This window comes from Homo sapiens, chromosome 8, assembly GCF_000001405.40.
Source record: "Homo sapiens chromosome 8, GRCh38.p14 Primary Assembly".
NCBI lineage: Eukaryota > Metazoa > Chordata > Mammalia > Primates > Hominidae > Homo > Homo sapiens.
In genome coordinates this window covers 10,667,316-10,893,436 of record NC_000008.11, presented here as the reverse complement: position 1 = coordinate 10,893,436, position 226,121 = coordinate 10,667,316, and the positions used below count along the sequence as shown (strand labels likewise).

At 46.0% G+C, this 226,121-nt stretch overlaps 3 protein-coding genes, 4 long non-coding RNA genes, 1 other non-coding gene and 1 pseudogene across 14 annotated transcripts, besides 22 other annotated features; 4 read left to right on the top strand and 5 right to left on the bottom strand.

Annotated features, from left to right (window-relative positions):
• Positions 1–10,778: 10,778 nt before the first annotated feature.
• On the top strand, positions 10,779–37,354 carry LOC112268022 (uncharacterized). The gene is made up of 2 exons (XR_002956694.2): positions 10,779–34,275; positions 36,175–37,354. It is a non-coding gene; the product is annotated as an uncharacterized LOC112268022 (long non-coding RNA).
• Positions 16,378–16,427: an enhancer, noted in NCBI's record as "active region_26997". NCBI's record gives its function as "activates an Ori minimal core promoter by ATAC-STARR-seq in GM12878 lymphoblastoid cells {active_cell/tissue: GM12878}" and the evidence as "EXISTENCE:reporter gene assay evidence [ECO:0000049][PMID:35858748]".
• On the bottom strand, positions 35,330–42,792 carry LOC101929248 (uncharacterized). Of its 5 annotated transcripts, none has more exons than XR_002956693.2 (4): positions 42,706–42,792; positions 37,134–37,221; positions 36,858–36,980; positions 35,330–36,379 (listed from the first exon to the last, which is right to left on the bottom strand). It is a non-coding gene; the product is annotated as an uncharacterized LOC101929248 (long non-coding RNA). The 5 variants fall into 5 exon arrangements; XR_007060823.1 differs by having other exon boundaries at positions 35,330–36,358; positions 42,706–42,790; XR_007060822.1 differs by adding an exon at positions 40,635–40,729 and having other exon boundaries at positions 35,330–37,221; positions 42,706–42,769.
• A 4,135-nt stretch (positions 42,793–46,927) lies between these two features.
• Positions 46,928–53,411, bottom strand: PINX1-DT (PINX1 divergent transcript). Its single transcript, NR_125432.1, has 3 exons — positions 53,361–53,411; positions 51,703–51,804; positions 46,928–47,219 (listed from the first exon to the last, which is right to left on the bottom strand). It is a non-coding gene; the product is annotated as a PINX1 divergent transcript (long non-coding RNA).
• Positions 53,289–53,458: a silencer, noted in NCBI's record as "silent region_18916". NCBI's record gives its function as "represses an Ori minimal core promoter by ATAC-STARR-seq in GM12878 lymphoblastoid cells {active_cell/tissue: GM12878}" and the evidence as "EXISTENCE:reporter gene assay evidence [ECO:0000049][PMID:35858748]".
• Positions 53,289–53,846: a biological region, named in NCBI's record as "H3K27ac hESC enhancer GRCh37_chr8:10697101-10697601".
• Positions 53,346–53,846: an enhancer, noted in NCBI's record as "H3K27ac hESC enhancer chr8:10697101-10697601 (GRCh37/hg19 assembly coordinates)". NCBI's record gives its function as "activates a minimal SCP1, AML or CMV promoter by ChIP-STARR-seq in naive H9 embryonic stem cells {active_cell/tissue: H9 hESC(naive)}" and the evidence as "EXISTENCE:reporter gene assay evidence [ECO:0000049][PMID:30033119]".
• Positions 53,562–128,476, top strand: PINX1 (PIN2 (TERF1) interacting telomerase inhibitor 1). Of its 2 annotated transcripts, NM_017884.6 has the most exons (7): positions 53,562–53,699; positions 58,662–58,771; positions 60,453–60,545; positions 61,694–61,772; positions 67,193–67,285; positions 73,168–73,244; positions 127,521–128,476. In NM_017884.6, the coding sequence occupies exons 1-7, from the start codon at positions 53,681–53,683 to the stop codon at positions 128,034–128,036; spliced, it is 987 nt and encodes a 328-aa protein (NP_060354.4). In that variant the 5' UTR covers positions 53,562–53,680; the 3' UTR covers positions 128,037–128,476. The 2 variants fall into 2 exon arrangements, with proteins under 2 accessions (NP_060354.4, NP_001271285.1); NM_001284356.2 differs by lacking the exon at positions 73,168–73,244.
• Positions 53,599–53,738: an enhancer, noted in NCBI's record as "active region_26996". NCBI's record gives its function as "activates an Ori minimal core promoter by ATAC-STARR-seq in GM12878 lymphoblastoid cells {active_cell/tissue: GM12878}" and the evidence as "EXISTENCE:reporter gene assay evidence [ECO:0000049][PMID:35858748]".
• MIR1322 (microRNA 1322) lies at positions 67,994–68,064 on the top strand. The gene has a single exon (NR_031711.1). It is a non-coding gene; the product is annotated as a microRNA 1322 (primary transcript).
• Positions 102,941–103,441: an enhancer, noted in NCBI's record as "H3K4me1 hESC enhancer chr8:10647506-10648006 (GRCh37/hg19 assembly coordinates)". NCBI's record gives its function as "activates a minimal SCP1, AML or CMV promoter by ChIP-STARR-seq in naive H9 embryonic stem cells {active_cell/tissue: H9 hESC(naive)}" and the evidence as "EXISTENCE:reporter gene assay evidence [ECO:0000049][PMID:30033119]".
• Positions 118,078–118,277: a silencer, noted in NCBI's record as "fragment chr8:10632670-10632869 (GRCh37/hg19 assembly coordinates)". NCBI's record gives its function as "represses an EF-1alpha promoter that drives an FKBP-Casp9 reporter gene in an ReSE screen in K562 erythroleukemia cells {active_cell/tissue: K562}" and the evidence as "EXISTENCE:reporter gene assay evidence [ECO:0000049][PMID:32094911]".
• On the bottom strand, positions 120,527–164,146 carry SOX7-AS1 (SOX7 antisense RNA 1). Its single transcript, NR_146188.1, has 3 exons — positions 163,807–164,146; positions 124,977–125,037; positions 120,527–122,921 (listed from the first exon to the last, which is right to left on the bottom strand). It is a non-coding gene; the product is annotated as an SOX7 antisense RNA 1 (long non-coding RNA).
• Positions 134,094–134,227: a silencer, noted in NCBI's record as "fragment chr8:10616720-10616853 (GRCh37/hg19 assembly coordinates)". NCBI's record gives its function as "represses an EF-1alpha promoter that drives an FKBP-Casp9 reporter gene in an ReSE screen in phorbol 12-myristate 13-acetate-treated (for megakaryocytic differentiation) K562 erythroleukemia cells {active_cell/tissue: K562(+PMA)}" and the evidence as "EXISTENCE:reporter gene assay evidence [ECO:0000049][PMID:32094911]".
• Positions 158,641–159,283: an enhancer, noted in NCBI's record as "H3K4me1 hESC enhancer chr8:10591664-10592306 (GRCh37/hg19 assembly coordinates)". NCBI's record gives its function as "activates a minimal SCP1, AML or CMV promoter by ChIP-STARR-seq in naive H9 embryonic stem cells {active_cell/tissue: H9 hESC(naive)}" and the evidence as "EXISTENCE:reporter gene assay evidence [ECO:0000049][PMID:30033119]".
• Positions 161,045–161,869: an enhancer, noted in NCBI's record as "H3K27ac-H3K4me1 hESC enhancer chr8:10589078-10589902 (GRCh37/hg19 assembly coordinates)". NCBI's record gives its function as "activates a minimal SCP1, AML or CMV promoter by ChIP-STARR-seq in primed H9 embryonic stem cells {active_cell/tissue: H9 hESC(primed)}" and the evidence as "EXISTENCE:reporter gene assay evidence [ECO:0000049][PMID:30033119]".
• Positions 162,718–162,857: a silencer, noted in NCBI's record as "silent region_18915". NCBI's record gives its function as "represses an Ori minimal core promoter by ATAC-STARR-seq in GM12878 lymphoblastoid cells {active_cell/tissue: GM12878}" and the evidence as "EXISTENCE:reporter gene assay evidence [ECO:0000049][PMID:35858748]".
• Positions 162,926–169,669, top strand: SOX7 (SRY-box transcription factor 7). Its single transcript, NM_031439.4, has 2 exons — positions 162,926–163,241; positions 166,771–169,669. The coding sequence occupies exons 1-2, from the start codon at positions 163,004–163,006 to the stop codon at positions 167,697–167,699; spliced, it is 1,167 nt and encodes a 388-aa protein (NP_113627.1). The 5' UTR covers positions 162,926–163,003; the 3' UTR covers positions 167,700–169,669.
• Positions 176,316–176,405: a silencer, noted in NCBI's record as "silent region_18914". NCBI's record gives its function as "represses an Ori minimal core promoter by ATAC-STARR-seq in GM12878 lymphoblastoid cells {active_cell/tissue: GM12878}" and the evidence as "EXISTENCE:reporter gene assay evidence [ECO:0000049][PMID:35858748]".
• Positions 176,656–177,861: an enhancer, noted in NCBI's record as "amplified fragment containing the chr8:10573085-10574291 (GRCh37) conserved CAGE region with expression in endothelial cells, salivary gland, pineal gland and aorta". NCBI's record gives its function as "drives transgene expression in the vasculature, dorsal vein and dorsal aorta {active_cell/tissue: dorsal aorta | dorsal vein | vasculature}" and the evidence as "EXISTENCE:transgenic organism evidence [ECO:0001131][PMID:24670763]".
• Positions 177,081–177,735: an enhancer, noted in NCBI's record as "H3K4me1 hESC enhancer chr8:10573212-10573866 (GRCh37/hg19 assembly coordinates)". NCBI's record gives its function as "activates a minimal SCP1, AML or CMV promoter by ChIP-STARR-seq in primed H9 embryonic stem cells {active_cell/tissue: H9 hESC(primed)}" and the evidence as "EXISTENCE:reporter gene assay evidence [ECO:0000049][PMID:30033119]".
• Positions 181,711–182,478: an enhancer, noted in NCBI's record as "H3K27ac-H3K4me1 hESC enhancer chr8:10568469-10569236 (GRCh37/hg19 assembly coordinates)". NCBI's record gives its function as "activates a minimal SCP1, AML or CMV promoter by ChIP-STARR-seq in primed H9 embryonic stem cells {active_cell/tissue: H9 hESC(primed)}" and the evidence as "EXISTENCE:reporter gene assay evidence [ECO:0000049][PMID:30033119]".
• Positions 182,136–182,235: an enhancer, noted in NCBI's record as "active region_26995". NCBI's record gives its function as "activates an Ori minimal core promoter by ATAC-STARR-seq in GM12878 lymphoblastoid cells {active_cell/tissue: GM12878}" and the evidence as "EXISTENCE:reporter gene assay evidence [ECO:0000049][PMID:35858748]".
• Positions 182,316–182,445: an enhancer, noted in NCBI's record as "active region_26994". NCBI's record gives its function as "activates an Ori minimal core promoter by ATAC-STARR-seq in GM12878 lymphoblastoid cells {active_cell/tissue: GM12878}" and the evidence as "EXISTENCE:reporter gene assay evidence [ECO:0000049][PMID:35858748]".
• Positions 182,479–183,246: an enhancer, noted in NCBI's record as "H3K27ac-H3K4me1 hESC enhancer chr8:10567701-10568468 (GRCh37/hg19 assembly coordinates)". NCBI's record gives its function as "activates a minimal SCP1, AML or CMV promoter by ChIP-STARR-seq in primed H9 embryonic stem cells {active_cell/tissue: H9 hESC(primed)}" and the evidence as "EXISTENCE:reporter gene assay evidence [ECO:0000049][PMID:30033119]".
• C8orf74 (chromosome 8 open reading frame 74) lies at positions 192,847–220,809 on the bottom strand. Of its 2 annotated transcripts, none has more exons than NM_001040032.2 (4): positions 220,724–220,809; positions 218,599–218,791; positions 195,432–195,838; positions 192,847–193,202 (listed from the first exon to the last, which is right to left on the bottom strand). In NM_001040032.2, the coding sequence occupies exons 1-4, from the start codon at positions 220,769–220,771 to the stop codon at positions 192,966–192,968; spliced, it is 885 nt and encodes a 294-aa protein (NP_001035121.2). In that variant the 5' UTR covers positions 220,772–220,809; the 3' UTR covers positions 192,847–192,965. The 2 variants fall into 2 exon arrangements, with proteins under 2 accessions (NP_001035121.2, XP_047277449.1); XM_047421493.1 differs by lacking the exon at positions 220,724–220,809 and adding an exon at positions 219,737–219,778 and having other exon boundaries at positions 218,599–218,854.
• Positions 206,750–206,868, bottom strand: RNA5SP252 (RNA, 5S ribosomal pseudogene 252; annotated as a pseudogene).
• Positions 213,137–213,674: an enhancer, noted in NCBI's record as "H3K4me1 hESC enhancer chr8:10537273-10537810 (GRCh37/hg19 assembly coordinates)". NCBI's record gives its function as "activates a minimal SCP1, AML or CMV promoter by ChIP-STARR-seq in primed H9 embryonic stem cells {active_cell/tissue: H9 hESC(primed)}" and the evidence as "EXISTENCE:reporter gene assay evidence [ECO:0000049][PMID:30033119]".
• Positions 213,675–214,214: an enhancer, noted in NCBI's record as "H3K4me1 hESC enhancer chr8:10536733-10537272 (GRCh37/hg19 assembly coordinates)". NCBI's record gives its function as "activates a minimal SCP1, AML or CMV promoter by ChIP-STARR-seq in primed H9 embryonic stem cells {active_cell/tissue: H9 hESC(primed)}" and the evidence as "EXISTENCE:reporter gene assay evidence [ECO:0000049][PMID:30033119]".
• Positions 214,231–214,730: an enhancer, noted in NCBI's record as "H3K4me1 hESC enhancer chr8:10536217-10536716 (GRCh37/hg19 assembly coordinates)". NCBI's record gives its function as "activates a minimal SCP1, AML or CMV promoter by ChIP-STARR-seq in primed H9 embryonic stem cells {active_cell/tissue: H9 hESC(primed)}" and the evidence as "EXISTENCE:reporter gene assay evidence [ECO:0000049][PMID:30033119]".
• Positions 214,731–215,232: an enhancer, noted in NCBI's record as "H3K4me1 hESC enhancer chr8:10535715-10536216 (GRCh37/hg19 assembly coordinates)". NCBI's record gives its function as "activates a minimal SCP1, AML or CMV promoter by ChIP-STARR-seq in naive H9 embryonic stem cells {active_cell/tissue: H9 hESC(naive)}" and the evidence as "EXISTENCE:reporter gene assay evidence [ECO:0000049][PMID:30033119]".
• Positions 220,810–226,121: the final 5,312 nt, after the last annotated feature.

The window sequence follows — 226,121 nt, the reverse complement described above, 5'->3', positions numbered from 1 at the left end:
AGCACCAAATTACATCATTTTCTCCATTCTTCTTCCAGTTTTATTCCCTCCCACTGCACAGTCATAGGGGCAGAAAAGAAGGTCTCTGATGTGGATCTGGTTTGAAGCTGCACTGGGTGGGCCACAGCCTTGCTTGTTCTTGCACATCTAAACCCCTTCGCAGTCTCCGCAAGCTAGATAGAGGAAACACCACCTTCCTTCTCCCATCTGGTCTGCTCCTTGCTCATGGGAGGGCTAGAACCAACCCCAAGCTTTGATGCCCCCAGACCTTAGCACAGGGTCCTCTCTCCATGATCCAGGGACAGAGCAAGAAGAGCAAGACAGTGTGCAGGCTCAGAGCCTTTGGCTTGGAGCAAAGGATATCAGCTCCCAGAAGAGAATGAGGCAGGCCATATTCTCATGCTCCTGGCTCGCTCGGATGAGCTGGGTTGGGGATGTCACCTAGCATTCGTTTGGCACAGATGGTAGCATTTTCTTTGCCAAGAAAAGTGGCTCCTTACTCAAAACGAGCCCTTCCAGGCCTTGTATGTGTGATGACAGCTGCTCTGGATGGTGGCTTCATGATTGAAGGAGGGGAATCTCCTTGTGTACCTTTAATTTGATTTTCTTACCAAGAAGATAAAATCTATTTTTTCTTTGCCAAACTGAAAAATATTAACACAATCAGATTTGGTTGGGGAGGTTGAGATTTAAATTTGGATACTGTAAAAAGAAGAGAGCTTATTGCAATTAATTTCACCAAAATCCATGTGATACTATCTTTGTTGACTAGGAAACCATCGGGGAAATCTGGAGGAGCTTAAAGGAGACCTGGGGAAGACCCTGCAGGAGTGAAATGGAAGGACCCAGAGGGGTGGGCTCACCCCAGGGGCTGGACCAGCCTTACAGGGAGCAGTTCTATTCATTTCTCTCTCAAATATTTATTCGTCACTAGACCCTGTTGGGCAGACCCGCTCATCAAGCACAACACAGTTACCCCTTAGGAAGTGAACATAAATCGATGTTGGTTCCTCTTATCAAGATCCGGCTGAGAACGAGATGAGCACAATGGGAAACTCTTTAAACTTCTGTCCCTTTCTCCTCAGCCCAAACTGCCCATTGTCGTAGAAGCAACATTCCATTCTCACCCACAGTTCAACCTCCAGAACATGGAAATGGCAGGGGCCAGCCAATCACAGGTTACAAACCCATGAGCTTGCAAGAGGACTTCCCCCGGCATCCTCAATCAATGTGCGTCTGTTCCAATTTCAAAACATGTAAAAAGGCAAAAAGGCAACTCTACCCTCCCAGAGATTTTTTTCTATCCCTCTTCACTGGGGAAAAAAAGGATGATGCTTGATCTGAATTCTTGCAGTGGCAACACAAGCCCCTTTCTCACCCATTCTTAGCTATTCTAAACATTTCACTTCTTGCTGAAACACTGCATCTTGTGCTGATGGCCAAATATCAGAAGACAAAGGTGCTGCCTTGATCCTGCTGCAGACTCCTTCCTTGGCTCGCCTGGTCCTGTCTGCCTTGTTCAGCTCTCCCTGGCACCATCTGCTCCTTACTCCTGTGGCTTTCCTTGCACTGGCTGGCAGGCCATGGCTGATATATCCTGGAGACAAAGGTCGTGAGTGCTATTAATGACAACTCCCGAGGGCAGCAGACGGACCACTGTGGGAGTTCCCCCTGCTCTTGGCCAACACCTTGTGTCAAGGGCTAAGAATAGACCACATCGGAAATGAGCAGGCAGGACCTAGGGACACCTGCCCCAGGCTGGCCCATCACATGCAGCACAGTGCGCAGGTCCCAGGAGGAGATGCTGCCCTTGTGAATCCCTAACACAAATCCTAGGACCCCAACTACTGCTAAAAATCATTCTCAAACCAATGAGGACAAAGAAATAATTTCCCTTTAGTATAGTGCCAATTGGTAACCCAGTGCACATCCCTCTATAAGCACATTTGGCCATCTGTCACGGCGGATACAGACAACCCATCATCTGTTAGATGAGCTCCCCTGGTCTGTTTGTCCATCTTCAACATAGCTCTGGGATCCTTGGGCTAGAGTGGGCCCGGGAGATTTGTTTTAGCTACAGACTTCCTAGGGGCTTTCCTTTAGACCCAGAAAGATCAGGAAATGTCACAGGCTGATTCACGGTCCCCACTGTGATCGTGGATAACTCACTTCACCTCTCGGTGCCTTGGTTTCTCCATCTGTAAAGTGGAGAGAAAGAAGGCCAACCTCTTTCTTCTCTCCTGCTCAGGGATGCTTGGAGGATTCGTCATTGTTGCCTATAGCAAAGCTGTCATATGAGAAAAAGTGGTGACCTCATTTCTTGGGAAATGGAACCACAGGAGGAGAGAGTGTTTTCCAGGGGCAGTGGCACCTGGAAGCCACAGGATGAACAGGGAGCACAGCGGGACAGGGAGGAGTCTCACATACCTGTAGTTCTTAGAGACTTCATAGCACTGTGAACCCAGGTCAGTGGTACCCTGGTCAGGTGACCCTTGGTCACCTATCTTGAGCTGGCCACTTGTAATTCTAACACCAAATCTCCTGATGTTAATTCTTCCTAAGGTATCAGAGAATATATGGAAGGATGCATTTGAACACTGATATTCATTGCGCTTTGGGCAGACAAGAGGAGTGAATGGAGAGTATTTAGAGACTGTTTTTAAGGTGGTTGCAAGCTCTTCAGGAAATCTCTCTCACCTTTGTTCTTCCTTACAATCTTTTTCAATCTTGATGCTCACCTCATCAAATGGACTCACCTCTTTCCCTCTCTGCAGAGTACAGAAAAAGAAAAACACCGAATCTTTTTCTTTTTAAACAATTGTTCCATCTGCCAAAATGTGGGTCCCAATGGTGGGTTTTCTTCCCTCCCTTGTGTGCTTTGAGCGGAACCTGCAGGCAAGGATTCAGAGACAAACAGGGCTGGAGAATAGCACTAATTTTTTTTTCTAAAACAAGGTATTTTTTTTCTTATAATTCGAATTGGAAATGTCACATTGAATTTCTTTTTCTTTCCTTTTTTTTTTCTTTTGACTATGGTTTGACTGTTATCAATTCAAATACCAAGATACACTCTGAGCAAGAACACAGACCTGTCCTGAGAGCCTCTGCTTTTCTTAGGACCTAACCTGGAGTGAGGGCAGGTGGGAGCCCAGGAGGCACTGGGGTTCCAGGGGGGCCAGCCGTGAGGCTGATTTTCTATCAGCTCCGAGAACCTTCTTGGAAAGAAAAATTCCAGAAGCTTCAACTGTTCTGCATCAGTCAACCTGGCTCTGGCCTTTTCCTTGGAGTTCAGGTGTATTTTGATATAGAAATTCTCACCAAGAAAAAAATGCCCCTCCTGGAACTGTCCCTAAATGAGATGGAGCTCGCATGAGCAGGTCTCGGTGGCTGCTGCCAACGCCTCCTGCTCATTCCTAGCGGAGCCCTGACCAGAACTCCTTTCCCTCCTGCTCTGACCCTGCTCTCTGAGGTTAATATTATTGTTTTGACAGCACAAGGGACGAGATCATAGTCTGGAATTCACGAATGACTTGTGCTTGACCGTGCATCTGACTGTTCTGTGGATAGGTCAAGTCCTGCTGGGATGGTTTATTTCCACAAGGTATTTCTGATAGTAACAAAAGGAGAGAATACATGAGACCTCATACCTGATTCTCCGTTCTCATCAGCACCCGCTTTTGACTGGGATGGATGGTGAATGAACTGTCCCAAATTTGAGAACAAGAACTTTGAAGATGGACACATGGAGCCACGGGGAACAACAGGACTCAGTAGATGGGTAGGAAGAATGGTGACGAAGAGGAAGGCTTCCAGAAGTATGCGGGAGGAGAACATTAGCGGCCATCTAGGCATTCCTTCCTATACTCTCTGGGGCAGAAATAGAAAAACGTATTCTTTTCAAACAGAGGAAATTGATTTTACGGAGTGACGTGCTTAAGCATTTTTTTTAAACAAAAGGCTCAGAGAAAATATCTAAAGAAAGGAGAGGCACATTCTCAAGAACAGATCATGTTATTGGAAGTAAAAAATCCAGGACTATCCTTCTACAGACCTAAGTCAAGTCACTCTTAGGGCCAATTTCTCTTTCTGTAAAATGGGAAGAATATGGTTGACCTACCTCACAGGGGTGTTGTGAGGATTAAGTAATCATGGCTGGTAAAGCGCTTTGAAGATAAAAGTATTATGGTGATCAGGCTTGCTTCCTGTTTAAAAATCTAAACACCAATTGAGCATCTACTGTGTGCAAGGTGCAGTGGAGGAAGGGAATATGATCCAGTTCCTCCACTCTCTTTTGATTAATGGATATATTTTAAAAGATTCCAAGAGGACAGAATAACAGAGTTGTCTCAATGTGGGTCAAGAAAGGAGTTCTCTTTCTGCCCCAGAAAAGCTACTCTCCTTTCCTTCTCAAATATTTAGACAAGAAGGAAGGGCTTTAAATTCTTTGGCTTCCATCAGAGAATGCTCCTGTGGGAAGCAAACAAATACTGGTTGTTCTGCTTCCTTTGTGGGAAAATGAAGGCAAATAGCAGTGAAAGTTCCTTGTGACCAGCACATATGGTTCTATTATTTCAGTTATTCCTTCTAGGCTCAGCTTCAGTTTTGCCATAGCCTTTTTCCTCTGTCTTCAGACCCAGAGAACAATTCACTTATGCTGTCCTGGAATAGCTGGGGATTTGGGGTTGATTGGTTTCCTTGGAGAGTCTGGTATACTGTTGTTTGCTGGAAAGTCTTGGCTTCCAAAGACAAGGGTCTTTACTCGAAAACAAATCAAAACATGCGACTGCCATTTTTTTTTTTATTTTTTTGGTGGGAGGAGTTTTCAATTTCTTAGCTGCCTCACATAAAGCAAAGCCTTTTAAAATGTCTCATTCATTTTTCCATGTGCAAAAAGTTCTTCCCTTCCCAAACATACTGAGTGAACCAAGTCTGGATTCTAAACTGTAGCACACGTCAAAGGATTCAGATGATGTGTACAGTGCCGTGCTGGAGGTTCACAAATTTCTACAAAGAGCCAAACTACCTACTGCACTAAGCAGGTTGGAATTCCAGCCCCAAATCGAAGCTTTCTGGAAATGCTCCCAGAGCCTTTTAGCTTTAGGAATGCCCTTTCAGTATTCCTAGGGCAGTCCCCCTGAATCCTCAGAAATCTTTCTGCCACAGAAGAACATCCTCAGAAGCCAGTGGGGGCTTCCTCTGTGTATTAGAACCAGAGAGAAGCCACTTGTTATTTTGAAAATCATTGTATGATGCCAGCCTTTAAGGAAAGAAGAGAGTTATTTTCTTTTCCTTTCAGAGGGAAGAAAGGACTGAGAGAAAGGGAAGGTGATTTGATTTGCTGTTTGGTTGCTAGAAGAGACGTGAGACTCAGAGGTCCATGGTGGCCTGTACCTTGGACATGGGACTGCGGAGGCCCGTGGTGAGTTTCCTTAGGCAGCTGAGGTAGTGCTGAGGTGCTACGCTCCTTTCTTTTCAACGAACCCTGGGCTCAAGGAAAGGGGGGCCTCAGTTTGGTGCTGCCAACTTGCCCAGATCATCCTCAGCGTCTCAGCCACGTCTCTGCCCCTCTCCAGCCTGTGTTCACGAGTGGCCCCCAACGTTGATTCCAAAAGGCCTGCCTTCTTCGAGGCCTATGCTTCCATGCACATTGCTTCAGGTCAGAGCTGTCTGTCCAAATGCAACCACTGCAGCCTTTTCACTTGCCTTGACACCACTGTTGCTGCATGCTTCCACCAAATATGCCCCCACCCCTGCAGGAGCTGTCATTTCACTCCCACTGAGAGGGCCTCCAGAATTGCCCTGGGCCTAGCCTGCCTAAAACCCAGGACAGGCTCTGCTTCTTCCTTTTTTTATATCCATGTGCCTTTAAAAGGCGTGGCCCTGGGTCCTAGTTGAGCCTTTACAGAAGTGGAGGGCTGGAGAGAACAGGTGATGTTACTTAGGCAGTTGGGACACTCACTGATAACCTGTGAAGCCAATGTGGGCCAGTAACTCAGAATGCTGTTTTCCCAGCGGCTGGGCTGTCTAGGGCATCCGCTCTTCAAAATAACAACAATCCCTGTGATGTGGTTGCTCACATCTCCCCCCTGCTAACCGCTAACCTCATGGCACCTGCTCATTATTGATGGCTTCGTTTGTGTTTGAAATTACATTGATTTTTTAAATGCCAGAGAGAGAGAGAGAGAGCTGAAAGCCACACGAACTCTGAGATGATCTGAGATTATGAAATTGCTGTGAGTTATGCAGAACAGAGGAGTGCATGACCATATAACTACATCCAAAGTTTATTGATCCATCGAGATACATAAATGTGCCGGTCTTGGGCATATTATTTGTATATATGCATATGTATCTTTTTCTTAAAGGGCTGAAACAGTTTGATGCAACAGAGTATTCTGATGTTTAGGGCTCTTGCCGGGCTTGAAATCGACCTAGTCTAGATGGCTTTTTCCTTTCTCCCAGGCACAGGGTCATAAAGAAACCCCTGAGCTGGTTTATGCCTTCATTTCCTCCGTAAGTGACAGAAAGCCAATAGCAGGGTTCTACGGGGTCTTGAGAGATTCTCTAGTTGCTACCAGTATTCTCAGCAGATTCACAGAACAACCTGGGATCCCCAGGAAGCAGCTTTCTAAACAACTCCCCAGAAGTTCTGGAATTTGAATCACACTGAGTACATCTGATCCATTAGCGCAGCAGTCCCCCCGTAGGGAAAGAGAGGGGAATGTGCTGTGGACAAGTAAGCCTGGACGTTACCGCTCTGAGACCGGCCAGTGGTAGATGATCTTTGGCTGCCAGGATCTCTGGCCAGTGACAACCAAACCTGCTCTGTCCAGCTCCCCTGCACCACCAATCTCTGCAGGCGAGTTGGAGGCTGGCCCCTTGAAGCCATGAGGACTTGGGGAAAGAGTCTCCTCTGCCTAAATATGAAGTCCTTCTGGCATCTCTAGTAGACAGGGGACACTGCAGGGAGTCCTGCTTTGCGGGAGGCAGAACGCATTTTTCGGCAGCTCTGGGTACCTCCCCACAGGAGCGGCAGCGTTGACAACTCTGGAGTCCTCCAGACAGACTTCAGCAGAAACCCAGGTGCCCACAGCGTGCAAAGCCACCCAGAGCCCCTTCTGCCCTCGGACAGAATTGGCATGACCTGGAGCGACACGATACTTGGTTATGTGGGAAAAGAGCGTTTCAGGTGAGCTGGAGGAAGCAGGTGCTCATGCAGCGGGGCACGCTGAACCCTAAGTTTCTTTCTGGAGCAGAGTGTGGTTCTAAGCCTCTTCTTCTGGCTGGAAGAGCAAGGGAGGCCACCTGCAGTGTTGGGATCCATGGTCTCTGGATGTTTCCGATCCAGGCAGGGGCTTCGTAAGAGTCCACCTGGAAGACCTGGTATCAGGTGTGAGGCAATCACAGGGTCTGTCCAAGCCTGAAGAAACCCTTTCAAGCCCAGATCCCCAGAGGTAGCTTTGGATCCCCTCCTCTAAACTGTCACACATGCACAGCCTGTGTTTCCTGACACTCAGGGTGTGGCGTGCGGCCAGTGGCTCCAGACGGTCATGCCAGCACCATCCGTCCCATCTCCTCCCCTCCATCTCTTCTCCCTTCCCCAGGCATGGTAGCCCCAGTAGTGAGGGCAGCAAATTGACTCTGCTTTCCCTACGATGGCCAAGTATATTCCAGCTTCCACAACCCCTTATCTCCAGCCCTGATCCCCGTTGTACACAGTTTTCATTATCTTTTTCCTTACATGGACTCATTTGTGACAAGACATGTTTTTAAGAAAAATTTTTGTCTTGTTTTTCTGGTGTAACAGAAAATTGGCTTTTTGGGGTAGGAAGAAAGAATTAGGAAAAAGACATGGGAAGAGGACAGTGCCATGCTGGAAGGGTTGATGATGCCACCCTGCCTTTGGCGTGGTGGTTTTCTTTTACTTTAAAAAAAAATACACATCTGTTGTAGAAAAAAAGTTGGGGGCTTGGGGAGTAGGGAAAGAAGGCAAGAAGGAAGCGAGGAAAGAGAGAGAGAAGGGGAAGAAAGAAAGGAGCCCCCTTGGGTGTCACTGTCATTTCCTGATGTCTGGGGCTGCCACGGTGGTTTGTTGTTTAAAGGAAATCCATTTTTCTCCCTGCAGCTGGGCTGAGCTTTCCAGCACTTTCCGGCTCTGTGTGTGCCTGAGAACGGGCCATGAGGTCCTGGCTCTGGCCTCACTGACTTCACCCCGCAGGGTCATTTTGGGCTTCTCTTGCGCCTGGTCACGGGCTCTCTCAACCCCTCCACCTGCCGCAGGGAGGCAGTCAGCAGAGGCTGGGAGACTGGAATCCAATCTCTCTTCTCATAACGACGGTGATTTTCATGGGCATTATTTTTGGGATTTGCTTAGCTTTTCTTGGATACTTTTCTCCCGAGAAGCTTTTCCATGTTCACTCCGTAAGGCTGAAGATGCTGCTAACTGATGCTCTCTAAAGCAAAACTAGTTGAACTTCTCAGGTAATTCAAAGCCTTGAGTACATACAATTTGTAATTTTCCCTAAAGGGCTAGCAAAATAGTCTCACTGCTCCTGTCCACCCTGAGCATTGGCTGTCTGACAAACATGTCTGTGTATGTATTTGCGGGTTTTCAGGAAGCAGAGTCATAAACATCATTACTTTTGAGATTCCAAATATTTCCCCCCACCACCATGCCGAAACTGTGCTTGAGCAAGCATCCATCTATACAAGGAAAGGTTGAGAACGTGGCATCTCCAAGCTAATGGCGGGTGCCCCTGTTCCTCTTCCACTTTCACTAGGACAGGAAGTTTGCTCACTGTGTGAAGTTTTAGTCACCATATGAAACTCACCTTTTCCAGCTGGGATTCCTTCCTTCTTCCCTTTGCCTCCATGTATCTAATCCTCACGGTTAGTTCTTACATCCTGAGAAGAGCCGAGTGAGTAGAATACAGCTTCCAAAGCTCATACCATGTTTTCCTTTACTCTGGAGTTTGCTGGTGTTAAAAATCATCTGTAGTGAACTATAGGCTAAGGAGAAAGCCTGTGAGCTGGACCTTCCTAGATGCAGGTTCATGACCACCTCCTGTTAACCAAAGTCTCGACCTAAAAGAATAGAAATGACTTGATTTCTAGCCCCCATCTCTCTGGGGAAGATCTCTGTGGAAGTGACTTAGCCAAAGTTTTGGGGGAGGGCTAGAAAGTACCTTGCCCTTGATCACCCTCAAACTACACAGGTATTGCTTATTGACACCCTGTGTGACAGGTCAGGGAGAGCCCTTATGCGTGTGATTGATGACACGCTATGTAATTAATGCACCCTTTGGATGGGGGAAGAAGTCCTTATTCTTAATTAATTGAACTGAGCACCTCATATGTGCAAAACATCGTCTTTGCCCATAGATAAAGCTGAGAGGGGAGGAAAGTACTGAATGAAAATTCCCAAGGTGTAAAGGCTAAGAGCAAAATCTTCACTTCCCACTCCTAGCAGCTCAGAATGCACATTGCCATTTCGACTTCACCTAGTACAGTTGCTGGACTGGTTCTTGGAGCACTAAGAACCTTAGATCAATGGAAAGGCAGAGGCATGGAAGCCAGCAAAATGGGCAGAGACCACTGTCCTAGAACCACAGGAAAAGACTCCCAGACACTCCCGTCTGTTATTGTAGGTGTGTGGTGGAAAATAGTCTAAGAGGAGATCCAGGGAAAGGGAGATGGTGGTGAGGTGGCTTTTCTGTTCCCATGAAGGGGCTAGGGAAGCCTCCTTGCAAATGGAGAACTCTTCTGGCAGAAGTCTTTTGTTTGGCCCTGTTTTCCACACAGCAAAAGTAGACTTGGGTAAATAATTCAGATTGTTGGAAGGTGATAGGAATCATTTATTTTCCTTATACTGAACTTGGGAGCATCACTTTTGGTATAGACAAGCATCAGAATTTGAAAACCTATTTTAGCTAAAACCTCCAGCTCAAGGAAGTAAGTATATCACAGAGGCTATTGGGTGGGACCCCACCCCACCCAATAAGCAGCCTCTTGTCATTGAGAGAAGCATTGGTCCAGGTTTGGGAAGAAAGGTCCCAGCACAGGGAGCCATTTTGATCCTGGCCCCAGGTCTCCCTATCTTGTCACCATCAGCTTGGACAGTGGAAAGTAAGTCTTGGGAGCCTGAAGTTCACACCAGCATGGCCAGTTGACCTCCCTTGTACAGCCCAGACCTAAAGTCAGGAAGGACAATGGCTGGAGAGAACGCTGTGCCCCTGTATCCCCCACACCATGTTCAGATCTTCCTGCCACAGATACAGATTCCCCATTCCCACGTGGGACGTGGCTCCCTGCCTGGAAGGAGAAACCTAGGCAGGAGTATTTCAAGGCCGGCAAGTATGCTAATAAAAATTAAAATGCCATTTAATATCCACTCTGCAGTCCTTCACTGCCTCCTCTCCTTTTCTGGTTCGTCAGTGGCACATTTAACTCTTGGTGCTCCAGATGGCCAATGACTTCCATTTTCTTGGCCAGACTATGAGGATGGAGTAATGTTGACTCAAAGTCAACATCCATGGTTCTCAGCTATGTGGACAGATGTGGACATCTGTCTGTCCTCATTAATCTAGACCTGGTGCTATTTGTGGCAAACTGTGCCTATGGATGTAATTTCCTTCATTTTCTTTCTTTCTTTTTTTTTTTTTTCGTAATGCATTGCAACTGAGTAATTATGCTAGAAAGACAGATTTCCATGTAGGACTTTCCTTAGCACACGACTTTTGTCCTTCTTTTTTTTTTTTTTTTTTTTTTTTTTTTTTTTACTGTTTTAGGAGAGCTGGGTTTTCAGTGTCTGAGACCCCTTATTTTTAAAAGAAAAAAAAAAGAAACTGTTTTTTCTTTTCTATTAGCCAAAAAGAAAATCGCATTAAAAAGAACAATGTCATGCTCTTTCTTCCCTCTCTCCCTGCTGAGTTGGAAGGGACAGATGCACATGGGCTGGGAGCTTTTGAATCAATTGCTCAAAAGACTTTTCTGTTCCCCCACCGTGGCGAGGTCAGGGCAGTGACAACAAACAATTTAACTTCTCGAACCTTGTGGTGCCTTTTCTCGTGGTGCTTCTCTGTTGTGTAACTCCACTCAAGGCGACCACTTGCAGCAAACAGCAACGCCAGCAAATGGTATTCTGTGCCAGTGCAGTAACAGACTTTAATGTATAAATATATACTTAGATATAGATATATCACCATAGTTATATAACTATATAATTGAGGTTCTGATGCAGCTTTGGTGGGAGTTGATCATTCCTCTACAAAAATATATACTACTCAACTGGAACTAATGGCTCTCTTGAGGGTACTGACATTTGGGAAAGGCACAACAGATGAGATGGGTTACTCTCCTGTGACAAGTTTTCTTCTTCCTTCTTGTGAAAGTTGCTGTCTCCGTAACACAGAATATTTGATAAGGGAGCAAAGTGCAGCTTCTTTTGAACTTCCTTTGGTGCTGATATATATTTCTTTTAATTCTTTGTTTGTTTTGCTTCCCCATTAGTGGCCAATAAGCTGCTTTCCCCAAAATCTTGACTCACCTATCAAAGGTGGCAGGGGACAGTTTGGGAATAAGAGGCTGGAAGTTGGGCATCCCTCACTTCGTGTCCTGACTCAGTTTCCCCTGTGACCTGCATACGTCCCACACATGGGTTCTCCATCTACAATGAGTATCATAATATTTACCTCATGGGGAAGAGTAACTTAAAAGGATTAACTGATGATACTGAATCACTAGATCATTATTAATTTGGAGACAGCAACTTGACATGTTAAGATTTTGTTTATATGTTGCTAAGACTTAAATCTTGGGGTTTTGTTTTGTTCGCCTCTTGTTTCTCCATCTCTGCTATGTTTTCTGTCCTGCCTTTGGCAATACCTTAAATATTCTGTAACTGATGGAGATTCACCTAGGGCGTTGGGTAGTGCTAATTTCTCCCAAGGGAACAACATCACTAATACTGTATAAGGTGCTAGAATCAAACCTCATTTTATATACTTTGGTTCTTAGAGAAAAACAAAACATGCAGAATTATTTCTGTGAAGCCTTACTATAGATTGCTATAGCCAATTGTTTATCCAAAAAGTGAGACAGAGAGAATAGAAAATGAAGATAAGATGCAGAGATTCTGTATAAAGTGTAACAAAAAGACCTTTGCTATTTCTTATATTAAGGTAAACTATCATATATATATATTTATATACATATATATATATATGTTTGAGGCAGATAGAATGGAAAAACGTACAGTGTGGTCATCTTTATTTTGTCAGTTAATTCACAACTTTTAGTATGTGTGCAAGAGAGGTTTAGAGTGGGGATGGGATAAGGGATGCCCAGTGTGATATGGGAAATCATTCATCTTTCTGTTCTGTTCCACATGTTAGTAGAAGGAGTAGGCTGAATGAGAGGAAAGGGGAATAAATCAAGACATAGATGTGCTTTTTAAATGTTCTGAGCATTGATGTTATGCTTTTGTGTTGTTTCTTCTTTATTCCAAGGTTTCTCTACAGTGCTGTAAAAATGTCCCCTGCCTAGGGCGCTAACCAATAACGTTTACCTCAAGAAAGCTTAAAAAAAAAAGAGGCAGTTTTTTTCCCATCTCTTAAAAAATAGTGTCCCTCTAACCAAAAGGTGAGGCATTTCCGCAGAAGTTCAGCAAGAGAAGAGAACCATTTCTGAGGCTTTCCTTCATGTCCCCATCCTTTTCTACCGCACCCCACCCCCTTTAGTTACTAATGAAAGAATCCAAGAGATTAGTTTTGACCAGAAGTGGGTTAGGATGTGATTAAAGTGTATTATTGGTGAATATAAACTTTGCCAGAACTAGCGGTGTGGGGTCCTTTCAAAGGATGGCTGTGTACTTCAGATGTTTCATGCTAGCATGTGTGTGTGTGTGTGTGTGTGTGTGTGTGTGTGTGTACTGTATATATGTTCCAGTGTGTGAAATGTCTGGTGGACAGAGAACAAAATACCGCAAGCAGACATGAACAGGAAAAGATATATATCAAATGCTATTTTATCAGATGATGCACTTGTTCACCTTGATGAGAAGCCACTGTTTCACAACTATGCAATCTTCCAGTTTTTCTCCCCACCCGTTCACCTTAGATTTCCAAACTGTTTTCCATAATCCTCACAGATTTTTTCCTTTGTACAAGAAACACAATATCCAATCCCTGGTTCAAGGTGAGCATGCTACAGTGATTCTTTTCCTAAATTTAAGAGCTAAAGAAAAAAGAATTTTCCTTTTCTTTAATTGGAAATGATTCAGTGTAACCTCGTTTGGTTCTGTAAGTGAACTGATGTGTATTTTCTGTTTCAGTTACATGTTTACAACTTGTTTTCATCCTCTTCTTGGTTCAAAATATTTATTTTCTTTACAGATTCTACTTTTTATATATGTTTTGGGGATGTGTTAACTTAAGGCAAGAAGAAAAATTTGGCTTAAGTGGAAAAATGAGCATGTGACCTCTGGGGCCGGGGGTGGGGAGATCATGTGTACCTGCAGCTGAATTAGTACTTACATCATGGTCCTGAGTCAAGACCATGGCAGGGAATCTGGTGGACTCTGGGGAGGACCTGACCTGGGTGTTTTTCTTTCCTTATTTGTGGTCATCTCTATGGAGTAACCTATACCCAGAGGATGGACTAGTATTTTCTGCCTTAGCTTTAGGCCAACTGTGCCCTTCCTAGCTACTCCACCCAGTGCCAAATCCCATGTCCCTTCTGTTGCACCACGGACTCCTAATACCTCTCCTCCCCTGCCAGCCACTGATGGCAACTTGCCCAAGTGGGGTTAATGCATCTGCTTTCATTTCGAAAGTTAGATATAAAGGGAATCTTTGAGAGCCCAGTGTCAAAAGTGCTCAGGAAATTGGCCCTAGACTGTGTGCCATTTGGAAACATTTTGAAACATACTCATAGCTGCAGTGAGGGCAGCGGGTTCTAGCACATTTACAAACTACCATCAAGCCAGTTCGGCTGAGCAAGACTTTGAGAGGTTTTTAAAAAATAGTTGAGAGAAAGATGATAGGTCACATGGTTACACAAAGCACAAACTTGGCAGGGGAAGCCCTGTACGCAGAAGGCAGCTTTGCAACTTCTCTGGTTGTCTGCACAAGTCTGAGTTTTGCACATGGTTTACAAGTCTTGCACAAGGTGGCCGAGCCATCCAAGACAATTTTTAAAAGAGAAATCCAGACACTGCCTAACTGCTCCAGCACAACATGCTTCCACTCGGCGGCAGGTGGGAGCTTAGATGAAATTCCTTTGGAGTGAAGAAGGAAGTCGGTCCTTTGATGAAGTGCATTGTCTCTAGTGGCCTCATTCCTTGCCTTCCCCAATCCTGCACATTCTCTTAGCTACTCAGGGGATCTGAACAAAGAGGTATTCATTTACTTTTGTCTTGTTCCATAGATCACATCTGCTGAGAACCATCCTGGGAATTTCTCACCCATTCTTTGGTCTTCTTTCTTATATATAATAGGAATAAAGGGTTCCTCTTCTCCTTGAAGTGAGTAGTTTGGAGACTTTCAGAGCTGTCCTGGGACCTGGCCCTGCATAACCAGACCCCAAGAAGCTTCCCCAAAGCTGACTTGTCTTTAAGGCTCAGAAAGTCTACAGGGGATCTGTTCCAGGACACCATGAAATTTCCCAACTCCTGGCCCTCTCTAAAAATCAGCTGTACATTTGGAGGAGTCTCTTGCAGGTTGCCAAGGTCTGGACCTGTGACCCCAGTCCCCTCTAGCCTGCCCCATTGGCACTCAGGCCTCTGGGTCTTCACTCACCTTGGGCAGAATGAAGAGTGGCCAAAGGTTGAAAGTGGTGGAGATCCCTCACTCCTTGCTTGCCCAGGGCCAAATCAGAGTGTCCAATACCCATTTGGGGGCTGTGACAACCTGCCGTTCTGGGAAGGGTCATGCCCACCTCTGCAGTCTGTGGCATTGTTGAGTTTCTGCCCAAATCTAGACCCAGGAAACCTGCCTGTTCGGAAGCCTGACAATTCATTCCCAGTGTAAACAGAGCCTTTGCTGGAAAAATCTTCCCTATCAGAGTGGATGAGTCCGACCCTGTGCTATGTGGGCTCTTGCCATCCACTGGACCCTGAGATCCTGAGTGGCCCATGGATGTACAGTCCTGAATGCCAGGCCAGAGAGGTCAGGGGCGGCCAAGAGCCCTGCAGGGCTGGCTGCTTCTGAAGAAGGAATCTGGTCAGAGATGTTGTGCTTCCCCTGATGGGAGTAGGAGACAGTTCCTTAGAGGAAAGAAGCATTTAGAATTACTGGGGTCTCAGGAATGTCACGTGTCAGAACCAGTCCAGTGTGGTCTGAGCGGGTGACATCAGTGATGCAGAGCAGAGCCCTTCTGGGGAGGATGAGAGGACCCAGATACTGCTCACAGTAACCAAGGGCCACAGATGTGTCAGGCTCTGTGCCCAATGCCTCCATACAAATCATCTCCTCTAAATCCTGAGGATCACCTGGTGAGGTGAGAAATCCCCCCTTTTACAAATGGGGAAACTGAGGCTCAGGGAGTCCTCACATTTGCACAGGGTCCCATGGTCAGTCAGGGGTTCAGCTGGGGGCAGACCTCAGTATCTCGGTTCGGCTTCATCCCTAGTGATCCTGCTCCTCTTCCAGGTGGACTCCACCTCATCCCCCTCCTCATGGCTCACAAACACCAGGGAGCTCACAGTGCCTGGTGTGGAATGTTTGGGACTAAATCCAGGAAGCCTGAGCATTGTTGTTTGCATTCAGTTGGCCCAAGAAACTAGGATAAGAGTGGGGAAAATTCAGGGACGATTAATGAAATACAGCGTCACATGGAAAATGATGCCTGCTTTCCAGAGGTCACCCTGAGCCCTACCCCTTCAGTTATGTTCTGGAGGAGATCCGTGGAACTGGAGCCCTCCCAGGTGCACTTTGAGTTGTCTGTTTGGGTTGTCCTGAGAACTTTAGTGTCTCCTATCTGTCTTGTTTTGTTTTTGTTCTCCATGACCTTGAGAGATGACTTTCAGATAAATGGATTATTTTCCTAAGGATATAGGGGGGATGAGAAGTCGGAGTTAGAACAAATTAAGAAATTTAAGCTTCACGGGGTCAGTTCTGAGGCAGTTTTTGCAGACAGTGACTGTGACTCAGCAGCGAGAAGGAGCAGTCCCGGAAGGACCCTGTGCTGGGCTAGGGAGAAGGCAGGCTGAGGTTGGGGGTGACCATGCCAGGGCCTGGGAACTGGCATCTGCTCCTGTCCTCACTGCTCTTGGGCTGGCCGTCGCCTTCCATGAGCCCCAATGTCCCAATCTCTAAAATGCAGGCATAAACTTGGTAACCTCTGTGATTGATCCAAGCCAGAAAGGTATGAAAAAAGTGAGCCAGGCAAATACATTTGATAAAGTGTCTTGAATGATGAATAGATACCTTCAGATTTGGGAACAGAAACCACTCTAGGACCCTAAGTCAACAAATGCAAATACCAACATCAAACTAGCAGGCTGAAGACGGTGATTTTCACTTCCATGTGAACCGGTTAAAAACAATAGAAATGAGAGAAGAGGCCGGGTGCAGTGGCTCACGCCTGTAATCCCAGCACTTTGGGATGCCAAGGCGGGAGGATCACCTGAGGTCAGAAGTTTGAGACCAGCCTGGTCAACATGGTGAAACCCTGTCTCTACTAAAAATACAAAAATTATCCAGGTGTGGTTACACCCACCTGTAATCCCAGCTACTCGGGAAGCTGAGGCAGGAGAATCGCTTGAACCTGGGAGGTGGAGGTTGCAGTGAGCAGAGATCGCACCACTGCACTCCAGCCTGGGTGACAGAGCAAGACTCCATCTCAAAAACAAAAACAAAAGAGAGAAATGAGAGAAGAGCATAAGGGAGAGGGTGATGGGGAGAAGAGCAGAAATGGACAGGAAGAAAGAGATTAGAGAGATTGGTGCGAGGGGAATGATAAGACTGCCATGTTCTTCCTCCACCAGCAGTCTCGTGTTTTATGTTTGTTTACAACAATTACATCAGCTTAATGGCTACCGAGCACCCTCTGAGTGAGGACATGCACACACACACACACACACACACACACACACACACACACACACAAGTTATTCTAATCCTGCCAATGTCCAGTGGTTACCCATGGGGAAAATCCCTCAGTCCTTGAGCATAGCTGGGGCTTCTTCAGAGCACAAGGAACAGTGGAATCTCAGAGTTTGAAGGAGACTCAGACACCACCTAATTTTTGCTCATCCACGCAGTCACTGACAAAAGGCTATCATACTTATTGTCACAGGCCTCCAAGGACAGAAGCTCCTTGCCTCCATTCATGATTGAGTACCACGTAATTGGATAGTCTTCCCTTAGAAGTGGCCTACTGCTCCCTGTTGTGATCCAGACTGGTTTCTTTTGCTTTGGGCTTCCAAGGGGACAAAGCCCCTGCCTCTGGATGAATGATCTCTGGGACACTTGGAAGTGCCCTTGGCCTTGTCTTGCCCAGAAACTTCCGAAGGCAAGAGTAGAAATTGTACCTCACCTTGTCTTTGCATCCTGAAGTTCAATGCTTAAGACAGACAGCAATCCTCCCACCAACCTCACAGCCCATCCACGCTGGAAGCAGCTGCTCATCTTTATTGTGTCCTGTTATTATACAGACTCAGATGAACTGTTTCTCATTCCTTTCCATTCATCAGGTCCAATGTTTTATGTTCAAAATTCAAATGTAAGTCTTCACTTGAAATGGATCGAGGAAGGCAGGAGGAGGCCCCTGGGTATTGCCTCCAAGGGGAATATGTATTTATAGGGTCTTCAAAGCCCTCAGAGCACTGCTGATACCATCCCCTCTTCCCCAAACCAATCCTCTTTTTGCATTTCCCAAAAACCCAATTCAACCTGGATCATGGCCTCCATGCAGCAGGAGCTCTGCTCGACATTGGGAAGACAAAGAGGAAAGACCGTCTCTTAAGGCACTCACAGTCCAGCAGGGAGACAAAGCACAAACCTATGGGCACTACAATCCGGCTTCTGGGAGGACAGGGTGGTTCTGCCCGGCAGAGCTGACTTAATGCCTCCCAAAGTTCACACGGCTTCTCATCAAGGGCCTCTCTCATCAGTTCCCTCTCCCAACCTACCATCATCCCCAAATGAACCAGGCATTACACTAGGACCCCCTCAGTCTTCCCCCTAACCTGGGCTGCAACTGTTCCCAGCTATTTCTCAACAGAGCAAATCCTGCCAAAAGTAGGATCATGTCCAGAGTAAAAATAACCACTAAACAATCCAATGAGCTTGATTCAGTTCAGCATTTAGCCCAACAGATGCCTCTGAGCCCTGTATCTTCCACATTTTCTCTAGAGTCTCTAGAGCCTTCTAGCCACGTCCAACAAACCCAAAAGTTACTGCTTGGTTTTCTTGCCCAAGTCCCTTAGGTCTCTTTTGGCCGCCTGTACTGATCTGAGCTGACCCTTCTTTGGTTGGTGGTTTCATGGCTCTGTTCTCCAAGTCACTGCCTCAGCAAACCAATGTCCATGTCTGCTTTCTTCTTACCCCATCTTCCTTCCATCCAGGACAGAAATATGAGGACAAAGAGGTCTCTGCAGTAGCTATCACTGCCTGACAGAGCATTTTATAGTAAAATTGCATTCACAGTTAAGATCAAGGCTGATGGAAGCCTTCTTGGTGGCCTGTTGAGCTCTCCATTGGAAGAGTTGTTCTTGGAAATGAGAAGGAGAAAGGGACCATCTCAATGTCCCCATCTGGTAGATCTTGCTTCAACCACTATGAGTGCAGATGACCCAAGAGAGGAAAAGCTGGGCCAGATCCATTACAGCTAAATTGATTTCCAGCCAGCAGGTGCCAAGGGCGCTCAAAGTGGTCCCTGACACAGTGGCTGTAGAATTGAGTTCTAACTCTAGGGAAGATGAAGAAACCCTGACTCCCTTACTATCGATGTTGGGCTGCTGAGCTCACAAGGTGCTCCAACCCCACCTGGCAAGAATACATAGAACAACCCTATGGGATGGGTTACTCCTATTTAGATAAATTAAAATTACTTCTTTTTTTCCTGGGCACAAAAAGCAAAAACAAAGACTTTCTTAATTTCACCAGGGTTTGCAATTGAACACATCTGATTCCCTGACTTAAAGAAATATATATGTATATTTTTCATTTTTGAGCAGGTATTTTTTTAATGGGGCTTATTTTTGGATTTGAGATCACTGGGCTTCTTGCCTTGTGAATCAATGCTTGCTGCTGTATTGCAAATGCATACATTGGTGACCGCAGTATTAAGCCAAATTTAAAATCTTAGTCTCCTCCATCTGTAAGTGTTATGTATCTACCTCATTATGATTTTTTTGGTTTCCTGTGCTTTCGTGTTGTGTACAATGTCAGAGGTGAAATGTAGATAAAAATATATATATATATAAATATATATTTTTTGCTTTGCAATAAAGTTCAAAGCTATAACACAGACTATTCCTGAAATATCATAGCCTTTTATTGTGCTCTATCTCCTTAGTTGTGAATTGTCTCGGGAAACTTTTTGCCTATTCACGAGAGTCAATATTGTTGTGTTTGTCATTTGATGAATTATTCTAATTATTTTAACTGTACTTTTTTGACACATTGAATAAGACACTAGGATTCTTGAACAACTCTTGGTTTCAAAGGTGCTTCATTTCTGTGGACTCAAGTGATCAAATGGAAGGGAAGTATCTCTGCAGACTTGAATCTTTCAGAAAAAATTATGGATCTCAATGCCATTGGGCTTTGGGTTTAGAACAAAAGGTTCGTGCGTAGGGGGAAAAAGGAAACATTGGTTTGGCTTTGACTTCTTGACGCTTTTGGTATTTATTGATGTCCAACCTTATTTCTTTTTAAAATTTCAATTTCTTGGCATGAAATTCGGTATTCATTGACTCCCTGGCATTCTTGTGTGATGTGGCTGCTTTTGACTTTTTGACTCCGCCATTTTCCCTAGGTTGATTTTATGTGTTGTGCTATTTGGTGGTGAACTATCCTGTGCCCAGCCCCCACCTCTTCTCTAAACGTTCTGGAACTCTGTTTCATACCACATGTTAAGAGGAACGGTGATTTGGAAACTTTTGTAGTCTACAAGCCAGCGATGCCATAAAGACTCAAGGTTTTCACAAGAATCTTGACCAGTTACAGTACAGATTCAAGGGATTGTGAATAGAAGGTGGATTGTTTGCAATGGATTCCCTTTATTTATGTGCTTGAACAGAATTGCTATCCTTTAGCTAAGCACATGTAGGTTGCGAACCCTAAATAATTTGTATGGTCCAACCACCCTTGTTTTTCTGTGTCTTTGGCCAAAATCTAAGGCTTTTCTTAAATTCCTTCAATATATTTTAAATGGTATAAAGAAAAGTCTATAAGTTAGAATAAAAGATCCTTAAAAATGATACTTCAACAAAACCCTTTAAGTATTTTATTATTCCCCAGTTCTAGGGCGCTACGGAAAAGTGATCATTGAAAGGGGGAATTATTTCCACAAATGGTGACATTGCCCATAAAATACATGCAATGCTATAGAAAAATGAATATTTCATAATATGTTTGTTTTTCTTTTTTGATTATCATAAATAATTGCTGGTATGTATTAGTAATGGACATTTTAACTTGTATTTGGGGAGGTTTGCTTTCTTTTTTAATGATGCTGAGTAAGCATTTAAAACAACCTGGCTAGGTTAGACTTTGCCTGTTCTTGACTATTTCTCTCTTTTTATGATATAAAGGTCTGTCTACGAATTGAAATGCAGATAAAACATGTACTGAAGGTAGAACACACTGATGTTGATTTGAAGGGAAAAATATAATGATAAATATATATATTTATATATATACACACACATAAGTAGGTGAGTGGGAATATATGATATATTCACACACAGGCAAACACACACGTGGGCACAATGACAGTATGCTTCCAAAGTTGGTTTTCTGATTCTGAGGAATTTGCCACCTCACTGAGCTTCCCAAGATTCCAAAATTTCCTTTGAAATAATTACATGTTTAAGAAAGAAATGTTTTGCTTGTTTTCTGTAGGTACTAGAAAACACAATTCTTATGATTCCCTATTCTTTCATATCCATTGTGACATATCCATTGTGCACTCAGAGGAGCCTGTTTTTAGGGAGACTTTGGGAGGATCCTTTCTTGTATTACCACCTTTCACCCCACCCAATGCCTTGAGAAAATTAGCTGCAGAGCCACCTACACCTGCTCATCTTGACTCTTGTCTTTCTGTTCATCTCAGTTCCCCAGTTTTTCCACAGGGGAGGCCTTGTTTCCTGGAGACCCTTCTGAAGTTTGAATACTGGAGTGAACTCTCTTTCCATGCTGGTTCTGGGCCCTCTCCACACCTGGTGCCGCCCTCCCTGGAATCCCAGCCCCATTGCTCCCCAGGGCACAGATAACGGGAATTTCAGAGTTAGTAGAAGGAATTTTTTGCTGCATCTGTGATCGAGGCATTTTAGATATACATGTTGGTAGCCCTAAGCATGAGGTTTAATCTATTTCTTATAGAGGAAGGGTTCACAATGGACCAAACTCTAAGGGTAACCCAAGGAGATGGCATAACAGGACTTCTGACCCAGACCAGCCAGTTTTGTTCTCATAGTGACCTTCTGCTCACTCATGAGCAAAACTCCCTTAGTTGATAGGGAATCCCTGATATGTCAGAGCCAGTATGGGAATAGGGAAAAAGAATTGAACTTCAATTCACTGTAAAAAGCATTTTCTTCTTTCCCTTTCCTTTTCTGTTTGTAGACCATATTTCTGCAGAGTGGGCTGGTCCTTGGGGCATGACCATTGTTGGGTTATTGTGGGGAGCTTTCTGCACTGCTGGGAGGAAGCTGTAGTTTTGTTTGCTTATTTTAAATCTCATCATTACACCTCTTTGTTGCCTGGAAAGGGAGAAGATGCTGTCCCCAGGATGTAATCATTCTAGATAGAGATGCTTTCAGTTCTGTTTATGGTTGCCAGTTGCTATTGAACTCCCAAGGAAATCTCCAGTTTGGAAACCATTTCTGACTGCCTATTTGGGTTCTTGGTTTTCTGCTTCTGGGCAAGAACAGCTTCTATGCTTTAGGAGCTTTGAAATCACTGGACCAGAGGAAGCAGATGTATTACAATGGGATGTGGCAGATTATGCAAGAATTTCTTTTACCCTAAACTCAAGGTGTTGTACAGCTCTGGTAGAGGATTTTTGACATTTCGTATGTTCTCAGGCCACTGGGTCTTCCCAGTGACCTTCCCTGCAAGGACAATGTGACAGATAATGAATCTATTTTACCCCAGTCGAGTTTCCTTGCCAGAACAGTATTCTCACTTCAAATTCAATTAATCATTTGATTATCAAATATTTATTGAACACTTACTCTACCAAGCAAAGGGCTAGTAACTTAGGGATATAAAGATGAAATAAACCTCAAGGCATGTAATACAAGATATGAGAAATGTACATTAAAAACCATACTGCAATGGAAAATGGAACCTAAGGAGAAGTGCAAGATGCTTTGGACATCCAGAACAGGAAGAGATACTTCCAAGTGAAGGTAGAAGGGAAGGCTTTGAAACGATGGCATTTGAGTTGAATTTTGAGGGATTCATAGCCTGCATGCAAATGAGTGAATCTGGCTGGCCATGCCCATAGTCATGATGAATCCTTCATTCGCTTACCATATTGATTTCTTTCTGATGAGAAAGCAACAGAATTTTCAGCAGCACATATTCAAGCCATGTGATGTCTTCCACTGTCTGTTAACATTCACCCAACCTTATTGAAAGAATAGCCCTTCAGCTGAAGCTAGGTTAAACCTTGGTTTCGAAATGTGATTCGGGGAATGGCTCTTCCTTGTGGATAACCACACTCCTTCTTCAAAGACTTCATGGACACCCCAAGAGTTGGACTTGCAGTTGCTCAGATGTACCCATGTGCATGCCTTGGCTCAAAGCTAAGCCCCTACAGCTTTGGTGTATCTAAAAACCACTCCTCTAGTCCTCCACATGTGGTGGAAGACAGGAGGAATGAGGCTTCAAGTGGTGATTTGCATGTCTCCATCTGCAAGGCACATCAGAAGAGTGGAAGCTGTCAGTGGACCACTTTACATGTGATTTCTGGAACCACTGAGTTTTTGAGGCCAAAGGGAAGGAACTTGAATGAAAAATGGAATTTCTTAAAGCCCAAAGCTGCCCAAGACACAGAAGATTCCAGTCTCTGATTCTTAATAGGGTTTTAGTTCAACCCTGGTCAGGCAAGCTTCTGGATATTTGAGGCCAGTGCAATCTCCTAGAATTGGTTGAGCCATGCAGAACTTGGCTGGCCCCAGGCCCTCACTGTAGCAGCCAAGGAGCTGGTTACTGTGGTCACAGCATTTCCTAATGAAGAATTGAGTCTTCAGGATGTGGGGTAAGTCCCAGTTTCTCCTATAGTTTGTGTAGTGGGTCCAGGTGTTTCCAGATACCATGAGAAAAGGAAGCCAAGACAGTTTTTTTTTTCCTGATCCTTTCCTCAATGGTCCCCAGTTCTCTCAGCACTACACACAGATTCTTCAACAGTTTGTGCACCTTGTTTCATCTTCTGAGACTTTAAGAACCACAGAAGCAAAACCATACAGACATTGAGACGAGAGATGCAAAGGCACAGAGAATTGAGACAAGCGGGAGGGCCTCCCCACAGACAGATCTGCTCCTGAAGCATTTAAAGTGTGGCCTGGCCTTTGACCTCAGATTTTCAGCATGTCTAAGTGGAAATGCAGGGGATGGCAGTTCTGAACCTTAGAACTTATTAATAGGACAAGCAGGCTTGGGATCCCAACTGGAACTCCCCAACTTCCTTCAGTCTTGTTCCTTATAATTATTCTCTCTTTAACTTCCATAAAATAACTCTACTGTTGCTGATCCATGGCCTGGAATCTTTTCATAATGGGTGGGATGGTGACCACCTGCATCCCTGGAGCTGATAGACAAACCATGTCAGCCAAGCATACATTCAGAAAAGTTGGACTTCTATTTTACACAAATCATTTTTAACTCCCAGCTTCAAGATATTAAATTTTAATCATTCCCTTTACCACCCACGATCTGGGGCTCTACCAAGCCTGACCACCATGCACCACAGGCTGACGGTGACCCCAGACTCTCACTGGACCCCATATTCCCCACACCCATGATGTCTGCTCAAGGGTGTGTTGCCCAAACCATCATTCATCTCAGATTTAACTCATATTTACTGAGCACTTGCTTCATGCCAATTTGCTAAGTGCTTTTCTATATATTTTCTTAGTTTATTTTACTTATTCCTTGTAATGACCTTTTTCAACTAGAGAAATATAACACATTAGTTTAATTTCCATGTGAGAAAAATGTGACCTAGGCACTTGAATGATTTGCTCAACTTGATTCAAAAGAAATAAAACCACGATGTGGGATCAAGTGTCTTGGCTGAAAGTCTTCTGGATTTTCCACCACACCTCTGCCTACACACTCCCTTGCTTGACTGATGGGACATTCTACCTTTCTTTTCTTCCTGCTGCCTCACTGAACTTTGAGAGGCCACCTCCCTGTGTGGTACATTTTATCTCAGCCTGCAGGAGCCAAGGCCGGTTTGACCTGTGTCTAAACAACCCATCTTGAGATGGCCCAAGAGCAGGGGCCCTTGAGGCATCAGCCTGAGACTGACATATGGAAAAGACATCTTTTTTTCCTCTGTTTCCAAAGATTTTTGCTGAAAATAATACATAAAATAGATCCTGTGAGAACCACTTTTAAAGCCAATTGGTGTTCTTCTGATCTTTCCCAGGAAGATCTTTTGGCAGAATCTCTCTATGTTGTAGAGAAGAAATCAGGGCATTGGGTGGCATCATTATATTTTGAAGCCCAAACTGCTCAAAAGGAACTGAACAGCAAATCTCTGCCTCTAGCTAAAATTGCTGCCTCCAACACCACTGACCTGAAGTACTGGGCTCTAGCTTGGCTTCAGGAAGCTTGCAAAGACCTCGGTGTTGCCCCATGTCAGCTGTCAAAACTGGCAGCCACCTCCCTGAGGTTAACGGAAGAGATTTCTTCCCTTGAGAACTAAGGTCTCAGTGAGATTCCTGGACTCACGCGCAGTCAATTCATTCTGTCCATTAGTCTTCTAACTTACGCACTCATTATTCATCTAGCAAAGATCCCAGACGTGTGACTAGACCCTGTCCATAAGTGATTCACAGTCTGGTAGGGAGCTAACCTCTGTACATCCAGGGCTGAAAAGTAAGATGAAATTAATGAATGCAGATAAAGCTCTCTCAAGTTCAAAGGAAAGGAAGGCATCTTAGCACCACCAAGCTCAAAGAAAGAGGAGATGACATGGGCATTAAGGACTGTTGAGCCTTCCTCATGAATGGCACATCCTGCGTTAAGGACATTAGGGAAGGTTATAAGGAAACAATTAAGATATATGCCCCCTTCTTTGCCTAAAAGTAACTCCCAGTGTGCACCAATATATTGGCTCCTTTGATAGCCATCATTAGAGGATGCTTCCTGCAATCATCTTCCTTCTTAATCAGTCACCAGGCGTACTTCTCAAACAGGAAAAAATGGCTTAACCACAGCAAGAAGAGACAAGGGGAGGGGAGAGTAAGGAAAAGATTCCTCTACTTTTGAGACGGATTGCTTTAGAAAGAAAGCAAAACGTAATCATGTTATCCTTGGTCTGGAAACTGAAGAAAGGGCCCCCTTACTGCGTCACCCCAAGGAAAGAAGAAGGACCTGAAACTCAACATCCCTATGCCTTTCTAGCTGTCATTCCTAGCCATTGTTTCTACATGTCCACAGACCCCATGCCTCCATCCTGAGCCTTTTGGACTTATAGAGTTTAGGTTAAGCAATATACTATGAATAGGCACATGGGTTACAGAGAACAAGAGAAAAGGATATTCTCTTAGGAAGAGCCAAGAGAGAAATGGGACACAACAGCATGACACAGCGGTCAACACAGGCCTTGGATCAGTTGACTAACCTTGAAAGGTTCCCTGTGAAATAAGAAGCTCCAGGTTAATACCACATTGCCCCTTTAGGCCAATAATGAATTCTGATCAATTCCACTTAAGAATCGTTCATTGTTTCTTTGTCACTGCTCTAACCTCATGGCAAATGCTGAGATATGTCTTGAGGTGATTTATCACAAGGGTTTCTGAATCATGATATATCACATTCATTGCATCCTTCACTTACCAGGCACCCATTTCCAAAATATTACATATTTATCTCCATTTTTAACACTACAGATTAGGTCAATGGTGAGTGCCTTTTTTTAAAAGTCCCTACTAATTAGCGGTGATGAGAAATAGTGTTGTTTATTTTTTAACCTTCAAGACGTAGCTATTGTTTCTTCCTCAATTTCCTAGTTCAGTTTGGCAAACTGGACCACTGAAAGTCCACTAGGCGTTTATCTAGTGATTTCTCTAAGCATGGCTGGGTGAGAGCAAGTTGAAAATGACGTCTGTCAGCAGAAATTCGAGAGTTAGGAAGCTATGCTGTTGCATCCCAGGACCACAGAGAACTGTCATCCAGCCCTACCTCCCCTCCAAGCAGGGTCACCCGTTTCTACATTCCATTGCAGCAGCTGGAGTCCTGGATTTGCCACTAACACACCCCACGTGCCCAAGCACAGTTTCATCTTCTGCAAAATGGTGACACTCCTTAAAGTTTCTTCCCATCCGAAAGTTCTGTTATCAATACCCACTCATCCAACAAATGGCAAGAAAATTTAGCTTCTCCTTAAATCCATGCTAATGTTTATGAGCATAAGAACCCAAGGAGATCCTCCTTACATAGAAGGCAAGCATCTAAATCAATTCAACTCTACTTTTATCTTGCATTAAAAGATGAAGCCAATACAAAAATTAGCTGGGTGTGGTGGTGCACGCCTGTAATCCCGGCTACTCAGGGGGCTGAGGCAGGAGAATCACTTGAACCCAGGAGGCAGAGGTTGGAGTGAGCTGAGATTGTGCCACTGCACTCCAGCCTGGGCGATAGAGCGAGACTCCATTTCAAAAAAAAAAAAATAAATAAAAAGATGAAGCCAACTGCTCACCCTAATAAATATACTCACAATATATATCTTGAAGGTTAAAAACAAAAACAAAAACCACATTGCTTCCTCTAATCCCCTTTTTGTTATTGATGTCAAGGAGTTGAAATGTACTGGGGTGCAGACCGGAGCATTAGCTTGTCAGGAGATGAGAATCAGCCATATGGGATATACAGAGATTATTGACCAAACAAAATAAAGCCAAGCAAAACACTGCAAATTCTCCTGTCCTTAGAACGCCACTTAGCAAACGACCGCCGCTCTAAGAAAATGCTTTGGGTATGGAAAAGTATCGAACTTTGAGGTTGTCCGGGGAAGGCTGTGATGCTTTTATCAGAGGTGAATAAGGTTTTCCAGCACAGTTCCTAAACGCCTGTGGGGCGCTTTCACATGCAGTATCTCATTTGATCTTCTCAACAACGCTGTGAGTAATAAAGTCACACCCAACATGCAAAAGAGAACACTAAAGTTCAGAGAGGTTAGCCCACCTGAGGTCACACTACTATAAAGGGGTTAGGGTCCAATTTCGAATCCCATGCTGCTGTCTGTGATGTCCAAAGCCCCTTCTTTTGAGAGTTGGAGGAGCAGCAGACCACCTACCTCCCCACCAAGGCCCTGGACTGACAATGCCTGTTCTCCACCATGCCTAGGAATCTCTTTCAGCCAGGGTGGCTCCCAACAAATGGTAAATAGAACCAGATGGTCCTAGGTACCAAGAGTAGGACATCATAGCCTTGTCCTGGGGCATTTTCGGGATTCTTTAAGCATATCTTTACCCTTAAAGCCACACTACACATCATCTCATTTCCTAATTTTATTCTGTCCACTTCCTTATGTAAATACATCTATGATCACAAATCCTCAAACATGGTTTCATCTACAAACTGCCAGGCCAGAGAAACACCATTTGGAAAGAGCTGATCTAGTAAAGCAGAGTTCTGGGGATTGATGTCAGAAGAACATCATGGTGTTTGCTAAGGCCATTCAGCCAAAGCAGCCTGCACCTCTTAAAAATCCTCCCTTTGAGGGAAGACCCATGGTCAGCGGCTCCTTAGTTGGCTTTGCAGAACCACTCCCTTAGGGGGGCTCAGAGCAATGAGCAGAGGGTACCACCTCTGAATCGCAGAGGACCAAGTGGTGGCTGTGTTTTGAGTCAGGGCTGGGTGAGGAGTACAGAGAAGGTTTCCAGGACAATTGCTTTACTATGATAGGTCATGGGTGGAAACTGAAGTCTGGGAAAGCTTAGTAAGAGATGGGATTCAGAAGGCAAGTAAGGTGGGATCTCCTCTGGCCCAAGAAATGAATAAGTGTGAGCACCTTACGCAAAAAGCAAAGGACAGGGGCACTGGTTCTGCCTGATTCTGTCACTCCTAAAACAAACCCCAATGTGCGTGCTGGAGGAGGCCATGTGCTGGACTGATCACAGCTGTCCACTTCTACCCATGAGAGTAGGAACCAGACTGGTGTGGACGCTGGTGGACACTGAGCCTGTAGGGTCAGGGGGATCATTTTTTCCTTATTGAGGAGTGTGGCAAAATGTTTAGAGGAAGTCCAAATTTCCTGCTATGGCCAGATTTTAACCAAATGATCGAGTGCTTCCTGAGCTCACACTAACATCTCACACTCTATTTCAAAGTAAGAAAAACTTCCTAATGTGGCAGAGGAATTTGCATTTCTTCCCTTTCTTGGGCCACGGGTGTGAGTAAAGGGTTCTCTTACCTGAATGCAGGTCACTAGTAGGAGGTAGGTGGATCAAACCACAGGCTACATCCCAGGGGAGACAAGAGAGAGTGCTGCCCACACCCTACACAGGGCTGGCCAGTCCCACTCCCCTACTGCCTCAACAGCAGCCTCTTTCTGTCTAAAACTGCCTCTCCAACTCACTTAACCTAGGAAGAGTTGCCCTGTGCAATTAGGAGGGACTTAGACTGGGGTAGAAGGGGCCAATCCAAATGGCTCAAAGAGCTGCTATCTTGGGTTTAGGCCCCAGGATAAGGCTAGAGAGGGGCCACATGAGGAAGGCCAAAGACCAACAGGGATGATGTGTGGCTTCCGTGGGCTTCTAGCTTGCGGTCCGTGCCAAAGGGCCATCATCCACCCTCGTCTTGGGCATGCAGGATTCCTGGAGGCATTCTGATGCATCCTGCCTTTCTCAACCTGTCCCAGACTAGTTCTTGCTACAAATTTCAGAAGAGGATTCTCCCTCAGTCTCCCTTGCCTCTCCTCCTGTCCTTTAGCATGAATGTGAAGACCATTGCCTGATTACTTCCTTTAGCCTCTCGCTGTCTGCCAGACACTTGCCCAAAGGTGAGGCTCTCGGTGAACAGCAACTCTTGTTCCCAGATGGCCTTTTGCGTTCTTGACTTTCCCTTTCTTCCCTTGCTGACCGTGAGACTCTGAGGCACAATGGCCTTGACAAGGGTCCCTCGTTTATCAGCTGAAGGCTCCTCCCCAGCCTGGCCTCCCAGCTCTCATTTTATTCCATTTTTCTTTCCTCGGGGTGACCCCATTATGTTTTCCTTTCATTCCATGGGGTGCTGCCTCTTCCTCTCGCAACAGCCTGGGATGGTGTGGGTGACTGGTGTTGAAGCACAAAGCAACATTGCCAAAGAGGATTATGGTAGGAAAAAATAATAATAATAAGTATAATGGGAAAAGCTCAGTGATGTGGGAAACTCCCTTCAGATCCTCCACTGGTCAGCCCCGGTTTTCCAGTCCTTTTCTTCTGAAATTTTAATACCATCTATTTGCTATGATTGTTTTTAATGGAAGAAGAACATCATGCTAATGAGTTGTGCAAAGGACATCATTCTTTTGTTACTATAATTTAAAGGGGTAAAGACTACAATGAACCGTGTTTATGTTCAGATATCCATTTGTTGTGCTGGGTTGATTTCAGACTGGTGCATTCTCACTTATCAGGGACCTCTGATTCTAGCAGAACAAAATCAGCTATTTACTCTAGTTACTGTAAGCAGACACATAACTTTTACTGTAATTTGAAAAACCTTGCACTGTAATGGTTTAAAAAAAAAAGCAAATCTTATTGAAACTGATTTTGTATTTTTGATTACATCTGAATTTTCACATTTTTGTATCTAACCGTGACCACGGTAGCGCTTCCATAGCTTGTGTTCAAGGTCTCGTTTTCTTTCCAGATTGAATTCCTAAGATTGTGTTGATGCCAGATGTTTAAGGGGCAGGACTGGGGCCTGGCTAGCAGAACCTGTCATGGGGGTTGTGTCTTTGGCCAGATCATGAGCTGGCAACAGGAAATCTTGCCTAGATGGAGCAAGCTGTTGTTGCGTTTCATTGCGTGAATTCCCACAGACAGTTCATATCTCCAACTAATTTAAGGCCAACAGTTTTTGGCCAAACCTTTGCCAAGGACTCTCTCAACTGAGCTGCCCCCCACCCCTGCATTACCCAGCTTCCTGGGTAAGGGAGGACATTTTTGAAAACAAAACTTGTGAAATTAATTTGTGCTTATGATTTTTTTCTTCTTGCTGGAAACATGCTGGGAAGCAGAGAGCATGATGTTATCGCTCTTTCTGCTTTTCCAAACCAATACACCTGTTGTACTCTTTTGTTTCTTAGTGAAGAAAATTCTAGACACAGACCTAAATATGAACTCTTTTCCTCCTGTATTTCAGATTAGCAATTCTCCCTATGTATTCCTAACTTGTTGAAGTGTTTTCCTTCTTAGCATTTCTTCTCACACTTTACTTTATTTTTTTTTACTGAACAACAACAACAAACCCACGAAGGAACAAATAATCTCTTTCTCTTTCTCTCTTTCTCTCTCTGATGTGTAATGTTGTGTTGTCCAGATTCTGTACAAAAATATGTATATGATGTATCTGATATTTGGCAGCCACTGGCTGTTACTTTAACCAATATAATTAACAAAATGCATAATGTTGGTGTTTGATTTTTTTTTTTACAAAACAAAAAAACAACCTAGTTAAGATGTTTGTGTATTTTTGCATGGTTAAAATGTACTTAGTGCATTGAGAAATGTCGTGGAGGCACTCAGTGAAAAGGCCGGTTTACTTTTTGATCTTAATGGTAATTGGTTGTTGACTAGACTAATCCCTATGATGTATGTCTTCTTTAAGTTAGCATATTTCTATTTATAACTTGTTTTAGTACTCAAGATTCAGCATAGCGTATCTATCTATCTCTATTGTATTTACTGTTCCTTAAAACCAGGTTGTGGAAGTTCACTTCGTCTGGCTCAAATGTCTCCATTGCCGATTTCTGTTGAAATGTGTTCCATTTAATTTGCTGTACAGTCCAGATCTGAAGCACCCCCAGGGCCCATGGACAAGGGCTGTCATCTCTCCTTCCGGAGGCCTATTCCTTTGAGCAGTACTGTGGTTTTTCCCTTGTCATGGAACATCTTTTTTTTTTTTTAACCTAGTTATATAAAGGAGGATAAAAGACAGGAAATTAAGCAGAAATATAAGAAGTATTTATATTTTATACAAATAGCGCATATAATATATTATAGAGTGATAGACAGGCCGACTTTAAATGTGAATTAAGCAAAAAGGCAATGAAAGATATTGAAGGACTCAGAGAGATCTTGGGTTTTCCTCCCAGGAGTGGCACCATTTCAATAGGAGAGCTGCAGAAAAATGGGCTGGCCTTCCTTGTGCCTCAGTTTCACTCTAGGTAAGATTAGGAAGGGCAGTGTTAGGTGAGAGAGGCATCTACATTTTCTTGGGCCTTCAGTGCATTTAAAGTAAAAGTGGATCTTCAACTGCTTAAGAGATTGGATCGCTGTATGTTTAGAGACAGTGCTCGCAGCATCCCCTCTCCCCCCTTGGACATCTGGACTTGCTCAGAGGAAATGCATGTCTTAAAAGGCGCAAACTATTCTGGTTCAAGATTACCCTGATTTTCTTCTTGCTGGGATCTCAAGTCATCTCTTCAGCCAGGTACTTCTGCACAGCTTTTGAAAGAAGGCAGATTTGGAAAGCAATATCTCTGGGAAATAGAGGTGAATCTCTGGCACAGGGTTCGTTTGTTCTCCCTAAAGGAGTCAGAATCATGGACTTCTTTTTTTCCCCTGGGCACACAGGACTTTGCCATTCTATATTTTTCCAACCCAGACTCAGAGAGACACATCTCCCCCACTCCCAATGCTAGGAACCAGCATACACAGAAGGTATTAGAAGCACCTAGACAGATTTTTCCAGAGTCTGTGTTTTGGCAGACATTTGCCTTTTGGCAGAATAGTGTACCTATCCACAGTGAGCCATTCCCCCCTCCGCAAATCTGGAGATACAGCCAGTCCTCTGAAGTCTTGGGCTTATTGGCTGTGCAGTGAAACGTTAATCCTGATGGCCAGCCAGGTGGAAACCAGGACTGTGGTGCCTCTGCCTCTCTGACTCTTCACAGTTAAGAGCTCAGAGTGCTTTACAAACATCTTGTTTCTCGTGGCCACTGCACACCTCCGTGATATGCCTGGCCATGGGCACTGATCATGTCACTGTCTGCTGCTGGTGGGCATCTTTCAAGATCTTTTGAAATTTTCATTAGGTTCTAATGCACTTTTTACTTTCCCTGAGTTGAGGTTGACCGCAAAAGGGCAGGATTCCACAAAGATGTGGCAGACACTACTGCTCTCCTGTTTGGCTCTTTCAGGGCAGAATCTAGATGGGGCATTGCGGACATGCTGACATTGGTCAGGAGTCCCAAGGAACTTGCTAGAAAATGTACTCACCATTCCCCAGGAACAAGGTTGGCCCTCTTTGGATGAAAGGCTGGCAGAGCCCTTCATGATCCTAGAATTCAGCCCCTACCTCATGTCTTTTCCAGACTGATATCAGTTCTCCAGGACCATAGACTACAAATGTCAGGAAGGTCTCAGAGCATGTGGAGTCCCATCTCCTCTCTGTACAGATGAGGAAACTGAAGCCCAGAGAGAGATGAAGTGATTTACCCAAAGAAACCCAGCTCAAAAGGAGCAGAGACCCCCTCAGACCCTGCTTCCTGATGCTCCTTTGTCCCCCTCCTTACTTATAACCAGCAGCTCAGAATCCTTTTAATTTGTGAAATTCAGATATCATTCCCAAACTCTCATGTTTGATAGAAGTCCCTAAGTTTCTTTTCCCAATGATTATGGTCAATGTGAACATCCCAACCCAGCCCCGTGTTAGCCAAGGGAAGAGGGTTTGGATTTAGGATGTGAAATGAGCTAATGTCTCATTAACCTATATTTTTGAGGGGTAAGGAAGAACAATGAAAATAAGGAACAGCAGAATCTAAACCTATAAACTGCCCTTACTAAATCTCCTGTGAGAACAGCTTTTTTCTAAAAAATCTCAGTGGTCCATCCATCCACCCAGTGACCCTACCTGTTGTTCAGCCATCCCAACTTTCCTGGACGTCTTCCATTCCAGAGGCATCTGATTTCTCCAGGAAGTCCCTTTTAGCAGAGCCCGTTTCAGGAAACCGTCAACTTTTTAATCCAAGCAGGTGTTCATAATGTTTGTTATGAATTCCTTTTATTGTACCTCTCTCTGCTTTTATCTCAATTGAGCCACCAGAAGCCAAAGCGTGTTTTCCTCATGCGAAATAGTAGACCAGGAACGTCTTGCGGTGTCATTCTTCTAAAAAATGGCTGTTGGCCTCCTGACCTCACCTTCCCCTTTATACGAGCCTGGAGGCACCTGGCTTAGCTGGTGCGTTTTCCTTTGGGAGGACTCTTTGAGGTTTGTCCCCCAAAGCTTACAAAGATATAGTCTAGAATGTGTTTTTATTTGAATTTTTGTGGTTTTATTTGAATTTTCAAAATAAACTCTGTAATTTGCTACTGAGGCCCTTGATTCTTTGTTATCCCTGAGAAGGGCCCAGTGAGTCCCTACTCCTTTCCCCAGCTTCCAGTTCCTAACAGTCTCTTTCTAATTAAATAGATCCTTTTTTTATTCCAATTAGATTATGGTGCTGTTTCTCAAAGAGACCAAGTCCCTGAGTTGAAGATCTTTAAAGGGCTTTATTCCTTTAAAAAGGTGCCATTCCAGCCCTTTCCAGCTCTCACCTCCCCACTCCCTTATAAGTGACACCGCCTTTCCCCACCAGGCCCTGACTCAGGCTCCAGAGAAGACTGACCATGACCCTGTGCCACGCCAGGGGCCCAGGCAGGACCTTTAGTGACCTTTCCTGGAGGTGGGTACTCTGTGAAGAGGTGAGCAGCTATAATAAGTGATTTGTCTTGCCAGAAGTTAGGGTGGGTTTGGGTTCTCCCTTTGAAACACGGGGGCTGAAGAGCACTCTCTGGTGTCTTTATGGGAGAAGAGAGCGTCCAGAGTTGGCCAACGCTGGGGGCAGTTATCTGCGCAGCCTGCCAGGTCTGCAAGAAAGGGGACTGCAGCCGTGACCCCTAAGTTAGGGCCATAGGTCCCAAAGCTAATTTGTTTGATATTAATAAAAATTATAATTATTATCTATTTTAAAATAGAGTGATAGGGTTGGAAACATGGTATTTCACGACTGCATTGTCCTAACAACTCTTTCTCACGTGGTTCTGGAATTCCTTCCCACCGTGTAGCTATTCTGGTAGTGCACGCATGTGCACCTGCTTTATGTCCTTGCAGTCCATATCAAACCTTCCTTTTTGTACGTTACTGTTTGTTTTCTAAACCTAGTCCATGTAATTCCTGTATTCGCCAATGTTCTTAAACATACCAACACAGGCACGGCCCATGGCTGCTGCCTGCAGACCAGCTCGTGGCTCAAAGCAACACACAGACCTGAGGCTGCTATCTTTACTGAGCTCTGTTCACACCCTAGAAGGGTGTCTGCAGCTCGGTGAAGCAATAAAGGGTGCTTGCCATTATTATTATGTTCCGAAGGCTAATAGGCAGGGTGTTTAAAAATAGCTGCCTGCCTTTCAATATGTAAGAGCAGAGTTGGAGAACATACATTGACGTAAGAATGCAAATCCAACCAAAATATCCGAATCCCTGCAGAAAGAGCACAGGGTTCCAGTAGTGATTCTGCAGTAACTCCCTGTGTGACTCTAGACCCTTAACCAGTGGCTCTGTCTGTAACGTGAGGGATTCCTCTAGATTACCTCTAAGGGGTCCTGTTTTGGGTTGTGGATAACTTAGAAAATATATTTAAACACATATCAAAGTCGAATTGTACGATAAAGTTCCACAGCCCTACGGACTGGTTTTGACAACGATCATTAAATCTTATGTTGTTCGTATCCTCACAGTTTGATTATCACATTCACTTTATTAATTTATTATTATAATTCTTAGATTCCTGGATAAAATGACACCCATTTTTCTTAGGATCAAAACAAGATGGCTTCCACCAGAGAAAGAAAGGCCAGGCACGGAACTGGTCCCCACGTGGCTGGCCATTACAACTGCTGCTTCTCCCTGCTCCCATCTCATCCCCACGAATGTCCCACTCATGGGTGGCCCTGAGTCATCGTAGAACAGTGTGTCCATGCCTCTGCTTCCTCAGGCCCCAGGCATCTCATGGAGAGTCCTTTCTAGACTGCCATCTCATGCCAGAGGGTGGAGGGATTTCCGCCTGGCTTACCACAGTTGTGTGTGGTTTGTTTGCTGGCATTCTTTAGCAGCAACTGCTTGAGAGCCAGTTCTTCAATTCTAGGCAGTCGATTCACCCAGCATCTTGCCAGAAGTTGGCTCAGAATAACAGGCAGCTCTCCATGCTCATCCTTCCCGTAGCATTTCAAGGTAACTGTCCATCTCCTTCACTCTAGAGCAAGAAGAAAGGAGAAGCCTCTTCTATCCATTCTGTTCTGTCTCCTGCACTTTGTCCTGTGAGTGGAGTCAAGTTAAAGGAGCTTCTTTCACTTCCCCAGAGACTCCACCAGGACCTCACATTCCCAAGGGCATTGTAGCTGCCATTCCATCTGTTCTAGGGAGAACATTCATGAACCCTGAAAGGCTGTCCTCTTCTCCAGCTGAGCATAGGTTTCGCTCGGGCGTACAGGCAGCAGACCTGGTTTTCCAGGACACGTGCCATTCAAGGCCATTGGGATGGGCTGAAAGGTTGATAGCAAAGGTCTTGATCTATCTTTTGCAGGAACCTTGGTGCTTCCATCTTCCACTTGCCAGTCGGGTGACCACAGAAAAGAGATTCTGGAGAGTAGAAACTTCGGTCAAGTTGCCCCAAGTCAGGGATGAGCCTTCTTTCCATGGAGCCTTCCAAAGGGCAAGCCGTCTGCTACTGTGTACTGTAAATTCAGAGCTTCAGGAGCTGAGGCCTCCTGTGCTTGGGGGAAAGGTAGCTGAGGAGAAAGGGACACCTTCTCACCTTTTGTTTACCTTTGATCTGGCTGAACTTAGCTGCCCTTAACTTCTAGTTTGCTTAAGTCCTTATTGCCTTAATAACCACCTAATAAGCAGTCAGAACCAGGAGAGAAGCCCCTCCCGTGGAATCCATTGCAAGCCTGTCCCCAGTCTCCCCACTGCTGCTATGCCTGAAAAGAGCCCCAGCCCCGTCTCCAAAGCCCAGGGTTCGCCTCTTGCTGAAAGAGCAACGTTCCCAGGCTGAGGACAAACCCAGGACTGCTCAGGCGGAGAGATCCCTGCCCCCACGTTCACCACTGACAACCCAACTCCATCCTCAGTCTCCGTGGCTTCAGATCTGGACTCCGCACCCTCCTCCACCTCCACCTCTCTTCCCAGAGACCCTCCCCACATCATGCTCAGTGCTGTTTCTGAAGACCATCTAGACTTTTGTGTTCTCTGGAACATTCTACTCACCTTCAGCTGCAGCACATTTCTTCAGCCTCTCCACCAAGCTCTTTAAAATGAAAGGCAGTTACTGTCTTCCCTTGGACAATAATGAATGTATCTACTGTATGTGCAGACCATGTCGAGAAGTGGCTGGGTTAAGAAAAAAGAGGGTTTTTGTAAAGCCTGTTTATTTTTTTAAGTCAGTTTTGAGCATTTCTATTTTACCACCCTTCACATGGTTTTGGGGAACCCAAATTGTATCAAGGTCTCATGCCAAAACAAGCCAAAAGTTGTTTTCTTTACCTTTTTCCTCCATGCACCATGATTTCAATGATTGTTTCAGTGTCATTTTAAATGTTTTCTTGTGACATGTACTGATGATAAAAGTCATCTTGACAAAAAAAAAAAAAAAAGATTTATACATGAATCAGAAAGTATTTATTTCAATTTTGTACCTTTCCATTTTAATACATTATAATGTATTGACTCAACGGAGATAATATAAACAGTTCATTTTAATAACACACGTGTGTGTGGCTTTTCCTTTATGCATGGTGGGGGAGGGGCAAATCATCGTGGAGTGGAAAATTCTGGCAGCTGAGGGGCATCCATTGTGAGCAGAGGGTGGCCTCTGGCTGCACCAAATGCTTTCTGCACCTGGAAGTTAGAATCAGCTGGCACTGAGAGAAGAGGTGTTAAAGGGAAATTGAGAAGGTAAGTGGGTGGTGACGTCTCCAGGCACCAGCTGCCTCTCCGACGGACACACACCTTCCACCAGGTAGGAAAAGCCATGCACAGAGCAGAGCTACCCACTCCCGGAGCCTAAATGCAGGCTGGCAATTGGAGGTTCAGAGAAGGGCCAGGTAGGGGAAACCCCAAAGAAGCTAAGACGAGAAGAAGGTGGAGAGAAAACTCAGTGCTGAAAATGAGGGTCTGGAGGTGGGGAGAGGCAGAAAAGTCCTGGGTTGTATTTTCTCAATGTAACATTTTTCCCCCTAATGCCTTTGCTAGAAATTCTGCAAATAAATCCTTGGGGCAAACTGGCTTCAGACCAAGCCCCATGGACATCCAGCAGAGGTTTCTTCTTGCCCCATTAGGAGTATTTCTCACTGCTCAATTAGGAGGAATACAGCATCGAATACAAGCATACTCATTCCAGACTCTCCCGGATCGTGCGTGGCAGGTGGGGATGGGGTGAGGCTGTGGCTGGTGCAGGGAAGAGCAGGGAGAGCCAGGAGGGAGGGAGGGCATGTCAAAAGCGACTGTATCCAGAGGGTTTGATTTAAACATTTTTCAAAACATATGTGGCAAACAGCGTGGTGAGTGTATCTCACGACGTTATTCTCCACTCTTCTCTGCATGCTTGGACCTGTTCCACTTTCAAAATGTGTCATTTTGGAAGGAAAGGGAGGAACAACTACTTGAAAGGAATACACGTCAGTATGAGCCCTTTCTCCTCAGCAGAAGGTTGCCCCAAAGTACCTCCTCTGAGGCGAGAGAAAGGAGAGAGGAGGAGAGACAGCTTTCATCAAATGGGGCACCCAGGACTCTAGGGGAGAGAAGGCACGTTCTCAACAAATGGCCCTTTGATCCATCTCCCTCAACGTCCCTGTTCTCTCCATTCCCTTTTCTCCTTCCCGATATTTTCAATTCCGAATCTTCTATACCCGCCTCCTGGGTACATCCCCTTCAGGGCAGGCACCCAGAGCTCAGGCTTGTCTTTGTCAGAAAAGGAATGCCATGGAGCATAGAAACACTGAGGGGCAAGTAGAGGGGCCTCTTTCGCTTCCTCCGTCACCCGCACCCCACCTTCAGTCTGTCCTGAGAACACGCGTGACTCCTGGGCAGGGGACTGTGACTAGATTATTTCAAGTCCTAATCCAAGATGTTAGAAAGGAATCAGTCACCAATTATACCAAATAAATGCCTCTTTGGGCCTAAGAAGGGGCCAGTTTGGGGACACGTCTACCAGGAAAGAAACAGAAAGCCCCCTCCCATCCACTCGTTTCCAAATCTCTTTTCCAAACCTCTTATTAAACTGATGAGGAATCTTCAGCTTGCAGAAGGTTCAGCTGTTTAGAGAGAATTTTGGTTCTGCGGAGAAGATATGGGAAGCTCCTACTGGTTAGTTTAAACTATTAATAGAATCCTTCCTAAATTGAATTCTCATCAAAGGCAATTAGAGAGGACTCTTTTGAATTCTGGCTCTTGGGGAATTTAGGTCTGGGATTTAAGATTCTGCCTCTGTGCCAGCATATAATTGTGCTCGTGAATCTGGACCCTGTCTTAGCCCGTCTGGGCTGCTGTCACAAAATACCATAGACTGGGGGGCTTATAAACAACAGAAACGTGTTTCTGACAGTTCCGGATGTGGGGAGGTCCAAGATAAAAGTGCTGCTGGATTCAGCCTCCTGTGAGGGCTTTCGAGTCACAGACGGTGCCCTCCAGCTGTGAAGAGGCTCTCTTGGGCCTTTTTCTAAGGGCACTAATCCCATTATAAGGAATCCACCCTCATGGATAATCACCTCCCAAAGGCCACACCTCCTAATCCCATCACCTTAGGGGCTGGGATTTCAATGCTTGAATTCTGAGGGTACATAAACCTTCAGATTATAGCCGACCCTCTTTTCTCTGTGGTAAATGGAGACACTTGGGCTTCCTTGATCCCTGGTAGTTGGGGTTGCTGGGGGACTATTGTGAGCAAACCCTGTCACTGAGTGAACTGCTGTCCAGTTAGCACTTGCTGGCGCGCGCACGCGAACACACACACACATCCACAGGGCTCCCCACTCACAGGTGGCCCACCCATCTGCCCCTGGGACTTTGGCCCCAGCCATCTCATCATGCACTATGGAGGCCCGTTTGGACACTCTTCTAAAGCCAAGGCAAATGGAAGTTGAGCTACCCCTTCCTTTGTGCCCTCTCTTCTTCCTCATCCTGCTTCCTGCTTCCTGCTGGCTCCCTCTCCTGCTTACTCTCTCCCAGGCGGCCTGATCTCCTCTGCACCCAGGTGGAAGCCCATTGATTTGAATGATGGTCCCTTCTCAGAACCTCATTGCCACAGGCAGGTTGCAATTGCCCCTGGGCGTCAGGGGTGTTTCACCTCATCATCCCCGCCCTAAACTCAGGGAGAGGGGCAAAGCATTCCATGTGGCCTGGGGCCTGCCTGACACCCCCTTGGCTGCTAGAACTCTTAAGATTAAGTCTCCTGTTGCTTCATTGTCTAGTGGCTGTCTTCATCCTCAAAAGATGTCTTCCGTCTGGTGCAGTGAGCTGGCATTTCTTTTTTTTTCTCAGAGTGGTGCTGGGGGCGCATGCACTCCTGTAAGTTCACACTCTTCTCCTAGCTTCCCAGACCCTCACTTTACATCCATCAAGGCCTTTGCCTACATTGCTTCAGGGAAAGACCCACCTTCCCTGCCCTCCCACACACAGGCACCATGATTGCAAAACTGTGAGGCAGGAATGGTTGTAGGAGAGAGGCAGGGAGGGCAAGGGAAGCCCCGGAGCCTTGGGCCACCATCACCTGGCTACAGGAGACACCTTGTCCTTCAGAGCTGCTGCTCAGATCCCCTCCACACCCCTCCACCAATGCTGGAGAGGGAGCACTGATCTAGCCCAATGTTAAGTTTCCAGAAGAGGCTGCAGCGTGCACGGGACACAGAAAGTGGGAGCTGGTCTCACAAATGAAGAAGGGAACAGGCTTCAGGGGCTCCTTCGACATGACGTCATACTTAGGAAAAATATACAGCACAAAGCAATATTTAAGGATTTTTATGTACTTTGAAAAAAACCCAACTCTACCTGAATTATACTCCCAGATGCAAACTCTCCCCATCCACCTCCTCCTGCACGGGAAATGTGGTCTCAGCATCTGGGGAGGAGCTTTCAAAACTGGCCTAGGAATATGGAAAATCCGATGGATCCTACCCTCTGCCTGGGAATAACACAGACACAGAAGCCAAGAGGAGGAAAGAGCACACTCGGAAAATGTTCTCTTTTCTGTTCGTTTTCTGGGAGTAGCTGGTCCTGTATAGGCCCCAATCAAGGGCCTAGAATCATAAAATACTGTTGGATAAGGTTAAGAAAACATATATGTTCCTTTGGGAAATCAGGCCCGATTACAGCCTAGACTCCCTTATTCTCCTACTTGGTGAGGGATGGTCCTGGATTTGCTGTTAATGTTTAGGTCTAATTATGGCTCCTCTCAGCGGAAAACATCCTCACTGTCAGCTGCGTTTTGGCTGGAGTGTGAATTTCCATGTGGGGCGAGCATTGCCCCTCCAAGGGTCACCTTCCCTGGAACCTCCGAGACCACCAATGTGGTCTTCCCTTCCGCGCGCTGTCCGTCCCCTCCCCGCGATCTGCTTCCCTTCCCCGCGCTGACCCTTCCCTTCCCCGCGCTCCCCTTCTCTTCCCCGTGCTGACCCTTCTCTTCCCTGCCCTCCCCTTCCCCTCCCTGCGCGGACCCTTCCCTTCCTCGCACTGACCCTTCCTTTCCCCGCCCTCTCCTTCCCTTCCCTCATGCTCCCCTTCCCTTCCCCGTGATCTCCTTCCCTTCCCCGCGCTCCCTTCCCTTCCCCGTGCTTCCTTTCCCTTCCCCGAGCTAACGCTTCCCTTCCCCGCGCTCCCTTTCCCTTCCCCTTCCCCGCGCTCCCCTTCCCTTCCTCGCGCTCCTGTCTTTTAACCCCACAAGCACGCGTGAGGTGAGCTGGATCTTCCCAAGTGCCCTCACTGAGCATCAGGCAAGAGTCACAGGTGACAAGTAACCACTAGACAAGGAAATACAAACAGCCGAGCCTCCAGGGACCTTCCCCCTGCCTGCCTTCTCCCGGCCTTCCCCCTGCCTGCCTTCTCCCGCGTGTTCTGAGCTATTTCCGCCCTGGGCCCAGTGGGTTGGCACAGCCGCCAGACACCGTGCCCAAATCCTCCATTTCTCAGCCTCTTCCCTCAATAGCTTGCCGGCTTTTCCAACTAGGCCAAGAGAGACGAATCCCACCAGGCCGTTTCCCTGCCCCTTTCTGTTGCCTCCCAGAACCCTAATTCTTCTTCCCCTCGTGACTGATGCCACAAATAGCCTCGCCTTTTAGGGGAGACCACAACTCCACAGGGGCAGCCATATACTTTGTTGTACCAAAATAATCAGTTATTCAAAGAGTTCCAGCTCTGGGATCAGAATGCCTGATTATTATTATAACAATTCCTGATTATTATTATTATTATTGGCTCTCACTATCTGTAAACTTGTTAATATCTCCATGCCTCAGTGTTCTCATCTTTAAATGGGGACAATAGTACCACCCCCCTCACAGGGATTTTGTGAAGAATAAATAAAATTACATATATATAAAACATGTCAAACAAAAACGGTTAAATAAAACTCCATAAGGTTAAATAACTGATAACTTAGCAATACCCACCCCTCCCCCCAACCCCGGGGCCAGCCCACCTGGGTTTCCTAATCTGCCTGGCACCTCTCCCTACCCACTGACTCCCGCCTCAGCCTTTACTCTGAAAACATCAGAGGAGAGTGCTCAGAATTATGCCAAAGGCAGTTCTTGTCCAAACAGAAAGCTCTCCCACGGCTTCTTGTTTCAAAGCTCAGCATTCATCCGGGCTTTGTTATATGGACAGGGGTCCTAGGCCCAGGGAGAAGGAAAGCTTAGGATGGAAACTATTTGGGATGTGGCCACGGTGCTCTGGGGGCTGACCCGGTTAAACACAGACTCATCATCACAACTGCCTGCTCCTTCCTTAACTTACAATCCACTTTCGTACGTTGTTCCCCGCCGCCCCCGCCCACCGCCTCCGCTCCATATTCTCTTTCTCTCCATGTTGCAGATACAGAAACGAAGCCTCACAGAGGCCGGGTTACCTCCTTCCCTGGGGAGTGGCAGAGTTGTGCCTGGCCTGCTGTGGGCCCCAGACTCAGGCTCTTCCGGCCACAGCCCCTGGCCAGCCTGCTGCCTCCCGCTCCCAAACTCAACACGCCCCCTCCTGGAAAGCAAAACAGGTACTCACTGACTGCAGTCGGCCCTACATGGAGAACTATATGGAGCTCTAGTTAACGGTGGATGGATGTGCCAGTCCTAGGAACAGCAAAGCAGGAGGAAGAGCTCCTGAGACAGAGAGGGCACTGAAGTGAGTGCTAATGGCAAGGCAGGCAGTGCAGCTTGCACAAAAGCTGGAAGGAAGTTCCCTGCTCAGAAGACCTACGGGGAGACATCAGAAAGGCAGGGTGGCTGAAATCATGAAAAAGCATGAGCCCTCGAAGGGAATGAGACTATAAGGAAAAGAGGAGAAGACCAAACAAGTTCAGGTGATAGCTAAGGCTACACATCTGCAGGAGAAATAATAGCAAAGGGAGGGAAAAGAAAATGCAGGGAATTACCGGGCATGGTGGCTCACGCCTGTAATCCCAGTACTCTGGGAAGCCGAGGCGGGCAGATCACCTGAAGTCAGGAGTTCGAGACCAGCCTGGCCAACATGGTGAAACCCCGTCTCTACTAAAAATACAACAATTAGCCGGGCATGGTGGTGTGCGCCTGTAATCCCAGCTACTCTGGAGGCTGAGACAGGAGAATCATTTGAACCCAAGAGGTGGAGGTTACAGTGAGCCAAGATCGCACCATGGCGCTCCAGCTTGGGTGACAGAGCGAGACTGTCTTAAAAAAAAAAAAAAAAAAAAAAGAAAGAAAGAAAAGAAAAATGCATGGAATGGCTGGGTGCAGTGGCTCACACCTGTAATTCCAGCACTTTAGAAGGCAGAGGCAGGAGGATTGCTTGAACCTAGGAATTCAAGATCAGCCAGGGCAATATAGTGAGACCATCTCCACAAAAAATAAATTTTTAAAAATTAGCCGGGCGTGGTGGTGCTAGCCTGTAGTCTCAGCTGCTCAGGAGGTTGAGGTGAGAGGATCACTTGAGCCCAGGAGTTCAAGCCTGCAGTAAGCTATGATCACACCACTGCAGTCCAGCCTGGGCAACCGAGTGAGATGCTGTCTTAAAAATTTTTTAAAAAATAAAAGAAAATGTAGGGCAAGCAGAATATGGCAATGAAAGGATTCAGGAAGGTCAGGCAGTGGCAGAGAATGAGTGCCATGAGGCTGGGAGAGATCTTTGGTATTGGAAGGGACCAGCACACTTTGGAAGGTGCCTATATCATGACATCTTCACTCTGTGAACACTATGGAAAAGTGAGGACTTTCCCACCCTCGGTCGCAAAAAACAGCGTTTTGTAAATCTCATCCTCCACTAGAAGTCAAATTTTGGAGTCAGGAGGCATCCCCGTCATCACTGGCTTTGGGTGCGCCACGTAGAGTTGGACTTCAAAGAATCATTTGCTCTGTGAAAAAGGAAGTGGCCCCAAGCAAGAGTTGACATCAGTGAATGAAGCTCTTCCCTTCACTGTACGTCACTGTTACCTGGACATGTGGTGTTTACCCTGATGTACGGTTTCTGGTAAACCAAACTGGAGTCCATGACCAGACTCCGGGCCTAAGTGAGGCTGCTTCTCTGCCTTGAGTCTAACTCCTTCCCCAGCTGGCTGATCTATAAGCCTGCCACGCTCGTACTCACAGAGAGGGAGAGAGGTGGAAAGCAAGATGGGCAAGGCTTCCCGGAGAGACAACTCTGGCTCAGCCCATTCCTTTTGCCATCACAGAGAAAGCCACATCTAAGTTTGTGGCTTGTGACTTTTGCCACCGACAGTGACTTTGACCACTAGAAAATGTGGTCCAATTGGTGTCTTGGAATCTGACCCCATCAGTTCAGTACATTGTTAATTGTCTAATGGAGGAGTAAGCTGGAGGGTAGCCCACAGAATATGTCTTCTTAACCCCACTCCAACTTCTCCCAAGCTACTAACAGACATAAAATGTGGAGTCATGGCAGAGCAGAGCTGCTGCAGACACACTATGTGCACCAGAAGCCAGGGCGTCTACAGAGGACCCAATGGTGGCCAACTGAGTGACACTTTCAACAGCTCCGCATTCACATAGTCATCCTATAGGGGTCAAGTGGTTTCCAAAATGCTGACAGATTTCTGTCATGGGTGCCTATAATGGGTTTCCAGCATGCCTTGGAGTGAGTAGATGAGTTGGAGTTGAATTTCCAGGCAAGACACTTATGTCCATTCCATGTGCGGACCACACTTTCCACAGTTGCATGCCCCTTTTCTCAAATTAATGAATAGAAGTATTTAAACTATTCTGATATCATAAAGAAGTAACATGTATTTTTATTATTTATAAGTTTTGATAATATAGAAATGCATACTGTAGAAAATAAAAGTCTTCTGTAATGTCTTTCCCCCCTCTGCTGAAAATATCAGTATTAACAATTTGGAATAGAGTCTCCCCCAATTTTTCCATGCATATAATAACCATATATGTATGTATATATAGACTATTATATATACCTTTTTTGTATTTAAAAGTGGGATTTTAAAAAATGGGGTGCTACAGTTTTGCAAATGGTTTTGACTTAATATCTCTTGCAACAAAGTTTTTTTAAAGGGACTATGTATAAATTAACACTGTATAAATAAAAGTGTCCTAAAAGACTTAGAGATATTTCCTTAAAGTAATGCCTGATGCAAGTATTTGTACTCTATGGTCATGGCCTCCTCTTTATCACCCCCCTCAACCAGCAATAACCCCCGGCTAGTGATGTAACAGGTCACGATTCTGAAGGGTTCTATGTCCAAAGAAACTCCCCCCCACCACCCAGGAGTCTCTCATTTGTTACCTACATGGTCATCAGTTGTGGACAGATCAAGACAGTGGCCTTGGTGTATAGTTAAAAACAAAACAAAATTGTGTGCACTGAAAACAGGCACATCATATACTGAGTTCCTTCTCCGTGCCAGCTGCTGTCCTGAGTGGTATATATCACTTCATTGAATAGCAATGCATGTATTGTCTTAGTCAGTTCAGGATGCTATAACAAGATACCAGAGACTGGGTAACACAGTCTTATAAACAACAGAAATTTATTTCTCACAGTTCTAGAGGCTGGGAAGTCCAAGATCAAGGTGCTGGCAGAATTGGTGTCTGGTGAGGGGCCACTTCTCACCATGTCCTCACAGGGTGGAAGGGACAAGACTCTCCAGGATCTCTTTTATAAGGGCATTAATCCCATTCATGTGGGCTCCACCCTAGTGAACTAATCACCTCTCAAGGTCCCACCTGCAAATACTCTCACATTGGGGGTTAAGATTTCAATATGTAAATTTTAAGGAGGAAACCAATGTTCCATCTATAGCATCTACAGTACCTTTGAGGTAGGTATCATTGCTATTCTTACATAAATGGGGAAAAGAAAGCATAGGAAATTTAGTAACCTGCCCAAGGTCAACAGCTGGTAAGTGGCAGAGGAAGACATACATAGAATATGAAGAATAAGAGATGGAGCAGATTAGGCACCAAGAGCTGCTTGTAATTCTCAAGGCAACTGGCAGTGGCCACTTGCAGTATCATGAGGCATCCCATGTGCTCACAGCAACCCCATGGATTAGCAGGTGAGGAATCAGAGAGGGGACATAATTGTAGGTGTCACAGCCAGATTTGAACCCTTAATTTTGGAAGTCATTCTGTTAATTACTGCAGCGAGGCAAATCATTATGGGAAGGACAGACTATACCCACAGAGCTCCACAGGCTGTGGAGTGCTTACCTGGAGGGCAGCAGAAGCTAGAAAGAAAGCTTTAGAAGGGGTCAGGGAGAGCCAACAGTGAGACTCGGGAAGCCTCCTTAGATCACTCCAGAATGTCCACCCATAACCACCGGGATAGAGCCCCTGCCTGACATGATGCTTTCTCACTTAGGACAGGAGTCTTTAGCCAGCAGTGCAAGTCTGGAGACCCTCTCAAATGGGTGACTAAATCGGTTACCATCCCTCTCTCCGTTCATCATCTTGACTCCCACCTCATCCCCATACCTTCCTTGTGCAGGTATCTGTCTCCCTGCCCTATCCCCACTGCCCTCTCCTCTGCCACCAGCTGCCCCTGAAAACATTTTAGAATATAAGAAACTAAAGTGTCACTATCTCACTCAAAGGTTAGGGAATGCTAGTTTAGGACAATAAAGAAAGCAGTTATCAGACAGTGAAGAAATCAGGTTTTTCTTTTGACATAATAATGCTAATTTGGATTCCTGGGTGTGATTTTTGATAGTTGGGATTTACAGGTGTTCACAGTACTTTTGTGACGGCCACAGCTTGACATCACACAATGTTGACAGGAAGTATGCACAGAGAAGGAATCTCAGGCCGGAATTGCTGCCAGGAAGCCAGAAGGCATCCCTGGACTGTGATTAATATAGCGTCTTCTTTTCTTCACACTGCTCTTGGCTAGAGTTTGTCTTCTTTGAACTTCTATAACATACAGAAACTGTAAGAGAAGGCAAGAAAAATGATTACAGGAGCCCTAGGGGATGAGAGCGCTGAGTTGGCATTAACTGGGCATAGGACTTTAACAAAAACATTATCACTGACAAATTCTTCTGACCCAGAGACACAAGCAACAGAAAGCTGAGTTTAAAGCACATTGCAGGGGCAACAACCTCACAAAATCTGAGACTTTCCCCCAGGGGATGGGTAAATAAACATGTTGTCAATCATCCATTTCCAGTGTGTTGGACTAAGTGGGCAGGCCTTTTACGACACGATGATAGGACTGTCAGAGAAAGTGAGAAGGTCTTAGGTAGGGGCTGCAGGAAAAACCCTCCATGGAGTGATGAGCCTTCTGTTCCTTGGGCAATAGCAACTGGATTGATACGTTTGGGGAGTGTATGCATAAGCATAGGAGAGGTCTTCCAAAACTTCATGGAAAGGTCATATTATGCATGGATTTCAATTTTTTTGCACCAAAATACACTTGTAATAACTTGTTATAACATGTTAGAACATGATCTAGTTTGAGGCACTAAGACATCAATTTGAAAGAGCCCCCTTTCAGAACAACATGAATTCTGCTAAAATTGAAGCAAGAACAAACACCAAATTTATGGTGAAGCTTGGGTGGAATGGTGAAATCACTGATGCTTTATAAAAAGTTTATGGGGACAATGCCCCAAAGAAATAAGCAGTTTACAAGCGGATAACTTACTTTAAGAAGGAATAAGATGATGTTAAAGATTACACCTATAGTGGTAGATCATCCACATTAATTTGCAAGGAAAAAACTAAGTTTGTTCATGCACTAATTGAAGAGGGCTAATGATTTACAGGAGAAACAATAGCCAAACCATAGATATCGCAATTGGTTCAGTGTATACAACTCTGACCGAAAAATTAGAGTTGAGCAATCTTTCCATTCAATGGGTGCCAAAACTATTGCACCCAGATCAGCTGCAGACAAGAGCAGAGCTTTCAGTGGAAATTCTAAACAAGTGGAATGAAGATCCTGAAGCACTTCTTCGGAGAAGTGAAACAGGAAATAAACCACAGCTTCACCAGTACAATCCTGAAGACAAATCACAACCAAAGCAATGGCTACCAATAAATGGAAATGGTCCAGTCAAAGAGAAAGTGGACTGGTCAAAAGCCAAGGTCACGGTGACGGTTTTTTGGGATGCTCACACACAAAAAGATGCCACAGGCTGCATCAGTTGTCTTTAGGAAAATTAGAGAAATAACCCAAAATGTTGGTGAGGGAAGGGTGCAGGAGAGACCTACGGCAAATATCAATGGCAGAATTAGCTTGAAATACATGGAAAAAAAAAATCTCTTCTTCTTTTACCCTGCCTCCCCCAATGTCTACAATATACACAAATCTACTAAAATTTAAGATGCTCTTTCAAATGTTTAGTTTTTTTTTTAAACAGCAGTCGTTCAGAGCACATGATATTTTATTTTTCTGCATCATGTCATTTCAGGTTTATCTGTCATCACTAAAGAAAAAAAAAAAACATTGATTCTGTAACTGCCTGATGGGTTTCTCTCGCAGGCTAACCAGATAGACCTGGTTTATCAAGACAGGGGAATTGCAATAGAAGGTTTAATACACATAGAGCTAGCTAAATGGGAGACTGGAGTTTTATTATTACTCAAATAAGCTGTCCCGAAAATTCAGAAACTGAAATTTTTATACAGTAGTTTGGCAGGCAGGAGGCTAGGGAATGGGGATTGCTGATTGGTTGGGTTGGAGACGAAATCATAGGTAGTCGAAGCTCTCCTCTTGCATGAGCCACTTCTTGGGTAGGGGCCACAAGACCAGACGAGCCACTTTACTGGCCTGGGTGGCTCCAGCGGATCCATCAGAATGCAGAATGTTATGGTCTATTATAAAACACCAATCTTAGGTTTTATAATAGTAATGTTATCTATAGGAGCAAATAGGTAGGTTAGCAGTCTTGTGGCCTCTGGCTGTATTATACCTGAGCCATGGTGGGGCTGTTTCAGGGAGGGGCTGTTATCATCCTTGTTTTAAAATTAAACTATTAACTAAATTCCTCCCAAAGTTAGTTCAGCCTACACCCAGGAATGAACAAGGGCAGCTTGGAGGTTAAAGGCAAGATGGAGTTGGTTAGGTCAGGTCTCTTTCATTGTCATAATTTTCTCACTGTTATAATTTTAGCAAAGGTGGTTTCAATTCAAAGGCAAAATTTGGTTTCTTGGCTTAAAACCTTTACAGTTCTAATTTGCCAGTTACAGACAGAATGATTCTACTTTTTAAATACTTGACTTTTGTAAGTACTCACAGCTAGTATACAAATTGTAGGTTATTTGAAATAGTCAGAGTATTAGCAATTTCTGCTTCCGGCCATGATGGAGTAAAGAAACTGGATTTACCCTTCCACCTTCACTACAAAGCTGGGAAAAATAGACAAAACAATGGTTTTGAGACATTGAGCAACAGGCAGTGAAAGACTGCAATCCTAACAATTTGGTAATAAAGGAGGTGAGCCCTTTGATAGCCCTCATTTCTGGCCTGAAGAGTTTCCAGGTTGCAGCATAGGGAGACGGAACTCAGACAGAACCTGGAGGTCTCACTGAGCTAAGGTGACAACAATCAAGGAAGCTAGGATTCTTGGGGCCGAGTGTCAGAGAGAAGAGAATTATACCAAGGGAAACTCCAGATATTTGCAGAAGCGTCCCCTCAAGTCTTCAAATGAAGATTGAGCAACACTTGCACTGGAGGAAACTACTGGGAAAGAACCACCAGAGACAAGAAGGCAGAAAAATCCCCAGAGCTCACACAGGGCCAAAAGCAACTTGCGTTTCCCCAGTGGAAATAATTTCTAAACACATGGAGCATCAAGCAGAGTCCTTGACAGGCTGCTGCTTTAACAATGGGACCAGATTATAACTAAACTTAAAGACTATTGTGGGCCCATCTAGCAAAACTTACACAAAAGGCTTGCAAAGGCCACATTTTCCCCAAAGGACTTAACTATCCCAGAACAAAATATTTGAAGGAATACAAAAGCCTTCAGCCCCCAATAAAGTAACACTCACAATGTCGGATGTAAAATAAAAAGGTTACCAGGTGTGAAAGATGCAGGAAAATATGACTCACATCAAGAAGAAAAATGTACCAAAAAAAAAAAAAAAAAGCATTAGGAAGATCAAACAACAACCCATAACCTTACCAACTAGATATGGTTTTCAGTGAAGAATTAGAGTATTACCTTTTAGACTTTAATTTAATATGTATTTTTTAATTACTGATATTAAATGAACTATGAATGATCAACTTGGTGTCCTAGAGATTTTTTCCCCTTTACGTATCTTGAGCACTTTCTCATGTGTATTTCACTTTTCTGCTTGTAAGAATCAACATTCACTTGGCTTACCTTATGTAATGGGAGGTATATTAGAAGTATGAAAAGGAAATAAGACTCTCAGCTAAATGAACCAAGGTAGGAAAAAAGACAAATAATCGGACCTCACAGGGAGTGAAGGACCAAGAGTGCAGCCAGGCTCTGCAAGCAAGTTCGCTGGGGCCCCAGGGCCTCTCCAGAGCCTCAGGAGAAGCTGTTAGTGAATGAGTGTTCCCTCTGATGCTCTGCCTTAGGGAGATCTAGCCCTTATTATCTCAGTCTTCCTTCTCTTCATACATCTTTTGGCTTCTTTTGTTGTACAGAATGGCTTCTGGCCTGGATCATTCAAATCCGTCCTACATGCCTGATTAGTGTTGCCTAGTCTAGAATTTCATATAAATGGAATCATATAGCATGTACTTCTTCCACTGAGCATCATGTTTTTGAAATTAATTCAGGGGCCAGCGAAATTTTTCTTAAAGGATCAGACAGTAAATATATTAGGTTTTGGGGGCCACACAGTCTCTCCCAACTGCTTAGTTCTGCTGGTGTGGCCAGAAAGCAGCCAAACAATAGATACATTAATGAGTGTTTATCTATTGTTTAGCTGCTTTCTGGCCACACTAGCAGAACTACGTACTTGGGAGAGCCAACTACCTGTGTAGAAAAAAAAAAAAAGAGAAACTACTTTACCCTTGAGTCCATTCATACCTTTGCTCATGTCATGGACTGTTATGCAAAGAAAGGTCTGTGGATCATTGGTATCCACATTTTTAGACCCTGTTATAAATGCAGAATCTGGCTCATGCCTGTAATCCTGAAACTTTGGGAGCTGAGGTGGGAGGATCACTTTAGCCCAGGAATTTGAGACCAGCCTGGGAAACATAGGGATATCCTGTCTCTACAAAAAATAAAAATAAAAAAATTTAGCTGGATGTTGTGGCACATGCCCGTAGTCATAGCTACCTAGGACACTCAGGTGGGAGGACTGCTTAAGTCAGAGAGGCAGAGGCTGCAGTAAGCCATGGTCACACTATTATGCTCCAGCACGGACAACATAGTGAGGCCCTGTCTCAAAAAAAAAAAAAAAAGGCAGAATCTCAGACTCACCCTAGGCCTGCTGAACCAGATGTGCATTTTAACATGATCTCTGGGTGACTGGCGTGCACAGTCATGTCTGTGAAGTATTGCCCAAGGGAGTCTGCTGAGACACTGAAGGACAAGATGGAATGGGTTACATTGGATCACCTTCTTTTAACAAGTGCAATTTCCACTCCAGCTGGCCAGTTAAAATACAAACAAGATTCTGTAATTTTTTTTAAATCCCAAACTTAATAATATTCTTTTTCAGTAGATGATCTCCATTAATATTTCATAGCCATATAGAATGCTGGGGTTGAAACAAAATAGGAAACCATCCTGCATTCACCAAAAGGCAGAGTCCCTTCTACAATATTCCTCTGTGGCCTCTAACTGAGCGTTTCCAGGAGACACCTCATTGTAACAGAAGATCCAACGATAACTAACCATTTACCACCTGAACCATGGCAACAGGCCATAAATGTCTGCTTCGATCTTCTTGACCATCTTAGAGACAAAATTACCTTTCTGAAATCATATACCAACACAGGAGGTGCTTGAAAAACTCTGATTTCCGACTAATTCAGTATTCTCCATTCTATATAACTACCTTCCACTCTCTCTGGCATAATCCAATAGATCTGCTAATTATCCTAAGATTTTTGTGATCCTGCCTTCCTGAGTCCAGTGCCCTACTTTTAACCTTGTTCCCTATGTCACAATGTCACAGCTTTCCTGCCTTGGCTGGGAAAATTCCATTCACTTGCCTCCCCTCACCCCCTCAGTATTCACTGATAGCTATAAGCATCCTTTTGTGTTTCTTCTAACTTTTATGAAACTAGGGTTTACCTTTTTCATCCAGATTCCTAGTTAAAGGGAGAATTTCATTGTAAACAAGAATCTAGTCCTTCAATTGCTTTTCTTGGCACCTGAGTGGTGCTCTTTTTACCTTCCTTTTATGTAGGAAAGGCTTCTGTGTGCACTGTCACCTGAAGTTTACTGGAGAGTCACTCACCCAAAAACATGTCTTTACCATACTTAAAAGTGTTATAGCTAAGAGCTTATTAGAACTCCCCTGGAGACAGGGATACTTGAATTAAATTTTGCAAACATCTATGGAGCCTTACCATACTCACATTATTTTGCGAGGTGCTGGTACGAATACAGAAATGGATATAATAAAGGCAACCTTCCAGTGTGTGCACTGTGGTGGAGAAAATAAATAAAACCTTTGCCTTGTTGAAGGCATCCCATTATTTAAAGAGGTAACATTTTCCCCACAACTATTTTGTGTGGGGTCCCACAAAAAAACCGATAGATAGCAGACCTATCTTCTGATATCTATCTACTATCTATCTATCATCTATCTATCTATCTATTTATCTATCATCCATTTGTTTATCTATCTCAGAAAGCAGAGGTAGGGTACGAGGAAGAGATGGGACATTACAATGCAAAGTCCTCCCCTCCAGCCAAGTTTTTCAAACTCCTTGTCCATACAACATCCATGACCCTAAGTTCAGCTCTTTACACATTTCTTTTCCCCGTGAGGCTGAGCTGCTTGAGGGCAGGTCACGTCTTTCCACTACCCTTCTTGCCGGCACCTAGGGCTTCCTGATGGAGACCCTACAGGTAATCCACGTGAGCTTATGCTCCGCGGCAGACACGCCCAGGCGGGCTTTACTCACATCAATAGCTTAGTACGCACACTCCCTCTAGCCAATGAGCGAATACGTACTCCTTTCTCCACCTCCCGCAGGGCGGCCACCGCCCCCTCAGTCCCTCTTTCTCCCGTCACCTCCCCAGGTTGCCCCGCCCTGCTCCGCCCCCTCGCCGCCGCGTGCTCGAGGAGCGAGTCGCGCGCTACTGACGTCACCAGCACGCGCCCCGTCCGCTGCAGTCCGCCGGCGAGGGAGTTACGCACGTCCTGATTCTCCTGGAGTCTCCAGCCCGCCCAGTGGCCGCAGTCACCCAGGTCCAGAGGCGGCGGTATCACAGGCTCTCCGACATGTCTATGCTGGCTGAACGTGAGTGTCGGAAGCGGAGGCCCGACCCAGGCGCGTTGGTGAAGATGCCGGGTGACGCGCACGGCAGCCCGGAGTGGCTGGGAGCTCGGGTTGCCGGCGCGCCTGGCGCATGGGATCGGGGGACCGGGGAGCCGAGCCCGGCTCTGATTGTCCTGCTCGCCGCAGAGCTCCCCGAAAGTTGGCCGCAGGTCTGCTAGTGAGAGAGACCGCAAGTGTCTCCCGGAGACGCCGTTCTCAGAATCACCCTGGGTCGCGTGCGAAGTGGGTCAGAACACCGGGTCCCGGGACTGGCCCCGCCGCCGCCCTTTGTGGGGTCCCGGACTGGTTGCTTCACCCACCCCGGACCTCAGCTTCCTGAGGTTAAAAAGAGAAGGTTGAGCAGAAGGATCACTTGAAACTGTAATCACATTGTCCAAGATGTCTTGGACCCAGAAAAAGAAAAAGCAAAGGAGTTAGAAGTCTCAAATATGGGACGTCAGCCACTTAGCGAGGGAGTGCAGGGCTAATGTGTAATTCTAAGTGAGACTGGCGTTTTTGACCTTGTTAGTTGGCCACAGCGCCCCGTCCTGCCTGTTTACCTTTGACATTTATCTTCACTTGGTGGAGTCGGTGAAACCCCTGTCTCTGTAGAGGCTGCTGAACTTCTGAATTGTACCTGTAGCGAAGGTCGCTTGCCGCCAGATGGCAGTCATGCTTTGATCCTGAAAAGCGGGTCCTGCTTGGCGAGTTGTACAGTGAGCAAAGAACAGAAACAGCTTATTTAACAGATCAAGCAGACCAGCACAGGGATTTTGTGAAATAAGTGCTGTTAGCACTCTCTTTTCTAAGAGGGTGGAGGACTTAGGAGCACAAAACGAAATGGGTCAGGCACCATCCCGATTTTACAGGGGCAGAAATTGACGTTCAAAGGAAAATAATTTGCCCCTAGTCATTGAGGTAGAAAATGGCAAAATTGATCCAGTTATCTCTGTATCTTTATGTTCTTGCCAGTAAGACCAGCGGAGACCCATAGAAATGAGTATGTTTTAGACTGAACCCGTCGGTTCTATTTTTTCACCAGTAAAAAATGAGGAGTCAGGGTTAGAGCCTAGATAGCTAAGATCTCTTCTGGTTTTCGTATTCTTTGATGTTTGCTTAATTCAGCATGCACTTGGCGACTTTGGCCCTAGTTCTGCTATTCATTTATGTCTGTTCCTTTGATCAGTGTTTGTGAGGCCACAAAATCTTCTCTTAATATTTTTATCCCTAGGTGGCCTTAAATCAGTGAGATGGTGAACATGAACATAGTTTGAAAAGTCTGAAGTATAGAGGTGTAAAATGCTATTTGTAGGCATCAGTAATTCAGATTACATGATTTCAAGAGAGTGTTTTCAGTTCTCCTCTTCCCAACGTTATTCCAAATTGTCAAATCCTTGTCATTATAATATGTAATATTTTTGTGTTTTCTTTTTCGTAATTTGCTAAATGGGTATAGCATCTTCTGTAATTAGATACTTAGGATTGGTGTTGTTAAGAAGAAAAACCTTAGACAAATTATACAGAGTTTGATTGAGCAAAGAATGATTCAAGAATTGGGCAGCCTTCAGAACTAGAACCGGTTCTAAGAACTCCAACCTGCTATGTGGTCAGGCAGTATTTATGGACAGTAAACGGAAGTGAGGTACAGCGACAACTTGGTTAGGGTTACCGCTCTGATTTGCCTTATTTGAATCAGATGGCTGCCTGTGATTGAAGCCTAGCTGCTGTAATGGATTGAGGCTCACTTATATGTTATAAGAGTATACTCCTACGGTAGGCTTTCGCTTCCTTTAAGTTCTAACGTAGGTTGCAGTTCCTTATGTAAGGACTCAAGTACGGAGGCCTCCTCAGGCCAAATTTAATTTAGTGTAACAATACTCTCCTTCTGATCAACCTCTGAATTTTGAGAGATTGTTTAAAACTTCTGCCTCTGGCTCTTGGGACTCAACACGCCCTTTAGAGTAAATGGGATCCTAGCATAAGTCATGTGGTATTGAGCTGTTGTGTGGATGGTTTTTATTGGATTTGCCCCAAAAGTATCCCGACAGACCCATTTACAGTTAGATCTCCACATAGGAGTACCTGCTAGAGGATGGTTAAATACTTCCCAAATAGTGATTCTGCAGATTCAGGGCATTCTACCTGAGGCCCAGCGCCATGCTGTAAACACTGCTGTTCCAGATCGTGTCAAGGGTCCCCAAGATCATCCCCAGATTCAATGATGTGCTGGGGGATTCAGGCACAGGACTCAGCATATAGTCGCACTCACTGCTAAGATTTATTACAGCAAAAGGATGTAGAGCAAAGCCGGCAAAAGGAAAAGATGCACGGGGCAAAGTCCAGGCTAAGCCAGGCGTCAAGCTTCCAGAGCCCTCCCCCAGGGAGTCACACATAACACGCTTAATTCCTCCAGTAGTGAGTTCTGAGAGCAAATATGGAATGTTGCCCACCAGGGAAGCTAGTGAGAGACTCGGTGCTAGGGATTTCCTGGGGCCTGGTCACATAGACACCCTCTACCTGGGAGGCACCAAAATTCCTGGCTCGCAGAAGGAAAGCAGGTGCTCAGCATAAACTGTATCATTTGCATAAACAGGCACAATGAGCCACTCTTACCAGTTCTGCGAATGGTGGGAACCCTTGAGTTCCCTGTTATGAACAGGCCTTTCAAAGGATAGCAGTCAGGCCTTCTGTGTTAGTGAACAAAGCTGAGATCTGAGCACAGAACAGACTGTGGCATGAGAATTACAAAGGACATGTAAAAGGTGATCCAATTGGAACAGCTCAGAGGCAGTCTTTTCCTTACCATGATTTTCCACACCTGGAAACTTGGGTGCCATTAGAGCTGGGAAATGTTCCAGGGAAGCAGGGTTCTGGTCAAGTGAAGTCTGGGAAGCATGGCAGGCCTGCTCTGGCCTCCTCTAAGAGGATCTGCACATTTGCATAGTAAAGTTTCCGGGAGATTCTTCCATATGAAATTTAGTTTAACCCAGTGTTACTCATTTTCAATGGGAAACTGCCACCCCCCGCCCCCCCAACATCCTTGTTTGGAAACACTGGTGTGATCCCATTGATTGAAGCTAACTGCCATTTTCCCAGGGGAGAGGAATTGACCTTGAATAGCTAATCTCTTGTGTAGGCATTATAGTTTGTTTTATATAAGTAGGTAATGTGAAGCGTGTGCAGTTCTTAACTGCAGAGCGTGAGCTTATTCTCAAAACTGTCTCCTTCGTACAAGCCCTAGTCAAAGACCCCTGGCAAGCACTGCATAGACACATGAACTCTGACACACTGATGCCAGCTTGCATATAGAATACTGGCTAACAGGCTTCTCTCTGGTGTGTTGTTCATTAGCAGACGCAGTGTTATGCTGAGTATTTGCCAAGATAAGTAAAGTGGTAATTTAGATGGAACATTTTTGGGTCACCTTTTTTTTTCTGCAAAACACTACAAATTCGAGCCCAACTTGTTTTGCTTTGTTAAGGGCCTTTTTTTCTGCCTGTGTATTTGTAAAGGATTTCCTATTTTTGCTGGAGTGTGCATAGTTATGGGCCTCTATTGATTTTATGTGTGCCACAGTGAGCCCCTTTGACAGGGGGTCATGTTATTTTTTAATTATGTGATGAGATGGGCAAGGTAGGAGGGGTTGTGTTGATGGTGAGACAATGTGCTTATATTGATGTGGCAGATAAATGATAATGACACCTCCAAATTTCTCATTTCGCCACAGTCTACTTTTCAGTTTGACATTCTTGTGCTTTGAACCTTTGGAGTTCTTTATTTTTGCCATAATTTTCCTTAAAACGACAGTGATAAACTGGAGTTCATAATGATCAGTAATTTATATGCATTAAAAAAAGTTGCTTTGATGAGATTCAAAGCAGTTCCCTTAATTCAGTTATACTCCTTCCTTCCTTTTTTCCTCTCCCTCTTCTTTCCTCCTTTCTTCCTCTTTCCATTCTTCATTTTTATCGTTTATTCCATTCACATATTTATTGAGTGCCTGCTGTGGGCACAGTGATTTTTTTACTTCTTGCAATGAAGCCTCAGAAAAAAGACATGAATATGAGCCCTAAGGAGATGATGGTCTAATGGGAAACCGGAAAGGCGGATATAAATAGCCCTAATACAGTGGATGTTAAGAAACAGATAAGTTATTCTAGAAGTTCAAAGAGGGGTCAGAGGGCTTCAGGGCATCTCAATGAGAGGGATGGGATTGTTATTATCTGTAGGTCACATGTGTGGAGGGTACAGTTGACTCTCCCCAAGAGCATAATGACTATTGTATGTTGTGAATTAAGAATATAAGCTTTGAAGTTAGTAGGACCAAGGTTGGTTTAAAGGATCTGGTTTTTGCTTGGGGATGTTCGGCAAATTTCTTTCTCTAAGCCTCAGATTTTCATATCTGCCAGTGACAATGGTACTATCCACACTCGTTGGGGTACTGTGAAAACTGAATATTATGTACAGCGTTTGGAGCAGGTCTCAGGTTGAATAATTGGCATTTACTATTTTAAGCGCATCCTTGGTATTGCATGTTCTTTTGTATGTAGTAACGCATGGCAATGGAAGCTGTAATGCTGCTGCTACTACTGCTGATGGTGATGAGGATGCTGGTGTCCACAGGTGCTTTCAGTTGTGCTGATGGCGGAGTATGGAAGGCCCAGCTCTAGTATATTGAGCATTTGCTTTGCCACATTATGAGGGAACATTTCAGTTTTAATCTTAAGAGGTCAACTTATATGTCTAGAATATACATTTATTAGGGAAATCAGGATAAATGATCCAGTCTAACATTCTGTTGAGTGTTGAATTAATTTCTGTATTGTAATGTATGTCATATTTTACATACATACATAAAATACACAAAGTTGTGCATGTGTATGTTTGTGTGGTATTTTCCGGGTATCATCTCCATTGCTGATGATAATGCTTTTTCATTTACAGGTCGGCGGAAGCAGAAGTGGGCTGTGGATCCTCAGAACACTGCCTGGAGTAATGACGATTCCAAGTTTGGCCAGCGGATGCTAGAGAAGATGGGGTGGTCTAAAGGAAAGGTATTTTGGAGAAAAGCGGAAAAAAATCTGAGCTATGAAAAGAGATTAGAAATTAGGGGAAAACTTCCTTCTTAGGAGACTGGAAGAAACTTATGCTTTGGATCAGTAAGTGATTTTGATCCCAAATCAAAAATTGTTGTGACCTTATGATGATAAATTAGGATTGGACATAAGTGTCAACTTTCTATCATTTAAGCTGCCATGCTTAGCATCTTTCATAGACATTGCAACTAGGCTACACGCTTTTTCCCTTTCCATTTATTCTTGACTCCAGTAGAGCCTCTGCTGATACCTCTACACTTAAATGGTTCTTGTTGAGGTCTTTAGCGATCTCTAAGTGCCAAATCAGTGGGCCGCTTGTTTTGTTCTCACATTACTTAACTCCTCAGCAGTGCTGGATGTAATTGACTACTCTCTCCTTGAAATACTTCTGTCTTGGCCTCCACAGTGCTATTGTCTCTTCTGCTCTTCTTTTCACCTCACTTGCCACTCCTAAATTTGTTGCTGTCTCTTCTTTCTATAGACTTTTGATTATTAGGGCTCCTTGAGGCTCAACCTCAGGCCCCTTTTTTGCACTTTGCTGCAGTGATCTCATTCATTCCCTTGCCACACTTTGAATTAGCTAAAGTCTGGGAACTGTCATTTTTCTATATTGAGTCCAGTTCTGTCCTCTGAGCTCTAGATTTGTAAATTCAATAGCCTACTTGATATTTCCACTTGAGTAAGCATTTCAAGGGTATCATTTCTATTATAAAACTCTTGATTCCCCCAAATATATTTTTCCCAGGTTTTCCCCATTTTTCATACATGGCACCGTCTGCCACTTACACAAGCCAGAAACCTGACAGTCATGCTTGATTCCTCCGCCCTCTTGCCTCCCGCAGCCCAGTCGTCGTTTTTCTCCAGCCTCCCGCAGCCCCAGTCGTCATTCTTCTCCAGCCTCCCGCACCCCAGTCGTCATTCTTCTCCAGCCTCCCGCACCCCAGTCGTCATTCTTCTCCAGCCTCCCGCACCCCAGTCGTCATTCTTCTCCAGCCTCCCGCACCCCAGTTGTCATTCTTCTCCAGCCTCCCGCACCCCAGTCGTCTCTTCTCCAGCCTCCCGCACCCCAGTCGTCTCTTCTCCATGCAGGGCAGAGCCCTGCTTCAGCCACTGTCATCACTTGAGCTCACTGACTGGTCAGACTCTCAGCTGCCTCCCTTCCTCCCTCCTTTTTCTCCTCTGGCCCATTTGCTGTACAGCAGCCAGAATGATCTTTTAAAATATGGAAATTAGATCATGTCATCCTTAAAAGACCAGTGGTTTTCCATTGTCTTTAAAATAAAATCCAAATTCCTCCCGTAGGTTATGTGAGATCTAGCCCCTCCGTCATCCTACTTCCTTCATTCCTTAATTTGCAGAAGCCACCCTGGGTGCCTCTGAGGTTTCCCAGTACACTGAGTTTTTTCCCACCTTCGGGTCTTTGCACTTGATCTTTCCTTACCTGGAAAATCTTACAGATGAGTGCTAATTGATGCAGAGGACTTAGAGTCCTCCCCCATGTTGCTTTGTGAAAGTATTTAATGGAGAGAATCATCAACTCAGAACACCTGCCGTAGGCATCTGTGAGTTTTGTAGCAGTGCTCTGCTTCTGAGTATCAGTGAGAGGAATGTTCTAACTCTCTGTGTTTAATCTCCACAGGGTTTAGGGGCTCAGGAGCAAGGAGCCACAGATCATATTAAAGTTCAAGTGAAAAATAACCACCTGGGACTCGGAGCTACCATCAATAATGAAGTGAGCAGCAGTGTGTGCCTCCTGGGTGTCTTTGCATAATTGGCTTCAGTCTTGTAAATCTGAAAGTTGATTGGTTCATCTGCTTCTGACCATTGGTGCAGCACTTCTTTTTATTCACGTTTCCTCTTGAACACTGACGCTTTGAATGCATGGCACTATAACTCAGAGTCAGTGGCCTACCGCGCTTTTTATTTTTAGTATCATTGTTCCCTTTTGGAAAGGATCTAAACTGAAAAGTTTTGTTTCTAAGTTTTTGCAGCCAACATAATCTGGTAGGGAATCTGGGAAATTACTTTAGGTAAATTGAATTACTTTGGTTAGTTCCGTATCTCTGAGTAGTGGATTGGCGGAGCTAAAATTTTTAGCCACTAAAGAAAGAGTTTATATAAAGTTGATTTCAAATGTAGTTGTTGAGGGATAGATAACACAGATATACTTATTTTCTTAGAAGAAGCATTGCCCAGTAAACCTATTTCATATTCCTTTACCTTAAGCATTCTTAAAAATTGCTAAGAATGTGAGTAAGGCAGATTCGTACACTGAAACCCTGCTTCCCACTGGTTTGGGAGATCTTCATTCTCTTATAAAAGCCAGGTTCATTTTTTTATAATAAACTTATTAGGTAACCACCTTACAAATGGGAACTCATCGATTCAGGGGACTTAAGGTTCTTCCTCCTCCCCTTCCTCAGAGTTTTGTAAAATTGGAGTTGATGCAAGTCATTAGAAGATTTTAATTCTACCAAGCAAAGAAGAGCATTTTTTTGTCCCGCATGGTTCTTGTCCTTTCAACTATGGAATTTCCCCTAGTGAGAAAAAAATAGTCATTTCATTATGTTTTACTTTAACATTTAGCACACAGGTTGCCTGTTGATTATTTACTATATATTGACTTGATCGATAAGTCATTCACATTTGAAATCAGGCCTTAAGCTTCCAGGAAGCCCCTTTTTAATATTGACCTGGATAAAGAGCATTTTAACTTTATATTATTTCTTGAATCCACTTAAATTTATCAAATAGTATTTTGATGGAACATTTAAAATTTCTTAATTAACCACTGGATTTCCTTGATTCCAAAATGTATCATCTCAGTCAGTGTAAGTAAACTACAGGCTTACCTCTCGTTCATTTCTTTGATATTTTCAGGACAACTGGATTGCCCATCAGGATGATTTTAACCAGCTTCTGGCCGAACTGAACACTTGCCATGGGCAGGAAACCACAGGTAGGGAAATCAGATGACATAAGTTCTCAATGCAAATATGTTTATCTACTTTTTGTTTTTTGCTTTTATTATTTTTAGTTGACACATAATTATACATATTTATTGAGTATAGTGTGATATGTCAATACCTGTGCACAATTTGTAATGTACACATGTGTTATGTTCATCAACGTAATTAGCATATATATCACTTCAGACATTTATTATTTGTGTTGGGAGCATTTAAAATCTGTTCTTCTAGCTATTTGAAAATATAAAATAAAATATTATTTATTATAGTCACCCTACAGTGCTATAGAACACTAGAGCTTTTTCCTCTTATGTAGTGGGACTTTTATATCCATTAGCCAATCTTTAGCTGTTCCTACATAGCTGTTTTCCTTACGCAGCTCTAATAACCACTATTCTGCTGTCTACTTTTATGAGCTCAACTCTTTTAGCTTTTCCATATGAACGAGAATATGTGATATTTATCTGTGCCTGGCTTATTTCACTTAATGTCCTCCAAACTCAACCATGTTGCCTCAAATGAAAAACTCTCATTCTTTCGTAAGGGTAAATAGTATTCCGTGGTGTGTATGCACCACATGTTTCCCAGTTCATGTGTTGGTGGACACTTAGGTTGATTCCATATCTTGGCTGTTGTGAATAGTGCTGCAGTGAACGTGGGTTTGCAGGTACCTCTGCAACATGCTGATTTCCTTTCCTTTGGGTAATGCCTGGGAGTGGATTGCTGGATCATATAGTAGTTCTATTTTTAACTTTTTGAGGAGCTGCCGTACTGTTTTCTGTAGTGGCTACATCAACAGTGCATAAGAGTTCCAATTTCTCCATATCCTAACCAGTAATTATCTTTTATAATTTTGATAATAGCCATCCTAATGGGTGTGAGATGATGTCTCATTGTGATTTGGATTTCCATTTCCCTAATGACTGATGTTAAGCATCTTTTCATCGCTTATTGGCCATTTTTATATCTTCTTTGAAGAAGTGTCTAAGTACTTTGCCCATTTTTTAATTGGATTTTGTTGTAATCTGCAAGCATTTTTATAAACATTCTTGTTTATGAACAGTCTATTCCTTGTGTGTCATGTGTGAATAATCAAAAGATATTTGGTAGATTGAAAGAATTTTGTGGAGTGAAATAATGAATTAGACTTGAGTTCAGCAAACATTTATTGAGCTGTGTGCTGGGTACTAGTTTAGGTGTGAGGATCTGCAGAGGTATAAGACACAGTCCTGCTTGGAGGTAGCTAGCAGAATATGCTGGTAATTACCTGGTAAAATCACAGCACACATCTAACCATAGGAAGGTTTATTGCAGTGACGTGTGTGGAAGTGAGCCCAACAGTGTGAAGGGAAAGGTGCTTTGTTGGTATTTTTTCTAACCAGATTGGACTTTTTGTTGGAATGTATAACTTGGACAGTTTTCCTTATCCATAGGATCATGATTTTGAAATAACCTAACAGTTCTGTGTGTGGTCCTAATATGAAGGGCAATAATTTATTAGCAGAAGAAAAAGATAAGGAAAATGTTTTCTGAAAATACTGAATGACTCATATTAGGAAATGCAGGATCTATGAAGTAGTAAAGTTCAAGGACACTATTCCTTACTAATTATACACAGAAAACATCTTGATATTTACGATCACAGTTGAACTCAGTAGAAACACAGATAAGAATGTAAGCTTGGCTGGGCACGGTGTAATACCAGCACTTTGGGAGGCTGAGGCGGGCGGATCACCTGAGGTCGGGAGTTTGAGACCAGCCTGACCAACATGGAGAAACCCTGTCTCTCCTAAAAATACAAAATTAGCTGGGCGTGGTGGCGTATGCCTGTAATCCCAGCTACTTGGAGGCTGAGGCAGGAGAATCGCTTGAACCTGGGAGGCGGAGTTTGTGGTGAGGCGAGATCACGCCATTGCACTCCAGCCTGGGCAACAAGAGTGAAACTCCATCTCCAAAAAAAAAAAGAATGTAAGAATGTAAGCATGAACATATAAGACTTGGAGATTAAATAGAATGCAGTGGTTTAGAGACAAACACCAGAGTTAGACTGCCTGGATTTTAATCCTGGTCTGACTTTTCATTTGTATGACATTCGGTAAATTGCTGAACATGGCTGTACCTCGATTTCCTCTTTGGTTAAATGGAAGCAGTAGTATCATCTTTGGAAGGTTGTTGTGAGGACTAAATGCATTATAACATCTAAGAAAAGCAAGCAGAGATACTCAGCACTGTAAGCCTCCTGATAGTGTGGCTGGCAAATCTAGAGCCATAAACCACGATTAAGGCCAGAAAATTTACTTTACTCTGAAGGATTTCATAAAGAATCTAGGGTTTTATTTTCTCTCTCTCTTTTTTTTTTTTTTTTTTTTGAGATGGAGTCTTGCTCTGTGGCCCAGGCTGGAGTGCAGTGGCACAATCTTGGCTTACCGCAACCTCCGCCTCCCGGGTTCAAGCGATTCTCCTGCCTCAGCCTCCTGAGTAGCTGGGATTACAGGTGCACACCACCACGCCTGGCTAATTTTTGTATTTTTAATAGAGACGGGGTTTCACCATGTTGGTCAGGCTGGTCTCCAACTCCTGACCTTGTGATCCACCCACCTCAGCCTCTCAAGGTGCTGGGGTTACAGGCTTTAGCCACTGCACCTACCCTCATGATTAGTAGATCACAGTGAATAAAATTAGCAGATCTGTTATACATTTTAATGAATGCTTATTAAACACATCTCTTTGGCAGTGCACCTCCTGATGAGCTGGGTTAGCGTAGGGGTGTGAGGGCCGGGCCAGCTGCTTTGATTGCTGCTTTGACAACAGTATTTTCCCTTGTCCCTCATTGATCCCGGTAAGAGGAAAGTTGTGCCTTTCCTTTGTAAAGTGGGAGGGGATACCCGGGAAAGGACGGCCAGATTGGTGCATAAGTCAGACTCCGAGCAGTTTCAGGCATGAGTGCACGTGAACAAATAGATAGAAAGTGATTCCTCAAGGCCTGGCGGTGCTCACGCATCCTTCTTGATACCTGCATGCTGAGAAGGTAGAGACGCTCACCAGGTGATTCTTCTGCCCTCTCAAGGCTGAGAGAGCTGCTCTGTGAGGGCACGGCGTGGTGCTTCAGGATGTGGCCTCTGCGTCATGTCTGCCTGGGCTTCGGTCCCATCGCGGGGGCTTCCTGGGTGTGCCTTATCAGTGTCGTCCTCTGTAGTGAGTTCAGGCATCACAGCAGCTCTCTTATGGAGTGGCTGTGGGAAGGAAATCCAAGAATTCATGGAAAGCCTCCAGTCCAGCGCCTCGTCCCTCATACACTTGCAGTCGGTAGGAGCCGCTTTAAGCTGATAACTTCCTCTGTGATTTGTGATTGGAACATCAGCATTGAAAATGTTATGTGCCATATGAAGTGCAAAAGAGAAGAATTTACTGGTAGGATGTCTTTGCAAAAAATCCAAGGTGTCCCTGGGAAGTGGCTGCAGAAGAGAATGTTTCAGCTTGTGGAAATAATGAGCCCGTGCTGGGCTTTGCCTCAAGTGCGGAACATCTGCCTTCACGTTCTTTCGAGCCTGCTGTATAGTTCCCATAGGGAACTATACCTTTGAAATAAGTGACTCCTGGGAGGGGTTGCAGTGCAGTCACATGTTGTTGAATGGACACGTGCTTGTTTCGCTCCACTGTCAGGGTGAGAGTTTCTTTTTTTCCAATTTCTCTTATATCCTCTGAAGAAGGTTGGTTTGTTGGATTTTTTTTTTTTTTTTTTTTGAGATGGAGTCTCGCTCTGTCACCCAGGCTGGAGTGCAGTGGCGTGATTTCGGCTCGCTGCAAGCTCTGCCTCCCAGGTTCACGCCATTCTCCTGCCTCAGCCTCCTGAGTAGCTGGGACTACAGGTGCCCGCCACCACGCCCGGCTAATTTTTTTTTTTGTATTTTTAGTAGAGACGGGGTTTCACCATGTTAGCCAGGATGGTGTCGATCTCCTGACCTCATGATCTGCCTGCTGCGGCCTACCAAAGTGCTGGGATTACAGGCATGAGCCACCGCGCCCGGCTGCTTTTTTTCCAGTTTCTCTAACCTCATATCTGAATGTTCTTAAAACTGTAGGAAAATTTAGTCTCTCTTCTGCCTATGATCGTTTCTGTGGCACTCTTCTGTCTGAACTTGACAAGCAGATACAGGTGAGAGAATGCAGGTGGCTAGCTAATTTATAATTGACTCTAACCCCAGATCAACCTGCTCTGATCAACCTTTCAGGCAAGGACCTACTTTCTGGCTCACATTTTCCCTTCCGTCAAAGGCGTTACCACTCGGATGTCTTCCTCAATGGTGTGTTCCTGCTCCTTTTGCCCTTCCAGTTGTCCTTCCCGAAACCCTGAAAAGGTGGCTTGGAGCTATTGCTGCTCCTCCATGCGTCACCTAATCGTCATCTCTGATCTGTATTTAGGTGATCATTTAACCTGTCTTACCTTTATTTACTTTTTAAAGGAACTTTTTATTTTGAAATAATTACAGGCTTGTAGGAATTCGCAAAATAATTCAGAGAGTCCTGAACGTCTTTCCCCCTGTTCTCCCAGGGTGGAGAGACATTACATTGCTGTGGCTTTTCGCAACCGGGAAGTTGACATTTGGTGTTACTGTCAACTGCACCACAAACCTTAGCCAGTTTTCATCATCTTTTTTTGGTCTCCATTCATTTGTACATGGGCGGATGGTTCTGTGCAATTTTATCACAAGTGCAGATTCATGCAGCAACCACAATGGTGAAGATACAGGATTGGCCACCACGGCACAGCAACCTCATGCCTCATCTTTGTATTTGTACCCACTGTACCTTCATCCTTGTCCCCTCGAAACCATTCATCTGTCCTCTCTCTCTGTAGTTTTGTCATGTCGAGAATGTTCTGTAGATGGAGTCATATGTTATGTTTGTAGATGGACCTCTGACTAAGCACAATGCCCTGGAGTTTGTTTTGGCCATTGCGGTGGCAGCGGCCGCCGCTCTTTACTGTGGAGTGGTATTCCACTGTAAGGATGGCCCAGGGGTTGCTCAGCTGTTCATGCATTCACACGTTGAAGGACTTGGGGGTGATTTTTGGTATTTTGCTATGATGAATAAGGCTAATGTGAACATTTGTGTCTAGGTTTTGTGTGAACACAAGTTTCCATTTCTTCCTCAAGGATTTTCTAAATTTCTGGAGGGCAGCCTGGCCTGATCCATAGTATGCAAATTAAGGAAATATTTCTAATCATTTGACTCCTAGAAAGAAAACAGAGATCCAGCAGAAGGGTGCTGTTGCAGAGCAAATGAATGAAAGAGTTCAATCATTAATGATAGGGCTCCTAAAATTTTCTTTCAAGACTATCCACTGTTAGGAGAATAAATGAGATTGGATTAGAAAGACTTTAATGTATTTTTTTCATCTTTTTTAAAGATTCCTCGGACAAGAAGGAAAAGAAATCTTTTAGCCTTGAGGAAAAGTCCAAAATCTCCAAAAACCGTGTTCACTATATGAAATTCACAAAAGGTAAGATTAAGCATTTCTTTACTTGTTATTGAAATCTACGTGTTTGTCCTGAGTTGCTTGAAGCATTTTAGCTCTGGGCCAATAGCGACTTCATGCTTTATGGACAGCTCCGACTGCATTGCTGTGAAACAGCGCTGGAGTCTTCGCATTGACTGTGGTGTGCCTGAGGATCTTGTTAGAATTCAGATCTAGGAGATCTGAGATGGGACCCAGATTAGGTTTTAGACTGTAAACAAGTCCTGTGGCTGAGCTAAAAAATGGAATCAGCTTATATTTAGAGGAAAACGGGACTTTATGTAGCTAGGTCAGAAAATAATTTTAATTTCTTGCCCAACATTTTTAGCTGCATGGTGTTTTTTCACAGCTGAAAGTTGGTGTTAAATAGCTTTTAATACGCCAGGTTAGAGAATTATGCTCTATATTGATACCTCCAGTGTGATAAAGCACACTCCCTGGTTGACCCTTTATTCCACGTAATTTCTCCATTTCACAGCGTAGGCATTCCATAGTCATTGCCAAGTCGGGTAAAAAGCCGTTTGAGACCTGGGTGAGAATTCCTATTCCTTCATCACCACCTCCCTAGCCCCTTCCCAGTATGTGAAATCATTTGTGCATGCGGTTGTTGTCTTCAGCCACTAGGTGGCGATCTTGCATTGGAAAGAAGCAATTTAACCTAATAGAACCAACTCCCCAGTTTGTCTGTAGAACAGTATCATGAATTAGAAACCTACTTATTACATAGTTTACATAAGAAGCGTGATGATGCTGCTGATGCTGTAATATCTAGTCTCTGTTGATGGTTCTTTCCTGGGAGGTTGGATGTGTTTCTACCTTGATATGCCAGGAACAGCACATCTCTGCTTTGGTCTTCTAGGAATGTCATGCGTATCAGGGCATTGCTGGGAAGCTCTTAACTTGTACAGCCAGCCTGGATAGCAGTGGGAGCTGGAATCCCCACTACTCTGAAGTATTGATGATGCTTTTCATTTAGGGCCAGGAGCCCAAAAGTGAGGGCTGGGTTTGGTTGAGGTGAGAGGCCGTGGCAGAGCTGAGTGGATTGGGGATTGTGTGCAGGGAGAGGCTGGGCCTCCCTTCCCTCTCCAGCAGCCGTGGCTCTTCCGCTTCCTCCGTTCTTTCTCTCACATGGAACTTTCTTGGCTGTCGCCCGTATCCCTTCTGACTGGGGTTCTTCTCCACCCCAGCGTGCTATGGAACAGAATACAGGCTTCCTTGGCCCTCAGTCCTTTTGAAGAGAGGGTACATGCTCACTTCATACCCAGTCCCTGAAATAGCATTTCTTCTTTCATTAGACTGTAGAGAAAAACTAGAGATCACAGAAGGTGCTGTTGCAGAGCAAATTAATAAAACTCAGTGACCTGTAACTTTCGGATGATGTGGCAGCCTTTTACGCTTTCACTTTTACAGGTAGAATCTTCTAATTTTCCTTTGATGCCAGACTGCATGCATGATTTCATCTGAAGCATTTGCTGAGGCTGGGATAAGCCTCTGTAATCTGCTTTAATCTAATGGATGCCGGGAGCATCTGCTTTCTATTTCTAGTTAAGCCACTCCTTTGCTGGGTGACCCTGTGAGACCGCTGAGTGCCTCGTGCCTTCGTTTTCTGTCTTCCAGCGAGGGTTCTGTATCTATTAGCCTTGCCTGGGGAGAAGAGGGAGTCAGTATGCAGAACAGAAGGATTCTCGGATCTATTGTCAGATTGCAGAGAAGAGCTGGAGTGGAGACGGGAAGGACATGCAGACTGGGCCTACGTAGGAAAGGGAGAAGGAAGCAAAAGTCCAGGGAGTGAGGAAAAGAATGGTTTATCAGCTAGCTTTCCAATCACGGTGCACACTTATTTTAAAGTTTCCTCTAGGGTGGACTATCTTAGATCACAGAAAATCTCACTCTGGCCATTACTCGCTCAGACAAGTCACCTACCCATTTCCCTTCAGACTCAGTTTCCTCTTTTGTAAAATGTGGATACATTTGTAAGTGACTATTAAGTTCTAAGGTAGGTTCTGTTTTATGATTTATTAGAAATGACCCATTTCATGGAACTTTTGCTTTTTCAGCATTGTAGATAATAAAGATTTTCGCCAGTGGGTATGCTGATAACGACTGTAACTCATTCACTTAGTTGATGAGGATGATTCATATTGCAACTCATGTATCGTCCAGGAAATCAAACAGGAAGATGCAATTGTACATAGCTTGGGAAGAGTGAAGATTAAAATTTTACTCTACTAAGATTACAGTAGCAAATAGTGTTGTAAAATTTGCTACTGCCTAAATATCAGCTGTATCATTATTTTTATTTTTATTTTGAGACAGGATCTCACTCTGTTGCCCAGGCTGGAGCACAGAGGAACAGTCTCAGCTCACTGCAGACTTGACCTTCTGGGCTCAAGTGATCGTCCTGCCTTAGCCTCCCAGCGTGCTGGGACTACAGGTGTGAGCCACTGCACCTGGTTGGTTATATCGTTTTAGTTCTGATATATAATTATTCCTTTCCCTGGTCCTGAGTTTATAATTCTAACTTGAGCTAATTTATTGTATAATTTTAAATGTCAGTTTTATCATACTTATTTAAAGGCTCAACTCCAGCTTGGTTTGTAGTTTTTTGTATTTTTTTTTAATGCAAAAGGTCTCTGCAGATAGAGGCTATATCTGCAGAGGGGAAAATGTCAATCGATACAAAGCCATTTCTGAGGTTTTCTGACTGGATGGTGAGACGTTGGCAGGAGAGCAGGAGAGCAGTGCTTCCTCCCCTCAGTTATGCAGTTGTTGGATGAAAGTTGCATAAACTGTAATTGTGCAGCTTTATCCTGGGAATCTTGCAGACTTCTTAATCCTTTTGAGAGTTTGGGCTATTTTATATGCTACTGAAACAAGGAAACTACATGCCTAACGCATGTGCAGGTGCTCGGCTTCCTGGTCGGGAAATACAGAATTGGTATTCACAGCGCAGTCAGCCCCGCCCCTCAGTTGCACACTGGTAGTGAGGAGCATTCAATCTCCTCTTCTGATTCTTTTGACATTTAAATAAATATCAGGTAGCACCTGGTAGGTCTGACCTGTGTCACTCACACTGACTCTTTCCACTTTCCTGGTTTATGGTGTCTTTTAGTGGAGTTACCCTTATCTTCTGCCCTCGGTTGACTGCCAGTTCTGTGTGTTTGCCATTTAAAAAGATAAAAATAAAAGTATGTCATTTTATTTGTCCTTCTTGATTGAATAATGCAAATGAATTTTCTAAACTATTGAAGCTACCTACATAAACCTTAAGTGTTTTTTTATTTTAGCAAACATATTCCTTGCCCTTCACTTCTTTACTCTCGGCAGCTCAACTCTGCTTTTCCATAGAGTTGGTTTTTTGAGCCTCAGTTCTAATACAGCTTGTTGGGTTATTGCTAAACTGTTTCCAAATCATCTTGATTCCTAAGTTCTCGTGTCAATGAAAGTTTTAGTTGCCTCCCATGTGTATTTCTTGGTATTGTAAATGTGTCTGACTATAGCAGTAATGTTCCTCCCTTCCCAGTAGCTACTCTGATAGACTGGGAAACTGATAATCATGATTATTAGACAAACAGCTAAAGCAAACCTAAATAGAGTGTTCTTCCTTGAAAGTACCTGCTCATCCTTGCAGGAACTTTCAGTTTGACTCTTGGAGGCCTTTCTTACTGGTTCTGGAAATGTTACGCATTGAAGACTAATAGATGAACCAAATCCAGATAGATGTTTCCTATTCAGTTTTCTTCATTGTCGTTTTCTCTAAGTTTATCAACAGTATTTTGTATGATTTGACCATAATTCAGAACTCAAACAAATAAGCTTTTTAAATGCTTTTTAAATTTGTCGTATTTATTCAAAAGCGGCCATAATTTCCTGGTGTTTATAAGCTTTCCATCAGGACCATTAATTAGTAACTATCTCAAGGTCACTTCCATCTTCACCTTTTTGTCCACCTTTTATGTTCCTTTCCACTGGTCTCTGACTCTTCTTTCTTCTCTGTGTTCTTGTTTTCCAGATCAAATCCAGAGCAAGGCCTGTAACAATCCTGGTTTCTACATTTACTTAAGTGAACTTTGCTAAAGGCTAAAAATTTCTGATACAAGAATCCATCATCAAAACTTTAGACACATTTGCACCTTCATTGATATAGCTTACTGTCTCTACCAGCTTGACAGTTTTCCCTTTGACTTTCAGATCTGTTTTGAATCTGTGTGTTCACATTTTGACATCATGTTTTAGAACTGTGATCTCGCATGTACCCTCTCTTCCTTAATCCCTCCAGCATTCCTTTTAGTCAAATTGCTATAGAAGAGACCTTAATTTGCATTTTCTAGAGTGTCTCTATTCCAGAGGATAGGTTAGGGATAGATGGCCAGTACACATTTTGAATTAAGTACAGCTGCCTTTTCTGAAGTACAAACTGTGCTTTGCATTGGAAAATGGGTTGTGCTGGCAGCAAAGCTGTGAGGACATCTCTACACCTCCGATGAGTTTGTCCACCTCTTCCCGCTACAACCAGTTTTCTTCCCCACTTTCCCGGTTCATTTTCTGCCGTATCTGTGGTGTGCATCGTCTATTCTTAAGTAGGTTTTCTTTTGGGTCTTTTTGTGTAGGTCCTATTTAATCATAAATGAAAAGCAGGAGGGCTTAGTGTCAAGCTCAGGTAGGAAGGAGAGCAGCAGCCAGAGCCCAGAGGAGCCTGCCCTCCTGGCAGGAACAGGTCATACCGCCTGGGCCACTTCATCTGGTACTGCTGCCTAGGAAACTGGTTTTGGCACCTGGTTTTGCATTAAATTGAAGAGTGTTTTGTTTTTTTAATTTCACGGAGTCACTGAGCAATATCATATTTAAGTGCCCCAGTGATAGTGAACTAGAACCTTCTGGGTCATGACATTACTTTGCCAAGGCAGTGTGCTACAGGAAACCAAGAAGACAAGTGAGTCTGTGACGGTGGAACTCGGCTTCCAGCGTGAGACTCACATTCCTGTGTCTGACCCAGAACCTCCCTCGCCCAGAGCCTCAAGCCTTTACATGGAGTAGTTACATTTTAAAATGCATTTACCATGCCGTTGACAAATGGGACTAGATTTGGCCTACTGCTCACAGAGGATTATTGGGTAGAAGTGGAAATTCCAAAGAAGTGAATTTTAAATTAGTTGGTTTGGGGGTTTGAAATTAAAGAGTTTAGTGTTTTAAATAAGAACCATAGAGCCATTTAATTTCCTACTCTCCCTATGTAGCTTTTTATTTAGAGACAATATAGCTAGAGCAGTAAAGAACATTTTAAGAAGAAAAATCTGAAACCCTGTCACCCTTTTACAGTATTTTTGATTTACATATATTCTTTTAAAATTTTTATTTGTTGAGTTAATTATTAAGATCCTGTGTGTCAAATATGATACGTTCTCATTCATGTGCATATGTGGGGTCTGGAGCTGTGTATCTAGTGATATTTTTTCATGTGTATTTCGTAATCTTCTAAGTAAGTAGCTCATGTCTCTGAAGCAAATGAGATCTATTTTTAAATGAAGAACCCAGAGACCCAGGAATTGCATCTTGAGGGCATAGCGGGAGTAGGGTGAGCTGTAGAATTTAGCTTTCCTTGCAGTCAGTATGCTCTAGGTTGTTTCTACAATTAAGAGAATGTCAAGAGTTCTGGTTCTAAAACATTTACTTGGTTTTAAAATTTAATTAATTTTGTTTACTAATGAAAGAGTTGTAATGAAAAAGTGGGTAGAAAGTCAGTAGTTTCAAAATTGTTTCTTTCTTTCCCAAAAGCCATTTTCCTTTGAGGTGCTGCATAGTTCATGTCTGCGCTCTTTCTTTTAGGAAGAACAGTCTTACTGAAAAGCATCACATTGTTTTTCTAGGGAAGGATCTGTCATCTCGGAGCAAAACAGATCTTGACTGCATTTTTGGGAAAAGACAGAGTAAGAAGACTCCCGAGGTATAAAGCCACGTACAGTTTCCGTGTTCCGCTTTAATACTGTCTGATTTTCACCTGTGTATAGGACTGTTTCTATCTATGACTAGTACTTTTCTGACAAACTTTCCAAAACACTTTGGAGGCTTCATGCACAGCCTAGATATGATCCTTTTCATAATATTAGTGGGTAGATAATGTTTTATAAGGAATCTTTAAAAAAAAGAATAAGTGTTTTCTGGTGTTTGGCTTTTGTTCTTTTTGTTTTGGTGTGAGGACTAGATTAAACTTGGGGAAGAACACCCATTGCCGATACAATCAGAGGGGAAAATATCTCTTCCATGGCCGAGAAGGGGAGGGATTTTGTCTGTTCTGCTCAAACTGCATTACTCCACTTGGAATGGAGGTGGGAGGAAGCATGTCACCTTCATTCTCTAGAACCAGCCTGTCCCATTCTAACAGCATTTGAGACAGCGCTAGATCAGCACCATCTATAAGGGGGTTTGATGGGTATTTCCTCTATTATACAATATTATTTGCCTTACAACTAGAAGAAAAGAATGGGGTGACTAAACTACACCCTCAATGGAATGAACTCCATAATTTATTCTAATTATTAAATTGGGCTGTATAATATTGCAAAGAATTTTTTGTGCTGTTTTGAAGTGTAAGAGACAGCCCTGGATATAGTTTGAGATATATTAGGATTATGGATTTCTAAAGATAACAGGCTAAAAGTATTTAGAACTGGCATTGTCTGAGAAAATCTGGAATATATGGTTGTGACCACTGTTACTCAGCTAATCTGGTATGTTGTACTGATGATCTTTTATTGGTTTGTAGCCAGGGCCCTTGGTGACCATAGAACAAAAAAGAAGACTTGGTTTATTGATTCCTGGCATTTTTCCAGACTGACAGAAATCTTTATTTCTAGGGTGGTGGTTTGTTTCTTAATAGTAATAATTTTTAGGGAGTCCAGAATTACCAGTGGTTAGAAGTCTCATTAGATGATTCCCTGTGCAGATTGGGACTGAATTCCTGGGTCTTTTAGCCCCTGTCTGCCCCTGCACCCTCAGCAGATGGAAGCAGCAGGCTGGGAAAGGATACCTGGCTTTGGTGCCTGCGCGGACTATGCTGAGTCACGGGATAGGCAGTGGTCACTAGGGAGGAGCCGCTCTGACATCCGGCCGTGCCGGCTGCTCCTTCACAAGGGGCTGCTGGAAAGAGCCATGGTCAGACAGGCTGGCTTCTGGTTGTACCTCTGCCCTCAGTGCTCACCGTGAGACCTGGACTACGCCACTCTTCCTTGTTCACCAAGGACATGGCCTCTGGCTTATCCCAGCCTCCTCTCCAACCCCTCTTCCTTGACTCTCTCAGTCGTCTCCGTGTCCTCAGGAAGAACTAGAATTCCAGTCCCGCGCCTCTTGAACTCCATCTCCTTTGCTCTGCCCAACAGCTGCCCCCACCCCACGATCACACCCTGAGCCTTTGTATCAACTCCACGTCCCTCCCATACCTTGAGATAACCCCCATCTCCCCAGCCCCGTGGGGCTCACGTGCCTTCTGTACTGGCGTTTCCACATCCCTGCACGTTGATCCTCTCTTCTGCCTGCTGCTCACCCACCACCCCCAGCCTTTGCCCTCCCGGACACCCTCTATGAAAATGTACAGTTGAACAGATCAGGGAGGGAAATGTTACTTGTGGGCTTTTGTAGAACTTTAAGAGAATTTATGTGTTTGGTGCAGAAAGCTCTTAGTTGTAAGAGATCAGAGGTTTCTGATCCTCTGGCAGATTTCTGTTTGAGAATTTATTGGGTGTTGGGTGCCTTGAGGTTTTCAACACTGTGTGGTGTTACTTGACTCTTTGGTAGCTAAGTCATGTTAAAGTGAGACATCCACCTGTGTTTGAGGAGCTTCAAAAGCAGTTCCCTAATGCTAGCCCCAGGAAAATCTCTTTTGGTCCAGTGTGTGTAGAGATGATCAACCTTGATGCAACATCGTGTTTTGTGTGAGATTTCCATTAGTCACATCTCTCTCTCTCTTCCAGTTCAGTGTTTTCTTCCAGTGATAAATTTAGGTCCTACCTGTTGGTGAGGTGGTCTTCTACCAGGCCCTGCTCTCCGTCTGTAGCCATAGTTCTCAACAAGGTCGTCCTGGCATTGCCTAATGAGCTTTAAACAAATGCTAATGCCAGGGTTCTGCCCAAGACCGATTAAATTAAATCTTCGGTCAGGGTCCAGGTATCTATATTACAAAAGGAGAAAAATTTAAAAAAAATTTTTTTTTAATTCCTCCCCAATTGTTGCAGCAGTTATTCTGACGTTCAGTAAGGAGCGAGGGTTGAGAACACGGGGATAGCCTGCCATGCAGCTGTACTGAGAGCTTCTGGCTTCCGGGTCGTGAGTAACCCTGAGGACAGAGCTCCTCAAGTCCTGCCGTGTGTACAGGTCTTCCCTGTCAAACTGCAGATTCCAACTCAGGAAGCCTGGGCGGGGGCTGAGAGCCTGTACATCCCCATCCGAGGAGCCCCCAGGTGATACTGCTGCTGACCTGTGTGCCACACTGAGGAGGTCGCGTCTAGGCAGTATTTTCCTTTTGACATGCCTGCATGTGTGCAGAAAACAGAATCTATTTAAATGTAATCACATTTAAGACAAACAGAGTATCTTTCTATAAAGCAAAATGACCTCTACATTTATCTTTGACATCCTTGTGGATGTTCATATGTTAAGTTTGCTTTTATTGAGGTATACCGGTACCTTCCTTGAGTAGACTATTGCTAAGAAACCTTAACCTTGTTAGTTACAACAGCCCTTATAGTCAAAGGCAGGAGGACTTTGATCAGATTTGTTTGAAAATACAACCTCTTTCGGCTCCCATCCTCAGTTGGCGGGAATGTTGTATGTTGTTGCTTCGCTTGACTCTCATAGCTCCGTCGGTCTGGATTTATATTTGGCATTGCAGAGGCCAAGGTGTTGCTGGAGGTCACCTCCCTCCAGAGTCCTGGAAACCGTGGTAGTGCGGGCCACTAAGGTAGCAGTAGCTCTGTGGGTGCTCTAGTTAGGTGCCGATGCTGATCTGTCTTCAGCATCCAGAGTTCCAGAACGTTGGCGTTAACCATGTTCTTGGCTTGGGTAACAGCATCACCCTTGCAATAAGGGAAGCCTACTGATTTTAATTTCTACAGCTCCTGACTGCCATCGTAGAATTCCAATTTTATTAAGCACCTGTGTGCCAAACCCTGTGCTGGATTTTTCTCATTTCATCCTCACAGCAATCCCGTCATGTAAATATCAGTATCTCCTCTGTAGCAGTGAGGAAACTGAGGCACAGAGAGAATTGTTAGAATGCTCCAAAATGGCACACGTGGGCTTTTAAATCTGTGTCCGTCCAATTCCAAAATCAGCCTTTCTCCGATAATACAGCAGTCCTGCCGAAGTTAATGAACTCTTTCTCATTTAACAAAAAATCTACATTGAAGGGGGTTAGTTAGGCCTTAGCAGCTTCTGTTGAGCTTCACCAGAGACACCAGTGGTTGATGCTGTATCGTAACTTTGTGGGAAAATGATTGGCTGTTGCTATTTTGTGGAAAATAATGGTTTAAATTTCAAAACTTCTTTACCTTACCTGTAGTCAGAGGTGAGCTGTTAGGGGTTGACAAGCATGTGACCAGGTGTCCAGGCCAGCCTGAAGAACGACTTGACTTCCTTATTGGCTGGAGGCTGAATTAAGAAAGAGCTTGAGCATCTGGAGCATAGATGTTGTGTTGCTTGTGTATTTTTTCGTCTCTCTATTGAACTGGATGATCTGAATGTATTTATATCTAAGAAACATCTGCAGCCCTTGATTAATAGTCATGAGGGTTTTTTCTTTAACTTTTTATAGATGAACAGGATGTTGCAAAGATAGTAAAGGGGTTCTGTGTACCCTTCATCTGGTTTTCCCCAGTGGTTACATCTTACGTAACTACAGTACAGCATGATGAAACCAGGAAATTGGCATTGGTACCATCTGCTCATACAGCTCTGTGCCCCTTTATCACATTTGTGGATTGTGTAACCATTATTATCTCAGTGAAGATCCTGAACTATTTCATTACCACCAAGGCCTCCCTTGTGCTAACCCCAATCATAGTTGCATACCCCTCCAACACCGCCCGTGACCCTGACAATCACAGCTGCCGACAGAATCGTCTGATTAGGAGTGGAATATCGTGTGTACAGACCACATGGTCTCTCCGTTTGATGCTGAGGCTGCTCAGATCTGCAGGGGTCACTACCCAGTGCTAAAGGCCGATTGTCGTTTCCATGATCTACTTCCTGCACTTAGCCATGCTCAGTGTTATTTTCTATTTTATGAGTCTTTAGAGAACTCCTTGTAGAGATCAAATCATTTGATGTCTTTAAAGTTCACTCCAATTGGTTAAATCATTTACTTAATAACTTCAGGGGTATGTTAAACTGTGAAGTGATATGTAAGTACAAAGTGGTATCGTGACCAGTTTTGTCATCTGTAGCCTGCTGGTGTTGGAGAGCTCATGGTGTTGGCAGTATCTCAGGGTACACTCACTATAGTGAGTTTGTGACCTCCTTTAAATTGCATGCAAAACATGTGTGGGCCCATGTGCAGAGCTTTCATTGGATTTTCGAAGGTGTCCTTGGTCCAAAAAGAAGCTTTAAAATCTAAGACTATGCATTTAAAAGTCTTCATTCAAAAAAAAATTACTTAAAATGTAAATTTTCTTTGTGCGCATAGTAGGAATGAACTTTGTGTTGTGTAGTGGAACAAACTATGCCAAGTAAAGAATGTGCTCTCTTAATTATTTTGAATATAATGTATAGAAATTAAAAGAAAATTATATCAAAGCGAAACAACAATCCAAGCTAAATGCAAGATTTCTAGGACATGTTTATGAAACTTAAATCATGCTTTCTGTCCTCTCTCTGACCTTTTTGCGTCTAATAAAGAAATTGCTAGCTGGGCACAGTGGCTCGTGCCTATAATCCCAACATTTTGGGAGGCCGAGGCGGGAGGATTGCCTGAGCTCAGGAGTTTGAAACCAGCCTGGGCAACATAGTGAGACATCGTCTCTACCAAAAATTTAAAAAATTAGCCAGGCTCAGTGGCATCCACCTGTAGTCTCAGCTACTCAGGAGGCTGGAGATGGGAGGATTGCTTGAGTCTAGGGGATTGAGGCTGCAGTGAGCTATCATCACGCCATCGCACTCCAGCCTGGGTCACAGAGTGAGACCCTGTCTCAAAAAAACGAAGAAAAAGAAGAAATTGCTTCACTGTGTTTTACATGTGGACTTTTTCATTTGTGGCATACACTGGCTAGCGAACACCTTAGAGAGGATTTTTGTTCTCATTCCTGGGTCCCCAGCATGTGACTGGCTCCAGTGCTTGGCACGTGGTAGGGATTCAGTCAGTTGAAGCCTCATCATTCTTCTCTTTTTAAAAAATGGACTTTGTTGCCATAAAAATCATGGTTTGTATAGCATCATGGTTGATATTTGAAATGTCTTTTCCTTTTGAAACGTTCTAATAAATAAGTATTTCTTCTCTGAGAGTAGGAAGTACTCATAATCTACATTCTACGCCATGCACAATCTACTTGTGGATTCTTGAGAAAGGATTATTGAATAAATGTTTGCTCACACCATTTTATGTTTTTAAAAATCAATCCAATTTGCCAGAAACTGGCTTTCAGACCTTGCATTTCACTCTAGAATAGTTTTTCACAGCTGTGGCTGTTTTTCATTGCTCAGAAGATAAAGCATTCCTACTGCTTGAAGGACTCTCCTCTGACTTCATTGGTGCTTCGTATTTCCTCCAGACACAGCAGCTGTCAGGAGGCGCTGTTTCCCTGCTGAATCCGGCTATTCAGAAGTACTTGCTTCAATGGTGAAAGATCATCACGAACTGCCAGTTGCTCAGAAAACTTCTCATAAACTGTTCTGTGTGGGGACGGCTGGTTGCACATTTCTAATTTCCAAGTTCTTCCTTTTCCCACCATCTTTGTTGTATATTGATTTGGAAGATAATAACTGGTTTGGAGTGCACCTAAATTGGAGATGTATGCACTTTCTGTGGAGACAAAGAAATGATCGAAGATAATGAATTGAGATTCCCAGGGCCCCTTGAGACCTGCAGCAGGTACTTGTGCTGACCGGTGCCTGCCGGGGCCTGTGTACATAAGCGTGTGTCTTCTCTCACTTGGTTTGCAATTTGAAGTTGGAGACACTGAAAAACAAATTCCATCAGTTCCTATCTGGTTGAACTTCCTGCTACTCTTTTTTTTTTTCCTCTCTCATTTTTTTCCCTCCCCCACCTTCCCAGTTTCCTTCCTCTCTCCAGCTTGTTTCCGGATTGAGCCTTATCACTAGAGAAAATACTCCGAAACCAGAGTGAGGATGGAGAATGTGTTACCAGCATTCTCACTTCGTTTCTCTGTCTAGCATGCTTCTGGCATGGGCTCCTGGCAAAATAATTCTCCTTTTCTTCACCTCTCTAACCTGATTGAATTAGAACCCTCATGAGAGTTTCACTCTCCCAGGATACCAAATCAATAATCATTTTCCTTGAAATTCTTCTGCTGGCTTTTGCTTTTTGAGGCAAAGCATGACTTCTTTGCAGTTTGTGTTCCTTTCTCGTCTCTGTCAATCTCCTTTTTTTCCCCATTGCTTGCTGATTATCCAGTCTGAAAATGAATTCCGAGCAGACGCTTCTGCTTTGCTTGGTGGAATTCATGAGGTATTTTGGACCATTCATTTTTCTGGTTGGATTCAATGCCTTAAGTTCCTCATGGGGAAGATCACTGAGAAGAGTCTCTTTATTGCCTTCATTTTTCAAGTGCCTTTTAATTCAAGGGTGTTTCTCCTTTTCTGAATTTTCACACTGATACCCAACATTTATGGTTAGGTGATTTTCAAGAGGGGTTTATAGGAGGTGGATCCCCCTTCCTGCACCTATCGCTCTACCCTCCCCCCACTCCACATCTGGACACCAAAGTAATCTTCTAATTAAGAACCTTGTAGTTAGGGAGAACTATAAGCCCACAAACAAGCCAATTAATACACTTGAGTTCCAAAATTCATTTTTTCCCAACAGTGATGACTTCAGTAATTCTTGTCATCATTTTGACCATTGATAACAGAATCCTGATTCAAAATGATCACTGTGAGCTGGGACAGTTGGCCAAAACATTTTCACTGCTTTAAGGTGAAAGCTTAGGAAGATATGTACAGTCATTTACTTCTAGAAAGATCTAATTTGCTAGCAGCTAGATGAAAATTAGTTAGAAGGTAGGACATGTATCCTGACCACAAGTTTAACCTAAGCCAAATTGTGTCTGGTCGCACCTGTCCTGAGCGCAGGCTGGGCGGTGTCAGGGAGGCTGGGCGGTGTCAGGGAGGCTGTGCCCACTTGCTGAAAGCAACAGACTTGTAGCTTGTGTTCCTCACAGGTGACTGTGCTTGAACGGCTCTGTGCGGGCCTGGGTGTCATGGGTGTCATGTTTTCAAGGAGTACGTTCAGGGAATTGCCTTCAGGGACAGTGGCGTCTGGAAAGCATGTTATGCACAGAAACAGATGGAAGAAATGGGTGTGGTTATCAGGGTGACAGTTTGGACAAAGGAAGAACTAGCACTGACTGATGAAATTCATCGAAAGGTAACAACTCAGGAAAAGGAAGCAGCCTGCATGGGCTGGCAGAGCTGCTGGCCACAGTGCACGTCTCCTTGGGAGTGCCCTGTGCAGGTTCTGGTACCAGGCAAGAGTCCCAGCTAAATGCATTCAAGCCCTTCCAGCTCTGACCTTCTCTCATTCTGGAGTAAAGAGAACACGTGAAATGATCACATTTGAAACGGTGCTGGAAGGTTTAAGTCTTGACTTGAAGTTTTACGTTTTCCTCGACCACAAAGGAGAGGACATTACTTGGATTCTTCTTGATTCTTACATACTTGAGCAATTTTGGCTTTATCTACTTATGCGCTTTATTCAGTAGATGAATGTGAAAGGCTCTTGATGTGTCCAAACAAGAGATCAAATAGACTTCAGGTAAAATAGCAAGTCATCTGTCTTAGCAGATTCAAGACTTAAAGAGTAACTGCAACTGTTGAGTGTCAAGGTGAAGTTACCTTCACCTTGGGTAGGGTGTTCCAATTTTATCTGTAAACTCAGTTATCTATAAATGAGTCTTGAGTTACTTGTTTGTGTAGCAGATTCTGTTTTCCAAAGATGGCCTCAGTGATACCTCTCATTCCACATGCTCTTCTAAGTGGGCCCTTACCACCTCCACACCAGGAGGTGGAGTCTGGCCCCCTCCCCTCTACCCAGGTGGGCCTGGAACTTGCTTGTAGCCAAGACAGTCTAGCAGTAGGGTTCCAGGTGACTTCTGAGGCCTCGTTGGCTGGAACACTTGCTCTTGAAGCTTTCATGTAAATAGTCCAGCTGCCCCGAGCCCCAAGCTATGAGGAGGCCCGGTGCCCAGGCAAGCCCCCGTGGAGAGACCATGATCAGTGAGTTATGCAGGCACCCCGAGCTTGCCTGGGGAGCAGGTGCCTGGCCAGCTCCCCGCTTTGCTAGCTCTCCCCACCTTTTGACAATATCCGCGTGAGAGACCCTGAGCCAGGACTGCCCAGCCCAGCCCTTCCTCGAATTGCTAACCCACAGAAATAGGGTGAACAGGGAAATGGCTGATATGTTTGAAGCCACTGAGTGTCAGGATGGTTTATTGTGTAGATAAATGAAATGGCTGTCTTAGGATTTGTCTTCCTGTGGTTCTGTGATTAGACATTGATACCTGGTATCAAATATATATACCTGGTAGAACCATCTGAGCCAGTAGAATGAGGAAATCAGGTCATCTAATGAATGTTCTACTCTGGTTTCTTCTAAAGGGCAACTGGTTCAGGGCCATATAGTGTTGTGAATAGGCACTTGAGATCTCGTTTCATATGCCTGCATTTGAGCCCAAGAGTAGTTTGAAGACTGTGTGATTTGGGGCAAGTTATTTAACCTCTCTGAGCCCCAGCTTCTTCATTTGTAAATGGGGATAATAAAAGATCCAGGGAGGATTAAATAATAAGCCATGAAGAACTCTTAGCGAAGTGCCCAGCACATGGTAAATGCCCAGTGCAGCTTAGCTGCTGCTGCTGTTGAGACCACTGTCGTCACAGTCAGCACCAACACTCTCACAGTTTAAAATGGCCAATAATAACTTATAGGAAACATCCTTTGGAACTGAGAAAATTGTATCTGTGTGTGCGTAGTCACAATATTTAATATAAACCTACTGAGTGAACAGGGTCATTGCTGAGAAGCACGTCCTTCTCAAAGTCCTCTAGTGAAGTGACTCCTGTCTGCCATTTTGCCATTACAGCAGTGGTAGAGGACATCCTAACGCGTCAGTTTTGTTTAATTGATGTTGAAGATAAGTAATGACTAAGGCAGTGACCTTCTAATACCATGTTCTCTGCAGTTTTGGGTGGAAGTACAGACATTTGGTTACTTGTTTTCCTTCACAGTAGTGAGCACCTGCTGACATGCTCGGTAGTTCCCTTGTTGACTGCTTGCCTTCCCTTAGGAGACTGGGATCCCCGTGAGGGCAGGAATTTTTATATTTCCTCATATCTAGAATTATGCCTGGCATGGAGTGGGTTCTCAATAAGGTTCTTGCTGAATTGAATTCATCTGTTGAAATATGCCTTGAACAATCTGGGGACACAGGAAGGGAGCTGCTCATGCTCACTGAGTCTGTCAGGAGGCACAGACACACAGAAGAATTGGAAGTTGAGCTAGGCCTGAAGGGTAGGAGTTCTCTGGCTGGACAAGGCATCAAAAGGCAAAAGCAGCATGAGCCACGACTTGTCCCGGCCTCCAACACAAATGCCAGTGGGGTCCAGGAATATAACTAGCAATGTGGAAGTCATCGTTAAATCAGTTGGGAAGGAAGGAAACAGTAGTGTCTTGTCTGAAGGCTTCTGATATGGTTTGGACGTGTGTCCCCTCCAAACCCCATGTTGAATTGTAATCCCCAGTGTCGGAGGTGTGACCTGGTGGGAGGTGTTTGTGTTGTTGGGGCGGATCCCTTATGCATGACTTGATATCCTCATGGTAATGAATGAGTTCTCACTCTGAGTTCACACGAGACCTGGTTGTTTAAGAGCCTGGCACCTCCTCCTGCCATCTGGCCATGTGATGGGCTGGCTCTCCCTTCTCCTTCCACCATGATTGGAAGCTTCCCAAGGCCTCACCAGGAGCAGATGCCATCGGCACACCTCCTATGCAACCTGCAGAACTGTGAGCCAAAATCAAACCTCTTTACTTTATAAATTACCCAGCCTCACGTATTTCTTTATAGCAATACAAAAACAGACTAACACAACTTCGAAGATTCATAAAATTAGAATGATGAACGAGGATGGTGATGATAAAGTGTGTGATTGCATAGCAAAGACGAGCTCCTTAGAGCCGCTTTGATGAGTGTGCTGTCAGTGGACATGTTGAAGATGTGCTTCTTGTCCTGGATGTGTGAATGTTCCTATCTGTCCTCCTCTTGAACTTCACTTCTTTGTGTTTTCAGTGCCCTCACAGCATAGGAACAGGTAAGAAGCTTAGAGAACCCACAGTGCAGTGGGATATTGGCTGGCTGGAGTGACTTTGGTGTGAATAGTGCTTGAGATGGGTTACTCACAGCCTCTTCTAATTCAGAGTGCAGGGAAAATGAGCCCTGTGAGTAAGAAGCATTACAGAGCTATATTTTCTATTGAGCACAGCTTTTGATAAAAGGAAGAAGAGCTAAATATTGACTTTTGGGGCCTGTTCTGTCAGTGGTCTGTAAATCAACAGATAAATTATTGCTCTTCAGAAACAGGAAGGCTACTCTTTCGCTTGAAGACATGTGTGCCTTTCTTTTATTTGTTCTTTCTCTTTATTGGTAGAGGATCTTCCCTCCAGCCACTTGCTCCTTAGGGGTTTTGTTAAGGACTGAAGGGGAACTGAAGGGAGCTCTTTTGATTTATCTTCTGTTCTTTCCTTTTGGTCACTCCACAGGGCTAAAATAGCCGAGTTGGCTTTAATGTGTCGCCATTAGAGACCAAACATTAGCTGAAATAAACCATCATACCTCACAATGAAAAATGTCCTCTGATTGGCTAATTAATCAGTCAAAGGGGAATGACATGGCTCTCGGCTTGAGGGACTCTGCTAGAGAGAAACAGGCTGTTGATAAATGGTTTTCCAACAAATTCATATATCAAGGAAACTTAGTCATTTTTTAACTACAGTTTGTGTGACTGCAGTTTTTTTTCCAACTTTTCCTTTTCTGCTGCTCTTGCTTTTTAGGCTGTGTTTTTGTGTTGTTGATAGAAAAATATAGGAGTTTAGATATGAGAAAATAAATGCTTCCTACTTATTCATGTCAGATAGGCCGATTGGTTTTGACTATCTAGGTTTACCAATAGGTGAAAATCAGATTGTTTTTCCCAAGATGAAATTATCTTTTCCTGGCTTCCTTCCGAGTTAAGATCTCCAGCTTCTGGTCCACATTGCGTGAGTTAAAATCTTGGCTCTATCAGTTGCTAGCACTGCGCTACTGGACACGCTATGTAACCTCTCTGTACTTTAATTTTTGTATCTTAAAACAGGGATAATAGTAACATCATCTATTAGGACTGTTGTCAGAATTAAATGAGATCACATTAAGCATTTGAACAATGACTCATAGATAGCGATTATGTGTTAAATGCTTGTTATTTTTTAATCAAAGTAATATACGCACCTAGATGTAAAAAAATTAAGCTCCGCCAAACAGCTTTTAAAGAAAGAGCATTCTGTAGTCATCCTTGCCACTCCACCTCACAAGCCTCCTCCCTACAGCACTTTCAATTCTTCCTCAGTTATTTGGTATTTACCTTCATATTTTACAATAATAACTTGCATTGACATTTTTCCATGTCATAATTTTTAAAATGTGGACTTCTGTTTTGGTAGATTAAGATCTGGGCCTTTACACCACTCAAACTACTGATTGTATTGTATAATGATTAGTGAATTTGTTATTTGGGGTTTATATTTTTATTGCTATGTAAATATCGTACCCTGCTAAGCCAAATAGTGTACAATAATAACATTTCCTGTAACAATTTTTGGTTGTTTTCTGATGGGAAACAAAAGCATTCTGTATATCTGTGTGATTTTGTTTTTTCCCTCTAGACTCTTTGGTAGCCTCTTAATATAAAACTTTCAGTGTGTCAGCTGCATCAGATCATCTGTCAGCTGGATCTGTCTCCCAGGAGACCTCTCTCTTAAGATTTCCACCTCCCGGCTCCCTCAGGACTAGGTGCTGGCTCGGCCATTTCCCTGGCCTCCTGGACTTTTCCCCAGCCTTGCTCCTTTTAGCTCCTCTGTGTCCTCACTCATCTTCCACAGCTTTCTGAAAAGGGCACAGGTCTGAAAATCTCTATTAATACTGTGGCAGATGGTCTGGGTATAGAATTCTGAGTTGAAAATCATTTTCCTTCAGCATTTTGAAGGTATTACTCTAGTGTCTTCTGATAGCCATTGTTGCAGTTCTTATTTTAGTCCTTAGCACAGACCTGTTTATCTCATTTTCAGAAGGTTTTAGAATCTTAACATGCTCAGATTCTAAAACCCTATGGGAATGAGTTGGTTGGGCGTTTTTATTCACCAGGCACTTGGTAGAACTTTCAGTATGAAGATTCATATCCTTTCATGAGTTCTGGAACATTAGCTGTTTCATAATTTTTTCCCCTCTGTTTTGTCAGGAAGCCAGTAGTTGAAGCACTGACATCTTGAATTCCTCCTCAGATTTTTCTTTTGTCTCCAATTTTACTGTATCTTTGTTCTACTTTGGTGGGGGGGGGGGTGGGGGGGGGATTTTCTTGATTTTTATTTTCCAACCTTCTTATTATAAGGTAAGTTTTGCTGTCATATTTTTAATTTTCAAGAGCTATGTCTTACTATCTCATTGTTATTTTTTAATAATGTCCTGTTCTTGTCTCACGGATACAACCGTATGTTCCTTGGCCTCTGGAGGCATTGTGTTTTTCACACATTCGCAGATTGTTTTCCTGTCTTGGTCCTCTGAGTTCCTCTTTTCTTTTGGTTTTGGTTTGCTCCCTTCATGAGGGAGGATTTCCCCCACATAGTCCGATGATCCTTTGCCGTCTGCTGTAATTTAACAGTCAATTAATGAAGAGCCATTTGGAAGCTGTTTGCAGAGGCAGCCTTCTCAGATGGGGAGTTTGCCATTTCCTTAGGGAACCCCCAGATGTCAGAGTTGGCGGGTCTTTCTGTCACTGGGGCTTGGCTTCTCTAGAGAAGCCCTCTCGCTGGGGCCATGGACGTGGGCTCTGGTGGACTAGTGGGGAGGTCCTCCTACATGCCCTGGCCTCCCTCCTGTCAGGAGCGCCTCCCCTGCCCTCCGCTGCATCCTAGGGCCTGCCGGCAGAGCCTCTGGGGGTCAGTTTTTCCAGGGGTTATACCTTCTGTTCCCTCACATGTTTCTCTTGTAGAGGAAACACTGGCTGCTGTTCCCCACTCTGGAAAGTGGTTGGGCCATTAGGCTCAGGGTATTCAGCAAATCGTTATTGAAGGAAAGGAGTGGAGAAAGACTAAGAGAAAACCCTTTCAATTCAAAAGTGTAACAAACCCTTTTCTCATCCATCATTTCCACAATGTTATAAACTGTTTCCTCTCAATACATGTGAGGGGGGTGGGAATGGTTGCATTTTTCAAATCTTAGACCTGGCATCATTCCCATTTTAAAACACAAACAGAAAACACAAAAACTTACTCTGTTTGCTCCTCAGATTTACTTCCTTATGAGTTGTATTTAAGTACGGCCGTGGTGTCATGGAGACCTCTCCCCCACACGTGCGTCCATGAGCTCCTACTGCAGCTTGTTGGATCCAAGCCTGAAGAAGGTTGAGAAAGCCCCCACTGTGCAGTGAAGGAGATGGTGCTCTGCCTCCTCCCTCAGCACTAGTGTGGCCCCTTCCTGTGCTCCGTCACCCCCTCAGCACTAGTGTGGCCCCTTCCTGTGCTCCGTCACCCCCTCAGCACTAGTGTGGCCCCTTCCTGTGCTCCGTCACCCCCTCAGCACTAGTGTGGCCCCTTCCTGTGCTCCGTCACCCACTCAGCACTAGTGTGGCCCCTTCCTGTGCTCCGTCACCCCCTCAGCACTAGTGTGGCCCCTTCCTGTGCTCCGTCACCCACTCAGCACTAGTGTGGCCCCTTCCTGTGCTCCGTCACCCCCTCAGCACTAGTGTGGCCCCTTCCTGTGCTCTGTCACCCCCTCAGCACTAGTGTGGCCCCTTCCTGTGCTCCGTCACCCACTCAGCGCTAGTGTGGCCCCTTCCTGTGCTCTGTCACCCCCTCAGCACTAGTGTGGCTTCTTCCTGTGCTCTGCCACCCACTCAGCACTAGTGTGGCCCCTTCCTGTGCTCCGTCACCCACTCAGCGCTAGTGTGGCCCCTTCCTGTGCTCCGTCACCCACTCAGCACTAGTGTGGCCCCTTCCTGTGCTCCGTCACCCACTCAGCGCTAGTGTGGCCCCTTCCTGTGCTCCGTCACCCACTCAGCGCTAGTGTGGCCCCTTCCTGTGCTCTGTCACCCCCTCAGCACTAGTGTGGCCCCTTCCTGTGCTCTGCCTCCTCCCTCAGCACTAGTGTGGCCCCTTCCTGTGCTCTGTCACCCACTCAGCACTAGTGTGGCTTCTTCCTGTGCTCTGCCACCCACTCAGCACTAGTATGGCTTCTTCCTGCAAGTTAAGCATCAATCTTCGAGTACTCTGGTTGTCTAAAGTGTATCATGGAAATATGCCATTCCTAACTTATCTTACTGAAACATGGGGTGGGTTGCAGAAAGTGCTCTGAACCTCCATAAATACATGCTGGTTGTTATTACCCTGACGTGGATGTCTTTTGCGTGTGCCTCCTGTAGCCAGCAGGCTGTCTGTGCTGGATGGTTCCTCCAAGCACGCCCTGCAGGAGGTCGCAGCAGGTCAGGTAACTTGCCCCTGGCTCCATTTTCCTTTCCCACAGAAAGAATGTGAGGTGTTCTGCCAGGAGAGACAGGCCTCACCTATTGCATTTGCCTTTCTTAGTAATAATAATTGTCCTATTGGGAAAGATTAGTGGAAACTGTATTTGTGATGTGGAAGAGAAAAGAGGAATGAGCTGAGTGCCACCAGTCTTCACTTCATTCCGAGGTGTGAACTCCCTTTGTAGCGTCAAACCAAGTCTTCTCGGGGGTCCTTCTTGAGTTTTTGATTAAAGTATAGGCAGGGTCACTTCATATGAGAATGATGTTGAGTAGATTAAACCCATACCCAGGGTTGTGGGGGACAAAGTACAAGCACTAAGCACATTTTTAATAATTGGATATCTTACTTAGCTAGAGTTGTTGGATCTTGAGTGTGATCTGTGATTTCTTTTTTTTTCTTTTGACATTACCAGGGCCTGCTAATTTTGTATTTTTAATCCTCCAGCATTCATCTTGCTTTTTCATTCCTTCCGATGAAACCATTCCTAATCATTATGACCCCTAAATTGTAATCCTAAGTAGCCTCCCCGGCCCCAGTGTTTCCTACTTGCAGGGCATCCTTTCAGAGCGTTTTGAGAGCTTATTCTCAAAATCGGCTCTTCTCCAATGCTGCTGTCCCATGTCAGCAGTGCCCAGCGTATGACAGATGCAGCTCCCTTAACACACACACCAGACCCTTGCCCAGCTCACGCTAATCTGCTTCCCTGATGCCGATGCTTGCTGGCTCCTGGTACGGACCTCCCGGGGCTCTTCTCACCCAGCTCTGTGTCACCCACTCTGCTGCTGCCTCTTTCAGGCCCCTGAGCACGTTCTGGCTCATTGTTTTATTTGGCAGGTTTTTATTAAATTCTTCTGTGCTAGGTACTGTTCTAGGCTCTGGTGATGAGAGTCACTGCCCCCGGCGGCTAACACCGCAGTGACATCTTCATGGAAAGTTTCCTCATCTCCATCCTGCCTCTCACTGCGCTCTGCGTTGGTCTGAATTTGCTGATTACTGTCTGCTGCCTGGCATGCTGTCCTTTCAACAGTGTGTGTCTTCCTCTTCTGCCCATATGACAGAGGCCATGGCTTTGTACTTTCATAGGCCCTGGCTCAGGGTCGTTAGTAGTTGCTCACTAGGTAACTAGGTAACTATATGAGTTCGTTGGTATAGTTAAAATGATAGCTAATTTGAACTTCTTTAATACTCATGGGAATCAAGGGTAGTTTTACATTGCAGGTTGATTTCCTTGCTTCTTAATTGATAGCCCTATGAAAGAATTAAGTTTCTCCTTCCTACTAAAATCCAGACACATTATCCACTATACTAAGAGTTATACAAAATTCACTTTCATAGTAAATCTGTTTTCAACAGAAAAAGAGTATTTTTCAGTCTAATAAAGAACCTACTATTTATGGTTCAGCCTTAGTACCACGGAAGTAGAACAAGCAGACCTTGTGTGCTCCTGACATAATGCAGTATAAATCTGAACTCTTCCTGCCAAAAAGCTGAACCTAAATCTAATCAAATCTCTAGAAGTATTTTTCATTCACAGAAAATATAAGTTATAGAGATGCAATCTTAGAAGGAAACAAACAAAAATCCAGAATGTGGGACAGAGCTCGAAACAATTGACCCAATTTCTACAATAAGTCAGTGGAATGAAAAAAATATGGGATTGTGGGAAAGAATAGGGTGTGGTAACTAGAAAAACCCTAAAAGATACAAGTATCATGCGCTAGTGTAGGCTTTATTTAAGAGCTGATTTGAACCATAAAAAGACGTCCATGAGCTGGTGAGGAAACTGATGATAGATCGCATTAGATGCCAAGAAATTATTGTCTGTTTGATTAGATGTGCTAATGGCACTGTGATTGTGTAAGGAAATTTCCGTACTTTTTAGTGGTTTTTACTGCAGCATTCAGGATGAAATGACTTGATGTCTGGGATTCACCTTAAAATATTTCAGCAAAGAACAAAGCAATGATGTAACAATGTGGCAAACTTTGTTAATTGTTGATAGGAATATTAGGGTTCACTAATTTTTTTTGTATATTTGAAATTTTTTGCACAATAAAAAAGTTTTTTTAATCTACTAATAATATGTTCTTTAATATTTATTTAGTCCCACCACAGAATGGTTTAATTTTGTGTGACATTGAAGTTCACAATGTCATGGTCATCCTGCAAGTGTGAAGTTGCTAGTGTCCAATTTATTTTTGCCCTCATATGTCCTAGTTTATTTCTTCCTTAAATCCTTTCAATAAGTCTTCTTGCTGTGTATACTAATATTAGTAGAAGTCAGGGCTGGAAGCAAACAAAGAGAAGAAAGATAGTTGTCCCAGGAGAATCCATATCTTGGTTCTTTACTGGAATATAATTCCCCAGTCCTCTGAGCAGAGCACCCCATCCCCCACCCTGGAGGTCTGGTACATTCCCTTCATAGAGATCTTCGCCCAGATCCCATGGGACCGAAGTGAGGTGTAGAAGCAGTAGAGTGCCTGGTTCCACCGGGCCCCTGCCCTCTGTGTACTCCTGGCTAGTGGGGAAATCAAGGTTGAGAGTAGCAAGCAGTTAGGAAGATTTAGGAATGCAGAGTAACCAATAGGTTTTTGTTGATACTGGATTCTGGCAAAGAGATAGGAGTTTCAGAATGGGAGCAAGCCCAAAAAGTAATTTTTAAATCATAAGATGATGGAGTGGAGTACAAAGCTATTCCAGGCCTGGGATATCCAAATTTGATTGATGTCTCCAGAGTGCAGGTTGTCTTCATACACGTCAACCTTGTTCTTGTCTGTGGGGTGAAGTGCTCCAAGGGAATGTCATGAGTGTATCAGTGTATGAGTGACCTGCTGTGTGTAAGTCACAGAAGTTTGTCTCCTTGGCAATTGTTCCCCAGGTGCGGTCAGCCTTGTGAGCTTCCCCCTAAAGCAATTCTCTGTTCCAGGGGAGGGAGTTCCCTGGCATTGAATGCTGCAGGCTTTTCGACTTATTCCAAGGAAGTTCTTGATTATGCTAAAGTTTTTTTTTCCCTTTGCTCTTCCGTCCCCCAAACTACCTTTTTAACTTGTTCATTTCTTTGAATCATTTGGGCCCTTTGCTTTTTCTTCTTTGTACATCTTCCAGTTTGTCAGTAGGATGTAGCTGGCACTTGTACGGCATGCATTGCATCTTCTGCTTCTCCATTGCGGGGATGGGGCAGTACTGTGAGATTGCTGCATTCCAGTGGTGCTTGTGCATTTCATGTTTTCCTTGACACTTCCTGTGACAAGCTCTCTCATGGGGCCAGGACGATACCCGTGGTCAGCGATGGAGGTTCCTTTATCTTTTAGGCAAATCTGTTCTCCTGGCAGTCTGGATTCTTGAGATATTGCTCACAGGTTTAAAGCATCCAGGAGCCAGGTTAGAATGATACCACAAATTCTTTTTCATTAGAGGTGGTTTGCTGTAGTTCTGTAAGGTCTGATTGCTTTAAAAGTCAGAAACTTAGGCTCAAGTCCCAGCTCTGTCACTGAGCCCTCAGTGTGACTTTGGATCACACTGGAAATTTTATAGCTGGAAAAGACCATCTAGGTCTTCCCTGGACTTCCAGAAAAGGAAACTGAGGTTTATAGAGGTTAAGCTTGCCCACTTCAGAGCTGGGCAGAGAGAATTCCAGCTTTTTGCTTCTAGGCGAGGGGACCACACCATACCTGCTCTGATCTTCTTCCTCCTCACTTGGGAAATGTGGATGACAGCCTATGCTCACTTTAGCAGTTGATGAAATTGTATGGATTGAAAGTACTTGGAGACTCTTTAAGGCATAAAGCAAATGTGCAGTCATCATTTTCTTGGAGGAAGTAAGTCTAAGCAGATAGCTGGGGCACCATCATCCTCTCCTCCTTTAGCATATGGGAGGGGAGTTGGAAGCACGCTTTCGTAAGCCATCATTGGAAATCCATCCCTTTCCTCTATTCACTTCCCCCTTCCTTCCCTTTCTGCAGGATAGGCGTGATTAATCTGTGGTACTGGGAAGAAGAGTTCACTGAGGTTTTTGTGTTCTGGAATTCGGTTTTCTACCAGCAGTGTCTTCCTAAAATATATTCCTCTTTATCTTGCTGAGATCATGATAAAATATAGAGCTTCTACTCCATTATCCATCTATTAAGAAAATAGAGAAAGCTGAAGAGACTGATGCCAGGGACTCCCCCAGGGGCCGCCATCTCACACTGACTCAGTGTCCATCTTGCAGAAAGGAGAGTTGGGACAGATTTGTCATCTGCATGCTTCAGTATTTGGGTCCTGTAAGCTGAGCGCCTGGATCAAGTGGTATGGTCTGAGGTGGGAAAGCAAAGAGAAGAGAGTGCTGTCCTTTTTCATTTGGGGCTAGTGTAACATTAAGAAATTTTACTTTATTCTTGGCCGGGCGTAGTGACTTAGGCCGGTAATCCCAGCACTTTGGGAGGCGGAGGCAGGCAGATCACTTGAGGTCAGGAGTTCAAGACCAGCCTGGCCAATGTGGTGAAACCCCATCTCTACTAAAAATGCAAACATTAACTGGGTGTGGTGGTGTGCACCTGTAATCCCAGCTATTCAGGAGGCTGAGGTAGGAGAATTGCTTGAACCCAGAAGGCGGAGGCTGCAGTGAGCTGAGATCACGCCACTGCACTCCAGCCTGGGCAACAGAGTGAGACTTGCTCTCAAAAAAAAAAAAAAAAAGTTTATTCTCAGTCAGATCATGTAAATAAACTCCATTCTATTGTTTTAGAATGATCATGACCAAGAAGAACCCAAGTTACTTATAACAGCTCTTTCAGTAAAAGAATCGCAAAATAATTATCATTGACATTATTTAAAACTCTGCGGTAACATCTGATTGCATCAGTGTCGTTTAGCAACAGGTTGACTCTTAAGTCGGACAAGTTCATTTATACATACGCAGTGTTCTTGTTCATGAATCCTTAAGAATAATACCAAATGCTGTACATCAGACTCTTGTTAGGTAATATTCCTGCACCCAAGGTCTCACTTTGTGGAAGTGACAGTGGAGATAGAAAAAATGTTATTTCCATCAAAACTGAGAAGGAAAACAATCCTAAAGACTAGCAGTAACAGATGCAAGAATGGTGTGGTGTAGTAGAAAGAGTCCGGGATGTGTCATCACGCAGACCTGGATCGCAGTCTCGGCTCTGCCCTTGTGAGTCATATGACCTTTGGCAGGAATTTAACCTTTCTGAGCCTTAGCAGTCAGCTAGTGGAATGACAAATAGCCCAGTAAGGACTAACTCAGACCGTGGTTGAGAACATGTTCCCTATTCAGCTTTGTTGGAAGTGGCCCTAACTTGGAAAAAACCTACTTTGCCCAGTAAAATTCCCAGCATCCATGTTCTAGTCTGTAGTCCTTGGACATTGTCCTCCCTTGATCCCCTGCCAGCGGCTCCTCTTACCTAATGGCCCTGTGTCATGTCCCGTCACTCAGACATGCAGGGATTGTGGTTCTGTCTACTGCACCCCAGTTTAGAGAGGGACAGTAAGTGGGATTAGACTGCTGTGGAGTGGTCACCAATGTGGTCTGAGTGGCTCCACTTTTGCCCGAATGCTTTCTCCCAGTCAGGCCGCTCACCTGTCCATTTCAAAGCGTATTGAAGTTGGACCTCCATAAGCCAAGCAGGTGTGTTGGGGAATGAACTGGAATCTTTGGTGGCAGGTCTAGAATGCAGAGTAAGAGAAATGGCAGAGCCAGGCAGAAGAAGGATGGAAACAGGAGCAGACACGTCTGTCCCATCATTTCCCCAGCAACTGTCAGGCCTCGGGGCCTCAAGGAGAACTGTTCGCTTGTAAAAGCAACAGCAAACACGTGAAGCATGAACACACCCTTTAAAGTCTCAACAGTTCTGTTGAGACCATCTTAAATTGATGATTGTATTCAAATATAGTTAACAGCATAAAACATAAGTTTATGTTTATAATAAAATTATTTAAGTGAATCTGTTACTTTTTGCAGGTACTCTGTCCAGATATAGATTCCAAATACACTGAAAAAAAAAATTGACAAACTAGAAAACCTTTTTTTAAATACTGTGTTTTATTGAAATAAAATTTAAATATTATAATACAGATGATCAGTTTCCCAAGAAAGTAGGAAGGGTTCTTACCTCTAATTTCCTTGCTGTGAAAGTGTACGTGAGTACAAACTCATTTTTCTAATATCAAATCATTGCTGCTTGTGCACAATTTGGGAAAACTGATTATTTTCTGAAAAACTAACACCAGGAGGAGCTACTAAGCAGTAATTGATTCACCGCCTCCAGTTCTAAGCTGGCAGAATCACCCGGTGGACTTATTAGAAATGCATATTGTAGGCTCTGGCTCGACACTAGAAATCAGCATTCTTAACAAGCTCCCAGGTAATATGGTATGTAATTTCAGAAACAGTGACCAGGCCATTAGACTGAAAATAATTCACCTTTTCTGAATTTAGAAAAGGTGTCTCTACCTTTTGAGAGAGTTGCAAAAGTAATTGAGGAGGAGATGGAAAGAGTTTAGTTTTACCTGGCTTACTGCCAAGAGACTTTCCTAAACGGCCATCGGTGCAGCTTTTGAATTGCCTGGTTGGCTTTTTTTCCCCAGGAGTCCTGGCTACATGTTTGACTGATAAAAAGAAGTTATTTTTCTCTTCTTTAGTAATTTCCACTGTTATATTTTCTTTTATATATATCAAGTGGAAGTGTAACTTCATATTGACTTCTGAAATCATGTGCTAGTTAAAAACTGGTAAAAATAATATGTTGCCACAGTCTCATTCTGATTTGTTTCCAATTACGTTTGAGGGAAATGGATTTGGGAGGGCCTGGAAGTCAACTTGAAGTAATAATTTCTCAAGGCTGGAGCCTGTGCTGCTCTCATTATTTCAGCAGCACACATGTGAGTATGCATACACGCACACTTCAGTGGGCATTTAATAAGCATTACCCAGGCCACATGGACTCTAAAAGAAATGCAGTTAAGTTTTCAAAAATGTTGGCTGAGCAGTTTATTCAAAGGCAGCCTACCCGTGTCCTACAAACATCCCAGAAACATGTGTGTGGATGGGGCAGTTCCAGGATGGAATCTGTCTCCCCGTCTATTCCTCACTTCTAGTGTAGCTGTTACTCCTGAAAAGTCAGTTCAGTACTTCATTATTTTCTTTAAGAATACTTGCTTTATTTCTGATAGAGTGAAGTAGTAAGGACTGTTTAGCTCATCATTTAGAATGTCCCACCTGCATGCATTGGTAGATGGCTGAGATTCTCCTGACATGGTTGTGTTAGTGTAGATTTCTTCTCTCCATCAGACAGTGGAGAGGTCACTAGTTCCTGCTGTACCATTTCCTAATTCAAATTTTTGAATAAATTATTTTGAATTATGAGTTAATACATCTCTGTGACTGAAAATAAGCTGTTTTCTTTCTCTTCAAATTATATGAAGGTATGAAAAGGTGGTTTGAGGCATCTTTTGCTGTGATGATGAAGTGCTAGAAATAAAGTGAATTTCAGGCACCCCTGGTGGTCCTCAATGCTTAGGTTTCTTCTGAATCTGATTCAGGGGTCCTCTTTTTATTTTGAATAAAATAGTGGCTTACATATATTCCTGAAGCTGCAGTAATCTACATGACTTAGGCCCTGTTTGTTTTTAGAAAGTTGTTTCTGTTTTTTTGTTTTAAACAACAATATTGTCTCCTATAACCATGTGTTCAAAACTTTGAGATCAGGAGAGGCCACTGTTGACTGTTTGAGGCTCTGCTAGCAGGCTTGAGCTAAGTGCAGTAGAAGTGTCTTCCAGCACACCCTTTCTGTCACACAGTCAGTGGCTTACTAACAACAGTAATGCCTTGTATTTGAGGGAGCTTTTGGTTTTTAGAGTGCGGTTGAAACACTGTTTCCTTCTAGGTCCCTGAAACACCAACCCTGAGAGGTAGGAACTACTCATGAGGAAGCTGACAAAGGTTAAAGTAACCTGGCTGAAGACTCAGACTAGTGAGCGTGAAGACCCCTGCTGAAAAACCAGGCCCTTCTCCCTCCACGGCAGCAACACTCTCCGTCACCCGCTTTACTGTACTGGAGGTTCACGTGTGTTACTGGGTAGGGGAGACAGAGAGTGGATCAGCTTCCATTCAAGCTGTGGGGCTGTTTCTTCTGCTTGGTTCTTACTGTCAGCATTGCTGTAGGGCAGAGTTTCCCAAAATGTGTTCCTTGGAACCATCAGTGTTGCTGGTAGATGTTTGGGTTGGGAGGAGGGGAGTGCTGATAGTTGTCATTGTCACATGCTCAGATACATTTGGGAAACACAGATTAAACATGTAGATATTTAACAATTTTTTTCATTGCATCCTTCTTAGAGCCTTTTATATGGTAATGAACATGGTTCATCTCTAAAACTTAATGTTACTTTTTTGACTGGAACCCTTTTTTTTTTTAACAGCTCTTAGTATAAGTTGAGGAAAGCTACACAAGGTTACTAAGGGGAAAAAATCGCAGATAAAAAATGTGGGCAGAGTAATGGATTCTTATCACCTGTCTGGAGTGAGCAAGTTTGTTTTCTAGGACTTCCCATATTTTAAACATTGTATCTTTTAAAGGAAATCTATTATCAGAATAGAACTAAACAAAGAGAACAGCAGCCCGGAAGGCATGCCTGGCCAGCTCAGTCCTCCTCTCATAGAGAGTTCTTCATTCCCTTTCCCAAGCTGCTCTCTGGAAGGGGGAGCTGATGGCTGAGTGAGTCTTAATGGTAAAGGCTGGATACGAGAGGTAGAAATGGAACTCATCGGATTCTTGCGGGTGTCTCTACTCTGGTTGAAATTAAACAAATCGCACCTCTTTTATTGTCCATTTCCCCCCGGGGATCCTGTGCCTTTCGCATGCCTGGAGTCTTTGACTTCAGATGGAAGTTCTTTTCCCCCAAGCTGCCCTGTTTCTTGGGTTTTGCTCACAGTCCCTTGGAAGCCTCTCTTATCTGAGCCAATCAAGCTCCTTCCATGCACTCAGCAGATATTCTCTGTGCTCTTCTAAGTCATTATCTGCGCTTTTCAGAATCTCCCATCCCGTTATCATTTGAACTGACTGGTTCTCCAAATCTCTAAGCTCTTTCACCACTTGGCCTGCAAAGTCATCAGCCAGTTCGCTTTTTGAAACACCTGTACCTTTCTTCTGTGACGATAATAGTTTGTCTTAAACCACCTTTAGGCAACTAAAGCAATGGCTCTGTTTTATTCATCCATACAAAGCTTTGTTCAGTTGAATGGGACAGAAGCTTAGGCATCATGAAAAAAAAAAATCAAATGGGATTTGTGAATAGGGCCTTTTTGTTGTTTTTTGCTAACTGTCATAATACTTGGCATTCCGTAACAGAGATTTTGGTTTAAAAAGTGAGATCACTTTACTTTTGACTTTACCTATTTAGGTAATACAGTATGCTTTGAGAGTCTTGGGATTTTTTCTTACAAGCAGTGACTATAAAAATAAGTCATAAAGTCACAAGTTAAAGACTTTTATTGGGCTGAGGCAGGTGGATCACGAGGTCAAGAGTTCGAGACCAGCCTGGCCAACATGGTGAAACCCCATCTTTACTAAGAATACAAAAATTAGCCAGGCATGGTAGTGTGTGCCTGTAGTCCCAGCTACTTGGGATGCTGAGGCAGGAGAATCACTTGAATCCGGGAGGCGGAGATTGCACTGAGCCGAGATCGCGCCACCGCACTCCAGCCTGGGCGACAGAGCAACACTCCGTCTTGGTGTGGGGGAGAGAGACTTTTAATTTTTACTTAAGGTGACGTTGATTGTTAAAAATTTTGCTGGCATCTTTAGAAAGGACCCTTTCTGCTTCATTGATTAGAGCAGCTAAGAAAGACAGCCTGGGAGCAAGCCAAGCCCTCTGTTTGTAGCCAGGTCAAAGACATTGCTATGAACTGAACTTGGCAGAGGCAGAGGTTTGATAATCCTTAGCCCTGGAGATTTGGTGAATTTTCTTACTTCGATATTAGGATTTTCACCCAACCAAGTGATTTGTTTTTTGAATGAATTAATCTTAGAATTTTGCATTTATAAAGTCAAGAAGCTTTTGGATTTTGTCTTCTGATTCTCTGAATGCATACCCACTTTCTAGATGAGTATAATATTTGTCCTTTTTAAAAGTATTTGGAAACGTGAGGTGTTCATTTCTAGCGTCACCCTCCTTTATCACCACCTGCATTCTTCAGCAATGTTAAATCTCTCAGTCTGACACAGATGGGAAGCTTGCCCTGAATAAATACAGTAGATAAATGGTCTTTCTGTTCCTGGGAGGAATTCAGAGCACTTGTTATATTGATGTCACTAAAAACAAAATGGAATCTTAAAAACATACATGCACTCGGATTTTAGTTTTAAACCCGTAAAAGTCTAATTTGAACGCATCTTCCCACTCATTTAAAAGTAGTAACAGCAGCTGAGCGCAGTGGCTCATGCCCGTAATCCCAGCACTTTGGGAAGCCTCGTGATCGGACGGATCACAAGGTCAGGAGTTCGAGATCAGCCTGGTCAACATGGTGAAACCCCGTCTCTACTAAAAATACAAAAATTAGCCAGACGTGGTGGCAGGCGCCTGTAATCCCAGCTACTTGGCAGGAGAATCACTTGAAACCAGAAGGCGGAGGTGTTGCAGTGAGCTGAGATTGCGCTAGTGCACTCCAGCCTGGGCAAGAAGAGCGAAACTCCGTCTCAAAAAAAAAAAAGGTAGCAACAGGCGAAGGGTTTGCTCCTTTTTACTTTGTAATACTGTTCGGATATTTTAAGTCAATATATGATGAAGCTACTTTTTGTGAATAAACAAAAGTTACTTTTCTGTGTAGGTTAACGGAAATATTTGAAATTTTAAGATCTGTATGTTTTAAATGTAATTTAAAATTTTATTTTTAAAAAATTGTAATTTAAAATTTTAATCGTGATAGATTACCAGTGATTGAGCATTAATATTTTGGTTCATCTGAGCCCATTTCTAAAAATACCCCTTCACTGCCACTTCATAACGTTCTCACTTTTGAAGAGAAAAATTAATGAAGAGAGTTATTCTGGTGACGACACCTGCTTAGCAACTAGCAAGTCCATTTTTTAAAACAGTTTACATTTGTTCAAATTTAAAAACATTCCTGATCTTTGAATGTAGTTATCTTCTCACACAAATGCTATGTTGAGCAGCGTAGCTTTTACACACCCCAGTGGAATTATTTTGTCGCCTCTTTGAATCTGTTACTAGATACTCATTGCAATATTTGTTTGAAGTTTATCTTGAGTTAAATCTGTACAGGTCATAAGGAATATACTAAGAGGCTCCTCAGTGACTCATGTTGTCATGATTTGTTACAACAGCATTAAGTGTATTCATGTTGCTGCTTTGACAGAGATCCCTGAGGCAAAATGGTTTGTAAATTCACTATACTTTTGTTTTTCAAGTAAGGTCTTTTTTTTTTTCTGGCTATTGAAATTAATGACCTTTAATAATTAAAATTAAAACAAATGCCCCCGTTCCAGCGGACGTCTGTGTCCTTTCTTTAGCATTAATTCCTTAGAAGCTTTTTGGTAGAAAGGTAATGGTCTAGGTCAAGCTTGTCCAGCCCATGGCGGGTGGGCTGCATGCTGCCCAGGGCGGCTTTGAATGTGGCCCAACACAAATTCGTAAAGTCTTTTAAATGTTGTGAGATATTTTTGCAATTTTTTTTAAATAGCACATCAGCTGTCATTAGTGTTAGTGCATTTTATGGATGGCCCAAGACAATTCTTCTTCTTCCAGCGTGGCCCTGGGAAGCCAAAAGATTGGACACCCCTGGTCTAGGTGAAAACATTTGGGCAAACTAAGCTCAGGAGCATAACTCTTGGCTCAGAAGAACTTGTCAATAATAATTTGGTTTGTAGACCAGTTAATTGAGCATTATGTAGATAATATGCTTGTTAAAATAGTTTAGAGGATGCAGACACTAGGAGTTACAGACTTGGGGGCAGGAGCTCTTCAAGCTTACACTTCTTGAAGCACCTCAAGCGGAAGATCATGCTTTCGTCATCATGTGTATCTACCCCTAGCAGAGTGTTCGCGCATAGTAGGCACTCAGTAGATGTTAGCGAGGGTCAGAATGGCACGCCGGGAAACACGTTCATTTGGAGCAGGATCTAGCAAATCCATGGAAGTGGCAACAAGACAGTCTGGACAAGGGCTGAGGTGCAGTGTGCGGTCAGCTTCCACCTGGAAATGAAAGCTGCTTGACTGGGAGAGGTAAGGGGGCATCTCAGATAATGAGATGGTGTATTGTGTATACTCACACTAACTAACATAGTAAACATTATGAGCTAAGTAATTCACACAGGTGACAGCTATGCCATGAGGAATACAATGTAGACTGCTGTTTATCACATCACAGCAATTAATCGTGTCCCTGAAGTAGTTCTTTTTTTCCTATTACAGTCACCTATAGATACAACCATTTAATCTCAAGATGCTAAAAATACCTTTGCCAGAGTACCGGCGGCGTGTATGTGGTGTACCATCTGCAAGCCTTTCATGAATTCCATTCCTGAGAGTATTTCTGTTTGTTGTAAACTGCTTTACTTCATCTGTTTCTCCCAGAACCACTCCTGAGTGATGGCGGGTGCCAGGCGCTCTTAACCATGGACTGTGAAGAAGAGGCACAGTCTGTCCCTTCAGGGAGCGCACAGCGTCACGGGGGAGGGACGGTCAATGATTTTGATGCGGTTTGGTTAACTGTTGAGCTGGAGGCAAGGTGTGCACGTGGCCCCCGGGGCATCTCCCTCTCAGGTGGGTTCCTGCCCTCCTGGAGGAGGTGTTGTCCTTGCTAGTCCATAAAGGACAAAAGGGTCAGTAAGAGAAGATGCAGGAGGATTTTCAAGCAGAAGTAGCAGTGGGTGCGGACGTGAAGTGGAAAGAGGGCAGAGAGGAACCTGCAGCTGCAGGCCCATCCAGCGCGGAGAGTGCAGGGAGAGCGAGGCCAGCGCATCTGCGGGGCCTGCTGTCATCCAATGAGAGGATAATTCTCTAGGTCTCTAAATAGCTGGACCTTTATCCAGAGACTCAGACTCCAATAGCTGATCGTAATACAGACAAGCTCCAGCGCTACCCTTGCTGGTCCTGAGCGGGAGAGAGGGGGCGGTCCTGGCCAGCACGGAGAGTTAAGAGTCTCATCACTGCCAGGTGTAACTGGCACCTCTGTGGAGAGACTGAGATGGGGCATGTTGTCCTGGGGGTCTCAGGGCCTTCAAAAGCTGCACGCTTCTTGTCAACCTGGAAGAGGGCAGGATGTCTCCCCGCTCCCAGGCAGGAACCGCGGCAGCACCACAGGCCAAATGCAAGTCCTTTGCCTCGCGCAGTGCTGGAGAGAGGTTGCCGCCACCACCCTGGCGTCTCTTCCAGGGTTTATAGTTTGTAGTCAGACTCTCTCTAGAAAGCCAGGGGGCCAGCAGATCGCCCAAGCACATCAGCAGCCGCCACAAAGATGGGGGCTGGAGCTCCCCAAACCAAAATAACCCACCAGTCCTTTTAAAAGAATATAGCTATGTTTCCAACTTTGCACTGAAGCCTAAATTCTAATTGTAGCTTCACAAGCAGGTTTCAACAGTCCCCTTTATTCTCAGTTGGAGTTTACCAGCTGGCATGCCACAAGTGGATTGTTGGTGGTCCGAGGGGTTGATCCCCTCAGCCCTCGTCACGGCCAGGAGCCTGGAGCAGCTGCCATCCCTAAGCTGGTCACTTCATACTGTGCCTGCAGTGACCCAAGGATGCTGTGTACTGAGCATTTGCGATGTGTGCTTCCACCGAGGAGGGACGGGAGTCACTAGAGGCTTCAGATGCTTTAGCTGCAGCTGGATGTTGAAAAACAGAGTCTTGTTATGAATTAATTTTGACTTTTCTGGTGGGTGTTGAAAAATAAGCTGAGGATCTAAAAAGGGGGGATTTTGGCTGGGCATGATGGCTCATGCCTGTCATCCCAGCACTTTGGAAGGCTGAGGCAGGCAGATCACGAGGTCAGGAATTCAAGACCAGACTGGCCAACATAGTGAAACCCCATCTCTACTAAAAATACAAAAAATTAGCCAGGTGTGGTGGTGCGCACTTGTAATCCCAGTTACTCGGGAGGCTGAGGCAGGAGAATCACATGAACTTGGGAAGCGGAGGCTGCAGTGAGCCAAGATTGCGCCTTTGTACTCCAGCCGAGGCAACGGTGGGATACTCTGTCTCAATAAAAACTGGGGGAGGGAGGGGGATTTTTTTTTCCCTGAGAGCCCCCATTAGACATCTGCAGGGAGTATAGACTGTTTGTTTTGCGTGTACTTGAGAGCTTCTGGGGCTTTGAAGTATGGGACGGGGCTGGTTGCTTTTGCATTTTAGAAAGATCCCTTTAGCAGCAGAGATAAAGCACTAAGAATGAAGAGGGCAAGGAGGGGCCAGACTGAGGCAGGCAGGTAGAGGTCGCTGTTCCAGAGGATGCCAGAGCCCGAGCCTGAGCCTCAGCCTGAGCTGCTCAGTGGTGGCAAGACCCAAAGAGAAAGGGGCAGCTTGGTGGAGTCATGTTGGGAGGTCGAGGCCCTGGGATTGGGGGCTGACAGTATGGACCAGTTGAGGCTCCGACAGCTTGGATGGATGGTGACACGGCTCCTGGGAGAGGAGCGCACGGCAGGGCAGACGTGCAGATGGGAGCAGCTCTGGATGTGAAGCCTCTGCTGGCTCACCCTTGCTTCCTCCCCCTGGCTTGCCTGTCATCTCATCGCTCGTGCTGTTAACTTTTCCTCCACATCTGACCTGATGCTGTGAGGTCCTTCACTTCTTTCATGTACTCATCAGTGCATGTCAGAGCCTTCTCTGCCATCGAGTTGTGACTTCCTGAAAAGCCTCTTTTGTTCTCATTTGAACACTTTTTCTGTCATTTGCTGTGCTGGAAGACTTTTTTATTCAGCCCCGTTAGATCGCTTACAGACACAAGCCGGTGGGGTGTAGTTGGGGAGGAACCTTGAGAGAAGCATGGGGACCTTCTGGAAGGGAAAGGGATGAGGAGGGAACCTGAGTCCTGAGAGTGAGTGCAGACGGCGCCTCCACCTGTGTCTTGTCGAGATGAGGGTCAGGACCTGCCGCTTGGCTGTGACAGCATCCTGGCCTCCTGAATGCAGTTGTCCTCACAGAGAGAGCACTCTGCCCTAGGCTTGTAGGGTTTTTTCGGTGTGAGTTTTTAATTTCAAATATTTTTAAATTATAAAAGCAGTACCTGTCCACTCTAGAGAAACCATGACCTGTACATAGTACATTAGGAAGAAGGGGGAAAAATCCATGATCCAAACAGCCAGAGATAACCACAGTGAAAAGCTGGGCACGTGGAGGTGTGTGTGTGTGGTCTCAGTGGTGTGTACCCTTCCTGTCTGTCTCAAAAGCAGGGTCATCGGATACGGACAATACTGAACTTGAAAAACAATTGAACACGTTTTGTCTCTTTAGCAGCTTGCGTTTTTGGCTCTGCCACTGGGCCTGTGACATGTGTTGTTTATGGTCCCTGTGCTATTTGAGGACATTCCTAAAATGCTACTCCTCTGACCACTGCCCTGTCTACATTGCAAGGGAGCTCCCCTCTGGACAGAGGCTAAGATGAGTAAGTTCTGGAGACCTAGCATACAGTATGTTGACCACAGTTAATAAGAACACACTGTGTACTCGAAATTTGCTAATAGATTAGATCTTAGGTGTCCTCATCACTCCCAAAGGTAACTGTGAGAAGTGATGCATGTGTTAATTAGCTTGACTGTGGGGATCATTTTGCTATGTATATGTAGGTCAAAACATCACATGGCACACCTTAAACATAGAGTCTTCCTCTGTCACTTATACCTTATTACATCTGGAAAAAAAGGATGCTCGTCCAGCATGGCTCCTCATCTCGCTGGCCCATCTTCTGTCTATGCAGGGTCCCCTCAGTTACACTGTAGTTACATGGTCAGTTACCGTCAGCCTTGGAGAAGGTGGGAGTCTTTTATTCCTGCTCCATGTTCTGTCTGCCTATGAGATGCCTGCTCATCCCGTGAGGGAAGGCGCTGCAGCAGGAGGGAAGGGGAGGCTGGCAGGAAGCCGGTACTGGGCTTGTCCCTTTCACGCTCCCACAAAGGGCTCTGCTCTTCAATCCCCACCCCCACCCTCATCCTGCTTTTCCTGAGCTCCTCAGTTCTGGTATTACATAATATTCCTGTTAGGACCAGTTCCTGTTTTGCCAGGGAGAGGAATTGTGACTCTTTCAGGGAAAAACCCTGTTCTAACATTAGTAGCGGTCTCTGGCGGCCAATCCATGATCTCATAAGGGAAACCCACCGCTTTGCTGTCTGAGTCAGCGCACAGATGGGGTCACCTTTCTGCCTTGGTTGGCTTCCTCTCAGCCTTGTTTTTCTGCAAGAGTCCACGATGATTTCTCCTAGGATAATGGAACTGCCAGGCTTCAGGTAGGCCACTTTCTGTGACCACTTTCACTTAGACACAGATGCCTTAGGTTACTTACTGTACTCCAGGAAGAACTCTAATGATATTATACCAATAGATATACATTCACTTTTTTTTCCTGTTTTTTTTTTGAGACAGTGTCTTGCTCTGTCTTCCAAGGTAGAGTGCAGTGGCACGATCTTGGCTCACTGCACCCTCCACCTCCCGGTTTCAAGCGATTCTCTTGCCTCAGCCTCCTGAGCAGCTGGGATTGCAGGCACATGCCACCATGCCCAGCTGATTTTTTTGTATTTTTAATAGAGACAAAGTTTCACCATGTCTTCAACTGCTGGTCTCCAACTCCTGGCCTCATGTGATCTGCCTGCCTTGGCCTCCCAGAGTGCTGGGATTACAGATGTGAGCCACTGTGTCTAGCCTACATTCACTTTTTAAAACTGTTGCTTATGGAGAACTTTACATGTGTATAAAAGTAGAGAGAATAATAAAGGAGTCTGTCTGTGCCCAGTACCCAGCTTAACAATGATCAATTCGTGGCCAGCCTCATTCCAGCTGTACTCCCACCCCTCTTTCCCATTACTGAAGCAATTCCTACACATCACATCATCCTATCTGTATGTATTATATATCTAAAAGATAAGGACTCCATAACACACAGTCACAGTACTGTTATCACACCAAAAAACATTAACCACAGTTTCTCAGTATCATCAAATCCAGTCAATGTTCAAGTTTCCCCAGTTGTCTAATAACTTTTTACTTTGAATATGTATTTGAATCTAACAAGGTCTGTATATTATAGATTAATTGATAATGTCTTTCAGACTTTCTTAACCAATAGGTTCTCATTCCTTCTCTCTTTTTTCTTTGCAGTTTATTGTTGAAGTCACCTTGGATTCCTTGTCTTACAGAATTTCCCATGTCCTGAATTTTGTTGATTTCACCTTCCCAGTGGGCTTTAATGTATTCACTTCGTAAAGAGACCGTACACTGACTCACTTTAACCACATAGATTACCATCCCTGCTGAATCCACATTTATCCTTAATTTCCCTTGTGTGGCTTTTTACCAAAAGGTAAATGGTTCTTGCCATCACATAGCTTACAGTGTAATCTGAAAGATAATAATATTGTAAACTCTTTCAAAATACTAATGTCAAATAGAAGATATGTCAGCCAAGCATGGTAGCTCACGCCTGTAATCCCAGCACTTTGGGAGGCTGAAGCGGGATTGCTTGAGCCCAGGAGTTGGAGACCAGCCCGGGCAACCTAGCAAGATCCCATTTCTACAAAAAATTTAAAAATTAGCTGAGTGTGGTGGTCCATGCACTTATAGTCCCAGCTCCTTGGGGGGCTGTGGTGGGAGGATTGCTTGAGCCCAGGAATTCGAGGCTACAGTGAGCTGTGTTTGCGCCACTGCTCTCCAGCCTGGTGATAAAGCAAGACTCTGTCTCTTGGAAAAAAAACAAACAAACGTGTGTGTGTGTGTGCATAAAATATGTGTATGTGTGTATATATATGTAAATACATTTATATATATAATATATCAAATATAGACATTTCTGCTATTTATGCATTCATGAAAAATATTTTACAAAAATATAAAAATAACAGAGCTCATGGGAAAAATTGGGTAAGAGTCAAACTGTTAAAATGTATGTCGTTTTACAACCAGAATACTTGTTGCCTACCCCTCCACACACACAGTAATTGTTCCCTCATGAGATAATTCACTGAGATCGGGGGGCTACTTGGGAGTCTTAAAAATGTTCAAAGACAGTCGAATAGACATGCTCCCCATTAGGGGTCCACAGTGGGGTGCAATCTGCCACTAGCTGAGGGCTGTCTGGGGAGAGGCGCTGGGTGCAAGTGCAGTTTGCAGGTTGGTTCCTGGGAGTTGGCCTGCAGAAAGTTCCTAGGAGTGCTTTCAGGACTGCTTTCTGGGGGAGCAAGAGGGAGGAAGCAAGATTACACAGGGAGAGGATTTGGCCTGCAGTATACACTGAAGTTTTCAGCTGACTCCACAGGGAGCTCTTCCCAACTGCCCCAGATCTTTGGAGGGGGCAGAGTCTTTGTGCCCCTGCATTGACCAGTCACAGGGTCCAACCCTGTGGGGTGAGCCCTTCTGGGGCGTAGCTCACGCTTAATTTTCCTAAAGTAGGCTGGAGGGGTCCTGCCTATGCTGCAGCCACGCTGAGACTTGGGACTTTTTCTTTCTTTCTCAGGGTTATAGTTCTGCTCACACTGTCTTGGCTCCCCTTGCTTAGGAAATGTCACGTTTGAACCGTGCAACTCCCCACTTTTACTGGCACCATTCCCCTGTTTACCAAGACAGCCACGCTACTTGGTGTTGTAGAAAGAGCCAACCATGCAAGAGAATAGGAAGGCCTCTTCACTTTTGTATTGGCTTCAGGAAGGTATTGATGCCGTTTATAGACCTAACTCTGATGTTCAATTATCAGGTTTGTCAGTCCCAAGAAATTCACCTAAAATGTAACGTCTCTTTAAATATATTGGCAAGGAAGTGAACAAATGATTAAGAATAATTTTTTAAGATAACAAGGCATTTTGAATCGATGAAAATGTGAAAAATGAAGGATTATAAACCAAAGGCACTAGTGGATCCACATACAACCTGGATGTCCTCAGTGAGGAAAGTGACTGCCTCCCTTTTACTCACCGTGGTCTAGCTCTGCGCTCGCCACATAAACTCCCTTAATCTGGTAGTGATATACGCAGTCCAGAATCTTTTCAGGTAGCTAATCCTTCCATCTTTAATTTGATTTTCAGGGTAACAAACCTAAACACTTGTCTAGCTAAAGAGAAAAGAACTATTCTCAGTACACTATTTGTGTTCCATTAGAGTATGTAGTGTTTGTTCCTTACATGGAGTGGGGTCCTGTACACACGTATATGTTGGTATACATACACAAGCAACAGACCTCCACATACTGGGTACTTAAAAATCGGTCTTTCCACACAAGTTAGTTCAGTGTTGTGAAAAGCATTTGTATTTAAGATCTTTCTTATTTGAGTTTGGGGTTTGAGAACTTTTGTTCTAGAGGAAAAAACAGCTTCAACCCCAGCTTATTGTTCAAACTGTCCCAGTGGGATTGCTATAATAAGAACTAATTGTAATTAGTACAACAAATGTTTGTATAAGTGAGTGCTATCCTATTGCTTGAAGCTACCTGAAAGTGTTTTTTATAGTAATTTAAATAAACATTTTCCTGTGCCTTAGGAGTTCTTTGTAATTCAAACTGTTTATAATTAAGTCATTTGGATAATTTATCACCGAAGCATGATTGGATGGAGTCTAAGAATCTTATCTTTTCGTAGACTGGTTCTAAAGTAAAGTATTAAAATAAGATTCTGATGGGTTAACTTGCTACGCCAATCCTTCCATAGAATAATGCAAGAAGCAGCTTAAACTTAGCTTGAAGTTAGTAGGATTTCCTTAATAGCTGTAAGTGTAGTTTAGAATATCTCTTGATGCTTATCTGTCTTTAAATTGTAATCTTATATAATTCCATTGGAACTACTTTGTAACAACCAGAAATTTCTGTTTAAAACACAATCTTGAACTAGCTTAAAACGTTATGGGAATTTTCTAAAAAGAAGTTTTTTTCCTTGGTAAGATTTAAATGATACGCTCTTTATGTTTATTAGGGATCAGAGTGCTGGTAGGTTTTTCTGTTTCTGAAGGTTCTGTTAATTCTTTTCTGAAGCCACCTGAGCCTCTAGGAAGTTCACTCAGAGTTTGCATGTCTTCGAACAGCGGGCAGTCTCTGCCAAAGAGCACGAGGCTGAAATGCTTTAGTCTTTGATTTGTCATCTGTTGTTCTTTGACAAGTTTATCTTTTCTGCATCAAAAAGGCTTGCTTTAAGCAAAGTACTAGCATTAATGACATCCCCCCTTCAGTCACCTCTGTCCCCTAACTTTAGTCCAGGCTCCTTTAATTCACGTTCTGACTCTTAAAATCACATGGAGGTTTTAAATTTTACCTGACTGGTTTTGAAGCATTTTGTGGGCCTGAACTCCAAATAGCTTTTTAACAAGTGCTTAAACTTACTTTATGCCTTTCAGTAAACTAGGTTTTGTGAGGTTTATTTTTCTGCAAGCAGAAAAGCTAACTTAGGAAAGCTACTTTGCCTAAGTAAATCTGAACATTTCATGTCAGCACCCTTTCTAAAAGGAACATAGCTTTTATAGGAAATTGTTGAGTAGACTTTGGGAATCAGTGCAGTTAGTTTTCTTTTATTTCTAGGTAGCGCTGAAACTTGTAAGTAGAGTATCAGCTTTAAAATAATGTATCGAATTCCGATTCCCAAATTGTTAAAAGTTTTAGATTGGATTTGTGTGCCTGCTTACTTTGTGATCCTAAGGAGAGCCACTTATAAGTCTTCTAAAATGTGTGATGTGCTTTCTAAAGTAAAACAGTGATATTATTCATTTAGTTAAATCAGTCATTTCGTTTTAGATCAGCCTCCTCACTCTCATCCCCTGTGTCCTCCCTGCTATGGAGATCTGTGTGTTATTATACAGGCAGAAGCATGACTTTCACATTATTTTGTTTTTTAATGGACCTCAGATACTCTAAATTGGATTAATCATGATGCATGACACATTATCATCATTGGTCAGAGTTTAGTTTAGACTCTTTATAGGGATTCTTACAAGGCTTTAACCACTGTTAGGCTCATACTGTGGAGGCACCTTCTTAACATTAGTGAATAAAATCAGCTGTCTTTGAGTTGAAGTTACAAGTGATTCATAAACAGAGCCTACTTTCTAGTCATCTGTGTCTTAAAATGTTAGGATCAGGCTTGAATTGACTCAGTGTCTTTACACAAGGCTATAGTCTTAGAATGACTCCCTTCAGGGTAATATCTCATTATTTCATAGTTCTGAGTAATAGTACTTTAATCATTTTCTTCCTGTTTCCCTCTCCCCTCCAATTCCTTTTCCTACTTAACTCAGATGTTTTTCTTGCTACCCAGTAGCATTATTGCATGACAGATGATTAAATGGGTAAGGTATAATCCCTGTTCACAACCTCATCAGGAAGTCTGGGACATTCACAGTCAACTGGAGCAAAGGCCTTGAGTGCTGTGCCAGAGGACTGGGGGCATATGTGATGCAGCGCTGGATTCAGCTTGCAGAGATCAAGGAAGATAACCTTTGTATGTGTCTTGAAGGAGCAGCAACTGGCAGGTTCAGAGGCTTTCCAGAGAGAAAAAAAGACCATATCTGCAAAGACACGGGTTCTTGAAAGCACAGGTCCTTTTGGGGAACAACAAACACACTGATGGCTAGTCTGTAAGTGCTCCAGACACTTCTCCTTTCTGTGTTACTTTGAAACAAATCCATCCCAGAAATCACTATTTCATCCACAGGTATTTTAGTACTTGAGTATTTATCTCTAAAGGTTAAGAGGTTCTTTTTTAAAATGTATAACTCCAGTGCCATTATACTCTATAAAAATTTATAGTAATTGCATACTATTAATAAGTGTTCAAAGCTCAATGTTCATAAATGTCATAAATTTCAGTTTTCTTTACATTTTCATGGAATTAAGATTCAAATAAGGGTCACACGTAACAATTGGTTGATATATCTTTTAAATTTCTTGCAATCTATGGAGTCTCCCTCCATATTTCTTTCTGTTCCTCTTTCATTTTTAGAATGAAATTTGGAATGTGTGTTTCCCCTTATTAGTAGATTACTCTGAGGAACAGTGCATATAGGAAAGACAGAATAAATATTTATATCCTTTATTTAGCAATTTCCAAATGAGGAGGTGCTCTAGCATTCTCCAAAGATGACTGGAGGGTTTTCCTTTTTTTATTGTTCGTGAATTGAAATGTTTGACGTTTCAATGCATTGCAGCTATTATCTTTATTGGTGATCAAATTTTCCATTTCTACCCAGTGGGAGTCTGGCTCCTGAGTACTTTTTTTTATCTGGACAGATCTCACTTTGTTGCCCAGGTTGAAGGGTAGTGGCACCATCTCGGCTCACTGCAACCTCCGCCTCCTGGATTCAAGTGATCCTGCTGCCTCAGCCTCCTGAGTGGCTGGGATTACAGGCGTGAGCCACCACGCCCAGCTAATTTTTGTATTTTTAGTAGAGACGGGGTTTCAGCATATTGGCCACGTTGGTCTTGAACTCCCGACCTCAGATGATCCGCCTGCCTTGGCCTCCCAAAGTGCTAGGATTACAGGCGTGAGCCACTGCGCCTGGCCTCTGAGTACTTAAAAAAAAAAATTTTTTTTTTTATCGAGTATATTTAAAGCTGTACATGTTATGAGTTACATATATGTAGTGACATAGTTACCCATTTTCCCTTCATGGCAAGAGCAGGTGTAATCTCATTTAGTGAACCTCCTGACACAGTACACTGTTATTAGCCACAGTCCCCACACCATACCTTAGATCTGAAGTGCAGAGAGCTAAGGTACAGTGTGGGGACCTACACACCTGCTACTTTGCATCCTTTGACCTACATCTCCCCATTTCTATCCCCCACCCTGCTCCAGTAACCACATTTTATCTTACTCTCTATTTCTATTCCATCTTATCAGTGAGATCATGCAATGTTTTTCTTTCCTGTCTGGTTTATTTCACTTACCATAGTGTCATCTAGGTTCATCCATGTCGTGGCAAATGGCTGGATCTCCTCCTTTTTAAAGGCTGAGTAATATTCCACTGTATACATACATACACACCACAGTTTCTTTATCCATTCACCTGTGGACAGACACTTAGGATGTTTCCATGTCTTGGCTATTATGCAAACTGCTGCGGTGAACATGGGACTGCAGGCATCTTCACAAGGTGATTTGATTTGCTTTGGGTATATTTCCAGAAGAGGGGTTGCTGGGCTATACAGTAATTGTATTTTTAATTCCTTTGGGAACCTCCACACTGTTTTTCTTTGAGGGTATGCCAATCTGCATTCCCATCAGCAGTGTACAGGGTTCCTGTTTCTCCACACTCTTGCCAACACTTATTATCTCTTATCTTTTTGATAATAACTCTCCTAATGGGTGTGGGATGATATCTCATGATGGTTCTGATTTACATTTCCTTGATGGTTAGTGATGTTGAGCATCTTTTGGTCATGTGTATGTCATCTTTTGAGAAATACCTGTCCAGCATCTTTGCCCATTTTTTAATCAGGTTATGTATTTTCTTGCTACTGAGTTGCTTGAGTTCTTTTTAAGTTTCAGATATTAACTTTATATCAGATACATGGTCTACAAGTATTTTTCCCTAATTTGTAGGTTGCCTTTTCATTGTGTTGATTGTTTCCTCTGCTGTGCAGAAGCTTTTTAGTTTGATGTAGTCCTGTTTACATATTTTTGCTTTGGTAGCCTGAGCTTTTGGTGTGATATCCACATTATTGCCAAAAGCAGTGTCAAGGAACTTTTCTCCTGTGTTTTCTTCTGGGAGTTTAATGGTTTTAGGTCTTATGTTTAGGTCTTTAATCCATTTTGAGTTGATTTTTGTATATGTTGTAAGATAAGGTCCAATTTCATTTTTTTACATGAGAAACCCAGTTTTTCCAGCACCATTTATTAAAGAGACTATCCTTTCCCCATTGTGTCTTCTTCATGCTCTTGTCAAAAATTAGTTGACTATAAATGTTTAGATTTATTTCAGTTCTCTAACCTGTTCCATTGGTCTGTGTGTCTGTTTTTTGTGCCAGTACCATACTGTTTTAATTACTATAGCTTGTAATATAATTTTACATCAAGAAGTGTGGTGTCTCCAGCTTTGTTTTTCTCTCTCAGAATTACTTCAGTTATTCGAGGTCTTTTGTGGTTCCATGTGGATTTTAGAATTGTTTTTTCTATTTCTATTAAGAATGCCGTTGGGATTTTGGCAGATTACATTGAATCTGTATATTGCTTTGGGTCATGTGGACATTTTAATAATATTCTTTTAATTCATAAGCATGGAATATCTTTCCATCTATCTGTGTCCTTTTTCGTTCATCAGTGTTTTATAGTTTTCAGTGTACAGGTCTTTTACCTCCTATGTTAAATTTATCCCTAAGTATTTTGATTTTTTTTTTTTGATGGTACCATAAATGGGATTGTTTTCTTGGTTTCTTTTTCAGCTAGGTTTTCATTTGTTTGGGATTTATCCTTGGCGTGCAAGGCTGGTTTAACTGTGTAAGTCAGTCAATGTAATGCATTATATTAACAGATGGAAAGACAAAACCACGTGATCATCTCAGTCAACACAGAAAAAGCATTCAGCATCCTTTATTGGTAAAAACTCTCAACAATTTAGGTACAGAAAGAAAATTTCTCAACAAAATAAAGGCCACTTATGAAAAACCCATAGTTAGTGTCATAACTGATGGGGGGAAGTGTGAAAGCTTTCCCTCTAAGATCTGGTACAAGACAGGGATGTCCATTCTTGCCATTTCTGTTCAACATAGTACTGGAAGTACTATTAAGAGCAGTCAGATGAGAAAAAGAAATAAAAGATCTCTGAATTGGAAAGGAAAAATTAAAATTATCTCGTTTGCAGATGACCTGATCCTATATGTAGAAAACCCCAAAGACTACCAGAAAACTGTTAGAACTAAATGAATGCAGTAAAGTTGCAGGATACATGATCAACATACAAAAATCTCTGGTATCTCTATACACAGATAATGACCTGAGTACTGTTGAGATGACCCTAAGTGGTATTTAATAGCTTCCTTCCAATCTAGTGTAAGAGTTTCCAGGTCCACTGTGTACATTTTCTGCCCCACACTTGGAGTCGTCCCTTTCTCCCTGATTCCTTTCTTTGTGGTAAGTGATATTTAGCGACACAGTCTAGGCGTTGGGGTTGTTCATTTCTTCCTAGATTGGTCTTCATTTGTAGGCCTTGTTACATGTATAAAACTATAATTTCTTTATGATAAAATATATCCTGAGTTTATAGTCATATTGCCAGATTAGATTTAGGACCACAAGTACTTAACCCCACTCATCTTTTATCTTTACTTCCCGACAGTAAGTTTCCTGGAATCAACAGGTTCCAGAAATAAAAGCATTAAAATATCACAGTACTCATTTGCTTATTTCCCATTATACACACAATAGTTACAGAGTAATGCCAATAACTTGATCATTTTAAAAAAAGAGAGAGAGAGATTCAGAGGGTTTGTTTTGGGTGTGTGGCAGTTCTTTTTGTCTTTATGTATTTCCCATTCAGTCTATACAGTTAAATTATTATGTTTTCAGTCATCTGGAATTTCTTTTTGTGTGGCTCTTCACCAGCTAGTTGCAGAATCAAGTTTGTTTCATTTCACTTTTAGAAATTGCTTTTTTGAATTTGATTTTGTTATATGTCCATTGACTTCTGTGTTCCATATTTTATTCACTTCGTTATTTTATACATTTATTCTTGGTTCTGTGGTTTGAACTTTGCACGGCCTTTAAGTGGAACCTGACGCCCAGGATCTTTCTTCACAGTGGTCATCTCACTGTCAGACTCTGCAGGGCTTGCTGCTTACACATAATCCTTTAAAAAATACGGCTAGATTGTAGGCAGTCTTAAAAGTAAACAAAGAAAATACATCCATACTTGGCATCATTTAGGATATGTTATTTCTCCGCTACCCTCCATTCCAAAATGGAAGCGTAATTTTTCTAAACCTAGGAACAGACATTCCCATTTCAATCATGTGATAGCTGGGAAAGAGCTAACCTCTCCTCCCAGAGGCGCTCTGCAAGCTAGCGTCCATAGTGGGATGCTTGCCAGGCCCTCTTTTCACTTCCCTGCTATGCTTTTGTCATTTTTGCAAAAACTTACATGGGTAAAAGCCCACCCTCTTGGACAATCTGGGACAAAACAAAGATTTAACTATGAGATTTAACAAGAGAACTACTCATTTTATCCAGATAATGGAACTATCTGTTTAAATAGCCCTTTCAAAGTAAGTTCAGCAGAGCACTAATTTCATGGGATGCCAGTGGGTGTTTACCAAAAAGGGTTCCAGGATCAAATAAATGTGGGCCATTCTGAAGTTTAACAGCGGCCACGTGTCTCAGATGGTGATATGCATTGTGAATCAAAGGGAGGAATAGCACAGGTTTGTTTCCCAAACTTACTTAGACCATGAATCCAGCCCAGTTTTTCATAAAACAACATGCTGGCATTGGAAAAGTGCTCCGTTAGAAAGTAAGGCTGCCTCTCACTTGAACCCTACAGGAGATACATGAGACAGAGAAATGTGTTAACCTATGCCACGGGGATACATTCAGCAAAAATCTGATTATGAGAGAACTTTACAGGACAAATGATTTGGTTTCATCGACAACAATTTGCAAAAACGAGAGGGATGTTCAACCTGGAATATCAATTTAGCATATTTATATTGATATTCCAGGTTGAATATCCCTAAATCAAAAATCGGAAACTCTTCTGGTCCTAAGCATTTCAAATAAGGGATACTCAACCTGAACTTTCATGAGTTCATTATCAATAACTGAGTCCATAACTAAGTTAAAATTTCCCTGCTTAGTCTAGGTTTTTTTCCAAGAGTTATATTCACCCCCTCCCTAACCCAGCCCCCAAAGACCAGGGTTTCTAAAGAGTGTAATCCTTGGATTCACAGATGTTATTTGTTGGAGAACAAAGCAGCTCATCGATGCCATTCGTCTGTATTTGGAGGAGTGTCCCATAGCCTCCCTTGTTCCTTTGCACTGTGAGGCGGATTATCCCGTGTGAGCAAGTGTGTCCTGGCCCCAGGAGATTGCTGGGTGTGCAGATAGAGGCTTGCGTGCCTGTGGAAGGCACCCGCTCTGCAACCTGGACCCCGCAGTCTTTCCACGGAGTATCTGATAGCAGATCCATCCTGTGCTACGTGCCCAGGAGCCAGTCGCACAAGGCAGTGACGGGCAGAGTGCGAAGCAATGAAAGTGGTGGTTCATTCTAACCAGAACGGAAGTCCTTATAAAAACATCTCTCCTAGTTGCTCCAGTTCCAACAGAGATGCAAAATCCATGTGTTTTTTAAAAAAAAGGCAATTTTGGGGGGACCAAACCATTTTAAGATACACGAAGAACCTCTTCTCTTTCCTTTTCTCATTCTACACCCTGCCTACCTCACTCCCTGCAGTCCCCAAGCCACTCGCACACCCAACCCCCCTTCAACTAGCTTCGTTCATTGCCAGCCATGGTGCTGTCTGCTCTGGAAAGTGGCAGGAAAAGCTGATAAGGTGCCGAGGACAGAATCTCTGGTCTTATCTCGCTCTAGCACATGGTGCCGAGAGTGCATCCTTTTCCTGTCCTAGGACAAGAGACATAAACTGGCCATCTCCCGGCAGCAAGGACTTCAAACGGGGCTTGGGCCTGCCTCTGCTTTCTAGAGGAGCCAGAAAGGAGAAAGTGGGTCCTGACTTTTTGAGAGTTGTTTTAGTACCAGTAAAAATTTATGTCGTCTTGTAGATCAGCAAACATAACTTCATAATAAGACACTCATAAAGAAGAAATGAGAAAGCAGTGAGGGTGAGGGCAGGGCCTGCCAACACACCCAAGGGTTGGAAGTTGCTGGGCTGTTTTGTTTGGTTAGAGCTTCACCAGGACACGTTCGGCCTGAAAGGATTAGATTTGGCTTTTTGTTTGTTGACAGATGAAGCAAGTGGTTTTAAGAGCTTTTGTGATAGTAAGAAACTGACATACATATGGTCTAGTGCAGGAGAAGAGGAGGAAAACACTGGCTTATTTTTCCTTCTGTCCTTCTCTCTTGCCAGGAAAGCAGAAATAACATTCCTCCCCAGATTTTCCTTCTGTGACATCATGAAAACAGGAAGAAGGGGGACCTTTCTTTGGGTTGCAGTGTGGGGGAAGGGTTGGCGGAGAAGGCAAAGCTCTGCGTCTCCAGCGTCTCCAGCCGTAGTCTGAAGGGAGCAGGGTGGCGACTCTGGTGACAGGTCTGGGCAGCACCATCCCATCCCTTGCTTCCCCTTCCTCGTGGTCCCTTCCTGACCTTACGACGCAGAGCTGGAAGAGTGGGCAGCCTGAGGTCATCATCAGCCGTTGTGAGCCTCAAGAGGACCCAGTTAGCAGCTTGAGGCGGGAGTTCAGTTTTGATTCTGTGTTACCATTTTTGGAAGAAATTGGTTGGCTGTACAATTCTGACAGCCAATTGCTGACATTCCAAAGGTTAATGACAGTGTTAAGAATTATATATATTATATAATGTTAAAGACCAATTTTTATTTGTTTGTTTGTTTGTTTGTTTATTTATTTATTTATTTATTTATTGAGCGGAGTCTCACTCTGTTACCCAGGCCGGAGTGCAGTGGCACGACTTCGGCTCACTGCAACCTCCGCTTCTCAGGTTCAGGAGATTCTCCTGTCTCAGCCTCCCAAGTAGCTGGGATTACAGGCTGCACCACCACACCCGGCTAATTTTTGTATTTTTAGTAGAGATGCGGTTTTGCCATGTTGGCCAGGCTGGTCTCGAACTCCTGATCTTAGGTGATCCACCTGCCTCGGCCTCCCAAAGTGCTGGGTTTACAGGTGTGAGCCAGCGCCCCCAGCCCAAGACCAATTTTATTCTCGAAAGCTTTTGCCTTCTCCTTTTACTGAGTGCTATGGACTTATCTAGGCTATAATGAATGCTAGAATTGTGATGGACCTTAAAAATGTAGCTGTTGATTTTCAAAGTGGATTCCATAGAGTTCTAGCATCCCCAGGGGCTTTTACAAGGGGATTTGAGGGGAGGGTTGGGACATGAGCTTTGGGTTGCCCCCACCCCGCTGCAGCCAAAGCTTCCTGAGATGTTGTACAGATTGGCCTTCTGTTTAAGATTGTGTTTGAAGAAAGTCATGTGAAAAAACTATGTTGAAAAAAGTTACTGAGGAGCCCTATTTCCCTGTCTTGCAAATGATTGCATTTGAGGCCTGGAAAGGCCGGTGACTTGTCCTAGATCACATGTTCTGTCAGTTGTGCTTCCAATCTTCTGACAGCCAGGTCATTGCCACTTATACTATCTTAAATTGAGTACCCGTTTTCTGTCCTTTGCTAGCTGATATTTTATAGCAGTGCCACTCAAATTATGGTCCATAGACAAGATAAAGACAGAAATTAAGAGTAAGCATTTAGAAGCTTTTCTAGTAGTTTGACAATATTTTAGGACTTGGGTTTTAGATGTCTTTTTTAAAACTTCATTTTTCTGCTAACTTTTTTAACTTTATAAAAATCTTGCCCTGTAATCCTGTAATGGATTCAAAATTTTTAAAGGCAAAAAAAAAAAAAAAAAAAAAAAAAAAAAACCACAAAACAGACAGAACTAATCCTTTACCCCTGATAGTTTGAGAAGCAGCATGCTGGAGGGCATTGAATTTCTGGTGGTTGGGTGGGTTCAGAACTGCAAACAATGCTTTGTTGCCAGCGAGGCAGGTCTTGCTTCAAGAACCTTTTTGGATTCTGAACATGCAGGGAGACAGTCTTTCTTGTACTTTTTCACTTAAGTTTTCAATATATTTTTTGTTTATAAAATAAAAACTTACAGCTTGTGTAAAACAAGAGAAGAGGTTATAGGATTATATATTTAATAGCAGTAACAATTTTTATTTTTTATGAGCTCCTTGGAATTACAGTCTCAGTGTAACTGGTTAGGGTTTTTCTTGAGTAGAATTGGCTTTGTAGTTGGTTTGTTGTTGTTTAGTTTTTGTCTATGCTAAAAATAAGTTGTGCCGGTATATTGCCTTTTTTTTATTGTGATAAGAACACTGTCTGATGTATTATTTTATATCATTTACTCTTTTAACATGACTAATTTCGGAATTTTATTTATTCTTACTAATTTCGGTATCTTTTAAACATAGAATGACTTTGCTTTGCCAAATTTACTCCTAAAAATATTTCTCAAATATTTTTATTTGCTACATTGATTTCTGGTGAAAGAAAGAGTATGTGAAAATATTAGCCTTATGTAGTTTATAAGAATTGAAAGACGAGACTTTTTTTGTTAGTCAACTATATTCACCTAATTTACCTTTCTTTTATAAACAATCATGACTACTTAATTATTCCATGTAACTATGCATACCCTATTCCTAGTTTCAAAATGAATATTTTATTCTCTAAAAAGACCTTATTCGGCTGGGCACGGTGGCTCACGCCTGTAATCCCAGCACTTTGGGTGGCCGAGGCGGGTGGATCACCTGAGGTCGGGAGTTCGAGACCAGCCTGACCAACATGGAGAAACCCTGTCTCTACTAAAAATACAAAATTAGCTGGGCGTGGTGGCACATGCCTGTAATCCCAGCTACTCGGGAGGCTGAGGCAGGAGAATCACTTGAACCCTGGAGGCGGAGGTTGCGGTGAGCCGAGATTGTGCCATTGCATTCCAGCCTGGGCAACAAGAGTGAAACTCCGTCTCAAAAAAAAAAAAAAGACCTTATTCTTTTTAGAAATTAGAAGATTTTACATTTAATAGAATCTTCAAGAACTGCTGTGCTTTCTATAGTAAGGAGCCTACATTTGAGTTGTCATGGTTCTTCAGCAATTTTCACCTCTTCCTGTGGAATAAAGATGGAAGAGACAGAACCCTCTGGAAGCTTCTGCTCTGTTCTGTGAGAGGCCAGTGCTGGGTCTCAGCTGTTTATCAAAGCTGTTTGTCCTGCCTCTGGAGAGCAGGGGAGAGAACGATTTGACCTGGAATTATAAAATGCAGTCAATTTGGATTATTTTTAGACATCATTCACAGAAGTTGAGGCCTGTGTCACATTGATCATCTCCAGCTCTGGAGGAGCCTCGTTTATCTTCCATGGCCAGTGTGTCGGGAAAGTTTGTCACTGCAGCTTTCCGAGCCTGAGGGCCTTTCAGGGAGGCAGGAAGCCTGCTCCTCTTTCTCTTTCCTCTTTTTCCACAGAGGCTGGATGACTCTTGTCAGTGATCCTGATGTTGATTACTTGAGAAGCTGTTGCCATAGAGAACCATCCTTTTAAAACATGTTTATGTCGGCTTTTCCTAATAAGTGGCAATCGGAATAGCTGGTTAGGCATATGGGAAAAAATAAAAATAAAAAGACATAAAATTAACAGCTCTGTTACCATTGGCCTTCATATGAGGAATTTGGCATTCTGTGTATTTCTCTACTAAAGTCCAGCCAAGCTATTCTGTCCCTTCTAGTTCGTATTATCTTCTCCAATGTCCGGTGTGTCTGAGTTTGTAACTTCCAAGCGGAGTTCTGATGCCTGATATTAGAAAGGTATCTCTGCATACTTACTGGGTTGCTGAGAGTGCTCTTTGATGTCACATCACTTTTTAAACAAATTTTTTCTTTACTGGCTTTTGCTACTCAAAAGCAGGCAGCAGTTAGCAGCCTCTCTGCTGCTTGCTGACACAGTTCAGAAAGGTAGGCATTCTGTCGTTGGCAGGAGACAGAGCTTGAGGACTTTGTCAAAGCCCAGCGTCCTCCAGTTCCATACGTGTATATATGTACATGTGTGTATATAAAGGTATATTGTGTGTGTGCACTGGAAAAGCACCTGCCACTTCCAAAAGTCAGCCGTATTGTATTCACAGTCACAGAGCCGATTTTATAATACATTTATTCAGTAAATATTTACTTAGCACCTATTGTATGTACTTGTATAATGAGAAAGAAAACAAATTTTTACAAGATTTTTACTGAGGAAATTCAAAACTTTAAGGACACTGGTATTTGAAATTCATGTAATTTTTACATGTCATAAAATAGTTTTTTGTTTCCTCCTAACCATTTAGAAATGGTAAAAAAAAAAAAAAATCATTAAAAACTAGGCCCACGGCCATAGTTCACCAGTCTCTGTTCTAGAGAGAACCCTCTGGAACCCCTGCAGAGTGGGCTTCTAATACATGCCACAGGTTCTTACACCTGTTTCACATGTGCACGCACACACAATTTCTGTGTTTTCCAATTGAGTTGCTGCATAATTCTCATTCTGTTATTGTATCTTTGCTTTTTAATACCACTTCAAATCACAACTCTCTTCAGTCAATGGGGTTTTATATTTGTTTTTGACTCTTGTGATACTTGCTAATGCTAAAACTGATTGTGTCTCCCAGGCAAATTCCCCGAGGCTGCTCATTGCCGAGACTTGGTGCGTTTAGCCTAATTCCAGATGTGAGCGATGAATGTCTTGAAAAATGTACAAGATTTCACACTTGAAAAGCTTTTTGTGAGTGTAAAAATAGCTGTTCATCAATAAAACACTGGGTGTTTTCAGTTACATGGAAACCACGAAGGAAAAGCATGAAACCACAGAGGTTCCATAGAGAGAAGAGCAGGGCCGCCCGCCATAGTGGCTCAGGGCAGGCTTTCCAACGAACGGCCGTGAATCACTGCCTAGCTCAGCCTTCAGTGGCAAACCCATTTCAATGACTCCCTAGAATCAGCTTGCCCAGGTTGTTTTCAGCTAAGATATAATGTAGGCTGTGCCTTCACAGCTTGCTACCAGAGGCTGCTGGTGGAACTTCCATCCCACTGCTGTTCTCCAAATGAGCTGCTTACCTTTGTATGTGGTATGCACGAGAACTCTCTTCTCTTTACCAAGAACAGTTCTCTTCTTTAGCAAGAACAGTTCAGTCTCTACTGGCATTGCTTGTGTTCAACTAATCCCACAAAAAGAACGTGGCAGTTCCCATACCACACAGTACCTTGCTTTTTTCCAATTGACTTGTCCCCTCCAAGGCAACTGTGGTAACATGTGGAATGACAGAGCAGAAGGAGAAATGGATGGATCACTGGACTGAGTTTCTATTTATTGCTAAGGGCCAGGAAGGAACTGGCTGACAGCAGACGACACTCAGATGTACTCTGCAGTAGTTAGAGAAGCAGTTTGCATCACGAGGCAAGGGAAGGTGCTATCTGATGAGAAGGGGGTGGTTTCATGTGGATGGGAGGAATCTGCACTCAAAATGCTGATTCTCTTCTTACCCTCCCACACCCCTTCTGGACATTAGACCTGCCTGATGTGCAGACAAGTTCGTACTGACAAACACAAAGCATTTGGGGCCAGTGGGTGGTGGTGGGAGCTCTTCACAGCCTTGGTCCAGCTGGGTTTGGTGTCTTTGTGCCTTTGTTGAGCACTTACTGTACCTTGTTCCTCATTAGGGAGGTTGTGGATTGTATGAATACAAATGCAACATAAATGGCCCCTGTCCTCAAGAAACTTGTTTCCTTGGGAAGATGCTAGCAAAGCAAATTAAACAAATACAGAAAATAGAAGCAACAAGTTGCTATTATGGGGAATAAACAAGAAAGGATGTTCACTTGGGATTGGACTTGTGGAAGGAAGCAGTCACACACTTGATCTTCAAGAAAGTGATGCACGGGACTGTGTACAGGGGATGTGGAAGAACATCGTAGGCCAGCATAGGGAGTGACTGGGTCAGTTCATCCTGCCCCTTCTGTTGGAGGAGTTTAAAGTACACACACAGCTGACGGTGGGGTCTCCACAATCCCTTTGTTTTGAGGAGTCACACACAGTCACTTCATACCTGAAGGGATACATGAAGACATAATTTGTGTTTGTCAGAACTGCCCCACTGAAAAGTTTGGAAAAGGTACAGAATGTTCTGTCAAACCACTCACTTGCCAAGCTTTCTTAACTTTTCACAGACTAACCCAGCACAGGCTGATGACAGACAGGCTGTGGTGGCAGTGAGCATTTGTTCATCACAGGCAATAGCCATCAGGGCTCACAACCCCAGTTGCTAAATACATTACCCTTGATCTCTGGGAGTCTACTTTGTTAACAAAGTTCATTGAAGGATTACTGTTGCAGCATGACCTCCGTGTCTTAATGTGGAAATAAGAAAGCTTCCATCATCCTGTCACTTAAGATCAGTAGTGATGTATGAGCAAGGCTGGCGAGCTGAAAGACTTGCCTTTGAAGCCCATTTCCTGGACTGGCATGTTGATCATAAGTAGGGGGATTCTGTAGTAAGGTGCATCTGCTTCTGGCACTTCACTAAGGTCTCTGTGCAAACTGCTTCATTTCCTTGCCCCAAAAGATTCTTTTGAGAATAATGGAGAATCCTCTCTATTTGGGCATTGTACTAATAATCCATCTCAGTATACATGTTTGAATGACACAAGAGCAAAGTCCTCCATGAGCCCAGAGGATCTTGCGCAGATACTCACTCATGTAGCTGCAGAGTCTCCAGATGGAGGATCCTAAAAGAAGCAGAACAGACTTTAATTCTGTAGACATCCGAGAAGAGTTGATACATGTAGCTTCAGGCATCTTTCAGGGACCGGAGAGGACTGTGGTGTATTGTAATTGATACCCGCAGGGACTCTCTGCAGGGTCAGCTTGCCTTTGTGCCCACTCTTTGTTTTCTCCTCAGTGATAATTCGGAATTGCCAGAGATGGCGTTAAGATTCTCCAGCTCTAATCGTGACACACAGTGTACGCCCATGAACCACCTGAATTGACCTGTTGCTGATGAGGAAACTGAGTCAGAGAACCACAGCAGCCACCTTTCCATATTGGCAGTGTCCAGGTGGAAGCTGTCCAGCATCTGCCCAAGAGGGCTTCTTGCCTGGGTGGAAGGTTTGGACTTGGGTTTTACTCTGTGCTTTAAAACAGTCAAACTTTTTCAAGTGAATGTACATGCTAGTTTGATAAATTATAAAACTCTTTTAAGCCTGGCTTCAGGCTGTTTTTTATTTATATGAATTGCAAACCAAAATGATGTAGTTTTTTTCTCTTTTGAAAGTACTATTTCTGTGGATATTTTTTCTGCATCAGTCAACTTAGGTGAGTGTAGACCTTAGTCTCTGGATTATGTGGTCAATTGATACATACTTTAGTTTTGGGGTGGCTTCTGAAGAGAGAGGAAAGGTGACAAGGCAGTCCATGAGGTGGGAGCTAGGAGTCGGGGTCCTGTGGTACAGGGAGCAAGGGCTTTGCACCTGGCAGCCTTAGGGCTGTCTCTCTCCTGCTGTGTTCCAGCTGTGAGACCTTCTGCGGATTAAGTGCTAGGAGTCTCACTCTCTGCCTGTGTGATGTGGAGAGGACGCCTCTCCTCAGGTTGCAGCAAGAGTTGGCTGAGATGCCACTTGATGTCAAGTGCCTGGCACGGTGGTGATAGCTGCCTTCCTCAGGACACCCAGGCCTGATCACTTTGGGTGAAGCTTCCTCAAATGATTGAGCAGGGTGATCCCATGGGCCTGGCTTTAAACTCTCAGGGCTCTGTGAACTGGGGAACAGGTGCTCCAGAGTCATCTCAGTTCAAAGCCACAAGTACTTATTGATTGGGTAGAAATTAAGGCCCACTTACCATTTGGGAAAGTCAGTCATCAAATGTTTTTGACACATGTGATGCACTCATTAGCGCTGAAGGAAGGGAGAGGACTGTGAGGCTTGCTGTGAACAGACTAGGCCAGTCCTGCTTATTTTATTAGGTTGGTGCAAAAGTAATCACGGTTTTTGCCATTAGTGGCAAAAACCTCCTTTAGCTGAACAGCAAGCATTGGAATTTGAAAAAGAGAGAGAGACATTTCCCGAATCCCTGAGCTTAAATCACATTTGGCAAGATGATTAACCATATTTCTTGGTAGTATTTTATATGGAACCAGAAGTTTTCAAGTTACTCTTAAATTTGTTTCATTAGGTTTTGGCACACAGTTAGCAAACAGACATTCTCAACGTTTATGAAGCAGTGAATGTCGCATTTAAATTTTTTTTTATTTTATTTTTTGAGGTGTATTGTGTGTTTAATGGAAATGTGGGAAAATGCAAGTTATTGTCATTTCAAAATGCTTAAAAGTAACTTGTTTTCTCAATACTTGTTTACTTTGATAGAGACCAGATGTAAAAGCATTAGTTTTCTTGAAAAGATGTATCTATTTTTATGTGATGCCATGGTCAAGAATGCAGAAGCAGGATTAGAATCTCTGCAGTGAAACTGAGTCTCCGACTTTGGTGTATAAAAGATGAGTCCTGGCCATTGCTCCTGCAGGAGTCAGATTTTCAATGTATTTTTCCTTTGAGTCCATGGTCTTGTAAAATAGGCACGTTTCTGTGATGTGGGAGGGTGGCTACCCCCGCATTAAGCAGCTCTCTCTAGCCAGTCATTGTGTGGCCAGCACTTTGCTGGGAAGAAGTAGGACTTGGGTGCTGGCCCCTCTCTAGCCTGTCTCCATGCCCTGCCAAGCCTGTGCAGTGACCCGTGCCTATTAAACTTACATCCCAGAAGTTGATGATGAGCATATGAGCATACTTACTTTCTGGAGTTACGAAGACCCGCTGAATTCAACAAGTGACTCAAAAATGGTCTTGTATTTCCTGATAATAAAAAATGTGATTAATACCAGCAATTAGTTCCGGTGATTAAAATCAGGAATTCACAAGGTAATAAATAGATGAGCAAGGTAAGGAGTCATAGGATTCGACTCAGATCTGAGTTCCAGCCTCAAAAATACATTCCAAAAGAGTGGCCCACAGACTGCAGGCTCCTGTAGTGCTGCGAAACTGTCAGTGAGACTTCTGTTGCATAAACGAGCCAGCCGTCGTCACCGAGTCTGTCTCTGTGTGGCTGTGAGGGTGCCTGGTCACCGAGCCTGTCTCTGTGTGGCTGTGAGGGTGTCTGGTCACCGAGCCTGTCTCTTTGTGGCTGTGAGGGTGCCTGGTCACCGAGCCTGTCTCTGTGTGGCTGTGAGGGTGCCTGGTCACCGAGCCTGTCTCTGTGTGGCTGTGAGGGTGCCTGGTCACCGAGCCTGTCTCTGTGTGGCTGTGAGGGTGCCTGGTCACCGAGCCTGTCTCTGTGTGGCTGTGAGGGTGCCTGGTCACCGAGCCTGTCTCTGTGTGGCTGAGGGTGCCTGGTCACCGAGCCTGTCTCTGTGTGGCTGTGAGGGTGCCTGGTCACCGAGCCTGTCTCTGTGTGGCTGTGAGGGTGCCTGGTCACCGAGCCTGTCTCTGTGTGGCTGTGAGGGTGCCTGGTCACCGAGCCTGTCTCTGTGGCTGTGAGGGTGCCCGTCTTTGGGAGGCAGGATCTTTCTTGTTCATGAGCCTGGGATTGGCTCGTGCCGGGAGAGCCTTGAGAAGATCCTTCACTCTGCTGTGCAGCATTTCAGCTCTTTTTCAACATTTGAAGAACAAAAAGACAAATCTCCTGAGGCAGATTTTTTTTATTTTTCTCAAAATCACCCTATGGAATTCCAGCACAAATTGAATAGTAATAGATAAAATTAAAACTGCTTCCCAAAACTCAGTTGATTTATTCTTCATGTTCTGCCTATTTTGAAATTCCAGAATTGACCACATGATTTTTTTTTTTAATGTACCCCTTGGTGAAAGCTGTCTGAGGCACTTGCCACTGAAGGCCCAATTGTCCATTGATACATATTAATATCGATTCTGCTGGAACTGCAACTGGGACATTATCTTGGATTCCACTGAGGTGGCTTTTGAGGACCACTGTGTCGAGACAATACAGGGTCTGTTTATAGGTGGTTTGTAATTCAGTTACCTGCACAAGCAGAACCTTGCCAGCCAAGTTTAGGATCATTAGTAGAATCCTGATTTGGAGATTTCTTTATTCAGGAGCCGTTTCCCACCCTCCCATCATGAAAGCGTAGAACACCCAGCCTCTTCTTGTGAGATAAATGAGTATGAAGGAAGAAGTTGGGTGACTATGAAAACCTAAGTTTAGCATGATTGCTTAATGACTTATTTCCAGAGTCTCTGTGGGCAGAGTTGCTGCAGACATTGATTTGACTCCGAGCATATTCCTTATAGTCTTCAACCCGAAAGCACTTCCTGCCTCACAGGCACTCCTCCTCACCTTACTGCCAGCCTCAGCCCAAATGGCGATTCCAGCATTTCATTCTTTATCCCAGCCTCTCCCCTTAGGAATTTTCTCTCGCTTCTCAAGCTTTACAGCAAAATGTACTTTTAGATATATACATTTTTCACATTTTTTCTTATAGCAGATATTACCTGACAATGAGATATACTCATTTAAAATTAAAATCCTAATCCCAGCTGTTATGTGTGAGTAACTCACATTTAAAAACAGCCCAAACACAGTCCCGAGTATACAGTTTTTGTTAGGGAAGGAGGGGGCATTTCTCTACTCCCCACCCCCAGCTGAGGGAAAGAAGCCCCCAAGCTGGCCTGTTGGTTCAGGGAGGAGGCTGAGACACGCGGAGTCTCCACTCTGCCCTCCCTTCAGGAGCAGCTGCCAGAGCGGCCACGCTCCACCTTTGGGGGAGAAAGGGTGCCCCTGGCAAGCCAGGTTCCAGGGTGGAATGCGGCTCCTGTCCTCATGGAAGGTTAACCTATCCAGATGGCGTCTAAGTTTCTAGATCAACACAGGGGCCCATGTAACCCATAATGAAGATGAAATCGGTGTCTAACAAAATCACCAAGCTCTGGAACACCAGTGTCCCTGTTTCTGATGGGAGATTCTGGGAGCTTAGTCACCACAACACTTGTTTCTAGGGAGACATTTACTCAGAATTCCATCGAGGCGGCTTGCCTGCTCCCTTCTGACATTAGCTTCTGCCTGTCATCTACCACCCCACCTGGTACCCAGCCGGAGTGTGTGGCCGCCTTGCTCCCGGCCTGCAGTTCAGGCCGACCAGAAGGGAGAGAGGCCAAAGGGAGCGTGTCACTCAGCCTTGTCTCCTAAGTGCCGGGTGTGGGTGCCGGGTGTGAGCGCCGGGTGTGGGTGCCAGGTGTGAGCGCCGGGTGTGGGTGCCTCCTGGGTGCGGTGAGGGATGAACAGTTGATGCTTACCTGCCTTTTAACTCTTCTGCCCACCATAGGGCGATGCCAGTCCCTCCACTCCAGAGGAGAACGAAACCACGACAACCAGCGCCTTCACCATCCAGGAGTACTTTGCCAAGCGGATGGCAGCACTGAAGAACAAGCCCCAGGTTCCAGTTCCAGGGTCTGACATTTCTGAGACGCAGGTGGAACGTAAAAGGGGGAAGAAAAGAAATAAAGAGGCCACAGGTAAAGATGTGGAAAGTTACCTCCAGCCTAAGGCCAAGAGGCACACGGAGGGAAAGCCCGAGAGGGCCGAGGCCCAGGAGCGAGTGGCCAAGAAGAAGAGCGCGCCAGCAGAAGAGCAGCTCAGAGGCCCCTGCTGGGACCAGAGTTCCAAGGCCTCTGCTCAGGATGCAGGGGACCATGTGCAGCCGCCTGAGGGCCGGGACTTCACCCTGAAGCCCAAAAAGAGGAGAGGGAAGAAAAAGCTGCAAAAACCAGTAGAGATAGCAGAGGACGCTACACTAGAAGAAACGCTAGTGAAAAAGAAGAAGAAGAAAGATTCCAAATGAATCCTTCCCAGCCGGGGCCTTCCGACCACTCAGCTGTCAGGGCACTGCGGGGGCAGACACCTCTGGCCTGAAGTCACAGCAGAGTTCACCCCAGAGCGCCTGGGCGCATCTTGTGGCATGCCCATGGGCTGCCGAGTCCTGCCCTCTCGCCACATTTCCCCCAAGTTACATTCCCAGGAGGACCTTTTTAATGTTCTCAATCGTGGCTCTCAGACACAAATAAATTTTTTTGTAAACTCTGAGCCCTTCAGCAAGAGAGTTTAATTATAATCATTACAAATACATGCATTCATGTAAGTGTGCACACGTGTGTGTGCATGTGCGCATCTGTGTGTGTGTGTGTGTGTCACTATCTCCGTTTGCTCTCGGTTCCCTTCAATAACAATGAATGGTGCTTTCTTCTGAAAGACTCAGCCTAATTAAAGGATTAAGAGGCAATAGCTTGGATTCAGATTGTTCTTTTTGTTCTATAGCCAACCAACATTTTTGCCAAGTAGAAATTATATGATTACATTCCCAAATCAGAGAGGTTTTTTGTTGTGTTTTGGTTTTGATGGGGAAACGCGTTAACGCCCTCCCCTCCACTAAGCAGTGGCAGCCGACTGTTCTGAGCGCTTCCCCCGCCTCTGCCAAGCTTCAGCAGTGGACAGACTCAGGGCCAATGTCATCTCTCAGCTCTCACAGGAGGACTCTTGCCGTTCCTGTGCCGAGTGTGGGTTCTCTCATATGTTTCCTTTTGGGGGTCCTTCAGAACAAATCACCTAATACTGATTTATCTGTCACATGGCTGTAAATAGTGACTTAATTGTCATGATCAGGAGGTCCTCAGAAGGCTTAAGAAACTGAGAGGCTAAGGCCGTGAAATTAAAGCCAGTCTTTGGATTGGGACTGCCTTATGAAAGTCCTTACAGCAAAAGACACCTTTCAGCCCTGCTCCCAGCAGTGGTGTCGCAGCGCCATGCTTGTGCCGCCCTCGCCCGCCGCGCCTTGGCCCGTCTCCCCGTGTGCCAGCCAAACTCTCCCTTTGGGTTCACTCGGATGCCTGTAGACACTTCACACCATCCCTGGGACACAGGAGAAGAAAACGCTCAGCTGAGGTTCTGGAGTCCGGCCCTGCCACCTTCCCAGCCCTGTGTCTGCCGTTCTGCCCTGTGCGCCGCCTTCATCTCCTCCTGCTGTTCCTCTTCATCCGCGTACGCATTTATTCCCTCTTTCTCACGCTCCCCTCCTAGTTCCCAGTTTCCCTGCACCCCCTTTCCCCACGTCCCCATGTCCCCAGCCTACCATGGAGGCCTTGAGGCTGCCTGGCCCTGCTTCAGGCAAACCTGGCTGAGGCCCAGGTGGTGTGTTGTCCTCCATTTGATATAGAGATTGTGGCTGGTGACGGGAACTCAAACTTGCCCCCAATTCGGTGACCTTTTCCCCTTGATTTTAACTCTCAAGGTCACACATTAGATAGGAAGCATGGTCCCGAGATTCTTGAAATGTAGAGAAAATACATGAAGGACATTTGGCTGTAGTCTCTAAGGATGCTGCGCAGTGCTATTTGTTTGAAAAGAGACACACACACACACAGAGAAGAGTCTTATGAATATAGAGCCTGATGACTCGTCTCTTGAGTTTTTCATGTCCCCCCGAGTTTAGAATCCCAGGCTAATAGAGCCTCAGCGGTTTCTGAAGTCACTTTCTCCACAGAGGGCACATGCCCAGGTTCTCTCTGCCTGTCCCATCTTGCCTGTGAAACCAGAGATCCAGAAAGAAGTGGAATGCATGGAACCTAAGGGGAGCTAACTTTCAAAAATAAATAGATGCTGATTGGTTGTTTTTTTTGGCCTTTTGTTTTAACTTCCTTTACCAGTAAAAATGAGAGCCAGGAGAATATACCAAAATGTGTGCAGGCGCATTTAGGAGGCAGGTGGAATGCATTTAGGCCAGACATGGGTGCAGGAGCTGGGTGGGAAGGCCAGAGGAGGGAGGTGCGGAAGGGAGCTGGTAGTTCCTGGAGTTAGGAATTCCAAGGCAGCTGGACTGGAAGATTGTTCACATGCAAATGTTGGTTTTTTTTCTTTTTTTTTTTTTTTTTTCAGAGATAGGGTCTCTTTCTGTTGCCCAGGCTGGAATGCAGAGGCCTGGTCAAAGCTCACTGCAGCTTCGAACTCCTGGGCTCAAGCAGTCGTCCTGTCTCAGCCTCCCCAGCAGCTGGGACTGCAGGCATGTGCCACCACACCTGGCTAATGTTTTTATTTTTTCTAGAGACACGGTCTTGCTATGTTGCCCAGGCTGGTATTGAACTCCTGGCCTCAAGTGATCCTCCCGCCTTGGCTTCCCTAAGTGCTGGGATTACAGGTGTGAGCCACTACACCTGGCCCACATGCAGCTTTTACTGAGAGAATGTAGAATGTGGTGATGACTGTTTTCATAGGCCGGAGAAAGGCCTCCTGAATATTTTGTTTTTTGTTTGTTTGTTTGTTTTTGTTTTTGTTTTTAGGAGAGGGAGTCTCGTTCTATCACCCAGGAGGGAGTGCAGTGGTGCGACCTCAGCTCACTGCAACCTCCGCCTTCTGGATTCAACTGATTCTCCTGCCTCAGCCTCCTGAGTAGCTGGGATTACAGGCACGGGCCACCACACCTGGCTAATTTTTGTATTCTTAGTACAGATGGGGTTTTGCCATGTTGCCTAGGCTGGTCTCAAACTCCTGAGCTCAAAGTGATCTGCCCACCTCAGGCTCCCAAAGTCCTGGGATTACAGGTGTGAGCCACTGCTCCTGGCCCCTCCTGAATTATTTTAATAATTGAGTGGGCAGCCGGAGAAGGAGTCACATGCTCAGCAAAGAGCAGATTTGTTCCAAAGGAGGTGGAGACTCTCTTTTCTCTAGGTACCCTCAGCTTTCATTTTTCTGTGTCTGTTTTTCAGTCCACTTGGTTTTCTGGATCTAAGTGGAAATTAGAACAACAAAACAAATACTCTGCATTTTATGCTTGATACTTTAAGAATGAGTAGCATATGATCCCTGTTTTTGCCTTGAATTATTTCACCGGGTAAAAATACTTTAATTTTAGTATTATTCAGTGCTTTCCTTGGTTCTTTCAGTTTAAGGAGGAAAATTAGGCTCCCAAGAAAATATTTGTCCACTGAAGAGACTCTTCTGTGTTGTCCTGCAGCAACCTTCTCTCCTTTTCTGTTAATTTTAATGGATGATTATTATTATTGTATGAAGTCTTGGATGCCTGGCCTTATTCCAAATACTTCAAATAAGCCAACTCATTTAGTCCTCAAACAACCCAGGAGGTAACCATTATCATCATTCCCCTTTTACGGAAGGGCCTCGCAGCCTTTTATTTTATTTATTTATTATTATTATTATGTTTTTTTTTTTTTTTGAGACGGAGTCTCGCCCTGTCACCCAGGCTGGAGTGAAGTGGTGCGATCTTGGCTCACTGCAACCTCCACCTCCCAGGTTCAAGTGATTCTCCTGCCTCAGCCTCCCAAGTATCTGGGACTACAGACGTGCACCACCACGCCCAGCTAATTTTTGTATTTTTAATAGAGACAGGGTTTCGCCACGTTGGCCAAGCTGGTCTCAAACTCCTGACCTCAGATGACCTGCCCGCCTCGGCCTCCCAAAGTGCTGGGATTACAGGCGTGAGCCACTGCGCCCGTCTCTCAGCCTTTTTATAACTAGACTGATGCTCTTCCCAGAGGCCCCGCGATGCCCCAGCCCGCTGTCTACTGTAGTCACAAACCCGCGCCCCTTTTCCTCCATCCTTGCCACAGCCAGTTCCACCTGCAAGCCTCCCTATTGCAGATGCTCTTCACATGTCATTGTTACTCTTAACTGGGAATGGATTTGAAAGCAGCAGGCAAACTGCAGAGTTTCACAATTAATTTGAGTTAGTTATGATTCGGATGAGCTATAGAAAATACTTTTGAGTTATGCTGCACATTAGACATTCTCAGTGGATTTTCTTTTCCAACTTGGTCAAGAGGTGGGTGGGAAATTGGGTGAGTTGGTTTCTTAAACCCTGTTTGCAAGTCTGAAAAAGAATGTTTTCAACTTGTAGAAAATACTGATGCTTTTGAGAGATGAAATCCCAGTGAGCATCTCTTTCCTAGCGGAGGTCATCCCTCTGCCTCCCTCCTCCTCCACCTGTTCACTGACTGGCAGGCACACGCTGAGACCTGTTTATTAAGAAACAGTATCAGAGAAGGCTTTCGGCACAGTCTGTCCGAGTGATCTCAGCCCTTGGATCAGCAGGCAGCAGCTGTACGTTGATTGGAGTAAGAACCTCTTCGTCACCGCCCTGTTTATCTCGCTGGTTCTGCAGCTGCTGCGTTTCGGAGCCTGTTGTGCTGGAGGGCAGGGCAGGAGGTCAGGTCGGGTGCTCGGTGTGTGATTTTATAGTGCTTGGTTATTAATGAGCAAATTAGTACCGTGTCCTAGTAAAGTCGATGACTAAACTCCTTGCATAAAAGTGTCCGATCTATTTAGGAAATACTGAATATACTGCAGTGACATACACAAAGCCTTCATGGAACCAGTAAAAGGGAGGAATAAGCCAGACAAAGATGGCAGGTAAAGAAGGGTGGGTGGGGCCGGGCCTCTCCTGCTGTGGACGAGTGGGTCGGGGGCTGGTGCAGGGTGCGTGAGGCGCACTTCCTCCCACCTCAGCTGCCTGTTGTGCAGGCATTAGCAGTGAACTTTTAAGGAAAGCAGCAGTGAAGTCTTTAGCTAGGGGGGAGAATTTTGTAATCAGTTATAGCTGAAATTTTCTGTTTGTATGTTCTGTGTTGAGTTTCCTTAGAAAAAGGTGCGTGGGTGCTGAAAGCAGTTATTTGTTCTGAAAACATTTATTGAACACCGACTCTGGGCTCCAGGCCAGTTGACAGCAGAGTGACTGACGCATTACAGAGCCTACCCACTTTCAAGTTCTACAAATGTGTGTCATTTAGAAGGTACTGCCGTGTCCTGGATTAATCTCAGTACATTTATGCCCGGGACGCAGCCTCCTCCACCGTGGCTAGCAAGCGTCCTCTCCTCTTTGGCATTCATGGATGAGCTGTGAGAAGCTCTTTGCCAGCTCATTTGACTTGAACCTGAGGAGGAACTGTGTACACTTAACAACATTTCTAACTCTGTGATAAATTCGCCAAATTATAGTATGTGCCTTCCTCCACATAGAATGCATTAGAAATGTGTTTTGCCTACGTGGAATGGCTCTTAACAGGTCAGTCTGAAGATAAAGCCCAGCTTCCTCCCGCCTCTCCTGTCTCTAGAGGATCTGCTGAGTGTGCAGATGGGGTGCATAGAGATGGGAGAGGAGAGGTGGCCTCCAGGTGGCCTCCAGGTAGCCTCCACCCACTAACTGGGGACGCCCCTCGAACCTGGATGGAACAAAAACAGGTATCAACACACATTTGTTACATGGAAAACTGCTGAAGGCAAACTCCGACTCCGGCCTTCAAACCTTAGAGAATCAAGGTCTTGAGCAATCTAGAGTGACCCCAGCACCTTGACGGAAGGAAGCACCCTCATCTTCACCTTTGTGAGGTACGTCGCTGCCCCGGTGAGTAACTGCATCTCAGACCGTTTAGTCTCCTTCTCCAACTATGTCGACTCCATGCAACTCCTAAGCCTCCGCCTTTTCTGAATACTCCTTGGCTCTTGCTCCTTCTGCGGTCAGCTAAGTGTGGGAAGATGGGACACCCTTGAGTGTTTCTGAGCCGTGGGTTCTGTCCTCTCACTATCCATTTTCTGTATACATCTGCATGGCCGGCGTTTCTGCTGCTTTCTGTGTGATTCTCAGGTCAGCATCTCTGTCCCCACTAGTCTCAAGCTTTAGTCCTGCGTCTCCAGCCGACCGTCCAGAGGGCCTATCACATTCAGTGGGTCTAAGAGGAACCCATCCTCTCCAGGTTGCCTCCTGCCCCCCGTTATTATTATGGGCACCCCACGCTCTCGTTCAGTCTCACCCCAACATCAAGAGGCGTTATCAGCAGTCCAACCTAATCAAGTGTCTGCCACCACTGTACACTAGGTAGGTCCTCACCTTCAGGAAGCTCCCAGCTCGACACCCCACTGTCTGACTCCTATCTGGACAGTGCTGCCCTGCACCTCCCATCGTTCCCTCGGTAATGCCGCTCCCCCGGACCTGCACTCCCGGCTCTGCCTCCTGCCTGCAGTCCCGCCCCTAGTGCATATCTGTGGCTCCGACCAGGCTTCCCTTCTCCACCCACTGGCTTCAAGACCCGCCACAGGTGTCATCCACTTCTCCAGCCTGTCCTGATCCGGCCCCCAGAAGCAATCTCTCCATTTTCTGAATTTTCGTAGCATTCTCTGTGCTCATCAAAGTCTACTTGTGTTTTGGGGTATGTCACTTTCCCCATTCAACCCTAGGACCTCTGAAGGGAACCTTCATGTTTGTATTCCTATAGCACCAGGACAGTGCCAGGCACAAGGAAGGTACAGCTTGCTCGCTCGCTCGCTCTCTCTCTCTCTCTCTATCTCTATCCCCCTCTTTCTCTCTCTCCTCTTTTTAAAGTGGAGACAGGGTCTTGCTTTGTCACCCAGGATGGAGTACAGTGGCACAATGAAAGCTCACTGCAGCCTTGACCTCCTGGGCTGAAGTGATCCTCCTGCCTCAGACTCCTGAGTAGCTAGGACTGCAGGTCCATATCACCATGCTCAGCTAACAGGATTCTTAAATGAATACAAATGAGCAGACCACACCCAGGCAAGAACCCGTGTTCTGAAGGCCTCAGGTATATCCCAGGACGAAGGTGTCTGAACAGGGATGCTCTCCTGTGGCTATACCCCACCCCCTGCACTTGTGGTTCCCTTGACTCCCTGCACTGCATTCAGTAGATGAGACCTCATCACCCACCTAGCTTGAAAGCTTGATTCTGAATTCGTCTGCATGTCTCCCTAGGTCTTCCTTGTAACTGTCCCCTGGCCACTGGGATCTCAGCGGACTCATTCCCAGGGCCTTGTTTTCAAGTCTTCCTTGACCAAAGGGTGGTTGTAGGATTAAATGAACTGTGGCTCAGCAAAATACCTGACAGCAGGCGTGCAATGCATTTTTCTTCTCTCCCTCCACACGTACAAGAGGAGAAAATGAAAAGGAAGTGCTGCGGAGGATTTTTAGGGCAAGGAAATTATGATCCTAGAATGCTGGACACATGGCGTCGTATATCTGTCCAAACCCATAGAATGTGCATGTGAACCGTAACATAACTGTGGCTGTGGGGATGATAATGTGGCGATGTAGCTTGATCCATTGTCACAAATGTACCACTCTGGTGGGGGGTGTTGGTAGTGGAGGAGGCTGTGCCTGAGTGTAGGAGAGGTGGTACATGGGCATTCTCTGTACCTTTTAATTTTGCTGTGAACCTAAAGTGGTTCTAAGAAAATAAAGTCAATGCTGGACACGTTGGCTCATATCTGTAATCCCAGCTGTATTCATTTTCATGCTGCTGATGAACACATATCCGAGACTGGGAAATTTACTAGAGAAATTTAATTGGACTTAGAGTTCCATGTGGTTGGGGAAGCCTCACAATCATGGTGGAAGACAAGGAGGAGCAAGTCCTGTCTGACATGGATGGCAGCAGGCAAAAAGAGAGCTTGTGCAGGGGAACTCCCCTTTTTAAAACCATCAGATCTTGTGAGATCCATTCGCCATCACAAGAACAGCACAAGAAAGACCCGACCCCATGATTCAATCACCTCCCACCTGGCCCCCCCCCGCCCCAACACGTGGGAATTGTGAGAGTTACAAGATGAAATTTGAGTGGGGACACAGAACCAAACTATATCATCAGCACTTTGGGAGACCAAGGCAGGAGGATAGCTTGAGGCCAGGAGTTCAAGAGTGGCCTGGGCAATAAAGTGTGACCTCCAACCTGGGCAATGTGGTGAGACCCCATCTGTTACAAAAAATAAAAATTAGCTAGGCGTGGTGGCACACACCTGTGGTCTCAGCTACTTGGGAGGCTGAGGTGGGAGGATCACTTGAGCCCAGGAGGTCGAGACTGCAGTGAGCCATGTTTGTGCCATTGCACTCCAGCCTGGGTGACAGAGCAAGACCCTGCTTCAGAAAAAAGAAAGTCTTTTTCAAAAATGCCAAGTGCTCCTCACGTGATACTAGGGAACCCAGTCCTGGTCAGGAGGGTAGCTTCCATCCTCTCTCCGATGAGGGACTGGCACCAGCAGGCCCCGTCCTCTGAAGAGCCATCCCTAAGGCTCCTGAGCCACTTTTTACCTGCTCCTGTGACTGTCACCCAGGACCAACAGGCTCCAGGATGTGCCACAGGAAGGTGTGTCCAGGTCATCCTGGAGACAGCAGAGTCCCAGGGAGGTTCAGGGCTTGCCACTGGAAGTGGTAACCTGTGCAGGCCCTGGGGCAGGACTGAGGTGTGGGCACAGTGACTCAGACTGCTCAGGTGACAGGCTTCAGGTCCTGCCCTTGCCCAGGACTCCTAGGCAGCCCCAATAGAGCAAGTTAATTGCAATTTAGCCTGGAGGGATTGCAAAATCCTGCTGCGATGGGCAAGGCCCTTGCAATCTGCGATGAACAATTGATGTTAACTGAACTGGAAGAGGGACAATCGGAGTGTATTCGGGAGACATGAGCCAGTAGGTCTTCCAAATCAGGGGACCCTTCCCAGCATTCATCCCTGAAACAAGCAGTCCTGCTCAGCACAGCCCCGTAAGAGCCGCATTCTTACGCTCCTCATTTTGTAGGTGGAGAGACAGACTCAGAGTCAGTAAGTACCTTGGCCAGGCTCACCAGTTCATAAAGGGGTGGCAGAAGGGTGTAACCTCCATCACCCCAGGCTGTCCCCCGCCCCAGGACTAACCCCTTTTCATCCTAAAGATGTGATGGGGACTATGTTTGATTTTTGTTTTTAATAATTGAATTTCTTCTTCGTGTTATTTAGTCCATTTTGGCATGTAGTGTACCTTTGTGCCAACTGCAGTGTAATTCATGAGTTAGAGGAGAGATATAGAAAATGCTGCGGGAAAACACCATCAGATGTGTTCATTCAGCCATTCGTTCCACAAGCTTCAGTGGTGAAGGCTCTGTGCTAGGGGCTGGGAATACAGGTGTGAAAAGACATGGTCCCAGTCCTCAAGAGCTCACCATTTAGCTAACTGTGTCACTAAAGTTGGAAAAACAAAGCCATGTGCCTCCTTTGGATAGTCACAATTTTATGTATCCAAATTCAAAAGGACGCTCTCAGCCTTAAGAGGGTTTTCAAGCCAAGGAATGCTCATTTGGTGTCCAAGGGCAGTGAAACCTCTGTGCGTGGATGCACGGGTGTGAAAGCTCGGAGTTTAGAAGAAGCTTGTGCCCGAGTACATTTTTATCCTCACAGTGAAGTTCAGGAATGATGACTTTGAACCCCTTTGCTGGGGTTTGACTTTTGTGTTTTGTCTTTTGAGTTTTGCTTCATGGACCTTGGATTTTAGAACTGAAAGGAAGCTTAGAAATTTCACCAGAGAGGTGCAAAACAAGGCAATGATTTGATGCAGAACAACCGCAGACAGAAGAAAAGGGGTGGGTGGCATCTTGTGACCTCTCCCTGGGCTGGGGTCTTCTTCTGGCTCGTTGCTGAGGGGTGCCAGGCAGCAAAGACCACTTGGCTGCAACTCTACTGACTGTGACACTATGTGAGTCTTGAGTTTCGGGAACCCCAGTCCCTGCATTTTTCATTCCTAGTGTTTGACCAGGATGGTGGGAAGAGGTTATGGTAACCAAAGAGGCTACCTGATATGTATGTCTCGTTATCATTACTAATCCTTTATTGCGCTAGATGTTTTAGAAGTATTTTCTAGACCCGGTGCAGTGGCTCACACCTGTAATCCCAGCACTTTGGGAGGCTGAGGCGGGCGGATCACGAGGTCAAGAGATGAAGACCATCCTGGCCAACATGGTGAAACCCCATCTCTACTAAAAATACAAAAATTAGCTGGGCATGGTGGTGCGTGCCTGTAATCCCACCTACTCAGGAGGCTAAGGCAGGAGAATTATGTGAACCGAGGAGGCAGAGGTTGCGGTGAGCTGAGATCACACCACTGCACTCCAGCCTGGTGACAGAGCAACCCTCCATCTTAAAAAAAAAAAAAAAAAGAGAAATATTTTCTAATTTGTTTTCAGAGCAATGTATAGGTAATTATGATTACTCTGATTCTGGGTATGAAAAAAAATGGGACTCTGGTTGATTGACATTTTCTCAAGGTTACACAGCTGGCAAACAGCCAGGTCAGGACTGGAGCCCACACCTGCGTGACTCTAAAGTGCCCACTCTTCTGTGCTGCAAGAGCCTCCCAACTATTCCTTAGGGTCATTATGTGAACATGTTGTGGGGGAAAGCACAACGTATTCATCATTCAGGGCTTAGTTCAGCAGCCACCCGCTTCCCTGACACCCTGGTCTGGGCTGGATGTCCCTCTTCTGCACTCCTGGAGTGCTGGGTGCATGCTTATCCCAGGAGCAGCTTTCCCCGCTCTGTATCCCAACACCTGCTACTGTCTGTCCCCTAATTCATGTGTAAGAAACATTTTTAACAAATAAATTTGACAAATAAATGATGAAATGAATAAGTGAGTAAATGAAATTATTTCCTCTTATTTCTCTATTTTTAGGCACGTGGGGCCTTTCAGGGTGGTAAGTGGGCACCTGCAGGCCATAGGAATCTGTCTACTGCTCAAGATTGCATTTATAAAATCAGACTTATTAAAGTATAATTTACAAACAATAAAATGCACCACTATTAAGTGTGCGATTTGATCACTTTTGAGAAGCATATGCAGGTGTGTAATGACCACAACTACCGCGATATGGAACATTTCCATCCACCAGTAGGTTTCCTCAAGCCCCTTTACAGTCAGTCCTCTCTCCCACATGCCCTTGCCCCTTGCAACCACTGATCTGCTCTTTACCATTATAACTTTATTGTTTCTAGAATCTCATATACATAGAATCACTCCCACTTAGCATAATGCTCTTGAGATTCAGCAATGTCCACGGTTTTTATTGCTAGCTAGCTTCCATTATGTGGATAGATAACAGTTTATTTACCAGTTGATGAACTTTCGGATTTTTTTGCAGTTTTGGACTCTTGTGCATAAAACTTCTACGAACATTGAAATACAAGTCCTTCTTTGGGCATACACTTTCATTTCCCCTGGAAAATGCCTATGAGTGAACAGGTTGGGTCATATGATAAACGTTTGTTTAATTTAGAAACTGTCAAACAGTTTTCTAAAAGGTACCACTTTCCATCCCTGCAAGAAGTTCGTGAAAGTTCTGTGTGCTCTGCAACCTCCCCAGCACTCGATATTCTCAATCTTTGAAGTTTTAGTCATTCTAAAGCATAGCGGTATCTCATTTTGCTTTTGGTTTGTATTTTCTTCTGGATAGCTAATGATGCTGAACAGTTTTTAAATACGCTTATTGGCTCTTCTTGTATCTTCTTTTGTCAAGTGTCCAAATCTTCTGCCCACATTTCATTGCATTTTTCTCTTATTATTGAGTTTTAAGATGATTGTTCTATAAAGAAACCTCTAGAATCTACCTAAATCACCTCCTTGAACTAATAATGGATTTAGCGTGCTTACAAGATACAAGAACAACACACAATTTTTTATACTTTAGTGAACTGTTGAAAATAAAAACTAAAAGCACAATATTTGCCTGGCAAGGTAGCTCACTCCTGTAATCCCAGCACTTTGGGAGGCCAAAGGAGAAGGATCAATTTGAGGCCATGAGTTTGAGACCAGCCTGAGCAACATAGTGACACGCCGTCTCTACAGAAAAGTTTTAAAAATAGCCAGGCAAAGTGGCATGCACCTGTACTCCTAGCTGCTCAGGAAGCTGAGGTGGGAGCATCACTTGTGTCCAGAAATTTGGGGTTACAGTGAGCTGATTGCACCACTGCACTCCAACGTAGACAACAGAAAGAGACCCTGTCTCAAAAGAAAAAAAAAGCACAATACCGTGTACAGTCACTTTTTAAAAGATTAAAATACTGAGGACATCAACAAAATGGGAGACCAGGAAGCTCCAGGCCCTTATTCTCCCATAAAATGTCAAATAAACAACTACAGACTGACTAAAATCACTTTATAGGAGCTCTAGAAACCAACCAAAGATCTGTAGCAACCAAGCGAATGCCAATCAGGAAAAAGCCACACTCAGAACGGTAGGAAATTCAGTGTTGTTTTTACTTGCCCATGCCTCACCCATGCAGTGAAGGCCAGAGGAACAGGACCAATTTTTGACTCTGTCCCTTGGGCCAGAAAGAGCAGGGTGGAAATTGTTTGTATAATTCTCGCCTATCTGTGGGATGTCCAAGAAACCAGCATCTGTCTCTCCTGCCTCAGATGGAAGGGTAGCATAGTTTGGAGCTTAGGCTGGAAGCATCAGAAGGAAGTGGGGTGTACCATGATGTGTGAAAACTGTAGGGGGACTGTAGATCTGAAGACAACTGTGAGCAAGAGATGATGGGCAGAGGAATACAATAGGCCATCTAAGGCTCTGAGAAGAAGCTGAGGTGGGACGCTTTGGAAAATTAAGACATTTGAAAGCAGCCAGAAGAAATGGGGAAATACACACACATAGGCCCAGGTAGGATGCATGCCCAGAAGACCTGAGCAGCCCTTAAGCCTTTACCCTGGGCTGATCTCTAGGTTCAGGGGCTTGAGAGTAAATAACTCTAGTCTTCAACAAGTGGAAGAGGTGTGCTTCAAACGTCCATCTGATTACAAGGCATACAGAGACACAGGCAAACATGGCCTATTCAAAGGAACAAAATAAACCTCCAGAAATAGTCACTGAGGAAACACACAGAGTACTTACTAGAAAAAGGCTTTAAATGACCATCTTAAAAGTGCTGAAAGAGTTAAAGCATGGGCAAAAAACTAAAGGAAATCAGGAAAACTATATATATAGCCATATATAGTTATATATATAGTAATATATATATAGTGGTGAAAATAAAAATTAAAAAGCACAATACTTGCCAGGCAAGGTAGTATATATATATATATATATAGAGAGAGAGAGAGAGATATATATATATAGAGAGAGAGAGAGAGAGAATATATATATATATATATATACATACACACACACACTATATATATAGAGAATATATACATACTATATATAGAGAGAATATATATATATACTATATATATAAACAAAATTAGAATATAAACAGGGAGATAGAAATTATATATTTAAAAAAGAATTAAATTCAGGAGCTGAAAAATACTTAAGGGAATTCAAAAATTCACCAAAGAGGCTTAACTGTAGCCTAGAACAGAGGGGAAAGAAAGCAGACATTGAGTTTGAACACCAGTTATTTGAAATTATCAAGTCTGAAAACAAAAAGGAAAGAAAAAAGATGATAAAAAATAAAAAAATGAGCCTAAGGGACTTAAGGGACCTGAAGAAGTAGACCAATATACACATTATAGGAATTCAAAATGGAGAAGAGAGAAGGGGATAGATTATTTGAAGAAATAATGGCTGAAAACTTCCCAATTTTAAGGTAATACATGGAGATAAAAATCCAAGAAGCTCAAAGATTTTCAAGTAGGATAAACCCAAAGAGACCCACACCAGGATACATTATAATCAAACTGTTAAAAGTCAACAAATTTTGAAAGCAGCAAGAGAGCAATAACTTATAATGTACAAGGGATCCTCAATAAGACTACCTGTGGATTTCTTAGTGAAAAAAACCTTACAAGCCAAAAGGCAGTGGGATTATATATTTTAAGTTATGAAGTGGTGGGGGGAACTTATCAACTAAGAATTTAATCTCTCGCAAAACTATCCTTCAAAAATGCAGGTGAAATTAAAACATTTCTTGATAAACAAAAGCTGAGGGAGTTTATTACCACTAGACCTACCCTACAATAAACACTAAAGGGAGTCCTACAAGTTGAAATATAAGGATGCTAGACAGTAACTTGAAGCCATATGAAGTATAAAGTATAAGGGTAATACATGGAAAAATATAAAAAAGTTTAAATTATTTTAATTTTGGTTTTTAATTCTTTTTATTTTTTACAGGATTTGTAAGGCAACTTTATTAAAATAAATACAAATCTATAATAATGGATTTAGACTGGCCACAGTGGCTCACACCTGTAATCCCAGCACTTTGGAAGGGTGAGGCAGGTGGATCACCTGAGGTCAGGAGTTTGAGATCAGCCTGTCCAATGTGGTGAAACCCCATCTCTACTAAAAATACAGAAATTAGCTGAGCATGGTGGTGTGCACCTGTAATCCCAGCTACTCAGGAAGCTGAGACAAGAGAATTGCTTGAACCCAGAAGTTGCAAGTTGCAGTAGGCTAAGATCGTGCCACTGCACTCCAGCCTGGGTGACAGAGTGAGACTCCATCTCAAAAAAAAAAAAAAAAAAAAGGATATGTAGTATATACAAATGTAAGTTGTGACACCAGTAACACAAAGCGGGGAGTGGAGGGAGGATCTATAAAGGAGTAGAGTTTTTTTAATGTTACCGAAGTCAAGTTGGTATCAATTTAAGGTGCCATAACTCTAAATGTTATATTTAATGTCCACAATAACCACAAAGAAAATATCTAAGCTAGGTGCAGTAGTTCATTCCTGTAATTCCAACACTTAGGGAGGCTGAGGCAGGAGGATTGCTTGAGCCCAGAGTTCAAGATCAGTCTGTAGAAAAAAAAAATTATCCATGCATAGTGGTACATGCCTGTAGTCCCAGCTACTTGGGAGGCTGAGGTGGGAGGATTGCTTGAGCCCAGGAGGTTGAGGCTGCAGTGAGACATGACTGCACCACTGCACTATAGTCTGGGCAAAGAGTGAGACTCTGTGTATGCAAAAAAAGAAAATGAGAAGGGAATCAATATGTGCCACTACAAAAAGTCAACTAAACACAAAGTAAAGCAGTAATGGAAACGTGAGGGGCAAGAAAGCTGTAAGATATACAGAAAACAACAAAATGTCGAAAGTAGTGCTTTCTTATCACAAATTGCTTTAAATGTAAATGGATTAAATTCTCTAATCAAAAGACATAGAATGGCAGAATGGATTTTAAAAAAATAGAATCCAACTATGTGCTGTCCTCAAGAGGCACACTTTAGATCTCATGACAGAGACTGAATGTAAAAGGATGGAAAATGATATTCCATGCAAATAGCCAAAAGAGGGGAAAAGTTGGCTATAATTTTAAATACAATAGACCTTAAGTCAAGACACTGTTACATGAGACAAATAGGGACATTAAATAATAAAAGGGTCAGTTCACTAAAAAGATAGCAAAAACATAAAAAGTTAAATTATGTTTTTGGATTATGTTCTTAGATTATGTTCAGTTAGAACATAGGAAGTTCTAATGTTTGTACACAAACATTAGACCTCCAAATATATATGAAGCAAACATTGACAGAATTGAATGGAGAAATAGCCCTGCAATAATAGTAGGAAAATTCAGTACCCACTTTCAATAATGTGTAGAATATTGAAGATCAGTAAGGAAACAGATGACTTGAACAACAGTATAGACCAATTAGACATGAAAGACATATACAGATCACTCCATCCAACAACAGCAAACAGATTTTCCTCAAGTATGTATGGAACATTCTCCAGGAAAGACTGTATTTTAAGCCACATAACAAGCCTTAATGAATTTTCAAAGATTGAAATTATACAAAGTATTTTTTCTGAACACAGTGGAGTGAAACTAGGCAACAACTGCAAAAGGAAAACTGAAAAATTCACAAATTTGGGGAAATTAAACAACACATTCTTAAATGACTATTGGGTCAAAGAGGGAACACAAGGGAAACTATGAAAGATCTTAAGACAAAGATGAAAATACAACAACAAAAACTTACACAGTAAAAACAGTATTAAGAGGGAAATTGATGGTATAAATGCTTACACTAAAAAAGAAAAAAGGTCTCAGATCAGCAACCTAATTCTACACCTTACAGATCTAGAAAAAGGAGAGCAAACAAAACCCAAAATAAGAAGAAAGAAGAAAATAAAAAAGACTGGAACAGATACAAATAAAATAGAGAATAGAAAAACAGTAGATAAAATCAACAAAACCAGGTGTTGGTTCTTAGAAAAGGTCAATAAAATTGACAAATCTTTAGGTAGATTGACTAAGGAAAAAGAGAAAACACAAATCAGAAATGAAAGCAGGGACGTTCCACCAATTTTACAGAAATAAAAAAGGTTTATAAGAGAATAGTATGAACAAATGTATGGCAACAAAATGAATAACCAAGATGAAAAGGCACAATTCCTAGAAATACACAGCCTACCAGTACTGAATATGAAGAAATAGGAAATTTGAATAGAGCTACAACTAGTAAGGAGATTGATTTCATAACCAAACACCTCCCAATAAAGCCTGGGATCAGATGGCTTCACAGATGAATTCTGCAAGGTATTTAAAGAAGAATTAACACCAATTCTTCTTAAACTCCTCTGAAGGTTGAAAAGGGGGAAACACTTCCAAATTCATTCTATGAGTTTGGCGTTGCCTGATACCCAAGCCAGATTAGAACATAAAAAACTACACAATTGCATCCCCTTTGAATATAGATTTTAAAATGCTCAACTAGCAAACAAAATTCACCAGAATTTAAAATACTGCTGGGTATGATGTCACATGTCTGTAGTCCCTAGCTACTTGAGAGGCTGAGATGGGAGGATTCCTTGAGTCTAGGAATTTGACACTGTAGTGTGCGATGATCACACCTGTGAATAGCCACCATACCCCAGCTTGGGCAACAACATAGTGAGACCTCATCTCTAAAAAATAAAAAATAAAATACTAGCAGACTGAATTCAACAGGCTATTACAAGGATTCTACACCATGATCAGGTATGATTTATTCCTGAAATACAAAGAATGTTCAACATGTAAAAATCAAGGTAATTCACACATTAAAAGAATTAAGGAGGCCGGGCGCAGTGGCTCACGCCTGTAATCCCAGCACTTTGGGAGGCCGAGGTGGGCGGATCACGAGGTCAGGAGATCAAGACCACCCTGGCTAACACGGTGAAACCCCGTCTCTACTAAAAATACAAAAATTTAGCCGGGTGTAGTGGTGGGTGCCTGTAGTCCCAGCTACTCAGGAGGCTGAGGCAGGAGAATGGTGTGAACCCGGAAGGCGGAGCTTGCAGTGAGCCGAGATCATGCCACTGCACTCCAGCCTGGGCGACAGAGCGAGAGAGACTCCGTCTCAAAAAAAAAAAAAAAAAAAAAAAAAAAAAAAAAAGAAGGAGAAAAATGTAATCATCTCAACTGATGCAGAAAGAGCATCTGATACAAATCAACATTCTTGATTTAAAAACAATTAACTGGAAATAAAAGGAAACTACCTTAATATACTAAAAGCCAAATATTTATATAAGCCCCATAGCCAACATCATACTCAGTGGTAAGAGACTAAAAGCTTTTTCTCTAAAATCAGGAGCAAGACAAGGATGACCACGCTCACCTCTTCTACTCAACATAGTACTATAAGTTGTACCCAGAGCAATTAGGCAAGAATTGGGGGAATAGAAAGCATTCAAATAGGAAAGGAAGACATAAAGCTATCTCTATTCACAGGTGACATGACCTTATAGTGTAGAAACCCCTAAAGATTACACACACACACACACAATAAGAAATCTTCTGCAACTAAGAATTCAGCAAAGTTGTAGGACACAAAATCGACATGCAAAAATCAGTTGCATTTCTATTCACTAACAAGCAACAACCTGGAGAAGAAATTTAAAAAATTTCCCTTTACAGTAGCATCAAAGGGGTAAAATACTTAGGAATAAACTTAACCATGTAGATGAAAGACTTGCACAATGGAATCTACAAAATGTTACTGGAGAAAATTAAACACACAAATGCATGGAAAGACATCCCACATTCATGGCCTGGAAGACGATATTGTTAAGCTGTCACTACTACCCAAAGCAATCTACAGATTCAATGCAGTCCCTGTCAAAATCCCAATGTCAGTTTTTTATAGAGATAGAAAAATCCATGCTGAAATTTTTATGGGACGTCAACAGTCCTTGAATAGCTAAAACAATCTTGAAAAAGGAGAACAAAATTAGAGGTCTTACACATTCTTTTCAAAATGTACTACAAGCTATGGTGATCAAAACAATGTGGAAATGGCTCGAAGAGAGACATAGAGCCCAATGGTATAGGAATAGTCCATAAAGAAATCCTTACATTTATGGTCAAATGATTTTCAACAAGGGTGCCAAGATGGTTCTATGGAGAAAGGACAGTCTTTTCAACAAATGTTGGGAAAACTGGTGCTAGGGTTTAAATGTGTCCCCAGAAGTTTATTTGTTGAGATTGTAATTGCCAGTGTAACAATATTAAACGGTAGGACCTTTAAGAGGTGGTTGGGTTCTGAGGGTGGAGCCCTCAAGAATGAATTAATTCTTATGAGAGCAGATTCTTATAAAAGTAAGCTTTACTTGATCTTGTGATCTGTCTTGTGCTTGCTTTTGCCCTCTGCCTTTCTGCCATAAGATAACCCTCACCAGATGCCAGTGCAATGCTCTTGGATTTCCCAGCCTCTAGAACTGTAAGGAATAAATTTATTTTCTTTAAAAGTACCCAACATGTGGTATTCTTTTATAGCAACAAAAAAATGAACTAAAACCACTGGCTATCCACATGCAAAAAAATAAATTTGGACCTTTGCCTTACACCATATACAAAAGTTAACTCAAAATGGATGAAAGATCTAAATGTAAGAGCTGAAACTACAATACTCTTAGAAGAAAACACAGGGGGAAAATTTATGACATCAGATCTGGCAGTGTTTTATTGGACAGGACACCAAAAGCACAGGCAAAAAAAGAGAAAATACATAATAAGTTGGAGTTGTCAAAATTAAGGATTTTTTTTTTTTTGAGACAAGGTCTCGCTCTGTTGCCCAGACTGGAGTGCAGTGGCACAATCTCAACCTCCTGAGCTCAAGCAGTTCTCTCACCTCAGCCTCTGAAGTAGCTGGGACTGCAGGCACATGCCATCACACCCAGCTAGTTAAAATTAAGAACCTTTGTGTATCAAAGGGCATTATCAAGAGAGAGAAAAGACAACCCCTGGGATGGGGGGAACTATTTGTAAATCATATATCCAATAAGGGATTGATATTGAGAATATATACAGAACTCCTACACCTCAACGACAACAACAAAAAATGATTTAAAAATGGGCAAAGTACTTTAATAGACATTTCTCTAGAGAAGATACACAAATGTCCAATAAGCATGTGAAAGGATGTTCTACATCACTAGTCATTAAATGCAAATCAAAAGATACCATTTCACACCTACTAGAATGGCTACTATCAATAAAAGTGTTGCCAAGGATGTGGACAAATTGGAACCCTTGTGTATTACTGGTGGGAATGTAACGTGGTGCAGCCACTATGAAAAACAGTATGACAATTCCTCCCAAATTAATTACCATATGATTCCACTTTTAGGTATATGCACAAAAGAAGTGAATGCAGGGACTTGAATAGATATTTGTACGCCTATGTTCCATAGCAACATTTTTCACAATAGCCAAAAGGAGGAAGCAACGTATGCCTCTATGGACTGATGAATAAATTAACAGTGTGGCATATACATACAATAGAATATTATTCAGCCTTCAAAAGGAAGGATATTCTGACAAGTCACACAAGAATGAGTCTTGAAGACACTATGTTAAATAAATAAACCAATAAAAAAAGACAAATCCTGTATGACTCCACATATATATATATTCCCTAGAGTGGTCAAATTCATAGAGGCAGAAAGAATGGTAGTTGCCAGGGTCTGGGAGGACAGAGAATTGAAGAATTATTCAATGGGTGCAGAGTTTCAGTTTGAGAAGATGAAAGAGTTCTGGAGGTAGATGGTGGTGATGGTTGCACAACAGTGTGATTGTACTTGATGCCACGGAACTGTACATTTTTAAATTGTTAAAATGATAAATTTTGTGTATTTTGCCACAATAAAAAAATTAAATACTTAGGTTTACACCTAATACGACATGAATAGGATATGTATGTGGAAAACTAAACAATGCCTTTCACATGCTTACCTGCCATCTATATATCTTCTTTGGTGAGATGGCTTTTGACCATTTTAAAATCAGTAGTTTATTTTCTTATTGGATTTTAAGAGTTGAGTTTTAAGAGTTCTTTGTTTATTTTGGATAACAGTCCTTTATCAGCCATGTCTTTTGCAAATATTTCCTCCCAGTCTGTGGTTTGTCTTCTCGTGCTCTTGATGCTATTTTTCTCAGAACAGACGTTTTTAATTTTAATGAAGCCCAGCTTATCAAGTTGTTCATTTATGGATCATGCTTTTGGTGTTGTATCTAAAATGTCATTGCCAAACCCAAAGTCATCTAGATTGTCTCCTATGTTATCTTCTACAAGTTTTATAATTTTGTGTTTTACATTTATGGTGGATCTTAGCTCACTGTAACCTCCACCTGCCAGACTCAAGCGATCCTCCCACCTCAGCCTCCAAGTAGCTGGGACTACAAGCACAAGCCACCACATCCAGCTAATTTTTTGTAGAGACAGAGTTTCACCATGCTTGTGTTTTACATTTAGATCTATGATACGTTTTGTGTTAATTTTTGTGAAGGGTATAAGTGTCTGTGTCTGGATTCATTTTTTGATTGTTTGTTTGTTTTGCATGGGGAGGTTCACTTGTTTTAGAATTATTGAAAAATCTCTTCTTTCTCCGTTAAATTGTCTTCACTTCTTTGTCAAAGATCAGTTGACTATATTTCCATAGGTCTGTTTCTGGGTTTCCTATTCCATTCCACTGATACATGTGTCTGTTCTTTCACCAATACCACACTGTCCTGATTACTATAGCTATGAAGTTAGTAAGTCTTAAAGTTGGATAGTATCAGGCCTTCACTTTGTTCTTCTTCAATATTTTGTTGGCTATTCTAGATCTCTTGCCTCTTCAAATAAACTTTAGAATTAGTTTGTCAATATCCACAAAGTAACTTACTAAGATTTTGATTGAGATTGCAGTGAATCTAAAAAACAAGTTGGAAGAAACTGACATCTTAATAATATTATCTTCCTATCCATGAAATGAGAATAGCTCTCCATTTGCTGAATTCTTCTTCGATTTCTTTCATTACAATGTTGTAATTTTCCTCATATAAATCTTGTATAATTTATTTTGTTAGATTTATAATTAAGTATTATGGTGGGTTTTTTGGTGCTGATGTAAATAGTGTTGTGTTTTTAATATCAAATGCAAATTGTTTATTGCTGCATACGGGAATACAATGGAATTTTGTATATTAACCTTGTATCTTGCAATCTTGCTATAATTGCTTGTGAGTTCCAGGTGGTTTTTTTGTCGATTCTTTGGGATTTTCTACATAGGCGATCATGTCATTTATGAACAAAGACAATTTTATCTTTTACTTCTCAATCTGTATACCTTTTATTTTATTTTCTTGTTTTGTTGCATTAGCCATCTTCTAACACAATGTTGAAAATAGTAGTGAAAAGGATTACCCTTGCCTTGTTTCTGATATTGACAGGAAGGCATCTAGGTTTTCACCATTAAGTGTAATGTTAGCTGTATCATTTTTGTAGATGTTCTTTGTCAAATTGTGAGTGTTCTTCTGTTTCTTGTTTCCTGAGATTTGTTATCATGAATGGGTACTGGATTTTGTCAAATGCTTTCTCTGTATCAATTGGTTCAGTTTATCTAGGTTATCAAATTTGGGGACATAGAGTTGTTTATAATTTTTTATTATGTTTTAATGTCTATGGAGTCAATAGCTATTTCTTCTTTTATTTCTGATATTAGCAATTTCTGTCTTCTCTCCCTCTTTCTTAGTTAGCCTGGGTAGAAATTTAGCAATTTTATTGATCTTTTCAAAGAACCAGCTTTCCGTTTCAATGATTTTTTTCTATTGATATTTTGTATTTAATTTTATTGACTTATGATCTAGTTTTTAATATTTTATTTTATTTTGCTTACTTTGAGTTTAATTCACTCCTCCTTTTCTCATCTCCTAAGGTGTAGGCTTACACTATTGACTTTAGTTATTTCTTCTTTTCTAAAGTACGCATTCAATATTATAAATTTCATTCTATGTACTGTTTTCTGTACTTTCCATGAACCTGGATAAGTTGCGTTTTCATTTTTGTTTAGTACAAAATATTTTAAAATTTTTCTTGAGATTTATTTTTTTGACCCATGTGTTATTTAGAAGCATGGTGTTTAATATCCAAGTGTTTGGGGGATTTTCCAGCTATCCTTCTGTTATTGGTTTCTAGTTTTACTTCATTGTAGTCTGAGAGCATACATTGCATGGCTTCTCTTCTCCTAAATTTGTTTAAGTGTATTTTATGGCCCAGAATGTACTCTATCTTGGTGAATGTTCCATGTGAACTTGAGAAAAATGTGTATTCTTCTGTTTTTACGTGAAGTAATAGATAGATGCCAAGTATAGCTAGTTGATTGAAGGTGCTATTGAGTTCAGCTATGTCCTTACTGATTTTCTGCCTGCTGAGTCTGTCCATTACGGAGAGAGAATGTTGAAGTCTTCAACAATAATCCTGGATTCATCTATTTCTCCTGGACATCTATCAGTTCACTGCATGTAGTTTGATACTTTGTTGTTAGGTACATATACATTAAGGATTGTTATGTCTATTTGGAGAAATGACCCATTTATTATTATGTAATGCTTGTCTTTATAGCTGGTAATTTTTCTTGCTCTGAAGTCCATCTGAAATTAATATAGCTACTCTAGATTTCTTTTGCTTAGTGTTAGCGTAGTATATCTTTCTCTTTTTACTCTATCTGTATCTATATATTTAAAGTGGGTTTTTTCCAGACAAGTTATAGTTAGGTCTCATTTTGTTTTGTGACAAGTCTCTTACATTCTCTGTCTTCTAGTTGGTGTATTATATAGTTTGGATATTTATACCCACCCAAATCTCACATCGAGATGTAATCCCTAATGTTGGAGGTAGTGCCTGGTGGAAGGTGATTGGATCATGGGGGTAGATTTCTTGTGAATGGTTTAGCACCATCCACTTGGTGCTGTCCTCATAATAGTGAGTGAAGTCTCCTGAGACCTGGTTGTTTAAAAGTACGTGGCACTTCCCCTCCTTCTCTCTCTCTTGCTCCTGCTTTTGCCATGTCATGTGCCTACACCCACTTTGCCTTCCACCATGATTGGAAGCTTCTTGAAGCCTCCCCAGAAGCTGATGCTGCTATGCTTTCTGTACAGCTTGTAGAACCGTGAACCAAATGAACTTATTTTCTTATTAATTACCCAGTCTCAAGTATTTCTTTACAGCAATGTGAAAATGGCCTAATACAGTGTATTTGGAACATTGACACTTAATATGATTATTGATATAGGTGAATTAATATGTACTATATTTGTTACTGTTTTTCATTCGTTGCCCCTATTCTTTGTTTCTATTTTTGTCTTTCACTCTTTTTATGCCTTTTGGGGTTTTAATTAAGCGTTTTTTAGATTTCATTTTTCCTCCATCCTTTAATTACCTTTTTTTTTTTTTTACTTTCTTAATGGTTGCCCTAGAGTTTGTAATATACATTTTACAATTAATTCAAGTGTACCTTCAAGTAACACTGTACTGCTTCACAGATAGTGTAAGTACTTTATAATAAAGTATTTCTGACTTCTGCCTCCTGTCTATCATTGCTGTCATTCATTTCACTTATCCATAAGCTATAATAATCACTGCAATACATTGTTATTTTCATTACTTTGAACGAACTGATTATCTGTTGGCCAGGTGTGGTGCCTCTTGCCTGTAATCCCAGCACATTGGGAGGCTGAGATGGGAGATCACTTGAGCCTAGCAGTTTAAGACCAGCCTGGGCAACATAACGAGACCCTGTCTTTGCAAAAAATAAAAAAATTAACCAGGCGTGGTATTGTACACCTGTGGCCCCAGCTACTTGGGCTGCTCAGGTAGGAAGATCACTTGAGCCCAAGAGATTGAGGCTGCAGTGAGTCATGAATGCACCGCTGCACTCCAGACAGGGTGACAGAGTGAGACCCTGTCTCAACGGAAAAAAAACAAAAAAAGAAGAAGAAGAAAAATAAAAATACGTTTTAATTTTGCCTTCACTTATTCCTTCTTTAATTGTCTTTCTCCATGCAGATCTGAGTTTCTAACCTATATAATTTTCCTTCACTTTGAAGAACTTCTTTTAACATTTCTTGCAGGGCATATCTACTAGTGACAAATTCCCCCGATGTTTTATTGATCTGAGAAAATTTTTATCCTCTACTTTTAAAGGATAATTTTGCTAGATACAGAATTCTAGGTTGGTGGGGTTCTCTTTGGACGCTTAAATTTTTTCATTCTACTCTCTTCTTGCTTGTATGGCTTTGAAGAGATCCAATGTAATGATTATCCTTATAGGATAGTTAGGAAGATGATTTTTTTCCTCTGGTTTCTTTCCAGATTTTTTTCTTTGTCTTTATTTTCCATGACTTGGATACAATATGCCTACATGTCATTTTTGGCATTCATGCTATTTGGTGTTTTCTGACTTTCCTGAATATGTGGTTTGGGAAGTTCTCCGTCATTATTGCGTCAAATATTTCTTCTGTTCCTTTTGCTCTTTGGTCTCCTTCTGGTATTCCCATTGTGTGTATGTGATGTGTAATTGTCCCACAGTCGGTGGATATTCTGTTCCATTTTTTTCTCAGTCTTCTTTGTTTTTCAGTTTGGAAAGTTTCTACTGGCATATTTTAAAGATCATTGATTCTTTTTCAGCCATGTCTAGACTACTAATAAGCCCATCAATGGCATTCTTCATTTCTGTTACAGTGCTTTTTATTTCTAGCACATCTTTTGGATCCTTTCTTAGAATTCTCGTCTCTCTACTTGCATTACCAATATGTTATTTCATGTTGTCTACCTTTCCATTAGAACCCTTAGCATGTTAATCATAGTTATTTTAAATTTCCAGTCTAATAATTCCAACATCCCTGACATATCTGAGTTTGATTCTCATTCTCTGTTTCTCTAAACTGTGCTGTTAGCCATTTAATATGCCTTGTCATTTTTTGTCATAAGAGGAACCTGGTACTGACTCCTGTGGACGTTTCTGCTCACGGGTTTGTTGTGATTCTCGGTATCCACCTTTTTGTCTCTTCAATCATAGGGTGGTGGCTTGCTTTATGACCTGAATTATTTGATGGAGCTAAGAAGACTTGTCAATTTTCAGTTTGTTCAACTTTTTCTCTTGTTGTTAGGATGGGATTAACGATCTCCAGTCTCCATACATGCTGGACTGGGTATAAAAAATCTCATCCTTTTACCTTTAGCTAATCTGTGTCTTGTATTTAAAGTGGATTTCTTTAAACCATCATATAACCATATAGTTCTATCCTGCTTTTTCTTAAAATCCAATCTGACAATCCCTGCTTTTAAATGGAATATTTAGGCCATAAACATTTAGTGTGGTCATAATTATGGTTGTGTTTTAATCCAACATCTTACTATTTGTTTTTTATTTGTCTCGTCTATTCTTTGCTTCCTTTTCATCTTTTTCTGTCTTGGATAGATTTGATTAATTGAGAATTTTATTATTCCATTGTATATACCTCAATGGCATATTAGCTCTTTTTAAAAAGTGGTTGCTCTAACGTTTACAGTATACATCTTAAATGGTCAACCTATCATCAAATTATGTTATACCACTTCACATATATATACAAGAACCTAACAAAAATATATTTTCATTTCCCTCCTCCTGATCTTTGTGCTATTGTTGTCATAAAATTTTACTTCTATATATGCTGTAAATTCAAAAATATATTATTTCTGCTTTAACAACCAATTATATTTTTAACAGATTTTAAAAATATAAAAAAAGTATTTTATGTTCACCAATTCCCTTGTGTGTATCCAAATTTCCATCTATATCACTATCCGTTGCCTCAAGGACTTCCTTCAACATTTTCCATGATGTTGGTCTGCTAATGAATTCACTCAGCTTTTGTGTGTTTGAAAAGTCCTATTTGGCTTTTATTTTATAAAATAATTTTGCTAGGTGTAGAATTCTAGGTTGAGTGGTTTTTAAAATTTTTTCTTTCTGTACTTTAAAAAATGTTATTCCATTGTCTTCTGGATTGCATAGTTTCAAGCATGAAGTCTGTTTTAGTTTTTATTTTTTCCTTCTGTATGTAATGTGTCCTTTTCCCTCTAGTTGCTTTCAAGATTTTCAGCAATTTCATTATGATGTGCCTTAGTATGGTTTCCTTTCGTTATTTTTTTTCTTTTTTTGTTTTTTTTTGTTTTTTTTTTGGTGGGGGATTGTTGGGCTTTTTGAATCTGTGAATTTATAGTTTCCATTAAATTCAAAAAACATTAAGCCATTATTTTCCCAGATATGTTTTTCTAATCTCTCCCTTTTCTTCTGAGCCTAACTACTTTTATGTTAGGCCACTTAATATTGTCTCACAAGTTGTTACTTCTATGTTAATTTTCAGTCTTTTTTCTGTTTTTCCTTTTGGATTGTTTATATTGGCATGTTTCTTGTTTACTAATATTTTATTTTGCAATGTCTTATCTACTATTAATCCTCTGTAGGGTATTTTGTATCTCAAATATTCTACCTTTCAAATTTTGATTTGGCTCTTTTTTTTTTAGATCTTTTACATCTTGTTTTCAAGAACTGTGATCTTGTTTTCCTCTACCTTCTTGAACACAAGGAGTATATTTAAAATAACTTTTTTAACATCCGTATCTGCCAATTCCATCATCTTTGTCATTTCTGGTGCTGTTTCTATTGACTGATTTTCATCCTGGTTGTGGATTGTATTTTCCTATTTCTTTTTCCATCAGACAGTAGTCTTCTGAGGATACTACCTGATGTCCCATGTATTAGGAGGTCTTTCCACCTTGTCTTGTGGGAACAGAAACTCTTTCTGTCCTGGTATGAGCTCAGGAAATTAGTCCACCTAATTTTTTTCCAGTGATTCTTTCCATAGCCTTCGGATTTTTTTCACATACATGTGCAGATCATTGTCAGGCAAAAATTCAAGGAGACCTCTCTTTAGATCTCTGAAGCCTTCTGTCTATGCAGACTCTTCTCTGCTTCATCCTCTCTCAGCTCAGAACTTTGACTTTTCAACTCAGCAACACCCTGGTTTCTGTTTTAGTTCCCCTTCCCTGCATCATGGCCTGGAGACCTTCTCCAGACAATGATCAGGGGCACGTATTGGGTTCACCTCATTTGTTTCTCTTTTCCAGAATTACTGTGTGCACTGTCTGTTGTGCAGTGTCTGAAAACTCAGACATTGCTTAGTTTTGTATTGGTTTAAGGTGGGGCGTTAATCTGATCCCTGTTACTCCATCATAAGCAGAAGTGGAAGTTTTTATAATTTAAAACTTACTTTCTTATATGTGATGTTGTTTGTTTGGATCCAACTTCATTTCAGTCAAGCCCTAAATCCCATGGATTATGGGCTTAATTAAGCAATGAATGATATTTTGGAGAGAGCCTTGAATGGAGTCATTTTGCCAGGTCTGTCACTCGCCACCTGTCATTTCATTTCTATGAGCCTCAGTTTCTCATCTACACAATTAGGGTGATAATCAAATACCTTCCCAGCTTACCTTATAAGGTGTTTGAAAATGAAATGAGATGGTATGTGTAAGAGCACCTTAAAACTTATATTTACACAGGTAAACAAGACTGTGATTAGTACTGCTCCACATAATATGTGAACTAGATCCAGTGTCAGAAACGTAGGGGATGACGGCTATTAAGAAGCCAGTTGAAGAAGGGCTTAGAACCCATTTTCTCTACCTGCACTGAAATTCTTTTCAAAATATCCTTGACAAATCCCTCTGATCAAACCCTAAAAATTCGAGTTCCAAATATAGACACATCACTCATTAAGCTTTTTTTCAAATAGAACTTCAATGCCCAGCTCCGGCTCTATCCTTTAAATTGCTTTATATTTCTAAGTACATCTTGTGCCTCAACATTCTCCGTCTCAAAAATGAAATTACTATACTCCTATTTCTATTAGTTTCTTTTGAGGAACTTTGAAAAACCTTTCAAAGGTATGGCATTGTGTAAGACTTCGTTTAAGTGTGTGGAAAAAGAAGGTGCACTTCTTTGCCCTGACATTGGCCTTGGGGTGGGAAAGAGCGTTATGAGTTACAAAGGTAGCTACTTTGTCTGTTATAAACCTCTGGTGTTCTCACTTCCACCATCTCACACATACACATACCTCATGGTTTTAAAACACAGCCACAATTCTGTGACACTCCCCACTTTAAGAGGTGGAGGGCTATATTTCCTCTGGTTAAATCTAGACATGCTTGTGACTGCTTTGACCGACAAATATGGGTTAGAGGTGATGTTATGTGACTTCTGAGCCTAAGTCTTAGAAGGCCATTTAGGCTTTGGCTTGTTTATGGGAACACTCATTCTTGGCATCCCAAGTTGACATATCAGATTTACTCTGAGGCCACCATGCTAAAAAGGAAGCCAAAAATATATGGAGAAGCCATGTGTAGACATGCCACAACTTAGCCCAGCCTTTGAGTCACCCCTCCTCTGATGCAAGACTTGTGGGTGAAGAAGCCTCCAGATAATTCTAGCTTCTGGCCATTCAGGTGACTTCTAGTTGTTCACGTCTTTCCAGACTCAGACACAGTGAAGCAGACACAAGCCATACTCAAATTTTCCATTAATGTACTATATTTTAAACCAGAATGGTACTCAGTCCCTGCTCTTAGGGAGCTTACAACTTAGTGGTAGGGAGCCTTAGAAATATCAGGACTCGCAAAGCCTGTTACTCGATCTGAGTGCTGCTTATGTGGTGTGTTCACCTGGCTAAAACTCCATGCACTTCTCTGTAGATACACATTTTATCTTACAAACAAAACTTCTCTTCAACACACATTTTATCTTACAAACAAAACATAGTAGTTTGAAATCCACACATTAAAGCAATCTCATAATCTAAACAAATACGAAGTATCTTCAACTTCTCACACTGGAATTGTTGGCTGATGACAGAATTCTCTGTCATGACATCTCTATTTAGGCTGTCTCATCATTAGCCTGATCCTATTTACCCAGAAGTCAGACGTGTGTACAGAGGTCCTAAGAAAAAGCTTATTTTCCATGTTGTATTATTATGGGTGGTTTCTAATCAGTTTCACTTCTTCATCTTAGACATTTGGAAAAGAAGAGGCAATAGGATAAAAAGAAATAAATATCCCCTTAAACCAACTGCTAATTTATCTTGTAGTTTGTTAATTTTTCTATTGAAATTTGTCTGAAAGTCTAGCTTCTGACCCATTAAATAAAGATCATTTCTATGCAGTAATCTGACACACCTACCCCCTTAAAGGAAACCTGATAATTGTTCAGAGTGGAGTGGAAGAAAGTTATTGTAGAAAAAGGGTGTTCTTGGCTTGGGACTCACGTCCCTCAGTGCTAGGGAGAAGCAAACACAAATCACAGACTGAGCATTAGATTATCTCGGTGCTATCCAAGTGGACAAAACGTGACAAGTCCTTCATCTCTCGGGGCCTCACTGAGGCTCCGGATCCTGTGAGTTAACCAGTGAAGTGACTTGCTAAAATGTGCGCAGACAGTAGTGGCAGGTTGGACTGGCCTTGTGGCTTCTGGTTCCAAGTCAGTGTTCCTCCCACCACGGAAGTTTTAGGTATTATCCGCTGGAAACATGATTCATCAGAGACAAGTGGTGGGTTAGGGGTGCTCACAAGCGTGTGTGTACAGGGGGGCCGCTGTAGTAACCAGGAATGCCTGACCCGGGGAAACTGTACCTTAGTAATTTAAGCAACTACAAAAAGGTTTTGATATTATAAGGGGTCTACACTACCCACATCCAGGAGCATTCTAGTCTGAAAACAATATTCCTTGTTCCCTAGGTTCATATGGAAAAGCTACTGGACCTTAGATTCTGTGAAACTGACCTAATGTCCTTGTGTTCTGCCTGCTTCAGTCAGCGCAGTGAAACTGCAGGTGTACATCTTAAATACCTGCTCGGTGTGTGTGTGTGTGTGTGTGTGTGTGTGTGTGTGTGTGTGTGTGACAGAGTTTTGCTCTTGTTGCCCAGGCTGGAGTGCAGTGACACGATCTTGGCTCACTGAAACCTCCGCCTCCCGGGTTCAAGCAGTTCTCCTCCCTAGCCTCCTGAGTAGCTGGGATTACATGCGCGCGCCACCACACCTGGCTAATTTTTGTATTTTTAGTAGAGGCGGGGTTTTACCGTGTTGGCCAGGCTGGTCTCGGACTCCTGACCTCAGGTGATCCGACCGCCTCGGCCTCCCAAAGTGCTGGGATTACAGGCGTGAGCCACCGTGCCCGGCCAATCCCTGCTGTTTTAATCACAGTTATTCTGAATTAGGAACTTGGTGGGTTTCTCTTCGATGACTATGGAGAGATTTCCGTGGGTTGAACAAGGAACTCCACTACAGCGTCTTGTAGAAAACCCGAGCTGCAGATTCCTGGACCCCGCACGGCGCGGGAGGCGGGGCTGGCAGGCCTGGCCGGGTCTCCCCTCTCTGCAGCCCGCACCTCGGCCGTGGCCAGCAGGGTTTGGCCCCTTGCTTTTCACGTTACCTTGTTCAGGACACGCCTTAAACTGAAGGCACCCTGTGGATGAGGAAAGGCGCAGTGGAACTTCCAGAGACCAGGCTAGAGGGGGCGCAAAGCCAGGAGGCGTCGCAGCGGCTGGTTAGAAGCACTTCCCTCGAGCTGGGGCACTACCGGGGCGCACAGGAACCTGGTAGTCCAGGCGTGAGGTCAGGAGCCGTGCGCTGGGGTCTGTGCTCTGGCCTTTGTAGCCGCAGCCTCACCCGCCTTGTATGGGAAATGGCTCAGTCCTAAAACTCTGGGCCTTCTGCTTCGAGGGTTGTGTGGAGGCGGGGATGAGCCAGTGAATGGGAACCTGCTTTGCAAAGACTGCCAATCAAGTACAGACAAATCAGCGTGATCAAAGATGGTGATGATAATGACTTCAACCTCTAGCCTGGTGTGAGGAACTAAAAGCAACCACAGAACACTTGCACCCAACGCCTGCGGGCGCTGCCGCGGGCCTCCGGAGCATGCGCGGTGGCTCCGCCCAAGGCAGGCCGTGGGCCCGGGACGCGCCTGGTCCGGTTCAGAGCTCCGGGTTCGCGGCGGGTTCGGAGCAGGTGCCAGGGGTACCGTGGCGGGATTGCCCTCTCCCTCCCCCTCCTTCTCCCCCTCCCCCTCTTCCTCCCTCTTCTCCTCCCCCTCCCTCTCCCCTTCCCCCCAGGGCAGCTGAAATTCCTCCGTTTGGAATAGAATAAGAACAGCTCCTGGAGAGGAAAGTTGTGGAGGCCCGACTTTTTTTTTTTTTTTTTTTTTTTTTTGGTTTTCGCCCACTCACGATTTCATATTTCACAACTCAGAAAAGTCTACTAGGAGCTTTTACAAACACTGTGTCAGCCACCTTGTATTATCCCCATTTTACCGGTGAAGAAACTGAGGCCGATAGTAGTTAAGTCAGTTATCAAAATACAAGTGAATTGCAGGAAATTGGAATTGGGGATTTCTGGCTTCGGGCCCTGTGTCCTTGGAAACCAGTGTTCACAGAACTACCGAGCTAAACGGACAGAGAAGGGGGTCGGGGAGAAAGGAGGGAAGGAAAAGAAAAGAAAGAAGGAAGAAAGAGAACATCTTTTAAGAGAGTGCAGTTCAGGTGACTCACGCGGGAGGAGTGAGCTGTGGTGGTGCCGCCAGGCCGGCTGCGTGGAGCACGCGCGGTGTCCAGTGCGCCCCGCGTCACCACACCCGGCCCTGCCTCTCCGCCTCTGCTTGGCGGCCCCTGCAGGAACCCCCAACCGGTCCTGCTGCGGGTCAGAGCCCCGCAAGATCCGGCCCGGTAGCCCTGGGCCTCGACCTTTCTCCTCCAGGTCTTCCAGGGTCCGCGCCGTGATGATTCGCCGCACCTAGCCTCGACCCAAGAGCCGCTGGACCCACCGCTGGCCGCGGCCCCGAACCCAGCGCTGGCGACAGCAAGTGTCGGGATGCCAGGGCTGGCGCCCTCCCCCTCTAGCTCAGCCCTCCGAACTCCAGGCTTTGGGGTCGCGTAGGGTCGGCGCGGAGCTCTAGGACTGAAGGTCGCAGTGACCAGAGAATCGGCGAGGTTATGGAGACCCCGCGTCCCTTGGCGTCGCCTGCACCAGGGCGCGCTCGCTTACAGTTGCCAAGGTGCATAAATGCGTCGACGCAAGGGAATGAAGGAATGGAGCGAGCGAGCCCGGCTACCGCGGTGCTGACAATTTCCAAGCCCCGGGCGGCGCCCGCGTCAGCGCTGGGAAGGTTAATGTTCACCTCCTGGACAGCCCAGGCTTGCAAGCTCGCTGCAGAGGAAAAGCAAGAAACTAAACAAGTGCAGACAATAATCACAGCACGTATTCTCTGGCCCCGTCCCCGTTGTTTTCTCTGTTGTTGCCATCGGTGTCTGGGATCTAACTTGACCATTCCGTGTTCCCTGGGGAGGGCGCATCTTCCTAACCTGGTGCCCGGGCGCGGCCCCACGGCTTTCGCGCTCTGCTCTGGGGCCTTGCAGGGAGGGTGCTACGGGCTGCGGCCGGGAGTGGGGACGCCCGTCGTCGGGAAGGGGGCGCTGTCCCCTCGTGGCCTCCGACCCTGCAGAGCACTGCCACCGCCCTGGAGCTCAGTAGGGTCAGAAAGTGTCGGGGACGAGCTCTTCCCGGGATCCTCCGCCGCCGCTCAATCCCCCCGTGGGACCCTCTTTCTCCCCTTTCTCAAATAGCTCCCTTCTCCTGGCCGGGCGCGGCCCTGGATCCCACGAGGCGCACTCTGGCCTAAGGGTTTTGCTGGAGGCATATGCGGGAAAGGGGTTGGCCAGTGGAAATGGCCTGGGCTTTGCAGGGTTGGGAAGTCCGCCTAGATGGAGGACGCACTCTCTGCAAACGGCCCCAGGTGGGTCCCCCGCCGCTTCGCCTCTGGTTCCAGGATGCTGCCCCAGCGGTGGGCACCCTGTTCTCTGCTCGAGCTGCGCAGCGCGCGCCCCGCCCCACACCCTTGTATTCCCGGCCCACCAGTGCAGCGGTTGGGGCGCACCGGCCTAGGGTGCTGCTACTGAATCCTGGCTGGAAAAGAGGGGCAAACCCAGCCATCTCTTTTGTGCGGAAAGCTAATTCTCGGATGAAAATTGTCCCCGGCTCTAGAGGTAAAAATTAGGACGTGAACACAGAGACGCTGCAGTTCACCTTACACTTGCCGGGTCTTAGCCGTCGGGCCCGTTGCATGTTGCATGCAAGGCATCGGTCGCTGCGCGCGGGGACATTGAAATCCGGACTCAGGCTCACGGGCTTCATGCCTAGAGTTATATTAACATCAAGCATCACAGGCAGGGTTGGAGCTTTCTCTGCATTTATCTCACCGAATCTTCACAACAGCCCCGGAAAGTCAGTCTTATCATTGTCCCGTGTTAGGATTAGGAAAAGAGATCCAGAGAGATGTGACTTGTCCAGAGTCGCGCGTTCAGTCACCTGAACACTAAGGTTCTGACTCCGGACCCCACGGCACCCCCGCACCCCCACAACGCTGCCTCCTTCCAGGATCACCTCTGTGGAGCCCCGCACATGGGTGGCGCTCAGTAAATTTTAAATTCCAGGATCTAGTCAAACCTGCCGACTTTCATTCAGTAGGTGTCTGAGCTATATTTGCTCACTCATTCTGCAGGCCTTGAGCGCCTACTGTGTGCCGGCGCTTATATGAGAGCGCGGGAACAGAGCTCCTCACAGGGGGCCGGGTGACAGGGGAGCTGCGGTGAGCGCGGCCGAGAGATGGCCGTGAGCTCCCAGCCTGCAGTCCCCAGGCTGCACGTGGGCCCGGCGCGCACGGTCGGTCTACACCAGGGTGTGCAGATGAGGGAAACTGGGGGAGTTCGCAGGTCGCAGCGCAGCCAGGGGGGGACGCGAGAGGGCGGGAGCGACTCCACTCGGAGAAGCGGGACTGCCAATCGGAGGAAGAAAGAAAAAATATAAGGAGAAAATTCAGGGTGAGAAGAGCCAGAAGTGAGGGAGCTGGAGGCCTGGACCCGGAGACTGGGTGCGGGTGGAGTGAGAGGAGAAATCAATCAGGTGGCTGAGAACCAGAACGACGGCCTCGCCCTCCTGAGAGCCAGGGGCGGCGGGGGCGTCGAGGGGTCTTGGGTGAGCACTGCACAGAACCCGAGGCGGGATGCGGCCCCCAGCCCCGGCTCCGGCCGGCCTCTGTGGCGGCCCAAGTTGACTGGGGCTGCGGTGGCCGAAGCCCGGTCATTTTCGAAAGGAATGGCAGTCGGAGTATTAAGAACGGCTGCTCTGAGGGGTTCATGGTCAATGTCTCTCACACCCAGGCGGGCTCGGCGAAACCTGGTTGGGTTGATTTTCTGAGGCCACACGCGCAGGGAGGGCGGTGGAGTCTGGCCCGGGCAGGCAGGGGCTGGAGCGGGCCTCCAGCGCCTGCCTTGCGTCTCTGCGGCACCTGCGGGTCCAGGGCAGGGGGCGGGAGGCGGCCCGGGGCAGCCGGGCGCAGATCCCCGGGCGGGCCCTGGCGGCGGAGGGGCGGGCCGGGGGCAGGCGCGGGGAGGAGGCCCTCCCTCACTCCCTCCCTCCGTCCTCCTCCCGGCAGGTCGGAGCGGGGACCCGGCGGCGGCCCGGGACGCAGGGAGGGGACCCGCGCCGACACCGAGGGAGGGGCCGCGCCGCCTTGGAGAGTCATTGGAGGACGCGGCCGCCCGAAGCTGATAAATCAGGGGCCGGGTCGCGGCTGCGGGCCAAGTTGGACGCCCCGACCCGTGCGAGGGCCAGGTCCGCGCCTGCCCCGCCAGGCGAAGCGAGGCGACCCGCGTGCGGCCATGGCTTCGCTGCTGGGAGCCTACCCTTGGCCCGAGGGTCTCGAGTGCCCGGCCCTGGACGCCGAGCTGTCGGATGGACAATCGCCGCCGGCCGTCCCCCGGCCCCCGGGGGACAAGGGCTCCGAGAGCCGTATCCGGCGGCCCATGAACGCCTTCATGGTTTGGGCCAAGGACGAGAGGAAACGGCTGGCAGTGCAGAACCCGGACCTGCACAACGCCGAGCTCAGCAAGATGCTGGGTGAGTGAGCGCGCGGCCGAGCGGGCTGGGGGCCGGGGGCGGGCGGCGGGCGGCTGGCGGCACTGCAGGGCGGGTGCGAGCGCGGAGCCTGGGGAAGACCCGGCACGCGGGACGAGGGCCCTCTTCGTGCCCGCGTGGCTGGCCATCTGCGCGAGCGTGGGTGCTCGCGGTGCCCAGGATTCAGAGCGGGGGCACTTGGCGCGGTCCAAAGTGAAACCGCGCGGCGGGCAGGGAGGCTCCTCTGCTGGGACAGGAGCGGAGATCGGCGCCCCAGGGGGCGGGGAGACGGGGCAGCGGCCAGGCCAGGACGCCTGGCGACAGGGACCGGCGTGCATGGACAGGGCAGGGACGGAAACGTTTGAGGCTGGGTGGAACAGGCGTTTACTAGGAATACCGAAGCGGGAAAAGCCAGCATTCCCTGGACCTTACAATTGGGCCATCTCAGAGGAAGGCTGTCACAGATGAAATTATAATTAACGAATATTCCCGAAGAGAGACCCTGAGGAACGAATCCTTGCTTTAACTAAACAATTAAGAGGAAAACAAAACAAAAGAAAAAGCTTACCCAAATAGACTCGATTCGTTCATCTATTGCTCAGTCTCGAAGGTGTAGATAACTTGATTCGGATGCTTGGGCTGTCCTGGAACCCGCTCTCTTCCTGAGCTGTCCCCGCAGGGACTGGGGACACGGACTCACCAGGTCCAAGAGGTCCAGAGTGAGGCTGTTAGGACACACCCGAACAACCGGAGTTCCTATGGGGGTTTCTTTTTTCTCCGGTGTCGAGCTGAGTACTTTTCAACCCTGCCTTCTTTGCCTTTCGACGAGGTTTTTATTCGTTTTAATCCGCGAAAAACTTTCAAAGCACTTGGTGCACGCAGCGGGAGACAGGCCCTGTAAGAAGGGCACCCGAGGCCGGCTCTACCCTTCCCAAACCCCACCCGGTCCGGAACAGAGCCCTTCCTTTTTTCGTCGGAGTTCAGAGCTCAGGGCTCTTTCCCGAGGCGGAACTTTGGGGATAGGACTGACGCCCCTCTTTCTGCTGGCTAAAGCCGCAGGCCCGCAGAGGGGGTCCCAGGCCGAGCCCTCCTGCGGTTTAGCTGCTGTGCAAAGCAGTTGATGGAGTGCTGGTTGCCAAGGGCCCAGCCTGGTGGCCGGCTGCACCAACTCGCCTTAGTGGTCTGGGGCCTTCTGGGGCCTTTTCCCTCAACAAAAATAGTAACATTTGTATTTTACACAGTGTTGGCATAAAGACAAATGTGTTAATATGTACAATAATAAAACATTTTATTTAACCTGTAAGTTTATATTTTTCTTCAGATTTTAAAAGAAGTGAAAATATGTTTGTTGTGGATCCCCAAACTTTTTTTTCCACGGACCGTGGGCACTGTGCCTGTTGACCCTGCCAACAGGGGGAAGCAAGCCCCTGCTGTGACCGTGACAGAGGAGGAATTCTGTGCAGGCCTGGGCCAGGGAATGGGGAGGAGAGAGGAGCATGGCTCTGCAGAGTTGGGGAAGCCTGCTCCCAGGAAAGGGGCAGGGACAGGGACACAGGAGACAGATGCTTCCTGCGAGTTGGTCCCCATCGGGGCCTGCACTTCAGCTTCAGGAGGTTACAGTTCATTCTGCAGAAAAGACACAGATTCCTTCCTGCTGAGCCATGTAGCTCCTGGCACTGGGTGAGGGAAACCGCAACACTGGTGCTTTTCACAATATGGACTTGTGCACCTGTTAGTAGGGGGCAGCAGGATGATCCCCTCCACCTGTGTGACATTTCCTTCTCAGCTCTTTCCTTTCTGACCTGAGAGGAAAAGGCTGGATATGCGAGTCTCAACTTTTTCCACTATAAACCTTCCAAACCTTAACATTAAAAATGTGACCTAGTCACACTGGTATTTAAAATATATTATGAATGAGAAAGTGCATAAAGAGCAGTAGACCTTTGGTAGCATTTTTAAATGAACACGTATTTTATTAGTTATATAACATCCAGGTACATTTAAAAGCTACGGCCACATTTTATATTGAGACCACAGACAGAGTATGGGGTGCACCTGCATCTTGGGTCACTTGCCACAGCTTTGTAGCCTCAGCCACAGGCTGGGAACTGACGACCAGCCCTGAATCTGCAGCTCCTAACACTTTCAAGTTGCCCTTTTGAGTGACAGCTAATGATGTTAATTGAAAGCTCCATGGAATTTCTATAAATTTTCTCCCAATTGGTACAATGCCCTTAATCATTGCCCTCCCCTGGCTCTGAGCCCCTGGCCCAAGGAGCCAGTCAACGGAGGCACTGAGGGCTGCTGTGTGCACGGCTCTGCACCTGGCCCTGTGCAGAATGTGCTGAGTGGAACACAGGGCCCTTTCCTTAGGCCTTAACCTCTAGGCTAGCGGGTCTCAAACTTCAGGACACATTAGCATCATGGTAGAACATGTTAAAGTTGTAGAATCCTGAGCCCACCTTAGGAGGTAGCAAAGCAACCCAAGGGGTCCAGAAGCCCCCCACCCCTAGAAACCACTGCAGAAGGGTGTGCAGTGCACACTGATAGATGAGGGAAGATGCTCCGGGAACTTGAAAAGCAACAGACAAGCAAGCAATGGTGAATAGAAGATCAAGCGCAGCCAGCATATTAGCACCAGTGGGTTGCAAGCATGGAATAATTTTTAAAGAGAGAGTTTGGAGCTGGAGAGTGTCACAATATCTTTATTTTATACTGAAGAAAATAGAGACTCTGGAAAGTGCAGGGAATGGCTTCTGCATGGAGATCTGTGGCTAAGCAGGTGCCCTGGCACCGTCAAGGGTCCCCAAAAGATGGCTGGCTGGAAGTGACGGTTTGCATGTATATGTGTGTGCATGCATGTGTCTGGGTGTGCGTATATGTGTTGCAAGCAGATGCTAGCATTCTGGCCTCAGTCATCCAGCAGGGTTCTATTCGACCTTCAGAGGTAAGGAATAGGTATTTGTTAACCTAAGTGAGAATCTCTGATTTACTGACATCTGTGAAAGTATTGACTGAGCCTGGGTTCCCTCCCAGAAAGGGCTGTGAGATTTATGCCATAGGTAAATATGATAGTATCTCTTTAGCCTGCACTAATCAATGAAGGCAGAGATTTTCATGAGAATACACAAATGTTTAGAATGGACCCTGGAAGGGTAAAAAGAGCCCCAATCAATATCGTGATCATTAGATATTTTCTTCCCGTAGCTGACATATGGTCAGGTGGGCTTTTCACTGGGGACCCCGCATTGTAGTGTGGGCACGCTCTGGCGGCTTTTATATGAGAGGTGATGCTTTCTGTGTGCACCGTGCACGATCTGGCTTTCTGGATGCAAGCAGAGGGGTTGATTTCGCTTCACTGTGCCTGCAGGATCTGGGCTGGGAAGAGGGTGCAAGAGATGCCCGTGTCCTCTGTGGCTGGGAGGGGGAAGGGAGGTGTGTGTGCATGTGCACGTGTGTGTGCACGCGTGTGCATGTGCGATGCCTGCGGGGCACAGCACTGAGCATGGCCTCCTCTGCCTTGTGTGAGCAGGAAAGTCGTGGAAGGCGCTGACGCTGTCCCAGAAGAGGCCGTACGTGGACGAGGCGGAGCGGCTGCGCCTGCAGCACATGCAGGACTACCCCAACTACAAGTACCGGCCGCGCAGGAAGAAGCAGGCCAAGCGGCTGTGCAAGCGCGTGGACCCGGGCTTCCTTCTGAGCTCCCTCTCCCGGGACCAGAACGCCCTGCCGGAGAAGAGAAGCGGCAGCCGGGGGGCGCTGGGGGAGAAGGAGGACAGGGGTGAGTACTCCCCCGGCACTGCCCTGCCCAGCCTCCGGGGCTGCTACCACGAGGGGCCGGCTGGTGGTGGCGGCGGCGGCACCCCGAGCAGTGTGGACACGTACCCGTACGGGCTGCCCACACCTCCTGAAATGTCTCCCCTGGACGTGCTGGAGCCGGAGCAGACCTTCTTCTCCTCCCCCTGCCAGGAGGAGCATGGCCATCCCCGCCGCATCCCCCACCTGCCAGGGCACCCGTACTCACCGGAGTACGCCCCAAGCCCTCTCCACTGTAGCCACCCCCTGGGCTCCCTGGCCCTTGGCCAGTCCCCCGGCGTCTCCATGATGTCCCCTGTACCCGGCTGTCCCCCATCTCCTGCCTATTACTCCCCGGCCACCTACCACCCACTCCACTCCAACCTCCAAGCCCACCTGGGCCAGCTTTCCCCGCCTCCTGAGCACCCTGGCTTCGACGCCCTGGATCAACTGAGCCAGGTGGAACTCCTGGGGGACATGGATCGCAATGAATTCGACCAGTATTTGAACACTCCTGGCCACCCAGACTCCGCCACAGGGGCCATGGCCCTCAGTGGGCATGTTCCGGTCTCCCAGGTGACACCAACGGGTCCCACAGAGACCAGCCTCATCTCCGTCCTGGCTGATGCCACGGCCACGTACTACAACAGCTACAGTGTGTCATAGAGCTGGAGGCGCCCCGTCCGGTCAGCCCTCGCGCCCTCTCCTTCTTGTGCCTTGAGTGGCAGAGGAGCCGTCCAGCCACACCAGCTTTCCTCCCACCGCTCAGGGCAGGGAGGTCTGAACTGCGGCCCCAGAGCCTTTGGCCTAAGCTGGACTCTCCTTATCCGAGTGCCGCCTCTATCCCCTTCCCCACGTTCCAGCCCCTGCAGCCCACATTTTAAGTATATTCCTTCAAGTGAGTTTTCCTCCAGCCCCTGAGAGTTGCTGTCTCCCAGTGGAATGTTCACTGACGTCTTTTCTTGGTAGCCATCATCGAAACTAATGGGGGGACAGACTTGATAGCCAAGGTCCCTTCTGGTCCAGTTTTCTGATTTAGGGTTCTCTCAAGATTAATAAAGGAAGATGGGGAAATTTGACTCATTAATGAGCTCGCTAACCTACGATCTGGTGATAATTTTGTGTGCACAGCCCAAGGACCACGAGGCTTTCTGCACTTTCTGCACCCCCTTCCAAAGTGACCACAAAATTTCAAAGGGACTCATACAATTTGAGAAAAAACAGTCAACCTGATTTGAGAAATTAACCAGTATGGCTAACTATATCACAGAAAATGGGATTGAGTTAAAACTATTTTATTTTAAATATACATTTTAAAGCAGTTCTTTTTTTTTGTTAATTTGTTTATTATACACACACTTCAAGAGAATATGCACAGTCTAGGCCGGGCACGGTGGCTCACGCCTGTAATCCCAGCACTTTGGGAGGCCGAGGCATGTGGATCACCTGAGGTCAGGAGTTTGAGACCAGCCTAGACAACATGGTGAAACCTTGTCTCTATGAAAAATACAAAATTTGCTGGGAGTGGTGGTGCATGCCTGTAATCCCAGCTACTTGGAAGGCTGAGGCAGGAGAATGTCTTGAACCTAGGAGGTGGAGGTTGCAGTGAGCTGAGATTGCACCATTGCACTCCAGCCTGTGCAACAAGAGTGAAACTCCATTTCAAGAAAAAAAAAAAAAAAAGAATATGCACAGTCTGAATGTATACCAGGAGTGTGAGAGACACATGCCCACTTCATGCAACTCCTAAACTCAAAGTCTAAATCAGATATTTTTATTAACAATGACAACTTGTTGCCAACTCCCTGTTTCTAATGACCAAAGACCCAGGGTACCTAAAAGGACTTTGCAACCAAGCAAAGTCACTGTCTTCAAATCTGGATACACACTTTCCCCTCTGTAGATTCAAAAGGTGCTTCCTTCCCGGCTGTCTCCAGCTTCCTTACTCTCTTTTCTGGGATTTCTTTTTCTCTTCTTTCTGCTCTTCCTCCACTGCTGAACTGGTCCCTAACTGAAACAGCCCCTGACTTATCCCAAGCATGCTTCCTTTAGCTGCTGTGAGAATTTGTCTTCCTCACCAGCCAGGTCCTCAGGCAAAGTCCTCAGCCAGTGCTTTAGAGCAACTTCCCGCAAATCAGAAACTCACTGTGATTCCAAAAATGTTTCTGAGCCCTGGACCCCTGCCCCCAAAATATTTTCATCTTTCCCCCAAACCTCCTTTAAAGGAGCATGCATAACAGTGTGCTGAAAGACAGTTGTTGGTTTTTTGATTTTAGCATATTATTTCCTGTATGAAATATGTTTTATATAATCTCCTATTATTTTTATCTTATGTTTTGTATTGTTGATAAATCCTTTTTGTCCTTCTAAGATGTCCTATTGTAAAATCACTTATAAGGTATGATTACTCTTTATGCTATTACTTTATATGCCATTTGGTAATAAATAGTAAATTGTTGATGATATGATTGACTGATGCGCAGTCCAGAGCATGTATGAATAATCTCATAAAACAGTATCACAGACATTAAGCTAAACTGTTTCGTTTTTTTGAAAGAACAACTCATACTTTGGAACAGTTGTCAATATTAATTTGTTGCAAATATTTAATTTAAATAAACATTTTTGTACCATGACTGTTCTATCTTTTGAAATATAGTTTTGCAAAAAGAAAAGGTTTCCAAGCAAGACATAAATGTTACATCGGGTGCTACTTGTGGTATTGATCAACATGTTTTCTACATCGACTTTTTTATTTTAAAAAGTTGTTATCTGGTAGGGATGGTTTATTTTATTTTATGAGTTATGCTAAAGAGATAAATCCAAATTTTACGCATTGGAATCTGCTGTTTTTATTGACAATGAAAGAAAATGTCAACTCATGACCTACATGTAGAACAATTTTCTCCTTGTGACGACTTTACACTCGTAAAGTGGAATGAGGTGACTATGAGGCTGTCTGAAGAAGGAAAGTAAGTTTTGTCTACTCGTTTGCTTACTTAAAACTGTCACAGCTATTTTTTTTTTTTTTTTGTATTTTTAGTAGAGACGGGGTTTCGCCATGTTGGCCAGCCTGGTCTCGAACTCCTGACCTCAGGTAATCCACCCGCCTCAGCCTCCCAAAGTGCTGGGATTATAGGCGTGAGTGTGGTGGCAGGTGCCTGTAATCTCAGCTACTTGGGAGGCTGAGGCAGGAGAATTGCTTGAACCCAGGAGGCGGAGATTGCAGTGAGCTGAGATGGCACCACTGCATTCCAGCCTGGGCGATGGAGTGAGACTCTGTCAAAAAAACAAACAAAAAACTGTCACATTTTTTTTCTTCTTTTTGAAATAATCTCGAAACACACCTGTGTTTATGGATGTCCTGTGGAAATATGTCACAGGCTCTCAGAACTCAATGGGACATTGTGGAGAAGGCAGGAGAGCACACAGAGTAATAATGAAAGGATGCAAATCTAGTGAGGGTTAGGAGCAACATCCCAGCCAAAAAGCACTGGAAGAAACTGAGGATGACTCAGTCCCTGTGCAGGTCACCTCTGTCTGGCTTTTGTCCATGGGCAAGCAGTTGTAACTTGCTGGAGTTAAGGGCAGCTGTGTGTTTTCCCAGGCCCTCTGGGCCAAGGAGTGAGTCTTGGGAGAGCCCAAATGGGCATGCGTGTTCCCTTCAGTTCTGATCCTAATCTGTAGTCATTACTTTAATAGCACTTTATAGGTGTGCAGAGCTTTACGGAAAGTTTTATGGGCTGTTTCTCATCCACAGCCCCAGGTGGGGCCCGTCATCCACCCACCACGTTGTGCAGGAGGGGACACAGAGGCCCGGGGTGGGCGTTGGCGAAGGGTGGCTGGCTCGTGTGCCATGTTACCTGTGTTTTAGCATCGTCAGATGTGTGTTGGCAGCACTCGTCGGTCTCACTGCTGGAGTTGGTGCTGCCTGACTTTCCCCACTTTACTATGGCATGGAGTCATATGAGGTCCACTTCATACCCATCATGGCCCAGGGAAAGAAAGAAAGAGGAAAGGATATCATAGGCCAGAGTGAGATGACGCTGAAGACCTTGCTATCCAGGCCGGTGGCTGCAGCTACGGCCCGTGCATCTGCAGTGTCACCGGCTGCCTGGAGCTCCTGTCTACCAGTGCCTGCCTGCCACGTCAGCCCGCCACTGCCTCATGGGCATGTTTCATTCCAGGACACACTGTGGGGGCATGGTTTCTGTCTCTGGGAGGGCAGGAAGCAGGCTGACAACCAGGCCGCTCTTCCACTGTGCTCAGCTACGGGTGAGACAGTCGTGCCCAGGAGCCAGGGGCATCTTTGAGTTTTAGTTGCCCATTCTGGCACATCGCTGCCTCTGGTGCAAAGAACATGTCTTGCTTTAGCCAGTGGGAATCAATGGCAAGGCACAGTTAGAAGTTCCTTTTCTGAATCCTATGTGCTGCAGTTCCACACTTTTCCCTAAGGTCCCTCAGCGCCGGCTTGTTGCCCAGGGCACACAGGTAGCACCAGGGTGGGTTCACTGTGGCTCCTACTCTGGGCCCCTAGCTGTGCAGGGTCCTGGGAGGGGCCTAGTCATGCGTTCACATGGCCACTGGTTTGTAAAAACTTTGCAAAAAGGAAAATGCTTTTGTATTCTTTAGGAGTTCCTCACCCCCTGCCCCAATTGTGCAAGCCTTAAACCTCATAACACTGGGCTCAGCCCCCGTGTGAGCACCCCTGTGATTGATCCCGTTCTTTCCAGAAGCTTCTCACGCAACCCTTGCCTGTTGCAGTGTACCCTACCACAGGGAAGCCTATGGGGCCAGGGAAATTCTCGCCTTCTCTCTGTTCCTGTGTTTTCACCAATGCTGATCCTTGATTCCCTGACCTGGGCGACCCTCACTTCTGTCACCATCTGGTGACATCACACTCACTGTCCTAGTCCAGCTCAGACATGCCCAACCTCACTCAGCAGAGCGGCCAGTCACTCTCCTCCCCAGGCGTCCTCCACAGGACTCGGGCAGACCTTGGTTACTTCGCTCACTGCTGGCCCTGGAACCGTCCGCCCTGTGCACTCTCTCCCGCGGGTGACCCACAGAGGCTGCTGGACAAACAAATGAATAAATATATAAATTAAAAAACCACCTGGGATGCCCTGTAGGTATGCTGTTAATCTTGGTGGTAAAGACCTGAATGAACCCTTCTGCGTCTCTAAGTTTAACTCCCATTTCCTTGGAAACCAAGACCTTGGGTTCTTTGTGTGTGTCCTTCTTGGGGCTCTGAGGCTGGGTCTGATGTGGCCATGACTATTCTCCTGCACCTGCTGGAGTGTAGCCTGGCAGAATTGGGGTGGGATATGGGCACGGAGACATAGGGAGAGCACTCCTCTCCTGCCCCAGCGTGGAGCAGCAGAAGAGGGCTGAGGGCAGAAGATTGCTGTCATCCATCTAGTCTGCCTTTCCTTTTGAGGAGGCTGTGCTCCTGGTTTCATCCCAGTGAAAGGAATTTGGAAGGGATGGCAGGGCAGGGGGCGGGGGCGTTGGGGGCGCGGGGAGGGGGGAAGGAGGGAGGAAGGAAGGAAAAGAAGAGAGAGACATCTATATGAATCTACTTAGCTGTCTGTCTATATATCTATCATCTATCCATCCGTCCATTCACCCCATCTCTCTCTCTGTCTTTCCTTCTTTAATTATCGTTCCATACACTCCTTAATCCATATACACCCATCCATCAATCCAGCCAGCCATTCAGCTGTTCATCCTACCTTTTTCTTTCTCTTTATTTCATTTCTTCCTTTCTCTCTTCTCTTTTCCTTTCTCTTTTTTCATTTTCTTTCTTTCTTTTCCTTTTTTCTTTTTTCCTTTCTTTCTCTCCTTTCTTCCTTCCTCCCTCCCTTTCTCTTCCTCCTTCCTTCCTTTCTTCCTTTCTTTCTCTCTCTCTTCCTTTCTTTTTCTTTCTTTCTCTTCTTCTCTATTCATCCATCAACCTACCCACTCATATATCTGTACATTCAGCCAGCCAGCCATATATCCTCCTACCCACCCACACCTCCATTCATCCATCCCATACCTTACCTGCCTTCTCACCCACCCATCTATTATCTATCCATCCATCCACTCTCCATCCATCCATTCATCCATCCATCCATTTACTCACTGATATTTCAATTCTTAAAAGGGACATATAATGTTTGTCAGAAGTATAGAAAAAAATAACATCATAAAGAAAAAAGTAAGTCATCTATTGTCCACAACTTAGAGACACTAATGGTAATACTTTGGTTATATATCTATCAAGCCCCTTTTTCTTTTTTTGATGTAGATATAATGCATATATACATGTCTTTTGTAATAGACATTTTATCCATTAATATTAAATGAACTTTTTTCTATGCCATTAAATTCCATTTTTCTGCAAAAGATGTTCTCTTCCTAGTTGAAAGATTAATATAAAAAAACTGTGGGGGGGGGGCGGAAAGAAAAACCACCCACTCCATGACCTTTTTTCAACACACTCATGTTTGTTCACTGAATTCCCTAGTCCCACATCCATGAACACATAATTGTACATGCTGTGAACATTGTGTAGCTATAGAGGCCACTTGCATTCAGCTTTCTCTGTTCAACATTCTGTTGTAGAAATTTTACCACATTCATATCCATCTTCATATTTATCATTTTTGATGACGCAGAATACCACACTTAATACAGGGGTCTTATTTTACTCGACCATCCCTTTGCTATCAGATCACTAAATTGTTCCTTTTTTGCCATTATCAACAGCACCGCAGTGAACATCTATTGGTTTGCACCCACAGCTGGATTCCCATCAGGGAATCACTGGGTCTAAGCACATGAGCATATTTGCAGGCTTTGCTTCAAATGGTTCGTTGGTTTCCCAGAGTCTGAACTGATAGTCGAAGGAAAAATGACTCCTTTCCATTCCCAGAATGAATTCACTTTTTCTTAACGGGAAGAATTAAAGTCTGAAGACTATTTATAAGACTGCCTTCAATCTGACCGGGCTCCGTTGCGTCACTTGTCCTGGCACCTCTGCCTTCTCCTGTGCTTCCTGACGGCTTCCAATAGCAAATCGGGAACATCCATTTCCCCAGACACCACCGTGAATGACACACTCTTCCTTGGCTTCTGACCCATTTCTACTGCTCTCAGCCCAAGACATGTGAAAGCGGTTTTTATCCTGAGTTTAAGCGTCAACCACTTATATGGGGCAAAGTATTGCTCTATGAGTTACCAAGGCAACTGGATTGGTCCTCCCAGGTGTCCCAGGTGCATGCGCCCATGCTGCTGGCAGCATCCGCAGGTTGCTCAGAGCTCCTGATACAGGGGGAGGATGCCCGAAAACAGTCGAGACCTGGGGGCATGGTCTGGCCCTACCCATCACTGGATTTTAATTGGGACTTGGGTAAATCCCTGGACCGGTTCTGTCATCTAAGGAGGTTATGAGTGGATTCATATGCATTTTAGAAATGGCAGAGCTGTATGTGAATGCATAGGAGGGCTATTGCCTATTTTGGAGTTCTTGAGACCATTTGGATGTTTTTAGGCCTGGAGGCAGATACTAGCTTGAAAAATCCAGAGCCACGTGTTCAGCGATTGTCACATGGTATGGATTGTGAGGGAGAAATGAGGGGAGAGGACCCCCCGAGTAAACTTAATGTAGACTATAGAGGAACACTGTCAGTTTCCTTCTTTGGGCGCAAAACTGGGATTGAAAGAGACCATTTGGGTCCTTTTTTAGCCTATTCTCCTTCCTCTAGTGAGGATGTCCTCTTTGCCATTCTTGGTAGATGGGCTTCTATTTGGCTGGAGAATCCTGAAAAGAAAGAGGAATTGCTGGCCGGGCGCGGTGGCTCACGCCTGTAATCCCAGCACTTTGGGAGGCCGAGGCGGGAGGATCATGAGGTCAGGAGATCGAGACCATCCTGGCTAACACAGTGAAACCCCATCTCTACTAAAAATACAAAAAAATTCTCTGGGCTTGGTGGTGGGCGCCTGTAGTCCCAGCTACTCCGGAGCCTGAGGCAGGAGAATGGCGTGAGCCCGAGAGGCGGAGCTTGCACTGAGCGGAGATTGCGCCACTGCACTCCAGCCTGGGGGACAGAGCGAGACTCCGTCTCAAAAAAAAAAAAAAAAGAAAGAGGAATTGCTTTCTATAAGTTAGTCTAACAAGCTTCATCATCCAAAAGTCCTTCCTTCCGTCTCACCTAAGTCCCTCCTGCTGCAGTCCAGGTCCATGTCTGCTGACGTCATCTGCAGAGGTTGGAGCAATCCTGGTCCCTGCTGGCTGGCTGCACCCTTCTTTCCCCTGGGGACTGTGTTTGAGCCTCGGGTAGGGCCTGTGGTTTCCTCTAGACCCCCTCTCTGGTGTGCGTTCCCCTTACTTAGAGGCCGAGTGTCGCGTGGATGTGGGGGTGGGAGGGAGGAGATAAGGCTCATTATACAAAGAATGGGAGAGGAAAGTGGGGTTTCAGCAGGGGATGAGACGGGGTGCTCTGCGGGTGCTTCTGGAATGTTCTGCATGTAGGTGTAGTGTGTAGTCATTTCTCAGAGGCTCATGCTCATTCCTGGCTCAAATGGTGTTTGGTTCCCCATCCCTGACCACTGTCCTTTCTTATGGTTACTCATCTCCATCTGTCTGAGTGGCTGTGGGGTGGCGTGGTTCTGGGACAAAGTTGGAGGGGGGACGATAAAACGTGGACAATATTCCACCCAGAAAAGTCACTGGCTTCTGATGAATGAAAGGTCTGCAGCCTCCAGGGGCCTCAGGGAGGCTGGTCATTGGGTTTTAGATGTTCCGATGTTGACACCTGTGAGGTAAGGCTGTGATTTCCAGGCCTGAGAGGTCGTGCAAAGTGGGTGGGTGGCCAGAGGCATCCCTGGCTTCCTGCTTTCTCAGCACAGTAGCTGGTGTTCCCATCCTATCAGAGAACCCGAGAGGGCTTCGTAGCTCCTCCATCCCCATCCCTGGGAGCCACAGAACTTTCTTTTTCTTCATTCCTTTCCCTGAAAAACAGCAGCACCGGCTCCCACAGCTCAGGGCACCGTGAAAGTCATGGAAAGCATGAAACATCATAAGATCTGCAGGAGACAGGAGACTGTAAGGGATCCATCCTGTCCTCCCATCAGGCCATTCGGAGGCATCCTGAGGTAAACAGCAGAGTTGCATTGGTGCCAAAAAGAACCGAGGCTTGAAATTAGAAGACTGTAATCCTTAATCAAGCTCTGTAAGCTTGAAAAATAAAATCACTGACTGTTTAGGCTGGCGGGAGTCACTGTCAAGCTCAGATTTGATGAAAGAGGAAGTGGAGGCCCAGACAGCGAATGGTGTCCTCCCCAGGGCACAAAGCAGAGAGAAGTCGGTGAAGGATTGTGGGGGGAGCGTGGGTGGTAGGGGGAGAGCTGGGGAAGTGGGATCTCCCGGAGCCAGGGTGAGGGCACAGGGCTGCGGAGAGAAGCCCCCAAGGCCGAGCTTTTGGAAGGGCTCTGCTGCATCAGGGTCTCAGCAGGGGGCAGGGGCTGGCAGCACAGCTCCAAAGGTGTAGGGTGAAGCGGGGAAGGGGCCGGGAGTGCAGGCGGGAGGGGATATCGAGGCTTAGGGCTTCCATGTATTTAGGAGTCTTCCCAAGGCCTTTGCTCTCATGCTGCTTGTCTCTGTGGGTACTGGCCCAGGACAGCAGGGCTGAGAAGAGGCTCCGGAGGAGGGGGCGTTCCAGTGTGCACCTGCAGGCCCACCGTGGGAGGGAACAGGTGGTGGCTTCCGACAGCCCGGGCTGGCATAGATGGGTCCAAGGAGCCCACCCCGACATCCCCAGCACCCTAGGCCCTTCTGTCGGTTTTCTGCCATACTGTGACCAGGCTGCAGGGCCCTAGTAGGCGGCGGGTGTCCCAGGGCGCCTGGCAAGGCAGGCAGAGCTAGGGGCAGCAGACCCAGCACACAGCACTCCAGTCTCCAAGGAGGAGGAAGGCTCGCAGGAGGGGCCGGAGAAGGCCGAGGAGCAGTGGCTGCTGAGTGTTTTCCTGCCCATGGGAGCTGCTGTGACCAGGAGCAGGAGGATGTGGCTGGAGCCCAGTGTTTCCTGCCTGATAAGCCGGCCCCTCCCTGCAGAGCCCCGGCCGCCCTACCTTCGCGCCTGCTGAGAGCCCTGCCCAGGGAAGGGCTGGCCCAGGAGGAAAATCACTTCTCCAGATTAGCTCGCTCCGGCCAGCCTTCCTTCCCCGCCCTGTCCCAGCAGCCACAGGAAGCCGGCAGGGGCCCAGCAGCCCAGAGGTCCCTGCCTCGGAGCACTCAGCCTCTCTGAGGGCCCCACCACCCCGGTCCCCCCAAGACTTTGGTCTTCTTGCTCCAAAGTCAACGATTTTCAAGGATAGCAGTGACTGCACATCATTTGTCTTTATCAGACCCCCTGCCTGGCATTTGGGCTTAGAAAATTGGTCACTTTATTCATGAAGACTCCATGGACCAGCCTTTTTCCACCTGGTCAGTTGCTGTCTCTGTGGTCACCTTGGAAGGACATCCTCTGAGCTGAGGTTGTGGGCTTTGGATGCAGGCTGGCACAGAGAAAAGGCAGGGGCTGGCATCCCAGGACCCCAACGCCACCCTGGCTCTGCCCTGAGCTGTGTGGCCTGGATGAGTTCCCACCCCTCCCTGAGCCTCGCTGCCCGTCTGTTACTGGAAGGGCTGAGCCACATGGGAGCTCAGGGTCTCCCTCCCTCCCAGAAGCATCAGGAATGATGAGGGGTGCTGGCCACTCCCAAGGGCAGCCCAGAGTCCCGATTCCCGCTGAGGAAGAGGGCGGCGGCTGGAGGGAGAACTCCCCCTTTTCAGTGTCATCTTGGGCTGACCCTCTGGTTTTTCCACTCTCTGTCCTGCCCCTCTAGGGCCAGTCTCCTGCCCTGGGGGATTGGGATGTGTGGCTCCAGCTTGGGGATGGGAGGTGCACAAGATGGAGGGACAAGAGAGGAGGTGGTCAGGAGGCCTGTGTCCGGGAGAGATGCCTGCAGCATCTGCCAAGTGCCCTAGCTGTGAAATAAGGACCGAGGTCCTGGGAGACTAGAAGCCTGCTCAGAGGCACTGTCGCAGATGTGAGCTTCCCCAGGCCTGCGCCAGCTCTCAGACAAGCCTCCTGCCGCAGCACAGCCTCCGATGCGCCCCGGGCCCAAGGGACTCCCCTCAACCTGTAGGTGGGCCCCACCTTCCCTACAGACCTGCCTCCCAAGCCCCACTGACACAGGCACTCCCGCCTTCCTCAGGGAGCTGGCTGTTGGTAACAAAAGGTTCATGAAGGGGGTGTTTACTGGCCAGAAAAGATGAACCTATGCTTGCCTTGGTGACAACACTGGCACGTGTGTCCCCGAGAGCTGACTGCACAGGCACGTTGGAGAACAGGCGGCAGCTCTGCCGTTCGAATCTGCGAGGTGCGGCGTCACTTCAGGATTTCATGCCACCCTCCCGGCAATCCTGACGCAGACATGCTTCTGTCCTTTCACAGGTGGCAAAGCTGATGCTAAGGCCGGGTGAAGTGCCGAGGGAGGCCACACAGCTGGGTGGGCCGGGTCTCCACCGATGGAGCAGCACACACGGCTGGGGAGTGGGAGCCTGGCCCCCAGCTCCCCTAGCCTCCCCAACTCTCCTGCCCCGGTTCAGGCCCAGGAGGGGCGGCCATCACTCGGGCTGCTCCTGGACGTGAGCCTCCCCCATCAGCAGCTAAGCCTGGGGTCCTGAAACAGCTGGTGGGTGGCCCAGAGGCAGGTGGGGAGTTCTCTGTGTAGTGAGACCATCTGCACCCAGGCGTCTGGCATTGGGCTGCCCCTGCTGCCTGTGTCTCCCGAGCATGGAGGGGCGGGTGAAGGAAGGTTGGGGTCTATTTAGGCCTTTTCATCTAATGCTCTGTGGGGCTTTCCACTGTGTGACCTTGGGCAAGTTGCTTCCCCTCTCTGGGGCTCAGTAAATTAAAAGGCAGGACTCGACAGTTTCCAAGAGCTGGAATATTCCTGGTTCTCTGAGTCTGTGAAAAGGGAGAAAGGAAAAGGGGAGGGTCCCCTCCTCTCTGACCCTGGCCTTGGCATGGGGTGGTCTCTAGGGAGGTGGCAGCGGGGGAGTGACCTGGGTGGGGGTCCCACTGCACACAGCCGTCGCAGGGTGAGCCTCAGGTGCTGTGCATGGCTGGGCTGGAGCCACAGTTACTGCATCCAGGCAGGGAACACCTCCCACGACACCATCTCCATCCTGCCTCAGCTGCCCTGGGCTGCTGCCACACCTTCTGTCACCAGGCCATGGCAAGGGGCCCCCAGACACCTGGCCTGGCCTTGTTCCCATGCATAACTGGCCGTGGCCCCGCCTCCTAGGAACTCTGCCCTGCCTTGCCCACATCACCCGATCCCTCCACCCCTCCACCCTGGGTGTTGGACTGGACGGGATGGGGCAAGAGGCCGCTGTCATCTGAGCCCAACCTTGTGGATCCTCATGTAACCCTGGCACTCAGGAGCGCCCTCCCTGCCAGGCTGGGCCTGGTGTGAGGCTGCTGCTGGTCTCCTGTGGGAGGCAGGGGCTCGGTGCCCCATGGACTCCCAAATTCCATGCTTTGAATCCTAACATGACTGTCCGCCCTAGACTGTCACCCCATCACTCACTGGCTATGACCCTGAGTCTCCCCTGTCCCATCCGGCTAGAGAGATGATGCTTCCAAAAGATCTAACGACGTTTCCTTTTTACTTAAAAAGTTTTATCTGTCCAATCCTGCCAATAAGATAAAGCTTAAACTTCACAGGGGGACATTCAAGGCCTTTTATAATCCAGTCCCAACTTACCTGGCCCTCGTCACCTTATGCAGTCCCGATGACACACTGTGTGTTCCAGGCATGGCCAATTTCCAAATAGGATATGTTGCCTCATACCCCAGTGCTTTTGCATAAGCTGTTCCCTCTGGAATACCTTTCCCCACACCTTTTCTCCGTGGGTTCCTGCTCCGGTCTCAGGACCCAGCACAGTGTTCCCCCTCTCAAAGAGCCTTTGCAACAGCCCTCCACCCACTCAAGCCTACCCACGCCCGGTCCCCAGCCATGTAGTTTGCAGGCCCATTTTCTGTACCTTCTCACAAGCCTCTCACATAGCTCTCACAGTGTCATGATGCAAGCTCTGTTTTTAAGTCTGTCTCCTCCCACTAGTCTGGAAATGTATTTATCTGGGAAAGGCATTTTATATATCTTTCACGCCATGGGGCCTGCCAGGCACATAGTAGGTGTCCAATCAATGCTTGTTGGAGGGTTGAATAGCTACCCAGGGTGCAAACACTGACTGGTCCACCCTCTGCTCAGCCTGTGATCTTAGACCATTTGTTTCATTTCTCTGTGGCTCAATTTTTCTGTCTGTAAATTGGTCCTGCTTTTGGCCAAGAGGTTTCAGATTACGGTGATAGAAGCAACAGGAATGGCTTAGGAGAGGGCCGAGGGTGAGATGTTAATTCCTAATACAATTGACTCTCGATGATCCCTGGAAAAGTTTAATTCTTCACTGGATCCCTGCCACTTCCTGGGCTGTGTCCGTACCCCACCCTTTCCATCAGTCAGGAATGCTATTTGTAACACTGTCCTCACCAAAGTGTGTGATTAGGAAGAAAATATGTGACACATATGGACACACACACACTTCACAAAATCTGGCTCTCCTGTTGACCCCATTGGGACAGGTCCTGGTGGGGCTGACACTGATGATTCATGTTAGGATTTATCTCAGTAAGGAGTAGGCTGCTCACTCTATAGTAATAAGGGTGCTAAGTTCTCTCTGGAAGTAAAGTGGCCCTTCGGTCAGTTATTCTTCCAAGCCCAATTACAAACCTTTTATTTTAAACATGTCGTGTAGGTACACGTAGGAGACTTGTAAGTACAGAGACACAACGAAGAGAAAGCGTGCAGCGGGAGATTCCCCTATCGTCTCACTGTGCAAAGGCATCTTTTGTCAGTATCTTGTTGTACTGCTTCTAGATTTTTTTTTCCAGATGTGTGTGCTCATGTAAATAACTTTCTTTTAGAATGTTGGGTTTGCATTGTTTTGGAAACTTACTTGCTTTTTTTTTTTTTTTTTTTTTTTTTTGAGGTGAGAGGGTGTGATGGTTATATTGAATGTCAACTTGATGGATTGAAGGATACAAAGTATTGTTCCTGGGTGTGTCTGTGAGGGTGTTGCCAAAGGAGATGAACATTTGAGTCAGTGGGCTGGGGAAGGCAGATCCATCCTTAATCTGGTGGGCACCATCTAATCAGCTGCCAGCACATATAAAGCAGGCAGAGAAACGTGAAAAGGAGAGATGGGCCTAGCCCCCCAGCCTACATCTTTCTCCCGTGCTGGATGCTTCCTGCCCTCAAACATCGGACTCCAAGTTCTTCAGTTTTGGGACTCGGACTGCCTCTCCTTACTCCTCAGCCTGCAGACAGCCTGTTGGGGACCTTGTGATTGTGTGAGTTAATACTTAATAAACTCTTACATTTATATATAGAGAGAGAGAGATAGAGAGAGAAAGAGAGAGAGAGAGGAGAGAGAGAGAACCCTGACCAATACAGAAGGTCTCGCTCTTGTCACCCAGGCTGGAGTGCAGTGGCGCCATCTTGGCTCACTGCAGCCTCGACCTCCCAGGCTCAAGCGATCTTCCTACCTCAGCCTCTTGAGTAGGTGGGACTACAGGTGTGTGCCACCATACCTGGCTAATTTTTTAATTTTTTGTAGAGACGGAGTCTTGCTATGTTGCTCAGACCCAGGTCTTGAACTCCTGGACTCAAACAGCCTCCCAAAGTACTGGGATTACAGGCTTGAGCCACTGCTCACTTTCTAAATGTTAAGTTCTGTTATTCCATTGAATATCCGTTTCCAAAGAACATGTTTCCCATTCTGCTCACAATCATCCGATCCCCTCCCCACCCAGCCAGTCAGCCCTGGTTGGAAAGGCCTCTCTGGCAGCCTGGGACATAGGGATGCCCACTTTCAATTCCATGCTGGGTACCCAGGAGGGAAGTGACTTGTCTGAGGGTTACAGAGTGAGTCAGCAGCTTGGCCCCAGCTACCCCGAGTGCTGGGAACTGGCCCCGGGTTGGCCTCAGCCTCTGACGTGTGCCGTCTTGCTCAGGGCGGAAACCTGTCTTCCTGGGGAGGAGGGGCAAAGGCCCCGGGGTGCCCCTGGCCTGGAGATGCCTCCCTTTGCTAGAAACTGCACAGGAGGCTTGTGGTGGGCATTTTCCTAAGTGTGTCTCTCCTGTCCAGCTGGATTGTGGCCCTGCAGCATGTGGTCTTCCTGGTTCCTATGCCCCAAGGTGGAGCCCCATCCAGCTCACTGCTGAGGGGAAGGGAAGTGCGATTCAAAGGGGAGCGACCTAGGCCCAGTGCGCAGCTCCTCCACCTTGTTAGCTGAGACCCACATGAGTCACTGCATTCCCCTGAGCCCCGGCTTCCTCATTTGGAGGAATTGGGATCCTGAGACCCCCTCACCCAGTGGAGAGGTGCAATGACTTTCACACTGTGGTCAAATGACTCAAAGCAAGTGCTTGCTCCATAAATGGGCACTTTTCCTCCTGCTTTGTCCTGTCATTGCCCATCTTGGAATCTCAGAGGCTTCCTACCAACTGGACCGGAGCTCGGAGTCTCAGCCTCACATTCAGGGCCCTTGGCTGCATTCCCCCATTAATGATTGTTGGCACCAAGACAGGCTTGGTAGAGGGCATGTGACACCTTGGTAAGCACGTGGCGAAAAGACAGTAGGGCGCGCTGGGCAAAGGCAGCTTTGAGACAGGTCTCTGAGTTCCGATTTTGAACTTGGTGCACAGAAGCTCCCCAATTGCCCCCTTACACAGAAATTCTGGAACCCATGGCTTCCCCTGGCTACCCCCGGCAACGTGTCTCTGACCACTGCCTTTAACTACCTTCCAATCTCCTTCTGCAGTCAGCCTCTGCTTAATTCAGGGTTGGCCCTGCCCAGCCTCCCTCCCAGGCCCCCTGTCCCCAAGTCCTGACTCTTCTGTGATGGGGTTCTGCCTCTTTGTTGGGGGGAATGATCTCCTTATGGATTGAGTGTGGGATATTTTGGCCTCTGGACTTGATCAAACTCCTAGAAGAGTAGAACATTGATCAGTGTGCAGGGTGATTTAGGGAAAGGAGTGGATGGTTAGGTCTGCCGGGCCTGGGGTAAACTCCAACCAGTTACTTAGTATCTAGGGAACAACAGAAATTACCCAGTTCTTATCCATAAAATGAGGATAATGAAATGAAATGCCTGACCCATGGTAGATACTCAATATCAAGAGAGAGACTGCTTTCATTATATTATTTTGTATCCTCCTCTGTGCCTCACGCATTCCAGGGCTTCCACAAATGCTCATGAAATGTGGAAGCTGCCCACTATCAATGTGACAGCCAATGTGACCAACTGGGTCACTGTGAATGGCTGGACCATTGAAAATGACTGGATCAGTGTGAATGACCAGGTCAATGTGATCAACTAGATCAGTGTGATCAACCGGGTCAGTGTGATCGAATGGAACTGTGTGATTGACCAGGTCTGCATAATCGACTGGATTAGTGTGAATGACAAAGTCAGTGTGATCGACTGGGTCTGCATGATCAACTGGAAGAGCGTGATCAACTGGATCCATGTGATCAACTGGATCTGTGTGATTGACCAGGTCTGTGTGATTGACTGGATCAGTGTGAATGATGGGGCCAGTGTGATCAACTGGGCCAGTGTAATCAATTAGATCAATGTGATTGACTGGATCAGTGTGAATGACTGGATCAATGTGATTGACTGGATCAGGGTGAATGACTGGATCAGTGCAATTGACCAGATCAGTGTGATCAACTGCATCAGTAAGATCGACCGGGTCAGTGTGTTTGACTGTTAGTGTGATTCACTGGGTCAGTGTGATCGACTGGATCAGTGTGATTGGGTCAGTGTGTTTGACTGAATGAGTGTGATTGACTGGGTCAGTGTGTTTGACTCAATGAGTGTGCTTGACTGGGTCAGTGTGATCACCTGGATCAATATGATTGACCAGGTCAGTGTGATTTACTAGATCAGTGTGATCGACTGGATTAGTGTGATCGACCAGGTCAGTGTGATTGACTGGGTCAGTGTGATTGACTGGATCAGTGTGATTGGCCAGGTCAGTGTGGTCGACTGGCCCATGACTGGCACCAAAGCAGGCCAGCCTTTGGCCTGCATGAAGTGGGCAGTGCCACCCAGCGGCATTTTTGGACCCGAGTCTGAGCTCCTTTTCCACGTTGACAGCCTCACCCTGTTTATAGGGTCCCTTCTGTGCCCAGTTTCTGAAAAGTTTTCAAAAACTGCTTACAACAGTTTGGAGTGTGGCATTTTGGGGGATGAAGATTCACGAGGAACCCAGGAGGTTGAGTTTCCTATGGGAAAGGCCGCAGTCTTCACATGCCTTAAGCTTGCATTGAGGTGTGACATGGGGGACCTGGGTGGGAATCCAGACCCTGTGTTGCAACCTGCACTGCCAATAACCAAGACAGTGACTTTGGACAAATCCTCTTCTTCCCGTTTTCCTTTTCCTCAGCCAGAGGTGGCTGAGGTGGGTTACCCCTAGGATTCCAAAGCTCTAATATTTTAGGACCCCGAGGTCACAAAACCTTCTAGTCTCAAATAAGTTATCAAATTAATATTTTATTCTAAAATTTCAGGGAGAGTAGTAGTGACTATTTGGGTTGAGGGAAGGTTACCGTTGAGTAATGGCTGGTTGCATTAATTAATTGATTTCTCTACTTAGTTGTTTATTCAAGTCTTCCTTAATGTAGTGTTCTGTGCCATTGTGGCAGGTTAAGAATGGCTGAAAATGGCTTGTCACTCCCTGAGCTGAGAGGTGTGTCTTATTTTCCTACCCTCTTTCCTCTGGGCCAGGCCTTAAACTGCTTTGAAGTGATGCTCTGCCTGTTCTGACCCTTTTCAGGAAACTGTCAGCTTCCGTTTCCTCCTTCTTAGAACCCAACTGCCATGTTGTGAGGAAGCCCCAGGCAGCCACATGGAGAGGTCCATGTGGGAGGGAATCAAGGCTCCCCATCAACAGTCTCTGTCAACAACCAGCATCAACTTGCCACCACAGAGGCCAACTATCTTGGAAGTGGGTCTTTCAGCCCCCTTTGGGCTGCCCTAGCTGATGGCATGTAGAGCAGAAATGAGCTGTTCACATGAACCCTGCCCAAATTGCAAAATTGTGATTGTTGTTTTATTTATTATTATTATTTTTTGAGATGGAGTTTCACTCTTGTTGCCCAGGCTGGAGTGCAGTAGCACCATCTTGCTCACTGCAACCTCTGCCTCCTGGGTTCAAGTGATTCTCCTGCCTCAGGCTCCTGAGTAGCTGGGATTACAGGCACATACCACCACACCCAGCAAATTCTTATATTTTTAATAGAGACAGGGTTTCATCATGTTGACCAGGCTGGTCTCGAACTCCTGACCTCAGGTGGTCCACCTGCCTTGGCCTCCCAAAGTGCTGGGATTGCAGGAATGAGCCACCATGCCTGACTGTGATTGTTGTTTAAAGCCACCGAGTTCTAGGATAGTTTGGTATGCAGCAATAAGTAACTAACACAGACAGAGCTCATGCTGGCATATGGGAACACAAAGATGAAGTCCCGTGTCTTAGCCTAGGTTTCTCCTCAAAAACAGAACCCGACACAGGTTTACTTATAGTGTGGGGTTTCTTTGGGAAGTGATCCAGCAGTAGCAGGAATGAGGACCAAAGACAGAAAGAGAAGAAGGAAAAGCTGATATGAGGTGTAGTATCCCTGAGTGGTCCACCACTGTGATTGACTGGGACTTGGTCTCTCTGGGACCTTTCGAGGAACATAGAGCTATAGCTCAGAATTGTACCCCTAGTGGGGTGTGGTAGCTCATACTTGTAATCCCAGCACTCTAGAAGGCTGAGGCAGGAGGATCACTTGAGCCCAGGAACTTGAGACCAGCCTGGGCAACAAAGTGAGACCCTGTATTTACAAAAAAATGCAAAAAATTAGCTGGGAGGTGGGAACTCAGTGTCCAGAAGGAACCCCTGGCTGCAGACACAGTTCCCCTTTTCAGAGAACTGTCAGCTTTTGTTTCCTCCTTCTTAGAACCCAACTGCCATGTTTTATGGAAGCCCAAGCAGCCACATGGCTGCCAAGCAGGCACATATAGGGAAAATCAAGGCTGTAGTCCCAGCTACTTGGGAGGCTGAGCTGGGAGGATAGCTTAAGTCCTGGGAGGTCGAGGCTGCAGTGAGCTGTGATCTCGTGCCAGTGCACTCCAGCCTGGGCAATAGAGCAACACCTTGTATTAAAAAAAAAAAAAATGTCCCCCTGAGGGAGAAAGGGAGGAGCAGTTGGTCACGGGCTCCCACCTCCCATTGGCTGGGTCATTCTATGGAATGCTAAGCTCCCTGCACCCCCAGGATGTGCAGGAGAAGACGCCATGTTGGCTCCTGATGGTGCCCCATGCTATGACATCAAAGAAGTCACAGGAGAGGAAGCAGCAGACATTTGGCATAGACTTGAGATGAGTGCTGGCCATATGCAGTGGGAGGAACCTATGTGGAACAGTTTTCTCTGACCTTGGCTGGAATCAGAGGTGAGGCCAAGAAGGTAGGAGGTGACTCACAGAGGGGTTGGGGGTGACAGGGACCTTTGAAGACCTTGCAGACTCAGGTTTCTGCTCTGCACATGAAGCCACCTGGCTATAACTGGCTGAGTCTGAAGGCAGGGGTTCCTTCTGGGCAGTGAGTTCCCACCGCCACATTCAGAGTCTGAATGTGAGTATCCCCAGGACACCCATGACGCCTGGCTGGTACTGTCCTGGAGGCAGTTGCCACTCGCTGGTTAGTGCTTCCTGCAGAGTCCTGGGCAGCGCCAGCCAACTTTTACCTAGAGCTCTGTTCTTTTGCCAGAAAAGTTCCAAAGCCTTCGTCTACCTGTCTAGTCTAAACCCATTCACATCAACATCTGAGGCATTTGGAGTCCTCGGGAAAAATACACTCAGGCCGGCTGACTTGAGAAGCCCTGGGCAGTGCCACTTCCTCAACTTTGTGGGTCAAGGGAGGTGAATTTCCAGATTCTGTTGGAAACCTGAAACCCACAGCAAAGCCAGCCTCCTGAGAAACACTTCTGAAATTTTGGGGCCTGGATAACACAGCCTCATGGTATTGGAGGTTTGGATTAGGTTTAGAAACCTATGTTTCAGTTCCCAGGTGCTGGGAGCCATGTTCTTAGAATATTAAGCAGGAAGGACACAGGGTTACCTTGGTTCTCATTTCAAAAATCTGGGCCCTGGGAAAAACATGTATTCTCTCAGCCTTTTGAGTAGGTAGAAAAGCACTTAACAGGAAGCACCAGAAAGCCCTCTGAGTTCTTTGGGGGACACATCTTAAGCAACACCATGAGGCACGCTGATGATGAAATGTTCATGGGTGAGAGTCGGACTCAGTGCATTTTAGTAAGGCCAATGCCCTCCTGAGCCAAGTCAGAGGACATTGCTGTTGGGGCAGGCATTTTCTGAAGAGGGCACTATAAGGATGGTTAACTTCTGTTTTGTTTTGCTCAAATTCCTCATTTGACTTTTCGTGTGCAAGTTCTCAGAGAAGAAGTTCTGCTTCTGAGTCCGGAATAGCTTTCCATCCAAGAGTGGACACTGTGGTCTCCCTCGGAGTCCAGAACAAAAGGGTAGCTCGTACCCAGGGGCCATTACACAGGTGGGCAGGGTGACGGACTTGCCCAGGGCCTGTGTCCTTGGAGGCAGTGGATGGGGCAAGAGCCCTCATCTGGGGGTAAAAAATGTGCTTCTGTCTGGGGTTCTCCCACTGTTAGTCAAGTGACCTTGAGCAATCCTTCCATCTGTCTGAGCCTCAGTTTCCTTGTCTGTCATGGTTGAAGCATTCTCTGCCCTGCCTGTCTCACTGACCTCAGTCAAATACTGGGTATGTGCGCATCGGCTCCCACAACCAAACGCTGGAAGACGGGTGGAGCTGCCTCCAGGGTTACTGGATTAAGGAAGCAATCTCTCAATCAATCTCTCCTCTCTTTTGCTTCCCTTTGCCTGTTGGCTTCTTTCTCTCAACGCTGGTATCACAGCTACAGGCTGCTCTGGCCTCCTGCAATCCTTAGAGCTTCAAAACCAAAAGGAAGAGAACCCCAGCAGCTGTAGAAAGAAACCCCCCAGAATCACTCATCCTGGCTGGGGGTGTGGTGGGTGGGTTGAGGATGGGATACTTTGATTGGTCCAGCTTGGGCCATGTGCCCATGTCTGCTCCAATCACTGTGGCCCAGGGCAGTGGAGCACGATGATTGGTCCACTTGGGGAAAGGCTCACCCCGTGGCCAGGGGACGCACTGTGACCGGGAGCCCGCATCAGAAACACCAGGCTGCCCCCACTCCTTTAGGGCACTGATGTGTCTTTTCTGTGTCCTTACATATGTGACCCATCCCAGTATCCGACATGCAGTAGGCACTTTCTACATGTCTGTGGAATAGCGTTGACAGTGAGGTTTCTGACACTCCAGAGTTACTTGAGTTAGATACCTGCTTCTGGACTTCACAGCACCCATCCCTGTTCCCAAGTACTGCTTATGTTCAATTGCTTGTTAGTGTCCTGCATTAAAACGTGAGCTCCTCAAAAGCAAGGACCTTGTCTGGCTTGTTTACCGCCGGGTCCTCCGTGCCTGACAGCCTCTGGTACAGATAATTGGTCAATTAATGTTTGTGAAATGAACATCAACTGTGTGTGAGCCTCAGTGTCTTGACAGAAGGAGCCTGACTCTGCCCTTTCAGGTCGCCCAGCGCCTTCTCCATCCCTCTCCATCCTCACTTCCAGTTTCTGATACTCTGAGTGCAGTTATGACTTAATGTATGCCCAAGAGCCAATTCTAAATACATTTCTGGCCTTAGGTTCTGTTGTTTATAAACACTAGTGAGACCATTGCTTTGACAAAGGTGCTAAGATCTACAAACATTTATATTTGTGTAATCATCTTAAAAATGAGTACTTTTTAATGTTGAACTTCTTAAGTGAAGTTCAAATAGTATTTGCAGTAGTGAGAGGTGTTTCATCTGCACCAGAATGAATTCTCAAAAGCTTTACTTTGCCAGAATTGGATGAATAAACTGAACCATTATTGGAATTGATTGATGTTTCAATCGATGCATCTGGTGACGCTAAAACTGGCGTTGTTTCACCATATGTTATGTGAAATTCTACTGAGATGCTATCCAGTGAATGACCACTGCTTTATTTTCAGCTTGCATATAAGAAAACTTAGAATACAGAGCAAGCTCGATTTTAAACTGCCACCTGCTCAGTTGCCCCTGTGCATGTTAAATTGTGGATTCCAGATTCTGGACAGGCTTCTTCTACATTTTTTTTTTTTTTTTTTTTTTTAGGTGGTGTCTTGCTCTGTCACCCAGGCACTGGCGTGCAGTGGTGCAATCTTGGCTCACTGCAACCTCCACCTCCCGGCCTCAAGCGATTCTCCTGCCTCAGCCTCCTGAGAAGCTGGGACTACAGGCACGCTCCATCAAGCCTGGCTAATTTTTGTATTTTTAGTAGAGACAGGGTTTTGCCATGTTGGCCAGGTTGATCTCGAACTCCTGACCTCAGGTGATCCACCCGCCTCGGCCTCCCTAACTGCTAGGATTACAGGCACGAGCCACCACGCCTGGCCTGGATAGGCTTCTCAAAGTTCCTATGAACCTTTGAGGTAGCTGCTGACGCTTTTTGAGCAGATTTCTCGGTAGTCAGTGGCATTGCTGTGGTTCCTGGCAGATGGTAGATGCAGAGAACAACTTTGTGCATGTTACAGTTTCGTCATTAACTTTCTTAAAAAAGAGAAAGTCATTATATTTACATTTTCATTACTCAGGCACTTTCCTTTTTTGTTGAGTTCATTGCTACCAAAAGGGTTTATTGAAAAATGAAAATGCAGTGGCAAACAATAAGATAACTAAATCGCTGTAGCTTTGTAGCACGTGGTAAGTGGCAAAGTCAATGCAGCAAGGCCATGGGGACTCCCCTCCGTGAACTCTTCTTCCTCCCAGCTCCTGGACATACTGCCTATGTGCCTGGCTTGTCTCTCTCACTTTTCCCACTGACCCCAGAGCCTGGTGGCTTCATGCATCTTGTGGTTGTGCAAGTGGCTGAGGCACTGAGCAGTTGGTGGGAGCAGAGGTGCCGCGTCCTTCTCTCAGCACTACCACCACGGGAAGAGCTGGCTCTCCTCAGTTACTCATGTCTGCCTGCATTTCAGTGCCTCAGGAATGGCCCGGGCGCTGTTTTTGAAGGGTTCCACTGAGTCAGGAGAGTATTGGGAGGGAGAGGCAGGTCAGCGCTCTGCCTCTTCCAGTTGCAGCCTCAAGTGTAGGTGAGAACTTGCTCACCACACACCCCATGTGCCTACGCACCAGGAGAGTCCCACACCATGACATGCAGTCATGGCAGGAGCTGAAGCAAAGGTGGGGAGCTACCTACCTCCCCCAGCTTCTTTTAGAGCAAGTCTTCAGCGAACTCCACTAAACAATGCAAAGCTGGGGTGCACGCCAAAGCAGGCCCAACACTGGGATAACAGGAGTCACCCAGGACAGACCCAGAGAATGCAGAATGTATGGTCCCTTTATCCACAGGCTCTAGCAGGTATTCCGGTTTCAGATGGATTTGAGGACAGTTTCTCAGTTTGGGGTCTCCACTTCTGGGTGGTGTGAGAGTTTAGGCCTTGCATGAGTAGGGGGCATGGGTGGGAAGTCCACTGTCCCACCGTTGTCTTGGTGTCTACCCAGTGTCTGCTGTAAGACGGTGCTCCCTGCTGCTGCCTCAGGTGGGTGGGAGGGAGGAGTTTTCCCGTGGGACCACCCATTTGCTATTCTTAGCTTGAGACAGAAAGCCCAGTTTTGACTTCCACAGAGGATGAGGCCCGAGGCCCGAGACCTTTCCTCCACTCGCTGCTGTGGCTTCCCTCCACATTTCTGGCCCTGTGACTCTCCCAACTCCTCCCGACCCCTTCATAAATACAGCTCAGCTACACAGAAAATATATGTCTACCATGCACCACACCCGGGACTCCTGCAGATGCCAGTGGGGGCTGAGGGAGGAGGGCGGCTTCTCACACTGGCTCAGGACTCCATCACCTGAAATGCAATTCTTCCCAAGGCCACTTCATTCACTTGTGGGTTTGGAAGGCCTCGAGATCCAGCTGGGCCTGTCCTCTCCTCCAACCTTGCCCCTCAGATGATGCCAGGCCGCCAGGCCTCCTCTGCTTATCCTTGAACAAATGCCACCAAATAGTCATGGAAGTCATGTGGAAGTTAGCAAGGAGTGGGTCTCTGGCACGTGGCTTGGGTAGAAGCTGTACCCACTTGCCCCTCCACCAGCTCCCACACGCACATGTGAGTACACCCATCCACGCTGGCTGTGAGGGTTTCTGGGACCCTGGTGAGGCCCTAGACAGAATCCGATGGCAGCTCTCACACTTCCCTCAGGACCATAATGGTTTCATCCATACAGTAGATATAGTTGTTCACAAGTGTTTATGGAATGAAAGAGGAAGGAAGAAATAAAAAATTTAAGAAACTCCCTGAACCTCCTTCCTCTGTCCCAAGAGGTATTAGGCAGTACATCAAGTTTCTTGGGGATCAACACACCTGGCCATGGCATCAGGGTGAGATGGGAGGAGAGTCTCAGGTACAGCTCCCAGCAAGGCTGCCTCACCTGCTGGGGGGTCCTGTGTCCTGGACTTCTCTGCCAGGGCTGCAGAGGACTGCTCTGCTCCTTCTGCAGGGCACCCTCGCTAAGTCCCCCAACCCCCTAAGGCAGCTGACTCTGCCTGGAAACACAGACACCAGGCACACCTCAGGTGGCACAAACTAGAAAGTAGGTGGCAAAGGAGAGATAGGCGGGATGAGCTAATGACATGAGCCTGCCTTATTGGGCACAAGGGGTGCAGCAGGCAGATGGCAGAGCAGGGCAGGGGCAGTCTCGGGCTTGGGAAGAGGCAGTACATGGTGACCCCCTCACTGTTCTGATTTTGAGGGCCACAGTCACCTGTCAAACCAACAGCTCCAGGACGTGTGCCGCTATTTGCATGAGAGGCATGACGCCCCTGGGAAACAGCACGGAAGCAGGAGGCTTCTGCTCTCTGCTGTGTGACTTCGAGTAGGTTATTTTCCTCCTTGAACCTTGAAACCCTTGACACATGGGAATAGCAAACCTCACCTTGTCTTTCTCCTAGGACGTCTTAGTGAGAGAGGACCAGAGACACCATCCCACAGCACCTCTACTCGACAAGATAGAGAGCTGGGGCCCAGAGATGAAAGGGACACAGGCAGCATCACACAGCAGATCCACAGCAAAGCGGGCTCCAGGCCAGGTCTCCGACCTCTGGGACAGCACCTGCCCCCTGCCTGAGTCCAGACAGTGCAGATGCTCCTGGGAGGAAGAGTTTTCTAGAGGGCACATGGCTCTGGGTCCTCTTGTGGGAGACCTGCGGGCTGGACTGCATGCAATGAAGCCTGTGGTGGAAATGTCAGGAGGAAGAATCCTAGGATACATTCTCCTTACATGGCATGGGATTCCGCAGAGGGCTTTGCTGGTGTGTGGGGCACCCTCACTCTTACTGGCTTGCCCCCATGGGTGGCTCCATCTTCAGCGGAGCTCAGGCTTGTCAGCATGTGAAAAGTACCCCCAGAGCAAAGCTCTGTGCTTAGCAGAGGTCCACAGCCATCTCTTGTCACTCAGAGGAAATAATTTGGATTGGATTTTAGGTGGTAGCAGGTAGTTTCCAAGACAGAGACCAGATGATGGCATGGGTTTGTTTCTTTTAATCACAAGAAGTCTCTCTGTGGGTGCTGAGCTCACCGTGCCGCAAGGCTCATGGTTATGGGTGGCTGGTCCCCAGTCAGTCTCGTGTGGCAGTCGGGACCTTCTACTTCCTTGCCTTCGCTTTCTTTCCTTTGCTCGCTCTTTGGGGCTTCAGGGCTTCCTCCTGGCCTGCGTGGCTGGTGATGGGGGGCGGGATAGGGGTGGGGGCGTTGAGGTTCAGAGTCTTCTTCTGAAGCTTCAGGTCCAAGATGGCGAATGTGTTCTGGATCTGGCGCTGCAGCAGCTCCTGCAGGAGCTCCATCTGGGTGTGGACTGCCTGGCAGATGAGGCTCTCCAACTCCTGGAAGGAAAGGGGAAGGCCGATGAGCAGGGCTGGGGAGCCTCGCCGGATCCAGTTCTCAACTCAGCCCCTGTTGCAGGTACGAGAATGTGTCCACTGTCCATCCGTCTCACCCTGCCCACGGGCCGTGGTTGCCTGGACCTCTGGCTTCTGGTTGACTTCAGCCAACTAGGGGCGGGAGGTCTGAGGGTGGGGAGGTCCTCATCTTCTCCTGACTGGCTGTGGCCTGGCCATGGCCACGGACTATGGGTAGTCACATTCCCTGTCCCTCAGCCCTTGCCTATAACTAAAGCTCTCTTTTTGGATTCCAATAGTCATTCCCTCCCTTTTCTTTTCTTGCCTAGAGTGACGGCCAGGCTGTTTGAGTGTGTCATTTGTTCTGGGCCCATCGGCCAGTGCCATATTTCCTATAGACCCTACCTCCTGGTCAATGCAGGCTCCATCTGGATACCCTGGGCCCCCACCATCCTCATTCTCACCTTTCAAAGTTCTAGTGGTAGCTTCATGGGAGGGGACAGGGGAAATTGCTTCAGAGAGTGGGTGTGTCCTCCACCCAGCCAGCCATAGGAAGAATGGAAATGCAGCCACTGTCCACCCATCATGTTAAACAGGAAACCCTGTTGGTCAACTCCATCAGAGTTATAGCCCACAGAGCCTGGATACATGGACCACGTAACTGTGTTTCTCTAGGTTCCTTGCCCGAGCAACCACACAGCATAGGAGCTATTGTCAGGGGACACACTGGAAGCAACTGGTTGGATGTAGTGCATTTCTTTGAGATCTTGTATTCACTTAAAAGATATGCAAAATTGTGCATTTGCCCCAGAATATCCTCTTGTTGTTTTTGTAGAAAACAACATTATTGGGGAAGGTTGTGCTATAAGAGAATGCGTGGTGTTTTTTGTTCTATGCCCTTGAGTGCCCCATCTCAGGTGCATAGCTGGGGCACACAGTGTAGGGGGCTCTGGCTCACCAGCTCCACCAGGCAGGGGCCAGCAGTGCCATGCTGGAGGCTGGGCGGCGAGCTGGGAGGAGCAGGCAGGAACAGCTGTGGGAAGTGCAGGGCAGTAGGGGCCACTGTGGCCATGCCCCACCCTGCTCCGTGTGCTAGAGCAAGGTCCCTGCAGGGGGCCAGAGACATAGACTGTTGCGTGGGTTTTGTTGGGTCTTTATTGAATGTCTTCGTGAACTAAGATCACATGGCCCCCTGATGTGCTATTTGTCTGGAGACTTATCCTTGGATGAGCACCATCCAGGCTGCTATGCTCATTGCTCTTTAGAGATTTTCGTGTGTGTGTGTGTGTGTGTGTGTGTGTGTGTGTGTGTGTGTGTGGTGTGTGTGTAACCCTAAAGGAATACTTCCCAGGGCCATTTGCTCTTCAGCTGATGATTCAGAAATCAAAATCCCTTGGAACTCACAGGCCCTGCAACTCCCCCACTCCAATGCCTGAAACACAGGCACATACATACACACGCACATGCAAATACTTGTCTCTCAAAGTATGTTCAGAGATGATGCAACAATGATGACTTCAGTGCCTATGTATAGCTAAGAAACTAATGTAGGCTTGGCCAGGCCCTCAAGAAGTCAGCTACCCTGAGGCTGGGGTCGTCATGGTCATTGAAGAGCTGGTCATGGGAAATGCTGGCAGCTAGAGCCCCAGTGGTCTGGCAGAACCTCCAAGAGGGCAGCCCAAAGTCTGAGATCCAGGCACCGGATCCTCCTAAGTCCTCCCTGGGCCCCAGCTCCAGCCTTTGTCTCCCTGGTCACATGACCCTCCCCAAGCTGTCCCCATGTCCCTGCCTCCTCCATCTTCTCCCCCATCCTAGGGGCATGCCGGCTCTGGATAATCTGCAGCAGTTCCAAAGCTGGAGTCTTTTTCCTGCCTCTCTTGGTGGAATCTGTCACTGACCAATGACACAGAGGAAGGAACTTAGACTTCAGGGTCAGCCAGGCCTCAGTCCAAATGTGAACTCTACCATATGCTAGCTTGGTGACCTTGGCGAGTTAAAATGTTCTCTGCGCCTCAGTCGTCTCATCACTAAAATAGGGACATGAATTTCTACCTTTAGTCTACCGCGAAGCTCGTGGTAGACTCTTGATTCCTCCCTGCATCTCTCCCCCTCCCCTGTGTGCCACTGAGGAGCTCCCATCTGCAGTGACTCCAGCCCTGGCTGGTGTCTCTGCAGGCCCAGGTGCCCACCCACGGCAGGGGGGCAGAGCCTCACCTGTCTCTCCAGGACCTGGCCGGGCTGCGCAGGCGCGGCGGCAGCGAACGCCTTCTGCAGCGAGTTCTCCCGCTCCAGGCGCAGCGCCTCTTTCAGGAGCAGCACGTCGGCGCGCTTCTGTGCCTCGGCCTCCGTCAGTGTGGCCACCTGCTGCTCGTGGATCCACAAGTCCCTGTCCATGCCCTCGGCCAGCGGGAGGGGATGGGGTGGCATGCACACCTCCAGGTGGGCAACGGTCAGGTCGACCTGCTGGTCCTGGCCCAGGACATACTGGTAGAGTTTGTAGTGGCGGATGAAGGTGTGGTGGAAGTAGTCACAGAGGGCCAGCAGGTGGGTGGTGTTGAAATGGCCCCGGTAATCTCTAAGCTTGTTCCCCAGGATCGTCACAGCCTCAGTAATGGAGCAGCCTGTAGGCACAGGGGCCAAGAACAGAGTGGGAGTGGGACAGAGCTGCCCTGCCAGGCAGTGGATGTGGGCTCTGCACCCCGACAGCCTGGTCACAGAGCCCATGTCCCCACTGCATTTTTAAAAAATATTTATTTCTATTTATTTTTTTTGAGACGGGGTCTAACTCTCACCCAGGCTGGAGTGCAGTGGTGCAATCGTAGCTCACTGCAGCTGCAGCTCGCTGCAGCCGCCAACTTCCAGGCTCAAGAAATCCCCCTGCCTCAGCCTCCTGTGTAGCTGGGACTACAGGTACATGCTACCAAACCTGACTAATTTTGTTTATGTTTTGTGGAGATGAGGTTATCACTGTTTTGCCCAGGCTGAACTCCTGAGCTCAAGCGATCCTCCTGCCTCGGCCTCCTAAAGTACTGGAATTACAGGTGTGAGCCACCATGCCGGCCCTAACTGCAATTCTTATTACCATGCATTAGCTTTTGAAAGGTATCGAGTGTACCACGTTTCTTTTTTTACTTGCAGTAACTTACACTTATCCCATTTATTTCTTATATGATTACCCCAGTATAATCATGTAAATGTGATTATATGATCTCAGTATAATCACATTATCATTACCAGTATTTTGTCTTTTTTTTTTTTTTTCGAACTCCTGGGCATAAGCTATCCTCCCACCGTGGCCTCCCAAAGTGCTGGGATTACAAGAGTGAACCACCACACCTGGCCAGTATTGTGTCTTTTGATGCCTGTTTTAAAGAGTTACTTTCGCTGTGCTTTATCTTGTTTCTACTTCTAACTCTTTAGGAAGGAGATGAGAATGTAGAAAAGGAATTCCCATAAGAGTGGAGTAGGAGGCAGTGGGGCGTGATGGCTCACACCTGTAATCCCACCACTTTGGGAGGCTGAGGCCTGTGTATCACTTGAGGTGAGGAGTTCGAGACCAGCTTGGCCAACATGGCAAAACCCCGTCTCTACTAGAAATACAAATATTAGCTGAGTGTAGTGGCAGGTGCCTGTAATCCCAGCTACTTGGGAGGCTGAGGCAGGAGAATTGCTTGAACCCAGGAGGTGGAGGTTGCAGTGAGCTGAGATCGAGCTACACTGCACTTCAGCCTGGGAAACAGAGCAAGACTCCATCTCAAAAAAAAAAAAAAAAAAAAAAGAAAAGAAAAGAAAAGAAAAGAAAAAAAAAGAGTGGAGCAGGCAGTGATTGATTGATACCCAGGCCACTGCTGTGCTGGTGGCTCATGTTGCAGAGTTGGGAAAATATTATTTACCCCATGCAAAGGATTGGCTCTGAGGGCAGCACCAAGGGCAGTGCTCCTTGTGGGGGTGACCCATCTCCCCACTTCTCTCCTCCTCTCCCCTTCACTCCTCCTGCTCACGACTCTTTCAGGTGCTCAGCACAGTGGTCAGAGGCAGGGCTCTCCCATCATCTGCTTGGGTCTTGACAGAGGAGGTGGTTCATGAAGGGTCGTGACTGAATTACATGCCTACCCTGGTGAGCAAATGAGCAGACACCAGGCAGAGAGATAGGCAAGTCAAGGGCAGCAGAAGAGCATGGCCCAGGCGTGGAGACCTGGGTTCTCGCAGACACCGTCCTGGAAATGTACTGTGGACTTGGCCAAGCCTCTTCTGCTCTGTGACTCAGTGTCCCCCTCTGAAGAATGAGGGCTTGGGCCAGGCGCCCACCAGATCATGTGCTTTGGAGAATTCCACAGTTCCTTCTGCCGACAATGAAAGTAACATGCTGTAGGCAAGGAGCCGGGCTTTTCCCCGAAGTAGGGGACCTGACTTGTCCACAGACTCCTTCCTTTTCTCTTCCTTCATGTGAGCCCTCCATGGGGCCCTATGCGGTTTCCCCACCCCCAGCTAGAGTGCTCCATGCCCCTTCAGCAGGGACTGTCTCAGTCTTGCCCACGAGGTTGTTTTGAAGTCTCCCCACCCCCCATTCCCTTCATGTTTCCTCTTGGCTGGTCACTGAGGCTGTCTTGCTCTGTATGGAAATATTCACCTTGAATCTCCCCAAAATACCCAGGGGGTGGAGACATCATGGTCTTGGGAAAATATTAGCAAAAGGGGCACCACTCCACTTGGAGCCATGTTAGGATGTGCTGGGAGTGACGCCTGGATTCTGGCAATCTCAGCCTCCAGGGGGAGGGAAGGAGGGACTGCTCCATCATGCAGAATCACAGACTGGAGGCTGTACTTCTCCTTTCTGTCATGGCAAACCAGCAGGCTTGGAGCCCAAGGGTTACACTCCTCTCGGGAGGGTACTGGGTTTGGAGGTCTGAGATACTCTGTCTCTCTTAGATATGACACGGGCCTTTTTCTCTCAAATGTAAAATTCAGAATAGTGATACTGACTTCACAGGCTTGTTGGAAGGGTCAAATGGGGTAAGATGTCCAGCTTCGTACAGAGCCTAATACAAGCCAGCAATCAATAAATGCTGTAGAAAGAATTTATTTCTACCTTTGCAAAAAAAATCTCTCCATTCCCCTTCCCCTCCCCCATCCAGCCTTCCCTCTATTCCTTCCTTCCTTCATCTCTGTCCATCTTTCCATTCATCCATTCTTTCACCCACCCATCCATCCATTCATCCATCATCCTTCCACTTATCCATCCATCCATCCGTCCATCCTTCCACCCACCCATCTATGCACCCAACCATCCATCCATCCATCCGTCCACCCATCCATTCGTCCATCCATTCTTCCATCCATTCATTCATCCACTCTTCCATCCATCCATTTTTCCACCCGTTTGTTTATCCATTCACCTATTCATCCATCCATTAATTCTTTGATCTATCCACCCATCCATTCACCCATCCTTCCATTCATTTGTGAAAGGAAAAGAAAAACTTGGGAACCCAATTCACTATGCCAAAAGAAAAAAATTAAGCTGAAAGTTGAGTAACACAAGAAACTGTCTTTTCTTTGATTCCTAAGCAGGTAGCTACAAATAAAAGGTTAAATATCTCCACAGGTAGCTACTCTATGTTTGCCTTATCTTATACAAAGTGCCAATTTACTGAGCAAGGGAGGAATACATAATTGATTATTCCCCACCTGCTCCTTTTCTCTTGCAACATGTGGATTACCATACCCTCCTTCTTTCCCCTCCAGCCCACTTTCCCCTTTAAATATTGAAGCCTTCAAAATTATCTCTGGAGAAAGGAACGGATCTTTCTCCCAGGTACATCATTAACCTTGGCAAAATAACCTTCTAAATTGATTGAGACCTGTCTCAGATACTTTTCAGTTTACATATTTATCCTTCCATTCATCCAAGATTAGTTTGTCAAACGGTGACTGAACCTATAAATTGTTACTGTCTATTAATTACTCGGCACTATGTAAGATTCTGGCAATACTATGACAACAAATAAGTCATATCCCCTGCTCTCAGTTGCTTGCAGGAGAGACACAAGCAGATAATGACAGTGCATAGTAAAGAGGAACAGAGTTGGGTGAACAACAGCATGGGCTTCAGGACCGGGTCCTCTTAGAGAAGGCGATGTGTGAGCTGCATCCCAGAGTGAGGCTGAGCCAGGGCCAGAGGTGGGGCCACTTCACAGCCCAGCTGAGTGACAGCAGAGGAGCAGGCAGCAGCCTGGCCTGGGTGGGAGCAAGGTGAGGCTTGTTGTCGTTGGCACCTAAAGGTGGAGGCAGATGATGGCAAGAGCTGCATGGAGAGGTGGGTGGAAGACAGACCCAAGGGCCTTGGATGGATGCCACACTTAGAAGCCAGGGCTCTGTCTTCTGGGCAGTGCACAGAAGGAGCAGATCTGAGTGGCAGGACCTGGCCGTCCTCGGACGTAGGGTGTGCAAGACAGAAACTGGCACAACCCCCAGGTTCTTACAGAGGATGTTTGAGGGACAGTGGGCCTACCAACAGAGAGAACACCATATGATGAGACGCTGACGTCTGACATGACCCCTGCCCTCAGACAGCTTCCAGTCTTGAAGAGGAGACAGTTGAACAAATGATGGCCACCTGTGTATTCTCAGCCCCCAGCATTGGGATTTGTGTACAGGAGGGGCCCAATCAAAGTCTAGAGAGTAAGTGAACCAGCTCTAATATGTCAAGGTGGAGGTGTTTATTCATTAGGTCAGCAAATACTTATTGGGGGCTTTCCCTGTGCCAAGAATTCTTCCAGGTTCCAGGGAGGTGGTTGAGGAGTGGGGAGGAAACACACAGATATCTAGCTCTGCACAAGGCTGTGTGGGGTTGGCAGCACACATGACAGGAAGAAGGTCAGGAAGGGCTTCCCTGAGGAGGCAGTAAAGGAGCTGGGATGTACTGGGTCAGAGGGGTTTACTGGGCAAAGAGAGGTGGTGAAGGGCAAGGCAAGAGGGGGAGCAGCTTGTGCAAAGGCCCTGTGGTTGAAGCAGGCATGGCCCACTGAGGGACTGAAAGGTCGGGGAGGAAGGCAGTGAGCAGGCTGGAGATCTGCAGGCAAGGAGCTGCCTGGCTGGAGATGAGGCTGGGTAGGCCAGGCCCTCAAAGCCCCTAGCATGCCCTGCCCTACAGGGGTCCCACTCCCAGGACCGCCATCTGGCAGAGGCCCTCTCCACTGCCCATCTCCCTACCCCCGATGGAGTCTTTCTCCAGAGTACTCATCACGATCTTTGATCTTGTGCATTTTACTTGTGTGATTTGTTCTTGGTCATTTTCCCTCCACTATCACTCAAGCTGCGAGGGAGCGAGAGGCGGTCTTTTCTGTTCACTGCTGGGTGCCAAGTGCCAGAGCAGTGCCCAGCTCCCAGGAGGTGCTCTGCAGAGAAGGAGAGACTTCTTGAATGGACACAAGGGAATGGGCGGCCACAGCACTTTCAGAGGCCATGGCAGGGGTATCCCTTGAGCCTGGGAGTTCAAGACCAGCCTGGGCAACATAGAAAGACCCGAACACTATAAAAAAAAAAAAATAGCCAGCATGGTGGTGCATGCCTTTAGTCCCAGCTACTCAGGAGGTTGAGATAGAAGGATCACTTGAGCCCAGGAGGTCAAGGCTACAGATCGTGCCACTGCAGTCCAGTCTGGATGACAGGGTGAGAGCTTGTCTCACACACACACAAAAGGATTTATTTAGGGAACATTCCCATGTGCCAGGTGCTGGGGGATGTTGCCTGTGGCCAAGGCTTTCACCATGGAGGCTGCTGGGCTGGCAGAGCAGGCCCCAAAGGCCAGGCCCACCCAGACATGGCAGAAGGGTTTCCAGCAGGTAGGGGGTGAGCGGAGCCAGGTTCCAGGGAGCCAATTCTGGCAGCAGGAGGAACGAGCTGTGTCGGAAGGAAGGGCCAAGGCCTCGGCGGGGATCAGCCTAGGGCAGGGTCCAGGTCTTGCTTCACTGACCAGAAGCTCTTGGCTGCTGCTGCCCTCAGAACAGCAGAGAACCCCTGGCCCCACACGCCCTGTGTCCCTTCCTGTCCTTTCACTCAGAGCTGGGCATCAGAGCGTGCAGGCCTGCCATCAATTGGCAGGAGCTTCCCCGCAGGGATGCAGTGAGATAAGAAGGAGCTCTGAGAGGCCAGGGCGTCTGCACATGCCCCGTGTCGGGGGCACCAGGCTGGAGTCCAGAGGATGGTGGGAAAGGCCACCCCAAGCAGAGGGGCCAGGAGCAGTGAAGGCCGGAAGTGAGAGGGGCACAGCATGGCTGCGTGCACAGGGCCACACCCAGCTGTCCAGGAGGCAAAACTGGATTCTGCGGACTGAGCTGGGGGACCCAGGGCTTGTGGTCAGTTTGGACAGGGTGGTTCATGACAGCCCTATGTGCCATGTGAAAGAGTTGACTTCATCACGGAACACCAGGACCTCCAAGGATAGCGTACATAGGATTATCAAATTCCTTGGGGTTAAGAACCTGGTGGAGAGGTACTGAGGCCAGACGTGAGAGGTTGGGGCCATCCCAGAGGGAAGTCGGTGGCCGCATGGAGGACAGCAGAGGCTGCCCATTGAGGGATCCCAGAGGGTGAGCAGGCATGAGGCCATCATTTTTGATCAGCAAGCTGGACTCTGGGCCTGTGTGTGTGCGACAGTGTGTGAGCTTCATCAGATGACTCATCACACCTTCTCTGAACTTGCCAGAAGGTGCCCTGCTCCTCCTCCAGCCTGGCCTGGCCTGACGGAGCATGGGGTGGGGTCACCTGCATCCTGCAGCTGTGGGTGGCTGTGTCTGCCTCATTGGCGAAGGCCAGCCTCTGAGCCCTTCTGTTCAGCCCCAGCAGCCGTACACAAAACCCAGATCTGAAAAGAGAAGTCTGCCAGGCTCAGTAGTGTGAATGTGCTCAGCAGCCGTGCCTGGGTGTCCTGGCGGCTTATCATCCTGGCCGATGCCCCACTGTGGCCATGGGCTGTGACCTGCTCCTAAGAGGTCATACAAACCAAGTGTAGACCTTGTCCTGGGTCAACAGGGAAGGAGTCCCTGGGCTGAATTCTAACTTTCGGCCCCCAGACACTCTTGGCTGGTTCTGGGTTTCAGCAAAGCTTGTTGGAAGCCGGCTTATGAGACACACTTTCTTGGCCTCGGACCACACTCCCTGGGCCTCGGGTTGAGAAGTTCCTGGTGACTCAGAAAGTGGAGGGATTAAGTCTCAGGGAGAAGCCGCTGGCTGCCGGGCGGACAGATCTGTGCCTGCAAGTTGCTCTTCAATAACAGGGAGTGGCCCTCATTTGCATTGGCTGCTGGGAACTTCCTGAAGATGGTCCCCAAGCCCCTGGAGGCCAGCACCTGCGAGGATATGCAGCACGAGTGGAGGAGGAGAGGAATGAGGAGGGGAAGGGCGGGGGAGGCTTGCTAGGCAGATGTCAGCACGGGAAGCTCCACGATCAGGGCAGAAACGGCTCGGACCAGGGGGCTCCGGTGGCTTCCTTGGGCCCTCATACCCGGAGTCTGGGCTGGGCGAGCCGGGGGGAGATGCGCCACACCCCTGCGGGGCTGGAAACGGGGAAGGCTGCTCCTTCTGGGTGTGCCTGAGCGGGTGGACTCAGGTACCCCGATAAACCAGTTTGGTTCCCCCATCTTGCCTCCCAGGGGCAGGAACCAAGTCAGGCTACAGCGTGGCACTGCTCACCTTTCCCAATACCTGAGCGCCTACCAGGGCTGGCCCAGTGTGGTGGGAAGCAGACGAAAGCAAGGGCCCAGCATCTCCACCCAACAGCATCCTTCATCCCCCGCACGCCGCATTGCCCCCTGCCCCCTTTGTGCTCCTGGGGAGACTACTAAACTCCTTCACCCCTGGCTGCCGGGGACTGTACCGCCCAGGTGAGCTCCCCTCAGTTAGGGAGCACCCACCGCCTTGTGCCATGCATGCTCTGGGTCACTCGGTCTCCCAGCTCCCAGCACGGTGAGTCTGGCACAGGTACCAACCCCTCTCCTCCCGGGAGAGAAACTGAGGCTCAAAGAGGCTGAGGGATTTGCTCAGGGCCCCTCAGGTGGTATTCAGACTCCAGGCCATCCAGCTCCAAGCGGCTTTGGGGTCTTTTTGTAGATTCTTGGAGGTGGACACTGCAAGGGACCTCCAGCCCCATTGGTCACATTTTCCAAAGAACGTTTTGCAGTAGCTGTTACAGTTGACTCTGGGACAACGTGGGTTGGAACTGCACGAGGAAGGAGTCCCTAGGCTGAATTCTAACTTTTGGCCTCCAGACACTCCTGCGGGTCCACTTACACATAGATTTTCTTCCTGTGCCACCCCCAAAACGGTAAGACCAACCCCTCCTCTTCCTCCCCCTCCGCCTCTTCAACATGAAAATGACGAGAAGAGTGGCCTTGGTGATAATCCACTTCCGCTTAATGAAGGGTAAATGTACTTCCTCTTCCTTATGTTTTTCTTAATACTTTCTTTTCTTCAGCCTACTTTATTGTAAGAACACAGTACATAATACATATTACATACAAAATGTATGGGAATCGACTGTTTATATTATCAGTAAGCTTCTGGTCAACGGTAGGCTATGAGTAAGTAAATTCTGGAAGAGTCCAAAGTTACACATGGGTTTTCAACCGCACAGGAGGTTGGCGGCCCTAAATCTCGTGTTCTTCAAGAGTCACCTGTATATCAAAATGAATGTTTCACAGCCAGAGAGACCCTTTAAGAGATGTTGGATCCAGGGAGATTAAATAGAGCTTTAATATGCTAATGAGCTCAACAAAATATGCAAATGAGCTTAGCAGATCACCAAAAGGCATGGAGCGTTTGCAATGCTTCTCAAATCTATTTGGGGCAAGTAGTCTCTCTGGACCAAGGAGCACATCTCTCTGGACCAAGGAGAAATGTTGAGCTTGTACAATCGTTTTTCTCTACAAATGGGGAAACTGAGGCCCAGAAAAAGGATGAGACTTGCCTAAAGCTAACCTGTGGCAAAGTCAGGACCTGAGCTTCAGCCCAGGTGTGAGGGGTCGGGAACCTGGTGGTAGAGCTGCCTTCCCCATCACCACTCCCTGTGTAGGGAAGGGATTGGTGTCTATTTCTTTTCATTGCCCCAGCCCTGGTGCTTTTTGATAGGTCAGAAATGTCTGTGAAAGCTTGGCTGGGGCACTGTCTGCCCAGGGAAGGGAACGGAGGAGCCAGGGAAGGAGACTGGGCCAGGTGCTGTTCTTGGGAGTTAGCTTTGTGGCTGACCTGCTGTCCACGGCCTGGGGACAGGCAGGATTGTCAGGAAGAGCCCTGAGAGCTTGCCACCTTTGCTTGAGACCTCTTCTGTGGCTCCTGCCTGTCCCGGGGTCCGTGGTCTGTTGATCTTCCCACCTCCTACTGCAGCACAAGTGGTCCCTTCAGGGTGACCCCTTTCCAAAGCCACCTGGTAAACTGCAGGGAGAGGAGAGAGGGCAGGCTGGTTGGGCCTGACACTCCCATGGGGGAAGAGGAGCAGCTGCATCCCTCCTGACCTCATCAGGATGGGCCCGGACTGGCCAAAGGAGGACCACGCTGGCTGGAGATGCATCATCCTCCTGCCCTGTGACTTGGGCACCAAGGATTCAATAGCTGTGTGTTCTGTTCTCAGCCACCATTCACGGTCACACAGCAGCCACCATTGCGCCTAGGGAACACCTGGACTGAAGATGGGACTGAAGATGGCACTGATGCTGGGGCCATTCCTTGAAGCTCGGCTCCTCTGTCAGGGGCAGTAGGGTATGTCTGGTATGAGCACAGACTGGGGATTCAGGCAGATGCAGGCTAACCTCAGGCTGCACAACTTCATCACTTGCAGAAGTTATTTGGCCTCTCTGGGCATCAGTGTTCTCTTTCTTTGTCTTTTTTATTCCATTTATTAAAACTGGCCCAACTATGATGTTAGAAGTCAGTAGTAGTTTCTGGAAAGAGTCAGAAAGAGGCTTTTGGTTGCTGATAATTTTCTTTTTTCTTTTTTCTTTTCTTTTTTTTTTTTTTCTGGAGGTGGAGTCTTGCTCTGTTGCCCAGGCTGGAGTGCAGTGGCGTGATCTTGGCTCACTGCAGCCTCCACCTCCCACGTTCAAGTGATCCTCCTGCCTCAGCCTCCCAAGTAGGTGGAACTACAGGTGTACACTACCACGCCTGGCTAATTTTTGTATTTTTAGTAGACACAGACTTCACCTTATTGGCCAGGCTGGTCTTGAATTCCTCACCTCAGGTGATCCACCCACCTCGGCCTCCCAAAGTGCTGGGATTACAGGTGTGAGCCACTGCACCTGGCCTGGCTGCTGATAATGTTTTAATTCTACTTTCTAGTTCTGGATGCTGTTAAATGGGCACACTTTCTGAGAAATATCAAGATGAAGATTTATAATTTATGCATTTTTCTCTGTGTATGCTATAATTAAATGAAAGATTTACTTTAAGAAGATGGTGACCCTGAAAAATAAGTTATTCCTAATTTGTGCAATGATGATAAAATCACAGAAAAGTAAACATATTTAAAAATAGTGTTTAAAAGCAGAATCTTTTCACACTGGAAGCAGTTTTTCTAATACAATCTCTTTCTTTTTTTTTTTTTTTTTTTTTTGAGATGGAGTCTCACTGTGTCACCCAGGCTGGATTGCAGTGGAGCGATCTTACTCAGCTGACTGCAACCTCCGCCTCCCAGATTCAAGCGATTCTCCTGTCTCAGCTTCCCAAGTAGCTGTATTTTTAGTAGAGATGGGGGTTTTGCCATGTTGGTCAGGCTGGTCTTGAACTCCTGATCTCAGGTGATACACCCGCCTTGGCCTCCCAAACTGCCGGGATTACATGTGTTAGCCATTGCGCCTAGCCGTAATGCAATCTATTTCTATTATGCAAGACTTTTAATAAAAACCATTGCATATATTGATTCCATGGTATAAGAGACATGGGCAGCAGTGTTCTTACCTGTAAAATAGAGGCAATAAAAATCTCTACCTCGTGAGATTAGGCGACAGCATGCATATGTGGTGCTTTCCACAGTGCCTGGTACACAGTAAACACTCAATAAGTAATGCCATTGTCACCGTCATTGCCATCATCAGGCCTCTGCTGGCATTCCTACACAGCTGGTGGGCTGTGTGGGCTCCTGGACTGAACCTGGTTTGGCAGAGAATGAAGCATGGCTCTAGGACTATAACCCTGGAGACTGGATTTCTTCAATCTAATCCCTTCTTGGCGGTTGCCTGGTGATTCTACTCACCTATGGTGGGATGGGCGGGCACGGGGCCCCACCCAAAGAGTAGTGGAGGCTCTTTCTTTCCTGGTCACTCAAACAGTGAAGGGGACAGGACAGCTGGGAGTGGGCTGGGTCCCCAGTTATGGGTAGGGGAATAGGACACCACTTACTGCATAACTCAACAGGCCCTTGTGCTTTATCCTCTTTCTCCCCACTATTGTGGGTGCCTCCATGGCAAGAACCTGCTAGATGGGCCAGACTTCCCAAATCCAAATTCTCTTTTTATTACTATTACTTTATTGAATTAATTAATTTTTTAATACCACCAGGTATTCCAGGGCGGTCTCCCATCCAAGTACTAACCATGTCCGACTCTGCTTAGCTTCTAAGACTAGACAAGATAGGCATGTTCAAGGTGGTGTGGCTGTAGACCCAAGTCTAGATTCTTGTACTGAAAAGCATGTGGGTGCTTATGAGAACGACAGGGCAGATAATGGAAAATCTTCCCAGAAAGCTCTGGACATGTGGTTGCTGCCCAGTGCTAAGCTCTCAGGAAATAATACTATGACTACATTAGTGTGTTATTTTACAGTTTTAAAGCATTTACATTATCCATCAACTCATTTGGTTATCACAACCAACCTATGAAATAGGTATTTGACACCATTTAACAGATGAAGAAACTGAGGTTTAGAGCATGCATGTGGCTTGCCTACTGCTATTCAGTAGCAAAATCAGGTCTCAGTCCAGATCCTCCAACTCCAAGGAGAGTACAACACAGCCATTTTTTAGGAGTGAATGGAAGATATATGAAATATACAGCACTACAATATGTCCACTAGCATTCTTAGATTTAAATTTAATTTTTCAATTGTTGTAATATACATAACATAACACTGACCATTTTAACTACTTCCTTTCTTTTTCTTTTTGAGATGGAGTCTCGATCTGTTGCCCAGGCTAGAGTGCAGTGGTGCAATCTCGGCTCACTGCAACCTCCACCTCCCGGGCTCAAGTGATTCTCCCGCCTCAGCCTCCTGAGTAGTTGGGACTACAGGCACATGTCACCATGCCCAGCTAATTTTTTGTATTTTTAGTAGAGACAGGATTTCACCGTGTTAGCCAGGATGGTCTCAATCTCCTTATCTCGTGATCCACCTGCCTCAGCCTCCCAAAGTGCTGGGATTACAGGCGTGAGCCACTTTACCCGGCCGATTATAACTATTTTTAAGTTTATAGTCTATGGCATTAAGAACATTCACATTATTTTGCAGCCATCACTGCCATCCATCTCCAGAGCTTTCTTATCATCCCAAACTAGAACTCCATATCCATTAAACATTAACTCCCCACTCCCCCTCCTCCTGGCCCTTGGCAATCCCCATTCTACTTCCTGTCTCTATGAATTTGACTACTCTGTGTTCCTCATAGACGGACTCATACGATATTTATTCTTTTGCATCTAGATTATTTCACGTAACGTAATGTCTTCAAGGTTCCTCCGTGTCGTAGCATGGGACAGAATTGCCTTCCTTTGTAAGGCTGAATGATATTCCATTGTATGGATAGATCACATTCTGCTTATCCATTCATCCATCCATGCTCACTAGGGTGACTTCCACTTTTGGCTATTGTGAGTAATACTTCTATGAGCATGGATGTACAAACACCTCCCCAAGTCTCCACTTTCAATTCTTTTGGGTGTGTACCCAGAGAAGCCATTGTTGAATCATATGCCACTTCCATGGTTGCTTTTTTGAAGAACTGCCATATTGGTTTCCTATCCACTATGTCTTTTAAGTTTGTTTGATAAGATACAGTAGTCCACCCTTAACTGTAGCTCCAGTTTCCTTGGTTTTAGTAACCTGTGGTCAACCGTAGTCCAAAAAGATTAAGTAAAAATCTCCGGAAATAAATAGTTCATAAGTTTTAGATGTTGCACCGTTTTGAGTGGCATGATGGAATCTGGGTCATCTTGCTCCGCCCCCTGTGGGGAGTGGATCACTCCTTCCTTCAGAGGACCCCCACTCTCAATGCTACCCTCCCATTGGTCACTTAGGAGCTATCTCCGTTATCAGATGGGCCGTCGACGTATCTCAGCGTTCATGCTCAAGTCACCCTTATTTGACTTAATGATGGCCCCAAAGGGCAACAGTGGTGATGCTGGCAATTCGGATATGCCAAACAGAAGCCACCAAGTGCTTCCTTTCAGTGAAAAGGTGAAAGTTCTCGATTTCGTAAGGAAACAAAGAAAATCATATGCTGAGGTTTCTAAGAACTACGTAAGAACAAATCTTCTATCTGTGAAATTGTGAAGAGAGAAAAATAAATTTGTGAGTAGTGGATATAGGGTGTGGTACCATCCCCTGTTTCAGGCACCCCTTGGGGTTTTGAAATATATCTCTGATGGATTAGAGGGGACTACTATAAACCAATATCCATATTAAGGGGAAAATCTACTCAAACACTAGGATTAGAAATATTTCATTGTTCTTTTAAAGACATCTTTTTTGGTCACTTGCCTAGGGCTCAGAGGGCAAGCTCAGGACCACATGTTTTAAAGACTGTCATGGACTCTTGTCCACGCCCTTCTCTTTGTCCATAATGGTCCCCCTACCTGGTCTGCTTAGGAGACTTGGCCCCTCACTGATCCTTGCCGCCATTTCTCAAGGAGCTAGAATGATTCATGTGAAAGAGCTTTGGCAGAAGGGACAGGCTCTGCAGCCAGAAAGTCTCAAGGTTAGTACTGGTTCTTCCCTCTATTGTGTGATGATTGGCAAGTTATCAAACCTCTCTGAACTTCAGTTGAATTAGTGAAATGTGGACAGCAGTACCCATCCACCCAAGACTGCCATGGGGACTAAATGAGATGATATGGGCAGAGGGCTCAGTGTGCCATGTCTATGGCTGAGATTATGATCATCATCCCCTTCCCTGGTCCTCCTGGAAGCACGGGGCTCCTGTCCTGCTGCAGTCACCTCCTGCCTAGCATCGTGGGAGGGCCGGCTCCTTAGCACGCAGGGATTTGGGCTCACTCTGGGCTTGCTGGAGAATGGGGCAGAACAGGGGCCAGCCGGTGGAAGGCTCAAAGAGGCAGCTTTCAGTGCAACAGCAGGAAGAATTGTCCAGAAGCACCGGCCGCTCACTGGCAGAGTAGGTCTTCTCTCCAGAAGTGAGGAGGCATTCCCCATCAGTCTCACAGCTGAGGGCCTCAGATGCTCAGACACCGGAAAGACGGGATTCCTGGATGTCTGTCAGATGGGGGTTGGATCCAGTGACCTCTGGGGCTCCTCTCAACTCTCATAAGCTGTGGGGATTTCCGTGGAGCTGACGGTCCCTGTAGCCACAGCTGGGGCACTGCCAGTGCATCTTGGCCAAGCCCTGCAGCTGACTCGAGCTTGGTGAGGGGAGCCCTGACTTGGGGTCCTGGTCATCCTCATGGTCATCATCCCCCAGAGATGAAAGCGACTAGGCAGTCCCACAGTCTCAGGGACACAGTGCCATTCCCAGCCTGAGATGTGGCTACTCCATCCTCATACCTTGTCCCCTCTGATGCTGGGGGCTCCAAGGCTGACCAGTAAGTCCAGCTGATGGAGGAAGAACCTGAGAAATCAGATGTGGGAAGGGGTCCTGAGAGAACGTGTACCATCTGCCCACACACAGATGGCACATCCAGGCCAGGACACCTTAGCCAAAGGGCACAACTCACCCTGCCAGGTAGGCCTGGGCCACGTACCATCCTGGAGCCTTCCTGCTGGGGCCAGGATCCCAGCCTCTCCTGTGAGCAGCTCTGGGTGACCCAGTTAGGAAGTCAGCAGGTGTGTGACCTGGCTCATCCAGGTGTTGCTCCGTCTGCACTCCGCAGCCCTGGCCCACTCGCCATGGGGGTCTCCTGGGCTGCCTGCTTCTCAGGCCTTCCTGCACCCCTGGATGAGTGGATAGGTCCCCGTTGTCCAAATGAAAAGTCACTCAGCTGGGTGGATGCTGACCTGGGTTCAAATCCCAACACCACTCACTCGAGGTGCGGCCTTGGGCAAGTTACCCAATCTCTCCAGACCTCAGTGTCTTCATCTTTCAAATGGCACCTGCGAAGCCAGGTTGCAGTGACAATTACAGAAGCTGTGTTAAAGGCCAAGCACATGACACACAAGGCCTCCCTCTGTGGGACGGATAGTCTCTTGCGGAAGGCAGGGGAAGGTTTCTATGGCCCCGTCTTGATTTCTGACCTACTTACTGTCACCGGCTCACCCGAGGAGTGGTGGCCTTGCTCAGTGTTACAGGCTGTACTGCTCACACCCTAGTTTACGTGTTGAGGTCCTAATCCCCAGTATGTCAGGACATACTTGGAAAGAGGGTCTTTATAGAGGCGATTAGGGTCCAATGAGATCATTAGGGCCAGCCTTCATCCAACAGGACTGCTGTCATCATAACAAGAGAAAATGTGGACACACACAGAGACGCCAGGGAACAGGTGCACAGAGGGAGACCACAAGAGGAAGTGGGGAGAAGGCGGATGTCCACAAGCCAAGGAGAGAGGCTTCGGGAGAAACGAGCCCTGCCACGGCCTTGACCTTGGGCTTCCAGCCTCCAGAACTATGAGGAAATAAATGTTTGTTGTTGAACCCACACAGTCCATGGTTCTGTGCAGCAACCCTGGTAAACTAATACTGCACGGAGGCATCTACAAAAGGAGAGCTGCTCGTTTGTCCCAAGAAATGCTCCTCTAAGATCTTAATCTAGGGCCGCTGTGGAGACTTCCACCATCCATCAATCATGAAGTCTCACTTAAAGGCCCCTCCAGGTCTCGCCTGAGGGGTGTCAGGTTCTGGTTGGGAAGGAGGGGTCCTTGGAGGCCTTTCCCAGGCTGCAGAGGCTGGCACCTTCTCTCTGCTTCAGGGGTCTTGAGAGGCTGGAGGCTCCCCGATGTGAGGGCGGGGTACTTCAGGGCTGCCGGGCAGACCGTGGGCATGGCCATGAGTGTCCCCACAAGAACTGTCATGCCAGGAGCTTGGAAGAGTCACTGCCTCCTGCCCGCCAAGGCTGCTGTGGGCAGGTGTCTGCCTTCCCATCCTAGGCTACCTGGGCAGCATTTCCTTTAGAACCAGGAGTGGCCATGGGTGGAACTGCAGATGCCAGGACCATGACGCTCTTCACCAGGCACTCACCCGGCTGCCCTGTGCCTCCACTGACCGGTCACAAGTCCCGCCTCCTGCCAGGCCTGGGATTGGCGGGCCTGGCCATATGCAAAGGTTCTTCCTGCTTCAGCTGTCTTGAAAGAGCGTCCAAGAGAGGCCGTGCCTGCCACGCGTGATGATGATGAAGGGCGGAGCAGCACAGAGGTCAGAGTGGTGGTGGGTTGGGGAGGTCCTGCAGGTGCCAGGTGGCCACAGGTGGGACACCTCCAGGCTCAGTTTCCTGCCAAGGGAAGCCTGAAGCAGGGGAGGCTGTCCCCACCTTCCCTGCCTCCTGTGCAGGCCTCCTGGGCACCCTAAATCTCTGCGGCTCCTCAAGGCCCCCACATCCCTCTCCTCTCCTGAGCCTCCCCAGGATTAGATAAGGCTGGCAAACTGTGCCCCCTTCCTGTGGTTTTCTCCCACCAGGACGTCCCAAGCTGGAAGACTCCCGCCCCTCTGTGCCACGGCTGGTGGCTTCACCCTTGACCCGGGGGAGATGGCTGGATGTGATCTGCCCAGAGCTTCCCAGAGGCTGGCCAAGAAGGCACAAGGAAAGGACTCCTTCTTCTGGCCTGGTGTGGAGAGCAGAACGTCCTGGAGAGGCGTTTGCCAGGCCAGAGCCAGCTGAAGCTTTTGAAGAAAGGGCCACCTTCCCTCCCTGCGCCAAGGCCTGATCGGACTGGGAGATAAACTGCACTGGCAGCTGTCCTGGCAGAGCTCTGAATCACTGCTGTGCAAACATGACCCTCCTTCACTGCGACTGCCAGCTTTGTTATCTAGAATGCAAACACAATGCAACCATCCTTAGCTCCAGATTAACAACAACAAAAACATCCCTGGAGAAGCCGCTTTCCAAGATGACTGAAAGCCCAGTGTGGATTTTAGCCAAAACAGACAGAGGACCCCCGCTCCTGCCTGGGCTGCCTGCACCCACATTCTGAAATGGGGACAATGCCAGGAGGCGGACAGGGTGGGATGCAAGGTGGAAAAGAGCTGGAATGTGCCAGGGACCTGACTTGCCAGCTACGCCAGCTCTTTCTGCCCCTGGCCGCCTGGGCCCCCTCCTGAGGACAGCAAACAGCTTCCTGCTCTCTCGGTCTGGTAGGCAGCAAGGCTGGCACCCTTGTGTGCTCAGGGCCAAGCATGAGTGTGGGCAGCTGGTTAGAGTCCAGGTCAGAGGTGGTCTGGGCCTCCCTTCTGCTGGCCCATGCCTTGAAACTATCTGCAGGATGAAGGCAAGACAAGAAAGGGTGTAGACAGTGAGCACCCTGATGGCCTGCGTGCAGCTCCTTCTTGCCCTGAACCATGGCTGCAGAGGGTGGCACCTTCTGTCTGTTTGATGAGTCTTGGACATAGGTGGATGTGGATATGGGACCATCCTGTGTCCCCTCCAGCCATATGGTAGCGAACATTGATTAAGCACTTACTATGTGCTGGTCATCCTGCTGTGAGTGCTGCATGTCTGATTCATTTGCTCCTTCCTATAAGTAGGAACTGTTACTGCCCCCATTTGACAGAGGTGGAAACGGAGGCACAGAGAGGAAACTATCGTTCTCAAGGCTATGCAGTGTCGTGACCGCAGTGGGATTTGAACTGAGACTTTTTGACTGCAGAGTTTGCTGTTTGCTGCCTCTCACATTGGCGGTGCTTGCAGTGTGGAAGGAGCGTCACTGGGGCAAGACCAGCCCCTCGCCGCCTCTGCGCATCTTGAACTCTCTGTCTCCATGGGCATCGGGAATTGACTCATTTATTAGTTTATTCATTCACTGGTTTCTTCCTTCAACTCCTATTCTGTGCCATATGCATCGCTCAGCACTGGGGGGTCGGAGGGGACAAAGATGTACAGGGCGCAGACCCCTCTCCGGCAGCTCCAGCCTCTCCAGGCCAGGCCTTCCTCACTCTCCAGCTGAGGACTCCAGGGAGGCCTGTGGTCTGAGTGGAGAGAGAAAGGGGACGGCCTGGTGAAGCAGGGCATGAGAAGGACGGACAAGGCAGTCATCACAGGGAAGGAGCCGGGCCAGGCACGCCTGCAGGGCCCAGAGAGGACGCAGACATCACAGGGAAGGGGCCGGGCCAGGCACGCCTGCAGGGCCCAGAGAGGACGCAGCTGCAGAAACGCAGGTGGGAGGCAGCCAGGCCGTGGCTGTGGCCTGGAGAGAGAAGCTAAGCCCATGAGGCCCAACGCGGAGGGGCCAAGATCAGCTCTGGGTGATGCGATCCAAGGACGGGGAGAGGCTTAGTCAGGAGGGGAGTTTACCCAGGGCTGGAGGGCACAGGAGAGAATGGAGGATAGATAACGGCTGGTGACTCAGAGCCTATGGTCCAAACCTGCACAGTGCCACTTGGATGACACCAGAGAAGATCAAGGTTAGGGCTGGGGTTGGGCAGAACTGGAGCAGAAACAACTGAGCAAAGCCGAGGGAGGAAAGGCTGTGATTTCCACGAGCGATACTGCAGGACTTCCTAGGCCGCTGCTGTCCGGGCGGGGCATGCAGGAGACCTAAAGTTCCAGGTGGACAGTGGAGCCCAGGAGGGTGCCTGAGACCCCTGCAAGCGGGTGTAACATAAAGGCCGACTCCAGTGCACACTTTCAGGGCTTCCTCTATGCTGACCACCGTTCCAGGGCCATAAATGAACTCAACAAGCCTGTGAAGTGGATGCTGTTCTTGCCCCACATTTACAGACGAGTGACCTGAAGCACAGAGAGGCTGAGGGAATGGCCAAGGTCCCACAGCTAGGAAATGGCAAAACCGGGTCCCCAGAAACATGTAGGGCTCAGCCTGGGCCTGGAGGTGACGGCAGCGTTTGTCAGTGAGGAGAACCCGGGAAGGAGGTGCAGCTGGAATTCTACCCTCGGCATCTGGGGGACTGCAGGGCTTGTTCTCGCTCTCACGAGTGTCCCTGTGCAAGGCAGTAAGAACACAGGTGCTGACTAGGACGCCACCTGGGCCAGCCTCCTGGCTCAGGGACAGCAGGCACCATCCTGAATGGCACCGTGGTGAGCCGAGGTGCAGGAGGCCTGGCTGTCGTGGGGCTCTGCACCCTGGGGTGCTGCGGCTGCACTCCGCTGCCTACTCTCTCCCCACTGCAGCCAGCCTGGCATGGCTGTCAGGAGCCAGCTCTCCTGGTGGGTCAGTCACCCACTGGGCAGAACTGGGACAGTCTCATTTGTCTCCCATCTTGCTCCTGACTTCTGAAACAAATCTGCAGTTTGCTTTTTTTTTTTTTTTTTTTAAATTACTTCCTGGTCCTGCCTCTGGTCCTGCCCCATCTCCTGCAGTGCAGGGTCACTGGGGCAGTGCAGGGGCTGAGGAGAAAGGGCCCTGGCACGTGTCTACTGGGCCTCGTCCTTGCTAGGGCCCGTCTGAAGCGGGTGACCCCTGACTATGCCAGGTTTCTGGATCACATCCTGCTCCCTCGAGTTCCCAGGTCCTTGTGTCTCCTAAAAATAAAGGTGCCACTCACTGGGCGCTTCCTAGGCACCGAGCACCATGCTGTGGGCTTTAAGGCACAGCCTCATTTGATCCTTCTAACAATCCCAGGTGGAGAGTGATCCTGCATCCCCATTTTTCTAGATGTGTCCACAGAGGCTCAGAAGGATGAGACTTGCCCTAGACCACGCACCCAGTAAAGGGCCAGGTAAGACCTGAATTTTCCCTCTGGACCCCCAGCCTCCTGATGTCTATTTTCAGCCAGTTTAATTTCAGGCATGGGAAGCCCACCTAAGAGCTTGTTTCGAGTCCATGTTTGTATTAACCATGCCTCACACGCTTTCAGATGATACGAAAGTGAGAGGAGGAACTCGTAAGGTGGATGGCCCAGGATTAAGGCTGAGCAGATTTCAGGAGGAAGGAAAGGAAGGCCAGTCTGAACGAGGTGGTATCCGTGGGGGTGACTGTGAGATCCTGCAGGTGTATTCGAAATCGCCATTGCACAAGGGCAGGATGGGGAAATGGTTACGGGCTTTAGTGGACTGCCAGCCTGATGCCAATCTGTGTACCTGATGCTGATAAAGCCAGTGCACCCATCGGCTATATAAACAGGAGCATCATGACCAACACAGGGGAGGTGGTACATCCCTGACCACCTCACCGATTGCTGTGTTTGAATCCAGATGCCGTATGTTAAGAATAATACTGGCAAACACAAGGCTACCTGGATGAGGGCAGCAAGAGAGGGGGCAGAGGTTAGTTAGGAGGTGGTGGGGGCAGGGTCTATGGGAATGATGTCATATTAAAATAAAAAAAGAGGTGGTGTGGTATGGGTGGTAGTAAACACAGGCATATTTGACTCATTATATATAGCATCTGAAGACTAAAATATGGTAAATAATGAACATATGTTAAATAAATAAAATGACATATATGATTTATGGAAGCTCTAGATAAATGTATGTAGCAGAAATTTAGCTAGCATTTCAGTAAGTATTTGAGTTTTTAAAAAGAATAATGAAAGGTACTAGGATGTCTAGTCCAAATGGAAAGATGTACTTAGTCGCATTATATGAAGCCCAATAAATATGCTCAGGGCCCACACGCTGCTAAGAATCTGGAAGACAGATTTGGAGAGGGGCGGAAGGCAGCTGTAGGCTAGATACAAGAAAGGACTTCCTAATGATGAGTGTGGTCATGTAAGGAATGAAGTGCAGGAGGAGGAGGGGTTCCCTGTTCCTTAGGGGGTGTCTGTGGAAGCTGGAAGAGCTTAGTTGGCATCCAGGGGCTCCCTGCAGTCAGGGAGAGGAGTTTTCTGTGCACTCAGTTGGTGAGTCCATGAGACATAGCTGTGCTGTGTTGATAAGGCATGCTCCAACCAGAAGTGCCGAAAGCTCCAGAGCGCCCTAATCTTGGGTTGAAGTTGGGTTTGCATCATCATCGACTGTTTTCCAAGGGCTTGGCCTGTGGAGGCTCTGATGGGGACTTGAAAGAGTTCGCTTCCCACCTGCTTGCGGCTGACATTCCTCTTCCTGGTTGTCAGTGTTTGTTCTGGCCACGAGCCCCTCTAGAGCTCAGACACCGGGATTGAACTCTGGTACTCACATGTGGCTGTGAGCAGTGGGGAGGCAGGGCCTTGAGGGATACCCTGAAGGCTCCTGTCCATGGGGCTAGGGATGGCAGGAGGGGGATGAGATGTCCCGAGAATCTCTGAGTCCAGCCTGTGAGTGATGCCATGTCTCGCTCTAGCCTTTAGGCTGGGACCACTGGGTGGGAACGCAGGCTGGCAGGAGAGAATTGGAAGAGAACCTGGCAGCCGAAGAGATTAAAGAAAGGCTGACCCAGGTGTGCCTAAGGCTGGGAGCACTGGATGCCTTCAAACAGAGGTGCCGTGGGACATTCTGTGTGTCTGAAAAAGCACTCGCTGTTTGGTAAATCGATTGCAGAATGCAAGATTTGAAAGCAGTGGACCAATCAAGAGAGGGGGGTGGAAATGGTGCTGGCCCTGGGGGTGGTCAGAAGTGGTGAGGTTAGAGAAGGACATTGAGGTGTTGCCAGCAGGACTGAGTGATGAGTTCTGGGTGCCTTAAGGATGGCGCCTTGTGTGTGAGAGACACAGCCTCGTGCAGCCTGTGTGATTGGCAGCTACTGAGATTATGACCAGAAAGCCAGGGAAGACCTCTAATATACCTCACTTAAAAAAAAATTATTATACTTTTTTGGAAAATAATTTCAAAGCAAAATAAATTAAATGAAAAGTTGCAACAATAGTAGAAAGAAACTCTTCCCAGTCCACTTAAAAGAAGTGCCCCACCCTACACACCCCACCGAAGCATCCTTTCACGTGTATCTCCTAAAGCAAGAACATTCATCATCACGACCCATCCGATCCAGACCCTCACCCTGAACATGTCACTACCACCCGGTCCCCAGACCACACTCTGGTTTCCACAGTTCTCCCAATAACCTCATTCATAGCAAAAAGACCCAGACAGGCCACAGGTCACGTGTGAAGACATCCCTTCGCCTCTTTCAGTTTGGAAAGGTTTATCAGTCTTTGCTGGGCTCTTATGGCCTTCGAGTATTTGAAGCTGGCAGGAGGGCTACTTTGAGCCATGGTCCTACTTTGCTGTTTTCTCTTGATTAGATTCGGGCCATGAGTCTTTGTTGGAACCATCACAGGAGAATGCTGGCTGCTCACTGCGTCTGACCAGGCACACGGGATTCTGTGTGTGGCCTTTTACTGACAATGTCCACTTGGATCATTTGACTAAGGAGGCAGCTGTCAGCTTCTTCCCTGTAAGAGTATTCCTTTCTCTTTGTCACTACGAAGGATGTTGTGGGAGAGGTTCTTAGAAAGCATGGAAGTATCCCATTTCTCATCAAGCATCCGCCCACCACTTTCAGCACCCATGGATGGTTCTCAGTGGAATGAAGTATCACTGTGAGGGCAGCCCCAGAGAGCCTGCCCCATGTATTTGCTTAATGAATGAATCTGCACTTCATTGCCCAAGAGGTGGGTGGAGTGACCACAGCTCCTCATGCCACCAGGTCCTTTTCTCATGCAAGCCCTGCACAGGGCCAGGGAGTGGGCAATGCTGCTTCCATGCACCCACCTGACTGCATCCCCCATCTTTGCGTGAGCAAGCTCCAGGACTCCCCCGGCACCTGCAGCAAAGCCAGATCTCCTACCAGGAACAACGTGCAGCCCTTCAGGTCCATGAAGGGTTTTAAGTCAGGGAAGGTGACACATTTGATTTATGTTAAGCAAAACCAAACGAAAACAAAACAAAAGCAAACACCCTGGCTGTTGTGCAAACAGCTTGGAGTGGTTCAGATTTGCAGTCAGGCAGACCAATGAAGACTCAGTGAGGATGTTTGGGAAGGCTGAGTAGAGACCTTATTTTTAAGCATGTGAGGAGGCCCAATGCCAGGGAAGGGCAGGAAGGGGCCCTGGCTCCTCCAAGGCTGCTGGGGCTGTGGACGGCAGGGGAGTTCTATGTGTACCCACCCCATCCCGCCAGCCTCTGCTGACTCCTGCCCTGGACACACCATACCTTTGGTTTCCCTTAGCAGCTCTTCTGTGAACTTGACCACCTGGGCCACCTCCACCCATGGGAAGCCTTTGCCCACTGCAAAGATGATGCTCTCGTAGAGGGTGTCCAGCAGGATGCTCCTCCGGGAGTCTCTCTGTTCGTCAAACTCCTCCCAGTTCAGAAGCCTCCGCAGGCGCTCCCGACCTTGTGGTCTCTGCAGGGAATGACATGGGAACTGCAGGGTATGATGTGGGGGTTGCAGGGCATGATATAGGGGCTACGGGGTGTGATATGGGGGCTATAGGGTGTGATATGGGGGCTGTGGGGTGTGATATGGGGGTTGCAGGGCATGATATGGGGGCTGCATGGTGTGATATGGGGGTTGCAGGGCATGATATGGGGGCTACAGGGTGTGCTATGGGGGTTGCAGGATATGATATGGGGGCTACAGGGTGTGATATGGGGGCTGCGGGGTGTGATATGGGGGTTGCAGGGCATGATATGGGGGCTACAGGGTGTGCTATGGGGGTTGCAGGATATGATATGGGGGCTACAGGGTGTGATATGGGGGCTGCGGGGTGTGATATGGGGGCTGCAGGGTATGATATGAGGGTTGTGGGGTATGATATGGGGTTGTGGGGCATGATATGAGGGCTACAGGGTGTGATATGGGGGCTGCAGGCTGTGATATGGGGGCTGCAGGGTGTGATGTGTGGTCTGTGGGATGTGATATGGGGGCTGCAGGGTATGATATGGGGGTTGCAGGGTATGACATGATGGTTGTGGGGTATGATATGGGGGTTGCGGGGTATGATATGAAGGTTGTGGGGTATGATATGGGGGTTGCGGGGTATGATGTGAAGGTTGTGGGGTATGATATGGGGGTTGTGGGATATGATATGGGGGTCGGAGGGTATGATATGGGGCTGCAGGGTATGATATCGAGGTTGCAGGGTATGATATGGAGGCTGGAGAGTGTGATATGGGGGTTGCAGGGTATAATATGGGGTTGAGGAGTTGAGAAGCCATCTCTACTGGGTAAGACACTTTTGGGGTCCCCACAGTGGTGCTCCAGAGCCCTGAAGAGTAACTAGGTATGTGGGTACCCCTGGGAAGAGCTGTGCTTTGGTTTCTGGGCAGCACTCCCTCCTCCTGGGACTTGCTCTTCTTCTAGGACTTTCTTTCCTCTGAGAGTTCTCATGCTGGCCACTGCAGCCCAGGTTTTGTGTACCTCCAGCAGGCCTCAGGTTCTGAAATACGATCCCTATCCCCCTGCCTAAAATAAAATTTGACTTTCCTGAGTCTACTCTTAACTGACTGCAGTAGAGGCATTGATCTGACAATGAAATTTATACTACAGTGTAAGTGACTGACCAAGAAGGGGCTTGGTGAGGTAATGCTTTAGCAGAAGGAATGAGTCTTGCTTGGTGAAAATTCAGACACACGGGCAGGCCAAGAGGAAAAGGTAAACTTTTTTCCCTGCCTAGAAGTAAAAACCCATTTTACTTGAGAGTTCAGCTGGCCCTTCTGGAAAGTTCTTATAGGCTCCCAGCAGATGTAGGAGAAGCAAGTGCCACTTAAAGGAAGTGGCAAAAAAATGTTTGGGGTGCAGCAGAGACCCACCCACCACACGCAAGAGTGTTGCTTTCCTGAGGCAAGGGATCCTCTGGCTGGGAGGACCCCAAGGGACCCTGGAGGACCAATGGTGGCCTTAGTGACAGAGGGAGGCCTAGAGTCCTGTCCTCGGCCCCCAGAGACTCCTCTTCCACTGCCACCACTCTTCTGCCTAATCTAGACAGCACCCCCTAGAAAGCAGCAGAGCCTCCCCCAACACACTCCCTGCACACAGTGGCTCGCAGGACCCTCAGGGTCCCAGAGGAGGCAGGCACAGTCCCTCACTTCCCTTCAGGCAGGATCTGCTCCTTCTGGGCCTGCATGTGGCTTGAAAAACAGCCCACAAGGTCCAGGGGCTGGTAAGCCCTGGCCTGAAGTTTGGGCCCCACATCTCGTCACAGCCTCAGAGGTGCTGTGCTGAGCCGGGGTGGCTGCCCCGGGGTCTCCTGAAGAGGCGCTTCCAGTGCCCACCTCCCTATGTGCCCAGGATGAGCCAGTTTCTGTTTAAAAGCCACATTTTCTCTTCCTTCACCTGAAGTTGGAAGACTTCTTTCACTCCCTGGGGTGTTAAGAGTGCCATGGCCCCTGCATCTGGTTGCCAGGAGACGGAGCCAGACTGACTCAGAGTTTCCGGAACCCTGGGGGTGGCCAGTGCCAGCTTTGTTAGGTCACGAATGGCTTCTCCCAGGCTTCTCTCCTCCCGGCCCCTCCTGCGATGCGCTGGGCCTGGTCACCTGCACCTGCTCAGGGACAGGAACCCCCCCTTGCCTCTCCCTCATAACCTGTTCTCCTTCAGGAAGTGAGCATTCTGAGGCTTCCCATAAACACACACACACACACACACACACACACACACACACTCTTGCACACACATAGACACATGCACACACGGAGGCACACACATGTACACACACGTGCACACACACATGCATGCGCGCGCACACGCATGCACACATGCTGCCCGTCATCCTCATGTTCTTCTGACTGTAGCCTCATGCCTCCTGCCTGCCGACAGGTCGGGGTGTTTGTCTCCACGGAAAGGACTGCCCGGGCTTGCTGCCTCCACGTCCTCCCTGACTCCTCCTATTAGGGTCTGGCCTCCCCGACCTCCTCCACTGGCCAGTAGCATCCATGGCTCTGTTTCTGGTGTCATGACTTTGCTTTGGGGTAGAGCAAACAGTTCTTCAGGGGTGTCCCCAAGTGCAGTGCCCAAGCCCCTGAAGGCGGCGATTGGGAGGGGTTCGCTCCTTCTCCGGGCCAGCCTTGCTCTTCTCTGTCCTGGAAGTCACTGGCACCCACCGGTTGCCTGGGAGGCAAGTCCTTCCTTCCTCTGCCTCACTGCCCAGAGTCCCAGTGAGGAAAGCCTGGTCCTACTCGCCAGGGTTGGTGGGCAGCTGCCCAGGACCCCTGGCTCCCCAGGTCACCCCATTTCCCCAGGGGGTTGTCTTGGAAGAGGCTCTGGCCATCCTGAACCGTCATCCTCCTTCAGCCACGTGACTGCGTCAAGGACCCGCCCACCTTCCTCCCGTCGTGATGGTGATATTTCAGGGCCCTCACTGCCCTTCCTGGCCACCTAGTCTTCAATGACTTTATCCAACCACGTGACTTCAATGTCCATCCACAGAAAATGACTCACACATTTACGCAGTGGCGGTGTTCACCCCTCTCTGTCTTGGAGTGTGCGACTCACCACACCTCTCCCCAAAGAACGGATACCTGCGGACCTGCGCCGCCTGTGGGGTGTCCAGGGGTCCTCGGGGGCTTCTGAGTGTTTGGGGTGTGTCGCTGGCAGGAGTCCTGATCCGGGGTCAGAAGGGGGTCTCCATGTCCAGGCTCCTCTGGCAGGGGCTGTCCTGAATGCAGTGCTAGGGGTGTCCCCCAGGCTGACACCATGCCTTGGCCCTCAGGTGGAGCCCCTCACTCGAGTCCTTCCCAAGTCTGTGGCCCCGGGACCTCCCCAGGATGCAGCTGGGATGGGTCTCCATACCCCAAGGCTAGAGCCCCTTCTCATCCCGTGTCCTATCCTGCTCCATTTTCTCAGAGTCAGTATTAGTACAGCGCTTTTTGCTGCAATTGTCAGAGACTCAGCCTGACCTTAGGCCAAATGCGAATGTGCTGTCTCACATGACTGAGAAATCTCACGTCTGCTTAAGGTAGGCGGGGGCCAGGTGCTGGCACGGCGCTGTCAGGAACGCCTCCCTGACCCCTGGTTCTGCTTGCCTGTTGTTCATCCATTCTCAGGGTCCTCCCTAAATGCACTTCTAAATCCCCCCACCTGGCCGACTCTTAACTGACACCACCAAACTCAGCCTCTACGAAAATTAGTTCTTCTGGAAAACCCTCCAGATCCCTCTTCAACCCTGGCTGATCAGGTGCCCTCCACTGCTCAAGCCATGCAGTGGCATGATCATGGCTCACTGCAGCCTCCAACTCTTGGCCTCAAGTGATCCTCCTGCCTCAGCCTCCCGAGTGTCTGGGACTACCGGTGAACACCCACCACGCCTGGATAATTATTCTTAATATTTTTTTTGTAGAGATGGGGTCTCACTATGTTGCCCAGGCTGGTCCCAAACTCCTAGCCTCAAGCCATCCCCCTGCCTTGGCCTCCTGAAGCTCTTGGATTACAGGCGTGAGCCACCACACCTGATGGACTGGACCTCATTCTTGACTCCTCACCCTCACTCCTTTCCAGCTGCCTTGAAGCTCTGGGAACTCTGCCTCCTAAACATTTATTGAGCCCATTCTCTTCTCTGAATCCCATTGCTACCCCAAGTAGAGTTCATTCCCATTTCTTGCCACCCCCCCCAACCCCCACACCTACACCATCCATTCTCCACACTGTTGCCAGAGGTAACTAAAAAAATAAATCTAATTATGGACTGGCATTGTCAAGAGCACTTGCTAGGGTGCTGTTGTGTAGCATCGTTTTTCAGGAGGTGGTTACACTGGTGTATATATATGTCTCACTTAAGATCTCTGAATTTTATGTATATTACACCTTCTCCCCTTTCTCTACACACACAAATACATGCGTATATGAAATTAGACTATGTCAATTTCTTGCATCCAAATCTTCCATGGCTGCTCATTCATAAGCCCCAAGGCCTTCATGTGGCTGTCCAGCCTCATGTGACCTTTTCTTCTCCGGCCCACACTGGCCTTGGCTTCACCCACACTCCCTCCAGGACTTTGCCTGCTGCCCTCTCTCCCTGGAATGCTCTTTCTTCCTCTGCTCTTCTAGATAACTCTTTCTGGCTTTTCATGTCTCAAGTTAATCATCCCTTTCTCAAGGAAACCTTTCCTGAGTCCCTGTCACATGCTCTTGTAGCATTAAATGCACCCCCAGTAGCACTTTGCAGGTTGTAATTTTTTCATTTCATGTAGATGATTGTTCTAATGCTGCTTTCTCCTAGATTGTAAGACAAAGAGGGCATTTTGTTTTATTTATGAATGTGTTATTTACCACTGTACATACCTGGCACATAGTAGGCACAACTGTGTGTTGCATGGCTGTGTTCATTTCTATCATGGCTCTTATGACATTGCACCTTGTGTATTGATTGAATGGTGGCTTCCCCCTTTAGCCTGCTGGTCCTGCGAGGGCATGGACAATGTCTTAGTCACCTCTGGAGCCCTGGTGCCCACTGCAGGCCTGGATGGTGGCTGGGACTCAGTACAAGTTTACTGGTGAATAATCAAAAGAATCACAAAGTGACATTGATGGCAAAAACTGGTTACGGACAGAGCCCACCTATGTTCTTGACTCATTTTGGCCACATCCAATGTTCTCTTGCTAAAGAAACATGGACATTCTCAAATCTCTTCTGAGAGCCATGCAAAAGCCACATGGCATGGCAGGCTTGAGCTTAATGGCATTTGTGGTGTCTTTTCCCATTTATTGTGTGTGGGATGAATATTTGGATCTCAGTTTACCTATCCTAAAGGCCTGTTTGGTAATAAAAATGAAATAAAAGCCTCACAGAGTTACCAAACAGCAGTGAAGAGTGTTTTTCATTAGTAGATAGTTCTATTTCAAGAGCTTCAAATTCATTATGTCTTTTAATCCTTGCAACAGTTCTATAAGATGGATATAATTATTAACATTGCCATTTGATATAAGATGAAATTGAGCATAGATGCATTAAATATCTTGTGCAAAAATCACATAACTTAAGAATTGGCCATGCTATCAACACTGCTGCAGGATTCAGGAGTTTTCCAGGTAGGGCCTGACATTTAGGCTTCTAGTTAGTACAAAAGCAGAGTTTACTTCACCACTTGCTTCAAGCTACAAGAATCACCTCTACAATAGAGTTTTTGACTATTCTTGGTTGCATGCAAGATTTGACCATTATTTTTCCCTTTTTATTCTCTATCATCATTATCATCATCAGTATGGTTTTTATCATCTTCATTGTCATCATCATTGACCGCCTGCTAAGACATGAGCTTGGATGCTGGAAATATAAGAAGGTATATTGGTATGGTCACATTATCTAAAAGTAGTCCATCTGGAAGGGAGCACATAGATCCTTTCGCCGAAGCCCTCGACTTTTCTAGATAACAGAACGAGGTTCAGAGAAGAAAAGAGGGCATCAGTAGTCAGATATCAAGGTCAGGATTGGAACTGAAGCCTCTGATCTGATATTAGTGCTCCTTCATCTGCATCATGTTACCTGCCTGTGATGGTCAGTTGTATGTGTCAGTTTGGCTAGGCTGTAGTACCTGGGAATTTAATTAAACATGAGTCAAGATGTTGCTGTGAAGGTATTTTACAGATGTGGTAAACATCTATAATGAGTTGACTTTAAATTAAGGAAATTGCTCACAGTATTGTGAGTAAGGCTGAAGTCTTGAGGCAGAAATGTTTCCTTTTCAGGAAACCTCAATTTTTGCCAGCCCTTCAACAGATTGGAGGCCTTACAAAAATTGAGGTTTCCTGAAAAACAAATTTCTGCCTCAAAGGAGGCCTTAAAAAATTGAGGTTTCCTGAAAAAGAAACATTTCTGCCTCAAGATTGTTGCATCGACTACTCCCTGATCTTCCAGCCTGGAAGCCTGCCCTACAGATTTTGGACTTGCCAGCTAACGTGATCATATGAGCCAGTTCAATTCCTTAAAATAAATCTCCTAATTATCTGTTATCTATCTATCTACCTACCTATCATTTATCATCTATCTACCTATCCATCATCTATCATCCATCTATATATCTGTTATCTACTCATCATCTATTATCTATCTACAGCCTATCTATCTACCTATCTATCCATCAATTATCTATTATCTATTAATCATCTATCTATCATCTATCTTTCACCTATGTATATCATCTATCTAGCATCTAATATTCAATTAACTATTATCTATCAATTATCCATCTATCTATCAATTATCTATCCCTCAATTAACTACTATCTATCAATCATCTATCTTTCTACAATCTATCAATCTATCCATCCCACTGGGCTTTCTTCTCTGGAGAACCCTAGTTGATATACTGCCCTAAGTGACTTATATGGCATAAGTAACTTTTTGTTTACAAGTAACATTTTGTTTACAAATACAACATATTTAAATTTAAAGGAAATACATAAAATAATAAAAAAAATCCAAAAAACTATTTCTACCTACTAAGAATGACCAAGGAAAAGGTGAAAGCAGTCTAATAGGACAGTGGACAGATCAGCTGGGAGATGTCAGCTTATGGTATCAAGAGAACCTGAGTTTCTTTAGTGAAGATACAAAGAATGCTTATGTTCTCAAATATTTATTCTCTACTTTTGTCTTCCTAATGGACCCTGATATTTTGTGGAGGAGGGGCAGGTACAGCAATAGGGTCAGCCAAAAGCTATCTTCCTCAGCCTCTATTTTGGCTAGGAGTGGTCCAATGATAAAATTTCTCCCAATATAAGCAGAACTTCTTAGGTG

Coding starts and splice junctions, on each gene's coding strand:
- SOX7 (NM_031439.4), top strand. CDS start 163,004: ATGGCTTCGCTGCTGGGAGCCTACCCTTGGCCCGAGGGTCTCGAGTGC. Junction 163,242..166,770: donor CGAGCTCAGCAAGATGCTGG/GTGAGTGAGCGC, acceptor TTGTGTGAGCAG/GAAAGTCGTGGAAGGCGCTG.
- C8orf74 (XM_047421493.1), bottom strand. CDS start 219,778: ATGAGAACTCTCAGAGGAAAGAAAGTCCTAGAAGAAGAGCAA. Junction 218,855..219,736: donor AAGTCCTAGAAGAAGAGCAA/GTCCCAGGAGGA, acceptor CACACCCCGTAG/CCCCTATATCATGCCCTGCA. Junction 193,203..195,431: donor GCCAGGTCCTGGAGAGACAG/GTGAGGCTCTGC, acceptor CTTTCCTTCCAG/GAGTTGGAGAGCCTCATCTG.
- PINX1 (NM_017884.6), top strand. Junction 58,772..60,452: donor TGGGGTGGTCTAAAGGAAAG/GTATTTTGGAGA, acceptor TAATCTCCACAG/GGTTTAGGGGCTCAGGAGCA. Junction 60,546..61,693: donor GAGCTACCATCAATAATGAA/GTGAGCAGCAGT, acceptor TGATATTTTCAG/GACAACTGGATTGCCCATCA.